Source organism: Oryctolagus cuniculus, chromosome 19 (assembly GCF_964237555.1).
Source record: "Oryctolagus cuniculus chromosome 19, mOryCun1.1, whole genome shotgun sequence".
Taxonomy (NCBI): domain Eukaryota; kingdom Metazoa; phylum Chordata; class Mammalia; order Lagomorpha; family Leporidae; genus Oryctolagus; species Oryctolagus cuniculus.
In genome coordinates this window covers 32,996,455-33,243,018 of record NC_091450.1, presented here as the reverse complement: position 1 = coordinate 33,243,018, position 246,564 = coordinate 32,996,455, and the positions used below count along the sequence as shown (strand labels likewise).

The window sequence follows — 246,564 nt, the reverse complement described above, 5'->3', positions numbered from 1 at the left end:
GCACTGTGGCAGAGTGGGTCCCGGCTGCTCGACTTCCAATCCAGCTCTCTGCTGTGGCCTGGGAAGCAGTGGAGGATGGCCCAAGTCCTCGGGCCCCTGCATCTGTGTGGGAGACCCGGAAGCTCCTCACCTGGCTTTGGGTCGGCCTAGCTCCAGCTGTTGTGGCCATTTGGGGAGTGAACCAGCACATGGAAGACTTCTCTTTCTGTCTGTCTCTGCCTTTCAAATAAATTAAAAAAAAAAAAAAAAAAAATGGAGTAGCTGGGACTCAAACTGGTTCTGTTATGGGATTATGGCATCGCAGGGGGCTGCTGTACCTTAACCTGGCCCTTGATTTATTTTTCTCTCTACAAGACAGAGGGGGCTGGCACTGTGGCACAATGGGTTAAGCCACTGCTGTGACACCGGCACAGTGTCAGGGCTGGTTGGAGTCCCGGTTGCTCTGCCAGGCCAGCCTCCTGCTCACGCATCTGGGGAGGGATGATGCTCACGTACTTGCGTCCCCATCACCCCTGTGGAGACCCGGCTGGAGTTCCTGGCCTGTCCCTGCCTGGTGTGGTCACTTGGCGAGTGAACTAGTGTATGAGAGATTGTCTCGATGAAGGTCTGTCAAAGAAATATTTTCAAGAAACGGGGGCCAGCGTTGTGGCATAGTGGGTAAAGCCATCTCCCCGGGCTCTGGTTCGAGTCCCCTGCTCCACTTCTGATCCAGCTCCCTGCTAATGTGCCTGGGAAAGCAGCAGGAGGTGGCACAGGCACTGGGCCCTGCACCTACATGGGAGACTAATGGAAGCGCCTGGCTCCTGGCTTCAGCCTGGCCCAGCTCTGGCCATTGCAGCTATTTGAGGAGTGAACTAGCAGATGAAAGATTGCTCTCTCTCTCTCTCTCTCTCTCTCTCTGTCTCCCTCTCTCTAACTCTGCTTTTCAAATAATAAAAAAAAAATCTTATAAAACAGAGACACACACCAGAGAGATCTGTCCCCAGGTTCACTCCCCAAATGCCCATAAGAGCTGAGGCTGGGCCAGGCTGAAGCCAGGAGCCTTGGACTCAACATGGCTTTCTCAGGGGGGTGGCAGGGACCCACGTACTTGAGCCAGCACCTCTGCCTCTCCAGGCTGTGAGCAGGAAGCTGGGTCACGAGTCGGCGCTGGAACCCAGGCCCTGTGTGTGGGATTCAGAAATCCTGCCATGGACAGGTTTCCAGGCAGAGCCAGAGAATTCTCAGGGCAAGAAAGGAACCAAAGGGGGCCGGCGCTGTGGCGCAGTAGGTTAATCCTCCGCCTGCGGCGCTGGCATCCCGTGTGGGCGCCAGTTCTAGTCCCGGCTGTCCTTCCACTCCAGCCCTCTGCTATGGCCTGGGAAAGCAGTGGAAGATGGCCCAAGTGCTTGGGCCCCTGTACTCACATGGGAGATCTGTAAGAAGCTCCTGGCTCCTGGCTTTGGATCGGCGCAGCTCCAGCCGTTGCCGCCATTTGGAGAGTGAACCAACGGAAGGAAGACCTCTCTCTGTCTCTCCCTCTTTCTGTATTTGTAACTCTCACATAAATAAGTAAAATATTTTAAAAAAAGGAACCAAAGAAGTGGGGATGGGTGGGGTGGGGTTGTACTAGGCCTAGAGAGGGCAGAGGCTCTGAGCGTAGTGCGTCTGGGCCGACCTGAGCCTGGCTACTGGGCCCCCTCTGCTCCACCCAGTTCTGCCTGTTCCTGGGCCTCGGCTCCCACTGGAATAGCCCAGCAAGCCCCGGCCCTGCATTCCTACCGCGCCCCCCTCCCTAAGCTTACAGTGCCGCAGCGCCTCCACGCAGGTGGCCCACGGCCGGCGCTGCTGTCCTCTGCCAGGGGTTGCCCCGAGGGGCCGAGCGGCACAGATGAGACATCTCACCGCCTAGTAAGACTTCACATCACCTTGGGCTCTTCCAGGGATCTAGGAACAGACCCAGGATGAATGGAGGTCTCTGGCCTGAGCTGTCAGCACAGAGACCCAGGGAGAACCCCAGAGCATTGCCCCACAGGTCAGAGGTCAAGCCAAAGGAGGGGGCCCATGGCACCGGGGACACAAGGAGACATGTCTGGGTGGGGGGCTGCTGTGGCAGACTTGTCACTGAACAGCCCTGGGTTTCGGTGGGGCTGTGAGTTGGACCCCAATGAGGGTGGACAACGCGAGTGTGTGGCCTGCGTTTGTGACGCCATCCAGCTCCCTGCTAATGGCCTGGGAAAGGCAGTGGAGGATGGCCCAGGTGCCACCCATGTGGGAGACCCGGATGAAGCTCCTGGCTTCAACCTGGCCCAGAGGGGTCAAGAGCCGTGTGTGTGTGTGTTTAAAGGTAAGTCAGAGAGGTCTTCCACCCACTGGTTCTCTCCCCAGATGGCCGCAATAGCCGGGCTGGGCCCAAGCTGGAGGCAGGAGCCAGCAGCGCCTTCCCGGGCTGCCCTCACCCTACCTGGCGGGAACCCGAGGACTTGAGCCATCGCTGCTCCCAGGAAGCTGGAGTCAGACATGGAGCTGACCGGTCGGCGCCGCGGCTCACTAGGCTAATCCTCCGCCTAGCGGCGCCGGCACACCGGGTTCTAGTCCCCCCAGTAGGGGCGCCGGATTCTGTCCCGGTTGCCCCTCTTCCAGGCCAGCTCTCTGCTGTGGCCAGGGAGTGCAGTGGAGGATGGCCCAGGTGCTTGGGTCCTGCACCCCATGGGAGACCAGGAAAAGCACCTGGCTCCTGCCATCGGATCAGCGCGGTGCGCCGGCCGCAGCGCGCCGGCCGCCGCGGCCATTGGAGGGTGAACCAATGGCAAAGGAAGACCTTTCTCTCTGTCTCTCTCTCTCTCACTGTCCACTCTGCCTTTAAAAAAAAAAAAAAAAAAAGACATGGAGCTGGGCCTGGGCCCCACACCGACGTGGATGTGGGTGTCTTCACCACTAAGCCAAACACTTGCCCCTGTTTGGGATTTATTTAAAAGGCAGGTGGACAGCGATGTCGTCTGTCCACTGGCTCACTCCTCAACTGCCCACGACAGCTGGGGCGGAGCCAGGCTGAAGCCAGAAGCCAGGAACCCCATCTAGGTCTCCCACACACGTGGGGGGTCACCCGAGCCTCCCAGGCACATTAGCAGGAAGCCGGGCTGTGAAGAGGAGCAGGCGGGGGTCAGCCAGGCATGCCAAGGGGTGGCTGAACCTGCCTCTCACTGTCCGCCCCTCCCCCATTTATCTCTAACAAGGTGCAGCATGTCTGGGTATTAATGCAAATGATCAAGGCTTAGGGGGCTTCAGACGGCCACAGCAGGTTTCCCAGGGCGGGGCGGGGGTCTCTGTCCCTCCACCCACACAGCGGGCACCGCGGGTACTCCATCGAGTTCTACCTCTTCACGTAATGCCTTTACCAAGGCACTCCTGGACGGGGTAAGAGCAGCCCGACCCGCACGTCTGTGAAGTGATGGGCATTCCCGTGGCCACCACACGCAGGCTTCCTACACCCAGCGGCCTGGCCTGGGAAGGACCCCAGGGAAGGGGCCCTGTCACTGGGGCTGGGGTCCGGGCACCGGCCAGCTGGACACCGGCCTGGCCTGTGATGCCGCTCCCCTCCTCGGCTCGGGGAGCAGCCATAAAGCACACGCGAGCCACAGAAGGCCGTGCCCCGTTACCCACAGGGCTGGCTGCCGCAGGCTCTGCCCCCTGGCCGAACGCCCCCGCGGGCGGAGCCCACCTCCCCAGCTTCTGGGGGAGCGGCCGCGGTGCAGGGGGAGTCACGGAAAGGGGCCCCTCTCCGCCCAGCTCCCTGCCTCCGCTCAGGGCATACCCTCGGAGCCCCCTGGGTCTGCCCGGAGACGCGGGGTCGCCCAGGTGAGGGGGGGTGGGCGGGGCCAGAGCACGCGAGCCTTCCGGCCTCTCACGCGCGGACCCTGCGGGGGGCGCTGGCTCGGCCCCGCCCCGCGCGCCCCCGCCGCGGCCGGCGCGCGCTCCCGGGAGGCGGCGGCGGCGGCGGCAGCAGCACCGGTAGCATCGGCAGCAGCCCCCGGCGGCCTCGGGCGGGGCCGGCCGGACGGACAAACGGACAGAGGGTGCCGCGGACGCGCGGCCCGCCGGGGCCGGCCATGGAGGGCGCCTCGTTTGGCGCGGGTCGCGCGGGGGCTGCCCTGGACCCCGTGAGCTTCGCGCGGCGGCCCCAGACCCTGCTGAGGGTCGCGTCCTGGGTGAGTCGCCCCGGCCTCGGGTCCCGCGGCGCACCCGCGCCCCACCGCTCCCCAGCCCCTCGCCCCCCGGCCCCTCAACCGCATCCTTGCCGGCCCCTCCCCCGCCGGCCGCAGGTTGGGGTGACGTCACCGGGCTGGGCGCGCCCACCTGCGGTGGGGGAGGGGCGGGCGGCGAGAGAGAGGGACCTTGAGAGGTCACCGCCGGTCGCCCCTTCCCACCCCCCGGCTCCCCCTGGGGTCTGACGCGCTCTCCGTGCTCCCAGTCCTCCCGACCTGGTAGCGGGCACGGGGGTGGGATTTTCGGAGGGGCTGGGCGCCGAGCCCCGGCGCGAGGAGGGGGCTACGGGAGCCGAGAGGTACGGAGCAGCGCCGCCCCCCCCCCCGCCCGCTCGCGTCCTCCAGGCTCCTTGGAAGGGAGCCGCTCTCCCACCCCCGTCCAGGTGCGAGGTGAGGGAGGGGCGACTGTGCGTGGGAGGGCTTCCTGGAGGCGGTGTGGGAGCGCCAGGTTGGGGGCGGCCTCGGGGGCACCCCCAGGACCGGCGCCGCTGCAGCCGCACCTCCGGCCAGGGTGGAGGAGGGCGGTGGCCGCGCTGGGAGAAGGGGCGGGGTCTTCCGTGGCAGCGACCCTGGCCAGACCCAGCTCGGGCACCGGTGGGCCACTCTCGGGGGCCCGTGCCCCGGGCTCCGGCGTCCCTAGCTGGGCTGGACAGGAGCGATGAGGCTGGGACTGGAGCGGGGCTTTGCTGCGGACTCGGGCGGCCCCGCGCGGGGGTCGCTCGCAGCTGGGGGGCGGCCGGTGCCCGGGAACGGTGGTCACGCTCGGGCGGGGCCCTCCCTCAGCGGGCGGGGCTGCGTGGACGCGCCCCTCCCCGGCGCCGCAGCCCTTGAGTTCCGGATCAAGGTGACAGCTTCGGTCCGCACCGTCGGGAGTGGCCGTGGAGCGGGGGCCCCGGGAGTGCCCGCGTCTAAGGGGGTCTGCAAGGACTCCGCGAGCGGGCGCTTGCCCGGCGGCGCAGTGGCGGCGGCCGGGGAGGGCGCGGGCCCTGACGCCGCCCACTGCCCGCAGGTGTTCTCCATCGCCGTCTTCGGGCCCATCATCAACGAGGGCTACGTGAACGCGGACAGCGGCCCGGAGCTGCGCTGTGTCTTCAACGGCAACGCAGGCGCCTGCCGCTTCGGGGTGGTGCTTGGCCTCGGGGCCTTCCTCGCCTGCGCCGCCTTCCTGTTCCTGGACGCGCGCTTCCAGCAGATCAGCAGCGTCCGAGACCGCCGTCGGGCCGTGCTGCTGGACCTGGGCTTCTCAGGTGGGCGGGGCCCTCGGGGCGGGGCCGGGGCGGGGCCTCGATGGGAGGCGGGGTCGGGCCCTGGAGTACGGAGCGCCTCTCGCGGCTAGGGGCGGGGCCGGGGCGGGGCCTCGCGGAGGGGGCGCGCGCCGCGCCTGGGGGCGGGGCCGGGGCGGGGCCTCGCGGAGGGCGCAAGCGCCGCTCCGGGCGCCGGGGCGGGGCCGGGGCGGGGCCTCGAGGAGGGGGCGCGCGCCGCGCCTGGGGGCGGGGCCTGGCCGGGCGAGGCTCCTCAGGTGGGAGCGCTGCGAGCGCGCGTCGCGGGGCGCCGGTGAGGCGCGCTCGTTTCGCCGCTGACGGCCGCCGCCGCCGCCTCAGGTCTCTGGGCCTTCCTGTGGTTCGTGGGCTTCTGCTTCCTCACCAACCAGTGGCAGCGCACGGCGCCCGGGCCCGGCACGGCGCAGGCGGGGGACGCGGCGCGGGCCGCCATCGCCTTCAGCTTCTTCTCCATCCTCAGCTGGGTGAGTGCGGCCCGGGACGGCGGGCGGGCGGGCGGCCGGGCCGCCTCGGGCCGCCCCCGGCTGACCCCGCTCCCTGCTAGGTGGCGCTCACCGTGAAGGCCCTGCAGCGGTTCCGCCTGGGCACCGACATGTCGCTCTTCGCCACCGAACAGCTGGGCGCCGGGCCGGGCCAGGCCTACCCCGGCTACCCGGTGGGCAGCGGCGTGGAGGGCACCGAGACCTACCAGAGCCCGCCTTTCACCGAGACCCTGGACACCAGCCCCAAAGGCTACCAGGTGCCCGCCTACTAGGGGGCGGCAGGTGGGGCCCCGGGCTCCAAAGCCACCCCGCCCACGCAGGCTCCAAGGGCTCCGGGACACCCCTCGGGTCCTTGCTGCGCAGCCCACTGTGGGCCCTCCGCGGCCGAGAGGGAGTGGCCTCTGGGGTGCCCGGGCTGTCCCCAGGCCTGAGGTCCCGAGGCGGCGGCGGCGGCGGCACAGCCCAGGGCACGCGCGCTGCTGCCTGGAGTGGACGCCCCTCCCGGGCCGGCTCGCCAGGGGCTCGCTGCCAAGTGCAGGGGCTGCCCAGGTCCAGGGGCAGGGACAGCGCCCCTCCCAGGGCCAGGCGTGGCGGCCGCTGGCCCACCTCCCGCGTCCCCGTCATGGTGGTCTGTTGTCTGCAGCCCCCCTGCGTTTGCTCTCAGGCTGGCTTGTGCAGCCCGGCCCTGCCAGTGCTGGGACTGTGCCCCGATCTGCAGGTGTCACCCCGTCGTGCCCCCGGGCTCTCCCTCTGTAGCCCTGCCCAAGGCCCTGCCCCGGCCTGGTCCTTCCCTGAGGCCGTGCCTGGGGCCAGGCCAGGCAAGCCCCTGTGAGCGGAGATGCGCGAGGCTCCCTCTGTCCAGGGACCCCCAGGGGCGGCCGGTCCACGCTCACCTCCCTGCCTTGGCTTCCCGGACGAACCCCTCCCCCCACCCGTAGCCAACCACCCGTGCATCGCTCGAAGCTGGCTTTTCGCGTTAAGTCCGGCCCCCAGTGTGGTTGCCACGTGTCATTACGGACAGTCGAGTGACAGCCCCTGTGCACTGTAGCGTAGACCAGTTAGGTGTGGATTCACGTGACCATGTTTACAGTTTTGTACATATCCCCGCCCCCTGACAGCGTCCGTGATGGTGTACTCCCTGTGTCCGTGTTCTGACCACGACTTCTTTACAATAAAGACTGTAAATGAGTTGACCGTGCCCTGCTACTCCTGGAAATCATTTTCACCCCAGGAAGGGCCGAGGGGTGGCGCTGAGAGGTGCCGGGGCCCAGAATTCAGGAGGGCTCAGGGAGATGGAAGCCAGGCCAACTCCCGGGGTCTGGGGGTCTCGTCCACGAGCCCCCACCACCCAGCACAGTGATCTGGGTAAAAACTGCGCCTCTCAGAACAGGCTCACAGGGCCGGCACCTGCATAGCGGGTACAGCTGCCGCCTGTAGCACCAGCGTCCCATATGGGCACTGATTCCGGTCCCGGCTGCTCCACGTCCGAGCCAGCTCCCTGCTAACGCACCTGGAAAGCAGCGGACGACGGCCCAGCTCCCTGGGTCCCTGCCACCGACGTGGGAGACCCGGATGAAGCTCCTGGCTTCCGCCTGGCCCGATCCCAAGCCTTGTGGCATGAACCAGAGGATGGAAGATTGTCTCTCTGTCTTTCTCTCTTTCTCTATAACTCTGACTTTCAAATAAGTAAATAAATCTTTTTTAAAGATATTTTATTTATTTAAGAGGCAGCGTTACAGAGAGAGAGGCGGAGAGAGAGTGGAGTCTTCCATCTGCTGGTTCACTCCCCAGATGGCTGCAATGGGTGGAGCTGCACCGATCCAGAGCCAGGAGCTTCCTCCAGGTCTCCCACATGGGTGCAGGGGCCCAAGGACTTGGCCGTCTTCTACTGCTTTCCCAGGCTGGAGCTGAAGTGGAGCAGCCGGGTCTAGAACCAGCGCCCGTATGGGATGCCAGCGCTGCAGGTGGCAGCTTTACCTGCTAAGCCACGTGCCGGCCCCGTAAATAAATCTTAAAAAAAAAAAAAAAAGGCTCCAAATGGAGTGACGCTCACCGCTTCTGCCCTTTTCTATAAGGAATGCCTTGTGGACCCAGGGTCCTCTTTGAAAGTGGGTTCCTGGGGTGTGGGCAGCGGGCTAGGCCACCACTTGTGACGCCAGCATCCCATAGCAGAGTGCAGGTTCGAGTCCTGGCTGCTCTGCCTCCAATTCCGCTTGCTGTAGTGTGACTGAGAAAGCAGAGGAGGGACTCCCGGCGTCAGCCTGAACCAGTCCTTGATGTAGATCCTTTAAAAACAAATTGCATTTGAAAGGCAGAGTTACCAAGAGAGGCAGAGACAGAGGTCTTCCATCCGCTGGTTCACTCCCCAGTGCCGCAGTGGCCGGAGCTGGGCTGATCCGGAGCCAGGAGCCAGGAGCTTCCTCCGGGTCTCCCACGCGGGTGCAGGGCCCAAGGACTCGGGCCTCCTCCACTGCTTTCCCAGGAGCATTAGCAGGGAGCTGGATCGGGAGGGCAGCAGCTGGGACTCGAGCCAGTGGCCGTATAGGGTGCTGGTGCCACAGAGGTGGCCCTGGAACGTGGCTTCTTACGGCTCGGGCTTTGCTGCATTTCCACTCTGTCCTGCCGGCCAGGAGTTTGTCTGCGTTCACAGTACCTGACTATACACGTCTCTGTGATCCCCGGGAATCTGCCACTGCGGTCCAGTGGCCTTAATCCCTCAGAATACCAGCCAGCCAGCCTTTGTCTGTTTCCGAAGTGTTTTAGCCACCTTAACAGAAATTGCACCCGTTAGATAAAAATAGTTCCTCATTCTGTCCCTAAATTGCCTGTTCTAGACAGTTCCTGTAAGTGCAATCATAGGATGTCTTTCGTTCTTTGACCCAGTAAAATGGTTCCACGTTCCTGCGGGCTGTAGCACATGTCAGTGCCTCGTCCTCTTGGCCAAATGCTGTTGCATGCTCTGTCCATCCGCTCACCTGTTGCCAGACACTGCCGGCTGTGATAACCAAGGCCCCTGTGGACATGGGCAGACAAGTGTCTGAGTTCCAGCTTTCCTTTTTTCTAAAAAAAATTCCTTATTTTTAAGATTTTATTTATTGGGCCGGCGCCGCGGCTCACTAGGCTAATCCTCCGCCTAGTGGCGCCGGCACACCGGGTTCTAGTCCCGGTTGGGGCGCCGGATTCTGTCCCGGTTGCCCCTCTTCCAGGCCAGCTCTCTGCTGTGGCCAGGGAGTGCAGTGGAGGATGGCCCAGGTGCTTGGGCCCTGCACCCCATGGGAGACCAGGAAAAGCACCTGGCTCCTGGCTCCTGCCATCAGATCAGCGCGGTGCGCCGGCCGCAGCGTGCTGGCCGCAGCGTGCAGGCCGCGGCGGCCATTGGAGGGTGAACCAACGGCAAAGGAAGACCTTTCTCTCTGTCTCTCTCTCTCACTGTCCACTCTGCCTGTCAAAAAATAAAAAAAATAAATAAAAAGATTTTATTTATTGGGCCGGCGCTATGGCGCAGTGGGTTAACGCCCTGGCCTAAAGCACTGGCATCCCATATGGGTGCCAGTTCAAGTCCCGGCTGCTCCACTTCCGATCCAGCTCCCTGCTATGGCCTGGGAAAGCAGTAGAAGATGGCCCAAGTGCTTGGGACCCTGCACCTGCGTGGGAGACCCGGAAGAAGCTCCTGGCTCCTGGCTTCAGATGGGTGCAGCTCCAGCTGTTGCGGCCAACTGGGGAGTGAACCAGCAGATGGAAGACTTCTCTCTCTCTCTGCTTCTCCTCTCTCTGTGTAACTCTGACTTACAAATAAAATCTTAAAAAAAAAAGATTTTATTTGAAATAATTAGAGAGGGGGAGTCAGAGAGGTCTTCCATCCGCTGGTTCACTCCACAAAAGGCTGCAACAGCCGGAGCTGCACCGATCTGGAGCCAGGAGCCAGGAGCTTCTTCTGGGTCTCCCAAGCATTTGGGCCATCTGCTGCTGCTTTCCCAGGTGCATCAGCCAGAAGCCGGATCAGAAGAGGAGCAGCGGGGACTTGAACCGGCGCCCATTTGGGATGCTGCACTGCAGGCAGCGGCCTCCGTTTTTAATTTTCAAAGTCAGAGTCAGACAGGGCTAGAAGGCAGAGATCTTCCATCGCTGGCTCTCCGAATGGCTGCAGCAGCTGGGGCTGGGCCAGGCTGGGCCGAGCCAGGGACTCAATGCACGTCTCCATGTGGGCGACAGGAGCCCAAGCACTTGACCGTCAGCTGCTGGCTCCCAGGGTGCACGGCCGAGACACCCAGGGCTTTTGCTCTGGGCGCAGTGTTTCAAGGTTGTCTTCACCGCCACACCGAGCACCTGGCCCTCGTTCCGCTGCTTTTTGTGCACACCTAGGAGGGAGTTGCTGGGTCACTCCGTAGCGTGTGGGCCTATGCTAACATGTGGAGGAAACTGCGGCCATTGAGAACGGGTCATTTGTGTGCACAGTGTGTTGCTCGCCTGTCTGGCGTGTGACGTCACACTTAGAGTTGTGTGCACACGGGTCTGGTTGCCTGTCCCTGCCACCTCCCCGGGGCTGGGGATGTGGGTGTTCACAGCATTTGCTGCTGCTGGCAGTGCACAGGGAGTTTCTGTTTGCTGTGGGCTGATGTGTCTAGAATATTCCAGAAGGATCATGCTTGTCGTGGGCTCTTTGTTTTTTTTTTTTTTTTTTTTTTTTTTTTTTTGAGACCTTCCATCTATTGGTTCACGCCCCAGAGGCCTCAGAGCAGCCTGGGCTGGGCCAGGCAGAAGCCAAGAACAGGGAACTCAATTTGGGTCTCCCACATGAGTGGCAGGAACCAAAGGACTTGAGACACTGTCACCCCTGGGTGCTAGAATTAGCAGCACTGTGGGTGAAGCCTCCACTTGCAACACTGGCATCCTCTGTGGGTGCCGGTTCGAGTCCCGGCCGCTGCACTCGTGAGCCAGCGAACGCACTGGGAAAGCAGCAGCAGGTGGCCCAGGTGCTTGGGAGGCCCAGAAGCAGCGCCTGGCGCCTGGCTGCCGCCACTGCGGCCGTTTCGGGAATGAGTCAGCAGGTGGAGACCTTCTGTCTGTCCCTCCGTCTGCCTGCAACTCAGCCTCTCTCATAAATAAATAACCTTTTAAAAGACAAAGCTTCAAAAATCAATCAATAAAATAAATGTTATGAAGTGGAGGAGGGACTTGGGACAGGTGTGGACGTTGCAAGCCGCATCTCAATGCTGTCCGAATGTCTGTGCCCTGGGTTTTCACTGTTCTCCTTTATTTGTATCATTTGTTTAAGATTTATTTATCCACTTGAAAGAGTGACAGAGGATGAGAGAGAGAGATCTTCTACCCACTGGTTCATTCTGCTGATGGCCACAGTTGCCAAGGCTGGGCCAGGCCACAGCCAGGAGCCAGAAGCTTCTTCCAGGTCTCCCATGCAAGTAGCAAGGGCCTAGGCGCTGGGGCCGTCCCCCGCTGTCTTCCCAGGCCATGAGCAGGGAGCTGCACTGGAAGTGGAGCAGCCGGGACTCGAATTGGGTGGTGGCCCCCTAATTGAGGCTTGTTAGTGATGATTAGGAGACAGGGGGACACGCCCACAGCACGCTCAGGTCACACAAGGGTTGGAGGTGTGTGGGGAGGGAGGGAGGGGCCCACGGGCATCAGGTCTCCCTTGGAGTCTGATTGGTGGCTTCAGAGCCACAGCCTGAGTTCCAGGCACAGCCTTTTTTTATTATTATTTTTTTTAAGATTTAGTTATTTGTTTGAAAGAATTACACAGAGAAAGGCACAAAAAAGGGAGATCTATGCGCTGGTCACTCCCCAGACGGCCACAACAGCCGGGCTGGGCCAGGCCAAAGCTGGAGCCCGCATGGGTGCAGGGGCCCGAGGACCTGCATCATCTTCCAATGCTTTCCCAGGCCACAGCAGAACTGGGTCGGAAGTGGAGCAGCCGGGACTCAAACTGGTGCCCTTAGGGTGTGCCGGCATTGCAGGCAGTGACTTTACCTGCTACGCCACGTGCCAGCACCTCCAGGTCAGTCTTGAGAGGGGTCACCACAGTCTCTGCCCGTTTCCTGTGACAATGGGGTCAGCAGGTCAGGCAGGCAGGCCGCACCCAGCCAGCGCACAGGGAAGTGCCGGCAGAAACAGGTGCAGAAGGCGGAGGTGGGGATGAGCACACTTAAGAATGAGGGCGGGCAGGACACTGGGTCAAGGGTGACCGCGCCCTGCCCCCGGTATGCGGAAGTCCCACTGGTGCTGGGAACCTAAGCCTGAGCTTCCACCACAGCTCCCGTCTGTCCCCTCTCCAGCCGCGGAGCTCGGGGCCCGCCTCCTCCCCAGTTCTTGGTGCTGACTTCACAGGTTGGCCTGCCTGGCTGTTGTCACCTGCAGAGGGCAGTGTGGTACAGTGGTCAGAACACCGCACGGGCCCAGAGGGCCCCGTGTGAGTGTTACCTCCTGGCTCCTTGACTGGGTATCGGATCCTGATCTATGAATGAACCAAGTGTTAGCAGCTACTATTTCTTTTTTCATTTCTTTGAAGATTTATTTATTTATTTTGAAAGTGTTACACAGAGAGAGAAGGAGAGGCAGAGAGAGAGGTAGGTCTTCTATCCGCTGGCTCACTCCCCAGATGGCTGCAACAGCTGGAGCTGCACCAATCCGAAGCCAGGAGCCAGGAGCTTCCTCCAGGTCTCCCACGCAGGTGCAGGGACCCAAGGACTTGGGCCATCCTCCACTGCTTTCCCAGGCCATAGCAGAGAGCTGGGTTGGAAGAGGAGCGGCCGGGTCTCGAACTGGTGCCCATATGGGATGCCGGTGCTTCAGGCCACGGCATTAATCTGCTGAGATATGGGTCTGGACTCCCTTTTTTTTTTTTTTTTTCATTTAAAAAAAAACTTTTGAAACCTCTTTTTTATTTTAATTTTTTTAAAATTTATTTATTTGAAAGGCAGAGTTACAGAGAGGCAGGGTCCGAGAGAGAGAGAGGTCTTCCATCCACACTGGTTCACTCTCCAAATGGCTGCAGTGGCCGGAGCTGGGCAGATCTGAAGCAGGAGCCAGGAGTTTCTTCTGGGTCTCCCACACAGGTACAGGGGCCCAAGGACTTGGGCCATCTTCTACTGCTTTCCCAGGTCATAGCAGAGAGCTGGATCAGAAGAGGAGCAGCCGGGACTTGAACCGGCACCCATATGGGATGGCGGCACTGCAGGCAGCAGCTTTACCCGCTACACCAGTGCTGGCCCTGAAACCTCTTTTTAAGGACTCACTTCATTTGCTTATTATTTGTCTGGAAGAAATCTCCCATTTGCTTGATCCACTCTCATAATATCCACAGTGGAAGGGCTGGGCTTGACCAAAGCCGGGAGCCCGGAGCTCCATCCAGTCTCCCACGTGGGTCGCAAGGGCCCAAGTACTTGAGCCACCCTTGCACACTGGCAGGAAGCGGGATTGGAGGTGGGGTAGCCGGGACTCAGACTGGCACGGATACAGGTGCAGGCTCAGTGGCCCCATCCACCTCGCTGGTGCGGGGCTGTTTCCCTAGTCACGTGTGTGTGTGTGTGTGTGTCTTGGCGTGTTTCTGAGTCCTTTTGGTTTCATCTGTGAGTTGTATTTCATACCTGTCATTCACGTGTCTCGTACCTGTCGGTCACATGTCTCAGACCTGTCGTTCACGTGTCTCATACCTGTCGGTCACGTGTCTCAGACCTATCGTGCACGTGTCTCATACCTGTCGTGCACATGTCTTGCGTTCACTTGTGGTGTACTTGGACCTCCTGGGTCTGAGTGTTACCAAGGCGGCAGCTCTGTCACCTCTGTCACCTCTGTCATCGCTGACGCCACCCTTGCAGACCTCAGCCTCACGACTGGATACTTCTGGTCCAAGATCATTCCTAACTCCGTGATCATCACCAAGACATTGTCATGCTTTTTACTTTATAAATATTTAATTCCTTTTTTTAAGATGTATTTTAGGATCTAGCACTGTGGCGTAGCAGGTAAAGCCACCACCTGCAGTGCTGAGATCCCATATGGGTGTCAGTTCAAGTCCCGGCTGCTCCACTTCCCGTCCAGCTCTCTGCTGTCGCCTGGGAAGGCAGTAGAAGATGGCCCAGGTCCTTGGGCCCCCGCACCTGCGTGGGAGACCTGGAGGAAGCTTCTGGCTCCTGGCTCCTGATCAGCTTAGCTCCGGCCACTGCAGTAAATTGAGGAGTGAACCAGCGGATGGAAGACCTCTCTCTCTCTCTCTCTCTCTCTGCCTCTTCTCTCTCTGTGTAACTATGAGTTACAGAGAGCAGAGGGGAGAGAGAGAGAAAGATCTTCCATCGGCTGGTTCACTCCTCAAATGGTTACAAGGGCCAGGCTGAAGCCAGAAGCCAGGAGCTCCTTCTGGGCACCTGGGCCGTCTTCTGCTGCTTTCCCAGGTGCATTAGCAGGGAGCTGGATGGGAAGCAGGGTAGGTGGGTCTCGAACCAGTGCTCCTAGGGATGTCGGCATCGCAGGTGGCAGTTGATCCCACTGCACTACAACACTGGCCCCTGTTTAGTTTGTTTTATTTAAACATTTTTTGGAAACAATTTTAGATCCACAGGAATTTGGAGGAAAAGTAAAAGCACAGTGCGCTCCATATGGGGACCTCTGGCACCGCGGCAGTACGCTCGAGCCCACCGTGCACAGACCTCGGCGAAACCTGCCTGCCCTGTGGGCGCCGTGTGCACACGTGTGTACGTGCCGTGTGCTCGCTGCCTGCAGTGGCTCCTACAGCTGCAGCCACTTCCACATCACAGAGCTGTCCCACGAGCCCCCTCTGCCAATCACTCGTTTGTCTCATGTCTGCAACCGTGTGGTTCAAGAACGGCACACAGGGCCCAGTGCTGTGGTGCAGCGGGCCAGAGCCCCAGCCTGGGGTGCCGGCATCCCATATGGGCGCTGGTTCGAGTCCCCGCTGCTCCACTCCTGATCCAGGTCTCTGCTGGTGCCTGGAAGGCCGTGGAGGATGGCCGAGTCCTTGGGCCCCACACGGGGAGACCTGCAGGAAGCTCCTGGCTCCTGGTTTGAGACTGGCTGAGGTCTGGCCATTTGGGGAGTGGACCAGCAGATGGCAGACCTCTCTGCCTACCTCTCTGTAGCTCTTTTTTTTTTTTTTTTTTTTTTTTTGACAGGCAGAGTGGACAGTGAGAGAGAGAGACAGAGAGAAAGGTCTTCCTTTTGCCGTTGGTTCACCCTCCAATGGCCACCATGGCCGGCGCACTGCAGCCGGCGCACCGCGCTGATCCGAAGCCAGGAGCCAGGTGCTTCTCCTTGTCTCCCATGCTTGTGCAGGGCCCAAGGACCTGGGCCATCCTCCACTGCACTCCCGGGCCACAGCAGAGAGCTGGCCTGGAAGAGGGGCAACCGGGACAGAACCCGGTGTGCCGGCGATGGCCCTCTCTGTAGCTCTTGCAAATGAATACTATAAGCCTTTAAAAAAAAACCAAAACCACCGTGTAGGTGGAGCCGCTCGGAAGCCTCATGCTGCCGGCTGCCACCCGCCTGGCTGGTTTGCTGCGTCGTCCCCCGCCGGTCTAGCAGTCCACCCTGTTGGGGGCATTTCGGCTGCGATTGTCGGTGGAGCTGCCCTGGCGCCCAAGGACGGCCTCCCAGCGGGGTGAGTGTGCATGTCTGCGGCACTGGGCTTACGCTGAGCCCGTGTTTGGGTGTAAGAAACAGCCAGCCGTTTGGCAGTGTGTCTCCCTCCTCTGAGCAGGGTTCTGATGGACGGGCTGTGGGTACTGCAGTGTTGTCACCCTGCGCCCGGGACACCGTTGATGCCGGGGTGTGCACCACATGCGCGCCCGCACTCCCTTCCTGAGCTTTGAAGTTGGAGGTCTTTGAACTTAGCATCGCTGTTATCACACTCGTGAGTCCCTGCAAGGACAGCCAGTCGCTCTGGCCCCAGGAATCCAGTGGGCGTCTCTGCTCGCACACTGGAGTGTCGAGGGGGTCGGCAGTGTACCAGCAGAGATGCCTGCCTCGGGCCGGCTCGCACCCCGCGGCTCCCGCGGCTCGCACCCCGCGGCTCTCGCGGCAGAAGCGATGCTGTGTTCTTCCCGGTCCTCTCCGTGATGCCTGGTCACCCGTCACTGGGGACGTCGAGTTTGATTGATTAAGATGAGGTCCAGCAGGACTCTCCGTTTGCAGGTCACCCTTTGCCCCTCTAACCGGGGAGTGCTTTGTGGAATGGTCTTCCAGGTCTCCTAGTACTTACGCATTTACACCGTGGGTTTGTGAATTCCTGCTTCACACGTGGCTGTCATGCATTGCTGTCAACGTTTTTTACTCATTGTGTAAAATGCGCATAACGGGGCCGACACTGTGGCGCAGCAGGTTAAAGCCCTGGCCTGCAGTGCCAGCGTCCCGTATGGGCGCCAGTTCAAGTCCCGGCTGCTCCACTTCCCATCCAGCTCCCTGCTGATGTACCTGGGAAACAGCAGATGATGACCCAAGTCCTTGGGCCCCTCCCCCACGTGAGAGATGTGGAAAAAGCTCCCGGCCCCTGGCTTTGGCCTGGGCCAGCCCTGGTCATTGTGGCCATTTGGGGAGTGAACCAGTGGATGGAAGACCTGTCTCTCCTCTCTCTCTGTGACTCTTTCAAATAAATAAAATCTTAAAAATAAAAAAATCCATCTTGAAAAGACACGCACGTAACAAAACTTACTTAATTTACTTCTTTGTCCGCTGGTCCACTCTCCAGATGGTCCCGAGCTGGCCAAGCTGAAGCCAGGATTTCCATGTGAATCTCCCATGTGGGTGGCAGGGGCCAAGCGCTTGCACCGTCACCTGTTGCCATCCCAGATGCACCAGCAGGAAGCTGGACTGGAGGCGGAGTAGCCAGGACTTCATTATTTTTTAAAATTTATTTATTTGAAAGAGTTACAGAGGAGAGGCGAGAGAGAGAGGTCTTCCATCCACTGGTTCACTCCCCAAATGGCCACAACAGCCGAGGCTGGGCCACGCTGAAGTCAGGAGCCAGGAGCTTCTTCCGGGTCTCCCACACGGGTGCAGGAGCCCAAGGACTTGGGCCGTCCTCCACTTCCCAGGCCACAGCACAGAGCTGGATCAGGAGAGGTGTGGCCAGGACCCAAACAAGTAGGCCGTCCTCCACTCTTCCCCAGGTGCATCAGCAGGGAGCTGGATGGAAGCGAAGCAGCCGGGACTCCAGCCAGCGCCCACGTGGGATGCGGGTGCTGCAGGCAGTGGCTCTACCCACGGCACGCAGCGCTGGCCCCAGTAGCCAGGCACTCAGATACAGGCTGTGGGCATCCCAGCCCCTCTTCCGCTCACTCTAGGAACCATCTTGTGTTCTCTGCCTTCTGGGGACATGGCCCTTGGGTTGACCACTTCTGCTCTTTGTGTTTGGAACAGAATGGGGCGACCCAGGGTCTGGTCCCCTCCCCCTTACCTTCCTGGGGTACTGCGGCTCTGCCCTCTTGCTGGGGTGCGTCTCCAGTGGCCCATCTCTTGCTCTGTGGATGTGGACATTCTCAAAGGAGGGGTTCACTGGACACAGGTGCCCAGCCCAGTGTGACTGTCCCCAGAGGCTTGGCCATGGCTACTAGGGCCTGGGTTTGGCTGCTGCTTCCCGCCAGCCCACCACGGCTGCCCGGCTGTCCCTCCTGGGCCTTCCTCCACACCAGTGCCGCCTGGCCAGCTGCCGAGCTGCACTGTGATGCATGTCCACACCCTGGCGTCAGGATACACGGCACGCAGAGCTCAGGACACCAGCGACGTGCAGTATTGCAAAATAAATTTATTTGAAGATAAACTGTCTTATAAAAGGTCAGAGGCAATTTGAGATCCCAGATTCAGCTTGTCTCATAAAAAGATTCAACTTCAAGTAGCACAATTTCATGTCTGGTTTTAATCCTGAACATTCCAGAATCACAGAACAGCCACCTGTTTGCACGACACACTCAACACCGGGCTCCAGCACCAGCGGATCCACAGCTTTGGCTTTGGGGGTTTCAGGCTGCAGCCCGATGCGGGGGAGCCTAGACGGGACTGCCGTGGCCTCGGCGGTGACCGGTACAGTCTGGGCCTCGGCCTCTCCCGCACGCCCAATCGCACGTGAATCCAAACCAAGCCGGCCTGGTACTGAGGTGGGTGGAGCCTCCGTGGGACCTGTGCTGATGGCAGAGCGGACCTGGCAATGCCCTGGCAGGGGGACGAGAGGCCTGCCGGCCAGCCTCTCCACGGCCTTGCCTGGCTGCCGGGAGGAAGGGAGGCCAACGGTGGGACAGCGCCTGCCCACGCTGGCGGGAGCTACGTGATGACCCTGGCGATGGCCTGCAGGGAGGGGAAGTCGTCGTCCCGGGCGGCGTGCAGCGCCTGGTGGCTGCTCACGTCGCCCTGCGCCAGCACCTGCTGGCAGGTGGGGCACACGCAGCAGTCCAGGCCCGCCTGCTGGGTGCTGGCCTGCCACGCGCTCTTCTTGTTCTTCTTGGACTTGGCGCCGGGAGGCCTCTCGCGGCTGCGGAAGTCTGCGTGCGCAGACAGCAGCTCCTGCTGCTTGGCCGTGTCCGGCAGCAGCACCAGCAGCTCATTGAAGATCTTCTGGAAGTTCTCCCCCAGCAGGTCCCGGCAGCTCTTGTAATACTGGGCTGCGGACACCATGCCCTGCCAGGGGGAGCCAGGCTGACTCAGGCCCAGGCCCGCCTCCCCTCTCCCCCCACAGCCGCCCCCCGCCCAGCCCCGCCTCACCTGTATGAACTACCTCTCCCCCAGCCACCCCCCTCACCTGTCTGAATCCCTGCTCCCCCAGCCTCCCCATGCTGTACCCACCTGTCTGAAGTCCCCTCCCCCAGCTGCCCCATGCCCACCTCTCCTGACTCCCCCTCCCCCAGCCACCCCACGCCCTGCCTCACCTGTCTGAAATCCCCCTCCCCCAGCTGCCTCACGCCCACCTCTCCTGGCTCCCCCTCCCCCAGCCTCCCCACGCCCTACCTCACCTGTCTGAAGTCCCCTCCCCCAGCTGCCCCACACCCCTCTCCTGACTCCCCTCCCCCAGCTGCCCCATGCCCACCTCTCCTGACCCCCCTCCCCCAGCCGCCCCACGCCCACCTCTCCTGACCCCCCTCCCCCAGCCGCCCCACGCCCCTCACCTGTCTGACTCCCCTCCCCCAGCTGCCCCACGCCCACCTCTCCTGACTCCCCCTCCCCTAGCCACCCCACGCCCACCTCTCCTGACCCCCCTCCCCCAGCCGCCCCACGCCCCTCACCTGTCTGACCCCCTCCCCCAGCCGCCCCACGCCCCTCACCTGTCTGAACTCCCCAGAGTGGTTCTTGAACTTGCTGAAGCGGGCCTCGTCACTCTGCAGGAAGTCCTTGATGGACTGGATGAGCTGCAGGTTCCTTTCTCGGAAGTTCTCGGGCACCAGGTAAGCCCGTGGTGTGGGTGTCAGCCTGGGTCTGGGGTCAGGAGGTGAGGAGGTGGACTTCAGCCTTTGGGGCTGCCCAAGGGAAGGGCACCCTTCTACTGGCCCCCAAGGCAGGAGACCGGGCAACCGCCCACTTACGCTTTCATGGTGGTGGCCGGGCCAGGGACGCAGGGTAGGTGGGGGCCGGGCAGGAGGCCGGAGAAGCCGGGTGGTGGTTTGCTGACGGGGGGCGCCAGGCCTGGGGGGGGCGGGGGCAGGGTGCTCTTTAGGAGCAGTGCGCTGTTGAAGCCTGCAGGAGCGAGAGACCCAACACGTTGCCCACGGGCCGGGCCCAGTGCAGGGCAAGCCTCGGCCCGCGCACTCGGGGGCCGTCTGCTCGGGAAGGTGCTAGCGTGTCGCTCTCACAGATAGCAGGTGACACAGAGCGGTTACGTGGTGGCCTTGGTGACTGACCCGGCTCAGGCCGCCCTGTCCACCCTTCGCCCAAGGCCAGCCCCTTTCCTGATACCCAAGACAAGGACGAGTGGGAGACGTGTACCTGGGGGAGGGGGTGTCCTGGAGGGGCAGGGGCCTCCGAGTGCCGGGAAGTCCTCCTGGGGCGTGGGGCAGGGGAGGGGTCCCAGGGGCCGTGGGAGCCCAGGGGGCTCCTTGGGGGTGCTCCGTGCCGGGGCCGGCCCCTCAGCGTGTCCGTTGACGACAGTCACCGGCCCTTCGGCTCCGCTGCCAGGGCCTTCCAGGGCCTGCTCGGCCGCAGGGGGCTCTGCACTGCCGTCGGGGGGCAGTGGTGGGGGCGAGGCGGCAGCGGGCTTCTCACAGCCCACTTTCTTCTTCTTGCCGAGCTTGGTGGTGGTGGGCCCCCGCAGGGCCGCGACAGGGACGGTGGCGGGCGTGCTCCGCAGCTCCTGGGCGGTGACGCCACCGCCCTCCTCCTCCTCCACGCACGGCGCGCCACCCCTTCGGCCGCCCCGGCTCCCCTTCCCAGCCTTCCTTGGGGGCTGGCTGCCCCCACCAGCAGCCTGCGCCCCCTTCTTGCCGCAGCTGCTGTTCCAGGCAGAGAGGAGGCTGGGGGGCGCGGCACTGGGCTTGGCCACCGAGGACACCAGGGCGGGGAAGTCCTCCTCCTGAAAGGCCTTCTTGCCCCTGGCGGGGGCCGGGTACGCCAGCGCCAGCCCCACCGAGCCCGACGCTGCCGCCCCGGAGCAGGCGCAAGAGCTGGAGGCACTCAGACTGGGGAAGTCTTCGTCCTTGAGCTTGGGCGTGGGTGGCGGGAGCGAGCTGAGTCCAGGGAGGGGAGAGCGGTCAGCAGCTCCCCAGGCCTGCCCAGGTGCCCCAGAGCCTCGCCCAGCCCCCCACCTACCTCGGCGGGGCGGCCCCTGGGGCTGGCCCTGCAGCTGGGAAGGCTTCTTGGCTGACGGCACCGTTGGCTGAGGCTTCCTTGGGGCCTGCAAGACAGGAGAGCGAGGGGCACCGGGCAGGCCCCTGGGAGAATCGATGGACGTAAGTGCCCGTCGCCCCGTGAGGCCCTCCGGTCGGTGTGGTCCCTGGAACCGGGCAGAGCCGCAGGCAGAGCGGCTGGCTCACCTGGGCCTTCCCCCTGAGGCCGGGGCAGGCGGCGGGCGCCGCGGGGCTCCTCCTGGCCCCGAGCAGCCGCCTCCTCCTTCTTGGCCCTGCCGCCTTCCTCCCGGTCCTCGCTCCTGCGGTGCTCCTCCTGCTGCTGCACAGCCACCGAGGCCCGGAGGGCGGCCGCGACTTCCCGGTCCTCTTCCTCCCTGGACAGGAAATCCGGCCTCAGGCGGGGCCAGGGCCTGGGGCCAGTCCTGTGTGTGCCTGCCCGCTGGTGCCCTGGCACCGCGATCCCCAGTAGCTCGGCCCCCCTCACCCACCCAACCCCTAGTCAGGCGGACACAAGCAGGAAGAGGAAGACCTGCTCCCCGGGGAGCCTGCTCAGCACCCGAAGCTCTGGCCAGCGCCTCAGCCCTGTGCCTAGTCCCGACTCCACCTTGGGGGAGGAGCTAGGAGAAGTCAGAGGCACGCACATCCTCCCACCTCTTGTACCTCCAGCTTCCTCGGCGGCTCTGCTGGGCTCCGCGCCCACCGGCCCGGCCTGCTCGGCCCTGGCGGTTGTACCTGTCCACCTCCTCGTAGTCCTCGCCACTGACGACCCCTGTGGCCAGCACACAGCCTGTCACTGCCCTGCACCTGGGGAGGGCAGTGGGCCTCGCCCACATGACCTGCGACCCAAGTCCCAGAGCAGCACGGTGGGAGAGGAAGGGCGACCCACTGTCCCGACTCAGGCCGCGGCCTGATGCCAGACGCCACCGCAGCAAGCAACGCCAGGCCGGCGCTGGTCCCACGGCCGACGGGCGGGGCTCAGGTACCTCCTGCGGCCCCGCGAAGCCGTGGGGACTGGGACCTGGCTCTGGGGCATCCAGAACAGGGACCCTGCGGGCCCGTGCCCCGGGCGCCCAGCTCACCGTCGCTGCGGCGGGCGTGCCGCGGCGCATAGCTGAACTGCAGGTCGATCTGGCGGTTCTGGCGGGCCTCGGCGCGGCTGCGGCTGTGGCAGGCCGTCCTGTGTGCCTTGAGGTCGATCTCGGTGCGGAAGGCGTGGGTGAACTGCTCCGCGCTGCAGCGGCCCTCCTCGCACAGGAAGTGCTGCTCCCGGAAGTGCTCCCGCAGATACGCGTAGTCGCTGCGGGACAGACGTGCGGTGCACGGACGCCATCAGTGTCCCCCCCCGCCTACAGTAGTCCCCTGTCAGCGTCCCCCCACCTGTGGTAGTCCTGCCCCATCAGTGTCCCCCCCACCTGTAGTAGTCCTGCCCCATCAGTGTCCCCCCACCTGTAGTAGTCCCCTGTCAGCGTCCCCCCCACCTGTAGTAGTCCTGCCCCATAGTGTCCCCCCACCTGTAGTAGTCCCGCCCTGTGGTGTCCCCCACCTGCAGTAGTCCTGCCCCGTCAGTGTCCCCCACCTGTAGTAGTCCTGCCCCATCAGTGTCCCCCCACCTGTAGTAGTCCTGCGCCCCCTGGCGTCCCCCACCTGTAGTAGTCCCACCCCTGGCGTCCCCCACCTGTAGTAGTCCCACCCCTGGCGTCCCCCACCTGTAGTAGTCCCGCCCTGTGGTGTCCCCCACCTGCAGTAGTCCTGCCCCGTCAGTGTCCCCCACCTGTAGTAGTCCCACCCCTGGCGTCCCCCACCTGCAGTAGTCCCGCCCCTGGCGTCCCCCCCCCCTGCCCACCTGTAGTAGTCCTGCGCTCCGTCGGCGTCGCAGAAGTGGCAGAAGTAGTGGTCACGGCGCAGGTGCTTGAGCAGCTCGTCGTTGTCCAGGTAGCGCTCGTCACAGAACTTGCAGAGCGGGTGCCCGCGGTGGGACGTGTCGTCGGGGTCCCCCTGCATGCGGTGCCGGGCCAGGTCCTTGCGCGAGTACCACTTGCGCTCGTACGTGAAGATCTGCAGGACAAGGAGCAGGTCCTGATGGCTGTGGCGCCAGCTGTGCTGTGGAGGAACCATGGAGCCCACACGGCCACCGGGGGCCCAACCCGAGCTACCCCGGGCCACCCCCCCAACCCATGGGGTCCCTGGTGGGCCGCTCCCCCACAACCCGGGGTCCTGGTGGGCCGGGCCACCCCGCTCCCCCACATCCCGGGCCCTCCCCGCTCCCCCCCACATCCCGGGGTCCCTGGGTGGCCGGGTCTCCCCACTCCCCCACATCCCAGGTCCCTAGGGGGCCCTCCCCGCTCCCCCACATCCCGGGGTCCCTCCCCGCTCCCCCCACATCCCGGGGTCCCTCCCCGCTCCCCCCACATCCCGGGGCCCTGGTGGGCCAGGCCACCCCGCTCCCCACATCCCGGGGTCCGGGGGGCCCTCCCCGCTCCCCCACATCCCAGGTCCCGGGGGGCCAGGCCACCCCGCTCCCCACATCCCGGGGCCCTCCCCACTCCCCCACATCCCGGGGTCCCGGGGGGCCGGGTCTCCCCACTCCCCCACATCCTGGGGGGCCCTCCCCACTCCCCACATCCCGGGGGGCTGGGTCTCCCCACTCCCCCCCCCACGGGGTCCCGGGGGGGGCGGGTGCACCTTGAGGTGCTGCAGGCACAGCTTGCAGCAGAAGAGCTCGTGCTGTCGCCGCATGTGCTGCTCCAGGTCCCCGAAGAGGCCGAAGGGCGGCCGCTCAGGGCACCGCGGGCACTCGTGCTGCAGCAGCTGCCTGGGGAGACACCGAGAGCCGCCTGCTGTGCCAGACATCGGCGCCGCTGCCCGCGGCCCGAGCCAGAGGCCAGCAAGGCTGAGAGGCGGGGTCTGACCTGCTGGCCCAGCCCGGAGCCAGCGAGCTCCCGCCCCACAATGCACCTGCCACCTCACTGCCACCCCAGGAGGGTGCCGCAGCGCCCCCGGGAAGGAGGCAGCCCTCGGGCACCCACGGTTGGTCTCTGGAGCCCCGAGAATGGATCCCCGGCACCCGCCCTGCCATCATTTCCCTCGGGGCCATGGGAGTGCAGGAGGTGAGGAAGGGAGGAGGGGTGTGCCCGGCAGAGGTGGGGGAGGAGAGGAGGGGTGTGTCCCAGCAGAGGTGCGGGAGGAGAGGAAGGGTGTGCCCCAGCAGAGGTGGGGGAGGAGAGGAGGGGTGTGCCCCAGCAGAGGTGGGGGAGGAGAGGAGGGGTGTGCCCCAGCAGAGGTGGGGGAGGAGAGGAGGGGTGTGCCCCAGCAGAGGTGGGGGAGGAGAGGAGGGGTGTGCCCCGGCAGAGGTGGGGGAGGAGAGGAGGGGTGTGCCCCGGCAGAGGTGGGGGAGGGGAGGAGGGGTGTGCCCTGGCAGAGGTGGGGGAGGGGAGGAGGGGTGTGCCCCGGCAGAGGTGGGGGAGGGGAGGAGGGGGAGGGGAGGAGGGGTGTGCCCCGGCAGAGGTGGGGGAGGGGAGGAGGGGTGTGCCCCGGCAGAGGTGCGGGGGGGGGGGGAGGAGGGGTGTGCCCCAGCAGAGGTGGGGGAGGAGAGGAGGGGTGTGCCCCGGCAGAGGTGTGGGAGGAGAGGAGGGGTGTGCCCCGGCAGAGGTGCGGGAGGGGAGGAGAGGTGTGCCCGGCAGAGGTGCGGCAGGGGAGGAGGGGTGTATCCCGGCAGAGGTGCGGGAGGAGAGGAGGGTGTGTCCCGGCAGAGGTGCGGGAGGAGAGGAGGGGTGTGTCCCGGCAGAGGTGGGGGAGGGGAGGAGGGGTGTGCCCCGGCAGAGGTGTGGGAGGGGAGGAGAGGTGTGCCCGGCAGAGGTGCGGCAGGGGAGGAGGGGTGTATCCCGGCAGAGGTGCGGGAGGAGAGGAGGGTGTGTCCCGGCAGAGGTGCGGCAGGGGAGGAGGGGTGCCCGGCAGCGGCGGGCAGGGGAGGAGGGGTGCCCGGCAGCGGCGGGGAGGGGAGGGGTGTGCCCGGCAGCGGCGGGCAGGGGAGGAGGGGTGTATCCCGGCAGAGGTGGGGGAGGGGAGGGGTGTGCCCGGCAGCGGCGGGGAGGGAGAGGCCCTCACCTGTACAAGGCAAACACCTTCCCATCCGCAAAGTAGATGTCGTACTTCTTCTCGTGCTGCAGCTGCTGCAGGGGGATGGTGGCGAAGGCCGGAAGCTTCCTCCCAAAGACCACCTGGAGGGAGGCACGCGGGCAGTGAGCAGGCGGCCGCAGCGGCACGCTGAGAGGCGGCACGTGGGGCAGGGGCCTGGCACCGGCTCCCCGAGCAGGTGTGGGCAGGGGTCTGGCGCCAGGCTCCCCCGGGAGTCCTCACCCAGGACACCTCCGCACGGGCTGCTGGACGGAGCCGCAATGCCCCGCCTCTCCACCAGGGGGCAGCAGGCCACATGGCACAGTGGCCGCAGTGCCTGGCCTCAGCCACACCCTGGAAGCAGGCGGGGCCGATCGGCGGGCGGGGCTCCGACCACTTTCCTGAGGGGCAGCAGGACGCGTTCCAGGACACACGAGGGGTCTCCGGTCAGCCCCTCCCCGTGCCTCCGCGAGGTCACAGGCCCGGCATCTGCGCTCAGCAGGCCCCTCAGGGGTGTCCAGCACCTGCTAGAGCCTGGCTCTCACACAGCCCTCCCTGCAGGCCCTGAGCGTGCGTGACAGCCAGGTGGCCAGACCCCTGTCCCGGCGCCCGGCAGGCCCTCGGGCACGCCCCCCAGGTCAGGCCCCCCAGGGCTGCCTCCCCTCCCCACCTCCCTGAACCCTGCAGCCTGTCACAGGCTTGCTCAGCCTGCTCGGTGCTCCCAGGTCTCACCAGCACGCCCGGGGGCGTCCTTGCTTGGAAAGGTCGCATCGACGTGCCCCCGGGACCGTGGGCTTCGCTGAGGAGGCTGTGTGGAGCCAGCACGACCAAGGACTTGGGCCAGCAAAGGCCTGGCCCACCCATACTCCCGGTCCCTGGTGGGCACGCTGTTCCCACGCCTGGGGCCAGGACGGGTGGCAGGCTGGAGGCCGGCCCCGCCACACCCATCCTGAGCCCAGGCTGGAAGAGCGTGGCCCAGGGGTCTCCCGGCCCCTCCCTCCGTACCCCATCACACAGCGAGCGCTGGGGCCGTGCTCCCGGGAGGGTCTCAAGTGGGGGTCTTGGCTCCCCCCAAAGGTGCAGTGACAGAGGGCATTGTTCCTGTGGACGCCTCGCAGCCCCCACAGGCCCCGGCTGCTCCCCGGCTGGGACCTCCGTCCCAGGCCCCAGACTGGGCTGGTCTCTGCACGGTCTCTCAGGCGGCTGCCGGACAGAGCCCCCTCCCTGCTGGAAGGCCAGGGCCACGCCCCGCCGCAGCTGCCAGGCAGCCGGGGAGCAGCCGCGGGAACCCCCCACAGCCGCCAGCCAGGAGGAGCAGCTTCCTTCCCCGGAGGGAGCCCTGGCCAGGGACGCCCCCGTCCCTTCCGCCGTGGCTGCCCTGGAGACTGGCGGGCTGCAGGGAGGAGCCCCAGCTTCTCCCCCACACAGTGTGGCCAGCCTCCACTCAGGCCGGCCAAGGGACCAGAGGCCTGGGACAAGGCAGGGGCAGGAGGGCTGACAGCACCCACGTGGAGGGGGCGGGACCAGGGCACGGAGGCCCCGGGGGCAGCATGGGAGGAGGGAGAAGCCAGCAGCACGTGCTGGCACAGGCCAGGAGGGGTGGCCCCACCAGGCACCTCTGAACCAGGCTGGGAACGGGGGAGGGCGGACACTGGGTCCGCTCGTGAAGGGACAGGAAAGTGGCCGCGGGCACCACAGTCCCTAGGCCCAGCATGCTGGGACGGCTACACAGGCCAGGGCAGGAACTGCTAACTGTGGTGGGTGGAGGCCGTGGGAGACAGGAAGCCCCACCCCTCCCCAAACAGGTAGACCCCGGGAGCCGATGACCGGGCAGCAGTACAGCTGGTGTGGCCAGTGTCCCTGTCCCTAGCGGAGGGGAGGCCAGCGGGTAGATAAGGGCAAGCAGCAGGCCGTGGCGGCCCCTCCCCCCCTCCTTAGGGAGGCTGGGCTGAGGACAGGCACTGGGGGGGTGGGCGACAGCTCCAGGCCACCCCAGCCAGAGGGCCATGGCCCATGGACAGGCACACAGGCCCAGGGCAGGTGAGTCAGCAGGTGACTGAAGGGGAGGGACACCCCTGGGGTCCCCAGGAGCAGGAGTGTGGGGGTGGCCTGGGGCCTTGTGTCCCCACACACTGGGAGTACTCAACAGAGCTGGTCCCAGCTCCCAGGGAGCTCAGAGAGGGGCAGGGCAGGGCTGACCCCAGCCAGGGCCGACCCCAGCACGGGCCACAGCCGTGGGTCAGAGGGAGGGAGACCTGACTGGGCCAGCCCTCGCCTCTGGACCTGGACCTGGGGCAGCCAGGCCCCCTGATGCTTTCCCTGCACTTCCTGCATGGGCGGCCTGCAGCCCAACAGGCCAGGACCAGGTGGGCAGTGAGACTCCAGTGGCACAAAGGCCTAGAACAGAGAGTGAGGGGCTCCACCGGCCGTGCCCCCAAGCCCAGGGTCGCCACTGTCCCCATCGGCTGTGCCCACTTGGCTCCACCCCCAGCACTGGCGGGGGCCTGGCTCTGCACCTGACCGGCAGCTGCAGCCACTCCCAGTCCCGGCCTGCAGCCTGGAGGGAAGGGCCAGGGGCACAGACCAGGCCAACAGAGCCCACCTGCTGCTCCCAATGCGCGCAACTGCGTCCCACGAGGGAGGACACGGATGGGACAGGTTTGGGGCCGAAGGTCACTGTGGGACTTTCGGAGCAGGTATGTGACCCAAGGATTCAGCAGGGACAGGAAGGGCCAGGGTGGAGCTTCAAGTTCAGGAGTGGGAGGCAAACAGGATGGATGGAGAGGGACGGAGAGCACCCAGCACAGTGGGCAGCAGCATCTCACCAAGCAGCAGGCCCTAGGATCCACCCCCTGCTGCCCAGAACCACCCTGGCCAGCACCAAACCACACCCGAGCCACAGCCTGCTGACGGCTCACGCCCACAGCCTCTCCACAGGGCCCTCCGAGGCCGTGCGGTCCAGCAAGAACAGACTACACAGCCACACACTGGTGGACGCCCGGCAGGCAGGGCCCCGTCTGTAAGGACCTCCACGGCACCGCCCGCCAGGGCCCCATCTCTAAGGATCTGCACCGCGCCGTCCACATGGGTGGACGCCCGGCAGGCCTGAGCCCCGTCTGTAAGGACGTCCACGGCACCATCCCACTAGGGCCCCATCTCTGAGGACCTGCACTGCACTGTCTACGTGGGTAGATGCCCGGCAGGCCCGGGCCCCATCTGTAAGGACGTCCACGGCACCGTCCCGCCAGGGCCCCGTCTGTAAGGACATCCACGGCACCATCCACGTGGGTGGACGCCCGGCAGGCCCGGGCCCCGTCTGTAAGGACGTCCACGGCACCGTCCTGCCCGGGCCCCATCTGTAAGGACGTCCACGGCACCGGCCTGCCCGGGCCCCGTCTGTAAGGACGTCCACGGCACCGGCCTGCCCGGGCCCTGTCTGTACGGACGTCCATGGCACTGTCCTGCCCGGGCCCTGTCTGTACGGACGTCCACGGCACTGTCCTGCCCGGGCCCTGTCTGTAAGGACGTCCATGGCACCGGCCTGCCCGGGCCCTGTCTGTAAGGACGTCCACGGCACCGTCCTGCCCGGGCCCCGTCTGTAAGGACGTCCACGGCACTGTCCTGCCCGGGCCCTGTCTGTAAGGATGTCCACAGCACCATCCATGTGGTGGACGCCCAGCAGGCCTGGGCCCCGTCTGTAAGGACGTCCACGGCACCGGCCTGCCCGGGCCCCGTCTGTAAGGACGTCCACGGCACCGGCCTGCCCGGGCCCTGTCTGTAAGGACGTCCACAGCACCATCCATGTGGGTGGATGCCCAGCAGGCCTGGGCCCCATCTGTAAGGACGTCCACGGCACCGGCCTGCCCGGGGCCCCGTCTGTAAGGACGTCCACGGCACCGTCCTGCCCGGGCCCTGTCTGTAAGGACGTCCATGGCACCGTCCTGCCCGGGCCCCGTCTGTAAGGACGTCCACGGCACCGTCCTGCCCGGGCCCCGTCTGTAAGGACGTCCACGGCACCGTCCTGCCCGGGCCCTGTCTGTACGGACGTCCACGGCACTGTCCTGCCCGGGCCCTGTCTGTACGGACGTCCACGGCACCGGCCTGCCCGGGCCCCGTCTGTAAGGACGTCCACGGCACCGGCCTGCCGGAAGGAAGCTACAGGTGCACCGAGACAGCCGGCCGCTGGAGTTCCATCGCGCAGCTTGCGAGGCTGGCCAGCAGGGCAGGCTCCGGCAAGCACAGCAGGCGTCCCCGGCCACTCCTGCGCCCCAGCCTCCCCAGGCCCGAGTCCCGTCCCACTGCGTTGCCGACTGACCGCACAGACAAAGGCTTTTTCCCTGGAGGGCCCAGAGCGAGTGGCCACGAAATGACCCTGAAATCGCAGCCTCCCTGCGGCTCCCCGGACGTGAAGAACGTGTTCGCCAGCCACGCCGGTCCTGGCAGATGTCACCGGCCAAAGCCTTCCCCGAGCACACCAGGGGCATTTCACAACTGTGGACGCAAACACCTCCAAGGGCAGCAGCCGGGGCGGCCCAGCTCGAAGAGTCGCAACCGGCCCTCCACGCTGGCGGGGAGGAGGGGCGCCTGCGACACCCCCACAGCGGGAGCGCCAGCCGGACCTCCGCCCCGCGGGCAGGTCCGAGCGCGAGTATGCGCAGGGTCACCCCCGGGGCCCGGGTGCAAATGCCCAGGGCGTAACCGTCGGCGTCCATCAGACTGCCCCGCCGCGGACGGGCGGGTCACGGCGTCCTCGAGCCCCCCGTGCCCCTGCCCCCGGCTCGGCAGGCACTCCCGGGCCCCCCAGGCTCCGGCCCCGCCGGGGCGGCCCCTCTCCCTCGGCTCGGCCACCTCCCAGCTGCCCCGCGGGCGGCCCCACCAGGCCTCCCTGAGAAGCCGGCGCCGCCAGGCCAGCGAGCGGACAGCAGACAGGCAAAGTCCCCTTCCGGCCGTCGGCGAGCGGCCGCGCCCCTGCGCCCGCCCGGCCCCCGACGCGCGGCGCGCCGCACCTGGCGCAGCTCCTCGCGGCACACGGCGCAGTAGCGCTGCTCACACAGCACCCGCATCTTGGTGGAGCAGCGGTAGCACACCGGGTGGTCGCAGCGGCCCAGCGCCGTGGCCTCCAGGTCCCCGCAGCACAGCACGCAGCTCCCGCCGCCCCGCTCGGGCGCCGCCGCCGCCGCCGCCGCCGCCGCCTCCACGGCCGCACGCCGCCCCTCGGCGCCCGCCGCCGCCGCCGCCGCCATGGTCCGGGCTCCGGCCCCCTCCGGCCGGCGCGGCACGGCCTGGCCTCCCGGCGGGCCCGCCCCTTCCGGACGACGTCACCGGCCCGCCCGGCAACGGCCCCGCCCGGCGGAAGTGGGCGCCGCGGCTTCCGCCCCGGCCGGGCGCTGGCCGGAGGGGGCCGGGCGCCGGCGCGCCAGACCGAGCCTGAGGTTCCGAGGCCCGGGCCGGCGCGAGCTGCAGAGGCGCAGCGGGCAGTGCTGGTGTTGTGGTCGTGGTCCGGGGGTCGCCCGTTGCCCCTCCGAGGTTTGGCCGGACGTCCTGTCGGAGAGGACCCCACGAGGCGCCAGGGGCCCGGGAGGCCGGGCGCGCCCGGGGACCCCTGGGCCTGCCCCGCGGGGACCTGCCGCAGGTCTGAGTCCTCCCAGACAAGGGGCAGCATCGGAGCGGGAACGAGCCCCGGCAGCGCGGGGCCCCCAGTCCCGCCGTCCCTGCCCAGGTCCTCGGTGCAGAGCAGGGCCACGCCGGAGGGCCGTGGAGGAAGGCTCAAAGCTGCCCCTGTGCCCGCAGAGCGCAGGCCACTGGGGGAAGAGAGACTTCGCAGTGAGGGAAGAAGGCAGGGGAGGGGACTCCTTTCACGGAGGATCCTAGGGCCCCCCAGGTGGGCTGCAGCCGGCGAGGGCGCGGCAGTGGAGTCGGCGAGGGCGCGGGAGTGGAGTCCCCGCGCCGGGCTGGTGGGCGGGAGGCTGGGGTTTTCTGCTGGAGGAACAGCCCTCCCACCAGGGAATGCAGAGTCCCCGCGGCCAGGCCCCAGCATTCGGCAAGCTGCATGGCCGGGGTGAACCAGTCGGCGTGGAGCTCCAGCCCTGGGGAAAGCGTGAGGAACCAGGGACCCAGGCAGGCAGCCGAGTGCACAGGGAAGCCTGGGGCTGCACGGACGGTCACGGCAAAGCCGGCCACTCCGGGGCCGAGGAGCTGTGCCCGGGACAAGTCCCGAGCTCAGAACCGGCCCTCAGGTCCGAGGGACAGCACCGCGGCGCCTGCACCGGTCAGCCCAGCTTCCTGCCAGTATGCATGGCGCTCCCGGCAGGGCAGTGAAGACCTCTGTCTCACTCTGCCTTTCGGAGAAGTGAGCTTTTTGAGCAGAAAGCAGGGGCCGGCGCTGTGGCTTGGCGGTTAAAGCTGCCACCTGCAGCACTGGTGTCCCATGTGGGTGCCGGTTCCAGTCCCAGCTGCTCCACTTCCTGTCCAGCTCCCTGCTATGGCCTGGGGAAGCAGCGGAAGACAGCCCAAGTGCTTGGGCCCCTGCACCCACATGGGAGACCCAGTTGAAGCTCCTGGCTTCAGCCTGGCTCAGCCCCAGCTGTTGCAGCCATTTGGGGAGTGAACCTGCAGGGACCCAAAGACTTGGGCCGTCCTCCGCTGCTTTTGCAGGCACATTAGCAGGGAGCTGGGTCAGAACTGGAGCAGCCAGGACGGGCACCGGCGCCCATGTGATGCCACTGTCACAGGCGGCTTAACCCACCGTGCCACAATGCCGGCCCAGCACACGCGTCTTGTGTCAACGGGTCCCAACCAGGGAAAGAGGCCCTTGTGGGGAGCCGTGAAATGCCAGGGCGCCGGAGATAAAGATGCCGAAAGCTCGCTGATGTCTCTCAGAGCGATGTTTAAAAACAGAATTCGTCTACAGAGACGCCAACAAAGACAAATGAGGCAGCTGTCAGTGAGGATGGAGCCCGTGCCCGGCAGAGTGCCGATCGATGTGTTTATCAACGGTGTTCAGTCTGGCGACGAGGGGCGGGGAGAGCCCTCGGCGTCTCCCAGAACAGGAAACCGCCATTCACAGCAAGGTCGGGGCTCAGCCCGGGTGCCTTTGCCCCCAGGAGAGAGGTGCAAGAGTCTGGAGACGTCTGTGGCTGGCAGAGCATCCCACGGTGTCCAAAATGGGTCTCAAGGCACTGGCGGGGGGGGGGGCTGCCTTCCTTCCTGGTGGCACCGGACGCTTCCCAACTCCTCCCCCCGCCGCCCCTCCGACCTCGGGCGTCTCCTCAGCCTCCCTCCCAGCGCCCCCTCCGGCTTTGCCGCCCTCTTCCACACTTAACATCCAAGGCTGCACCTGGGTTGTCAGGCCGACCTGCTGCCGTCCGAGTCCGCTGGCCGGCAACCTTAGCCTTCGTCTCTCCTTGCCACGCAGCACGGATGGCCGCAGGTGGCGGTGCTGGGGGAGGGCTGCTCTCCTGCTCCCACAAATCTGCTGAGCAGCCCGCAATGCACAGGACGCCCCCCAAGCAGCAGAGAGAACGTCTGATGGAAGGTGTTGGCGATGGTTCTGTTGGGGCTTCTGGCCAGGAGGGGCAACGGCGCCGCCCGCAGGCCTGGGCCGAGAATCTGAGCGCATGGAAGCCCCGTGAAGCGTGTGGGCTGGGAGGGGCCTGCGTGGCTGCAGCTCCAGCCCACACCCCTGCTCCCGCGGCTGCAGCGCCGGGCCGGCCACCGTGCGGGCTCATGACTGCTTCCTGTCACCCGTGTGGGAGACCCGCGGTCTGTCTCTGCCTCTCAGGTTCAGCCCCTCACCTGGCCCGGCCACTGTGGGTATCGGGAGTGCGCAGGTGGGTAGGAGATTGTCTCTCCCTGTCAATCTACCTTTTGAATCAATCAGTATGAAGCTATTTAAAAGTGGAAGCCCATCCCAGAAGCAGCAGCGAGACGTGCTGGAAGCAGCCGCAGGACTGGGTAATGGGACTGCATTTGATGGGTGACGCCTGTCGCTCGGTGGGCGTCTGGCAGAGAGGTGACACTGCCCGGGACGCCTGCACCGTGTCAGCTCTCGATGCCGTCTCTGGGCAGCAGGCGCCGGCCAGGTAGCGCAATCCCTGCCGTTGCATTCCCAGCTCCCAGCTGTGGCCTGGCCCAGCCCCAGCCATTTCGGGCGTTTGGGAAGTGGGCCGGCGATGGCGAGCTCTCTGTATCTGTCCAGTTTCTGTCTCTCAGCATCCTGGAGGCGGCATTGTGGTGCGGTGGGTTAAGCCACTGCGATGCTGGCATCCCTCACTGGAGGGCGACTGAGTCCCGGCTGCCCCCCTTCCTGTCCAGCTCCCTGCTAATGCGCCTGGGAAGCCAGTGGAAGACGGCCCAAGTGCTGGGCCCTGCACCCACGCGGAGACCAGGTTGGAGTCCCTGGCTCCTGGCTCTGGTTTGGTCCAGCCCCAGGTGTTGCAGCCATTTGGGGATGAACCAAGCTCGCTCGCTCGCTCCCTCCCTCCCTCCCTCTCCCCCCCCTTCTGTCACTGTGCTTTCAAATGAACCAAATGAGCAAACTTAAAAAAAAAAAAAAAAAAAAAAACACTGAGAAAGCGAGCGCTCTGTGCTGATGGGTTCTCAACCTCTTCCTGCATTTTGGGTCAGGACACCCCTGGTTGGGGGTGGGGGCTCTCTGGGCTGAGACTGGGCGGGGAAGAGAGCTGGGAGCCCCCGGGAGCCCCCAGCAGTGCTGTGTGCTGCTCCCAGGCCCTGGGCTTCCCGCCCCCACAGGCAGCCCGGTGTCTGTGCACGTGGCCTTCACCACCCCCCCCCCATCCTGTTTTGCGTTCAGGGCAGCAGCAGCCCTGAGCCAGACCCTGGAACCAGCCTGGTACCTCAGCTCCACCCCCCCCCCCCCCGCCAGCCCTCGCGAAGTTTGTCCCTGCCGCTTCTCCCTCCACCCCAGGGCCCTCCCCCAGCACACACCACGGCTGGTCCACCTGCAAGGGGGCTTCCTCCCTCGCTGGCGGGCTGCAGTCCAGGGCGGCACCTCCGTCTGGCAGCCCCAGGGGACAGCAGAGAGTGGCCTGGCTCCAGCGGCGGTGCCGCCGCCCACCACACGCTCCAGGTGGCTCTCCAGGTGGAGGGGCCCCCCGGGAGTGCAGCGGGGGCGGCATTCCGTGCGGGCCCCCGGTCCCCGCGGTCCTCCAGCCTCTCAGTTGGCTCCGGCTGCACCTGCTCCACACCCCCGCCTCTGCCCCCCCCATCCAAATGTTCTGAGGGCTGGGAGGCAGGGAGCGTCCTGGACACGTGCCTTGGCTGCGCACCTACTGCGTGCCAGGCACAGGGCCAAGACCCAGGCCCACAGGTCGGAGTGGGGGGCCGCTGTGACCCCGCCAGCTGCTCACTCACCCTGTGTGGCCCTTGAGGGGGGCGGTGGCTGCCAGGCCCAGCAGGGGTCTGGGACCTCTTAGCTCTGACCTCCAGGGTGGGATTCAGATCAGTAACAGCACAACTCAAGGCACCCCGTGGGGGCCGAAACAAGACCCCCGACAAGCAGGGTCAGGAGATCCCTGAAGCAGGCAGCCGAGGACAGAGGAGGGCACTCCCGGGAGGTGGCCAGCTGGCAAAGCGGCCTCAGCGAGGGGAGGGGGCCGGGCTGAGGTGCGAGGAGGGGCTGCAGCTTTGTGCCAGAGGCCCTGGGGCCGGCTCAGCGGCTGTGGGAGGCCCGTGGGGCCGCACGCATTGAATCCAGGCATCAGTCTCCTGCAGCGGTCACGTACGCTGGGGTGGGAGAGGACAGGGCAGCCCTGGGGAGGAGCCCTCAGAGAGACCCTGACCAGGTGCCCGGAGCCCACGCAGCTCTGCCGCCCCACCTGGACACCAGCTTCCCAGCGCTGCCCAGCCGGGCCACACCTGCGGGAGCGCGCGGCCAGCCAGGGGTCTCCCTTTGCTGCTACCCTCGCATCCCTGGGTCCTGAGCCCCATGGTCTCTGGACTTCCTGGCACTCCCACCGCCCGGCGCGGCGCGGGAGGGGGCTAGGCTTCCCAGACAGGCCGGCAGGACGCCCCCAGGGGAGCCTCAAAACCACTTCCAGCCAGAGGCCGGCTCGGCTCTGCGCTGGCAGCCGGCGCCCCCCACCTCCCCCGCAGCAGCCGGGGCTGACTCTGCCGCATCCCTCCTGCCACCCCGGAGGAGCCCCGCGGGCACCGCGGGGGCGGCCCGGGGGCGGGGCCACCGAACCGTTATAGCTGGGCCCACGGGGGACCGCCACGCGCCTCCAGCCTCCCGCGCTTCGGCTCCCGACGCCCGGACCCCGCCGCGCGCCGGACCCAGCCGCGTTGGTTGCTGGCCCGCCCCGCCTGGCGGCCGTCGACGCTAGAGCCCTGGCGCGGGGCCAGGGAGTGCGGGGCCCGGAGCGGGGGCCTCCGGCGAGCCGGCCGCTGCTGGCGCTGGCCCTGGCGCTGCTCCTGCTGCCGCTGCCCGCCGGCGCCTGGTACAAGCACGTGGCGAGTCCCCGCTACCACACGGTGGGCCGCGCCGCCGGCCTGCTCATGGGGCTGCGCCGCTCGCCCTACGTGTGGCGCCGTGCGCTGCGCGCGGCCGCTGGCACCCCGGCCTGGGACGCCTTCGCCCCGGGCGCCGCGGCGCGCGACGCCCTCCTCCTGCGTTTCCCGGGGCTTTGGGAGCCGTGGGAGGCGCCACGCCGGAGCTTCACAGCTGGGCGCCCCGTGCGTGCGCCCCGCAGCCCGCCCGCCCTCGAGTGGCGGCCGGGGCCCCGCTCCCCCAGCGCAGCGGACCCAGCCAGGTACGCGGGGGGGTGGAGCGGTGCGGGAAAGGCCGGACCGCCGCGAGCGAGGGCGTCCCGGGAGGTCTGGGCCCGGGGCCCGCGTCCCACCCTCGGGCACAGCGGAGGTCGCCCGGCCCCCTCCCCACGGTGCTGCCCTATTCTTTCTAGACCCTTCGGAGAGACGGATCCCGCCCCGCCGCCGTATCCGCAGCGAATCCCCCTCGCCGGCCCCCGCCTGGCCCGCGGACAGCTGTGAGCCTCCCGGGCCGCGACGCCCCCGCGCCTGCCCCGAGAAGAGCTGCCGCGGCGTCGGCCGAGCCGGGCCGTGTGGTCAATAAAACCCGCCTGGCCGCTGCGCCCCCGCGAGTGACCCCTCTGTGCTGTGTACTTTGCCGTCCAGCTTCGCGCCGCAAACAGCCGCGCCCACGCCCTGGCAAATGTCAGGAGGCCTCTCCGTGACCGGGAGACCGGGAGGGGGCCCTCAGCAGCCCCAGCGAACTGTCTGTCCGGGGGAGGGGGCAGGCAGACTCTGGGTCCCCTCCTCATTCCGGGATGAGGTAGGTCACTGGTCCCCGGGGTGTGGACTCCTAGGAGGGCAGGAGCGGGACAGACCCTGTGCCCTGCCCCAATCCAGGGATGTACAGGAAGGGGGAGAGAGGGAGGGAGCTCGTACCCGCCCAGCTGGACCCCCACCCCAGCCCACGGGAACGCCTTGCACATCTCCCAGCATGCATTCCAGTTCTGGGTCTCCTGGGGACCCCCGCCCCCTGCTCCAGCCAACGCGTCCACCACCACCACGCTCTCCTGGGGATGGGGGAGAGCCTCCCAGTCCCCCCCCATTCCTGTTCTCCTGCAGCGCCCCCAACACGGGCTCTGCCATCCTGAATACCTGGGGTCTCCTCCGGCTGTCAGCTGGGCACTGTCTGGGCCCCTCCACTCTCCCGCTTCCTCTGGGACCCTCCGACTCCCACAGCCACGAAGGACCTCAGGCCACAGGGGGGCTGTGCCCTGGCGTCCCGGGCCCTCCCCTGCAGTGTTGCATGGTCTCCCCTTGGGGCCAGGGAGGTGGGGTGGCCCCAGGTGTGCCCCACTAGGCTGGCTGCAGGAGGGCCCTGGGGAGCCAGCTTGGCTCTCCCCGGCAGCGCGACCCATCTCAGTCCTCCCCTTCACGCGGCCCCTCCCCTCATCGCCTGGATTCCGCCCCGCGCCTCAGCTCTGGAGCCGGGGAAGGCGTGGTCACTGGACCCTCAGCTGGACCCCTGCCCCCAGCTCTCACCCAGTCTGACTCTGAGCCTTGTCCACCCAGAAGCTCTGTGGCGCGGGCGTACCCCTGCCCCCTCCCTGCTCTCTGCTGCAGCTCCGGGTGGGTTCCAGGACAGCGTGGTGCTGCCCCCATAAGCAGGGCTCCAAAGTTCCCTCTCCCAGGCCGACATGCACGGAACTCCCCTTTCCTGTGTCTCGGATGGGTCCCCAGTGCTCACCAGTGCCTTGTGCCAAGTGGCCTCCTCCCGCTGGGGGAGGGGCCCGGATCTGCATCCGGGACCAGGTTCAAGGTGGACCCTGGGAGCCAGCTAGGAGCTTGAGGGAACTTGACTTCTCTGCCTACCACTCCCCGTGGCACACCCCATGACGGTAGCATAACCAGCCCCAGGGCGCCGGCCGACTGCAGTCCCCACCCCGCAGGACAGGGCCGGACAGGTCCGAAGCAGAGGCAAACCCTCGGACAGCGCAAGCCACGTACAGCCGCCAGGTGGCGCTGCGCGGCCGCTGTTCCGGGCTAGGGGCGGGGCCGGCCTGGGGAGGCGGGCCGGGCCCCTGCACCCTCCCCGGTCCAGGCTCCGAGTCCGTGTCCCGCCCTTTCGCGGCCGAGTTTGTGTTCCTTGGGCTTCCGTCGCTCTTGTCCCACCTGCCTGCTCCGGCAGCCCGAGGGGGTTGGCCCAAAGGGAGCCATTAGGGAGGCAGCGCCTGGCCCGGAAGCTCTGGGCTATCCCAGACCGCAGACGGAAGGCTCCGCCCTCTGCGGGGTCCCCCAGGCCTGTGTGCACCCCCAGCCCCCAGCCCGGGGTCAACGAATCACTCGGGCCTTGCAGGAAGCCTGCAGCCCACTGTGGGGGGCGGGGGGCGTCTCCAGGGCTCGCTCTCCACCTCTTTCTTGGTCACCCCACTCCCACCCCACAGAACCCGCAAAACAGAGCCCACCCTCCCAATGGTGCTGGCCCTCCAGCCTTGCCACCCCTCCCAGATACACCAACAGTGGGGCCTGTGCCTGCCACACCCCTGTGTGCCCGGGGTCAGCCTCCCAGCGGGGGCGGGGGAGAGTCACCCTCCCTGGCCCTGCTGTCCCAGGGCCCCCTCATGCTGTCCCTGTCCCCTCTGGGGTCCCTCCTGCTGGGTCTCTCCTGGAGGCCTCCACAGAGTCCGTGGCTGTCACCCACCCCGCAGGGGAGCCCACGCCCTTCCCTGTTCCCCGGGGCCTTAATCAGCACTCACTGCGGGTCCCGAGCTGCTGCCTCGGTTCTCAGTGACAGGCAGCCCAGTCCTGGGCCTGGGGGGGGCGGTGACAGGCAGCCCAGTCCTGGGCCTGGGGGGGGCGGTGACAGGCAGCCCAGTCCTGGGCCTGGGGGGGACGGTGACAGGCAGCCCAGTCCTGGGCCTGGGGGGGGGGCGCTGACAGGCAGCCCAGTCCTGGGCCTGGGGGGGGGGCGGTGACAGGCAGCACAGTCCTGGGCCTGGGGGGGGGGCGGTGACAGGCAGCCCAGTCCTGGGCATGCGGGGGGGCGGTGACAGGCAGCCCAGTCCTGGGCCTGGGGGGGGGCGGTGACAGGCAGCACAGTCCTGGGCCTGGGGGGGGCGGTGACAGGCAGCCCAGTCCTGGGCATGGAGGGGGGGGGCGGTGACAGGCAGCCGAGTCCTGGGCATGTGGGGGGGGGCGGTGACAGGCAGCCCAGTCCTGGGCATGGGGGGGGGGGCTGTGACAGGCAGCCGAGTCCTGGGCCTGGGGGGGGGGCGGTGACAGGCAGCCCAGTCCTGGGCCTGGGGGGGGGGGCAGTGACAGGCAGCCCAGTCCTGGGCATGGAGGGGGGGGGCGGTGACAGGCAGCCGAGTCCTGGGCATGGGGGGGGGGGCTGTGACAGGCAGCCCAGTCCTGGGCCTGGGGGGGGGGCGGTGACAGGCAGCCCAGTCCTGGGCCTGGGGGGGGGGCGGTGACAGGCAGCCCAGTCTTGGGCATGGGGGGGGGCGGTGACAGGCAGCCCAGTCCTGGGCATGGAGGGGGGGGGCGGTGACAGGCAGCCCAGTCTTGGGCATGGGGGGGGGCGGTGACAGGCAGCCCAGTCCTGGGCATGTGGGGGGGGGCGGTGACAGGCAGCCCAGTCTTGGGCCTGGGGGGGGGCGGTGACAGGCAGCCCAGTCCTGGGCATGGAGGGGGGGGGCGGTGACAGGCAGCACAGTCCTGGGCCTGGGGGGGGGGCGGTGACAGGCAGCCCAGTCCTGGGCATGGGGGGGGGCGGTGACAGGCAGCCCAGTCCTGGGCCTGGGGGGGGGCGGTGACAGGCAGCACAGTCCTGGGCCTGGGGGGGGCGGTGACAGGCAGCCCAGTCCTGGGCATGGAGGGGGGGGGCGGTGACAGGCAGCCGAGTCCTGGGCATGTGGGGGGGGGCGGTGACAGGCAGCCCAGTCCTGGGCATGGGGGGGGGGGCTGTGACAGGCAGCCGAGTCCTGGGCCTGGGGGGGGGGCGGTGACAGGCAGCCCAGTCCTGGGCCTGGGGGGGGGGGCAGTGACAGGCAGCCCAGTCCTGGGCATGGAGGGGGGGGGCGGTGACAGGCAGCCGAGTCCTGGGCATGGGGGGGGGGCTGTGACAGGCAGCCCAGTCCTGGGCCTGGGGGGGGGCGGTGACAGGCAGCCCAGTCCTGGGCCTGGGGGGGGGGCGGTGACAGGCAGCCCAGTCCTGGGCATGGAGGGGGGGGGCGGTGACAGGCAGCCGAGTCCTGGGCATGGGGGGGGGGGCTGTGACAGGCAGCCCAGTCCTGGGCCTGGGGGGGGGGCGGTGACAGGCAGCCCAGTCCTGGGCCTGGGGGGGGGGCGGTGACAGGCAGCCCAGTCTTGGGCCTGGGGGGGGGCGGTGACAGGCAGCCCAGTCCTGGGCATGGAGGGGGGGGGCGGTGACAGGCAGCCCAGTCTTGGGCATGGGGGGGGGCGGTGACAGGCAGCCCAGTCCTGGGCATGTGGGGGGGGGCGGTGACAGGCAGCCCAGTCCTGGGCCTGGGGGGGGGGCGGTGACAGGCAGCCCAGTCCTGGGCCTGGGGGGGGGGGCGGTGACAGGCAGCCGAGTCCTGGGCATGGGGGGGGGGGCTGTGACAGGCAGCCCAGTCCTGGGGCTGGGGGGGGGGCGGTGACAGGCAGCCCAGTCCTGGGCCTGGGGGGGGGGGCGGTGACAGGCAGCCCAGTCTTGGGCCTGGGGGGGGGCGGTGACAGGCAGCCCAGTCCTGGGCATGGAGGGGGGGGGCGGTGACAGGCAGCCCAGTCTTGGGCATGGGGGGGGGCGGTGACAGGCAGCCCAGTCCTGGGCATGTGGGGGGGGGCGGTGACAGGCAGCCCAGTCCTGGGCCTGGGGGGGGGGCGGTGACAGGCAGCCCAGTCCTGGGCCTGGGGGGGGGGGCAGTGACAGGCAGCCCAGTCCTGGGCATGGAGGGGGGGGGCGGTGACAGGCAGCCGAGTCCTGGGCATGGGGGGGGGCGGTGACAGGCAGCCGAGTCCTGGGCATGGAGGGGGGGGGCGGTGACAGGCAGCCGAGTCCTGGGCATGGGGGGGGGGCGGTGACAGGCAGCCCAGTCCTGGGCCTGGGGGGGGGCGGTGACAGGCAGCACAGTCCTGGGCATGGGGGGGGGGCGGTGACAGGCAGCCCAGTCCTGGGCATGGAGGGGGGGGGCGGTGACAGGCAGCCGAGTCCTGGGCATGTGGGGGGGGGCGGTGACAGGCAGCCCAGTCCTGGGCATGGGGGGGGGGCTGTGACAGGCAGCCGAGTCCTGGGCCTGGGGGGGGGGCGGTGACAGGCAGCCCAGTCCTGGGCATGGAGGGGGGGGGCGGTGACAGGCAGCCGAGTCCTGGGCATGTGGGGGGGGGCGGTGACAGGCAGCCCAGTCCTGGGCATGGGGGGGGGGCTGTGACAGGCAGCCGAGTCCTGGGCCTGGGGGGGGGGCGGTGACAGGCAGCCCAGTCCTGGGCATGGAGGGGGGGGGCGGTGACAGGCAGCCCAGTCCTGGGCATGTGGGGGGGGGCGGTGACAGGCAGCCCAGTCCTGGGCCTGGGGGGGGGCGGTGACAGGCAGCCGAGTCCTGGGCCTGGGGGGGGGGGCGGTGACAGGCAGCCCAGTCCTGCGCCTGGGGGGGTGCGGTGACAGGCAGCACAGTCCTGGGCCTGGGGGGGGCGGTGACAGGCAGCCCAGTCCTGGGCATGGAGGGGGGGGGCGGTGACAGGCAGCCGAGTCCTGGGCATGGGGGGGGGGCGGTGACAGGCAGCCCAGTCCTGGGCATGGGGGGGGGGGGCTGTGACAGGCAGCCGAGTCCTGGGCCTGGGGGGGGGGCGGTGACAGGCAGCCGAGTCCTGGGCCTGGGGGGGGGGCGGTGACAGGCAGCCCAGTCCTGGGCCTGGGGGGGGGGCGGTGACAGGCAGCCCAGTCCTGGGCATGTGGGGGGGGGCGGTGACAGGCAGCCCAGTCCTGGGCCTGGGGGGGCGGTGACAGGCAGCCCAGTCCTGGGCCTGGGGGGGGGGCGGTGACAGGCAGCCCAGTCCTGCGCCTGGGGGGGCGGTGACAGGCAGCCCAGTCCTGGGCATGGGGGGGGGCGGTGACAGGCAGCCGAGTCCTGGGCCTGGGGGGGGGCGGTGACAGGCAGCCCAGTCCTGCGCCTGGGGGGGCGGTGACAGGCAGCCCAGTCCTGGGCCTGGGGGGGGCGGTGACAGGCAGCCCAGTCCTGGGCATGGGGGGGGGGGCTGTGACCGAGTCCTGGGCCTGGGGGGGCGGTGACAGGCAGCCCAGTCCTGGGCACGGCGGGTGGCGACAGACAGCTGAGTCTGGGGCCACGGTGGGTGGTGGTGGTCTGCCTTAGGGAGGAGGGACCAGGGCCTTCTGTGAGCGGAGTTGAGGGGTTCAGGCGTGCAACAGCGCTAAGTAGCAAGGTTTGCTGGGGACAGGGCGTCCGTCCCCACGGCAGGGAGAGAGCGGGCGCATGCCTGGTCACTCACACTGGGGGCAGCAAGGCTGCTGGGGGAACGGGGAGCCTGGCAGGCCTGGCGGGCGGCTCAGAGGAGACAGCCGAGTGCAGGACCTTGGTTCCCACGGACGGGTCCAGTTTTCCCTCGCCCCCGCCTCTCTCTCTACCCCCTCCCCCTTCTCTCCAGGTTTGGGGAGCCCTCGGGAGGTTCCCCTAGGGCGCCTGCCTTGGAGGAAGGCCTGAGGGTTACTGCTGGGCGGCGGGCGGATTGCCCGGGGAGCGTCCCCTGGGGCAGGGCTCTAACACACACCCAGGCTCATTTCTAACTTCCCACCTAACACTTCCTCACCCCTCAAACAATGTGGCCACAAAGCTACAGCCTGGCAGGTACTGGGCGCTGCGGGGTGGGGGCACACAGTGGGCGCAGGGTCCAGGGTGCCAGCTGCAGCTGGACAGGCGGGTGGTCAGCCCAAGGCACCGACCCTCAAGACCTGCAGAGGTGAGGGTGGGGGCACCCACGATGCCACGAGCTCCTGGAGGTGGGCACCCAGGGGGCCACGGTGTGGGTGGGGGCTGGAGAGCCCAGGCCAAGAGAACTGGAGACGGGAGAGCAAGGGGTGAGGACTGGGGCCCACCTGGGAACTGTCTGGACTGCTGCGCCCCACCCCTGGGGCAGGCATGGGCAGGGGTCCCTGCTGGGCTGGGGCGGGGCAGGCCAGGCCGCCTCAGGCCTCAGCCGTGAAGGCTGCAGGCTTGGGCCGCACAGCCCTGGGCCTGGGGGAGGGGTGCTTCCCTCTGTGCCAGTAAAACTGCACCTGGAGAGGCCTGGCCAGGCAAAGTGCTGCTGGCGGTTGTCAGCCGCAGGGCAGGGGAGGCGTGGCAGAGGCAGGGGGCAGGTGCCAGAGACCTCGGCTCAGGTGTGCCGGTGCTGACCACAGAGTACAGAGGCCAAAGTCTCGGGGCAGGAGGCCAGCCCCCGACCGACCCTGCAGCCTGGGACTCCAGGGTCTGCCGGGGCCTGGGGTAGGCCTCAGCCAAGTGCGAGAATGGAGGGCCGACCTCTAGGGAGCCCACGGGCACACAAAGCCCACCCTGTCACTACGGCCTCCAGGGGCCTCCAGGCAGGTCGTGGGGCTCTGTGCAGGGCAGCCCTGGCTGCGGGAGGGTCCCGGGGGTGAGGGCAGTGGCTGGGGAGCAGGTGAACCGTGCGGGTGGGCAAAGGACCGCCCAGGGAGGGCAGGCAGGGCCTCACTCCGGGGCCTCCCTGGGGGTTCTGCCTGGGGCCACTGTCTCCCACCTGGCCCCCAGCTCAGGAGCCGGCTCTAGGCCCTGCACAGGAAGCCAGAAGCGCTGGCACCAACGTGCTGCCAGACACAGGGGTTCCCCGGCCCTGAAGCCTCCCCTCCAGAGCCCCTCGGGCAGCTGGGGCCGGGAGGCAGGGCCAGGCCAGCGCGTCGTGGACCCGGGGCGGGGGCGGCCGGGCGGCGGGGGCGGGGAAGGGGCGGGCGCGGGGGCGGTGCCCCAGCCCGAGCCGGAGCCCGAGCCGGAGCCCGAGCCCGAGCCCGAGGCGACTGGAGCCGAGCGAGCGCAACGCCGAGGCGGCCGCCCGTCCCCCGCGCCGCCCCCGCGCCCCGGCCTGCGGGCCCCGTAGCGCCGTGGCCAGCCCGCGGCCGGCCGGTGGTCAGCGGGCGCCATGGCCGCGCCGGAGCCGTTGCGGCCGCGCCTGTGCCGCCTGGTGCGTGGCGAGCAGGGCTACGGCTTCCACCTGCATGGCGAGAAGGGCCGCCGTGGGCAGTTCATCCGGCGCGTGGAGCCCGGCTCCCCCGCCGAGGCGGCCGCGCTGCGCGCGGGGGACCGCCTGGTCGAGGTGAACGGCGTCAACGTGGAAGGCGAGACGCACCACCAGGTGGGTGCCGCGCTGCGCCCCGGCCGGCTGGGCGCTGCCTGCGGGTGGCGGGCCCCGCACCTCCCCCGCGACGCTCAGCCCCGCACCGCAGCGCGGGGGAAGGCGTTCTGGCAGGGAGGGGCCGCACTGCGGCTCCAAGCCGGCCCTCGGCCCCCTCCCCCCGCCTGGCTCCAGCCTGTGTGTCGGTGAACCCGGGTGCTTCCTGAGCCTGTGGGACTGTGTGACCGCGCAAGGCCTCCGGGGTCCTGCCCGTGTGGGTGCCAGCAGCCAGGCCCCTGCGCGTCTGGGCGGTGTAGACCGGCCAGTGTGTCTGCAGCCGGGGTGCCTGGATCCGGTGCGAGTTGGCAGTCCCTGGTGGCACATTCCATAGCTGCTGCGACCCTCACCCTCCTCGGGGCGCTGTGGCCACTGCCCCCTGCTCCTGCAGCTGGAGAGGGTAGGGCCTCTTCCCTTGCAGGCTGTAACCCCTGGGATGTCCGTCTCCCGCTGGCCAGGGACTCACCTCAGATCCTGGCCAGAGTCCAGCCTCCCTCCGGACCGGCTGCTCCGGCTGCTCCGTGTCCCTCACAGCACCGCTGAGCCTGTGGCCTGTCTACGTGGCCAGTACTGGGCCTAGGGGTTAGCAGACAGCTGAGCCACTGGCCGGGCTTCCCGGGGTCCCCTAGCCTCTGTCTTCCAGCGAGACTGGAAGCTGGGTAGAGCGGTGCTGTGTGCTGAAGTGCAGTGGGGGTCAGGGCCACAGGTGGGGGAGGCAGGGCTGGCAGAGCTGGCACCCCGCCTCTGTGTGACAGCCATGGCCATCCTCGCTCCAGCTGCACCTGCTGTTCCGGGCCCCTGGGCACTTGTCTGAGAACTTCACACCCAGCCCCAGCCCCAGGAGGTGCGGCCGGGACTCTGCTTTACAAATATGGAAACTGAGGCTTGGAGCTTCAGTTTGGGTCACAAGTCGGGGAGCAGGGCCGGGCGAGGACGGGCCTGGCTCGCTCCCCCTGTTGCTTGACAGCATCTGGGGAGCTGGGCAGCAGGTGGGAGCCTTCTGCTCCGCTCTTCCACAGGCCGAGGGCCATAGTGGGCACTGCCCTCTCCCTGCTGGCACACGCTGGCACCCTGTGTGCTCCCAGACACACAGCGCCTGGAACGCCGCACCTGTGCCACGGGCAGACCTGCCCCTCTCCCCGCTGTCCTCCTTACCCGACCGTGTGCGGGGGCCTGAGCGGGAACCCAGCTCTCAGCTGTCCGCAGGCCCAGCAGGAGTGGGTCTGTGGTCTGCAGGCAGACGGTCTGTGTCTAGGGCAGGTTGAGATTCCCGTGAGAAAGTTGAAAGCAAGCGAACATGCACAGCCAAACTAACACCCGACAGCACCTCCCGCCTCCAACCTGGGCTGGAAGGCAGACTTGGAAACAGATGGTGCGCACACACGAGCGTGTGCACACGCACGGGCAGACCGAGCCCCTGAAGCTCATTCAGTGCCGTCTTGGTCACCTCCACCCTGGGCTGAGAGCAGCTCAGGGCTGGCTGTGTCAGGGAGCCGGGGGCGGGGGGCGGAGCCGGCGGGGCCAGCCGCCCACCCCTGGCAGCCTGGCTGCCTGTCTGCCTGCCAGCCCAGGCCATCCCGGAGTGGTGCCACCGTCCACGTGCTGCCCGGGCTGCCGGCCGCTGACCTGCCCCCGTCCCTGCCTGCCCCAGGTGGTGCAGAGGATCAAGGCTGTCGAAGGGGAGACCCGGCTGCTGGTAGTGGACAAGGAGACGGACGAGGAGCTGCGCCGGCGGCAGCTCACCTGCACCGAGGACATGGCCCAGCGAGGGCTCCCGCCCGCCCACGACCCCTGGGAGCCAAAGCCGGACTGGGCACGTGCAGGCAGCCTGAGCTCTGACGCTGGCCAGAAGGTACGGCAGCCTCTGCCCGTGCGGCCACCCTGGCCTCTTGACAAGTCTTCACCCCGCCCCGGCTGCCTTCTGGGTCCCTCTTCTCTCAGTCCGAGTTCCTAACTGGGGGTAGACAGGACAGCTCGGCCCCCTTCCCGGCTCGCTCTCTGTCCCTGCCCTTAGCCTGGCCCAGGGCGACGAGGCCCTTCCTGCCCGGTGGGCGGAGTCACCGGACCCTGGGAAGGAGCGAGCCTGGCCCCTCAGCAGCGTCTGCGTCTCTGTCTGTCTGTCTGGTCTGAGTGTAGGGTGAAGCCCTCGGAGAGAGCTGGCCCCAGAAGCTGCTGTGCGCAGCCTGGTTCAGGAAGCTTCTAGGGCGAGCCCACCCTTCCCCCAGTCTTCAGCAAAGACCCCCCAGCCGCAGGAGGGGTGGGGACCTGGAAGTAACCCTGCGGGGCAAGCATGTGAGCCCTGGGGAAGAGCCGTCTCCTACCTCTTTGGTTGACCACATCCCTTGGGGGGTTCCGCCTAGGGGTTCCCCAGATTCCGCTTTGAGAACCCCCGGCCTGGGGGCAGTGGAGGTATTGGGCCTAACGTGTGGGGTGGGCGGGGGCCTTCACGTGGACCTTTTTCCTTTCCCACCCTCTCCCACCACAGCTGGCTGCGCTGTGAGCTGGGCCCCGGGGGGCCCGTCCTGGGCGGGCTGGCGCTCCCGGTGGGACTCCTTGTCCTGGGCAAGGCCTGGCCTGGGAGCCCACGGGACACTCTTGGCCTTCCGAGAGGTCAGGGCCGCAGGTGCTGAGCCCTGGAGCCTGGACTTTTGCCCCAGGGCCACGAGGGCCAGAGTCTCTGCAGGGAGCCCTGGCCCGGCTGCCTTGCGGGAGGGCCCCCGGGCTGAGGCCTGGAGCCGCAGTCTTTCTCAGGCACCCCTCCCTGTCCCAGGAGGAAGCCCCCCCACCCCGCTGCATTTGTCCATTGATTTAGACACAAACGGCCCGGTTCACCTTCCTGTGGAAAAATCCGCCCAGGGTGGGGTGGCCCTGGTGCCCCGGGTCGCGCCTTCCCCTCCGCTCCTTGGAGCTCTGGGGGCTGCAGGAAGCCCTAGGAGCGGCTTCCTCTGGCGATTCTTGGAGGAACGAGGCGGGCCCCGGCTGGCAGGTCCTTCTGTGCCAACCGGGCTGGCCTCGGGGACAGGGCCAGGAGGCCGGGGGCAGGGTCCCCCCCAGCAGGAGGTGCTGGGCTCACTGTGACCTCCAGGAGCAAGGCTCAGGCCTCCCAGGGCTGGGTGTGGGGGGTCCTGGCCTGAGGGCAGCTGGCCGGCCAGTGCCCACCCGCAGGGACAGGGACTGGAGAGTGCCCGCTCTGCTGCAGCAAGGGGCCCACGGCCGGTGCCCCGTGTCCGGGGAGGGCCGCTCTCGCCCTCTCTGCCCTTCAGCGTCGGGACGACGGGAGGTGGGCAGGGGGATGACGGCTGCGGCAGCCCCTCCCCCTGGGGGCTGTGAGGGCCTCGTCAGTGGTGACTCAGCCCTGGGCCACACCGGGCTGGGGTGGCTGCAGCTGCAGTGCAGCTGATCCCAGCCATGACGACAGGGACAGCCCCCACACCACGACAGGGCAGCCAGCTGTGCCAGCCCCAGCCTGTGCCCCCAGCCACCCCGCACCGGGAGGGCCTTGGGGGGAAAAGGGCAAGGGGCTGGTGCTTCTGAGGAGGGTGCGGCGTCTGCACCTGGGCCCCTGCCCCCCCCCCCCGAGGCATGGCGGGGCTGCCCTGGGCTCTGGGGCCGGGTCCTCTCCCTGGCCCCCGTCTTCCCAGCCTTGGGTCTCGGAGCAGGGCGGGGCCTCCCAGCCGCTTCCTTCCTTCCTTTCCCGGGACGGAAACTGAGCTGGGTGGGGGGCGCCCGGCTGGAGCCTCACTCAGCAGGAGAGGGGGCTCGGGCACCACCCTGCTCCCCAAAGTGACTCAGCCCCCAGGTCCCCACCCATCCCCCCGGGAGCCTGGGTCACAGTGGGAGGGAGATAAGTGGGGTGGCAGCCGGCTGTCCCCAGAGCTTCGGTCACTCCAGCTGGACACCCGCTGCCTGCCACCTCCGTCCCGCCTCTCATGGCCCGCTCCGGCAGTGCCACACCGCCCGCCCCTGTCCCGGGAGCCCCTCCACGGAGCCCCTGTCGGGGGCTTGTGCAGGTCAGGTGGGGCTGGGGATGGCAGGACGGCGGGGGCCCCCCGGGCCTGGCTTAGCCCCACAGCATAGGGAGAGGGGACGGAGCGGGTGGCAGGGGGGACCTCGGGGGAACCGCTGGCCCCTGACAACAATGCTGGCCTTTCTCTGCCAGGGCTGGTGAGTCACCACGGGGGGCAGCATGGCTCCCGGACACCCCCATGCCAGCCTCTGTGTGTGCTGGGGTTTGCGCGGCTCTGCAGCTGACTGGCCGGGAGCCCATGGGAGCCGGAGGGCCTGGCGGGAGGCTGCAGGCGGCAGGAAGCGCGTGGAGCTGGGGCAGGGAGCAGGAATGCGAGCAACGCGGCCTCGCGTGGGCTGCGGCGGTGGCTCCGTGCCCCACCGCTGGACGCTCTCTGCTGAGTCCGGAACCCCTGGGCCCTGCTGGTAGCCGGGGGACTTAGGCCGCAGTTAGGAGCAACCCTCAGCCTGTGCCGTGAGAGCCGGCTCTTCTGGACTCCGGCAGAGGCCGTGGCCCGGTGGCCCCAGATGCCTGCCAAGTCCTGCTTCCCATCTGGGGGCCTCTTGAAGTCCCGCCCTGCGGGCCACGGTGGAGGGCGTGGGAAAGGCCTGGCGGGCCGGCACGGCCAGCTCGTGGTGACTGTGCGTGCCTGGGGGCCGTGTTTACCCGTGCTGCACACACGTCTTGTCTCTGTGACCACGTGATGACCTCTGTGACCTGGGCCTGTGTCCCCCGCCAGGCACGGCCACGCTCCACGTGACTGGGTCCTGTCTCTGCTGTTCCTGTCCCTCGGCTGGGCTCCACGTGTCTGTTTGTCTGAGAGGCTGACCTCTGTGGGGAGGTCCCTGGCTCTTGTCCAAAGCCCTGCACCTGGGCCCGGGCCCCCGAAGGTCTCCCCCACCCCAGTCGGCACGTGTGCCGCTGTGGAGCCAGGGCTGTGAGGTGCAGAGGACGCGGGCTGGGCAGGGGAGGGTGTTCCAGACCCGTGGGGGAGACCCAGCCTGCCTGGCCGGCAGACGTGTTTGTACTGAGCCGGGCAGGTGCCTGCGGACATGGGCTCCTTCCAGACTGAGGGTTTGCGGTGAGCTTGGGGGCCTGGAGGCCAGAGTGGTCAGCGAGTGATCCAAACTGCAGGGGTCGGGCGCCTGAGACCAGAGCTTGCCCCCGAGGTCTGAGAGTTCTTCCCGCGCTGTCCCCAGCCCCAGCCTGGCCCAGGGTCCCTGGGTGACGGGGAGGAGGGGCCCCGTGAGCGCCCTGGCCCCAGTCACCTGCACACGCCCCGGGCACTCCCGGAAACCCGAGCTGCCACTCACCTGCTCATTGCGGCTACGGCCACGTGTAATTGGGCACCAGTGGCCGCTGGCCTTTCAGCACTGCAGTCGCTGGCCGGCCGGGGCCCGGTGGGGGACACTGGGCCTGGCCCTGAGTTTGGCCCCTTGGTTCGGAGCCCTCCTGCAGGATGCCAGAGGTAAAGTGAGGTAGGGTCCCCTGGGCAGCGGAGGGGGTCCATCGGGGGCACCATGAGGCCTTCAGGGTGTCCGGCGGGGGGGAGCCAGGCCCTGATCTCCGTCCGGCCCAGCCCTTTCTCTCGGGTCCCCTGGAACGGGGTCGGCGGGGCTGCAGATTGCCTGGGATCTGAACGCTGACACGGGGCAGAGGTGTGGGGCGTAGGGGCGGCAGGAGGGGAGTGCACAGGTGGACCTGGGGCCCGGCGCCCCAGGAGCTGTGAAGGGAGGCAGGTCAGCGGCTGGTCTCACACGCCCGGCCCGTGCCACGCCCGGCCTGTGTGCACGGAGCCCCGAGGCCCCCGTGAAGCAGGACTGGACGTGGGGGCTCCGTCACAGGCAGCCTCAGCAGGAGCCGTCCCCTCCCCTGCGGCCGCCGGAGGCACTACAGTGAGTGTGTGGCCCAGGCAGGCTGGCGGCAGAGCCTGAGCCAGCGTCCCCTGCACGTGCAGGACGTCAACGGGCCCCCAAGGGAGCTGCGTCCTAGGCTCTGCCACCTGCGAAAGGGACCCCAGGGCTACGGGTTCAACCTGCACAGTGACAAGTCCCGGCCCGGCCAATACATCCGCTCCGTGGACCCCGGCTCTCCGGCCGCCCACTCCGGGCTCTGCGCCCAGGATCGGCTCATTGAGGTACGAAGCCCAGAGGCTTTGGGGTGCCGGGTGCCCGTGTGTGTGCCTCCCCGCGTGTGTCTGCAGGGATTTGCCCTCAGCCCTGTGAGGGAGGGTATCGGTGCCCTTGTCTGTGTCCGGCCCCGGGCCCCTGCTGGAGGGAGCTGCCGGGAACCTGAGCGGGCGCCCGCTCCTCTCCAGGCCTTGGCTGGTGGTGGCTTTGATGAATATTTGATGCCACACCTGGCGGGGCCACGTGGGGGCTGGCTGGGCCCCTCGGGCTGCTGACCTGTGGGGATGCTGGCGGCAGGTGAACGGGCAGAATGTGGAGGGGCTGCGCCACGCCGAGGTGGTGGCCAGGATCAAGGCCAAGGAGGACGAGGCCCGGCTGCTGCTGGTGGACCCCGAGACGGACGAGTACTTCAAGCGGCTGCGGGTCACGCCCACCGAGGAGCACGTGGAAGGTGGGCGGCGGCCCCGGGCACGGGGAGGGGCGTGTGTGGGGGCCAGAGCAGCCACAGACATGCTGTCCCCACAGGTCCACTGCCATCACCAATCACCAATGGGACCAGCCCTGCCCAGGTGAGAGGCTGGGCCCACGAGGCCGCAGGGGCACCTCTGGGGGTCCTCTCCCCGGCAGTCTCTGTCCTTGGATGGGGGTGGGCGTGAGACCGAGCTCTGACCCATCCGTCTGTCAGGCCCAGCTTTAATGCTATTCTGGGCCACACACGGTGGGCAGAGGCCTGGGGTCCTGGTGCCCCTGCCCTGTCTCCTACCCCACCGGCACTCCCTGGCTGTTGAGTGCCCCAGGTCAGGATGCCAGGCTCCCCAGGGCCGGCCAGCTGTCTGGGCACTGCTGGGCACCCCGTGTCCTGCCCGGCTGGGCCCGCAGAGTAGCAGAGCCGTGGTGCCCGTGGCTGAGAGGAGCGGCAGATGCAGCTGTGGTGTGCGTGGGAGCGTCTGTGTGCACCTGCGGCTCCCCAGGTGGGAACCCGGAGCACAGCCTGCCCTTGGTTTCCTAGCTCAATGGGGGTTCTGTACGCTCCTCCGGAAGCAGCCTGCCCGGCTCAGACAAGGACACCGAGGGAACCAGACGCCCTCCCGGCTCCACTGTGGTGCTCACACACACGGGGGGCCGGAGGCCTTGGGCAGCGGGGGCCACCACCTCCGGCCCCGCCCCACCGGTGTCCCCAGCCGGCGCGGTCGAGGGTTCACTTTTGCTTCCTGCCCACCCCAGGATGCCAGTGCGTGGAAGCGAGACCCCTTCCAGGAGAGCGGCCTGCACCTGAGCCCCACGGCGGCTGAGGCCAAGGAGAAGGCGCGAGCCACGCGCGTCAACAAGCGGGCACCGCAGATGGACTGGAACCGGAAGCGTGAGATCTTCAGCAACTTCTGAGCCCCCACCGCCTGCTCACCGGACCTGGGCCTGCCGAGTGCCCCACGCCTCAGTGGACTGGGGGGTGGGCCCACCGCCACCCAGAAACCAACCGTGCCCCCGTGAGCCCTCACCCCGCCCCTCCCACCCACTGGGTGCTGGGGACCAGGCAGCTGCTCCTAGTTGGGTGGGGAGAGACCCAGAGAGGCCGGGACCCAGAAAGATAACGCAGAGACCGAGAGAGAGAGAGAGAGAGAGAGAGAGAGAGAGAGAGAGAGAGGGGTTTGGTATGGGGGCAGGGCACGGCCCACGGGGCCAGGGCCTTTGCTGTGGGCCCAGGCCTGCTGACTGAAAGGAATTTGCGTTTTTGCTTTTTTTTTCCCAAAAAGATCTTCAGCTGCACACATGTTTCCACTTAATACCAGAGCCCCCTCCCCCGCTCCCTCGGGACAGGCTCTCTAAATAATTGCAATAAAACAAACCTTTCTCTGCAAACCAGTTCCTCCCCACCCCCTCGGCAGGCCTTCCAGAGTCCTGGGGGCTTCCCGGACACAGCCAGCCGGGGGAGCCGCCCCTCTGCCCCAACCCTGCGCTCCCTGGTGGGGGCCGTCGCTAGGCCTGGGGCCCAGGCTGGAGGATCCCCTCTCCCGCGGAGCAGCCTCTGGACAGGCCCTTCGTCTTGCTCCGCAGCTCCCACAGCTCCCAGGCCTGGGCACGGGGGCACGCCAGTCGCCCACCCCTCCCCGAGCCCTGGGCCCTGCCTCGTGCCTGCCTGGCACCCACCGCTGCAGAGTGGCAGATGCCTCTGCCTGTCCTCCCACCCCTGAACCCCCGAACCGACCGACCAGCACTGCTGTCTGCCTTGTAAGCCATAGCGCATGCGCGCCCTCGGAATAAACAGGCCTGCCTTGGACCTGCCACCGTCCTGTGTGTGCCTTCAGCAGGGGGCGGGGCGTGGAGGAACGGAGCCATTCCTGGGGGCAGCCTGGCTGGGGCGGCTGTGTGTGGGGCTTCGGGGAACCAGGTCCCCTCTCCTCCTGGCCGCACCCTCCGGGGGAGTCCAGCCTCCAGGTGGGCCCAGCGAGGCCACGATGCCACTTTGGAAACGTGGGGGTGGGGGTCCGGGAAGTCTTAGGGCTGAGAGGTTGCTGGGCTGCAGCCCCCGCGGTGGGAGGGGAGAGCCAGGGGTTCAGATCCCCAGCCAGTGGCCCAGAGGCTGCCTCCCCCCATTTCCTCCCTGCAGGTTCTCTGCCCGCACTCCCTGCCCACTGCAGACTCAGCGCGGGCCGTCCTGTCCCCACCCTGGCCTCCATGGCTACCCCCTCCGGACACGGGTGCGTCCACGTGACACGTGCACACACGGCTCCTGGCCCTGCAGACAGAAGTCGCCAGGCCCCAGATACAAACAACCCCCACGCTTTATTAAACAGGCGGTGGCTCCCAGGCGAAGGCACTTCACACGCGGCCCCGGGCAGCCGGGCACAGGGTCTGGTTGAGGCAGGACTGGCAGCGGGGGTGGACGGGCAGGCAGGTCTGCTGGCCGAAGCCCACCAGCAGCCCGTTGATCTCACTCCACAGCTCTCTACGGAGACAAAAGCTGGGTGAGCTCCGAGGGGGGGACCCACGGTGGACCCCACTCCCCCAGCTGCCCCTGCCCCAGCCGCACCTGGGCAGCCAGCTCTCCAGGGCGGCACGGGTCTGCTCTGGGGACTTGGTCGCCTCTTTGGTCCACCGCAGGCGGTTGGCGATTCTGTGCACGTGTGTGTCCACTGCTGCTTGGGGGTGGGGTGGGGTGACCAGGGCGCCCTGGCCCTGTTCATAGCCCTGAGGGCTGGTCCCGAGGAGGCTGAGCCCAGGGTCTGGGTCCCCCACCCCGCTGCCCGGGCCCCCGGAGCTGCACGGCCCTCGTTGCTGCTCTCAGCCACCCCAGGAACCGCTGACTACATCCGGGGAGGGGCAGCCCCACTCCCACCACGCTGGAGCCCGGCGGGGCAGTGCTGGGGGCGTGCGTGCGTCTGTCTCTTCGGGACTGACTCACTCCCCCTAGCGTGGCACCCACTGAGGGGTTGGGGTCTTTCCCTTAGCAGGGAGTAAGGGGACAGCGTCTCTGCTCTGTGCTCTCCTTCCAACAGCAGGAACAGCCTGCTTGGCTGAGTGCTGGCTCGCGGCCGAGGCCGCAGTGGGAAGTCTCGGGCCCTCGCCCACCTCACAAGGTCCTCGCTCCCCAGCTCCCAGCCTCCCCGGGAAGGAGGCCCTCGCCCAGGAAGGGCCTTGCCCTGCTTCTCACTGCCTCACTTCCCGGCCCAGCACTGGCTGTGGGCACCCAGCGGACGAGGTCACTGCCCGCACAGCCACTCCACCAGGGCCAGGGCAGAGGGCAGGGCCAGGCCAGCGGCAGCCGCCACCCCGCTGGGCTTTGAGCCCTGCTCCCGTCCTCTGGCCTCCCCGAGGACCTAGCGTGGGTGCCTGTTGACCGGCGCCTCCTCCCTCTCCGGCTAGGCCGCCCTGGCCAGCTGCAGTCCTGGCCCTGCCCCTGCCCCTGCCCTGTTGTTTGCCACAGCAAAGGCCCATCCTCGCGCCAGCTCCCTCCCTCACGGCTAAGTGTCTGGGAAAACGTACCATCGTGCGGGTTACCCTCAGGGCCCGGCACCCCAGGCCCCTCCTCTGTGATACAGGGGTGACCCCCTGACGGCCAGCTGAGGCCCACCGTGTGCGGCTGCTGAGGGACACTGTTGGGCCTGCTTTGTGGCTACAGCTCAGAGAGGCCGAGTGTCCTGTCTGAAGCTGCCCAGCCAGGAGGGGCAGAGTTCCACCCTGCAGACCCCCCGGGAGGGTGACGTCCCTACTCCCGGGTCTGTGGTGCCTGCTGCTCCCAAGGCGCCCCCACCAGGCCACAGGCAGGGGCCCTGCCTCCCCCCCAGACCAGCCTGGCCGGCGCGCAGCGCTCCTGGGACACGGGCGGCCGAGGACAGCTGCCCGGGGAAGCTCAGGTGTCTGCCGAGACAGTCTGGAGAGGCAGCAACGTGGGGCGTCCCAGTGGGGGAGGGGCCCCGCTCTGCCCCTGGTGGGGCAGCCGCCAGCTCAGAGCCGAGGCCTTCAGTCCAGCGGCCTGCTAGTGGGGTTCCTACCTCTCTCTGGGCCCCTGTGGGAGTTCCAGAGGAGGAGTCCGGGGGGAAGGGCACAGGGAGTCAGGGTCGAGGCTGTGTGGCCCCAGCAGCCCCGATTCCTCTGGGCAAAGCTCTGAGGAAGAAGCAGCCTCGCCCCGAGCCCAGGGGTCTGTGGGAGATGGCTCATCCTGCCCCCGCCCCGCCCCCACTCTGCCTGCCTCGCCCCTGCCTCTAGCCCCTGGCCTCTGGGCTTTGTTGTGAATGTGGTGGCTAGAATCTAGCTCAGGGTCACAAGGAACCCCGACGGCAGTCAGCGAGCCTGGCGCCGGTGCCAGCCCCGGCCCGCATCACGGGCCTGCGCTACTCACCGATGCCCGACACGGTGCCCCAGGCAACAGCCATGGCCAGGTGTGCCATCTTGGGCCCAACCCCCGGCAGTGCCACCAGTTCTGCCACGGAGGCTGGGATGTCCCCGCCGTAGCGCTGCTGCAGGATGGCGCTGGTCTGCTTGATGTACCTCACCTTGCTCTGAAAGACGGAGCGGAGAGGACGCCGCTCAGCGGCCGGGAGCTGCCCGGCACCTGCCCAGGACACAGGCAGAGCCACCTGCTTGCCTCGCCCTCTCCACTGGGCAGCAGGAGCCCACGGAAGCCTGGGGCAGCGCCACAAGGCTGGCCCGGCCCTCGCCTCCCACCTGAGGCCCAAACACGTCTGTGCGTGTGGGGTCTGGCTCCGGCCCCCGTGCCCCGTCATCCCCCAGAGGCCGGGCAGGCCGGCCGCCCCAGGAGCGGGGCTCAGGAAGGAAGGCTGGAGCCCGGGGATCCCCCGCCAGCCACTGGAGCCAGCAGGGCGGTTCCCATCCTGTGCTGAGCGGACAAGGCTATTTAAAGCCCATCTGAGAGCCTCCGGCCCACGCAGCGCCAGTGCCAGCGCCAAGGGATGCAGCCCCACCCGCCGCCCGGTGCTCCGCAGAGTAGGGGGGCAGCTGCAGGGAGCCGTGGAGTAAACACACGGCACAGGGCGGTGGGCGGGTCGACGAAGGGAGGGGGAGCAAACAGGAAGGGCCAAGGAGGGACAGGGAGGTCCAGCCCCTGTGGCCAGAGATGCCGCAGCCACCCGCACCGCATCTCTCTGGCCGTGCCGAGGCCCCGGGCCGGGCTCACCCTCCAGAAGCCCACGGGGTAGATGAGCCGGCCCAGCGTGTCGTCGTCCATCTGCAGGACGCTGTCGAGGGTCAGGCCCCGGGCCCGCAGCCGCTGCATGGCGCCCGCCGTGACCTGGTCTTTGGTCTGGCTGGATAGCATCAGCGACAGCAGCACCTGGTACCTGCGCACCTGTTACACGGGGACAGAGGCCGCGGTGGCAGCAGGACTGGGTGCTCACCCGGTCCCACTGCTGCCTGGCACCCTGGGCCACCCATCCGCTCGAGCCAACAGGACGTGGGGGGGCCGAGGCCTGTTTGGGACCTGCAACATGGGGACGGCGAGGGGCTGGCCTTGCGGGGTCAGCAGGAGATAAATCGTCACCGTGCTTAGCGTCCGGCACGGGCCACTCTGCAACAGCTGCCATTTAGCACTACTGCTTTTTTTTAAAAATTTATTTGGGCCGGCACCGCGGCTCACTAGGCTAATCCTCCGCCTAGCGGCGCCGGCACACCGGGTTCTAGTCCCGGTTGGGGCGCCGGATTCTGTCCCGGTTGCCCCTCTTCCAGGCCAGCCCTCTGCTGTGGCCAGGGAGTGCAGTGGAGGATGGCCCAGGTGCTTGGGCCCTGCACCCCATGGGAGACCAGGAAAAGCACCTGGCTCCTGGCTCCTGCCATCGGATCAGCGCGGTGCGCCGGCCGCAGCGCGCCGGCCGCGGCGGCCATTGGAGGGTGAACCAACGGCAAAGGAAGACCTTTCTCTCTGTCTCTCTCTCTCACTGTCCACTCTGCCTGTCAAAAAAAAAAAAATTTATTTGAAAGGCAGAGTTACACCGAGCAAGTGGGAGGAGACAGAGAGGTCTTCCATCTGCTGGTTCCCTCCCCAAATGCCCGCCATGGCTGGAGCTGGGCCAGTTGGACGCCAGGAGCCAGGAGCTTCAGGAGGGTCTCCCGCGTGGGTGCAGGGGCCCAGCACCCGGGCCGTCCTCCGCTGCCTTCCCAGGCCCATTAGCAGGGAGCTGGACCGGAACGGAGCAGCCGGGGACTTGAGCCAGCGCCCGTGTGGGATGCTAGCATCGCGGCTTCACCCGTCACACCAGCACTGGGCTCTGGCACTAGGTGCCGATCGCTTTGTTGACATTCTCATTTTACAAACAAGCAGACGGAGGCTCCGAGGGGCAGGTACCCCGCTTCCTGCTGCAGGGCAGGGATGGGGGCTCAGGTTGTTCTGGCCCCCCCCCCCGTTACTGGAGGGCTCTGAGGAGCAGGGCAGCATGCCCAAGCCACGGGTCCCGCAGCCCTGCTGAGTGGCCAGAGAGGCCAGCCACTGCCCAGTCCCCCAAGGTGAGGCTGGCAGGGAGGGGCTGCCCTTGCAGGAGGGGCCGGGGGCGCCAGGGGAGCAGGGGGTGTTGCTTACCTTTGGGGGGGCGCTGGCGTCGTAACAGTGCTCCACCCCCAGCTGGTCCACGGGGGCATCCCTCCCGCTCCTCATGACGCGGACGTTGGCCAGCTGCTGCCGCCAGTTCTCTGGCTCCCAGCTGGGCGCGGGCAGGGGCTCGGCCCCCACATCTCGCTCACCCTCCGAGGCCTCGTAAGCCACCTGCAGTCTCCGTGCCTTCCGCTGGCGCTTCCCGAGGCTGCGGCTTCTCCCTTCTGCAAACAGGCCCACTCAGTGCTCCAGTGGGGCAAACAGGCCCAGTCAGTCCCCCAGTGGGGCCTGGGGGGTGGACAGAGGCTGCCCCCTGCTCTCTGGTCCCCAAGTGTTCACGCAGCAGCCTTCCACCGCGCACGGCTCTTGGGGCTGCCCTGCTCTGCACGCCGCGGCAGTCCACCTCCCTAATGGCCCCTGACAGAGTTTGGGGCGTCAGCACCCGGGGAACCTTGCGGGTCCCCAGCGTACCCCTGCACTGCATCTCAGGCCTCTCTCCTTCCCAACACTGCCGTGGCTCCCCCCCGGCCCTCCTCACCCGCCTGCTCCGCACTCCAGCCGTTCCTCCCGCCCGGGGTGTGTGTGGGGTCCTTGGCTGCCTATGGACACCCCGCTGCGGCGGGATGGGACAGGTGCGCGGGCACCGGTCCTCAGCGGCTGAGAGAGAAGCAGCGGGGGCGCCCGGCCGGCTCACGGGAGCCCACGCGGAGCGGGCCGGGGACGGCTGCGGGCTCAGCCCCGGCAGGAGAGCCGCAGCGCGGGAACTCGGGCCGGGGCGGCAGCCTGCCGCCTCCCCGCCCCGCCTCCCGAGCGCCGCCCGGGGCGCGGCGCTACCTGCCGCTGCTTCTCCGCTCCGGGGCGGCGGGGGCCCGTCCCCGCCGTCCAGCGGCCCTGGCCCGGGCCCCCGGCTCCGGCTGCGCGTCACCATCCTCGCGCCCAGCGCGTGCATGCCGGGTCCCCGCGTCCGCAGCGCGCCGCCGGTGCGCGCCCAGAACTACAACTCCCAGCACGCCCCGCGCGCGCACGGGCCGCCGTCCCGAGGCCGGAAGTGCGGGTGGCGCTTCCGGCGGGCGTCTGGGGCTCTGGGTGCGCGCTCCGCTCCCAGCCCGGCCTCCCCGGCGCGCGGCGGCTGCGGCGCCGGCACCGTGTGGTCCGGCGGGGACGCGGGGCGCGGACCTCGCAGCGCCTGGGGCCCGGGCCCCGGCCGCGCCCTCCTCAGCCTCGCCCGGAGTTGCGTCCCCGCTCCGCCTGGGGGACCCCGGGCCCCGCTGCCGCGGGCACCGAGGTGGGCGGCCGTGCCCGAGCAGGCTTGACCGGCAGGCCGGTTTGTGGCCGGCCCCGTCTCCCCGCGGACCCCCTCGGGCAGGCGGGACAGAGACCCCGGGTGTGCGCGGCTGGCGGTCGGCGCCCCCACGCGCGCTTGCTCTGCGCAGGGGAGCCCTCCGCGGAGGCCCGCTCGCCATGGCCAAGCCGACGAGCAAGGACTCCGGCCTCAAGGAGAAGTTCAAGATACTGCTGGGGCTGGGGACCCCGAGGCCGAGCCCCAGGTCCGCGGAGGGCAGGCAGACCGAGTTCGTCATCACCGCCGAGATCCTGAGGGTGAGCGAGCCGGCGCGCGTGGGGCCGGGGTCTCGGCGTGCGATGCGGGTGCCGAGGCTGCATGTGGGCCGGCCGTGGGAGAGGTGGCAGGGGAGCAAGCGGAGCCCGCGTCAGCTGAGGACAGGGTGGGAGTGTGTGGTCCCGCGGAGGGAGGCCGGCCGCGCCGAGGCCGAACCCCGAGGGCCTGGGGTACCCGCGTCCCTTGCTGGGAGGTGTCCAGGCCGGGCGGGGCCGCGGCCACAGCAGAGGAGGGGGCGCTCGGTGCGGCGTTCGCCGAGGGGGTGAGGAGAACGTTCAGGAGTTAGTGGACGCGGTTGCAGACGGTGGGGATGCGTCTTTAAAGAATGGTTTAAAAAGGTGGAATTGGAGGTTCTTCGCGCTGGGTCACTCCCCAGATAGCTGCTATGGCCAGGGCAGGGCCAGGCCAAAGCCAGGAGCTCCATCCGGGTCTCCCACCTGGGCGCAGGGGCCCATCCGGGTCTCCCACCTGGGTGCAGGGGCCCAGCCACTTGGGCGGTCTCCTGCTGCTCTCCCAGGCCATCAGCAGGGAGCTGGATTGACGTGCAGCAGCTGGGGTTTAAACCGGCGGCCGTTTGGATGCCAGTGTTAAAGCTGTCTGGCCCCGCGTGTTTCTGTTTTTTAATTAAAGATTTATTGGAAAGGCAGAGCAGCAGAGGGAGAGGGCAAGATCTTCCTCCACTGGTTCAAAATGCAAATGGTTACAACAGCCAGGCTGCAGCCCAGAGTCCTGGCCCCCCACTGGACTGTAAGGGCCCGAACCCTCGGCCAGCTTCTGCCTTCCCAGGTGCAGCTTAACCCAGCCAACTGCTGTGCCACGGTGCCTGCCCCTGTTGTGTGAGTTTTGTCTCAAGAAGTTGCCCACGCTCAGGAAAGACCTGCCGAAGGCTCCCGCCTGTCCTCGAGTGGTCTGCGACGCGCTGGTTTCTTCTTTCTCCAGGAGCTGAGTGTCGACTGTGGCCTCAACAATCGCATCCGGGTCATAGGGCAGATCTGCGAAGTCGCCAAGACGAAGAAGTTCGAAGAGGTGGGTTTGTCTCCGCTGGGCTACGGGAGTCATGTACGCTGCCTAAAGCCGAGTTGAGGCACTGGCTTTGCCAACGACCACTCGGTGCTGCCCCGTGGTGGGCAGGTGTAACTCGGCTTTGCCAACGTCCACTTGGCGCTGCCCCGTGGTGGGCAGGTGTAACTCGGCTTTGCCAACGACCACTCGTTGCTGCCCCGTGGTGGGCAGGTGTAGTTCGGCTTTGCCAACGACCACTCGGTGCTGCCCCGTGGTGGGCAGGTGTAGCTCGGCTTTGCCAGCGTCCACTCGGCGCTGCCCTGTGGTGGGCAGGTGTAGCTCGGCTGAGTGCTGGGAACCTGTGTGGGGTTGAAGCAGAGATTGGGCTCTGCCAGCGAGGGGTGTGGTTTCACAGGGTTGGTGCCTTCTGGGAGGGGTGGCTGTGGCTGGCTGTCGGCGCCGGGTGCCCTCCCAGGTACAGGCAGGCTGCCCTCGGGCGGCTGCACCCTCTCCCGGTGTGCTGTGCGCAGAGCCGCCGTCAGCCTGGGGGTGCCGGGGTGCTCCGCCCCGGCCTCTCCCACCTCACGGGGGTCTGCTGAAGGAAGAGGGGCGTGGCTGTCTCGGCTGAGCTGAGCGTCGCGCTGCACACCAGCAAGGATGGGTGTGGGAAGTGGGCTCGCAGGAGCCCGGGGCGGCCTCAGCCCGCAGCAGTGGGAGTGCCGTGAGCAGGACAGGGGAGCTGAGAGGTGGGTGTTCCGCGCTGGCCGGGCAGTGTCCAGAAGGCCATGGCTGTCTTGTCCCCCTCCGAAGGAGGGCAGGCCTGGAGGCGCGAGGCGTCTGGCTGAGGTGGAGGAGCAGTGCAGGCGGCCCTGCCTGGGGGGCTCAGACACTGGCAGCGTAGGCAGTCCTGGCAGGTCTAGGGACAGTAATGGGCTCCCCGCAGGCTGGGGGGGTCCGTGGGAGGCAGTAGCTGCCCGGAGCTCTTCCTGGGCAGGCCAGAGTCTTGGGGTGGCATGGTGGCGTTCAGGCAGAGTCCTGACCCTGGTCCCCGATGCTCTGCGGAGCCGGCTGGGTTAGCGAGGGCAGCGTCCCTGGCTGCCTGCCGTGCCCCCCTTGCTCCCAAGCCTTCTTGGTTTGAAGGGACCTGAGCCTCCCCTGCTGTGGGGGGGCACGTGGGCTGTGAGCCTCGCGGGGGAGCAAGTTCCACGGCGGATGACCCCGTTGTTTGCTCTGTCCCTTGCTGGTGGGACTGTCCTCGTGCTGTGGGGCCGGGGTTCTCGGAGCCACAGCCTTACTGTCTCTGTGCTGCCGCAGCACGCCGTGGAAGCCCTGTGGAAGGCCGTGGCTGACCTGCTGCAGCCAGAGCGGCCTCCGGAAGCCCGGCACGCGGTGCTGGCCCTGCTGAGAGCCATCGTGCAGGGGCAGGTGAGCGGGGGCAGGTGTGGGGAGGCCCTGGGCACGCAGGGGAGGTGTGGGGAGGGCCTTGGGGCATGCAGGGGAGGTGTGGGGGAGGCCCTCAGCACGCAGGGGCAGGGGCAGGTGTGGAGTTGGCCATGGGGCACACGGGGCAGGTGTGGGGTTGGCCTTGGGGCACGCAGGGGCAGGTGTGGGGAGGGCCTTGGAGCACGCAGGGGAGGTGTGGGGAGGGCCTTGGGGCACGCAGGGGAGGTGTGGGGTTGGCCTTGGGACACGCAGGGGCAGGTGTGGGGAGGGCCTTGGGGCACGCAGGGGAGGTGTGAGAAGGGCCATGGGGCACGCAGGGGAGGTGTGGGGAGGGCCTTGGGGCACGCAGGGGAGGTGTGGGGTTGGCCTTGGGGCACGCAGGGGCAGGTGTGGGGAGGGCCTTGGGGCACGCAGGGGCAGGTGTGGGGAGGGCCATGGGGCAAGCAGGGGCAGGAGTGGGGTTGGCCTTGGGGCATGTAGGGGCAGGAGTGGAATTGGCCTTGGGGCACGCAGGGGCAGGGGCAGGAGTGGGGTTGGCCATGGGGCATGCAGGGGCAGGAGTGGGGTTGGCCATGGGGCACGCAGGGGCAGGAGTGGGGAGGGCCTTGGGGCACGCAGGGGAGGTGTGGGGGAGGCCCTCAGCACGCAGGGGCAGGGGCAGGAGTGGGGTTGGCCATGGGGCACGCAGGGGCAGGTGTGGGGTTGGCCTTGGGGCATGCAGGGGCAGGGCAGGAGTGGGGTTGGCCTTGGGGCACGCAGGGGCAGGGGCAGGAGTGGGGTTGGCCTTGGGGCATGCAGGGGAGGTGTGGGGTTGGCCTTGGGGCGTGCTGTGGTGGAATCGATGAAGACACCTGCAGATCTGGTGGTTAATGGACTCTGGAGTGAGATTACCTGGTGTCACTGCTGGTGTCTGTGTCCCTGTGTGGGTGTCCTGGTGTCCCTGTGTCCCTGTGTGAGTGTCCTGGTGTCCCTGTGTGGGTATCCTGGTGTCACTGTCTCTGTGTCCCTGTGTGCATGTCCTGGTGTCACTACTGGTGTCTCTGTGACCCTATGCGTGTCCTGGTGTCACTGCAGGTGTCTGTGTCCCTGTGTGGGTGTCCTGGTGTCCCTGTCTCTGTGTCCCTGTGTGGGTGTCCTGGTGTCCCTGTGTGCGTGTCCTGGTGTCTGTGGGACCCTGTGCGTGTCCCTGCAGCCCCTGAGCTAATGCTCGCCTGTAGGGGGACGGTGGTCCTACCTTCCTCCTTGCCGTGCTCTGGGGATTAACGAGGGCATCCGTGCAGAGTGAGTGGCGCTGGACATGGCTGTTGATACCTTGGTCCTGCTGCCTGTCCCCAGCCAGGGCCACTCCTCCACACGGCAGCAGCCCTACTGGTTCCCGCCGCCCCGGAACCCTGTCGACCGTCCCTGTCCCTGCCTGGAACGCGCCTGCCCAGGGGCTGCATGGAGAGGCCCGGCCACCCTGCTGCGGCACAGCGGTGCTCAGCACACCCACTCTGCAGGGTGTTCCTGTGGGAAGGGGAGGCTCAGGGCCAGAGTCTGGACGTCCCGGTAGCTGTGGGCGCAGGTGACCCCGTGTTTTTTCCTCCAGGGGGAGCACTTGGGGGCCCTCAGAGCCCTGTTCTTCAGGGTCATCAAGGATTACCCCTCCAACGAGGACCTGCACGAGAGGCTGGAGGTGTTCAAGGCACTCACGGACAACGGGAGACACATCGCCTACCTGGAGGAGGAGCTGGGTGGGTGCCGCGTCGGCGGTGGTCTCGGGCCTTGGGGGTTGGATGCACTCCTGGGAGTCTCCTGGGAGCTGAGGGTGCAGGGTCCGGGATTTTCTGCAGATACGCTGGGCTGGGGTCTCTGGGCTGGTGGAGGGCTGAGCCTGTCGTGCGCAGAGGACGCTGCCACGGGGTCTCCCCCAGGCCAGACTTCAGCCTTCCAGGCTCCCTCCCCGACCTTCCTCACGAGAGGTCTGAGTGGGGTCAGCTGTTGTGCTGTCCGGAGAGGGACAGCGGCAGTGCAGGGCAGGCAGGTTGGCGAGCCCCGGTCAGGCTCAGCCCGGCGGGTATGTGTGGCTCCCTGGTTGCGACCCCTGGTGACATTGCTGCCGCAGCACCACATCCCTGCCATCGCTCTTGGGCCTGGGAGCTGGTGGCTTCCAGTGTCCCTGCGGTTGGCCTGCTTGGGCTCAGCGGTGCCTCCGTGGCCCTGTGCTGGCCTCCGTCGCTGGGAGGACCACGTGGGAAGGGGAAGTGTAGGTGTGGCTCCCCACAGCCACCCTGGTCTTCTCCCCCAGCCGAGTTTGTGCTGCAGTGGATGGACGTGGGCTTGTCCTCGGAGTTCCTCCTCGTGCTGGTGAACTTGGTCAAGTTCAACAGCTGTTACCTGGACGAATACATCGCCTCCATGGTTCAGTAAGAAAGACTGTAAACAAAGTTGCTTTCCCGGCAGTAGGGGGCTCTGCAGGAAGTGGATGTAACCATCTCCCGGGTAAAATGTTACCAGACGGCCTCATGTTCTCAGAACATGCTGGGGGGAGGGCCGGGGCTGTCTCCCTTCTGTACACCTGCACCAGACAGACCCCAGATGCTTGTGCGGGACCGGGACCCCGGCGTGGAGGGGCCACGTGTTCCAGACTGTCACTCAGGCTATCGGGCTTCCCCACAGCATGATCTGCCTGCTCTGCATCCGGACGGCGTCCTCTGTCGACATAGAGGTCAGTGGCCTCCCTCCCCAGGGCCACGTCCTTTGCACCCTCTTGGGCAGTGTGGCCATGAGCAGGCCCCTTGGCCTCTCTGAGCCAGGAGTCTCCCTACCAGGTTGACTGGTGGCCTTTGTGCTGGGTGACCGCTCAGGTCAGGGTGGAACATCTGGTGTGAGACGTCACTGGCCTGAGGGGCATGGGAGAGCCCGGGCATGTCGCCTCCCTGTGGGCAGCAGGACTGGTGTGGACCCCCCCCCCCAGGTCTCCCTGCAGGTGCTGGACGCCGTGGTCTGCTACAACTGCCTGCCGGCCGAGAGCCTCCCACTGTTCATCGTCACCCTGTGCCGCACTGTGAACGTCAAGGAGCTCTGTGAGCCCTGCTGGAAGGTGAGTCCCCGCCCCGGGCCAGCCTGTCCCACCTCCACTGCTGGTTGTCGGGGCCGGGCAGTGGCGTCTGTTTCCCAGGCGTCTGTTTTGAGGTCAGGGCTTTCGGGAAGGAGGGTTGAGAGCCCGCTGTCTGTGCAGGGAGGGGGCAGTGGTGGGCGAGGAGGGCTGGGGCTGCCTGCTTGGAGCTGGGCTCTGCCAGTGCCTGTGACGTGTGTTCTGTCCGCAGCTGATGCGCAACCTCCTGGGCACCCACCTGGGCCACAGCGCCGTCTACAACATGTGCCGTCTCATGGAGGACAGGCGAGTGGGCAGCGCCAGGAGCAGCCTGGCCTGTGTGCGCCGTGCCTGGTGGGGGCAGCCCTGGGGTTTCCTGTTCTTTTTGGGTGGCCCATCCGGGATCTCTGACCAAAGCAAGGCCGTGTCCTGCACGTGTCACCTCCATCCTCTCCTCCTGCCAGTCCAATCAGAGGATCCAAAACTGAACTCAAGCCCCCTCGCCTGCCCGCGTGCCGCCCGCGGGCTCCCACCGTTACCTGTCACAGGCCACACTCCGGTCCCGCGTGCCGCCCGCGGGCTCCCACCGTTACCCTGTCACAGGCCACACTCCGGTCCCGCGTGCCGCCCGCGGGCTCCCACCGTTACCCTGTCACAGGCCACACTCAGGTCCCGCGTGCCGCCCGCGGGCTCCCACCGTTACCCTGTCACAGGCCACACTCCGGTCCCGCGTGCCGCCCGCGGGCTCCCACCGTTACCTGTCACAGGCCACACTCCGGTCGCTACCCCACAGCCGGGCTCTGCCCTGGGAGGTGCCTCAGACTCGCGCCTGCTGTGTCCGCACCTGCACCCCTGAGCCCTCACGTCGTGCCGCCCGCCCTGTGCGCACTCCTGCTCCTCCACGCAGCCGCTGAGCGGAGCCCTCCTCACTTGGAGCTGACTGTTGTCTTTGGCCGGCAGCGCAGCAGTCAGTGCCCTCGGGACAGAGGCGTCCCCGTGGGCCTGTGGCCCTGGTGGTCCTGCCTGCTTTAGCCCAGTGGGCCTCTCCGTCCCCACCTGCTCTTGCCTGAATGTTCTTCCCGCCTCGCCAAGCTCCCCCGAGTGTCCTCGGGTCTTGGTGTGGCTCTCGTGGCCTGTGGCTCTTCCTCGGAGCCCGAGTGGAGGTTCAGCACGTTGTTCTGCCTCCTTGACTGGCGCATGTGCCTCTGGGCCTCTGCTCTGGTTCACCCTCACTGCCTGGTGTGGCCCCTGCCTGTGGCCTGGGCGGCAGTGATTGGTGCCTGGAGGAGTCAGGCGGTCACTGCTGCCTCTGCCCCACAAGCACAGGGACGCCCAGCGGTGCTGCCGGGAGCCCAGGTGTGTCCTGGGGCCCCACGGCCGCGTCACACGTGGGGCAGCTGGCAGGGTGGGGGACTTGGCTCATTGCAGTCTCTGTGGGGCTCACTTGCAGAACCTACATGGAGGACGCCCCACTGCTGCGAGGGGCTGTGTTCTTTGTGGGCATGGCCCTCTGGGGAGCCCACCGCCTCTACTCGCTCAAGAACTCGCCGACGTCTGTCCTGCCGTCCTTTTACGAGGTAATGTGGTTTCCTGGCTGTGGTGAGCTGGTGAGAAGGGGCCTCCCAGGCCCATCCAGCCGCAGCTCAGCCATGTCCCTGGTCAGTCGCTTCTCACCGGGGCTGCGGTGGGGCCACCGAGACGTGGTCTCGGCCAGCGTGCTGCCCGGCACGTTCGGCCTCCTGCGCGTCGGCCTGGGACTGTGTAGGCTCCCGGGCAGCTCTTCCGGGTTGGCTTTAAAGGTTGAACGGCAGAGTGGCTCTGCTGGTTCACCCCTCGGTCAGCTGCAGCAGCAGGGCTGGGCCAGGCTGAAGCCGGGAGGCAGGAGCCCCGTCTGGGTCTCAGAGCGGCTGCCTCCCAGGCGGCTCAGGGCGCTGGGTCGGAAGTGGAGCAGCGGGGTCGCGCTGGCCCTCCCGTGCGGGTGCGCGGCCTAACCTGCTGTCCACGTTCACTCTGAGTGACAGCACTCCCTTCCTCAGTGTGCGCACACGGCAGAGTCCCTGCCGGCGTGTGCCGTGGCTCGTGTGCCGGGCTGTCACGTCACCCTCTGGTCAGCCAAGAGCAGCTGTACAGGCCGCGTGCCCTGGGTTACGCAGAGGCCCTGCCCCCATGTGCTCTGTGCCCCTCATCGGGCAGGGGCTCACTCAGAGCTTGGGTGGGGGTGCCAGCACACCGGCGCTGGGATGCCTGGGGACCACCCTGGAGCTGTACGGAGACACCCTCGGCTCCTCTAAGCCCGCTCCGTACCCGTGGTATGTGTGTGGTAGGCAGTGCCTGCCCGGGCACCTGCTCCGTGCCGGGGCTCTGTGTGTGACACGTGGCTGCTGGGGCTCTCTGTGAGGGACACGTGGCTGACCCTGGGCGCCCGGGCCTCCTGTTCCAGGCCATGACCTGTCCCAATGAGGTGGTGTCCTATGAGGTCGTCCTGTCCGTAAGCAGGCTCATCAAGAAGTACAGGAAGGAGCTGCAGGCCGTGACGTGGGACCTTCTGCTGGACATCGTTGAGCGCCTGCTGCAGCAGCTCCAGGTGCGGCGGGGCCAAGGCCCGGACCCCAGGCACATGGGGTCTCCCACCTGTGCGTCTGGGCCTGCTTCGGGGGCTCTGCCTACAGGGCTGTGCATTCTGCCTTCTGATGGGTCTTGGTGGTGCCCCTGTCTTCCTGGGACACAGATCCGGTGTTTGCAGCTGAGCCCCATGGTTGGTTCTTGGCCCAGATAGGAGTGTGGGGTCCTGGAGACAGCTTCAGGGCGCCCGGAGTGCCGGCCCTGATCTCGGCGAGACTGGACGGTGGTGTTAGCCAAGGAGGAGGCCCAGCCGGCCACGCAGGGGCTGGACGCCGACCCGCTTGGCATCTAGCTCATGGCCTAGGGCCTGGCCTCCTCACAGGGGCCTGGGCCAGGCGACGGGAGGGCAACCAGGCCAGTGGAAGGGAGGGCCGGGCCCTGGGCTAGACCATGCCACTGATAGGCTGGCAAGTGGTGCCTGGGCTTCAGAGGCAGGCCTCGCCCAGGGCCCCTAGGAGGCGTTGGGCCTGGGGCAGGAGTAAAGGGGTCAGTCTCGCTGCTCTTGGCCTTCTCCCTGTTCCCCTCCTGGGCCTGGGCACATGGGCACAGCCAAGACTCCCTGAGCAAGGGGCAGGCAGCATGGTGGAGAGGGCCTGTGGGTCCAGGTGGGTCCTGGGGCCATGGACGGAGACGTGTGTGATGGGTCCTTGGTCTTGTAGAGCCTGGACAGCCCGGAGCTCAGGACCATCGTCCACGACCTTCTGACCACGGTGGAGGAGCTGTGTGACCAGAATGAGTTCCATGGCTCCCAGGAGAGATACTTCGAGCTGGTGGAGAGATGTGCAGACCAGAGACCCGTGAGCTCCCCCAGCCCCCACCCCGTGCCTCTGCTGCCTTGGGGTCAGTCCAAGAGGGGGGTCTCGGGCTGTGTGGAGGGCCCTCCTAGGAGCTCTCGCGACTGCTCAGCTCACCCGGGCCTGATTGTCACTCCTGACTATGTGGAGCAAGGTTCCACCAGGCCCCCTGGGCACTGGTTTTCCCACCAGGCCCCCTGGACACTGATTCTCCCCCATGTCCTGTGGAGGCCGGCTTTTCCCTGGGCCCCATGGACGCTGGCTCTGCTGTGTCCTGTGGAGGCTGGCTCTTCTCTGGGCCCCATGGGCACTGTCTCTGCTGTGTCCCGTGTACACTGGCTCTCCCCTGGGCCCCCTGGACGCTGTCTCTGCTGTGTCCCGTGGACACTGTCTCTGCTGTGTCCCGTGTACACTGGCTCTGCTGTGTCCCCTGGACACTGTCTCTGCTGTGTCCTGTGGACACTGTCTCTGTTGTGTCCCGTGTACACTGGCTCTCCCCTGGGCCCCCTGGACACTGTCTCTGCTGTGTCCCGTGGACGCTGGCTCTGCTGTGTCCCGTGTACACTGGCTCTGCTGTGTCCTGTGGACGCTGGCTCTGCTGTGTCCTGTGGACGCTGGCCCTGTCGTGTGTCCCGTGGACGCTGGCTCTGCTGTGTCCCGTGGACGCTGGCTCTGCTGTGTCCCGTGGACGCTGTCTCTGCTGTGTCCCGTGGACGCTGGCTCTCCCCTGGGCCCCCTGGACACTGTCTCTGCTGTGTCCCGTGTACACTGGCTCTGCTGTGTCCTGTGGACGCTGGCTCTGCTGTGTCCCGTGGACACTGGCTCTCCACCACTTCCCGTAGACCCTGGCCCTGTCGCGTGTCCCGTGGACGCTGGCTCTCACGGCGGCATCCGTCTCTGCAGGAATGCTCAGCCTGATGCTGGGCTTCTCCAGTGGCCAGGGCGCCTCCGTCCCTGTGTACCCGCCGCGGGAGCTGCTCTCAGCGGCTGAACCAGGCAGTTGTCAACACAGCCTGTTCTTTTTCTCACAGGAGTCCTCCCTCTTGAATTTAGTCTCCTACAGAGCTCAGTCAATTCACCCAGCAAAGGACGGCTGGATTCAGAACCTGCAGCTGCTGATGGAGCGGTTCTTCAGGTATTGGGTCTCCTGGGCCCGGCGCCTCGGCCCGCCCTGCGTCTCTGTTCTCTGAGCCCTGCCCGGGGGCCGGGTCTCGGGACCCGCCCTGAGTCAGGGCCTTCCTTGCTGGCTCTTACTGTTTCTTTTAGAATTTGTATTTCTTTGCGGGTCAGAGCACGCCGGCCGCCGTTTGCTCCCCGACCCTGGTGTTTGGGCCTGGGCTGGCTGTGAAGCCGGGAGGCGGGACCTCAGGTCAGGTCGCCGCGTGGGGAGCAGGGATGTAGAGCTGCAGTTTGTCAGGCTGCGCTTTGGCTGGAAGCCGGAGTCTGGAGCCGGAGCCGGCATGGAGCCGGCACTCGGACAGGGGACGTGGCCGTCAGGTGCCGGGCCAAACGCCTGCCCCACCTTGCTGCTCCCTGAAACTGGGTCTCGTGAGTTCTTGGTAGCCGGTGTCTGCCGAGCTGGCGGCAGGGCTGGGGCGGGGCTGGAAGGACAGCAGGCCGGGGCGCACGGGGGAGTCCAGGGCCAGGCCTGCCCTGCGCAGGCTGGGGGAGGGCTGCCGAGGCTGCTGCGGGCGGAGGTGTGCCCCGTAGCCACGGGCCTGCCGTTCCCCAGGAACGAGACCCGCAGTGCCGTGCGCATCAAGGTGCTGGACGTGCTGTCCTTCGTGCTGCTCATCAACAGGCAGTTCTACGAGGTGAGCACCCGGCTTCTGCTCCCCACCCCGGCTTCTGCTCCCACCCCGGGCTTCTGCCCCCCACCCCGGCTTCTGCTCCCCACCCCGGCTTCTGCCCCCACCCCGGCTTCTGCCCCCACCCCGGCTTCTGCCCCCACCCCGGGCTTCTGCCCCCCACCCCGGCTTCTGCCCCCCACCCCGGCTTCTGCCCCCCACCCCGGCTTCTGCCCCCACCCCGGGCTTCTGCTCCCCACCCCGGGTTCTGCCCCCACCCCGGGTTCTGCCCCCACCCCGGCTTCTGCCCCCCACCCCGGGCTTCTGCCCCCACCCCGGGCTTCTGCCCCCCACCCCGGCTTCTGCCCCCCACCCCGGCTTCTGCCCCCACCCCGGGCTTCTGCTCCCCACCCCGGGCTTCTGCTCCCCACCCCGGGCTTCTGCTCCCCACCCCGGGTTCTGCCCCCACCCCGGCTTCTGCCCCCACCCGGGCTTCTGCCCCCCACCCCGGCTTCTGCCCCCACCCCGGCTTCTGCCCCCACCCCGGGTTCTGCTCTCGGACGGCCGGGGCCCCGCGCACCCCCTGCTGGGCTTCCAGCCACGTCTGTCCTGTGCTGCCTTACCCGTGGTGCCCCTGCCAGGCGCCCTGGGGACCCAGGACACAGGTGCCTCACACGGTGCTGCTCCCGGGCTACAGTCTCGGGCAGGGCTCCTTCCTCTTGCTGTTGTCCCCCCCCCCCGCCCCTGTGCGCCTGGATCTGCTCCGCCACTGATGGCCGTGGCCAGTTTGTCCCCCGGCCTGCCCTTTGTGAGGTCTGTGCACAGCCTGCCCCATGCCCTTCCCCCTGCCCCCCCCCCCCCGAGGCCTGCTTGCCCCAGCCTTGCCTGTCTGCTCCCTTCTTCCTGGTGCTGCTGTGCCCGCCTCTGTCTCCTGCGACTCCACCCTCAGGAAGCAGAGCTCAGGGATGTTCGTTCCTCCCAGGAGGCCCCTCTGGCTGGCTGGTTCCTCATCTGGGTTGGGCTCTTTCTTTTTTTTATAAGATTGATTGATTTGAGAGACAGAGGTCTTCATCTGCTGGGTCACTCCCCAGATGTCACATAGGCCAGAGGTGCACCCATCCAAAGCCAGGAGCCAGGAGCCGCTTCCTGTCTCCCGTGCAGGTGCAGCCCATCCTCTACTGCTTTCCCAGGCCGTGGTGGAAAACTGGGTTGGAAGTAGAGCAGCTGGGACTCAAACTGGCACCCTAGGGGGTGCTGGCACTGCAGGCGGCGGCTTTTACCCGCTACGCCACAGCGCCGGCCTGCCGGGTTGGTCGTGTCCTGCTCTCTGCTCCTGTGGCACTTCTCACCTGCTTCCGTCACACTGTGTGCGCATAACGCAGGTGCCCGTGCGGCCCTCAGCGTAGGAGGCACTGACAGTGACGCCGAGCGCAGAGCATCAGGGACGTTGCCGGGCTCCATCTTTGTGCCATCACTGCTGTACCGTGGGGTGGCAGGTGCTCTGGGGCAGGATGCTGGGGTCCTGAGTGAGGGCTGGTGGTGTGGCTGACGCACACGTATGTACACACCTGCGCACTTGCACACACACGCACACACAAACACACTTGTGCCTGTGCACACACATGCACACACAAGCACAGACACATACACTCATGCACACATATACTAGCACACGTAAACACACTTACATATACCTGTGCACACGCTTACACAGACACGTAAACTCATGCACACATATACTAGCACACGTAAACACAGACTTACATATACCTGTGCACACGCTTACACAGACACGTAAACACTCATGCACACATATACTAGCACACGTAAACAGACTTACATATACCTGTGCACACATACGCTTACACAAGCACACACACGTAAACACTCATGCACACATATACTAACATAAACACACACACCACACATAAACGTGCACACATGCATACATACACATGTACACACACTTAAACACCACACAAACACGTGCACACACATAACTTACACATGTATGCACATGGACACATGCACACATACGCATTTATGTGTGCACAAGCAAGCACTCACACATGCAGATGCACATGCGTGCACAAACACGCACGTACACATGCACACACTAACACACACGAGTGCACACACATTTACATGCACACAATACAGTATACATACACACGAGTGTACACGTTAACACATGCATTTACATGCACACACATAACACATACATATGGGTGCACACATTAACACATACATGCACACACACATGCACTCGGTGCCCACGACGTGGGGTCTCGAAGGCCTTGGCTGCTGCTGGGTCACTGAAAGGCGCCCACCTTCCTGCCCCGTGCCCTGTGCAGGAGGAGCTGATCAACACGGTGGTCATCTCCCAGCTCTCCCACATCCCCGAGGATAACGACCACCAGGTCCGGAAGCTGGCCACCCAGCTGCTGGTGGACCTGGCCGAAGGCTGCCACACTCACCACTTCAACAGCCTGCTGGACGTCATTGAGAAAGTGAGCGCTGCCGGGGTGCTGGGGCTCCTGTAGACAGCGGCCTGGGGTGGCCCTCCTCGGGGCGCTGTGTGCCGCGGTGCCTCATCCCAGCAGAGGTGGGCGGTGTCAGACCCTCGCCCGGCTGCCTGCTGCACAGCTTGTGCCCTTCCCCAGGGCCTCGGGAGCTGGGGGACAGTGGCGTCCACGCAGCAGCAGCATGGCGGTTGGTGGACGGTCACTGTGGTACGCTTGGGCTTCTGAGAAGTGCAGGAGGCGTGTTCGTGGGAGGCGGCACTGGCTCCTGCTGCCGCAGGGGGCTGGTGGCTGAGGACTCCACCCGTTCTCTCTGAAGGTGACGGCCCGCTCCCTCTCTCCACCTCCTGAGCTGGACGAGAGGGGCGCGGCTGCCTACTCGGCCTCCCTGGAGGACGTGAAGACTGCGGTCCTGGGGCTCCTGGTCATCCTTCAGGTGAGGCCCTGCGCAGGTGGCCTCTGCCGGGGCCTGGTGGCCAGTGCTGCTGGGGCTGCTCTCTGGCGAGGTGGGGATGTCCCAGGGGTCGTGATGGTTACGGTGGGCAGCCTGGGTGTGTCCTCACTCCCCCAGTTACAGGGGACAGGGAACAGGGACGAGGCTTCCTGTGTCGGAGCTGCGCCTCAGCAGATGAGGCGGGAGAGGGCCCCGTGCTCCCCACCCCCACCCCACTGCTGGGATGGTGTTCACACTCTGCACCCTCACACTGGATAACCCGGTGTGGTCCAGGAGAGGGCCCCGTGCTCCCCACCCCACCCCACCCCACCCTACTGCTGGGATGGTGTTCACACACTGCACCCTCACACTGGATAACCCGGTGTGGTCCAGGAGAGGGGCCCCCGTGCCCAGAACTCGGGTCTCCTGTGTGGAAGGCGGGAGCGCAATCCTGAGCCGTGTGCCCCTCCCGGGTCTGTGTCAGTGGGAAGCTGAGGTCAGCCAGGGCAGCGGCTACGGCGGGGTGCTGGCTTCGTGCCTGTTCCCTGCGGTGAGACCCGCACGGACCCCCCTGAGGCCAGCCCTGCTGACCCCAGGACCTTCTGCCAGCCCCGCTCTTAAAGGCCTGCTGGTTCTCAGCCTCACTGCGCTAGGAGCAGGTCTCTGAGGCCTGAACCGTGGTGTTGGGGTGCACTCAAACCACAGGCCTCCCCACTGCCCACTCCCCAGCCCCCCGTAGCCGCTAACCCGTCTCGTGTGCTTGTTCTGGGAGCTCGCGAAAGAATGCAGCACGTGGCCTTTGCCCCTGACCTTCCCAGGAGCTGGGCGGTCGGTCCTGCTGCTTAGTGACCCACGCGCCGTGTGCAGACGGGCTGTGAAGACACTGCGGGGACGCTCACGCACGGAGCTGTGGCTGCATTGGGCGTGGCCCGTCTGCGCCTGCTGTCCTGAGCAGCTGCCACACTCGCCATGCCACAGCTGGGGGTTCCGGCCTCGGGAGTTGTCCTCGACGGCACGTGGCCAGCCTCGTGGCCATTCCATCCCGGTGTGCTGTCTGTCTCCCCGAAGGCCGACGGCCTCCACACTTCCCCGGGGGTGTGGCTGCCCGTGTCTGCGGAAATGGCTGCTCGGCCCCCCCCCCTTTTAAAAATATTTATTTATTTGAAAGTTACAGAGAGGGGTGGGGAGACACAGAGCTTCCAGCTGTTAGATCATTCCTTAGAGGGCTGCAACGGCCCAGGCTGGGCTAGGCTGAAGCCAGGAGCTTGTTCTAGGTCCCCATGTTGGTGGTAGGGACCCGAGCCACTTGGGCCATCCTCCACTGCCTCCCCAGGCCATGAGTGGGGAGCTGGACTGGAGGTGGAGCAGCCGAGATGTGAACTGGTGCCCTTGGGGGATGCCAGCACCGCAGGTGGTGCTTTGACCTTCGTGCCTCAACGGCCCCGGCCTCTTCTCATTTTTAATTGGCCTTTATTACTTTATCATTGACTTGGCAGAGTTCTCTGTGTCTGATACAAGTCTCACATAGGGCAGTTTGTAGCTGTTTTCTCGTCCTCAGGACTGGTTCCATAGCCTCATTCTCAGTTCTCCCAGGACCTCGTCCCCTCACATCTGCAGGTCCCCTCTGCCTGGCTGGCTGGTGGGTGGGGCTTTCCCTCTGATCACTGCACCTTGGTCCCTGGCCTTCAGTGTCGGGCCTGGGGAAAGTGTGGTGTTGGAGTCTGCCGGCCCGACGCCGGGCGCTGGACGGGCTCCTGTGCTCCCGTGCGTGGAGGACGTTGATTTCCGGGCATGGACAATGGAAAGTGTCTGGTGATGGCCCCTCCCGGGTGTGTCTGGCCCGAGAGCCGTGTGTTGTTCGCTGCCGTGCCTGCGGGAGCCTCGGCTGGGCTGTGGGACCCCGTGGCGTGGGTGCACGGACAGCTCCTGAGTCTGGAGAGGGCAGGAGAGACGTGTGGCTGCCTGACCCTGACGGGGAAACCGAGCCCCAGGGCCGGAGCGTGGGGCCTCCAGACGGCGCTGTCCTTGCGGAGGCCCGGGCCCCAGCCTGAGCCTGCTCGTTCTTTTTCTCACGCCCCTCCCCCATCTCTTCTGTTTGCATTTTTAATTTATGTATTTCAGAGGCAGAGAAAGAGCAGAGTTCCCAAAGGCCTGCGAAGAGCAGGGCTTGGCCAGGCAGAAGCTGGCAGCCAGGAATTCAGTCGTGGTGTCCCCTGCGGGACCCTGGCCCCGAGTGGTCGAAGCGTCACTGTGGCCTCTCGGGGACAGCCAGGGAGCGGCGTCACACCTGACTGTGCAGACGTGGGACGCGGGCACCTTACCCTGCCTGCCAGACACCAGGCCAGACACCCACCCTGCTGCCTTCCTTTCTGTTTTTAAGAGATTTTGTTTATTTCTCTGAAAAGCAAAGTGATGGAGAGACAGAGTGAACTCCCAGATGGCCACAACAGCCAGGAGCTGACAGCTCCTTCTGGGTCTCCCATGTGGGCCGTCCTCTGCTGCCTTCCCAGGCACATTAGCAGGGAGCTGGATGGCAAGTGGAGCAGATGTGAGACACCAGTCCCCGTGTTCTGAGTGGTGGCTCAGCCCGTGGTGCCGCAGCACCGGCCTCCTGTGTTTTTTGTTTGTTTATTTGTTTTAATATTTAAAAAGGACTATATTTGTTAAAAACAAAACACCTGGTGCTGGCATTGTGACGCAGTGGGTTCAGCCTCTGCCTGAGCTCCCAGCGTCCTGTGTCATGGTGCCGGTTTCAGTCCCGGCTCTCTGCTTCCCACCCGGCTCCTTGCTAATAGCGCCTGGGGAAGATGACCCAAGTGCACGGACCCTGCACCCACGTGGGAGACCGGGTGGAGTACAAGCGCCTGGCTGTGGTCTCCCCGGTCACTGGGGCCTTCTGGGAGTGAACCAGCTGATGGAAGACTTCGCTCTGTCTGCCTTTCACATATGGAATTTTTTTTAAGATTTTTATTTATTTGTGAGGTAGAGTTGCAGACAGTGAGAGGGAGAGGCCTTCCATCCACTGGCTCACTCTCCAAATGGGCGCAGCAGCCAAAGCTGCGCCAATCCGAAGCTGGGAGCCAGGAGCTTCTTCCAGGTCTCCTACATGGGTGCAGGGGCCCAAGCATCTGGGCCATCCTCCGCTGGTTTTCCAGGCCATAGAAGAGAGCTGGGACTCGAACCGGCGCCTGTGTGGGATGCCAGCACCACAGGCTGAGACTGAACACACTGGCCTGTGACCTCTTTAAAAAAAAAAATGAAATGGGGGCCGTTGCTGTGGCATGGCAGCATAGGGGCGCTGGCTCGAGTCCCGGCTGCTCCTCTTCCGGTCCAGCCCTCTGCTGTGGCCTGGGGAAGCAGGAGAAGGTGGCCCAGTGCTTGGGCCCTGCAGCCGCGTGGGAGACCTGGAGGAAGCTCCTGGCTTGATTGGTGCGGCTCCGGCTGTTGTGGCTGTTACATGGGAAGAGAACCAGCGCATGGAGGACCTGTCTCCCTTTGCCTCCGCTACTCTGCCTTTTAAATAAATAAGTGAATCTTTTAAAGACAGTTTTCTAAAAATACAATAAAATGTGTTTAAAATCGAGTAGGTAGATCTCAAGAAAAAGCTCGTAATGCAGCGAAGGTTGAACTTGCTCTTTGCAGCTTAGCTGTTTCCTGCGTCGCAGCCGAGTCCTGGGCTGCCCGTGGCCTCTGTGTTGCCCTGTGTGTGACAGACTGCATTTCGGTTTTGTCAACCAGAGGACGAAGGACTCTGTGCTGTGATGGTTGTGAGACGAAGCAGCTTTGGGTGTTCGTCATTTTCTACCTCTGAGCTTCAGAGACCACGAAGGGTCCCTGCTGCAGCCCGGGCCGGCGGCCGTACCTGCCGCACACATGCCCTTGGTCTTGCCAGGACAAGATGGGTGCGGGCTCCCGGACGGGGTGGCCCAGGCTCTGGGGGAGCAGTCCCTGCAGGGCAAAGCCCCCTGCTGTGCCTCTGTTGGTCCAGCGCACGGGTACCGGGCCCCTCCCTGGTGTCGCCCGATTCCCCTGCTGGGTGATGCCTCCTGTCCCCTCTGTCTGCAGACCAAGCTGTACACCCTGCCGGCCAGCCACGCCACTCGTGTGTACGAGACGCTCGTCAGCCACCTGCAGCTGCACTACAAGCACAACTACACCCTGCCCATCGCCAGCAGCATCCGGCTGCAGGTAGGACGGCCGGGACGGCCCGCGCCACAGCTGCTCAGGCTCAGGTGTGCTGTCGGGGGCTGGGGGTGTGGTGGTGACTGTGTCTGTTCCCTCCTGGCACTGGTCGGAGTGGTCCCCCAGCACCTGAGGCTGGTCACTGAGTCACGTGGTAGCCTGGGTGAGGTTGGGGAACGGGGTGCCCTGACTTCCAGGGTGCACGCTCCTGGTGTGTGGAAGCCGCGGAGACCTGTAGCTGAGCCGAGCTCGCGCTCTGGATGCCGGCACCAGGCCCAGAAGGTCCCGGGCAGAGCGTGGCTTCCTGGCATTTGGGACTGCAGCGAGGACGCCAGAGGTGTGGGCTGGCCTCTCCTGATCCCCGAGACAGGCCCAGCTCTGTGCGTCGGCACAGCCACACGGGCTCTGAGGGAGGAGGCTGTGGGTGCCAGCCTGGGAGTCAGGGCTTCGGGTGTGGCCGGGACAGAGCCCGCCGGCTGCAGGGCACGGCTGTGCGGTGGGAGGCCTTTGCACACAGCAGGGCCAGGACGCTTGGGCCCGAGACGTGGGGGCCGCCGCCCGCTCCTGGCCCTGCTGGCTGCCACAGCTCTGCTCTCTGCAGGCATTCGACTTCCTGCTGCTGCTGCGCGCCGACTCCCTGCACCGCCTGGGCCTGCCCAACAAGGATGGGGTGGTGCGGTTCAGCCCGTACTGCCTCTGCGACTACATGTGCGTGCTCGGGGCAGCAGCAGGTGCTGAGCGGGTGGCTGTGAGCGGGATGGTTCCAGGAAGGATCCGGTGGCTGCCCGCGCTCGCGGAGGCCTGTGCCAGCCCTGCGCAGGGAGGCCGCCTCAGCTGCTTCTCCCTCCACAGCGAGCCGGAGCGGAGCTCTGAGAAGAAGGCCAGCGGCCCCCTTTCCCCTCCCACCGGGCCGCCTGGCCCTGCACACGCAGGCCCCGCTGTGCGGCTTGGCTACCTGCCCTACTCCCTGCTCTTCGGCCTCCTCCTGCAGTGCCTGAAGCAGGTGAGGCGGGCCTGTCCCTGGCGCTGTGCCGGGTCGTGCCGGGTGAGCCCACTTCTCGGCCCCTGCACTCAGCACCTGGGGGGTGGCGGGAGGCCCAGCTGGCGCAGGCACGGGGCTGAGGATGTGCCGCTCAGCCGGGCCTTGCCGCAGGGTGCCGGGGCCGGGAGGCGTTCCTGGCACCTGCTCCTCAAAGGGGGCGGGAGCAGGGTTGCTGCAGAGACAGGCCGGGGCGAGGGCCACGAGTAGGCAGCAGCCTGTGGGGTCGTGGCTGCGGGGAGAGGCAGGGCCTGGATCCTGGGGGTGCCAGGCGCTGGCCCGCGCCGAGCCCGCGGCGCCCTGCCCTCTGCTCGGCTGTCCTGGCCCGGGCGTGCTGGAGCTGCCACGCGGCTGGGAGGCGGCAGACGGCCCGCGCCGAGCCCGCAGCGCCCTGCCCTCTGCGACCCCGTCCCTGCAGGAGACGGACTGGAAGGTGCTGAAGCTGGTGCTCAGCAAGCTGCCCGAGTCTCTGCGCTATAAGGTGCTCGTCTTCACCTCCCCCTGCAGCCTCGACCAGCTGTCTTCCGCGCTCTGCTCCATGGTAACCTGGCAGGGAGGCGCTGGCGGGGTGCGCGGGAGGCAGTAGCGCAGCTCCTGCAGAGGGGCGGCCCCGGGGCGTTGGGCGAGACCTGAGGACTGCTGGCCCCATGCAGCGCAGAGTGCGCACCCAGGGCTGTGGGGTGGCCAGAAACGCACCAGGGCCGCAGCCCTCTCCAGCTCAGTCGGGCAGCTCCTGAGAGTGGGCCTTGTTTCTCCCTCTCCCTGGCTGAGGCCTCCAAGATGTTCGAGTCTCAGCCAGTCCTCACCCCCACGTGTCTCCCACAACCTCGAAAAGGCAGGGGTGCAGGTGGGAAGGCTGCCCAGCACCCTTTGGCCTCCCGGTGTGCAGTCGCTGGCAGGCCCCATGGCTGCTCTCGACGTCAGCTTTCAGGCCCAAAGACCCTGGAGCGGCTCCGGGGCACTCCAGAAGGCTTCTGCAGGACCGACCTGCACCTGGCTGTGGTCCCAGTGCTCACGGCGTTGATCTCCTACCATAACTACCTGGACAAGAGCAAGCAGGTGGGGGGCATGGGGGGCGTGGGGGGCGTGGCGGGGGGGGGCACAGGTGGCCCTGTGGTGGCTGGGGTCTGGACGCTCGGCCTGCAGTCGCACGCTCACCGTCTTCATAAGCTGTCCGCTGGGCCAGGGTGAGGGCCGTCGGCCTGCCCTGCCCTGCCCTGCCCAGCGTTGCAGGGCTCTGCGTGCTGCCCGTGGGCCTCTCTCCCGCTCCGCGGCTGCTCTTTGCTCTAGGAGAGGCACTGCCTGCCGCCCTGCTGCAGCTGTGGGACAGGTGCCCACGCTGCCGTTGAGACAGGACTGGCGGGCTGTGGCCCCGGCTCTCGGCTCCCCCCACCCTGGCCCCCAGAGCGCGCAGCTGGTGACACCCTCCCCTCCCCCTGCTCTCGCGCACGCACTCACAGCTCCCCGCATCCGAGGTCAGGCACCTGCTCCGTCCAGCCTGTGTGGACCTCATGCTGAGCTGCCTGAAGGGAAAGCCCCTCCTCTGGGGCTGGCCATGCTGGGGTGAGGGTCCCTGAGGGGTGAGGCTGGCTTCCTGGGCCATCAGTGCCGTGGCCCGAGCCGCCGCACCGGGGGACGCTATCCAGGTCGCTGCGGGACCCGTGGCCTTCACGCACCATGGGTGGCCGTGAGCCCAGCATGTCCGTGCCAGGTTGGGCTGGGGAGCTGGACCCTGCTGCCCAGGGGGGCAGGGGCAGGAAGCCCATGTTCAGGGCCCTTTCTAAGCCTTGGCCCCCGTCCTCCGTGGAGAATTCCTGAGTGGGGACGGGCTGGCCCTGCGGAGGCCCTGTGGCTGGGGCACGTCCACTTGGACCCGAGGTGTCCTGATTTTTTAAATTATTTTACTTGAAAGGCTGAGAGAGATGTTCCACCTGCTAGTTCACTCCCCAAGTGGCCACCACGGCTGGGCCTGGGCCAGGCCAAAGCCAGGAGCCAACAAGCTCCGTCCCGGTCCCCCACATGGGTGTCAGGGCCCAGGTACTTGTGCGGTGTTCTGAGGTCCCAGGGCACTAGCGGGGAGCTGGACTGGGAGTGGAGTGGCTGGGACTCAGGCCTGTGCTCCAACAGGGGCCGCTGGCGGCGCAGGCGGCGGCCCCGCCCACTGCAGCCGGCGCCGGGCCTGTGTCTGTTTCCAACAGCGGGAGATGGTGTACTGCCTGGAGCAAGGGCTGATCCACCGCTGTGCCGGCCAGTGCGTGGTGGCCCTGGCCGTGTGCAGCGTGGAGATGCCCGACATCATCATCAAGGCCCTGCCCGTCCTGGTGGTGAAGCTCACGCACATCTCCGCCACAGCCAGCATGGCCGTCCCACTGCTGGAGTTCCTGTCCAGTGAGTATCTGCGGGCCGGGGGCAGGTGCGTGCGGGCGCCCTGGAGACGGGGACTGTGCCTTGCCCGAGGTGCGCCTGCTGCTCCCCGCCTTGTGTCCCCGGGCCACTGGGGCACCTGGTTGCGCTGCCTTCCGTTGCCTTGGCACCGCTGCCCTGAATGCCTGCCTTCCCGGCCTTCCACGCCAGAGCACCTTGCCAGCCTGGGCCTTGTGCCCGGCTGGGCCCCTCTGCCTTCAGGCACGCCCCAACCTTGTGTGTGGGAGCATGGGGCTGTGCTGACCGCCCTGCCCCTGCCTGCCCGCCACTTGCTGGCGGAGAGCCTGAAAGAACAGCGCAGTCAGCACTTTGTGCAGGGCCAGAGAGGGTCGGCACGTGGGCACTGTGGCAGGAGGTTTTTATTGGGTTTGCAGCTTTCTAAAGACTTGGGCCCTGGAGCTCCTAGGTCAGGCTGGCCGGGGATCTCTGGTTTGTCAGAGCCTAGAAAGGACACGAGGCTGGGGTTGGGAAGGGCGTGCACTGGGCCGTTGTTTCCGTCCCTCCCTCCGTGGTTGCTCCCTCTGGGCCAGGGCGGCTGTGCCCTGTTGCCCGCGTGGAGAAAGGCAGCGCGGGGCCCTGTGCCAGCCGGCCTGGCCCCGCGCCGACCGTCCTGTGCCGCCGCAGCTCTGGCCCGGCTGCCGCACCTCTACAGGAACTTCGCCGCAGAGCAGTACGCCAGCGTGTTCGCCATCTCGCTGCCCTACACCAACCCCTCCAAGTAAGCGAGACGTGGGGCTCGGCTCTGGCTGGGCTGCGTCCCTGGGGCGGGACTGAGGCCGCTGCGCCCCGCACTGCCGCAGGTTCAACCAGTACATCGTGTGCCTGGCCCACCACGTGATCGCCATGTGGTTCATCAGGTGTCGCCTGCCCTTCCGCAAGGACTTCGTCCCCTACATCACCAAGGTGGGCCAGTGGAGGCCCCCATTAGGGCCGGGACCTGCTGTGCCTGTGGCTGGGGTGTGGGGTGACTGGGGTAGGGGCTGGGGGGCTGTGCTGTGCCTGCAGAGCCCAGGGCTCAGCTTGCCGTGGAGGTGGGCGCGGGAGCTGCCCCCTCGTCCTGGGCGCCTCCCAGCTCGGCTCTGCCCTGCGCAGGGCCTGCGCTCCAATGTGCTGATGTCTTTTGATGACACCCCTGAGAAGGACAGCTTCAGAGCGCGGAGCACCAGCCTCAACGAGCGGCCCAAAAGGTTTGGGGTCTGCTGGGGGCCCGGGCTGGGACCTGGAGCGGTGTGGTGTGTGCAGGAGCTGGGGCTGCGGGTCACTCCCAGGCCAGTCCAGAGACGTGGGGCCCAGGGCTGAGGGCTGGCCCGGGGGGCTGAGAGAGACTAGCGCTGGCCGCACTAGGGCGCCCCGGCTGTGCCGTGAGTACAGACTGTCTGCCCTAGGGATCAGGTGCAGGCTGTGTCGGGGCCGCTGTGGCTGCGCAGACCCCTTCCCAGGCCCCTCCCGCTAGGCTGCCCCCTCCCGCAGAGCTTGCGCCCTCCCCGTCACAGCCGCTTCTGCTGGTCCGGAGAAGCCACGCTGGGCCTCTGGGTTCTCATTTGCATTCGTGGACCGCTGCCCCCAGCCCCGCCTTCCCGCCTCCCCGCCCCAGCTTGTCTCCCTCGGGGAAGGCGGCATTTTCCAGGGTGACCTGAGCTCACGAGCCTCTCCAAGCCCCCAGTGGCTGGGGGCCAGAGCTCGGCCGTCGGTGAGCCTGGTGTTGGGCTCCCGGCTTGTTGTGCGGTGTCCGGGCCTCAGTGCCTCCGCGCCCCTGAGCTGGGCGGCTCCGCCTGCTGTGGGTGGGCGGGAGGCCTGGTCGGCACAGCCTGGAATCTGCCGCGCAGCAGCCCCGCGTTGACTTTGCACGAAGGTCCTTTGTTGTGGTCTCACGCGTGCAGGCTCGCCTTCCGTCGTGTTGACGAGATGTATCTCATGCGTTTTGTTTTCTGTCTCCTCCCCGCTAACTGCCCTGTGGCCTGGCTCTGTTCATGCACCCGTGGGATCCATCTCCACCCTGTGGCCGGGGACCCTTCCTCACCTCCCGTGGCTGCTTCCCCTTTCCGGGAGCTGGGCTCTCTGGGGCTGGGGGCTTCCTTCCTCACCTGGTAGTCTGAGGATAGCCCGAGCCCCCAGACCAGGCTTGGCCCACTCTCCACCCGTGGACGAGTGCAAGGGGAGCCCCGCCGCCGAGGCCTTCCGGTGCCGCAGCGTCAGTGTGTCTGAACATGGGGTCCGCAGGTAGCCGGGCGTGCGAGGGTGGGGGGCGCAGACCCTGCGCTTGGCCCCGTGAGCGCCGGGGTGGCGGTGCATGGGGCTGCTTGCATGTCCTGTCGCCTGCCTGCGCCGCCCTGGCTGGGGTTGGGGACGAGCCCGGCACTGGGCCCAGGTGAGCCTGGAGGCGAGGGGAGGGAAGGTTGCATTCTGTCACGGGGGGGGGGGGGGGCGGCTGCGGGCTGCAGGGGCCTCTGACGGGGGCTCTGCCTGGGCGGCTGCTCGGAGAAGGCTGGAGGGCGCAGCTCTACACACCCCAGCCGGGGTGAGCGGGCGGGGGCGGGGGCCGCTCCTGGGCCCGCTGTTTTGTTCTCCAGCTGGCTTCCTTCTGGACTTTTCTGGAGTCCTTCCGTTACAGCTGAAGGAACAAGGGGCTTTTCTGTAGGAAAGGGGCCGGCCTGGAGCAACCCAGGACCCCTGAGGGGTGGGCCGGGGTCTAGGGCACCAGCCCTGCTTGGTGCCACCAGCCGGGGTGGGTGCAGGTGGAGGTTCTTGGGTGCTGGCTTCTCTGCCGCCACCTGCCTGCCCGTCCAGGCCACCCTAGCGTCTGTGTCCTCAGCCGGCCTCTGAGACCCAGCTCCTGGTGATGCCTGCTGGTGTGGTGGGCTGGGAGATGGGGAGGGACTGTCCGGGCCCTCCCAGCTGTTCCCAGCGGGTTCTTCATCCTGAGCAAGTGCCGCAGGGGGCTGTGCAGGCGTGTCAGGAGTAAACCCACGGAAGCCCTTCCCTTGGGCCCGAGTGTGCAGCCGAGAAGCTGGGTCCAGGCTGAGGGGGTGGGCGGTGGCCCTATGGGCAGAATGCAATCTCCATCCGTCCTGGCCCTGGGAGCCCCTGCCGCCACCCTGCCTAGCTCCTGTGGGCTCTGGTTGAGGGGACGTCCTGTGGTGCTGCAACCAGGAGATTGGGGTCTTCGCCAGCAGGCGGGTCCCCTGCGTCTGCAGGCTGTGGCTCAGCTGGCCGCCCGCCCCCGTGGGGTCCTGAGCGAGGCCCTCCCAGTTGTGCATGTGTTGAGCTTTAGCCCTGGTGGTAGGCGGCTCTGCCCAGCCCTGCCTCGTGCCTGAGCCTGGCCACGGCCCTCCCGCAGGATCCAGACGTCGCTCACCAGCGCCAGCCTGGGGTCCGCAGATGAGAACTCCATGGCCCAGGCTGACGACAACTTGAAAAACCTCCACCTGGAGCTCACAGAAACCTGCCTGGACATGATGGCCCGATACGTGTTCTCCAACTTCACGGCCGTGCCCAAGAGGTAGGCGCCCGCTGCAGAGCGAGGCCACGCTCGGTCTCCGCGGGGAGCGAGGGCGGTCGGGCTGGCCCTCCCCGTCTGGGAGCCCCGGGCACCGGCACCGGCACCGCCGTCCTGTGCTTTCAGGTCCCCCGTCGGAGAGTTCCTCCTGGCCGGCGGCAGGACCAAAACCTGGCTGGTGGGGAACAAGCTCGTCACGGTGACGACAAGCGTGGGGACTGGGACCCGGTCCCTGCTGGGCCTGGATTCCGGGGAGCTGCAGGGCGGCGGCCCAGAGTTGAGGTGACCGCACCGCCCCTCCCTCCCTGACTGTCCTGAGCCCAGCGGGCGGGGCTCTGCACCTGGCAGCCCTGGGGGACTCCCTTACCCTGTGCCTGGGCCCTTCTGTCCCCAGCTCTGACCCTGGCGTGCACTTGAGACAGACAAAGGAGGCACCGGCCAAGCTGGAGTCCCAGGCCGGGCAGCAGGTGTCCCGTGGGGCCCGGGACCGCGTCCGTTCCATGTCGGGTGAGCCTCAGCTCCACGGTGTCTCATGTAGGCGCCCAGCACCCACCACCTGCTTCTGTCCTGCTCCTGCGCTTCAGGAAAGCCGAAGTGAGGGCTCTCAGGCTGCGAGGTAGGGCAGCGCCTCCACAGAGCCCCTCGGCGCCGGTGCTTCCTGTTTGCCTCGGCCCAGCTCTGCCTGGAGTTCTTCTGGGCACGCTTAGCTGGGCCGTGGTCCGGCTGGGGGCAGGTCTGGGGCCCCTCCCACTGCCCTGGGCCTGTGGAGGCCAGCCAGCCCGGCCAGTGCCGCCACGGCCTTGGGCGGAGTGGCCAGCTCTGTCCCTGGCAGGTGGGGTCATCTGCCTCCCACCCTTCTCCTCAGGAGGCCACGGCCTTCGGGTCGGTGCCCTGGACCCACCGACCTCCCACTTCCCCGGCAGCCCGTCTGCTCCGGGAACACAGGCTGCGCCAGCTGCGAAGCCTGACAGGGCCTCAGCAGGCACCCAGGGCCCAGCACAGGAGAGGACGAACCTGGCAGCCTACGTGCCTCTGCTGACCCAGGGCTGGGCTGAGATCTTGGTCCGCAGGCCCACAGGTACGCAGAGGTAGATGCAGAGTGGTCTCCCAGGGGCTTCTGGGAGGCGGCTTTAAACCAAGCCTGCAGAGGTGGGCGGGGGCCTCCCCTCTCAGGTCCTGTCTTCCCATCGTGGGGTCCTGGGGGCTAGGGCTTGAGCACACGAACTTGGAGGGGCTGCCCCTCGGCCCTCACAGAGCAGAGCCCCCGCCCAGGAGGTGCTGTGGGTGTGGTGGGTGCCAGGGCCTGGGCCTGGGCCTGGAGCCAGGCTGCCGGGCGGGGCTGTCTGGGGGGTGGAGGCTCCTGTCTGAGGCCTGAGGCCGCTGCCCGCTCCCCAGGGAACACAAGCTGGCTGATGAGCCTGGAGAACCCGCTGAGCCCCTTCTCGTCCGACATCAACAACATGCCCCTGCAGGAGCTGTCCAACGCCCTCATGGCGGCCGAGCGCTTCAAGGAGCATCGCGACACCGCCCTGTACAAGTCGCTGTCCGTGCCGGCCGCCAGCACAGCCAGGCCCCCTCCTCTCCCTCGCTCTAACACAGGTGGGCGAGGACCCCCGCTCCCGGGTCTCCCACAGCGTCTGCCTGGGAGGACGCCATGCTGTGGCCGACATTTGGAAACTGGCTCTCACCCTCTCCCCTAGCTGCAGCTGCCCACTGGGGGGCGCCAGGGGTGGCCTTCGGTGCTGGCCGCCGACTGCCGTGGGTCCCGCTTGGGTTTCGGTTGGGCTGCCCGAGCCTGCCTGTCGGCCGCCCCGCCCTGGGGCCAGCGTGGAGCCTCCTGGGAGGCCAGGATGCTAGTGAGGAGTGGGGAGGTCCTGCCTCCCCCAGGTCCGAGCCAGGAGCCCGCCCGCCGCCCGGGACGCCGCCCGGGTCGCCGCGGCCCCTCTCCTCTCCAGGCTCGGGTCTGCAGGCTCGGGTGGCGCCCTCTGCTGGGCTGCGCAGGCTCGCGCTGAGCCGGCTGCGTGCGGGCTTTCCCTTGCAGTGGCCTCTCTGTCCTCCCTGTGCCCGTCCAGCTGCCAGGGGAAGCTGCACAGGAGCATTTCCTGGGCAGGTACTCGTGCGTCCAGGAGCGCGGTGCTTGCTGCGAGCCCGCTCGGCCTGGGGCCGGCCTCCCCCCGGGCCTGGCCCCCGCTTCGCCAGCCCCGCCCCGCCCCCTTGACACGGCGCCCTCCGAGGCTGAGCTCCGTTCGGGAGCCATACCTCGCCTCTGTGGAGGTCTCGGGCTTGGGTGGCCCCAGTCTGGGGACACTGGCCACGCCGCAGGCGCTGGGGGTGGCAGCCGCCTTTGCCTCGCTCCGCCCACGCCCTGTGAACCCACTCTGGGCTGCATCCGCCCTGTCCGCAGGGGCGGGGCGCGGGCTGCTCCCCCTCAGTTGCCGCTTCCCCCCCCCCCCCCCCGCGCCCCTGACGCTGGCATGGACGCACTGCTTTGGGACGTTGCGCCCCCTCTGGCGTGCCGGGCTGTGGCCTGCCTTGGATTTGGAGGCGAGCTCTGCTGCTAGGAACGGGTCCTGAGCCTGTGTGCGCGTAGGGGGCCCCGTCGGCATTTGCGTGGTGCCCGGGGGCCGGTGCCCTGCTCTGCCTGGGCTGAGGCCTCAGGTGGGGTTCCTGCCTGCGGAGGCCCCAGGGCCCGTGCAGCCGTGGCTTGTGTTGGGGTCGCCCTGGCCCGCGGCGGCCTCTGCTCCTCTGGGAGGGAAGCTGGTGCGATGAGCACGTGTGCGCTGGGCTCGGCCTGGCCCCCAGCAGCCCGTGTGCTCCCCCCAGACTCGGCAGTGGTGCTGGAGGAGGGCGGTGCAGGAGAGGCCTCCGGGCTGGCGGAGCCCCCAGAGCTGGAGGACCAGGGGCACTGCGGGCGTGCCGGTGCCTACAGCAGGGTGAGTGAGGGGGCAGGGCAGGGCCTCCACCCACGCCTCCCCGCGGCCCCGGCTTGCTCTGCGCTCGGTGTGTCCCCGCTGCTCCGAGAAGTGGCATCCCACACTGCAGCCTGGGGTCCTCGGCGCCCTTCTGGGGGTCGCCAGGTGTCCACGGATCGGTGTGGGGCTCTGGCTGGGGTGGGGTGCCCGGCGGGGGTGGGGGCCCTGCCGGCCTGACCAGGGCTCTCCCCGGGGTGGTCCCTTCCAGTCGTCTTCAGCATCTAGCCAGGAGGAGAAGCTGCACGCGGAGGATCTGGCTGCTGGGGGCGTCCCCATCGAGCGGGCCGTGTCCTCTGCGGGCGGCCGGCCCTCGGTGGACCTGTCCTTCCAGCCCTCGCAGCCCCTGAGCAAGTCCAGTTCCTCCCCTGAGCTGCAGACCCTGCAGGACATCCTGGGGGACCCTGGGGACAAGGCGGACGTGGGCCGGCTCAGTCCTGAGGCCAAGGCCCGGTCACAGTCGGGGCTTCTGGATGGAGACGGTGCTGCCTGGGCAGCCGCTGACGAGGAGCCCCAGGGCCTGGGCCCAGCGCAGCCTGAGGGTGCCCTGGCCTCCGGCTCACCCCGCTCGCCCGGCGGCCTCCGGCCCCGAGGATACACCATCTCCGATTCCGCCCCGTCGCGCAGGGGCCGGCGGGCAGACAGGGTGGAGAGGGACACCTTCAAGAGCAGAGCCGCGGCCACCAACGCCGAGAAAGTAGCCGGCATCAACCCCAGGTGCGGGAGCTTGGGCCCTGGGCACCCCTGGCAGAGCTGGCTGGAGCCAGGGCGCAGGGTGCGGCTGGCACTGCCCGCGCCCCAGGCAGCGTCCCCTCTCGCCGCAGCTTCGTGTTCCTGCAGCTCTACCACTCGCCCTTCTTTGGCGACGACTCCAACAAGCCCATCCTGCTGCCCAACGAGGTATGCGCCCAGGGGGGCTGGCGGGGGGAGGGGCGGCCCGGGGTGGGAGGGCTGGCGGGGGGGGGGCGCCTCTGCCCTGGGCTCAGGCGGGACACTCTGTGGCTGCAGTCCTTCGAGCGCTCGGTGCAGCTCCTGGACCAGATTCCGTCCTACGACACGCACAAGATCGCCGTGCTGTATGTGGGAGAGGGCCAGGTGAGGCTGCTGGGGAGCCTGGGCCTCACGCTTCCCGGAGGCAGCCCTGCACGACCCTGAGCCCCAGGGCCCTCCTTCAGACGGGCGGTGAGGACAGGGCAGGCGTGCCGAGGTGCCGCTGGTGGGGGCTGTGCAGGGCGGGGCCTCTGGAGGAGTGGCAGGTGCAGAGCCCGCTTGGTGGGCGGGCTGGAGCCCTGGGCGGTTCTGAGCAGGCTCTGGAAGCAGCGCCTGGCTGCTGCTGGCAGACCCGACGGGGTGGCCGTGGTGGTTCCAGCAGGTGGGCGTCCTGGTGGGGCTCTGGGTGGCAGAGCAGATGAGGTGAATGGGAGTGATGCCAGCGGCAGCTCGAGTGAGGTGGCCGTGCCGAGTGGGGGCGGCAGTGACGCAGGCACAGAGAGGCCTGCAGACCCTGGCGGCCACGTGGGCCCCGCGCACTCTCTGCAGAGCAACAGTGAGCTGGCCATCCTGTCCAACGAGCACGGCTCCTACCGGTACGCGGAGTTCCTGACGGGGCTCGGCAAGCTCATCGAACTCAAGGACTGCCAGCCCGACAAGGTGTACCTGGGCGGCCTGGACGTGTGCGGCGAGGACGGCCAGTTCACCTACTGCTGGCACGACGACATCATGCAAGGTCGCTGGCCAGGGACCTGGGGCCCGAGGCAGGCCGGGGCAGCGGTCAGGGTGGCGGAGAGGACCTGCCAGCCGGGACAGTGCTGCGGGAGGCTGGAGAAGCCGAGGGGTGCCTGGGGAGGGGCCCAGGGGTGTGGCGGAGCCCCTGCCCGGCTGCCCCACCCACGCTGGCCTTGCCCACCCCACAGCCGTCTTCCACATCGCCACCCTGATGCCCACCAAGGACGTGGACAAGCACCGCTGTGACAAGAAGCGCCACCTGGGCAACGACTTCGTCTCCATCGTCTACAACGACTCTGGCGAGGACTTCAAGCTGGGCACCATCAGAGTGAGGGAGGGTAGCCCCTGTCCCCTGGAGCACGAGCCTGCGCCTCCTTCGGGCGTGGCTGTGGCCTTGGTGTCGGCACAGAATGGCTCCTGTGCCACCATGGCCCGGCTGAGCCCCCCCGGGGTCTCACCACTACTGGTGACCCCAGTCCCCCGCATGTCCTGGGCAAGGGGTCACGTGGGCAGCAGGCAGGCTCAGGGGACCGGCCAGAGCAGTGCTTGTCCCCTCTGCAGTGGCACGAGGGCTGAGGGGGTCTGTGACGAGGGGACCTGGGGGTGGTGGCTGAGCCCCGTCGTGGCGTCTCGGCTGTGTCAGGGAGTGTGGGCGCAGAGGCAGTGACAGCGTCCACCTCCTGTCTGGGCAGGGCCAGTTCAACTTTGTGCACGTGATCATCACGCCACTGGACTACGAGTGCAACCTTGTGTCCCTGCAGTGCAGGAAGGGTGAGGCCCGGGGCGGGCAGGGCCAGCCCCCTGCCCCCACTGAGCACGCGCTGCAGACGTGGAGGGCCTGGTGGACGCCAGCCCCCGCTGAGTGCTCTCTCCCCAGACATGGAAGGCCTGGTGGACACCAGCATGGCCAAGATCGTGTCTGACCGCAACCTCCCGTTCGTGGCCCGCCAGATGGCCCTGCATGCGAACGTGAGTGGGGGCAGCGTCTGGTGGGAGGGTGGCCACGGTGCCTCCAGGTGGGGGCTCAGGCTGTGCTCCGCCCTCAGATGGCCTCGCAGGTGCACCACAGCCGCTCCAACCCCACCGACATCTACCCCTCCAAGTGGATCGCCCGGCTGCGGCACATCAAGCGGCTTCGCCAGCGGGTAGGGAGAGCGAGGCCTCCCCGGGGCGGGGCGGGGTGGGTAGGGAGAGCGAGGCGGGGCGGGGCCCGGGATTGCGCTGCAGCCGTCTCCCCTTGCCCCAGATCCGCGAGGCGGCCCAGTACTCCAACTCCAGCCTGCCGGTGCTCCACACGCACACGCCCGCCCACGCCAAGGCCCCAGCCCAGGCCCCCGCCGAGCCGGCGCCCCCCTACGAGACGGGCCAGCGCAAGCGCCTCCTCTCCTCCGTGGATGACTTCACGGAGTTCGTGTGAGGCCAGGGCAGCACAGTGAATAAAGCAGGCAGACGCCGGCAGCAGTCAGAGCTTCTTTATTTGACTTTGTCTGCCTGGGGATGGGGGGCGGCTGACGCCAGGCGCCCCTGGGCTGCACTTTCTCAAGGGGCGTCACACACCCCCTTCCCAGCCCTGGGAGCCAGCCCCAGGGAGGGGTCTTCCCATGACCACCCTGGGAGGTGCCGTGTCCAGGCCCCCTCCCCCTCCAGGGCCTGACACCAGCAGGTCTGGGGGCGCAGCAGTGTCAGCCATCATTGTCCAGCACCTGCCCAGGGCCAGACTCGGATCCAAGAGGCAGCCATGGCCCCCACTGCCCTAGTGGACACTAGTGACATACAAAAATACACACATTCGACACCGTATAAATTACTGACAGGTGGCAGCCGAGGAGGGCCCTGCGTAGGGCCCACGGGCAATAACTTAGGGGAGGCAACAGGAAGTGCAGGCCAGCCCTCGCCCCGCGCGGGAGCCGGGCCCAGCCCGCTGGACCTGAGGACGCACATGGGCAATAAATTAGCGTGGCAGAGGCGGGCACTCCCCCAGTCCAATACTGCTGTGCCCTCCCGCGCGCGGCGGGCGGGACCTCTGTAAAGTGCAGGCGCTCACGGCTCCCCACAGCCCTCGAAGGCGGCAGAAGGTAATACTGAGCGGTGCCCCTGGCCCAGGGGCTAAGTGCTGCTGGGGTGGACCTTGTGGGCCCGCAGGGAGGGCCTGCGGGGGCCTGCAAGCCCGTCCCTGCCCCGGCTGGCCCGGGCGGGCTGTGGGGGAGGGAAGGGTGGGAGCCCGCGGCCGCGCAGGCTCTGCAGCTGCTGCTCCAGTTGGAACACGTCCTCCGTGGCCTGGTTGAGCCGGTCAAACTGAGCGAGCAGGGCCTCGAACACCAGGTGCAGCCGCGAGGGCTCCGGCTCAGCCCGGGCCCCGGCGCGGCCCAGGCCGCTGCTCAGTGCGTCCAGCTGGCTGGAGGAGGTGGAGGGGTGGGAGGCTTCGGAGCCGGCGCTGGGCGGGCGCGCGTCCGGGGAGGACTTGGAGCCCCTGGACGAGCGGGAGGGCAGCGGCTCCATCCCCTCGAAGCGGACTTTGTGGCGGAACTGGGGGCGGCACAGGGGCTCGTCAGTCCGGCTGCGCCCGGGGCGCGTCCCTCTCCCCCCCACTGGGCCGTACCCACCTCCTTGACCTTGCTGACGCCCAGCCAGAGGCGCAGCCGGCGCAGCAGCAGCTCCGCCATTTCGTAGTCCTGGGGCTCCCAGGCCGGCCGGTACAGCTCGCCCCGCAGCCCGTGGTAGCGCCAGCGCAGCACGACGGCCCCCAGGCTCAGCGCGCCCCACAGCCGCAGGGCCCAGAGCCCCACGCACAGCAGCGGCGCCAGGTGCCAGGCCTCGGCCGGGCACAGCGAGGGCGCCCCGGCCCCAGCCCCGGGGCACAGCACCAAGAGGGCACCCGCCGCGCTCCGAAGGGACTGTGCGCAGGACGACACGAGCTGCGGGGCAGAGCGGGCGTGAGGACCTCGCGGGCCCCGCCCGGCCGCCCGTTCCGCCCCCCAGCCCGCACCTACCAGCATGGCCAGCTGCGTGTAGGCCACGCCCAGCACGGCCAGGCCCAGGGTGGCTCCCGCGAGTTCCGGCAGGGCCCGGCACAGCGTCTTGCTGAAAATGGACCACTGGCGCACGAAGCGCAACTGCTGGGCCGCCTGTGGGCAGGGCGTGTGAGGCTGGGGCCCGCGCCCCGCCCACCCCCACCACGCCGCCCCGCCGCGGCCCGGCGCGCACCTTGACCGAGAGCAGGAAGAGCAGCGAGGCGGCCAGGCCCCGCGCCGCGGCGCTCAGCTGCGCCACCTGGTCGAAGCTGATGAAGCGGCGCAGGCGGCCGCGCACGAAGAGGGCCCACTGGCGGTCAGCGGCGCCCAGCTGAGCCAGACGCACCAGCCCCGTGGCCGCCGTCAGTGCCACCAGCAGCCACCTGGCCCAGGCCCCGGGCCGCACTGCGCGCGCGCGCCCCTCCTTGCGCCAGGCGTGGGCCTCGGCCACCGAGAAGTAGAGCGCGAACAGCAGCAGGCACACCTGCGGGGGGGGGGGGGTCAGCGCTGGGGGCGGGGTCGAGGGCAGGCAGGCGGGGGCGGGCAGGCCGAGGGCGGGGTCAGCGCTGGGGGCGGGGCGGGGCGGGCCTCACCGAGGTGAGCAGAGGCAGCGACAGGCCCGCGCTGAGGCGCCGCAGCGCGAACGGGCGCACGCTGAGCGCAGCCAGGGCGCGGCCGGCCGCGGGGAACTCGAGGCGCAGGGTGACGGCGGCGTGCAGCCCCACGGCCGGGCTGTAGTGCGTGAGCTCCACGAACACGGCGCGGCTCCTGCAGAGAGGCCGGGTCGGCGGGGGCGGGGGCGGGGGCGGGGCCGGGTCAGCGGGGGCGGGGCCCGGGGGCGGGGCGGGGCGGCGGGCGGCCCACCTGTTGTCCAGCCAGTTGTGCAGCCGCAGGAAGCCCAGCCGCGCGCGGCTCTCCTCCAGGCTCAGGCCCAGCTCCTGCACGTAGCCCCCGCTGTCGTACACGGCGCAGTGGCCCCAGGACCAGGTGCTGGGGAGGAGCACGGGCAGCTGGAGCCGGGGCAGGCGAGCCAGGGCCCGCACCCGAGGGACGCCGGGACCCCCCTGCTCACCCCAGCAGGTCAGGCGCCGAGTAGGCCCAGGCGGCCGAGCCGTTGGGGGCTGCGCTCTCCCAGCCCACGCCGAAGTCGCTGGTGCTGAAGCCCCCCGCGGCCGCGCACCGGTGCAGCCCCGCGCTGCGGGCGTCCGGGCAGAGCGCTGGAAGGCAGGCCGGGGAGGTCACAGCCCCACGTGCCCGGGCTGCCGTCCCCCCAGCCCAGAGCGGGCACCGGCGTCCCCTCGGGTTTCGGAGCGCGCGGGGCGGGGCGGGGCGGGGCGGGGCGGCTCACCTTCCTGTAGCCGCACCTGCCGCAGCCTTGGCGGCCCCAGCTCGGGGCTGGACCGGTTCCCGTGCACGTAGGGGAGCAGCACGTGGGACATCCACGGCCAGAACTCCTCAGACCTGCGCCCCGGACAGGAGTCAGAGCCAGCGCCCGGCTCCCCCACCCGGTGGGCCCCCAGCCCGTCCCTACCGGCCGATGGCCAGGAAGGCCCCGCTGTCCAGCTCCTGCTTGATGGCGCTCTGCAGGCGGTAGGCGTGGCCGTGGGCGGAGGCGTCGCCGTAGTTGGCCAGCAGTGTCACCAGCAGGAACAGCATGTACACCAGGAGGCTCTGGGGACGGGGCCCTGCGGTCAGCCCCACCCGGCCACGGCACCCGGCGCTGCCCCCACCTTGGGCAGACACAGGCCACTGAGGGAGACAAGGCAGCAGCTGGGCAGGCTCGGGCGGGGCGGAGCTCGGCACAGAGGCTGGGGGCGGGGCAGGGGGCGGAGCTCGGCACAGAGGCTGGGGACGGGGCACGCAGAACTCGGCACACAGGCTGGGGGCGGGGCAGGGCACAGAGGCTGGGGGCGGGGCAAGAGGCTGGGGGCGGGGCACGCAGAACTCGGCACACAGGCTGGGGGCGGGGCGGGGCACACAGGCTGGGGGCGGGGCGGGGCGGGGCAAGAGGCTGGGGGCGGGGCGCTCACCCGCAGCATGCCGTGCAGCCTCTTGACCTTGCGGGCTTCCTCTTTGGCCAGGAAGAGCGCGAAGCCGTGGGGAGGGCGCACTCGGGGCACGCGCTCGCTCACGGGCGTCACGGCCGGGCTCTCCACCAGGCTGTCGTCCTCGTCGGGGTGCAGCCGCTTGGCCACCAGCGAGAAGTACAGGGCTTCCAGCAGGACCTGGGGGCGGGGGCGGCGTCAGAGCGGCCAGCAGGCGTCAGAGGCCGCGGCCCCGCCCCGGCAGCCCCGGCGGCCGGCTCACCTTGAGCGGCTCCCAGCCGAGGAACGAGGCCAGGAAGCTGGAGCTGCTGGACAGGAGCCACATGACGCTGACGCTCGGGGGGAAGCCGGCACCGAGCCACCCCGAGACGCCCACGGCCACGGCCACCAGGAGCAGGCTGAGCCCGTGGGCCAGGGGTGCGCACCAGGCCGGCAGCAGTCGCCTCCGCAGACCCGGGCTCAGGCCTGGAGAAGCAGAGACGTGACTGGCGGGCGAGCCACAGGCAAGGGCGAGGAAGGCGCCCAGCACCCCCGCGCACCTGCCCCGGGGAGCGGAGCCGCCGGGCGCTGTTCCCGGGCCGCGTCCGGGCTGGGCGGCCGCTTCTCCAGCCTCTGCAGCGGCAGCGCCTCCGTCTTCTCGGCGGCGGACCTGCGGCACAGCCAGGGCTCAGTTCGCTTCCCGTGGGCCCCCCGGCCCGGCCTTGCCGCCTCCCCACCTGCGGACGGTCCACACGGAGGCCGTGTGCCGTGGCCTGGCTCCCGGGGGAGCCGCCGGCTGGCGGGCACTGCCGGCTGTCTGCCGAGGCGGGAGGGGGAATCAGTGGATGAGTGGGCGGGACTTCCTTCCTCCAAACGGACTTTTCTGGGTGTAAAAGTGGCTGACCGGCACAGTGAGCATTCCTGTCAGGACCCCCACCCCCGTGTGTCTACACCACACAGCTGGATGCACTCACTCCTTGCTGGGGCCCCTGGTCTTTCTGAGCTGTCTACACTGCGGCAAACCCAGCACCGGAGCTGAGGCCGGCTTCCCACCGGACTCAGCAGCAAGAGAGCAAAGACGGACAGACAGACGGACAGACAGACGGACAGACTGCCTCCTGAGGGGGCACCTGCAGGGGAGGCCAGGGACGGTCCAGGCAGGAGGATGATGTGGCTGGAGTAGGCGGGGACAGAGAGCAGGTGGGGACATGGGCGGGGACCCAGGAGGTGGGGACAGACACAGGAGGCGGGGACAGAAGAGCAGGTAGGGACACAGGAGGCGGGGACAGACACAGGAGGCGGGGACAGACACAGGAGGCGGGGACAGAAGAGCAGGTGGGGACACGGGCGGGGACAGACAGGAGGAGGGGACAGAGCAGGTGGGGACACGGGCGGGGACAGAGGAGGCGGGGACAGACAGGAGGCGGGGACAGAAGAGCAGGTGGGGACACGGGCGGGGACACAGGAGGTGGGGACAGACACAGCAGGGGGGACCTGGGCGGGGACACAGGAGGCGGGGACAGACACAGGAGGCGGGGACAGACACAGGAGGCGGGGACAGACACAGGAGGCGGGGACAGAAGAGCAGGTGGGGACCCGGGCGGCAGCAGCTGCAGCCAGGAGCAGCACCAGCTCTGAGCGACGGGGACCTTGCAAGCCCCTGGGAGAGACGATGCAGACGGTCACAGTGACCCCTCCTGGTGTCTTGGGCAGCCACTCACTGGGCCTGAGCCGCCACGGCCACCCCGAGCGCGAGGTTTCCGGCAGAGCGCGGAGGGCCACAGGGACTCACAGGGGGTGGATTTGCATGTGAGCTGGGGGCAGCTTCTTCGAGAAGAGGCCTAGCGTCCAGGGTCTGTGCAGTGGGGGAGGCTGCTGCCCGTGACGCCGCCAACCCACACTGGAGCGCCAGGTCAAGTCCTAGCAGCTCCCGCCCATGCACCTGCGGGACCAGAACACGGCCCAGAGCTCCTGGGGCCCTGCCGCCCGCATGGAGTGCCTGGCTCCTGACTTTGGCCTGGCCCAGTCCTGGCCATAATGGCCATTTGGGGATTGAACCAGTAGATGGAAGACCTCTGTCCCTCCCCCACCCGCAACTCTGCCTTTCAAAGAGATAAAACAAATCTTTAACAAAAAAGGTAATTGTGAGCAGTGCCTCAGTATCTGGGGGATTGCATCCAAGACAACCAGCAGGTACCAAAATTCATGGACATTCCAGTCCCTTACATAACATGATGCAATATTTACAAATTACCCAGAGACATTCTCCCATATTATTTATATGTTTTTCCCAAAGAAACCTTTTATTTCAGGAAAAAAAAAAAGGTAATTGTATACAAATCTGCTACTCAATTGGAAAACAGCCCCTCAAAAAAACTGGGAAACTCTTAAAAGTGCATGGGGCCGGCGCTGTGGTGTAGCAGGTGGGCACCGGTTCAAGACCGGGCTGCTCCACTTCCGATCCAGCTCTCTGCTGTGGCCTGGGAAAGCAGTAGAAGATGGCCAAGTGCTTGGGTCCCTGCACCCACGTGGGAGACCTGGGAGAAGCTCCTGGCTCCTGGCTTCAGATCAGCACAGCTCTGGCTGTTGCGGCCAATTGGGGAGTGAACCATCGGACAGAAGCCCTCTCCCTCTCTCCCTCTCTCCCCTCTCTCCCCTCTCTCTCTCCTCTCTCCCCCTCTCTCCCTCTCCTTCTCTGTGTAACTCTGACCTTCAATAAATAAATCTTTAAAAAAAAAACCGCGAAATCACCACAACGGCGTAAGAGCCAGCCTGCCCACGACCTCCCGCTGCTCTGAGAAGAGGTGTGATGCCCCCTGCCTCCTACGGCCCTCGGGCCCCCATGCCCTGGCCGCCTCCCCCAGGGCAGGTTCCAGAGCGCTGGGTGAGGCCCTGCCCCAGGCTCCCTGCTGCCCCTCCCTCCAAGGCCCCCGGAGCCACACACTTACAAGCCAGCGAGCAGGTCGGTGTCCAGCCGTGTGTCCTGGGCGGGGGTCAGGCTGCCCCCTGCGGCCAGCACCTGCCCCACCAGCTCTCCGTCTAGAGGGGACAGGACACGTGAGGCAGGCCCGGCTCTGGGCCTCCCCTCTCGCCACCCCCACTCACCTGCTGCCGACAGGTACTTGGCGGGGGAGCAGGGGCTGACCAGGGACACACCGTCCTCCTCGGGGCCCGGCACACGGCCGGGGCGCGCCCTTGCCAACCGCTGCAGGGTGCTGCCCACGATGGATGAGTCACTCAGCAGGTCTGGCCAACTGAAGGTCCCCTCGCTGGATGGCCAGCACCCCAGGCTGCAGGTGACACGCACGGTCAGCCGGGGGGCTGGGCAGGCCCACGACACCCCCACACGACTCCCCAGCAGCTCCCCCAGGGCTCACGGCTCCTCCAGGGAACGCCACCTGCTTGCGTCATCCAGAAACGAGTCACTTTTCATTTGTCCGGCAAAGGCCTGTGCAAGAGCAGAGAGCGCTTCCAAGTCTGGCTGGCCCAGGCAGCCGCCCCTCCAGCCCCAGCCCGTTCCTGGCCCTGGCCCGGCCCGCACCTCAGCCCGCAGACCGGCGAGTGTGAGCAGGGCACTGTCCAGCACGGACGAGTCCAGACAGCTGTCCACTTCCAGCACCGGCTGGCTGGTCGCCGTGAGGCCTGGGCCCCCAGCCACCTGCAGGACAGGGCAGGCGCTCAGCCGGCGGGCGGCAGAGGAACGAGGAGCCCACGCCCGTGCTGAGAGAATGTTCTAGATTGGCCAGATGTGTTTTTTGTCTGCCCTGTCCATTACGGCAGCTCCTACCCACGTGGTGGCACTGAGCACTGGAGACGTGGCTGGTGTAACTAAACGTGTTTTTGGTTTGATTAAAGTTAAGCAGGCTGCTGCTGTGGCATAGCGGGTACAGCTGCCGCCTGCAGGGCTGGCGTCCCACATGGGCGCTGGTTCGAGTCCCGGCTGCTCCTCTTCCCATCCAGCTCTCCGCTATGGCTTGGGAAAGTGCTTGGGCCCCTGCACCTGCACCCGGCCTCCCCGGCCTCCCGGGCTGGCGGCTCCTCGGGTCACGGATCCAACCTCTTCACCGCCACACCTGCTGGGCCCGGGCCTCCTGCCCACCGTCCTGACATGGCGACCACCCCGATCCTGTCCCCGCCTCCCCCAGCGAGCGCCGTGGGCCCCTCCTCCCGGGTTGGGTCTGTCCAGCCCACGCCTGACGCCACGGGGGGCGGGCAGCGCAGCCCCCGAGGGGGAGCGGCCCCAGCCCCGCCCACCTTGCTCCGGGACATGCGGAAGAGGAAGAGGACGAGCAGGTACACGGGGTACACGATGACGCTGGAGACCAGGCCGACGGCAACCGTGCCGACGCTCAGCGGCACCACCCTGGACACAGGCCCTGTGCTGGACGGCAGGAAAGAGACCCGGGCCAGGGTAGGCCGGGAGGGGCGGGAGGAGCCGGGCTGGGCAGAGGGGAGTCACCCTGCCCCCACAGGCACCCACCTGTGGGCAGTGTCCCCCACGGCCCCGTACCACACGGCGTTGGCCCCCAGGAACAGGCAGACCAGGAGGGCGCAGCAGGTGGCCCTCTGCACACGGGTGAAGCGGCTGCGGGGCGGCCGGTCCCAGATGGACAGCCAGATGTGCTTGTCGAAGAACCCACGCTGCAGCTCGGCCACCAGGAGGCGCCGGAACTGCCACAGGGCCGCGTCACCTGGGGAGAGGCGTGGCTGCAGCAGGGGCGCGCCGCCCCTACCCGCCCCGCCCGCCGGCCGGCCGGGCCTTACTCGCCGCCAACACCTCCTTCTCCACCAGGCCCCCGTTGGCCTCCGCCTCCACCGACAGCCAGTCGTTGACCAGGAAGACGGTGCTGCGGGCGCTCTGCAGGTCCCGGACGATGACATGTTGCAGGAACCAGGCGGGGCTGAGCCCTGCAGGGGCGAGGGCCGAGGTCAGGGCCCAGGTCGGGCCGCGGCGGGCCCGCGGGGGCCCCCGGCACGCACCTTTGTTGTCATGCCACACGCGGATTTTCCAGACGCTGCCCAGGCTGTGCGGCGTGGCGATCTGGAAGATGTCCAGGCTGTTGCGGTGGAAGGCTCTGTCCCCGTCCAGGTGCCGGTGGCCGCTCCGGCTGTCCGCCCCGTACAGCATGATGCCCACGTGGGCCGTGGTGCCTGGGGGACGCCGGCTGTGAGCCCTCACTCACCAAGGTCAGGCGGTCTGCTTGGCCAGCGCTGGGCGCCACCGCGTGCAGCAGCCCCTGTGACGGGCTCCATCCCAGGAGCGGGGCGCTGACCAGAGCTGTGCGCCCCAGAGGCGGGCTTGCCAGGCACCGCCGCCAGAGCGCTCCCGCCAGGTGGGGTGCGGCTGTGTGGCCGCCTCTCCTTGGGAGAAGCCCACAGGTGTCAGCAGGGGAAACCAGGGGAAGGCCCGGCGCCCCCACTCCACACAGGCCCCACAGGCACACGGCTGAGTCGGCGCCCCCACTCCCACTCGCGCACGGCTGAGTCGGCATTCCCCACACTGGCGCACGTCCCTGGGTACTGGTAAGCAACGCTAGCTGACTTTCAGTGTTTGGAAATAAACTTGAAAGAGGTGAAAAGCTCCCATCACGAGGGTCACTCCCCAGGTGCTCACGAGGGCCAGGCCTGGGCCCCAGGGGACTCCGCCCAGGCTGCCCACATGGGAGGCAGGGACACAACTACTCCCTCCGTCAGCTACAGGACGCTGCAAGTGGGAGCGCGCCGAGCACAGAGCCCAGGCACACGGGCCACATGGCACACAGCCCACATGGCACACGGCACCTGGGAGATGTGGCACACCAGCACACGGGTCACATGGCACACGGCACCTGGGAGACGTGGCACACGGGTCAATGGCACACCGGCACATGGGCCACATGGCACACGGCACATGGGAGACGTGGCACACGGGTCAATGGCACACCAGCACATGGGCCACATGGCACACTGGCACATGGGAGACATGGCACACGGCACATGGGAGACGTGGCACACCAGCACATGGGCCACATGGCACACTGGCACATGGGAGACATGGCACACGGCACATGGGAGACGTGGCACACCAGCACATGGGCCACATGGCACACTGGCACATGGGAGACATGGCACACGGCACATGGGCCACATGGCACACCAGCACATGGGAGACATGGCACACGGCACGTGGGAGACGTGGGTGCCTTGGGCAAACCTCAGCTCTCAGAACAGCCTGCCCACGTGGCCCACGTGCCGGTCAAGCCCGCTGTGGCAGGGCTGGTGCAGCCGGGGCGGTGGGTCCGTCTGCTCTGGGAGCCAGGGCGCCTGTGCTGACGGCTTCATGCCCTCTCAGGAGTGAGGGAGGGGCGTGCAGCCGCCGCCTCTCAGCGCTGGCTGGGCCCACTGGTTTCCCTGCTCAGGGGCGTGGCCAGACAGCACGGGGTGGGGGCCGCTCTCACCTGAGCCCCTGCCCCAGCCGGTCTTGACCAGAATCTCATACTTGAAGCGGCCCCTCTTCCCGCAGAAGGGGATGACGCGGACCCGGCTGACGTCCAGCTGGTCCAGCTTGTGCAGGATCACAGCCATGACGGCGTAGGCCACCAGGCACACGGCGCAGGTCAGCACGATGACGTAGTTCACGCCCACGGCCAGCTCCTGGGAGGACAGGCCCGTCGGGTCCTCACCCCCCCCCCACCGGAACAGCACCCAGGACAGCTCTCCCCTCCACCGCGGGGCGGGGCCGTGGAACAGGGCGACCCACCGGGAAGGTGAAGTGCACGTGGCTGGGGGGCACGAAGAGGCTGGCGCCGAAGGCGGTGAGGTGGCGGGTGAGGCACACGGCCTGGCTGGGCGAGGTCTCCTCCAGCGGCACGAGCCCCTCCGTCTTCCACGCCATGTCCTCCTCACTGAAGTACTGGCACAGGGACGTGTAGAGGCCCACGGACACCTCCAGCGCGGACCAGTGGAAGTGACTGGTCAGGTTCAGGTAGTAGCTCCCGCTGGGCGCTCCGGTCCTGGGCCGGGACGGGGGCGTCACGGCCCGACCCCGGCAGCCCCGGCCTCACGCGCCAGGCACCCCTGCCGCTGCCCGCCGCCCCGGCCCGAGGCGCTCACCCGGGGGCGATGAAGAAGGTGTAGGGCCTGTGGTCCGCGCCCTGCAGCAGCTCCGGGCTGATCCTCCTGCTGGCCGAGCAGTTGTGCTCGTGGGGCAGGGGCGCCGAGTGCAGGTAAGCGGCCAGGTACGGCTCTGGCTCCTCCGCCAGGTAGCGGCCTGGGAGGGCGGGGCCGCGTCAGCCCCCTTGCAGGCCACCCCTCCCCGCCACAGGGCCCAGGACATCGCGGGAGCAGGGGCCCCCCAGGGTCCCAGGACACGGGCGGCAGCTTCTGCGAGGACACACGCTTCCCCGGGGCGAGGCGGGGGAGGGGAGGCCCACCACGGCCCCCGCGCGGCACCCACCGTTCAGCACCGTGTACGTGAGCTGCAGGTGCAGGCCCGCCTCGGGGTTGGTGCTGTCCAGGGTGACCACGGCGCTGACCGAGGCCCGGGGCGGGACGATGGCGGAGCCCGCGGGTGCGCGGGGGCCCCAGGAGGCCTGGTCCGAGTTGTTGGGCACTTTCACGGTGATGGCGCGCTCTGAGGCCAGCCGCTCGATGGGGATGTGTGTGCCGGCCTGGGTCTGGAAGGCCATGGACGCGACTTTGGTGGACACGGTGTAGTTGCTGATGTAGCCGAACGGGAAGGGGTTGGAGTCCACCAGGAACATGAGCTGCACCACGTCGCCGAGCGGCGCCAGGGCCCCGCTGAAGGCCTCGGGGATGGAGAAGTGGCAGCCGGGGCCCGAGGCGTTGCCGTAGCACAGCAGGCTCCGCGGGTCCGAGCGCTTGCCCTGCGCCACGATCTCCTCGCCCGCCAGCGTCAGCGGCTCCTCGTTGAGCACGCGGGAGCGCATGAGGATGCCCATGAGGGCCGACGACAGGTTGTAGGCTTTGGACGCCACCATCACGGCGGGCGGCTCCACCCCCAGCTCCGAGAGCTGTGGGCCCTGCATGTCCAAGCTGGCCAGGTGGATGAGGTCACCTGGACACGGGCAGAGGTTAGGGGGGCAGGGAGGCAGGGCAGGACCAGTGCAGGGGGAGGGGCAGGGCAGGACCAGTGCGGGGGGGGGGAGAGGCAGGGCAGGACCAGTGTGTGTGGGGGGAGAGGCAGGCGGGGGGGCAGGGGAGGATGGGGGAGGCAGGGAGGATGGGGAGAGGCAGGGCAGGACCAGTGAGGGGGGTAGGAGTCAGGGAAGGATGGGGGAGGCAGGAAGGACAGGAGAGGGGCAGGGCAGGACCAGTGTGTGGGGGGGGAGAGGCAGGCGGGGGGGGCAGGGGAGGATGGGGGAGGCAGGGAGGACAGGGGAGGGGCAGGGCCAGTGCAGGACCAGTGGGTGGGGGAGAAGCAGGCGGGGGGGCAGGGGAGGATGGGGGAGGGGCATGGGAGGCCAGAAGGAGGCAGGGAGGATGGGGAGAGGCAGGGCAGGACCAGTGGGGGGGTGGGGGAGAGGCAGGTGGGGGGGCAGGGGAGGACAGAAGGAGGCAGGGAGGACAGGAGAGAGGCAAGGCAGGACCAGTGCGGGGGGGAGGGGCGGGGAGCACGGGGTGGGGGAGAGGCAGGCGGGGGGAGGGGAGGATGGGGGAGGCAGGGAGGGGCAGGGCAGGGCAGGACCAGTGCGGGGGGGCAGGTGGGGGAGGGGGGGGATGGGGGAGGGGCAGGGCAGGACCAGTGGGGGGGTGGGGGAGAGGCAGGTGGGGGGGCAGGGGAGGACAGGGGAGGCAGGGAGGGGCAGGGCAGGACCGGTGCGGGGGGAGGGGCGGGCAGGGAGCACGGGGGGGGGGGGGGAGGCAGGGCCCCGCCCCGCACCTGTGATGTTGAGGATGCTGTCGGCGATGGCGGTGGGCGTGCCGGTGCCCGGGGTGGTCTCGGCCTGCAGGATGCGCATCATGGCCTCCAGCTTGTGCAGCGTCCGCTTCAGGCAGGAGCGACACACCAGCTCCCTGCGCGACACCTGCGGAGCAGCGCCGCGTCCACCCCTCACCGCGTGGTCCCCGCCCAGGCCGCAGGCGCCACCCCTCATGCCAGCGCAGCGTCCCCGCCCAGAGCTCTGCCGGCCCCGAGCCACGCCAAGTGGCCACGGTTTTCCCGGGGCCCATGAGCCGCAGAGTAGCGGCCACCCAGGACGCCTCTTCACTCAGCCCTAGGCAAGGCGGGTGCTGGGCCCAGCCACACGAGGCCACAGGAGCCACGTGGCACAGGTCACCCCCAGCTGGAGGGCTGCCCGCCTGAGCCTCTTGGCCGGCCCTGCGGCCCCTCGGGCACGCCAACGCCCTGGTCTGCACCTCGGCGGCCGGGCCAGAGGTGAGCCACGTCGGGGGTGAGAGCCAGCGCGGGCCCAGCAGGGAGGCGCAGAGCGGCCTCTGCCTGCCACCCGGGTGCCCCCACGCCCTGGGCCCCTGCTGGGCTCACAGCAGGGGAAGCCCGCCTTGCCCCGCCCCCGCGCCGGGCCCCGCCCCTACCGTGCACTGGGCCAGCGCCGCCGCAACCTGCTGGATGTCGTCCACCGTGTTGACGCGCAGGGAGACCAGGGTCTCCGTTATGTTCTTCCGCACCTGGGCCCGCAGCTGCTGCTCCTGCTCCGCCCCCGCGGCCCCGTCCGCGGCCTGCTCGTGCTGGGCGGGCAGTGGGCACACAGCATCAGGAGCTGGCGCAGGGCGGGGAGCGGGCCGTGCACGCCGGGCACGCGGGGGCTGCGGGGGGGACAGGCGCACGCAGGGAGGGCCGGCGCGCGGGGGCTGCACTGACCTCGTTCAGCACGGTGACCAGGGCCAGCGAGTACTCGATGACGTGCTGGGGGTCGGCCTGCCGCAGCAGCCCGGGCAGCACGGTGGCCGTGAGGCCGTGCAGCCAGGCTGTGAGCCCCGGGGAGCTGCCGTCCGGCTCGGGCAGGGAGATGACCAGAGACCTGGAGGGGCGGCGGCCGGGCGTGAGCAGGCGGGCGGGGGCCCGCGCCCGCGCCCCGGCAGAGCCAGCTCACCTGTTGAGGGCGACCACGGCGGCGCCCAGCTGGTCTTGCACCACCACCGCCAGGCCCACGTGGAAGTGCGGCCGGAAGCCGGGCGGCAGCACGGCCGCGTAGGCGGACAGGCTGCCCTTGTAGACGCAGAACTCCTCGCAGTGGCCCTGGCGACAGCGGCGCAGCAGCAGCGCGTACACCAGCGGCGCGCCCGCGTCCTCGGCGTCCCGCCACCCTGCGGGCGGCACCGTCACCCAGAGCCCCGCGCGCCGCCCCCGCCCCCCCCCGCCGCGGGCGCGCGCTCACCTGTGCATTCGAAGTGCACCTTGGTGGTGAGCGCGCGCACGGCGTCCTGCGGGAAGAGGCGGCAGGCGCCCCCGAGCGGCGGGCGGTTGGGGGCGAGCCGGAGGGAGGCGCAGCCCTCCTCCTCGCCCGAGCGGCCCAGCACCGTGAGCGTGAACGTGTAACCCTCGCCGTCCCGCAGCGCGCCGCGCCGCACCACCAGCCGCATGCCCGCGCTGCCGGTGGACGTGGTCGTCTCGTCCAGCACCAGCGTCTGGTTGCTGAAGGTGCGTGCCGCCCAGCGCTGCGGGGACAGCCGGGCGCCTGAGCGCGAGCGCGCAGCCGGGCCCGCCCGCCGCGCCCCGCCGCGCCCCCCACTCACCCCTCGCTTGGAGCCCCGGCTGCAGTTGTAGCAGCGGCCCTCCAGGTACACGTAGGAGCTGCGGCTCACTTCGTAAACCGCCTGCGCCTTGCAGGACACGCACTCCAAGGACACGATGGGCACTCGGCCGCTGCGGATCAGCACCTGGCGGGGGCGGGGTTCCCGGTCAGGCCTCCGCCTCTGCCCACGTGGCCGGGCTGCGCCCCAGCGGGAAAGCGGCGCCCCTGGCGGGGCTCCCCGCTCCACGTCCGATGCCTGCCCGGGGCAGTGGTGACGCAGGCCTGCAGGAGGCAAGAGCCACAGCTGCGCAGACCTCCAGAGCCATCTCGGGCTCCCGCGCCCTTCTGCACAAGGCCCCTCTGGGTAGGGCCCTCCCAGGCAGGTCAGCAGAGGAAGGCCTGGTGCAGCAGGGGACAGACCCGGCCCAGGTCAGCCGACAGCAGCCACAGTGGCTGCCAGGGGGCCGGGGCCACGGCACGGCGCTGCCGACCCTCCTGGCCCAGGGGGCTGGGGTCACCGCACGGCACTGCCGACCCTCCTGGCCCAGGGGGCCGGGGTCACCGCACGGCGCTGCTGGCCCTCCTGGGTACAACAGTGCAGGGGAGCGCGCAGACAAGACCAGGGCACAGGGACAGGGGCCAGCGGCCGTCTGGGGTGGGACGGGGTGCGGCTGTCAGGACACAGCTGCTTTCGCCAACACCAGAGCCGGTGCGTTCCACATGCAGCCGAGTTGATACCCAGACAAGCAACGTGAACGCCGATGTTTTGCTAATAGAATTGAAGTCGAAATCAGGTGCGACTGGACACAGCCTCTTAGGGGAAGAGGGGGGCAGTGGTGGTGCTGAGCTCTGTGCATGGACACAGGACCCCACGGCGTTGGGGCAGCACCCACCGTCTGGCTGGTGGCCTCCTCCCTCCGGCCTGCCTTCCACACGGTGAGGTTGAAGGTGTATTCCACGCCGGCTTCCAGGCGCTCCCGGGGGATGGTGACCACGCTGCTCCCCCGTGGCCCAAAGTTCAGTGTGCACCCGCCAGCCTCACTCTGCACATGACAAGCAGGGCGGGGAGGTGGTGAGGGCCCGGGCGGCCTTGGAGCGGAGCCTGGCCGACAAGAGCCACAGAGGTCCCCCCGCCCATGCTGGGGCCAAACCCAAGAAGCCAGAGGCCAGGCCCCCTCCAGGCTCGCCGGACGTGGGGCACGTGACAAAGGGGTAGGGCAGGTGGCCCGACGGCACGGCTTACCTGTGTCGAGGCCACGCAGGCCCAGTGGCAGCTCAGGGGCGTCTGGTCACCTTCCTCCAGGTTAGGGTCATAGGACTCACTTCCATCCAGCACCAGGTCCTGCGTGTCTGACCACACGCGATACGAACCGCCCTCGATGATGGGCACCAGGCGCTCGGGGGCCACAGTCACGTTGGCCTGGATGCTGCGTGCCAGTGGCGTGTCCCCAAACGACACCACGAACACAAAGCAGTAGTGGCCCACGGGCAGCGCCAGCCGTGGCACCACCAGCTGGGGCCGGCTCACGTCCACGCCAGGCAGGGCCACGCGAGCCCCATGGCCCAGCCGCTGGCAGCTGGCAGTGCGGTACACCTCCCAGCGGTACTCGGTCTGGTAGGTGACGCAGTCGCGCAGGTCCACGTGCGCCTCCAGGTAGTTGCGCTGGGAGCGCCGCATGAGGACCTGCAGGGGCAGGGCCACGTCCACCTCGGGCTCCCTGCAGGCCAGCACCTGGACGGTCACCGTGGCCTGCGCCACAAAGAAGCTCACCAGGTTGGAGGCGTTCACCTCCACGCGGTAGTCCCCAGGCTGCGAGTAGCGGTGGTCGGCCCAGGGCTCTTCCGTGTCCTGCACAGGAGTGCCGTCCCCAAAGGCCCAGCGGTAGGCCACGCGCCGGGGGCTGGGGCGCGTGGCGGCCTCGAAGCGGGCGGAGCGGTTGGTGAAGCAGCGGCCGCCGCGCAGCGCCACGTGCTGGATGGCGTCCTGGACCTCCACGGCCAGCGTGAGGTTCACGCCGCCCAGCTCGTTGAAGGCGCGCACGTGGACCTCCAGCAGCCCTGCGGCCACGGGGGTGTAGGTGACATCGCGGCCCGCCAGGATGACCAGCGAGTCACCCTGGACCTTCTGCAGGGAGAAGTACCAGGCGTAGGCGACGCGGGAGCCGCGCAGCACCCGCGCCGTGAAGTTCCGCTCGGCGCCTGTGGGGATGCCTGGCTCACAGCAGTTGGGCACCTGCAGCCCACCGACGGGCTCCAACACCGAGACGCGCACCTGCGCCTGGGCCCGGCTCACGTGGTTCTCGGCCTGTACGCTCACCACGTGGTCCCCAACCCAGGAAAAGCTGCGGGAAAAATAGGGCCCGGGAAGCACCTCGGGGCCAGCTCCGTCGACCTGCAGGCGGAAGGTGACGGCCGAGCCGGCAGCCAGCAGGATCTGAAAGTGGACCGGCTGCCCGGGAGCCACCACCTCGCGGCTGGCCCACAGTACCAGGCCCGCGACAGGCTCCTCCACCGTGAGGTTGTGCACGGCTAGGGCCCAGCTGACCATGTTGGAGGCGTTGAGCTGGACAGAGAAGGTGCCGGCGTCAGGGAAGCCCACGGCGACATACTGGCCACGCTTGCTGCCGCCGGGCACAGCCCAGCACCAGCTCACGTTGGTGCCCGAGGCCAGCTGCCCCCAGAAGGGCACGGTGGAGCCAGCGGGCACGAAGCTGCCGTCCAGGCCGCCAGTCTCAATGGTGAGGCCGCTCACAGGCACCTGCACAGCCACCTCAACGGTGGCATTGGCCGAGCCCAGCTGATTCCCCGCAGTGACCGCGACAAGGTGCAGGCCAGAGGTGGCAAAGGCATGGGTTGTGGACGGCGTGAGCGTCTCCCAGCTCAGCTCTTCCCCCAGGGACCATGTGTAAACAACACCACTGCCACCGGCCAGCTCAGCACTGAGGGTGACGCTCGCATTGACGGCAGCCGGGTTGGGGCAGGCGGCCACGGTCAGCCACCCCACGGGCTCCACGAAGGCCACAGTGCGGTTGGCCAGGGCACTGCCTAGCATGTTGGCAGCTCGCAGCTGGACGTGGTAGGTGCCGGGCTCGAGTGCGGTGAGCGAGAAGCACTTGCCGCTGCCGGTGAGGGGCGGGCCGCCCTCCCGCTGGGCAGTCCAGCTGTAGGAGATGTTGGTGCCCTCTCTCACCGTGGCCTGCAGCTGCAGCGTGTGGTTGGTGGGGAAGCAGCAGGCGCCAGCGCCGCCCACCACCTGCAGCCCCACGATGAGCTGCTGCACGTAGATGAAGATGCTGTCCTGCGTGGCGCCCACCTCGTTCTCCGCCGTGACGATGATGTTGAAGGTGCCCACCGAGCGGAAGGTGTAGGAGATGGTGGGGCCCCCGGGGATGGGCGTGCAGCGGTCACACAGCACCCAGGAGTAGCGCACGTCGCTGCCCGCCTCCAGCGAGGTGCTGAAGTTCACGCTGCTGTTGAGTGGCACCGCGGTGCGGCTGGCGCTGACGCTCAGGCCCCGGACGCGCCGCTTCACCGTGACGTTGAGCTGGGACTCGCCGCGGCTCACCTCGTTCCAGGCGGCAACCCTGACGGTGAAGTCGCCGGTGCGGTTGTAGGCGTGGGTGACCTCCGGGCCCTCGAGCCAGGCCCCGTCCCCCAGCTCCCACAGGTAGGAGGCCGGGTGCCCACGGCCCACGGCCGAGAACAGGTAGGGCTTCTGCAGCTCCAGCGCGCGGGAGCCGTTGACCCTGACGCCTGTGAGCACCACGGGCGCCTGCACCTCCACGAGCGCCGAGTCGTTGGCGGCCGACACGTTGTTGGACACGGTGACAGTCACCAGGTAGGAGCCCGGCTCTCGGTAAGTGAACGTCGCGTCAGGGCCCCCAGCACGGGCAGGGGCAGCAGGCTCGGCGCCCGAGTCCCAGGAGTAGCGGTAGGGGAACGGGGGCCAGGCGTGCGCCGCCAGGCGGGCCTCCTCCCCAGGCCGCACACACTGCCTCCGGGGCTGCAGGGTGACGTTGCCCAGCTCGGGCTCCACGCAGACGCTGGTGAAGTAGTGCGCCTTGTTCACGCGGCTCGACAGCACCAGCGCCAGGGGGAACGTGCCGCTCCGCGGGAAGCTGTGCGTCACCGTCGGCCGCCCCCGGATGCTCGTGTTCGAGGAGCCGTCGCCGAAGGTCCAGTCGAAGAGGTAGCAGGCGGGGTCGCCGGTGACGTGGGCCGTCAGCTGGGCGGCAGGCTGCGCGGGGATGCAGCCGGAGGGCTCGATGTGCAGCACCTCCAGGACGAAGACCTGCACGGGCAGCGACTGCGCCAGGCGGCCCGCGGGGCTGGCCGCACCCACAGTCACCGTGTAGTTCTGCGCCCGCAGGTACACGTGCTGCACCTGGGCCTCGGGACCCGTGAACACCGTGCCGTCCCCCATGTCGAACGTCCAGGTGACGTTGTCGCCGGCCTCCACCGTGGCGCTGACCAGGGCGGGGGCGCCCTGCTCCACAGCTGGGCTGAGGCGCACGCTCAGGCCACGCAGCTCCTCCAGGACAAGCACGTCGGCGCACGCCGCCACGCTGCTCACCGTGTTGTTGAGCTCCAGGCAGACGCGGTAGCTGCCCCTCGAGGCATAGGTGTGGTTAACCGCCGGCCGGCTCTGTGCCAGGACAGCGGAGCCGTCCCCGAAGTCCCATGAGTACAGGATGCCACCAGGTGGGGGTGGCGGGTGTGGAAAGAAGGTGACGGGCCGGCCAGCCACCAAGACACCGCTGCTCATGCCCACCGCCACTGCGGGCAGCGTGGTGCGCACGCTCACCGGCACCTGCTGCGTCAGGTTCTCGAAGGTGTTGGACACCAGCACGGTCAGGTTGTACTCGCCTGTGGGGACACCAGAGCCCCTGCCTGGCGCCCGGTGCCAAGCAGAGGGTGCCCGTCCGCAGTGCACGCGTGGCTCAGCCCACACACCCCACACCCAGCCCAGGAGCTCCTGCAGGACACAGCCAGACCCAGTGTCCAGGGGGAGGAGGAGGCGGGCAAGACCAGTCCTGGGCCAGCAAAGGGCAAGATCAAAAGGTCACTTCCCCGCTCTCGTCTCCAAAAACGCTCGAGAGCGGGGACGACCAGCGCGGTTTCCGGCTGACAAACTCAGATCAGGGCCTCTGGGCCCCTCCCTGCCCTCTTCCACCCGGGGAGGCGGCTGCGCCACCCAGCCAGGCCTGGCACGCGTGAGCGGGGCTGTCCCTTGGGGAGTACCTGCCCCTCACCTGGACTGGTGTAAACGTGTGTGGCGTTGTGCTCCACCAGCACCTGGGCCACGGTGGGGTCTGGGACCTGGAAGGACTCATCGTATGGAGGCTTGAACTGGCCCAGCACCTGCTCCCCGTCCCCAAAGGTCCACCTGTCAGGGCAGTGGGCGGGCTGTCGGCTGGCTCCGGAGAGGCGGGGGCCCCACACAGCCTGCCCGACCAGGGACCCCCTGCACCCAGCACCTCTGACAGAGAAGGAGACAGCCTCAGAGAAGCAACCCCCCGGCTTGGGGTCCCACGGCCAAGGTCAGCGGCTGGGGGGCGGAGCACTCACAGGAAGGCCACCTCCACGGCCGAGTCCACCAGCACACTGGCCGTCAGCACCAGCGTGGTGTTGGGGGACAGCACGGCCGGCACCACAGACACCCGCAGGCCCCGCATCCTGTTCATCCGCTCCACGGTGACGTTGTAGTTCACGGTGACGTTGCTCACGTGGTTGGAGGCCGTGAGCTGCAGACAGAGGTCAGTGGGCGTGGGCGGGAGACGCCGCAAGCGCCTGCCTGCACTCACCCACGGCCGCGGCACGGTCCTCCAGGCAAAGCAAAGCAGAGCAGAGCGGGCAGAGGTGAGCGGCCCGAGCCCCCCCACGCCGGCCGCCTACCGAGAGCTTGAAGACGGCGGCGCTCTGGTAGATGACGTTGAAGGCCACGTTGTGGAAGGTCAGCGACTGCTTGTCGTCAATGGTCCAGCGGAACAGCACATCGGAGCCGGCCTCCACCACGGGGCTGTACCTCTAACCAGCGGGGAGGGTAGACGCCGCCTGATCCAGCAGGCCTGCTGACGGCCCCTGCCCACACTAGCCTGGACACGCCTACCCACAGGCCTGCCGATGGCCCCTGCCCACACCAGCCTGGACACGCCTTCCAGCAGGGCTGCACACCTGGCTGAACCACGACGCCCACATGGGGCAGGCACGGAGGTGCCCCAGGTCTGCTCTGGGCATGGGCTACACCCGGTGTGGGAATATCGATAACCCAGGTCAAGGTCAGGTCTCCAACCTCCAGCCACGTGGCCTTGGTTATGCCCTGCCTGTCCTGAACCTCAGTCTCCCCGTCTGTGAAGTGGGCATTATCAGCAGTGGGCACCATTTCAAGTCTTCAAAGCCAGATCCCAGGACTCCCCCGAGCCCCTCGGCGGACGGCTCAGGACTGAATATCTCCTGGGCAGCACACAGAGCAGGTTCCCTACAGCGAGGCCAGGGGCACAACGGCACAGGTCACGCCGAGGGCTGTCAGAAACGCCCTGAGCCCTGGTGCCCGGGGAGGTGCCTGTCCCCACGTGGCGGCAGCAGCAGGCAGCTTGCCACAGGACTCAGAACCCACTTCCTCTGGCACCAGTGCCGGGAATACCCGGGAATACCCGGGAACACAGCTGGACTCAGGGCCAGAGCACGGGGTCTTGTTTTGGAAACGTGGGAGGCGGGTGAAGGGCTCTCAGCTGACCCTGTGGTCACTAGAGACGAGGTGGCGGCCCGGGACTCAGCTGCCCCAAGTCCCAGCACAGGCCGCCCTCTGCATCTTGTCTGCAGTGGGTCGGGGCACAGGCCACACTCACCACCAGGACGCCCTGCAGGACACGGGCTTCGGGGCTGGGCGTGGCACGGAGGCCACGGATGGGCTCCTCCGCGGTCACCCGCAGGCTGAGGTTGGCCTGGCTGGCACCGTTCTCGGCCACAATCTCCACCACGTGCTCCCCCTCCCCGAGCGTGGGCAGCACCAACACCGAGAAGAGGGTGTCGTTGGTCTCCTGAGTGCAGGCAGGCACGAGGACGGCCGTGGCAGCGGGGCAGGCAGCCACGAAGGGGGCGCTGACGTTGCCCCCAGGCCAGCGAGCCGTGGCAGTGGCATTGGCACCAGAGTCCACCTGGAGCACCAAGGCTGAGCCACTGGTCGGCACGTAGAGGCGGCCGTCGTGGAGGGCGGGGTGGGCGACACGCAGTCCGGCCACTGGGGACACCACACTGAAGCTGCAGGACAGGTTGTGCCTGGACACGGAGTTGCCCACAGTGGCTCGGACCTCATAACGCCCGGGATGCTGCAGCCCAGGGTTGGGCCTCAGGCCCAGCAGTGGGGTGAGCTGTTCCGTGGCCGCAAGCAGCCACAGGGTGCAGGCGTGGCCGGCAGGTGCTCCCTCCAGCTGGGCGGGCAGGTGGGCCAGCCAGGTGGAGGCGTTGGTGGAGAGATACGGGGCCTCGGGGCCAGGGTGGCTGGGGGCCAGGGGGCAGTGCAGGAAGGCACCTGGGCCTGCGTCATGCTGCAGGCCAATGAGGTCACCAGGGAGCATGGGGACGTCCTGGCCGCTGAAGGTGACCTAGGACAGAGCAAGGTGGGGCTGGGTCACGGCCTCTGTCGGGGCCTAGAGGGGCCACTGCATGCAGGACCCCAGCCGGCTCCTCAGCATCACTGACCACGCTTCATGGGGGTTCCCCCCCACCCCCCCAACCCCGCTGCCGACCGACAGCCACGCACAGGGGAGGCATAGGGAGGGCGGCCCAGGCTGCGGAAGGCGCCAAGAGGTTGCTGAGAAGGGCAAAGGCCGGGAGACAGCATCTCAGCCTGGGGGAGGGGCTCGGGGGGCAAGCAGCGGCCGGGGGCTGTGCGGGGAACCCGCATGCGTGGCGGGTGAGAAGACCCGGCCTTGAGCAGCGGAGGGGCAGGGGCTGAGGAGCTGGCTGGTGGCAGAGACCTGGACTGGGACACACACCGAGTATTGCGCGGGAGGCCCCGCGGGCACGGAGAAGAGGAACTCCCTCCACAGCGTGTAGGTGGCCCCGGGGCGCCAGGGCCCCCACGTCGACCTGTTGGCACAGGCCTGAGGGTGGCAGGAGGTGCGCGGCCATTCGCAGACATGGGCTGCAGAGCAGTTGCATGCCCCGGATGGGCACCCGGGGGCCGGCTCCGTCCTGTTGTCCAAGGTCCCGCTCTGAGGCTCGCTGCCGTTTCCTGAGGCTCCTGAGGACAGGAAGACCGGCACCCGGACGACGCTTGCAGCCACGGCAGCGCCTCCGCCCCCGTGCCTCCTGGGTCCCACCCCTGCCACCAGGCCAGTGGGATGGCCGGGACCAGTCTGCAGACCTGCTCTCAGGCCGCCTCGAGGTGGAGGCCAGCAGACGTGAGAGAGTTCAGAGAGGCCACCCCGAGCCCCCGACTCCCACCGCCACTGGGAGCCCCACCTTCTCCCGAGGGCCGGTGCACCTGCAGCCGCAGCTGGGCGGGCTGCCTGAGCTCCTGCGTGCCAAACTCAGCGGTGGTGAGGAAGGCTCCACGGCTCAGGCTCAGGCCAGGGAACACCATGACCTGGTGGGGCAGAGGGGCTGCCTCAGCTCTGAGGGCCCCCTCCCCCCAGGCAGGGCTCCCCAGGCCCCAGCAGCTCAGGACAGGAAGAGAGGGCCCCCACGTGGCCACCATGGCCTCATTTCACGCCATCTGGGGGAAATCCCGGCCACAGCCACCCGTGAGCCACAGCCTCCCGTCAGCTTTTAGAACAGCTCACAGACGCTTAGACTTCCGGTGACACGACAAGGTGTCCTTCACCTTGGCGTCGTCTGTGCTCCTCACTGTATCCCGGGCACAGATGTCCTCAACAGCCAGACACAGGGCAGCAAGGGCAGGCAAGGCCCCCCAGCTCTGGGGTAGCGTGGGGAGGGTGGGGCGCCTACCTCCACGGGCTCCCGGGGGACAAGGAGGATTTTCTGTGGTGCCAGTGGCCTTGGGAGTCCCTGCAGGTCCCCACTGGGCATTCCCACGAGCAAGTTCTCAGCGTCCCGCACAGGGCCTGCAGGTGGTGAGCGTGCAGTGAGGCGCTGGTCCCAGGCCGAGAACGGCGGAGGGGTGGGGTGGGAGACCCAGGGCAGGACCCGCCTGGGGTCCGAGGCGCTGGCGGCTGCACCCCAGCCCCCCTGGTGCAGCCTCTGCCCAGGCCCGGAGCAGACCCTCGGCGAGCGCGAGCCCACGGGGACCCTGCCTGGCAGCCCCGCACCTCCAGGCCGCAGCTCGCAGACGTAGCTGTGTGGCGCAGAGCACAGGTCCGTGTTGCACTGCCCCGCGGGCCCGAGCCGCACGCAGTGCTCGGCGGTGGCCGGGTGCGGCTCCCCTGGCAGCCAGTTCTGGCAGCTCTCCAGGCTGAAGGCCTCGCCCTGAGGGGCCGAGCCTGCCTCCGCCTCTGTTCCCTCCACAGCGGAGAAGCCAATCCACACGTCCAGGCTCCTGAGGGCAGACAGCAGGGAACACAGGGAGCTCAGGGGGCTCCTCTGTGCCCCGCTGTGGCCAAGGGGCCCGGTCCCTGTCCTTGCTTTCCAGACAGGAACCTGAGGCTCGGGCACGTGAGCTGGTAGGCCCACAGCAACACCCACCACCCACCAGGCAGTGAGCACGCCACAGACTCCTTGCAGGCCCTGCCGCCAGCCTGACCCGGGCTCTCGCGCCCCACCTTCCAGTGCAGCACGTGGGGGCCAAGACACCCTCCTATCAGCTCCCAAACAGGCCACCCTGCGGCCAGAATCCTCCCTTAGGAGCGCCTTGCAGCCATGCGCGCGGCTCCTGGCGTGCAGGCAGATGGCACAGGCGCTGCTCAGGGGTGCGAGCGCGGGAGGGAGGGGCTGCCCAGGCCACGCTGGGGGCACAGGGGCTGCAGCCCCCGGCACCCAGCTCTGAGTGCTGCTACTGTCCACCAAACAACCCAGGTGAGGCCGGCCGGGGGGCTGGGGCTGCGGCCCCTTCAGACGCAGGCAGAATGTCCCTCACAAGCAGGCCGTCAGCCGTGGCTGGAAGGCCGTCTCCAGCCCCCCCGGCGTCCCCCCACTAATACCTCTGTGCTGCACGTGTGACCTTGCGGCCTGAGATCCCACCTTCAGGGATTCAGAGCTGGCAGGGGGAGGGGCTCTGAGCCCCAAGGAGGCGGGGTCTCCAGGAGACCCTCACTATATCTCTATGAGTCTCAGCCAATCAACGTACGTATGTGAAACCCCGTCCAATGGGCACCCCAACAGGATGACCCAGCGAACAGAGCAATGCCTTCAAAACCTGGACCCTCCCTGAGAGCCAGCGTCCGCCCGGGCACTCCGCCCGCTCGCCTCTCGACCAGACGCTTTCCCCAACGCTTCCAGTCGAGTCTCTGCCTCTTAGCAAATGTTCCGCTTTCTGTCCCCGTACAAAGCTGAGAAAAAGAGCCCAGGAGACCCTCCAGCACCCGCCCTCCCCTCCGTGACCGGGAACACTGGGGCAGGGCCTCACTGCTCTGGGCGGAAGTCTCGGCCCTTCCCAGCACATGGGCGTCCAGCAAGGTGGGGTCTGGCCCCCATCCCACCAACCTCATCATGGGTGACAAGAGGGGGACCTGGCCCAGAGCTGGGAAGACCAAGAAAGGGAGGAGAAGCGCTTGCGGCAGTGGGGTGTGCCGGTGCCCCCCTCCAGGAGGGCGGGCGGGCCCGGGAGAGGAGAGAAGTAGGCAGCGGGGTGGCCTCCGCGGTCACACCTGGACCCCCCTCCCCGCTCATGGCCTCCACGGGGGATGAGGGTGAGTACCTGGTAACCCGGGAGACCAGGAAGTGCTGGACGGCAGGGCTGTCCACCATGGCCAGGGCGGCCCCGGCCCAGGCCCGGCACTGCTCCTGTGCCCGCAGCCAGGGCGCCTTCTCCGCCACCAGGCGGTAGCAGTGCCCGTTGTCAGGGAAGACCTCAGTGTCCGAGGAGCAGAGCGGGTGCACCACTGGGGGCCGGCGGGCCATGGAGAGGGCGTCAGCGTGTGTCCAGGGCTGTGGAGCAGCCTCGCCCCCTCCCCCGGGCTCGCTGTAGGGGAAGGGCTCAGCAGGGAGGGCACCCACCTCGGGCCGGCTCCGCGCCGAGGGTCGTGATGCTGTAGGTGGCCGCAAGGCCGGAGCCACCGCGGTTCTGGAGCCCGAGAATGAGGCTCTCGTCACTGCGCACGGAGGACGGGCACACGAGCTCCAGGGCGGCGGGCGCTGCCTCTATCCACACCTCTGTCCCCAGCAGGGCCGAGCCGGCCCCCAAGGCCAGCACGGCCGTCACACGATAGCGCCCTGGTAGCAGGAAGCGGTGGGCGGCGGCAGGACCAGCTATGTCCATCTTGGGGGAGCCATCGCCAAAGTCCCAGCTTGTGGAGCGGACAGGGAGGGGAGCGGTGATGTGGAAAGCTGCGGGCTGGCCAGAGGCCAGGGGTCCACGGGGCCCCTCCAGGACCGCCCCCAGGGAGGCAGGGAAGACATGCTGCAGCAGGGTTGGGCCCCTGCAGGCGGGACTGGGGTCCAGATGGGGGCCGGAGCACCAGGACAGGCAGGCCGAGGAGCTGTTGAGGGGCTGGGCCGCCCCACACAGGCACTGGCCCTGCTGGGAGAGGGCAGCGAGGCCCTGGCCAGCGGAGAAGCAGAAGGCGCTGCAGGCCTCAGGGGTCAGCGGATCCTCGCGAGCAGTGGAGAAGACCACGGTCGCCACGGCGCCTGAGCTGTCGTCCGGGACGCAGGCGACATACTCCGCCCCTGCGAGAGCCGGCCAGGCCACTCAGCGCCTGGCTCCACAGCACTCGCAGGGCCCCCACCCCTGCGTGGGCCCTCCCGATCGCCCACTCCCGTCTCCTCTGGGCCTCCCGTCTGGCCCAAGTGCCAGCCGGCAGGGAAGAACACTGCAGCCCCACCCACGCGCACTCACCGCAGCCACCATCCAGCAAGGGCACGCTGAGGACAGGCCGGCCGGCCAGAGGCCCCGGCCCCGCACACATGGCCGCCTCGGGCTGGACCACGCGGACCCGCTGCTCCTCCAGCCAGGCTGGCAGCCACGCCAGGCCACAGTCACACTGCAACGGGTTCCTGCCCAGGTTTCTGCAGGGAGGGGCGCGTGTGGGGCTGTAGCTGGCTGTCCAGCCCTACAGGGCTCTAAGCAAACTGCCCCGGGGTCCGGGCTCCAATGTGGGAGGGGCCGGGGCCAGGTCAGGAGGGCAGAGGGGAGGGCAGGGCCCACCAAGGAAAACAACTCACATTTCACTTAAATTAAATAAATTAGCAAATACTCCTTCTTCTAACGTAGAAATCTTGTTGTTGCTTATGTCCCTGGGAGAGAGAGGAGAATTGGGCAGGGTTTTCGGGGAGCCCTGTAACCACACAGTGGTGAGGGGCTACCACTCCCCACCCTATCCCAGCCCACACCTGGGGAGAGGGCACAACAGGGATGGGAACTCACAGCTCTACGAGTGCAGACAGGTTGGCCAGGAGCCTGACGTCCAGAGCCTGGAGCAGGTTGTGGGAGACGTCCCTGGGGACCAGAGCAGCCACGGGTCAGGCCGGAGCCCCAGGACAGCACGCAGGCCGCCCCCTGAGCCCCAGGACAGCACACAGGCTGCCCCCTGAGCCCCAGGACAGCATGCAGGCCGCCCCCGGAGCCCCAGGACAGCACACAGGCTGCCCCCCAAGCCCCAGGACAGCACACAGGCTGCCCCCGGAGCCCCAGGACAGCACACAGGCTGCCCCAGAGCCCCCCAGGACAGCACACAGGCTGCCCCCTAAGCCCCCCAGAGCCCCAGGACAGCACACAGGCCGCCCCCTGAGCCCCGGAGCCCCAGGACAGCACACAGGCTGACCCCTGAGCCCCCCAGAGCCCCAGGACAGCACGCAGGCTGACCCCTGAGCCCCAGAGCCCCAGGACAGCATGCAGGCCTCCCCCGGAGCCCCCGGAGCCCCAGGACAGCACACAGGCTGCCCCCTGAGCCCCAGGACAGCACACAGGCTGCCCCCTGAGCCCCCCAGAGCCCCAGGACAGCACGCAGGCCGCCCCCCGAGCCCCGGAGCTCCCCAGCGTCTCCGAGCTGTGCCTGCCCCGAGTGCCTCACTACTGCAGACTGAACACGGGCCCTTCTGACCGAAGATCCAGATGAAGGCTCATCTGGAGAAACCAAGGAAGGACACAGCTGCGGTCCCTCAGCACGCTCACCCCACCTCGGGCTCACGCAGAGGGCCTGCAGATCGCGAAGACCCACCAATCCCAGGTGCCTGGAAGGCCCGGCCCCTCCCTCTCCCACACCACCAAGGCATGGCTCCACCCACCCTCCTCGTGCCGGTCAGCATGCACCAAGGCTGCCAGCTGGGGGGGTGGGAGCGGCGACCTGACGGAGGCACAGAGATCAGAGAAACGGGGAAAGGCCCCATGTTGAACTCCAAGTTTAACACCACCTCAATAGAACCCCCCCCACCGGGACCCCGGGACCCTGTGTCAGAGTACCTGGGTTTGAGCCCCAGGTCCCTGGTAATGCAGACCCAGCGTGTGGGGAGCCATTGCACGGCGCCCTAAAGATGGCGCCGGCTCCTTTCCCCCCCGGAAGGACTGGCGAGAAACAAACAACTCCTAATAAGGAGATGGCTGAGCTCCCTTCCGGCTTCCGCATTGCTGTACCAATCAATCCTTGCCCCTTGGCTGCTTTTGATTGGTGTGCTGATGGCTATAAGAGGGATGGGAGAGGGAAGGAGGCGGAAGAAGAAGCTTGTTCAAGGTTCCTGAATAAACTGCTTGAAGAAGAGTTCGGGTCGTGTCTTCCTTGCTGGTCGAGGGACGCGACAACTGGTGGCCCGTACGGGGAACCATCTCAAACGCGAACTCAGAACTTCCTGCAGTCAGGGCAGCGCTGGTAAGTCTCCCAGGAAAATAAGGTGGGGATCCGCGATAAGAGCGGGAAGTCCTGCGACAATAGCGGGAGGATAGCTCTGCGATTAAAGCAGAGGAAGTTCTGTGACAAAAGCAGAAGGAGCTCTGACCCGTGGCCAGGCAAAGAGTACAATATTTGACGGTGGGTAATTCACAGTCCCATCCAATTTTTCTGGCGCTGAATGCGCTGCTTTGAGAAAACGGTTTGAAACTTAAGCCTAGTACATTGCATAGGTTTTTACGGAACTGCGATACCATTGCACCCTGGTATGGGGTTTCGGGAAGCCTTACTATCCCTTCATGGGACAAACTAGGCAGGGATTTGGATTTTGCATTCGAACAGGGTAATCTTGAAGGGGGAGTGAGACCAATATGGAAGTTAGTGCGAGCATGCCTCGAGGATGAGCAGTGTAGTGAAGCTATTCTGAGCGGTCAAGCTGCCTTGGAGGAGCTTCAGGAAGAGCGCTCCGAGAGAGCTGCCAGTGAAAAAGGGAAAACTTTGAAGGAGAGTCAGAAAAGAACTAGGAAAAAACTGTACCCCGATCTTTCCGAGTTGCGCAGCCCCTCCTCAGTAAGTAGTACTAGTGCAGAAAGTAGCTCAGAAAGCAGCAGTGAGTCTGAAGAGTGTGGCGATAACAAAGAGTCTGGTATAAAGCAAGTACGGGAATTGAATCGGCAAATGAGGATTTCCAAAAATTACAGCCACTGAGCCCTTACCGGGTGCTCCAAATATATTTACAGATGGGTCAAAAACAGGCTGTGGGGTTTATATGGTAGAGGGTAATGACCCGGTATTTCATCAGTTTCAGCCAGGCTCACCTCAAGTTGTGGAATTAAAAATAGTTATTGAAATCCTTAAGCAGTGCTCTTTTGCCTTTAACTTGTTGTCAGATTCCTTATATGTGGTGAACGCATTAAAGATATTGGAAACCGCAGGACCAATTAAACCTTCTAGCCCAATTGTATCCCTAATGTCAGGTGATTGCTCATTGTCTGGATGCATGGGCCGCCTGGGGGAGACCCCAGGTGCTAAAAACTGATAATGGCCTGGCCTATACATCTCAAACCTTTACCACCTTTTGCCAAAAAATGGAGGTTCAACTTGTCCATGGATTGCCATACAATCCTCAGGGTCAGGGCATAATTGAGCGAGCACACCGCACACTGAAAGAATATCTTTTAAAACAAAAAGGGGAACATGACAGGCCAGGAGAAAGAGAGAGGAAAAATTCCACAGGTATCTTGACCTAGAGAAAAGTCTTAATTCGATAACCCTTTCCAACTTGATGGGTTTTTCTCTTTACAGTTAATAAAAACTTAAGCAATGGGCTCATACGCTGATAATCAATTCTTTTCTGTGCTGCTGTAGCTAACTTATCTAATGAGAGTTTTCGTGTGTCTTGAAGGTTTCGCATTTTTCTATTGCCAGTATGAGTCTTGATTGGAAAAACTGCACCATGAAGCTGTTTACGTTATATCTTTAATGTTTGAGTGAGTACCTAACTTTGATCATATCTAGTCCACAGCCTTGGTTAAACGTACTAATTTTTGACTAAAATGGTTTGACTCTCTGATAGTTTAAATTCTAAACCGAGTCTTTCAACTTTGGGGCTTCCAGTCGGATCCCTGGAACTCTCAAAGGATGGGACTCTAAATTTGTTAAAGTAACAGCTGTTTGAGTCAATTCAAATTATACAAAGTGTATTAAAATGTAGTAAATGATGTCAAATCTATGTTGTATTCATGTTTTTGCTTTTCAGCTAAAGTAGTCTTATAAAAATGAGAGTAAATTCTGTGTATACAAGCCTTTATGTTGTTAACTCAAGTAAGCCAATACAGATTGGTTCAGAAAATTGGGTTAATGCAAACGCCCTTTGGTTCACTTGCTCAGTTTTATATTTACATGTCTTTGATATGCTTTAAACTTGTTTCTCTTAAGGATGAAGATCTTTTCAAAGTTGTAAATATGCACTAGTGACTGTTGCTGCCCAAGTGGTGTTATCCTTATGTTACTTAAAAGCATGGAAATGTAATTTTGACTTTTAATTCAGATAATGGTGTGGTATTCATTAATAGCTCAGTGTTTTAAGTTATCCAGGCATCGGTGCTAAGTAAAATATGGAAAACGTATTATGTGTACTTTTAACATCTTAAATTTGATAAGAGACTTTTAAGTTTGCCAGCATGTATTCTCATAGGTTGTCCATACATGATAATTCAAGACTGTAAAAGTAACTACAGGTATAAAGTTTCAGAAGGTGTGAGCAAGTCATGAAAAGTTGTAAAAAGTTTACGATTTTAAAACATTGTTTACAGAGTTTTCTATAAGTTAAATGTTAATGCCAAAATTACACTAACCTAAAGTTGAAGTCTGATCTTCTGTTATAACAATGGGATTTTTAAAATGTGTACTAATGTTATTAATTATCTGGAAATGGTCTCAATTGTAAATCTTAAAATCTGTTGTTGCAAAAACTGTAACGTCTCTTTTTAACAGTGTCTGCTTAATCAGTTACTCTGCCATTTCTAAAGTTAGGTCGTGTAAGCTCTTTTTAACTCTGTTAAATAGTTCTGAGTTATGTGATAATTTCATGTGCTAACTCTTATGTTCAAGGTTTTTGTATTTCTGGTTTACCTAAAAATTCATGTTCTGCCAAGTAAATGTGTACTCTACTGTCTGTTAAGTTATGATTGATAAAAAGTATTAAGTCTTAAAAAGTTATGTTAAATATTATGATCAGATCTGGTCTAAAAGTGTTAAAATCACCCTGACTAAATGTTAAGGAATTCTATTTTGACCAGATACTCTAAGTTCTCTTGGCACCTTTAACAGACTTTCTGAAAATCAAAGTTCTAAATTCTCTGGACTTTTGGTATCTCCAGAGGGCCCCTGGAGATGTCAAAAGATATATCTCTCATCTTGCAGAGATAATAACCAATCGGGCTGTTTAGATTAAAAGTGGTGCCAAGATGTGAAATGATGCTAAACTTCAGCTATAAACATGTTTCTTTCTAGCTGCTCCAGTCTCTGGCTCAGAAGCCAGATCCTTTAAAGAGGGACTGACAAAGTCTAAGAAGCATCCCTTGGTCATGATTTGCATCACCTCAATGTCCAAACCTTAAGCTTTGGCAGATGGATGTTACCCATTTCTCTGAATTTGGTAAACTAAAATACATACATGTTTCTTTAGATACATGTTCAGGTTTTGTTTTTGCCACCCCACAATGCGGCGAGGCTGCCAAACATCTCTCATTGCCTTCAGGCCTTTGCTGTTCTAGGAACCCCTATACAGATAAAAACTAATAATGGCCCAGCGTATACTTCCAACTCTTTTAAGCACTTCTGTACTAACTTCCACATCTCTCATCACCAGGATTCTTTATAATCCCCAGGGACAAGGTATTGTGGAACGAGCACATGCCACATTAAAAAATTATTTACAAAAAATAAAAAAGGGGGAATACGGGACCATGGCATATTCCCCACAAAAATGGCTATCACATGCTCTTTTCATTTTAAATTTTCTAATACTGGATAATCAAGGGAAATCTGCAGCTCATCGTCACTGGCATCCTGAAACCAAAAGACAACAAGTCTATGTGAAGTGGAAAGACCCTCTAACTGCTCAATGGTATGGACCTGACCCTGTTTTAATATGGGGATGTGGACATGTTTCTATATTCTCGATGGTTACCTGAGCGACTGGTGGGCAAACAGACAATGTCACAAAGCAGCCCCTCGATCTTCATTATGATAACATTGCTGATTGGGATCGTTGCTGCAGCCGTTATAACCGCCATTTCCATTGCAGCTGTGGGCGCTACAACAGCTGCTACAGCGCTCACAGGGACAGTTCAAACTGCTAATACCCTGAATAATTTGACGGCCTCCGTGGCTGCTGCTTTGGATACTCAGACATCCTTAAATGTACATATAAAGGGAGGCTTGATGATTGTTAATCGGCGTGTGGATTTGGTACAGGAGCAGGTGGATACTCTCTGGCAGCTTGCTCAGCTAGGATGTGAGTGGAAATTTTCAGGGTTGTGTGTGACCTCTGTTCAGTACGATAACATGACTCAGGCAGCAAATTACTCTAAACAGTTGTCTCAGATGCTCTTGCAGAATTGGTCCGCAGAATTTGACTACACCTTGAAGCAACTGTGCCTTGCCGTGGTCACCATCAACTCCACATGTGTGGATGTCTCCTTCGCATCTGGATTGTCATCCTGGACCCGCACAGCCGTCTCCAACCTGAAGGAGTGGGTGGGACTTGGAGCTTTGACGGGTTGCTGTTACTTGTTGTGTTATTTTGCCTGTGGTGTTTGTGCAGGATGAGGACAGCTCATTGGCGGGAATTGGCCATGATAGCTCAAGCCTTTTATGCCCTTGAGGCTGGACAATCGCCGCAAGCATGGCTGGCCTTCCTTGAATGCTAGGCATGGGTGCAGGGTGCGAGGCAAAGCACTGCAGAGAGAACGAGCCATTACGTTCTCTGGAAGGCAAGTCTGTCTGCATGTGGGTTGGCATCCCAGATCCCACCCCCGCGAAAAGGATGCTGTTCCAGGTGGATGCCTGGCAGTGGGGGACAGACCCCTACCTTCTCCTGTAATCCTTAGATGCCTGGTTCTAAAACAAAAAGGGGGAACTGTGGGGAGCCATTGCACGGCGCCCTAAAGATGGCGCCGGCTCCTTTCCCCCCCGGAAGGACTGGCGAGAAACAAACAACTCCTAATAAGGAGATGGCTGAGCTCCCTTCTGGCTTCCACATTGCTGTACCAATCAATCCTTGCCACTTGGCTGCTTTTGATTGGTGTGCTGATGGCTATAAGAGGGATGGGAGAGGGAAGGAGGCGGAAGAAGAAGCTTGTTCAAGGTTCCTGAATAAACTGCTTGAAGAAGAGTTCGGGTCGTGTCTTCCTTGCTGGTCGAGGGACGCGACACCAGCGGGCAGTGATGATGGCTCAGGCAGCTGCGTCCCTACCACCCAGGTCAGCTCCAGCCTCAGCCCAGCCCCAGCCATCAAGGGCATTAGGGTGATGAACCACGCATCTGAGCACTTGTCCCTCTCAGAGACATAGCTTAAAACGTTATTTACGGTCGGCGCTGTGGCGCAGAGGGTTAATGCCCTGGCCTGAAGCGCTGGAGTCCCATATGGGCGCCAGTTCGAGTCCTGGCTGCTCCACTTCCGACCCAGCTCTCTGCTGTGGCCTGGGAAAGCAGTGGAAGATGGTGCAAGTCCTTGGGCCCCTGCACCCGCGTGGGAGACTTGGAGGAAGCTCCTGGCTTTGGATCAGCACAGCTCCAGCCATTGCAGCCAATTGGGGAGTGAACCATTGAATGGAAGACCTCTCTCTCTCTCCTCTCTGTGTATCTCTTTCAAATAAAATAAATTAAAAAAAAAAAAACCATTATTTATGTATTAGATGGGCAGAATAACAGGCAGAGAAGGAGAGATCTTACATTTGTGGGTTCACCCCACAAACGCCCACAACAGCCAGGGTTGGGTCAGGCCAAAGCCAGGAGCCCCACGTGGGGCTCCCACGTGTGTGGCAGGGGTCCAAGCACTTAGGCCACCTTCTGCTGTTTTCCAGGCAAAATAGCAGGGAGCTGGATCAGAAGCAGAGCAGTGGAGACTCAAATCACCCCTCCAGTATGGGAGGCAGTGGTTAAAAGTGACAGCTTTTGCCAGCGCCGCAGCTCACTAGGCTAATCCTCCACCTGCAGCACTGGCACACCGGGTTCTAGTCCCAGTTGGGGCGCCGGATTCTGTCCCGGTTGCTCCTCTTCCAGTCCAGCTCTCTGCTGTGGCCTGGGAAGGCAGCGTAGGATGGCCCAAGTGCTTGGGCCCTGCACCCCATGGGAGACCAGGAGAAGCACCTGGCTCCTGGCTTTGGATCGGCGCAGCACGCCGGCCATGGTGGCCATTTCGGGGCTGAACCAACGAAAAAGGAAGACCTTTCTGTCTGTCTCTAACTCTGCCTGTCAAAAAAAAAAAAAAAGTGACAGCTTTTAATGTTTAAATAAACAATGTTTAAAAATATAAGCAGTTACCAAAAGAAGTACAAATGGTCACAAACATGGGAAAACCAATCCAGTTTAGTAGCTGGAAAAACACCAATCACAGTCGTCGCTGCCGAGCCGTGAGCGTGTCAGAGAGCCGGTCCTGGGGCGGGGGCGTGGAGGGGCCGGCTGCATCCTGAGACAAGGCCACCGCCTGGTCCAGGCTCCTGTGCCTCCCGACGGCACAGCCCCGCTGCCCCTCCAGCCCTCAGTGGCTTTAGAACCCGCTGGCGGGGCCGGCGCATGACGCAGGTTAATCCTCTACCTGCAGTGGTCTCTGCTGTGGCCTGGGAGGGCAGTGGAGGATGGCCCAATCCTTGGGCCCTGCACCCACGTGGGAGACCTGGAAGAAGCTCCTGGCTTCGGATGGGTGCAGCTCTAGCTGTTGCGGCCATTGGGGAGTGAACCAGCGGATGGAAAACTTTGTCTCTCCCTGTCTGTAACTCTACCTCTCAAATAAATAAATTTTTAAAAATCTTAAAAAAAATAAAAAATGAAAAGAACCACTGGTGGAGGTGCAGGAGGGGCCCCGGCCATCCTGCCCTCTGTGCTGGGCATTCCTTCGGCTCCAGCAAGGCTGCGGGCGGCGGCCCTGTGCACCTCCCTGACTCAGTGGACGCTGCTGGGCCCCTCCAGACCTGCACGTCACTGTCGTGGTCTCCAAATCCAGGAGGCTGGGCCCCCACTCGCCACACTGCACTTGGGCCCTCCCAGCTGCCACCTCGACCCCCCTGAGCTCCCACGGCAGCCCGGCACCCGTCGGGCAGCTGGCCCTGTGCAGGGGGGCACCCGGGTTGCCTGAGGGGTCCAGGGGGCAGGACAAGGGACAGTGAAGGGCACCAGGAGCGCAGGGCCTGCACTCCACGCAGCAGCACTGGCTGCACACGAGGTCCACGTGGGATAGAACGCCAAGGCCTGCTCACAGAGCCTCTTGGCCCCGTGCGGAGCTGGGGGCTCCTCGTGGTGCGAGTTCTTCCCCACAGTTGTGGGGTAGACTTAGAGAACCCACGCCCGAAACACTGGAAGAGAAGAGGCCGTAGGGGCAGAGGGACACAGGGAGGAAGCCTCTGTCCCAACTAAGCCTGGCTTCTCCCTCGTTTCACCTATTAAAAGGACAGGTCTCTCCCAGCACTGGCCAAGGCCCTCACTACTGGACATCAGGGTAGGTGGGCCCACAGCCGGCTGCTCGGGTCTCCACACCACCCCAGAGGTGAGAAGGGACGGGCTAGCGGACGGGAGACCAGGGAAGAGCCACTTCCACAGATGGGTGAGGCAGCCAGGGGCCAGCGTGCCGACTGTGGCAGGCCACGGCTGTGCCATGAAAGATGTAAGCCCACAGCAGGGGCTCCCCAGGCAGCGGTGACAAGGGCAGCACAGCCCCTGCTGGGGCCTCCGGGAAGGTGGGCTGGGGAGCAGGCTCCTCTGGCCAGCGCGTGCACGGACTGACTTGGGAGGCTGGCACAGGCCCCTGGTCCCACCCACCTGTCACTCAGGGAGTTCACAGCCTGGACCCCAACATGGGAAGAAAGGAGAACAGGCCCCAAAGATGTTCTGCTATACCCCACTTTCTGAGAGATGTCCCCAGGTGACTGGGGGCGCTGACAGGAGGGTGAGGCGGAACCCTGCATGAGGGTCAGCCGCAGGGTCCCAGTGTCCTCCCCAGCACCTCCCAACTGAGGCCTGGGCCTAGCACACCCGGCTCCTTCCCCACCCACGGGGGCTTCTCCCTACCACTCACCTGAGAGGTTAGGAAAGTGGGGCCCACCCTCTGAGGCACCTGGACCCTACAGGGCCCCTCTAAGACCCAAGCAAGCAACTCCAGGGACTCCATGGCCAAGGCTGGGAGGCCAGACCAGGTCAGGGGGAGGCACTGAAGCTGGGGACCGCCCACCAGGGGAGACAGCAGGAGACGATGTATCAGTCGCCTCAGCCTGTCTGTGCCTGCCTTCAGCTCTCGGATGAGACCCAGAGCCACAGGGGACATCCCAGGCATGGCCTGTTCCCTCTCCTGCTCCAAGATGGGCAAACGCTTTGGGAGGGGTAACATCGCTTACACACTGGGGTGGTCACCTTCCACTAGCTCATTTGTCCTGGGGAGGGGCCCTCTGTGCTCCTGGGCTGCAGTAATGTCCCTGTGGAAGGCAGAGACCCTGCCTTGGCCCCCGTGCACCTCACAGGACTTGCTCGCACGTCCGGCTTTTAGCAGGAACGAGGAGGGGGCTTTCCCCCTTCCCACTCAGGGCTCAGCCCCCGACTAGTGGGAAGGACACGGAGGGGCTGAGAGCGGCGGGGGAACCCGGGGGAGCGGGCAGAGGCCCTGCACGTTCCCTGAGCACTGAGGGGCCCGAGACCCTCGTTCACCCTGCAGCCAAGCCGGGAGCCTGCCCCACAGGCGAGCAGCCGGCCCCCTCCCTGCCAGAACGGGGGGAAGCTCGGGTGCCGGCTCCCCAGTCCAGATGCCGGGCGGGGTCTGGGGGCTGGCCGGAGCCCCCAAGGAAACATCTGCACATTCCAGACGCGTGTGGTCAGCGGCGCGGGCGCATGCCAGGCCCGGCACCCCCACCCCGGCGCTGGCTGCAGCGCTGGAAACAAGCTTGGGGGACGGCTCCGAGGGGCCGCCCGCAGAGGTTATGTAACCGCGCGGCAGAGCCAGCCGCCTCCCTCTGCCAGGGCAGGACGGCGGCGGGAGGAGGCCTGCTCCCCTCCAGGGCCAGCCAGCCGGCTCCGTCCTCTGGGGAGGAAGCGGGCTCCCCTCAGCCCAGCGAGGGGGACGCCCCCAGACATGCCCCCTCCCGGGCCAGCCCAGGGCGGGGCAGGAGAGGCCACGGCCCGGCAGGCCCTTCCTGTCCGAGGAGCGGCAGCCGGAGCCAGTGCCGTCCCATCGCCCCGTCTGCTTTCACTCCTTCTATTTATGGCGACCGAGGCCGGCTTCCAGGGCCGGAAATGATGATGTTTAAATTAACGAATTCAAGTTCAGGAGAGAGCGAATCTGAAGAAAAACACGCCGGGCGTGCTGGGGGGAGGCGGGCAGGGGCAGGGTTCTGGCTATGCCCACCCTGCCTCTCCAAGAAGGGGAAAGGCCTGGCCAGCAACGCCGCAACGTCCCCCACACAGGGCCCAGCCAGAGGAGGGAGGCTGCAGGGGCTCAGGCCCCGGGATGCCTGCACGAGGGGCTGTGGCCTCGGGAGTCAGGCACAGAGGCCCCTCCCCATGACCGTGCTGGGTAGGCGTGTGTCCGCCCTCACAGAGCCCCTCACGGCACTGCACGCTCCCAGAGCTCAGGATGAGACGCCAGCGGCGACAAGGCCTGTCCAGGATCCTCCCGGGCCCACCGCAGGGGCAGGGAGGAGAGCTGAGGGAGTGGGGCAGCCCAGAAGGGGGTTCCGAGGACAGTGAGGGGGGCAGGGCAGGGCAAGGGGCAGCCAAGGAGGGGGCTCTGCAGCCCTGGCCCCCTCCAATCCACCTGCTGGTATCTGTGCAGGGCAGACCTGCGCCAGGACCAGGCCTCTCACAACCAGCACACGCCCAAGCCACACCAGCCCCGTCCTCTAGATGGGCACACTGAGGCTCAGGGACCCCACTCCCCCTCACAGCAGGGACACAGCCAGTGAGGACTCTGGGCACATGGCTGTCCACGGGCAGCAGAGCCCCACAGTGACAGAAGCACTGGTCCAGCCCACGGCCACGGCACGAACCCGCCTGACACCGGGCTCCAAAGCAGCAGGGAGGCTCTGCCCTGCCAAGGGCTGTGAGCCTGGCGCTGGCCTTTCTCAGTGCGGTGGCCAGGTGAGAAAGCTGGCTTCTACCTTTGGGGTAGTCCATCCCCTCGGGGCGCCTTCAGAGCCGGGGTGCCAGGGCCAGCCCTCGGGAGCCACAGGGAGAGAAAGGGCCCGCGGCCCCTCTCCATGGCTCTGGTGCCTGGGCACCCCTGGGCCCCTGGCAAAGACAGCTGCCAAGCCGTAGGGAACAGCGTGTTCCCAGAAAAGACATGAGCCGCATTTTCCAGCTGCGTCTCCTTGTGCAAGGAGAGGCGGCCCAGCCCAGCCACACAGCCGCCCGCGTGGGCCAGGCCCGGCCCCGAGTGAGCAGGCCGCCCCAACGCCGCCACCCAGACGGCAGCAAGAGACGCGGGATGTTTTCATTCCACAGCGCTAGGCGGCCGGCCCGGCTGGCTCCCGCTGCTGGCGCTGGCCACCGCAGAGTGTTCCGGAAAGGAAAATGTGTGTCTCCATCCAAAATGGCTTCCTCGGCTGAAACCAGACCCCGCCAGGCCTCCCTCAGGAGCCAGGGTCTCCTCGCCCACTCCCCAGGCAGCCCAGGGTGGGGGTTCCGGCAGGAGCAGAGCCGCCGCACGCCCAGGGAAGGCTGGCGGTGGCAGCCCAGCGAGCCAACCGGCTGCCGGGGCAGGCAGAGCAGACGGGGAGGGAGAAGGCTCCGACGGGAGCACCCAGGAGAGAGGCAGGGAGTCTGCAGAGAACCAGAGTGGGTAGACAGGCGAGCAGGCTGGGCACGACTTCCCCAACCAGCACCGACGGGCGGAGCGACACAGGGCGGGCGCGTGTCACAGCCAAGGCTCCCAGCAGGCCACGCAGAACCCCGAAGGGTGCCCCGGCACTGTCTGAGGTCCAAAGACCGGGGAAAAAAAGGGGTGACTCCTGGGTGCTGCTTCCATCTCGTGAACTCGGCATCAACACATTGCGTGAATGCGTCCGAGACACACGCTCAGGGAGACCCTGGTAAAAGCACACGCGGGGCGGCGCTGAGGTGTGGCAGACAAAGCCTCCACCTGCGACACGGGCATCCCACACGGGCTGCTCCACCTCCGACCCAGCTCCCTGCTGATGCGCCTGGGTGAGCGCTTGGGCCCCTGCACCCCCGTAGGAGACCCAGAAGAAGCTCCAGGCTCCTGGCTTCGGGTCTGGCCCAGCCCCCAGCCGGTGTGGCCATTAGGAAATGAACCAGCAGGTGAAAGATCTCTCTCTTCTCTCTCTGTAACCCTGCCTTTCAAATAAAGTATTTAAAAATCAATCTACACACACACACACACATACACAGGTAATCCACCACCCGCAACGCCAGGCAGCATCCGACCCGGATGCTCTACTCCTGAGCCTGCCCCCTACCATCCCTGGGAAAGCCGCGAGGAGGGGCCAAGTGCCTGGGCTCTTGCCACTCAGCTGGTAGACCCAGAGGAAGCTCCGGGCTCAGGCCGGGCACAGCCCTGGCTACTGCAGCCACCCGGGGAGTGAACCAGCAGAGGGAAGACCTCTCGCACTCTAACCCTGGCTCTCCTACAGCCCGAGGATGCCTGTGAAGCCAGCCCGGGACGGCAGGAAGACTTGGGGAGGCTGGGCCCCTGAGCTGGGTGTGGAGGGTGCACCAGAGTCCGTGCTGCAGCAGGCGCCGCCCCCCACGGCACCTCCCGCTCCCAGACTTCCCCGCTGTCTGCTCTGCAGAGGGCCGGCCCTACAGGTGCACCTCCTCGCGGCTGGTGCTTGGGGACAGCGAGGACAGATCGAGGGGGCCCCTTTAACAACGGTCAGTTACTGCAGCTGCCAGGGACGAGGTCCCACTGTAGGAGCGGCTGAGTGGTGCAGCCAGCGTCACCCACAGAGGAGCAGGGGTGAGTACCCTGGGCACCTGCTTTCGGGATGTCAGCCCGAAGACCAGGAAGGGGCAGGCAGGGCCCCGGGTCGGGAGCTCGTGGAAAGAACTGGGAGGAGACGCCCAGCACCAAGAGGCCTGCAGACACCCCCCCCCGCCGCCCCGCCGCTGCACACTGGCGTCCACTCCACGGGCACTGAGAGAATCCCCTCTGCTGTGACCAGACAGGGACTACGGCAAGTGACCCAGCGCTGGAGCCCAGCTCCCCAGTCTGCGAGACGGGCCGAGAGCGGTCCCAGCTCCACGGCACGCGGGCGAGGCAGGGGTCTGTGAGGTCAAAGCCATTGGCGCTTGGCCGAGCCCAGCAGGCAGCAACTGCCAAGGGGTGCGTCTCCCTTCAAGTTGGGACGGAATTTACATATCATAAAATTCACCCGTTCAAAGCCCACAATTCACTGTTTCCAGCACACGTGTGTAAGATTGCACCTAATGCCAGAACATTTTTTTCTTTTCTTTAAAGATTTATTTACTTGAAAGGCAGAGTTAGAGAGGCAGAGAGAGAGAGAGAGAGAGAGAGGGAGAGGGAGAGAGAGAGGTCTTCCATTTACTGGTTCACTCCCCAAATGGCTGCAACAGCCAGAGTTGGACCAATCCGAAGCCAGGAGCCTGGAGCTTCCTCCGGGTCCCCGACGTGGGTGCAGGGACACAAGGACTTGGGCCATCTTCTACTGCTTTCCCAGCCACAGCAGAGAGCAGGACAGGAAGTGGAGCAGCCGGGACCCTAACCAGCGCCCATATGGCTCACTACGCCACAGCGCCAGCCCCCAGAACATCTTCATTACCCCACACCGCCTGGCCATCCCCCCCCCCGACCGCAGGCAGCCTCCGGTGCTGTCTCTGCGGGCCTCGCCTGTCCTGGGCACGTCCCATCAGAGGAGTCCCCCACGTCTTCAGCTCGTCAGCACTGAGGCGCCGCCGGTGCTCCAGCCCTGCTCATGGGTTTGACGGCCACTGGTCGCGCAGACACGCTGGCTTCCCCCACCTGCTGGTGGACAGCTGGGCTGCTTCACCTCTGGTCAGCTGTGACTGGACAGCTAGGCACAAGCCTCCGTGGGACACTCTTCAGTTTCTCCCGGGCCGACACTCAGAGTGGACCGGCTGGGTCAGCTGCCGCCTCCAGGACTCGCTGCAGGAGCCCCCGATGCCCGCGGGGTCCACACCATTTCACACTGCACCAGCGGCACACACGGGCTCTGGTATCTCACGGTGGTCTTCACGTGCGTCTCCCCAAAAGCTAAGGCCTGCACCACCGCCCTGTGGTGCTGGCCACGTCTTCTCCGCAGACACGGCTGCCGGGCCCTGTGCGCCTTTCTCGGCGGCAGCGCCACGCTGCCCGAGCTCTGCACGTGTCCGACACGGGCGCTGGCTCTGACCCGCGGCCGCACCTCCTTGCTCGTCCCCACGGCCGATCTCGCGGCAGCGTGCTCAGGCCCTCCGGGCGCCACCGGCTCTGCAGTTTGCCTGTTCTCGCCCTAGAGTCCTGCGGGTGCCCACGGCCTCCCTGTGCTCCTCACGCCCCTCACAGGGGGACCGTGGATGAGGCTGGCATTGCTCCACACTGCGGGCAAGCTCGGGGTCGGTGACTGACCAGGGAGCTCACGGAGCCCCACGCAGGCACGCACCCGGTGGCGGCCTGAGAGCCCTCCCCGCACCTCTGCATACCAGCCACGCTGCTTCCCTCCCAGACCCTGACCACCGCCCGACCAGCTCCCCAACTCTAGAGGCCCCGCCTACTGCTCCTGTCACCTTGCCCCTAGAGACCCCACAGGACTGCCCCCTCTGGAGTCTCAGCACTGGGGGTCCTTCTGAGCCGGCCCCAAAGCAGTGCCCACCCCTCACCTGTGTCTTGTACTTGGGAGAATGCTTGCAGCTGTCAGTCTAACGCAGGTTCCCACTTGAAAACAGAGCCCCAGAGGGGCCAGGACCTGCCCCAGGGCGGGACCTCATAGACACTGGCCAAAGGCTGGGCACTCAGCGGCCAGATCCTCCCTCAGGTGGGGGCTCACGGGGGGGGGGGGGGGCAGAACAAGCCTCAGACCTCAGCGAGCTGGGAAGCAGGCGCCTGGAGACCCTGTGCTGCCCAGCCAGACCCAAGGCAGACATGGGGGTCTGCGCCTGCAGTCACCTTCCCCCAAACCCTACCTGGGGCAGACACCAGGGCTGAGCCTCCTCCCGCAGCCTCCCTGCACTCTCCCATCTTTTCGGGACACAGGGAGGGAGGGCCAAGCCCCAGAATTCCCAGCAAACAAAACAGGACCCAATACTTCAAGCCAGTGAAGCCAAGACTACTGAGCCCCCGGCACACGCCTTGTCCTGGACCAGAGACACAGAGAACATCCCCGGCCAAACCCAGCAGCACCTGTCACCAAAGCAGTCTTCCAAGAGCAGCCAAGCCTGGGGCCCGGCACAGCTCAGACCTGGAGCTCTGCCTGGGACAGCTCCCTCCCACCGTGGGACAGTCTAATGGGTCCACAGCCTCGAAGCGTGGCTCTCCACCAACGTACCGGAAGCCGCCACAGCACCCAGAGGTGACAGCACAGAGCCCAGCGGCAGCCCGGGCCGCGGAGCCAGATTCCTCAGGAGACGGGAGGTCCCTACACCAACAGCCACGCCCAGACCATGCCGAGCGCCGGCTACGTGGGCCCTGACGGCAGCTCAGGAGGTGGAACGCGGGTGCGCTCCCGGCGCTGCGGGACTCAAGTAAACGGGCCGGGTGAGATCCCGTCCAAACCACAGGCAGGGAGGCTGTGGACGGTGAGGTCTCTACAGCTGCAAGCCCAGCACAGCAGGACACGCGGCCGGTAACATCCCACGTCTGAAGAATCCACCCCACCCCCCAGCACTGTCTGACCTGAGGCCCGGGCCATCACCCCGCCTCTCCTCGGGCCAGCCAGGGAGCCACAGACGGACGGTGACAGCACCAACCCTACTCAAGGCCTCAGACTTCCACGCTGTCCACAACCCCCGGGGAAGTCACAGCTCCGGGCTGTGAAGAGCACGGACATGTCCCCTGCCCACAGGAAGTCACCCTATGTCCCACGGCAGCCACCAAAACTCAGGACAGGGCCCAATGACGCGCACACAGGCCACGGGCTCAGGTGCCACGGCTTTAGCTCCTGGACAGCTCCCAGGAGGCCAGCGCGGGACAGCACCAGGTGCTGGCAAGTGCCACCCCACCCCACCCCAGCACCAGGCCCAGCAGGGACAGAGGCACCCTGACCCCTCAGCAGCCACAGAGGGTGGGGCGGTCTGACGCAATTCTGCAGTGCTGTGGGCAGGCAGGCGGGCCGGTCCTCCGTCCTCACAGACCGGCTGCGCCACCAACGCCGGGGGTCAGGGCGCGGCCCAGTCACGGCTCCCGGTGGCCCTGGAATCCCTGCTCCTCCCCACCCCACCCCCCCGGGACACAGTTCCCCTAGAGGCGGCCATGGCTGGGCTTACCCAGGACCACAGGGCCCCTCACCCCAGGGGATGCCAGGGGCCACAGCCCCGGCCAAGGAGCGGGCAGGACGGGCAGGCCCGAGACTGTCCCACGCACACCCCGGTGACGGCTGTCTGCACATGTCAGCCACTCACAGCATCTCCATCTGCCCTGGGGCCTGGACACCTCCCAGCCCAAGCCCGCCTGCCCTGTGCCAGCTCAGACACCTAACCCCTTCCAGAAGGCGGCCCAGGGCCTCTGCAGGGTCTCAAAGCCCCACAGGGTCCAGGGTAAGGCCAGGACCCCGGCCCAGACACCCCTCGGGCTCCCCCTGAAGCTGCCACCTGGCCAGGTCCGGCCTCCGGCCCTCGGGCTCCCCCTGAAGCTGCCACCTGGCCAGGTCCAGCTCCGTGCCTTTGCGCCCACCTCCCAGCCCCTTCGGGGCCAGCTAGCCCTCGTCCTGTCACCTCAGGGAGGGGACGCACTCCCGGCAGCCCTGCGCTCCCCACTCCCCGGGCCTCCCGCCGCGCCCCGCTTCGCCCCCGGCCCGGGTCGGCTCCGTGAGCGGAGCCCGGGGGCGCTCGGCGGGGCGCGGCCGGGAAGGGGCCAGCAGTTGGAGGGAAACCGCTCGCGTTCGCGTCCCTCAGGGCCGCGCCGGCCGCGGCCCCAGGCTTTCCTTATTTAGCCGGCCGACGTCCCGAGCCGGCGCCTCTCCCTGGGAGCGGCCTGGCCCGCGTCCCTTCCCTTCCGGGGGCGGGCAGCGCGCCCACGCCCCTCGCGCCCCACGCGCGGCCCCGCGGCGATGCTCCCGCGGCCCGGCCGCCGGCGCCATGGCAACCCCGCCCGCGCCCGGGTACTCACAGGGCTGTGGCGTCTGCGGGGATGCGCAGCGCGGGCCCGAGCGTCCGCAGCCCGCGGCCCGAGCAGTTGACGCGGCAGGCGCCTCCGGGCTCCGGGCTGCACAGGCAGGGGGGCGCGCACGGCCCGCAGCCGCGCCCGGGGCCCCCCGCCAGCGACCCGAGCCACAGGCCCAGGCCCAGGGCCAGCGCCAGGCGGGCGGGCGCGGCGGGCGGCATCGTCAGGGCAGCGCGCGCATGGCCCCGGCCGGCCCCGAGGCCCGCCCGCGCGCCGGCGGCCGCGTTCAAGCGGGGCCCGCGGACGGCATGTCGGAGCGACGGGGCGAATCGGGCGGCGGCCGCGGCCTGTCTGCCTGCGCGACACCCTCGGCGCTCGGGGCCAGGCCGCGCTCCGGGTCGTCGGCCGCCCGCTAGCGCGCTCGCGCTGCAGTGCGGGCCCCGCCGCCGGCTCCTCCTCCTCCCGGCGCGGCGCGGCGCGGCGGGGGTGGGGCCGGCGTGGGCTCCGCCTCCGTCGCCGCGGGGCGGGGCCGGCGTCCGCAGGCTCCGCCTCCCACTCTGCGGAGTCGGGCTCGGGGGCGTGGCGTGGGGGCGTGGCTAGAAGCGAGGCCGCGCCCCACGCCGCAGACTCTGGCGAGGCGGGGCTCTGAAGGCTCCACCCACTGTGCTGCCCGATAGGCCGCCCCTGAGGTGGGCGTGGCGGCCTCGGGCTCCACCCCTGCGCTCTAGAGTCCGGGAGCGGTGCCGAGGTCCAGGCGCCGGGTGAGCCCCGGAGCGGGCGCCCCTTCCCGCGCGGGCGGCCGCGGCCCCTCCCGGCTGGGACCCCGCTTTGTGCGACCTGGGTGCGTGCGCCCAGGGCCTCTGAGCACCCAGACCCCAATAGGCGCGGACCTCTGCCGCAGCGCGCTCGCGCGGGGGTGGCATCTTGTCCCCGGGGTCGGGAGGGCACGCCTGGACCGGGCTCCTGCGAAGCCCGAGTGGGCGAGGGTCCTCGGAGTCCGCGCGCTCACGCTGAGTAATTGCGGCTCTAGCGGGAGCCCGCGGGGCATGGGCGCGCGCGGGCTGGACCACGCGAGTACGCGCTGCAAACGGGCTGGGAGCCGCACGTTGGGCGATCCCCTTACAGGAAGTACCCAAAACGGGCACCGCCGCCGTGGAGACCGGAAGTAGATTAGGGGCCGCGGGGACTTGGAGTCGGCGGTTTCTTTGGGGGGGGGCGAAGAATGTTCTGGAATTGCGAAGCGTTCGTGGCTGCACAGCCTCGCAGATAGCCCTAAACCCCTGAACTGTAAGGGTGAGAGTTTTGTGCCAAGTTTTAAAATAAACATGTTCTAGAATCGCGCCCACGCTGGCCTACAGGGCTCCTGTCCTGGGCGCCTGGGCAGGGGCTGTGTCCTGGGGGCCCTGGAGCCCAGCTCGCTCCTGCCAGCTGCCTCCCCCACCCCACCCCGCTTCGCCAGGGGTCCTGGGCCCAGCGCCCCCGCCCGGCACAGTTCTGCTTGCTTGGGCACGACCAGCCCTACCTGCCAGGGCTGAGCCACGGGCAGCTGCCCATCCAGCCGTCCAGCAGAGCCTGGGCCCTGCTTCCGACAGTGCCTCCAGGGCACAGGGCTCTCCCAGGCCATCCCCTCCCTCAACCCTGCCCCATGGCCAGTGCAGTGCTAAGCACGTGACCTGAACTGAGGGCTTGGTACAGAGCTGCACGCTGGCAGGCTGGAGGCAGGCAGGTGAGGGCACAGGCATGCACAGGGCTGGCATAGGTTTTCCCTTAATATAGGGGAAGGCCGGGACAGGCTTCCAGGCTCCGGGGGTGTGCCAGCCAGAGGCATGGGGGCTGGGGAGTGGGAGGTCTGGAGGGGACAGCTTGAGGGACAGAGGGGAGGGACCCCACGCCCTCCACGCATCTGTCCACAGTCATTCTTTGCCTTGCCGGGTTGGGTGCACGATGATTGTTCCCCAGGGAGAGGTTGGGGAATTGGCCCGGGCACACAGCAGTGAGTGGCAGGACAAGCTGGTAAGACGGGAGGCAGCCGTGCCAAGGGCAGGCATCGCCCAGGTCTACACTCGCATCTGAGAGGTGTCAGAGATAGAAATGGAAGGGAAGCGAACCATCCGGAAGTGAGGATTGACCTGCTACGCCATGGCACTAGCCCCTTAGGTTGTTGTTGGTTTTTTTTTGTTTGTTTGTTTGTTTGTTTTTAAGATTTATTTATTTTATTTGAAAGGCAGAGTTGAGAGAGAGAGAGAGAGAGAGAGAGAGGTCTTCCATTCAATAGTTCACTTACCAAATGGCTGCAACACCTGGACCTCGGCCAGTCAGGAGCCAGGAGCTTCTTCCCGGTCTCCCACAGGGGTGCAGGGCCCAAGAACCTGGGCCATCTTTGACTGCTTTCCCAGGCCACCGCAGAGAGCTGGATCAGAAGTGCAGCAGCTGGGTCTTGAACCAGCGCCCATGTGGGATGCCGGCACTGCAGGTGGCAGCTTTATCTGCTGCACCACAGTGGTGGTCCTGCCCCAAATGTCTAATTCTTGATTTACTAGACACATAAAGGCTTTTATCGACAGTGAGCCATGAGTATTAGTAGAAAAGAAAAAAGGCAACAAAAAACGAGGAGGGGCGGGTGCATGCTCCCCCCCCCCGTAGAGATGCTGGTGGGAGGGGCGGGTGCATGCTCCCCCCCCCGTAGAGATGCTGGTGGGAGGGGCGGGCGCGTGCCCCCCCCCGTCGAGATGCTGGTGGGAGGGGCGGGCGCGTGCCCCCCCCCCGTCGAGATGCTGGTGGGAGGGGCGGGCGCGTGCCCCCCCCGTCGAGATGCTGGTGGGAGGGGCGGGCGCGTGCCCCCCCCGTAGAGATGCTGGTGGGAGGGGCGGGCGCGTGCCCCCCCCGTAGAGATGCTGGTGGGAGGGGCGGGCGCGTGCCCCCCCCCCGTAGAGATGCTGGTGGGAGGGGCGGGCGCGTGCCCCCCCCCCGTCGAGATGCTGGTGGGAGGGGCGGGCGCGTGCCCCCCCCCCGTAGAGATGCTGGTGGGAGGGGCGGGCGTGTGCCCCCCCCGTAGAGATGCTGGTGGGAGGGGCGGGCGTGTGCCCCCCCCCCCGTAGAGATGCTGGTGGGAGGGGCGGGCGCGTGCCCCCCCCCCCGTAGAGATGCTGGTGGGAGGGGCGGGCGCGTGCCCCCCCCTGTCGAGATGCTGGTGGGAGGGGCGGGCGTGTGCCCCCCCCCCCCGTAGAGATGCTGGTGGGAGGGGCGGGCGTGTGCCCCCCTGTAGAGATGCTGGTGGGAGGGGCGGGCGTGTGCCCCCCCCCCCCGTAGAGATGCTGGTGGGAGGGGCGGGCGTGTGCCCCCCCCCTGTAGAGATGCTGGTGGGAGGGGCGGGCGTGTGCCCTGTAGAGATGTTGGTGGGAGGGGCGGGTGTGTGCCCCCCTGTAGAGATGTTGGTGGGAGGGGTGGGCGTGTGCCCTGTAGAGATGCTGGTGGGAGGGGCGGGCGTGTGCCCCCCCCCTGTAGAGATGCTGGTGGGAGGGGCGGGCGTGTGCCCTGTAGAGATGTTGGTGGGAGGGGCGGGCGTGTGCCCTGTAGAGATGTTGGTGGGAGGGGCGGGTGTGTGCCCTGTAGAGATGCTGGTGGGAGGGGTGGGCGTGTGCCCTGTAGAGATGTTGGTGGGAGGGGCGGGCGTGTGCCCTGTAGAGATGTTGGTGGGAGGGGCGGGCGTGTGCCCTGTAGAGATGCTGGTGGGAGGGGCGGGCGTGTGCCCCCCCCCTGTAGAGATGCTGGTGGGAGGGGCGGGCGTGTGCCCTGTAGAGATGTTGGTGGGAGGGGCGGGCGTGTGCCCTGTAGAGATGTTGGTGGGAGGGGCGGGTGTGTGCCCTGTAGAGATGCTGGTGGGAGGGGTGGGCGTGTGCCCTGTAGAGATGCTGGTGGGAGGGGCGGGCGTGTGCCCCCATCGAGATGCTGGTGGGAGGGGCGGGCGTGTGCCCCCATCGAGATGCTGGTGGGAGGGCGGGCGTGTGCCCCCCGTAGAGATGCTGGTGGGAGGGGCGGGCGTGTGCCCCCATCAAGATGCTGGTGGGAGGGGCGGGCGTGTGCCCCCCCCGTAGAGATGCTGGTGGGAGGGGCGGGCGTGTGCCCCCCCTGTAGAGATGCTGGTGGGAGGGGCGGGCGTGTGCCCCCCTGTAGAGATGCTGGTGGGAGGGGCGGGCGTGTGCCCCCCTGTAGAGATGCTGGTGGGAGGGGCGGGCGTGTGCCCCCCCCCCCGTAGAGATGTTGGTGGGAGGGGCGGGCGTGTGCCCCCCTGTAGAGATGCTGGTGGGAGGGGCGGGCGTGTGCCCCCCTGTAGAGATGCTGGTGGGAGGGGCGGGCGTGTGCCCCCATTGAGATGCTGGTGGGAGGGGCGGGCGTGTGCCCCCCTGTAGAGATGCTGGTGGGAGGGGCGGGCGTGTGCCCCCATTGAGATGCTGGTGGGAGGGGCGGGCGTGTGCCCCCCTGTAGAGATGCTGGTGGGAGGGGCAGGCGTGCCCCCCCGCCCCGGGAGACGCGGGTCAGAAAGCTGTGTCTCAGGCCGAGGCCTCTGGCTCCTGCCTCTGGCTCCTCCTCCCGCCTCCTGCAGGTGCAGACCTGGCGGCAGCAGGTGCAGGCGCAGGTACCCGGCTTCCTGCCCCTGCGTGGGAGGCCAGCGTGGAGTTCCTGGCTCCTGACTTGGGTCTCCAAGCATGGGCAGGTTGGGAGTGAACTGGCTGATGGGAGTGCTCTCTGTGTGCCTCTAAAGTAAATAAGTTTGGGGGGGGTAAGAACCACACCAGTTCAGGAAAGTATTTTAAATATAGAAGCAAACCATTCAGACACCACTTGGCATGCCAGATCATACTGGAGTGACTGGGTTCAAGGCCCAGCTCCACTGTTCATTCTCACGTCCTGCTGATGCACACCTTGAGAGGCGGTGGTGACGGCTCAAGTACGGGGGTCCCTGCCACCCACGTGGGAGGCCCAAACTGGGTTCCAGCCTCCAGGCTTCTGCCCCAGCTGTCACAAGTGTTTGGGGAGTGAACCCGTGGATGGTCTCTTGGTCTGTCTCTTTGACTCTCTCAGATTTGCAGATAGAATACATTAATTAATTTCACAATTAAAATAATTTTAAAAAGAAACAACGGATCAGTATAGTCATCAAAACTAGCAAAATAAGCAGGCATAAAACCAAGCACTTGGGTAATCATAGTAAGTGGAAATTAGTTAAATTCTCTCGTAATAGGGAGAGTCCTCGTATCGAGCAGAAACATCAAATCCAGGTAAAGTCTGTTTATAGGACAGGCATACACAACCCCGAAGGGCTAAGAATAGCGAGAGGAAAATGCAGACACAAGCAAGTTAGAGGTGTCAAAGAAACCGAACCTAGTGCATAAGGTGTCAAATGGAAGGTTTTTCACGCTAAAAAGAGGACACCCCGTGAGGAACATATGCTGAACCTCCGCCTTCTCAGAAACAGGACTGGGTGACTCTCAGTGGGACAGGAACCTGGCAAAGTCCCGGGAACAGCAGGGCAAACCTGGGACCTCAGGCGGCAGCGCCCCCTACAGGCCTCCTGGGTCCTCGCTGGCACCCCATCGGAATGCAGTCCAGCACCGAGGCTCCCCCAAGGGGACCTGAGCCCAGGGTCTCCCTTCCAACACAGAGCCAGGAGAGCGGCTCAGGGGCTCCTGGGACGAGGCTGCACACTCCTGCAGCCTCGAGATTGACAGGCAAAGATCAAAGCATCAAACACGTGCAGCTGCCGCCCACTCTGACCTCAGTGAAGCTGCTTGGCGTTTACTTCTCTTTTGTTGCCTTTTAAAGGTTTGCGTCGGGGCCCGCGCCGTGCGCACTAGGCTAATCCTCCGTCTGCGGCGCCGGCATCCCATATGGGCGCCGGGTTCTAGTCCCGGTCGCCCCTCTTCCAGGCCAGCTCTCTGCTGTGGCCCGGGAGGGCAGTGGGGGATGGCCCAGGTGCTTGGGCCCTGCACCCCATGGGAGACCAGGAGAAGCACCTGGCTGCTGGCTTTGGATCGGCGCGGTTCCGGCCATTGCAGCCAATTGGGGAGTGAACCAGCAGATGGAAGATCTCTCTCTCTCTCTCTCTCTCTCTCTCTCTCTCCATTTCTGTGTGTGTGTAACTCTGAATTTCAAATAAATAAATATGGGCCGGTGCCATGGCGCAGTAGGTTAATCCTCCACTTGCTACGCCAGCATCCCATATGGGCGCCAGTTCTAGTCCCGCCTCGTCCTCTTCCAATCCAGCTCTCTGTGGCCTAGGAAAGCAATAGAGGGTGGCTCACGTCCTTGGGCCCCTGCACCCACATGGGAGATCAGGAAGAAGCTCCTGGCTCCTGGCTTTGGATAGGCACAGCTCTGGCTGTTGTGGCCATTTGGGGAGTGAACTAACGGAGGGAAGACCTCTCTCTCTGTCTCTCCTCACTGTCTGTAACTCTACCTCTCAGATAAATAAAATAAAATCTTCAAAATAAATAAAAATCTTTTAAAATTTATTTATTTGAAAGTTAGAGTTAAGAAGAAGGAGAGGGAGAGGGAGGGAGGGAGAGAGAGAGAGAGAGAGAGAGAGAGAGAGAGGTCTTCCATCCCCTGGTTCACTTCCCAAATGGCTGAAATGGTCAGGACTGGGCCAGGCCAGAGTCTGGAGTTTCTTCCGGGTCTCCCACGTGGGTGACTCGGGTCACCTTCCACTGCTCTCCCAGGTGCATCAGCCAGGACCTGGATCTGAAGTGCAGCACCCGGGACTCGAGCTGGCGCCATCCAGAAAGCCAGCGTCTCAGGCAGTGACTGCTGTGCCAGTGCTGAGCCCTGTCCAGGGGAAGTTAGGTATCCTCTTTAAACAACTCTGGGGCCAAACAAAAGCTTAAAAAGCAGATTATATAGAAACTACTATAATGAATATGCGTCATAGCAAGTCTGCAGGATGCAGTCAAGTTATGCATGAAGACGCTGGCGTGACGGCACAACAGGTAAAAGCTACCCCCTGCAGCGCCGGCATCCCAGATGGGCACCATTGTGTGTCCTGGCTGCTCCATGTCTGATCCAGCACCCTGCTAATTGTCTGGGAAGGCAGTGTAAGGTGGCCTAAGTGTTGGGGCCCCCGTATCCACATGGGAGACCCGGATGAAGCTCCCGGCTCCAAGTTTCGACCTGGCTCAGCCCCGGCCATTGCAGCCACTTGAGGAGTGAATAGGAGATGGAAGCTCTCTCTGTCTCTCCTTCCCTCCCCCTCTCTCCGCAACTCTGTCAATAAATGAATAAATAAGTCGTTCATGGAGAGAAACAAATAGCATTACTTGTTTTTTTATTTTTTAAAGATTTATTTTATTTATTTTCAGCAGAGTTATGGGGGCAGAGTAGACACAGAGAGAGGTCTTCGATGCACTGGTTCACTCCCCAGACGGCCACAATGGCCAGGGCTGGGCCAGACCAAACCCAGGGCACCCATGTGGGATGTGGCAGCTTTACCCCGGGCCCTGACACCAGGCCAACATCACCTGCTTTTGTCAGGAAGCATGAAAAATCAAACCAACAGGTAAAACTAAGCACCCATTTCAACATGCTAGAACAACTATAAACTAAACCCAAACAGAGTGGACAGAAGGAAGTTAGAAACGGAGAGTGGAAACCGCTGGGCGTGAGCACCATGGGTGAGCCAGCGCCTGGGAAACCCACACCCACATGGGTGCTGGCGCGAGTCCCGGGTACTCACCCCACATGGGTGCTGACGCGAGTCCCGGGTACTCTGCCTCTGATCCAGCTTCCTGCTAATGCAGCTCACAAGGCAGCAGATGTGGCTCAAGAACATGGGTCCCTGCCACGCAGCGGGAGACCGGCGGAGTTCCCCGCTCCTGGCCTCTGCCTGGCCCAGCCCCGGCCATTGCGGCCGTCTGGGGAGTGAACCAGTGGATGGAAGGCATTTGGGGTGTGAAGCAGAGGATGGATAATCCCTCTGTCTCTCCCCCTCTCCCTCTGTCTCTCTGCCTTTCTAATCAATCAATTAATTAATCTTTTTAAAAAAGCAAGACTGGAAATGATTCATAACATGAAGAGCTATTGTAAGACAGGACTATCTATTCTTTTTTTTTTTTTTTTTTTTTTTTTGGATAGAGAGAGAGAGACAGAGAGAAAGGTCTTCCCTCCATTGGTTCACCCCCTAGATGGCTGCCACAGCCAGTGCACCGCACTGATCCGAAGGCAGGAGCCAGGTGCTTCTCCTGGTCTCCCATGGGGTGCAGGGCCCAAGCACTTGGGCCATCCTCCACTGCACTCCCGGGCCACAGCAGAGAGCTGGCCTGGAAGAGGGGCAACCGGGACAGAATCCGGCACCCCGACTGGGACTAGAACCCGGGGTGCAGGCACTGCAGACAGAGGATTAGCCTAGTGAGCCGCAGCGCCAGCCATGACTATTGATTTTTTGGAAAATTTTCTGGCCAATGTGACTGAAAGAAGAGAGAAACGCACTCTGGAGTACTAAGATGAACAAGAAAGGTGTGGGGGTAAGGTGCTCTTTGGGGATCGGCACCCCAATCAGAGGGCCTGGGTTCAAGTCCCGGCTCCACTTCCAATTCCACCTTCCTGCCAATACTCACCCCAGGAGGCGGTGGGTGATGGCCCACGTACTTGGCAGCTTCCTACCAGCTGTGCTGGAGACCCCGATGGAGTTCTGGGCTCCTGGCTCAGCCTGGCTGTTACAGGCATGGAAGGAGTGACTCAAAGGACGGGAGACTTCTCTCTTGCTTTCTCCCCCTCAAATAAGTAAATAAATAAAAAGATTTTTAAAAGAACAAAGATTTATTCACAGAAACGAAAACATTAAGAAAGTGTAAGAGAGGGGCCGGTGCTGTGGTGTAGTGGGTGAAGCCGCCGCCTGCGGTGCTGGCATCCCATATGGGTGCCGGTTCGAGTCCTGGCTGCCCCATTTCCAATCCAGCTCTCTGCTGTAGCCTGGGAAAGCAGTAGAAGATGGCCCAAGTGCTTGGGACCCTGCACCCGCGTGAGGGACCTGGAAGAAGCTCCTGGCTCCTGGCTTTGGATCGGCACAACTCCGGCCGTAGCGGCCATCTGGGGAGTGAACCAGCTGATGGAAGACCTCTCTCTCTCTCTCTCTCTCTCGCTCTCTCTGCCTCTCCTTCTCTGTGTAACTGTGACTTTCAAGTAAAACAAATAAATCGTTAAGAAAAAAAGAAAAAGGAATTTACGAATGAAGACTCCAAAAAAAAGTATAAGAGAAAATTATGTGCAATTATTTGCCTAAATCTTCTATAAGGTTTACTTATTTAAAAAGCAGAGCGAGAGAGAGAGGGAAAGAGAGGTAGCTTCCATACTGGTTCACTCCTCGAGTGGCCACGAGTACGTGGCCCACGGCCCCGCCTTCCCAGGGGCACTGGCAGGAAGCCGGACGGGAGGCGGGGCAGCCAGGACTCGATCAGGGACTCCCCGACGGGATGCCAGCCTTGCAGACGGCTCCGCAGTGCTGACTGCTTTTCTAAACTTTCAGAATCTTATAGGGTGGTCCCACGTTAGGACAAAACAAATGAAAAACCGCAACAGAGCAATAACAAAAGAGCTGGAAAACGCATCGAAGTGCCCTCCGGGAAGCGCGGCTTCGTCCAGATCACTGCCCAGTGTGGCAGGGGGCCGGCTGCGGCTGAGCCTGCAGTCCCGCGACCGCGCAGAGGAGGGGGCGTGACGTCGGTGGAGGGGCGGCGCTGTGGGGGCTAACCGCTGCCTGCAGTGCCAGCGTCCCGGCCGCTCCACGTCCAATCCAGGGCTCTGCTGCGGCCTGGGAAAAGCGGCAGAAGATGGCCCAAGTCCCTGGGCCCCTGCACCCACGTGGGAGACCCGGAAGAAGCTCCCAGCTTCAGCCTGGCTCAGTCCCAGCCATTGCAGTCATTCAAATAAATAAATCTTCTTTAAAAAAAAGTTCCTGGAGAGAACCAAAAGACAAGTTTATTTCGTGCAAAGATTCTGAAGCCCAGGGTGGGCCTTGTGGCGCGGCAGGGCCAGGGCCAGTCCTGGCTTCTCCACTTCAGATCCAGCGAACGCCAACCCCCATTCCTGCTAACTTGCACCCGGGAGGCAGCAGGTGGCTGGGTCCCTGCTGCCCACGGAGGGCACTGGGCCTGAGCTCCCGCCTCCTGGGAGGCACTCCAGCAGACGGGAGCCCTCTGCCTGTGTGTCCGTCCCTTTCGGTCTGCGTTGCCTTTCAAATAAATTAAGTAACACCTTTCAGTTTACCAGTCGAAGGTCCCGAGCTGGAGAGTGCTGAATGTTTTCAGGAAGATGTGCTGCCGGCCAGGTGGGGACAGAGCTGACTCCAGGCGTGTGGCCACAGCCAAGGAGAGCTGAGAGCCACCGAAGCTGGGAGAGGCACGCACCGGCTTCTCTCCGGAAGCCTCCCGAATTCACCCGGCCTGAGTCCTGGACGACTCGCGGTGCAGCAGGCCTCCCAGCTGGGCTGCTTCAGGTCGCCGCGCTGGTGGTGCCACAGCAGGAAGCCGAGACAAAGTGAGCACGTGGCGGGTGGGGGCGGCGCTGTGGCGGAGCGGGTAAAGCCACCGCCTGCAGTGCCGGCATCCCATATGGATACCGGTTCAAGTCCCAGCTGCTCCACTCTGATCCAGCTCCCTGCAATGGTCCTTAGACCCCTGCACCCGTATGGGAGACCTGGAAGAAGCTCCCGGCTCCCGGCTTCCGGATCGGCGCAGCTCTGGCCGTTGTGACCATTTGGGGAGTGAACCAGTGGATGGAAGACCTCTCTCTTTCTCTCTCTCTGCCCCTCTGTAACTCTCCCTTTCAAATAAAATAAATATTTTTTTGAAAAAAAAAAAGATTTATTTATTTGAAAGGCAGAACAAGAGAGAGAAAAACAGAGATATTGATTTTCTGTTTGCTGTTCACTTCCCAAGCAGCCCCAAAGGCAGGTCTGGGCCAGGCTGAGGAGCCTGGAGCGCCATTCTGGTCTCCCACATGGGTGGCGGGAACCCCTGCCCTTGGGCCACATTCTGCTGCTTTCCCAGGAGCATTAGCGGGAAGCTGGGTCTGAATCGGAGCAGCCGGGACGCCAGCGCCGCAAGCGGCAGCTTAACCTGCCGTGCCACAGTGCCAGCCCCCTTCGGCCCCACCTTCCCCTTCTGTGTTGCTGACAAACCCACAAATAGCACTTTTTAAAATAATTTATTTGACTTCCTGGCCTCGGTTCACTCCCTAGGCGTCCCCAACAGCTGGGGCTGGGCCAAGCCAAAGGCTGGGACTCAACCCAGGGCTCCCACAGTCGGGGCAGGGACCCAGTGTGTATGTTACCAGGAAGCCAAGCTTCTCAAACCCGGCACTGTGACGCGGGGCGCGTGGTCTTAACCGCCGCCCGAGAGCCCCCTCCTCCACAGGTGGTGTCGGCAATGAAGAAACGGGTGCAGTGAGGGGCTCTGCCCAGCCCGGGGCCGCTGGTGGCTGTTCGTGACATTGCTGACGCTGATGGTCCCGCGGGGCTCTGTCCTCTCACTCCATACTGGTCCTGAACCCTCCATAAGGTCACCCAGAGCCCACCCGGGGAGGCCCTGCCTTCCCCAGTGGCTTAGGGGCCCTAGCCCTAAGCCTGGCTCCTAAGCCAGCACTGCTGGCCTGGTCCTGGGCCACGGAGACTGGCCAGCTCTCCTGTGGGCGCGGGACCGTGGAGGGAACTGCTCTCTGCCTCCCCCACGGAGCAGCCGCCTGGAGCAGGGATGGACGCCCACCTGTTGCCACCTGCCCGCAAGGCTGAGTGGACTGCAGGGGGCGTCCTCCCCGGATCTGGGCTCCTGAGCCCTCCCCCGCCACACACACCTGGGTATCGGGGACGCGCTCGGCTGACGTCAGCGGGGCTGGGGTGACTCAATTCCCCGGGTGGAAGTCGCACGCACCCGCCACTGCGGTTCCTCTGCCGTCTCCATGGCAACGCTCACACGCGCTTCTCAGAACATAAGGTGTTTGCGCTGGAGGGGACTTCAGAGACCGGCTCCTCTGCCCCCTCATTTCTCAGAAGCCCAGAGAGGCGACGGTGCAGGCCTAGGGCCGTGCTGGGGGCCCACGACCCTGCTGGCCCCGTGCCCACCCCGGCAGCAGATGGCGGCTTGACAGGGACACAGGCGTTGGTGGCCTTGCCACTGTCCCTGAAGCCCAGCCTAGATGTCTCTGGCTCAGCCATCGGGCTGGCCCTCAGGGCTTGGTAGGGCAGCGGCAGGCAGGCTGGGTTCTGCCCCAGCAAAGTCACAGGCTGAGCAGAGGCCCCAGGGAGCCATGGGAGCACAGCCAGGGAGGAGGACAGGCTCCGTGGGCGAGGTCAGACTCCTGCTCCTGCCCGCGCCCCCTCGTCCGAGGGACCCAGCTCTGTGGGTGAGCTCCTGCAGGGAGCAGGGGGACTTGGGCCAGGAGCCAGGGGGTCACTGTGGCTGGGGACTCGTGGCATACGTTGGTCCAGGACACGGAGGCCAGGCCCACAGAAGGATCAATAAGACCTGGTGCAGCTGGAGGCCACGGGTGCGCACAGCAGGGGCCAGGCTGTCAGAGGGGTCAGACTGAAGGAATGGAGGGTGAGGCCCCCAGGAGGTGGGCGCAGACCTGTGGTCACCTCAGTCCTTTGGGTCCTCCTGTCCACCCTGCCCCACTGGGCCAGGAAAGCCAGCACCGTGCCCTAAGGTCCCTCCTGGGGCTCAGCCAACTCCAGAGCCTGCCTCGATGACCAGATCCCAAGACCCAGAGAACATGGACGTCCCTGGGCCCGGCCAAGGCCACCCCTCCTGGTCCCGGCTCTCCGGTTATTCACGGCCACGTAGCAAACATGCACCAGACTCTCAGGAACCTGCTCACCTCCAGGCTGTTTACAGGCACTGGGGGGACTGGGCCATCCACCGCCGAGACCCCTTCTTCAATTACTGCTGCTAATTTATCTGCTTGAGAGACAGGTAGACAGCTCCCATCCTCTGGCTCATTCGCCAAACACCTGTGACGGCTGGGACTGTGCTTGGGGGCCAAGCCAGGGGGAAGTCAACCTAGGTCTCCCACACGAGTGGCAGGAGCCATCCCTCCGGCCCCCAGGGTCTGCATCATCAGGAAACTGGACCTGGGGGATGCGGGCGTCCTGATCGGCACCCAGGCCAGCAGGCCGAACACCTGTCCCAAGCCCTGGCTTCTCAATCCTGTGTCTGGTGACTCAGCTCCCCCGCACAGGGCTTCCCGGGTTTCTCCCAGCACGGCAGCTGGGTTCCGGACCACAGGAAGGTCTAGGTCGGGGGTGAAGGTGCTCACTACCGTCCATTCCCGTTGGTCAGAGCAGCACAGGGCCCTCTCCCTTTCTGGGAGAAGTAGTAAAGAATTTGCCCTCTGGGGACGGCGCCGTGGCTCAATAGGTTAATCCTCCACCTTGCGGCGCCGGCACACCGGGTTCTAGTCCCGGTCGGGGCGCCGGATTCTGTCCCGGTTGCCCCTCTTCCAGGCCAGCTCTCTGCTATGGCCAGGGAGTGCAGTGGAGGATGGCCCAGATGCTTGGGCCCTGCACCCCATGGGAGACCAGGAAAAGCACCTGGATCCTGGCTCCTGCCATCGGATCAGCGCGGTGCGCCGGCTGCAGCGGCGGCCATTGGAGGGTGAACCAACGGCAAAAGGAAGACCTTTCTCTCTCTGTCTCTCTCTCACTGTCCACTCTGCCTGTCAAAAAAAAAAAAAAAAAAAAAAAAAAGAATTTGCCCTCTGGGGCCGGCGTTGTGCCTTGGCAGGGAAAACTGCCACCTGTGACGCCTGCATCCCATATGGGTGCCAGTTCGAGACCTGGCTCCTCCACTTCCAATCCAGCTCCCTGCTAATGCACTCGAGAAAGCAGCGGAAGATGGTCCAAGTGCTTGGGCCCCTGCACCCACATGGGAGACCCAGAAGAAGCTCCTGGCTCCTGGCTTTGGATCAGCACAGTGCACTGGCTGTGGCAGCCATCTAGGGGGTGAACCAATGGATGCAAGATTGATCTCTCTCTCTCTTTAAAGATTTATTTATTTGAAAGTCAGAGTTACACAGAGAGAAGGAGAGGCAGAGAGAGAGAGAGAGAGGTCTTCCATCTGCTGGTTCACTCCCCAGTTGGCCGAAATGGCCGGAGCTGTGCCGGTCCAAAGCCAGGAGCCAGGAGATTCTTCCGGGTCTCCCATGTGAGTGCAGGGGCCCAAGGACTTGGACCACCTTCCACTGCTTTCCCAGGCCACAGCAGAGAGCTGGATCGGAAGTAGAGCAGCCAGGACTCGAACCAGCGCCCATACGGGATGCCGGCACTGTAGGCGGTGGCTTTACCTGTTATGTCACAGCCTCAGTCTCTCTCTCAGTGTAATTCTGACTTTCAAATAAGGAAATAAATCTAAAAAGGAATTTGGTTCCTTAATCCCCCACAGCACCCCTGTCTGCCCTGTGACGCTCACCCTGCAGGCTGGGTCTTCTCTGTCCCCGCGAGCTTTTTCCTTAGATTTGTCTCCTGCCTGCAGGTCCCACCATCTACCCCTGCCCCGACTCCCCAGTGTTCCCGTAGCATAGCGCCACACACACACACACACACACACACACACAGGGACATCAGCCAGGCTGTCTCACACACACACACACACACACACAGGGACATCAGCCAGGCTGTGACACACACACACACACACAGGGACATCAGCCAGGCTGTCACACACACACACACACACACACACACACACAGGGACATCAGCCAGGCTGTCTCACACACACACACACACACACACAGGGACATCAGCCAGGCTGTGACACACACACACACACACACACGGACATCAGCCAGGCTGTCACACACACACACACACACACACACACAGGGACATCAGCCAGGCTGTTTCTCACACACACACACACACACACACACAGGGACATCAGCCAGGCTGTGACACACACACACACACACACACACACACACACAGGGACATCAGCCAGGCTGTCTCTCACACACACACACACACACACACACACAGGGACATCAGCCAGGCTGTTTCTCACACACACACACACACACACACACAGGGACATCAGCCAGGCTGTCACACACACACACAGGGACATCAGCCAGGCTGTGACACACACACACACACACACACACACAGGGACATCAGCCAGGCTGTGACACACACACACATACACACACACAGGGACATCAGCCAGGCTGTTTCTCACACACACACACACACACACACACAGGGACATCAGCCAGGCTGTCACACACACACACACACACACACAGGGACATCAGCCAGGCTGTCACACACACACACACACACACACACAGGGACATCAGCCAGGCTGTCACACATACACACACACACACACATACAGGGACATCAGCCAGGCTGTCACACACACACACACACACACACACACACACAGGGACATCAGCCAGGCTGTCTCTCTCACACACACACACACACACACACACACAGGGACATCAGTCAGGCTGTGACACACACACACACACACACACACCCCTCAATGGCTCCTCACTTCCTGCTGAACAACTACCACAATCCCAGGCAGAGCAAGCCCGCCCCTCCCACCCTCCCAGCTGGGCGACCTCACAGGTGCCCACCTACCAGGTCCCTGCCTGCGCTGGCCAGCCCGTCCCCTCTCCCCTCTCCCCTTGGACTCCTGCTCAACCGCAGAAGCCCAGAGGCTTCCGTACAGCCTTGGTCTCGCCAGCTGACGACAGGGGTGGTACCTCTTGGCACCGCCAGGCACATTCTGCCTGAAGCCCCCGTTAGCAAGCACACGTCCTCCTGTGTGCCTCTCACCTCCCGACGGAGGGCGGAGGCCTGGAGCCAGCTGCCGAGGACACGGCCGTGACCACGACAAGCGGCTTCCTGCGCCCAGACAGCTTCCCTTCGCAGGGGAACAGATGGCAAGCAGAGGCAGGACTGGGGATTAGCAGGACTGCTGGAAGACAAGGCAGAGGGGCTGCGTGCAGGCGCTCGGAGCGCCCCACGTCGAGAGGAGCCGGAAGCCTGCGTTTCTTATGGGGACTCGCTCCGTTTCAAGTGAGCTAAGGCAAAGCCTGTCTCTCACGCTGCCTGAAGCTCCCCCTTCCCTGGCCTCCCACTGTCGCTCGCTGGCTTCCTTCTTCCCGCCTCCCACCAGTGACCCAGCGTGCCCTCCTTGCAGCCCCCGCCCCTGAGCACCCAAACTCCTCGCACTTCCCACGCACCTGGCCGGGTGCGCTCCCAAGCAGTGGCTGGTGGGAAGGTGTGGGCCCACCCACCCCCCGGGGTCCTGGGGCAGTGGCCGTCAATTTCAGAGGCCCTCGGTTGCCACCCTGGCCTCGTGGGAGTGGGACGCCAGGAGTCCCCAAGGCCGCAGCAGTGGGGGCCCAACACCCCCACCCACCCCAGGCCCACTGCACATGCACCAGGTGACTGGCCTGGACGAGGCGGGGCCAGAGGAGCAAGGCAAGGTAGCAGGCCTGGGCGGGTGGGGGTGCAGGTTCCTAGAGGGAGTCTCCAGGCTGCTTCCAGCTGCAGGTCTCTGGGGGGTGAGCGTGGGTCAAACCCAACCCGGCACAGTTCAACGCCCTGGAGCCCGCGTTCCAGGGGCACGCCCGGCCCAGCCGCCTCCCAGACTGGTGACCCCGAGAGCTCCTGCTCCCATCGGCACACGGGGACTGCAGCGGCACCCCGCCCCCCAGGGTGGTTTGGCAAATGGCACAGCCTGGAACACTACAGTACTCCATGTGGGGTGGTGTTCCCCGCCTCTGCTGTGCGGGGCTGGGCCAGGTGCCCGGCCTCCCTCCATCTGTGCCCTCACAGGCCTCTGAGCCCGAGAAGCAGCTCAGTATTGGGGATATGGGCGCTGACAGCTGGGGAGGATCAGGCCCCAGAAGGCCAGGGGTCCTGGCTGCACCTGGCGCATCTCCAGGCACGGTCCCCAGAGGCACACCAAGAAGCTCCCTGTCCCAGGGCCATCCCCACCCCCGAGATGACCACTTTGGTCTCACTCTCTAGACCCAGGGCCGAGGTGGGGGTCCTGGGACAAGTGGGGGGTGTCAGGTGGGGGACCAGCTTGGGGCTTGGCAAATCAGCACTGGCCACCGTCCAGCCAGAAAGTGGGAGTTCGGGTTAGCTGCGGCCCCCCCATCTCCCCGCCCCATGGGAGGACGCCCTCCGAGCGCCTGCTGCTTGCTTTGACACCCCAGTTCCTTTCACCCCCCCCCCCCCGCGGTCTCGGAGGCTGCAGCCCAGCCGGCAGAGGCGTGGGGAGAGCCCTGCGCTCCAAGGCGCGCGGGCCGCGTCTCGCCTGATACCCAGCTGAGCGCGGAGTGCTCACGCGCAGCCACGTCCAGGTGTCGGAGCCTCCTGGACTCACCTGACCTGCGGGGGCGGGAGAGGCAGCCTGTCAGTGCCCACCCACGCAGGGCCTCTGCTCCGCGCCCGCAGCTCGGGACAGGCCCAGGGGTGGGGGTTCACCGGGCTGGGGGCGGCGCACAGCGCGCTCAGCCGGGCCTACCGCTCCGCATCCCGGTCCAGGCGGCGCGGCGGGGGTCAGCCCGCAGGGAGCACCTGGGGGTAGGGCCCAGGTCTCCTGACCCGCCCCCGGGGCGGCCGGGCTCAGCTGCACGACCCCGCCCCTGCGCGGTCATTGGCTGCGGCGGTGGGGGGCCGGGCCTCAGTGGCTGCACAGCCCATGGGGTGGCGGAGGCGGGGCGGGAGCCGAGCGCCCGGGATGCCGCCGCCGCCGCCGCCGCCGCGGGACAGGTTCGGGTCCTGGTCCGGCTGGGCGCGCGCGGGGTAAGGGACGGCTCGGGGGCGCGGCGGCCGCAGCGTGAGCGCATCGAGCGCCTGCTCGCCATGTCCAGGAAGAAGACCTCCAAAAGCAAAGGGGCCAGCGTGGCGGCTGCCTCCGCAGTGCCCGCCACCAACGGGCCGCGGCCGGCGCGCCCTGGGACCGCACGCCCGGGTCCCAAGGCGCCGCCCAATGGGCCCCCGCAGCCCGGCCGGCCCTCGGTGGGCGGCGGTGGCGACTTCTACGACGTCGCCTTCAAGGTGAGCCAGGCACCCCCGCACGCAGGCGAACGCAGCAGGTGGCGCCCGGCCCCGAGCCAGGCGGGGAGGGGACCCGGGGAGTGCGAGTCGGCCTGAGCGGCTGACCACGCGCGCACTCACACAGCTGTCAGGGTCTGCCCCCCAACCCCAGGGAGCAGGGCTGCAGCGACAGGAGCCCGGCAGGTGCACCTGGGCATTTCCCATATGCTGCCTCCCCGCATACCCGGGGGCTGTGGATCACCTCCCCTTTGGCAGAGGTTCGTCGTCAGCGGGAAGCGCTGAGCACCCCCCCAGCACCCCCCAAGGCAGAGGCTGTGCGATCTTGGCAAGGGTGGGCAGGCCCATCTTGGGGTCCGGGGGACTTGAGGGGGTGGGGCGAGGGCCCGGCTCTCCATGTCCCCAGTGTTTGATTCCTCCTGAGCTTTGCTAGGATGGGTGCCCCTGGGGGCTGGGGCAGGAGAGCTGAGGCGGGCCACTGTCCCAGAGGGGTGGCGAGGGCCGTGTCCCTTCTGCCCCAGGTGATGCTGGTGGGGGACTCGGGCGTGGGGAAGACCTGCCTGCTCGTGCGCTTCAAGGACGGAGCCTTCCTGGCCGGGTCCTTCATCTCCACCGTCGGCATCGACTTCCGGGTGAGAGGCCGCATCCAGCCCCCACTGCCCTGGGCAGCTTGGGACCCCACGTGGGGTCCTGGCTGGGCCACCCCAGCCACCAGGCTGCCTGCCTTGACCCGTACTGTGGCTGACCGCTGCCTGTGCCAGGGCTGGCAGACCCTTGGGGCCAGACTCTGCCGTGGAGGTGGGTACTGGTGCTCCAGGGTGGCCCAAGTACCAGAGGCCAGCGTAGCCGCCAGACTGCCCACCCAAGTTCTGCAAGGCTGGTGGCTGTGGGGACCGCCCTGCACCCTGGCAGCACCCCCACCCTGCGCCTGCCAGTCTGGGTGCACGTGCCAAGGTGCTGGTGTTCTCAGCACATCCTGAATCTGCATTTTTCTCACCCTTTAATTAGACCCCGTCAGGAAGGCTGGGAGGAAAGGGGGGCTCCTGCGGCCCGGCGGGGAGTCCACAGCCCTCTGGGATGCAGCAAGGGGCGAGGTGCAGAGGGCCTGGCCCCGTTCTCAGCCCCCTCAGGGCCGTGGGGCCGGTGAGGATGTGAGGCTGTTTGGTGTGCACCCATTGCAGGGTGCCAGGAGGCGAGGTGTCCTCCCGGCACAGCAGATGGCTGCGCCTGGCTCCCCGGAGACCCAGAAGCACCCGGCAGCAGGAGCCGGGGGAGGAGCTGCAGGTTCCAGCTGCCCGGGGCCTGCGGGCAGAGGCCCCGCCCCTTCCCCGTGGACGGGCGCAAGCCTGGCTGCGGGAGGCCCCGCCCTCAGCCTGGGCCAGGTGTGGTTCTCAGCGCTTTAAACACAGCAGCTCCCCAGGCGCTGGAGGAGCCAAGGGACAGGAGCCCCGGCCACTGCCACTTGCAGATGACAGAAGCCAGTCACGGGCCTGGGGCCGCGTCATGGGGGACTTCTAACCCAGCTGCCAATGGCTTTCAGCAGAGCTTGGCAGAGTGGGGCACTGGCCACGTTGCAGAGGAGGGCAGCCAGCACTGGCCTGAGGGTCTGGGGGATCAGGAGTGGGGGGCTTTCCAGGGCAGCAGTCTGTGGGCCCAGAACTGGCCATGACTGGTCAGAGGGCAGCAGCCAGCATGTCCAATGCTGGGGTGGAGCCAAGCAGAAGGGGCTCACCCGGGGGTGCTCACGTCCCCGGTTCTGTTTCAGAACAAAGCCCTGGACGTGGACGGCACCAAGGTGAAGCTGCAGGTGAGGTGGAGGCCAGTCGGGGCAAGGGACACGTGGTGGTGGTGGGGGGCGTGTGGCCTGACGCTGCCCGTCCGCAGATCTGGGACACTGCCGGCCAGGAGCGCTTCCGCAGCGTCACTCACGCCTACTACCGAGACGCCCATGGTGAGCCCGGGTACCGGGGTCCAGCTCCGGGGTGTGGGTGACCAGGAGCTGGTGGCGTGGGGATGACCGCACTGTCCCTCTGCTCCCAGCGCTGCTTTTGCTCTATGACATCACCAACAAGGCCTCCTTCAACAACATCCAGGTCAGTGTCCCCCTTCCCAGCCTGCAGGCTGAGGGCCCCCGGGTGGGGAGGGCCGGCCTGGGGACCCCAGCACCACCTCCCGCCCCCAGGCCTGGCTGGCTGAGATCCGGGAGCACGCCCAGCACGACGTGGTGCTCATGCTGCTGGCCAACAAGGTGGGCGCTCGGCTCAGACCCGGCAGCGTGGGGGGCGTGGGAGCCGTGGGCTGGCGTCACCAGCACCCCTGTGCCCGGCCCAGGTGGACTCTGCCCATGAGCGTGTGGTGAAGAGGGAGGACGGGGAGAAGCTGGCCAAGGTGAGTGAGGTCAGGGCAGGGCAGGGGCGAGGCGCCGGGCAGGCCGAGCGTCCAGGCCGCCCCCCAGGCCACCGCCCGCTGTTTGCAGGAGTACGGGCTGCCCTTCATGGAGACCAGCGCCAAGACCGGCCTCAACGTGGACTTGGCCTTCAGGGCCATTGCCAAGTAAGTGCAGGCGGCCCCACGACCCCCAGGCAGGGCCTGCCGCCCCGAGCGGCCCTGCAGCGTGCCCACCCCCGCTGTCCAGGGAGCTGAGGCAGCGCTGCATGAAGATGCCCGGCGAGCCGCGCTTCCGGCTGCACGACTACGTCAGGAGGGAGGGGCGCGGGGCCTCCTGCTGCAGACCCTGACCCCGACTTAGCCGCCGAGCTCCCGGAAGGCCGCACGGGCTCACCACGCGGGGCCATCGCTTCCGGGACCGGGCTTCCACGCGGGAGGGTCTCGGAGTGCCCGGCGCCCCGCGCGCGCCACGGCCGGCACAGGCGACGACGTGCGGGGCCCCGCCGGGCAGGTGTGCAGCCCCCCGCCGCTCTGTGGAGCGCACACCTGTCCCCAGCCCCAGCGAATAAAGCGGTTTTCTGCAGTGTCCGTCTCATCCATTGCGAGGTCCAGATCCTGGAGCCAGGCTCCGGGGCACCTGGCGTCGGCTTCCCGCCCCGCCCCCACGGCTGCGCAGGACTCGGAATAACGACACGCGGGAGGAGAGGGCTCGGCACCCTCGCTTTATTACCGGGCTACCCAGACACACGACACACGCCCGCCTTACCGCCGGGTCCCGCCACGTCCGCAGCCCGCTCCAGGCGACCCTGCAAATGCAACAGCGGCCGGGTTGAAGCCCCCCGCGCCCACCCGCCCACCCACCCACGGCGGCGCGGCTCGAGCCTCAGCTCCGCGAGGTAATCAGACTGCGCGTGCAGTTCTCATACGAGGTGTCAGAAATCAAAGGCCTCATCACAGGCTCGGCGCCGCCCCGCGCAAACCCCAGGCCCGGGCCGGCCTTACCTGCAGCGACGGCGCGCAGGGCACGGAGGGGGACCCCACGCCGGGGCCGGCGACCCCCTCCACTACCCGGAGAGGCGCCCAGGCAGGCCCACAGACAGCAGGCAGCCGCCGACCGGCCTCGCTACCCGACCCCAAAAGAGCGGGTGCCGGCACGGCTCAAGCATTTATAGAAACTGCCCTCACCTCTGTGATTGGGCAACCTCGGCGGAAGTGCCCGCCTCCTCTCGCCGCTGATACGTCCCGCTCTTGTTTCCACCAATCCTGCCGCGGCATTTCTTTCGGAAGCGCTCGGACCGAGACCCGGAGCTCCGCCCCTTTGCGGAGGCTATTGAGCGCAATTGTGAGCGACGGGTGCCCACAGCCAGTCAGACTTCAGCCTGCAACATAGACAGATTCCGAACCTGCCAATCCCGCCCCGAGACAGCAGGGCCGCCGGAAGTCGTAGTTCCCGGAGCGCCGCGCGTCGGGCGGGGAGCCGGGGAACTACGAATCCCGGCGGGCATGGTGCTGGGGCGCTTCCGGCTGGCGCGCCTCGGCCCTTTCCCGGCCGGCGGCCGAGGGGGCAAGATGAAGCGGGAGGGTGGCACCGCCGTTGTCCGGCAGCTGCGGGCGGGTGAGTGTCCGCGCGGTGCGTCCGGCGCGGGGCCCGGGCCTGGGGCCGCGCGGCGGGGCGCGATCGGACGCGGCAGGGGCCGAGGCGACGGTCCGGCCTGGGGGGGGGCGGGGCTGAGGAGGGCCGGGCTCCCGGCGTCCACCTGCCTGCTCGTCGCTCGCTGCACCGCCTCGTCTCTGTGTGTGCGTTCCCTCTTCCTGGGCGCTGGGCCCTGCTGTAGGCGCCCGGGAGGCTGCGGGGAGCGGGCCCCCATTCTGAGCCCCTCCTGCGCTGCGGGGTCCCCGCACCCGCGCTCGGGGACAGTTCGGGCCGGGTCGCTCTGTGCGTTGCAGGATGCGGGGCGGCACGCGTGACTTCCTGCTGCGAGCGACGACCCCCGCTCCCCGGAGTTGTGACAACAGAAATGTCCCCCCCGGGGGGTGGGCAGCCCGCCCGGAGCCCCTGGTTTAGAGAGAGGGGACCGAGAAGGGGCAGCGTCGCGCGGAGCCGTGGCGGCGTCCGGGAAGGGAGAGACAGGAAGCTGCGAGATGAGAACTGGGCGCTCCTGGACGCCGATGGAGATGCACCCGGGTCGGGGCTGGAGGCAGAGGCCACCCAGGCCGGCCCGATCCACGGGGCGCAGGGTGTGGACCTCACTGTTTACAGGCGGGCCCGGGGAGCTCAGACTCCCGCTGACCTGTGCAGGGGCGACCCCGGGGGCTCCCTGGGGAGGAGGCTGGGCCCTCCCCACGCGCACACACACAGGCCCCCTCTCCTGGGGCTGCCCAGCCCCAGCCCTGGCCTGGTGCGTGGCCGCCTGCTGCCTTGTTCCTTGTCCTTGGGCCTTTGCCTCCGGGATCCCTTCCCTGAGGGCCAGGGTGATGGGCCTGACCCAGCCCCCATGTCGTAACCCCGCCTCTGCCCTGTGCTCTCACTACAAAGCTCCTCCCGGAGTGCCAAGGTTCCCAAGTCCATCACCCGCACCCTGCAGGAAGCCGGAACCTCCCCGTGACGGGCGGCCGGCTGGGAGGGAAGGGCCCGCGGTGACGGGCGGCCGGCTGGGAGGGAAGGGCCCGCGGTCGGTACTGCAAGGGGCAACACCCACCGTGGCCCATGGAAATTGCCCTGGGGACCAGGGGGCCTCCCTGACCAGGCTGGCTGGGAAACGCCGGAGCCACGGGCAGCTGCGCCCTGGGTTCGGTTGCCCCCTGGCTGGGCGTGCAGCCGGCTGCGGTGTTCCGTGGGCATGTTGGTTTTCTGGCAGCACGGCAGGAAGCAGAGGGGTCAGCGGACGTCCCACCATCAGCTCCCAGAGAGCAGCTGCTGTCTGCAGGGTCCACGCCACAGCTCCTTCCAGACCGGGGGTGGGGTGGGGTGGGAGGTGTCCATCCCTAACCCCTTTGTAATGAGAGACCCACGGCACGGGCACACAGCTGTTGCTGCGGCCGGGGTGGGGCTGGAACCCAGGTCTGTCCCAGTCAGTGTGTGGCTGTGTACCTCACACCTCTCAGTGAGTGTGTGCACGTGTGTGACGTGTGTGGTGTGTGTCTTGCTCTGGACCTGGGTCCCCAACCAGGCCATCTGGCTCGTGCAGAGGGATACTCCACGATGCCCCCAGGGTGCTGGTCCCAGGGCAGAGGCATGTGGACGGTGCCACCAGATAGGGCAGGGGGAGGAACGGGCAGGGCACCCCGGGTGCGGGGAACTGGGGTTCCAGGCCCCAGGGAGGTGGTGTTCCGTGCCCAGCCTGGAACACGGTGGGTGGGCGTGGGCAGGGCTCTGTCCCCGTGCTTCCACTGTGTCTAGGCCTGGCCGGGGACGTGTGTGCCCCAGCGCTGCGCGGCAGCAAGGGGAGGGACGTGGCTCGGCAGCGTCTGCTGGCCCTTCCCGAGACAGCCAGGAGCAGGCTTCCCGGCTGCCCCTCCAGGAGCCCCTCTGTAGCTGCCCTAGCCCGGGCCAGGGCTCTGGCCACAGACAGCCACCACACACGGGGAAGGGACTAGGGTACCGACGCAGGCCTCCAGGGGACCGGGTGGGTGCAGCACAGGGCAGTGGGTTGAGGCTGGGCCTCCAGCAGGGGGAGCCGTGGAGGGGCTTGGGGGCCCCCGGGGTTGCAAGGAGGAGGCTGCGGTGGGGGCCAGTGTGGTTGTGGACGCTTGGACCGCGGAAGGCAGGCCAGCCTCAGACCCCGGCCGCCCAGCTCCTCCGGGCAGGGATGTCTGGGGGCCCAGCGCCACACCCAGGCTGTCTGGGATGGGGACATCAGGGGAAGTGCGTATGGCTGTGCTGTGGCCGCCGGGGCTGGGCGGTCTCCGTGTCCCCCGGGGCTGGCTCCTGGCAGTGAGACCAGCCGCTGACCTTCCACGACCCTGGCAGGCAGGGCCGAGCCCTCCCAGGACCCCCACCCGCCCTGAGCGGGGGCCCCTGGACTGCCCACTCCGCTGGCTGCCTAGTGAGACACTTGACCCGGGGCTCTTGCGGGTGTGTCCAAGGGAAAATGCGCGGGGACTTGCGGGGGTGCCTCGGCTGAGCACTGGGCTCCCCCCGGGGAGCTGCTAGGAGAAAGGGGTGGCCCCACCTCCCCAGGAGAGGCTAAGGCAGGTGTGGTGGGACAAATCCACACAACCTCTGATTCCCCCTGGGCAGTGAGCGCCCTGCAACCCCTCAGAAGTGGGCGTGGTGGACAAAGACCCCTGGGCCCGGCCCAGACGTCGGGGAGCAGAGCCCAGGTCCTGTTTGCACACTGCTGACCGTGACCCTCCCTCGGATGGGCACGCGGTCCTCGGACTTGCCGGGGTGGGGCGGTGTACCAGAGCTGACGGGGAGAGCGCTTTTCAGCCCTCTCTCCATCCCCTCGTGGGGTTTTCTGGGTTCGGGATGTGGGGGGCGCCCACTTCCCTCCAGCACCGGGGACCCTAGGCCAGGAGGCCCGTCTCTGCAGAAGTCTTGTTCTCAGCAGGCTACAGCACAGGGCCCGGGGGGGGCGGCCCCCACCCTCTGGGGGCCCAGGCAAGCTGCGTTCAGCCAGGCCCAGCCTCCCTGGTGTCCCGGCCAGCAGGAACGCTGAGCGTTGGATGTGCTTCCCAGGGTCTTGGGCCTGCTGCCTGGAGCCCAGAGGGAGGCTGTTATTGGGAAATCCAGCCCCTGGGGGCCAGGCCGCGAGATGCCTGGGGCTTCTTGCTCAATTCCGAGATGCTGGGGGGGGGTGCTGTGGGGGTGCGCTGGCCTCCTTCCCGGAGTCCCGCCCACCCAGCCCTGGCTGGGGCTGAGCACTGAACCCGTGTGAACCGGGAAACGGCTTCCCAGGCGGAGCTGGGTCCCCTCCCTCCTTCCCTGCTCAGCCCGGCTCTCCAGCACCGGCCAGTCCCCCACTGGCCCCGTCCTGCTTTGCGTGTGGCCCTGCGTGCCCGTCACACTCACCCCCACGCGGGGAGAAGTGGATGCCTGTTCTCCCGCCCCCTGCCTGCACTGCGCTCAGGCAGACCCACAGGGCTGCAGGCCGCCCGGGGTCCCGGCCCCCTATCCGGCTGTCACTCCCTGGAACTCAGCTGACCTTGTGGCCCTGGAAGCTTGGAGCAGATGGGTTTGCAAAAGCCAGGTCAGTGTGTCCCAGCGGCCTCCCTGTCGTCCCCTGCCCACGGGCGGTGGCAGGAGTCGGGCTCACCAGCACAGGCAGGGTGGTGAGCGCGGCCCTGGCCACTTCCTGGGAGCTTCCTGCTTAGTGAGGAGGCGCTGGGGCCGACGGGGGCTGGCCAGGGCGCGGCTTGTGCGCAGGCCACCTCCTCTGGTCCTGCACTGCGCACTGTGAGAGGACACTCCAAGAGCCCAGCTGGGGCTACCTGGAGCCCACCACGGAGTCACAGTTGGGCCCTGGCGTGTCAAGTGGGGTGGTCTGTTTGGTCCTGGCTGAGACTGGTGCCAATGGGCAGGAGGCAGCGGGTGCCGCGGAGCCCTGGGTAGGCCCTGGTGTGGCGGCTGCCCCAGATGCAGCAGGAGAACGTGGCTGGAGGAGGGAGGCCCCATCTTCCTGGACCTGAGGGCGCTCTGAGCCCGGTGACGGCCAGCTCCAGTCTGGAGGTGGTGGGTTTAGACCTGTGTCCCAGAGGCCGAGGGTGGGCGGGGCCGTGGGTCGGGATGGGTCATACTGGATGACCATACTGAATGACCCCGCAGTGGGTGGTGAATGCCATCTCCACAGCATGTGGACAAGGTGGACACTGTAGGGGGACCAGGTCAGGAGGGCGTGGTGGAGAAGGTGCCAGAACGCCTCGCCTTGTCAGCTCTCTCTGCACCGTCTGGCTCGGCCCAGGGCTTGGCAGGCATCCCCGGTGGGCCTGTCTGCAGCATGTTCCCTCTCCTGCCCCTTCGTGGTCCTGGTGGCCCCTGAGCTGAGGCCTGGGCTGCTGGGTGGGCTCCTGACGGCCATGCCACCCTCCAGACAAGCCAGTCGCAGCCATTGCTCAGGCTCTGGAGGGGGCGCCTGTCTGGACGGCAGGTGTCCCCACGGGTCATGCACCTGGACTCTGAGGCTGGGCACTGTCTGCAGTGGACGGCTCCGCCGCAGGACCCTGTGCTGGATGTGACCGCCTGGCTGTGTCTCCTTTGCTCTCAAATGTTGTATAGTGCGGTGCCGCTGAGCAGCGTGCCCCAGGCTCACCCCAGCCTGCCCTTCCAGGGACTGTGGGGCTGTCAGCGGCACTTGGATGGTTTCCATGTGCCTTCCCCCACCGCCTGCACCTGTGAACCCGAGGCCCGTGGTGGCCTGAGGAGGGTCTCCTGTGGCTCCGGCTCCCTCACCCCAGTAGTCCTGTAGGATACATCAGTGTCCCCGACATCCTGCAGCCCGGGGCTGGCCGGGTCTCATGTTACCTTGGCTGTTCGCCGTGAACCTGCATCCCGCTGTGTGTGCCGCACCTTTGGCTTACCCCAGTGTGCTGGCAGAGACCCCCACCAAGGCCCAGCTTTGGCCCTGGAGACATTTGGATGGACCCAGGACCGAGGGGAGCAGACAACATAGGTGGTGAAGCCCAGGGCCAGGTGCCGCTGTGGGCCCATCTGTATGCCTGGGGCCTGTGCAGCGGGGAAGGAAGGGGTGGGGGGGGAGGGGCTCTGCCCACTCTGGACCCGCCGAGCTCACGTCGCTGGTGGAAGCCTGCCCTGAGCCGGACCCACCCGCGTGGGCTCGCCCGGTCTCGGACTTTGTGCTCCACCCACAGGGGTCGCTGCCCGAAGGCCCTAGATGCCCCCACAGGGGTCGCTGCCCGAAGGCCCTAGATGCCGCTCTAGAGCATGACCTCGGGCAAGAGCGCCCGCTACAGCCGCTTCTCCACTCCGGACAGCACTGCTGGGGTAAGGGACGCCCCGGGGTGGGCACGCCAGCCTCCCCACCTGGCGGGCGCTGCAGGCGGGGCCTCCCTGGGTCCGCCCACATTCTCGCCTGGGCAAGGCGAGCACCCTCCGTTCTCTCTCCAGACCAGAATGGAAACGACCTTCGGGCCTGCCTTTTCAGCCGTCACCACTGTCGCGAAAGGTGAGCTGTGCACCCTGGCCCAGTCCTGCCAAGGCCTGGGGCCCCGGGCTGTCCGGTGTGTGCCTCGGGCTCTGCTGCGGCGGCCTGCGCCTGCCCCCTCCAGGGAGCGCTGCCCTGACTGCCTCCGTCCACAGGCGCAGTGTCCCTTGTTACCGCGACCCCAGGCTCATCCCCAGCCCCAGGCTCCCAGCCGGCCTCTGGAAGGGCGCGTCCTCAGAGCCCCAGGCCAGCCCCGTGCAGGCAAGCAGGTCGCAGGGAAGCGGCGGGCTGGGGCTTGCGGCCCCGGCTGCCAGCGAGCTTTGGGATCGCCCTCCGTGCCTTCCACTGGACAAAGCTGGCGCGGGACCCCTCGGCTCTTGGGACGCCCTCTTCTTCTTAGATGCTTTTCCTGAGGGATTAAGAAAGTGAAACATCACGATTCTGCCACCCAAGAAACCACTCCTCAGTCCTCCCCGCCCCCCCGCAGCGGCCACGGGGCACCTGTCAGGGCCTGCCTGGATGGCAGGCTGCCTCGTCCGGCCTCGTTACCGTGGGGAACCTGAGGCCCAGCCAGGCCTGGGACTTGGGGACATTTCCATCTGGCTGAGGGAGTGGGCCTCCCGCCCCTAGACCGCCACGGGCAGGCTGTGTCGGGGAAGCCCTGCCAGGGTGAGCTGGGAGGGGTAGGGGCAGAGCCGGTCCCCGCCTCCCACACCCGGGAAGTGGCGTGAGGACCCAGAGCCTCAGGACGCAGTGGCTGTGCCCTCGGCATCTGTGCCCAGCGTCCTCTGGGGACTGAGCCATCAGAGGGTTCACCGGGCAGGTTACCTTGGGCCCAGCCAGGAAGACGTCCCGAGGTCCTGCCACGTGTCCTGGGACCTGATGGCTCAGTGGCGGTGTCTCGGCTGGGACCCTATCAGCCTGGGGTGCTTGTAGAGCCCACGAGAGATGCCCTGGGGAGAGGCAGGGCTGGGGGAGCGTCCCGCCACAGGGGCAGCCGGTCCTGGCTTAACCTTGGGAAGCAACGCTTCCCCATCCCATCCCTGCCCCCTCTCCTCCCCATCACAGCCCTGGGGAGGGTCACGAGCTGGAGCCGGCCCCCAGGGCCCCGTGCCTGACAGAGCAGACCCTGCGGCACTCCCCCACACCGCTGGCTTCTTCTCTCGGCAGCTGATGGAGCCAGCACGTACAAGCAGCACCGCAGGACGCCTTCCTCCTCCAGCACTCTGGCCTACTCCCCACGCGACGAAGAGGACAGCATGGTGGGTCCCCACCCTGCAGCAGCCCAGGAGCCAACTGAGCTGGGCAGGCAGAGGGCAGGGACAAGCGTCCAGGTCAGGGGAACAGTACACTGGACCCTCGGCTTGAGCGCAAGGTGCCAAGTCCACAAGACTACGGCTGGCGGGGGGGGCGGGGGCAGAGCGAGGGCGCCCGGGCGGAGGCCGTGGCACCCGCAGGCCAGGAGCAGGCGCGTCTGGCTTCAGCTTAAGAGATGGGGGAGCAGCAGAAGGTTCCTTCAGGAGGGCAACAAGATTTAAAAAACAAATCACGCTTGGGAGGCATCTTCCACTGAGTAGGAAGCAAGCGAGGTCCTGGGTGCAGGCGGGAAGTTGGGGGGTCCTGCTGAGGGGGGACGGCCACGGCAGTGGGGAGCGGCAGGTGGACCCGAGCTGGGCCTACCGGGAGCTAGAGGAGCCCCAGCCGCTGGCTGTGCGGGTGAGTGAGAGGTTCGGAGTGGTTGGGGCAGGCTGCTGGTGCAGAGCCCTGTGGCCAGGGTCACAGTGGCTGTTCCCTGCACCTGGGCCCCGGTGCTCACCGCTGGGCCTGCCTGGGGAAGCGCGGCCGACTCTGGGCCCCGGTGCTCACCGCTGGGCCTGCCTGGGGAAGCGCGGCCGACTCTGGGCCCCGGTGCTCACCGCTGGGCCTACCTGGGGAAGCGAGGCCGACTCTGGGCCCCGTGCTCACCGCTGGGCCTACCTGGGGAAGTGAGGCCGACTCTGGGCCCCGTGCTCACCGCTGGGCCTACCTGGGGAAGCGAGGCCGACTCTGGGCCCCGGTGCTCACCGCTGGGCCTACCTGGGGAAGCGCGGCCGACTCTGGGCCCCGGTGCTCACCGCTGGGCCTACCTGGGGAAGCGCGGCCGACTCTGGGCCCCGTGCTCACCGCTGCGTGTGGCGGCCCCTGCTGGTGGGGTCCAGCAGCTTCCCAGCCCTCCCTGCCTTTCTCAGCCCCGGCTGCTTCCCTCTCTAACAGGAAGGAAAAGGTTTTAGTGAACTGAAGGGCTCTGCAGGAGGCCCTAAGGACGGCTCAGATGTCCCGGTGCCCTGTCCCTGCAGACTGCACCCCAAGTTTTGCTGTTTGCCCACCGTGGGGGGCTGGGTCTCTATCCCGCCCCTGCCCAGGGCCGGCCCTGCACTTGGGGGTGGGAGCCCCAGCGGCCGATGGGGAGCGCAGGGCTGTGGCTGGGACGTTTGACTCACTTCCTCTGACTTTCCCTCTGTTCCTCACGTGCCTTTCCCTGGGAGGCGGGGGAGGGGACGCTGCCCGCGAGGGAGGAGGGAGGAGGGAGGCACGAGTCCCGCCCCCGCCCCCGCCCCCGGGCCTGGCTCTGCCTGCCTGGCTGGCTGAGCTTCACTTCCGGCTGGCAGGGAAGGGCCGGCTCCCGTGGCCCCTGGTTGAGAGGTGCAGCAGGGAGGCGTGGGCCCCAGGGGTGCTCAGCCGAAGCACGCGGGGCACGGGAGCGCCAGAGGGCGGGACCACGGGGAGCTTGGTTCTGGAAGCTTCTTTTGGAGGTCCCAGGCCCAGAGGGGAGGGAGGAACAGTGTCTGTCCCCTTCTCTCTTGACCTATGCAACTCCTGTGGCCCTCACCTCCCTCTAGGGAAGTGCGGCCATGGGTCCCTGCCTTCCCGTGGGCTTTGCCTGGGCCTGGTGTCCAGCCAGCACCCGGAGCCCCGCAGCCTCTCTGTGGCCAGCCTCCCGTCCCGCAGTCCAGGGGCTGTCAGAGGCCCCGGGATTGGCTGGTGGAGGTGCCCCTGCCGCGGCCCTCGTTCCCTCACGGGAAGCAGGAAGCAGCCCGAGCGTGTCCTGGTGGAATTGAATAGCAGGAAGTGTCCACTCGCACAAAGAGAGTTGGCAGTCCAGAGCGGGCAGCCTCGCACCAGGGGCTGGGCTGCCCCGGAGCGCGGAACCGGGCGCTGCACACCGCGGCTCCTGTGGTCAGTGCTGCCCTGCCCCGCGCTCAGCGCCCACGGGGAGCCCCTGGCGAGCCGCCTCTCCCTCCGCACAGCCCCCCATCAGCACGCCCCGCCGCTCTGACTCGGCCATCTCTGTCCGCTCCCTGCACTCCGAGTCCAGCATGTCCCTGCGCTCCACGTTCTCGCTGCCCGAGGAGGAGGAGGAGCCGGTAGGAGGGCCTTGCGGGGAGCTGTCGCTGGGCTGTGGGGGGTGACCCTTCCTTGGGGTCTGCCCGGGCTCCTCACTGGGGCGTGTTGCAGGCACGAGGGCCCAGGCCGTCCCCAGCTCCCCGCTCAGAGCTGCTTCAGGACAAAGTGGGGCTTGGGGGGCCCTTGGGGACAGTGCACAGCTGGACCTGCTCCGTCCCCTCAGTCCCCTGCCCCCCCCCCCGTCCCCAGCACAGGGGCCCTCCCCCTGCCCTCCCCTTCCTGGTCCCCAGCACAGAGGCCCTCCCCCTGCCCTCCCCTCCCTGGTCCCCAGCCTCCCCCTCCCCCTGCCTCCCCTCCCTGGTCTCCAGCCTCCCCCTCCCCCTGCCCTCCCCTCCCTGGTCCCCAGCCTCCCCTGCCCGCCTTCCCTGGTCCCCGCCTCACCCTCCCCTGCCCTCCCTCCCTGGCCCCCGCCTCACCCTCCCCTGCATCCCGGGTTCCAGGAGCCGCTGGTGTTTGCAGAGCAGCCCTCCGTGAAGCTGTGCTGCCAGCTGTGCTGCAGCGTGTTCAAGGACCCCGTGATCACCACGTGCGGGGTGAGGCCGGCTGCGCCCTCGCAGAGCCTGAGGCCCCGAACTCACCTGGCCGGGTGGGCACGGGTGGGGTGAGGCCCCGCTGCCGTTCTCCAAGTGTGCCTTGTCCCCACAGCACACGTTCTGTAGAAGATGTGCCCTGAAGTCAGGTAGGCGCCCCTGGCCCAGGCCCAGCTGCCCCGAGCTCCTGGATGCCCCCGTGCCACGGGCAGCATCTGGGCCCCAGGGCCTCTGCGGGGCCTAGGCTCCGCCCCTGCCCCGGTGGGCGTGGCCCTGGGCGCCCCTGGCAGAGGCCCCTGTGGCCCTACCAGCTGCTCCTGCCCCTTTGTCCCCCGCCCCTGCCTGGCCGCAGGGCGGCTGAGCGGCTCCCTCACCCCCTGCTCCTCCGGGGCTGGGATTGAGGCCCCCGGGGGCGGCTGGGCGGGCCGTGCGAGTCAGCCTGCCCCCAGCCTGCCCCCCTGCCCCAGAGAAGTGCCCCGTGGACCACGCCAAGCTGACGGTGGTGGTGAACAACATCGCGGTGGCCGAGCAGATCGGCGAGCTCTTCATCCACTGCCGGCACGGCTGCCGGGCGGTGGGGGCCGGGAAGCCCCCCGCCTTCGAGGTGGACCCCCGCGGGTGCCCCTTCACCATCAAGCTCAGCGCCCGCAAGTGAGTGGCCGGGCCCCGCCCCCGCCCCCGCCCCCGCCCCCGGGAGGCCTGCGCCTCCGCGTGGGGCCGCGGGCTCAGCCTCTGCCGGGCCCTCCCCCAGGGAGCACGAGAGCAGCTGCGACTACAGGCCCGTGCGGTGCCCCAACAACCCCGGCTGCCCCCCGCTCCTGACCATGCACCTGGAGGCCCACCTCAAGGAATGCGAGCACATCAAGTGTCCTCACTCCAAGTACGGGTGAGTGGGCGGGGGAGGGGGGCCGCTGTTCAGGATCAGGCAGGGTGTGGGGGCCCAGGCAGACCTGGCGGGGGGTCGCGGTGGGGGCAGCGGGCCCCGCAGCGGAGCATTCCGGGGGATTCTTGGGCCTGGCGCGGCAAGCGATGCGGGGTGTCTGGCCAGGTCGGCAGGGGGACAGCTGTCCTGTCCCCCAGATGCACGTTCATCGGGAACCAGGACACGTACGAGACGCACCTGGAGACGTGCCGCTTCGAGGGCCTGAAGGAGTTCCTGCAGCAGACGGACGACCGCTTCCACGAGATGCACGTGGCGCTGGCCCAGAAGGACCAGGAGATCGGCTTCCTGCGCTCCATGCTGGGCAAGCTCTCCGAGAGGGTGGACCAGCTGGAGAAGAGCCTGGAGCTCAAGTTCGGTGAGGGCCGGCCGGGCTCGGGGCGCGGCGCTGCTCCCGGCCCCCGTGACGCTCGGCTCCCACCCCTCAGATGTCCTGGATGAGAACCAGAGCAAGCTCAGCGAGGACCTCATGGAGTTCCGCAGGGACGCGTCCATGCTGAACGTGCGTGGGCCGGGGCGGCGGGGAGCCCCTCCCATGGGCCTCTGCCCCGCTAGGCGGGGTCAGGGGTCTGTGTCGGGGGAGGGCCGCTGCTGCCCTTGCCCACCCACCCAGCCTGCCCTCTGCCCGACTCTCGGTCTTGCAGGACGAGCTGTCCCACATCAATGCGCGGCTGAACATGGGCATCCTAGGATGTGAGTGCCCCTGCCGCTGCCCCCCTGCTGCCCCCCTGCTGCCCCGAGGCCCCCGGGCCCCTCCCCATCCCCGCCCCCGCCCCTCCCCGCCCCTGCCCCTCCCCGTCCCCACCCCGCCCCTCCCGGTCCCGCCCCTCCCCGTCCCTGCCAGCTCCCCGTCTCACCGTCCCTGCCGTCTCCCCGCAGCCTACGACCCTCAGCAGATTTTCAAGTGCAAAGGGACCTTCGTGGGCCACCAGGGCCCCGTCTGGTGTCTCTGTGTCTACTCCATGGGTGACCTGCTCTTCAGTGGCTCCTCCGACAAGACTATCAAGGTCGGGGGTCCCGCCCCGGAGGCTGGGTGGGCGCTCCCGTCCACGGCTGCACCGTCTCTCTGGGGAGACTGGTGCCTCACTGCTGCCACCCTCAGGTGTGGGACACGTGCACCACCTACAAGTGCCAGAAGACCCTCGAGGGCCACGATGGCATCGTGCTGGCTCTCTGCATCCAGGGGTGAGTCCAGGCGCACGGTGCCGCTGGCCCTGGGGACAGGAGACCATGCTGCCCGCGGTGGGCCGGCAGCCTGAGCCTGTGCGGCTGAGTGTGCCGGGCTGTGCTGGGCCCCGGGGTGGCAGCGTGTGGGCTGCCGCACCTCTGAGCCGGGCGTGGCCCGATGCACCTACGGCAGCCAGAGGATGGGGGCAGGGGGAGGCAGGCTCAGCCTCAGGGCCTGGGGCTTGAGCCCCCTGTGGCCTCCACACCCCCAGGACGGTCTCTTCCCTAGACCTGCCCTCCTGCCCCCAAATCTGTGTGAGTGCGGGGGATGGAGGAGCAAGCAGGGCGGGGGCGGGCTTGACAGCCTGCAGCCCTGGGTCTCTTCAGTGCCAAAGGGCGGGTAATTACCGCCCAGCTCTGGCTGTCAGGCGCTTGCCAGGCAGGCACCAGGGCTGTGCGTGACTCCCCAGACTCCCACAGTGAGACCCTAGGAAAACAGAGACGGAGGCTGAGGGAGGCAGCAGGCCAAGCCGCTGGTTGGTGCCCGGTCAGCGCAGACACGGCTTCCCCTCCCCAACCAGGTGCAAACTCTACAGTGGCTCCGCAGACTGCACCATCATTGTGAGTGGGGCCTGCGGGTGGGCGGGCAGGTGGAGGCCGCCCAGGGCCAAGCTGGCCTCTGGGTGCCCAGGCACACGCACCCACTGCGCTGGCCGCAGGCTCCGGGCTCCGGGGCTAGCTCGGCGTCCCTTGCCCCCAGGTGTGGGACATCCAGAACCTGCAGAAGGTGAACACCATCCGGGCCCACGACAACCCCGTGTGCACCCTGGTCTCCTCCCACAACATGCTCTTCAGCGGCTCCCTGAAGGCCATCAAGGTACAGGCGAGGAGCCGTGTCCACGCGCAGCCCCCAGGCGCGGAGCACAGCCAGCCCACGCTCACGCCGTCCCGCAGGTCTGGGACATCGTGGGCACAGAGCTGAAGCTGAAGAAGGAGCTCACGGGCCTCAACCACTGGGTGCGGGCCCTGGTGGCTGCCCAGAGCTACCTGTACAGCGGCTCCTACCAGACAATCAAGGTGCGCCCGGCCGCCCCTCCCCGGGAAGGGTTGCCCAGGCCGGCACGGGGGCTCTGTCTGCTGCCCCTGGCCGTGCGCACCCTGCGTGGTGTCTGAGCCCAGGCCGTGTGCGCCCACAGATCTGGGACATCCGGACCCTGGACTGCATCCACGTCCTGCAGACGTCCGGGGGCAGCGTCTACTCAATCGCGGTGACGAATCACCACATCGTGTGCGGCACCTACGAGAACCTCATCCACGTGAGGCCGGGCGCCTGCAGGCAGGCCAGGCTCGGGTGCGCCTCCCGTGCCCGCACGCCCTGCCCCTGACCTGCCCGTGTCTGCCTCCCGTCAGGTGTGGGACATCGAGTCCAAGGAGCAGGTGCGGACCCTAACGGGCCATGTGGGCACCGTGTACGCCCTGGCGGTCATCTCCACACCAGACCAGACCAAAGTCTTCAGTGCGTCCTACGACCGGTCCCTCAGGGTGGGTGCTGGCCCAGGCATGGTGGGCGGTGGGGGGGAGAAGGGGTCAGCCAGGCTCCGGTCAGCCTTCATGTCCCCTGTGCCCCCAGGTCTGGAGCATGGACAACATGATCTGCACACAGACGCTGCTGCGTCACCAGGGAAGTGTGACGGCGCTGGCCGTGTCCCGGGGCCGGCTCTTCTCAGGGGCTGTGGACAGCACCGTGAAGGTAGGGCCTGTGGTCTTAGCTACACACAGGGACGCGGGGGCCGGGGTGGGGTGGGAGCAGCTGGCAGCCGAGGTACGTGGCGGCGGATGGCCCAGGGGTGCCTGAAACAGCCCTCTCTTTGCAGGTGTGGACTTGCTAACAGAAGCCAGGCCGGGCTGGGCTTCTTCTGGGCTGCTCTGGCGCTGTCCGAGCCAGGCTGGCCACATGGCGTGGGCTCTGGGTATCCGCCTGCCCTGGGGGACGGGGGACAGGCTCCGGCAGCCGGCAGCCTGCTCGCCCTGTGCTCCCGGCTGCCAGGACAGTGCCCAGGCCCCCCCTCCAGGTGCCAGGTACGACACTCCTCGGCCCACCCCACCCCGGGCACCCTGGGCCTTTTTACTCAGCTTTTCTACGGTTTCTAGGCTGTGCACAGATTTGATTACTCCCGACTGAAACAGAGGCTGCACTGACCACGGCTGTGCGCAGGGCCGGGGCCGGGCAGTCAGGGCACCTTCCCTCCCTGCGGCCTGGTGGCTCCTGTACCCCCCCGCCCCGTCCCCAAAGCCCCAGCCCCAAAGAGTGAGCCAGGCAGCTGCATTTCTGCTGTTTATTGACAGCCGACAGCCCAGATCTCCCTCCCCGCTTGCTGGAGGCCCAGCCTGGGCCACCCCCCAAGGAGAGGCCAGGTGGACATCGGGCAGTCGGGAAGGGCCCCCAGCACCCGGCTCCACCTCCGCCAGGCTCCTCCATCAGCCCCACACAACTGCTAGTTTCTGGCATTTTTTAAAATTTTTTTACGAAATGTCAAAGTTGTGCCCAACACTTGTGGATCAGCAAACGACAGAGGAGACCAGTCAGTACTGTGGGAGGGAGGGAAGGGGAGAGGGCGAGAAGGACCACACACACAGCCTTGGACGTGGAGCAGAAGCATCCGTGGGACGGGTGGGCTGCCTGCACAGGGCCCCCGGGGAGCCGGCACACCCTGACGCGACTGCCCACTGCTGCCACGCCAGCACCCAGGAACGAGCCCCTCCCGCGGTCCGCGTGGCGTGGCGTGGCGTGGCGAGGACAAGCCCATCAGTGAGCAAGGCACATCCTTCGAGTTCTGGGGACGCGGAGAAGTCACAAGAGGGGCAGGGGGAGCCCTGGGCGAGCACCCACCCCCGGGCCCGCCGCAAGCCCCGGTGTGTGCAGGTGCTAGGGGCCTGGTCATCCTGGCGGGGGAGGGGGACAGTGGACAGACGGGCCTGGGCCGGGAACAGCTTTGCGTCTCCAGTGAGATCAGTGTCCTTTCAGTTGGTAAATGGTTTTCTATAGAATCAATAATATTTCTTTCTTTAAATATATATTTGTTAAAGTTATACCTTTTTGTTTCTCTGGGGAAGTCTGCTTCAGCTCATTCCCAATAAATTAATACTCTCGATAGCTTATATTCTGGGTGCAGTCCTCTGGGCCGTGTGCTGCGCCCGGCGGCGGGCAGAGGGTCCCCAGCGGGCAGCTCTGTGCTGGGCCCAGGCCTGTGCTCTGCCTCAGTGGGGAGGGGCCGGCGTCCCGCACTTATTGCACAGGGAGCAGCAAGCGGACGGGCACCCAGGGGCAGCAGGGTCCCCCAGAGCCCTTGGAGCCCCCGGCGGGCGGGCCCCCTGCTGACGCCCCCGGGCCGGGCCGGCGTTGTGCTTGTGCGCGGGCTGAGCAGCCCGGCCGCCCGGCCCGGGGGAGCCCGTCCTGAGGTAAAGGTCAGTGTGCGGGGCCGGGCCGGGCGGCGCGGGCGGGCGGCCCGACGTGGACGGCCGGGTCACTCCAGCATGGCGTCCAGCTGGTCGGCCAGGTCGTCGAACATGCTCCCAATGTCGTCCAGGATGCTGCCGGTGCTCTTCTCCGCGGCGGCCGAGGGGCTGGGGGCGGGCCCGGGTCAGAGGGGGGCCCTGCCCGGCGCCCACCGCCCGCACTCACCGGGGCCCTGCCCATCCCGCCCGGCGCCGCCCACCGCCCACCGCCCGCCCGCACTCACCGGGGGCCCTGCCCAGCACGACCCACCGCCCACCGCCCACAGCCCACCGGGGCCCCGCCCGTCCCGCCCACCGCCCACCGCCCACCGCCCGCACTCACCGCGGGCCCTGCCCGTCCTCCTGCCGGATCTTCTCCTCCACCGCCTGCAGCGCGGCGGCCAGGCACGCGCTCGTCTCCTCCAGCTTCTGCCGGGCGCTCTCCCCCGGGGCGGCGCCGTCCGGCGCGGCGGGCATCGCGGCGGCGGCGGCGCGCGGGGGCTTGGCGGGCACGTGCAGCGCGGGCGCGCCGGGCGACGGGGGCCTGGCGGGGCCGGCGCTCAGCGAGGGCGGCGTGCTGGGCGGCTTGGCGAGGGCGCCCGGCGGCTGGCGCGCCGGCGAGGGCGCGGGCGACGGACTGGCGCTGCCCGACGGCAGCCCTGGCGCGGCCTTGGCCGGCTTGGGCGCCGTGGGCGGCGGCGGCGGCTTCGGCGACACCGGCGGCGGCGTGCCGTGGGCGCGCTTCACCTCTGCGGGGAGGATCACGCTGAGACCGGCGCGGGACACACCCGCGGCCGCGAGGAGGCGCGCGTCACGCGCAGACCTCGAACCGCGGCTTCCCGAGCCAGTTCCTGCCCCCGCCAGGTGTCTGCGGCAGCCTAAGGGACCCCTGGGAGGCTGGACGGCCTGGTGGCCTTGGCACATCCCCCGGGGCCTGAGGAATTCTGCCGGGGTAGGGGCCTCCAGCGGGCAAGGGGAGGAGCCCCGTGCACCTTGCACCCAGCCCGGCCCGCACAGGGGAAGCGGGTGAGGATGAAGGGGGAGCCTGGGGGCGCTCCCACCCCACCTGCTCTTCCTCAACTCCAAGACCACAGGGGAGGCAGGCAGGCCCCATGCACCTACCTGGGCTGCCAGGGCCTGGGAGCGGCACCTTCTTAGAGGACGGTGTGGGTGAGCCCTGGATCTTGGGCACAGGCTGGGCCAGGACGGGCTTGGGAGACACGGGTGGCTTGGCCAGCTTCCGGGCATCGCTGTCGGGAGGGGGCAGAGGGGGCAGGTGCACCAGGTCTGCGGGCGGTGGCTCGGCGGGCGGGGGCGGCGGGGGCAGCTCCGGGGCCCCAGCTTGCTCCGAGGCCGGGCGGCGCCGCACGGTGCCCATGCCGTCCTGGTACACGGACAGCGGCGGTGGGGGCGGCTCAGGCCCGGCCTCCCGCTCCTTGACCTTGGGCCGGCGCTTGACCGTGTCGGACTCCGTCAGAATGAACTGGCTCTGCTTGGCCCGGATGCGCCTCTTGAGCGTGGCGCTGGCCTCCACTCTGGTCAGAGGGGGGCCCTCGGCACTGGCCTCAGCCTTGGCCGGGCCGTGAGCCCGCTGCCGGGCAGCTGCATCCTCCACAGGGTGGCCTTGGTCGGTGGGCTCCCCCGGCCCCCGGCGGGCGGCGGCCAGGAGCCCGGTGACAGGCCCGCTGAGTGTGCGGCGCCGGTTCACCACCTCACCGTCAGGCCCGATGGCCTCTTTGTGCTTCACCGAGGCCAACACCGTAGCCACCCGGCCCGGCTCCGGACTGGCAGGGCGGGGTGTGGGGTGGCCCTCGGGAGGCCTGCGGGCAGCCCGGCCCCCACCCCCGATGGACGACAGCTCAAGCATGGCTGCGATGCTCTTCACGCTGCCTGCACTGCCCGTGTCCACACTGCCAGCCAAGTCGCTGGCCCGCCGGCGCTGCGCCCGGACCCCCAGCCCACCGTCCTCAGTCTCGGCCTCTGGCGCCTGCTCGTCCGCCAGGTTGGCGCTGGCCATGGCTGAGCTGGAGCGCTTGGGAGGTGGGGGTGGGGGCCCCTTCTTGCGGGGCCGCACGGCGAAAGACTGGCTGCGGTTGACGTTCTTGTCGGTGCCGGCAGGCGCCCTCACTGAGTGGCTGCGGCCCACGCGCCGCTGCACCGTGGCGTAGGGCCCCGCTGCGGCTGGCACCAGCAGCTCATCCCGCTCCGGCTCGCTGTCGGAGGCCGCGTAGCGATTCAGACTGTGGGCACGCTTCTTGGGGCGCTCCGGCTCTGCGTCGGCCTCGGGGGGCAGGCACAGCGTGGGGACCGCTGCCAGCACGGGTGGGGGTGTGGGCCCAGGAGCGGCCGGCCCTGCCTCGCCGTCCACAGGCTGGGGCAGCACGTAGGCAAAGCCACGGTGTGTGGGTGACTGGGGCAGCGAGCGGGGTGACATGGGGCGCTCCGTGGGTGGCAGCAGCTGTGGGGTGGGCTTCACCTTGGCTGTAGCTGGGGCTGGACCGTGAGGCCCCCCGAGGGCCTGGGGGGAGCCCGGCCGGGCTTTGGTGGGTGTCTGAGGGGGCGTGAAGGGGCTGGTGCCCGGCGGGAGCGCCTGCCGTGGCTTGCCCGGCACCGGGGGCACGCTGGCCCTCTTGACGCTGTGGCCATGGCGTCCCGGCCGGGCTTCCTTGGGCGGGGTGCTGGGGGCCGAGCCCTCGTCCAGCAGGTACTCCTGGCTGCGTGACATGGGGCTGCCAGGCCCCGGGGGCCCGTCGCCCAGCAGCTCCTGAGAGCTGCTCATGTGCCGGGCCCGTCCACCCAGGCCAGGCTCCGGCCGCGCGGCAGCCCTGGGGGTGGGCGGCAGGTGGTTGGAAGGCTTCTCGGAGGCAGTGGCCCCTGCCTCGGCCGGGCCCGTCATGGCCGCCTGCAGCTCCCCGCTGAGCTCGCTGTCCTGGAAAGTGCTCATCTTGGGGGAGCGGCAGTCCGCCGGGGCGGGCTCAGGCGGCGGCGACTCAATGGCCACGGCTTCCAGCGACGGCGGCGCCTTCCGGCGCAAGGGCCCCCCTTCGTACTTGGCCGATTCGGCCTTCTGCAGCTCTGCGAGTCTCCTCACGGCCAGCATCAGCTTCTTCTGGTGTCCTGAGGGGCCCAGGGGACAGGTCAGGTGGACGGGAGGTGGGGGCAGTCAGGTGGACGGGGGAGGGGGGGCGGGTCAGGTGGACGGGGGAGGGGGGGCGGGTCAGGTGGGCGGGAGGTGGGGGCAGTCAGGTGGACGGGGGAGGGGGGGCGGGTCAGGTGGGTGGGAGGTGGGGGCAGGTCAGGTTGATGGGAGGTGGGGGTGGGTCAGGTAGGCGGGAGGTGGGGGTGGGTCAGGTGGGCGGGAGGTGGGGGCAGTCAGATGGGCGGGAGGTGGGGGCAGTCAGGTGGAGGGGGGGCGGGTCAGGTGGGCGGGAGATGGGGGCGGGTCAGGTGGGCGGGAGGTGGGGTGGGTCAGGTGGGCGGGAGGTGGGGACGGGTCAGGTTGATGGGTGGGGGGAGCAGGTCAGGTGGGCGGGAGGTAGGGGCAGTCAGATGGGCGGGAGGTGGGGGCAGTCAGGTGGGCAGAAAGTGGGGGCGGGTCAGGTGGGCGGGGGGGCAGGTCAGGTTGATGGGGGGGAGAGGGTCAGGTTGATGGGAGGTGGGGGTGGGTCAGGTGGGCGGGAGGGGCGGGTCAGGTGGGCGGGAGGGGGGGCAGTCAGGTGGACGGGGGGGCAGGTCAGGTTGATGGGAGGTGGGGGCAGGTCAGGTGGGCGGGAGATGCGGGTGGTCAGGTGGGCGGGAGGGAGGCGGGTCAGGTGGACGGGGGGGCGGGTCAGGTTGATGGAAGGGAGGGTGGGTCAGGTGGGCGGGGGGGCGGATCAGGTGGACGGGAGGTGGGGGCAGTCAGGTGGGTGGGAGATGGGGGCGGGTCAGGTTGATGGGAGGGGGAGCAGGTCATGTGGACGGGGGCAGTCAGGTGGGCGGGAGGGGGACGGGCCTGGGGGGGCCAGCGGCCGGGCCTCACCCAGCTTGGTGATGCCGATCTCCTGCAGGTCTTCCCAGGTGATGTCCGTGATGAAGTCGATGCTCTCGTAGCCGTTGTCCACCAGCACCTTGTAGTACTGGGCCAGGCCGATCATGGACAGCCACACGGCCAGGTTAGCCTGCGGAGCGGGGACACGGAGGGGCAGCCCGCGGCCCACGTCGGCCGCCCACACCCTGCCCCCCAGGCCGGGGCTGTTGAAGGGGGCGCTGGGTCAGCGGGCACAGACAGACAGGACAGACAGACAGGCCCAAGTGTCGCTGGCGGAGACAGTGTGGCCGCAGCCTCAGCAGGAGCCCAAGGGCGGCTTCCCAGCAGGGCCCCTGGGTCCTGGCGTGCACGCGCGCGCACGCACACACGCACACGCACGGGGGTGGGGGTGCGGGGGAAGGCGCCTCCTCGCCTGGCCACGGCCCTCAGAGGCGCACCCCACACACCGCAGACAGACACATGGCACCACGTAGGGAACAGGTAGACACAACCTGCACACTGCCACGGGCACGACACCCCTCCCGCGCCACACTCGTGCTCTCTGCTCTCCCACTGCCACTCTGTGCACACGTGTCTCCACCAAGAACCACCCGGTCACTCCCTGGACAGCATCCGGGCGTCCACACTCGCAGCCAAACGCCAGCCGCTCCAACACTCTGCACACTGTGTCCGGCTAGGTGAGGCCACGGGGCTGGGCATGCTCCCGGGAGAGCTGCTGAGCTGCTGACTAAGTGACAGGGCAGGGGAGGGGGAGGGGGGCAAGTGCAGGCCACCTGCCAACACACCAGGGCCTGGGTGGCCCCTGGCACCTCTCTGGTCGGCAGAGGGGAGCCCGGAGCCCAGCGTGTGGCCCACAGCCAGCGTCAGTGGGCTGCGTCCGCCGCACCCAGAGCCTGTCCCACCGCAGGGCACCCCCTGAGCAGTGACAGCAGAGGCTGTGGTCTGCGCCGGCGTGGCCAGAAGTGAGGGGCCCCCGGACGGAGGCCGGCGCGTGTGCCCCGCGCACAGCTGCTACCGAGCACCCGAAGCCTACTGAGTGCACGTACGCCGGGCGTGTGGCTGGCAGGTGCCTGCCTGTGCGCAGGCACCTGGCACTGCCGCAGTCCCTCTGCTGGCTGGTGCGTGCGTCGTGGGCTGGGCCACACATGCAGGTGCCGGGGGTCTCTGTGGGAGCATGCGGGCGGGGAGGGGGGCACTTGCCTTGACAACCCCCAGACAGCGTCACCCCGCCCTCGCCCTCTCCCAGCCGTCTTGTCTGCCCGTCCTGGCCCGGCCACTGGGATGCGGGGGACCTTACGGGTTTGTGCTCCGGCAGCCAGTCGGGCACGCTCAGGCCACTGATCTCGGCTGTGATCTTCTTCCGGTGGCCTGGCTTGGTGACGCCGATGGCCGTGAGGTCCTGAGCAGAGGAGAGGTGCGTTAGGAGGAGGCCGGAGCAGCGTGTGGGACAGGACGCCAGTGTGGGGGGCCCACCTCGGGGGTCATGCGGCTGATGGTGGGCAGGTCATAGCCGGCGCTGGTGAAGTTGGGGGCATAGAGCTGCAGCTGGAACGTGGCGAGCCACTGGCTGACCGCCTCGGCGCTCTGCAAGACACAGGCACCTGCTGCGGCCCCCGTCACCGGGCCTGCACCCAGCCACCACAGAGCCTGCTTATCCCTCGTGCACCGGTCCATCTGCAGCAGGACGCTCCTCGGACGCCGTCCCGGGTGCCGCCTCCTCGAGCGTCCTCTGCCTCTGGCCTCTTCCGTGAGCTCCAGCGGGGGGGTCCGGCTCCGTCCGTGCCACGGCCTCCCCGACCTCCCCTCCATTCCGTGGACACCCCCACCAGCTCCGTGTGGCCTCACAGGATGGGTCTCTGGGGAGAGGGGCCTTGGGCTGGGGGAGGCGGGCTCTATGCCCCTCCCCATGCAGGACTCAGCCAGCAGCTCCTGCCTCCCGGCTCGCAGGTGCACATGCACGCACACACACACACACGCACGCACGCCTGCCCGGCTCTGCCACGCCTCTCCACACACAGGCACCCCACTCACTAACCGCACCTCCACACCTGTGCCCACGCTGCCTCACGCACGGCCTGCACAGTGGACAACACCGTTACACACGAGCATGTGCACACACACACGCACAGACAGACACAAGGACGGGGTCTGGCCTGTCAAGGCCCAGGCGGCCCCCGGGTGCTCGTCAGCCCTCAGCCCCACCCCTCCCGAGCCCCCTGGAGCCGGCCCGGGGCCCTGTACCTTGCCTTCCGACGCTGGCTCCAGCTTCTTGGGTGGCTGCTCCCCATACGCCTGCCCTGCAAGAGCCACTGGAGGCTGGGGCCGGGCTGCACCTGGGGGCGGGGGCGGGGCGGGGGTGAGGGTGTGGTTAGGGCTGCTCAGGGGTTGTCCCGCCCCATCCCGGGGCGGCCAGGGCGGCTGCATCCCGGCTGTCACCTGCAGAGCTCTCTGGAGGCTTGGCGGGGCTGTCTCCCGGGCTGGACTCCGACACTGGCTTCTGGGAAAGCACCGTGGCCAGGAGCTGGAACCCAGAGACCAGGCTCACGCGCGCTCCAGGACCCTCCCCCCGCCCGGGCCCCCACCCTACCCACCTTGACCCCTTCAGAGCCCGCGTGCAGGGCGTGGCCCCCGGCGCTCCGGCTCCCAGCCATGCCGCTCAGACTGCCGCTGCGGTCCCCGCCTGCCAGCACAGGAGACTCACGCCTTGCAGAAGCGCCGCCGCCCGCCTCCCGGGGCCCCCGCCTACCTGAGAGGGGCTTCCGCAGCACCCAGATCTCCTCGGGGGGCGCAGACGGCCCTGACGAGGAGCCTCCCTGCGGTGGGCTCGGTTCGCCGCTTGCCCGGGACCCTGCAGACCGAGCACAGGCACCCTGAGTCCCGGCCCAGGCAGGGGCCAGGCACACATCCGGGGGCCACACCACCGCATCCCCCTCCGCTGGCTGTCTCCGGGGAGTGCAGACACCCTCAGGAGACCCTGCCCTGCCCCGGAAACTTAAGGGCAGGAGAGTGGCCAAGGGGCCCAGGATCAGACTTCCTGCTAGTGGCCCCAGGGTGCGACCCTCCCTGCTGGGGTGGGTCAGGGCCCACATGAGTGCTGAGGACCCACACAACCAGAGGCCGGCACACTGCCCTGGCTCCCACCCTCGCCCCCACATCCCCATGAGCAGCACAAAGACCCCCACACCCCCCGGGGCTTCACGGCCTGGCCCCGCCTGCTCAGGCCACACTGGCCTCCCTGGCCCTGGCTCTCTGCCCCATCGAGCAGGCCTCTCCACTGTCTCTGCTCCCCACCCCCTGCCCCCTCAACCCCAGGTGGGCTTCTGGAGAATGGGAATGATGACCTCTGCCGGGGTCCCTGGCGTCCCTACCTGCCACTCAGAGTGGGGACACGGGACATGTGCTGTGTTTGGGGAGTGAACGGGGAACAGGTGTGAGGACACTGATGAGGGCCTGGCAGGGGCCGGCCCCCGGCCCCCCAGCACTGCCCCCCGCTCCGACACACCTGCTGCTCTGCTCCCAGGGCTGACCAGGACTTGCCTGCTCGCTTGACAATGGCCTCGCCCAGCGAGGACGGGAAGTAACCCACCCGGTCGTGGCCCGTCCGGTTGTCATGGATACAGCCCTTCCACCGGCCGTCCGCGTGCTGCTCCAGGACCTGGTCGGGGACAGAGGGGCGCTCAGGGAGTCCTGCCCTGGCTGCGGCAGGCGCGTGCTCTGGGCCGACCGTGCCAGCCTGTCCTTGTGCTCTCACCGTGATGATGTCGCCTGCCTTCACGTTGAGGCTGGTCAGGTCATAATTGTTGCAGTAATCCTTGGTGGCCCGGACCTGCAAGGCGGCCGAAGCCTCTGGGGTGCGGGGGAGAATACAGGAGGTGGGCCCCCAGTCCTGCAAGCTGCCCAGCCCAGGCCCTGCCGCCACACCCAGCTCCCAGCCTGCCGGGCCCACCTCTCAGCAGCTGTTTGATCTCCTTGCTGGCCTGGGACGTGGTGAACTGGTGGACGATGTCCAGGGCCGTCTGGCTGTAGGTGTTCCTCACGTGGGCATTGATCCCACTCTGCACGGTGGACAGGACCCTGCCTGTCAGGGGCCCTTTTGCCCCCCTGCCCGGCCCCAGCTCCCCCGGCCCCCACTCACATCCAGCAGCAGCCGCACCACCTCAGTCTTCCCGCAGAGGGCGGCCTCGTGCAGGGCCGTGCCGGACTTGGTCTGCCGGTTGATGTCGATGCCTGCTTGGAGCAGGAGTCTGGGGGGAGGCGGGAGAGGCCTCGGTGCCAGGTTGCTGGCCCTGCCCTGAGCTCTCACTACAACGGTACCGACACTGACCAAGGCCCTATCCAAGAGTCCGTCCCTCTGCTGACCCTTCCTGGTCCTTCTCTTGTCCACTCCCCGTGTAGGCCTAAAGCTGGGATCCCTGCTTTATGGGCAGGGAAACTGAGTCTTGGGGAAGTTAAGGGGGTGACCACTGCCAGCACCCGCAGCTCGACCGGAGGCCACACGGGAGGCCTGACCGTGCACCTGCCGTCTCCCCCCGCCAGGAGCAGGGGCCCCGAGGTTGGCCCCCCGCCGGCTGTACCTGATGATGTCGATGTGGCCGTTCTTGGCCGCCAGGTGCAGCGGGCTGGTGCCGTTCGGGTCGGTGGCATCGCCCGGCCGGGGCTCCAGCAGGGCCGCACACATGTTGCTGCTCAGGAGCAGCTGGACCACCTTGAAGGAGGGGTCAGGGTAGGGGGGCCCGGCTGGGGGTGCCCCACCTCCTCCCCCGGGCAAGGAGGAGGCAGGCAGGACCCTGCCAGCTTCCCGGGGAGACTCACCCCAACACGGCCGAACTCACAAGCCAGGTCCAGGGGCGTCTTCCCCGAGTTGTCCACCATGCACGGGTTGGACTGGTGCTGCAGCAGCATCTCAGACTGGGGGTCCCAGCGCCCGGTCAGGGCGGGGCATCCGCAGCCCGCAGCCCGCAGCCCCGCCCGCCCTGAGCCCCAGCGTGTCTCACCACGTCGTAGTGACCGTGCTGAGCCGCCAGGTGCAGTGGGATGTGGCCCTCGTCGGACGGCACGTTCACCGCTGAGCCCGCCTTCAGCACCAGCTTCATGGGCTCCTTCCGGCCCTGCCAGGCCGCGTAGTGCAAGGGCCGCATGCCTGGGGGCAGGCGGGGCCCATGGGAGCTAGCCCAGCCCTGACCAGGACGCCAGTCCCATCAGGACCTGCCTCAGCCTCGATGGGGACCTTGGTCTCAGTGCAAGGGCCACGCAGGCCTCCGGGGACCCTCCCCCCGCCACAGCGTCCCAGGCCAGTCTTGCCTTTGTTGTCCTTGATGTCCACGGCAGCCTGAGCCTCCAGCAGCAGGGTAATCAGTTCTGTGTTGCCATTCAGGGCCGCGTGGTGCAAGGCAGAGAAGCTGGGGGGGGGGGGCACGGAGGACAGGGCTCGGAGGGGACCCAGGCACCTGGCCTCCCTCGGGCTCCCGCCCAGTGCAGGCCAGCGCCACCTGGCTGAGAACTCACCCATCTGGGTCCTGGAAGTTGACGTTGATTTTCTTGGTGGAGCCGAGCAGCTCTGGGGTGGGAAGGAGATAGGGTAAGGGGGGGCTCCACCAGCCCCCCAGGAACCTGAGCGGCAGAGGGCACTGCCACCTCGCAGGGGGCCCACGGCTAGGTTTTCACTCTGCCAGCATCCGTCCGCCCATCCACGCGGCTCCAGCCAGCAGCTGTGCGGGCCTGGTCTCCTCCACACCGAGAGAATCCAGACACGGAGACAAGGCTGGGCACTCACACAGCACACACGTGCGCTCGCACCCCCCCCCCCCCGGCGACGGCTGAGAACCTGCCGAGGTGGGAGGGAGAGCGCCAGCACAAGCTGTCTCTCAGAGGGACCCAGATGGCACCGGGGGTGGCCGGCGGGGCCGGAACACCCGGAAACGGGGTATTTCTATGGAAGCGCCGCATCTCCGTGGCGCAGCCTGGGCCAGGATGGGCCAGCCCCACCCCGGCAGTGCAGGCAGGGAGGCAGGCAAGTGAGCCCGGGCCTCTGGGTCACCCCACTGGAGTGGCCACCTGTCCACAAGGGCCACACTCAAGACGCAGGCTCAGACCCCAGGGCCCTCCACTCAGGGCCACCCCCATCCTGGCTTCCACCGACCGCTGGCCAGAGGGCGGCCCACCAATGCCCTCCCAGTGGGCTCGAGTCCACGCGGAGTCGGGCCAACCCCTGCCTGTCCAGGCTGCAGTTACATAACCCCTTTGTGGGTCAGCCACTCCTCCGTGAGGGGCGGTCTGGCAGGACAGAAACCCCTTTGTCCAGGCCCAGGACAGGGGTAGGGGCAGGGGCTCCGAGGCCGGAGCAGGCCTCCCCTGATGGCCCAGAGCCCCAGCTGCTCTGGCCCCAGTGCCAGCCACTGGACACGGGGTGAGGCCCCCTCAGGACCCCCGCAGACCTGAATGCCAGGCCTCACCCTGCCATGCCATAGCCCCATGGCCTTGGCCTTGGCCCCCTGCCTGAGCTGAGAAAGGCCACCAGGGCACTTCCTAGCCCGAGGCCGCGTGCAGCCCAGCACGTGTCAGGCTCGGCAAGCGCCAGTCGCTGATGCCGGCCACACGGGAGCCCCGACCCCGCCTCGGCCAGGGCGTCCTCATCAGCCTCCAGGCCCCACCCCCTGCACACACGGACTCTGCTGGTGCTGGTGTCCACCAGGGTTGGTGGCAACGCCACTTGTTCACATCACACCCCGTGTGCTGGTAAACTCTGGGCGCTCTTCCTTCCAGGGGCTCTCACGGCACACTCGGGGTCCTGACCGTCCTCACCGCCCCACAGCCAGCCCTGGGCCAGGCCACCGCCTCACCTCACTCCAGCCCTGTGCTCCACACCCACCAGCCAGGCCCATGCCATGGGGGCGGAGGCTGAGGCTGGACGGTCGTTCTGCAGGACATGGGCCTCACACTCCCTCTGACCCCCTCGCCCCGACTCTGCGCCCCAGCTCCGGCTGCGCAGGCCACGCCTGCTGGGGACCTTCGCACACGTGGGGGGCTCCTCTCCCCCTGACTGTCCCCACGACTCGCTCCCTCACATCTGTCTGGATCCAGATGGACCCTGCTCAGACTTCCCCTCGAAAGCAGCTACTCCCTTCCGAGCTGTGTCCGGTGTCTCTCTCTCTCCTTTGCTTACTGTCCACCTTCATCCCTATGGAGAACACGGCTGTGCCTGGCTTTGCTCGCCGCCGTGTCCTGGGCGCCTAGAACGGTGCCTGCTGTGTGCTAGCACTTAGCAAGCTGGAGCCGGAACTGACACCCTCATTCCCCGCACTCCGTCCACTGCCGGGCTGTTCTGCAGGGGTGCGACCTGTGCGGTGGCTCCAAAGGGCCTCTTGCCCCGAAACGGTTCATGGGTGAGGGACCCTGCACCTGCATTCTGCGCGAAGACCTGCAAACACTGCCCCCAGACCTCTCCAGTTCCTTGCCCGGGCTGCAGACGGGGTGCCCATCACATCCCTGCTCCAGGGCCTTCCCAGCATGCTCTGCTCCCAGGAACCTGCAGCCTCCTCCCCAAGTCTCCCCCATGCCTCCCTCCCAGCCACCGTGGGGCCAGGTGCACGCTGGAGACGGGCTGCAGACCAGTGCCCAAGAAAGTGACCCAGATCCCAGTGGGGCAGGGGGGTCTCCACCAGGAAGGGGACCACCCCCTGGAGGAGGGGTGCCTCACCAAGGTCATCTCTTGGCCCGCCCCGCCGACGCTGACGCAGGGCTCTGTGGGGGTCACTGGGTTCCAGGGAGGTGGGCTCTCTGGCAGGGCCAGCAGCTCCTCCCCCTCGCCAGGGGCGGGGAAGCTGGGGCTGCACATCAGCAGGCCTACACCTCATTCCTGGTCTCCCCAGCCCCAACTGCTTTCCTGAGGCCCTGCCCGTCTCTGAGGTCAGGCACAAAGTCCAGGCCAGAGGGGTCTCCAGCTGGCCCCCGTGCTCCCTCCGGGGCATCCGCGGCCAGCCCCTCCCAGCCGCCTCTCGCAGGACAGCTGCCGAGTGCCCGGGGCGCCGAGGGAAGGGGCCGAGGACAGGAGGGGACCCCTCTGGACATCCTCTACCCCTGGCCTCAACTCCAGCTGCACTTTGCTGAATCGAAACGCATCTTACTCCAAAGCAGGCCAGCGTCGCCATGACAACCGAGCTAATTCCTGGAGGGATTTCTCCGTCTGATTTACTGCGCCCGCCCCTGTGAGTCAGAGTGCCGTCGTGGGGCCACGGCAGGTGTTTTCTCCTGCCCCAGAGGCCAGGCCAAGTCAGACACCCAGGCAGAGGGGACACAACGCCCGCCCGCCTCCCCCTGCTGGCCAGGACAGGCGGGAGGAGGAACCCTCCAGCACGAGGCCCTGGGCTCTCTGGTGGACAGGAACCGTCCTGGTCGGCATTTGCTAAGTGCCTGGCCCTTCTTGTGCACCCTCAGACACAGGGACACACGTACCCCACCCTGCAGACCAGAACTCGGAGGCCCAGAGCTCCGGGTGGGGAGCTCTTTGCCCAAGGTCACACAAGCGCCAGGTGCAAACCCCCCCTCTCAGTTCCCCACCTGCTCTCAGGCTCAGGCTGCCCCCACCTGGACCCCCCTCCCCGGGTGTCCAGCCCCAGGGGGCAGCCCCTCCAGGCCCTTGGGACTCGAAAGGCAGGGCCAGCCTGCGCGTGCCTGTGAGGCACTGGTGCCCCCGTCTGACCACACTGGAGCCGGCAGGCAGCACAGCCCAGGGGATCCCCCACCCAGGGGGCAGTCCCAGTTCTCAGCACCCCCCCCCCAGAGAGGGTGGCAGGGCCTCCGTGCGCTACTGCAGCCTGTGAGGCGCCCAGACCCACGTGCCGCCCTGCAGAGCCCGGCCGGTGCCCGCACAGGTGCCCTGACACACTGACACGCTCATACGTGCAGCCGCACACGGCTGGGCCACACGCCCATCCATCCATCTCCTGGCGCCCCCAGGGAGGCCTGGGGCTGAGCAGGGATGAGTGCCGGGATCAGGGTGCGCAGCGCTCCCAGCCCCTCCCTGGGGCCCCCACAGCGCGAGCCACGGGTGGCCAGCAGGGCCCCCACTCCCTCCAGGCCTCCTGTGCCGCCAAGGGAGCCAGGCAGAACCAGGGTCTGGTGGACGCGTGAGGCCCCAGCCCCGCTCCCCCCCGCCCAGCTCCCCTTCCCTGGAGCCCAGCAGGCCCTGAGCCGGGCGACCTTGGGCCTCTGCTGCCCCAGCAGTAAATGGCCCCCCTCCGGCCATGCCTGGGCAGCCACACCCCCAGCACGGTCCTGCCCCCCCATCCCTGCACAGCATGTTTTTAAACACGGGAGCCGGAGCCGGCGCAGCCCCCTCACCCCTGCCGCAAGGGCTCCCCCTCCCCGCTCTCCCAGGTGTGGGGGGGCATCCGCCTCGCCCTGGAAAGGCCCCGACAGCGGAGACCTGGGCCATTAGCCCCGCAGCCGGAGGGAGGGGGGGATGCGAACACCCGCGCCGGCGGGGTGGGCGCCGCGGGGGCTCAGGGTGGCACCGAGGGCTCGGGTCGCGCCTCCGCCAGAGCCGGGGCCGGTGGGGGGCGCGGGCCGAGGGTCCCGGCGCCGCCGGCCCCGCCCCGCCCCCGGGGACCCCGCGGCCTCCCCGCCCCGCCCCGCCCGGCGCCGGCAGGGGTGGGGGTCTCGGCGCCGGGGACGGACGCCCGCGGCGCGCCCCCCGCACTCACTGGCCTTGCCGGGCCGCGGCCTCTGCAGCAGCCGCTGCGCGGTGCCCACGTCCTCCGCCTTCACCGCTTGCACCAGCTCCTGCTCCTTCCCCATGGCGCGGCGGGGCCGCAGCGGCGCGGCTGCGCTCGGCGGATCCGCGGCTCAGCGGCGGCGGCGGCCCCGCGGCTGCGGCCGCATCCTCCGCCGCCCGCCGCCTCCGCCGCCCGCCGCCCTGCGCCCCGCTCGGGCTCGGGCTCGGGCTCGGGCTCGGGCTCGGGCTCGGGCTCGGCGCGAAGGGGGCGGGGAGCGCGTCACGGGCGGGGGGCGGCCGGGGGCGGGGGCGGCGGCGGGCGCGGCACCGGGCACCGCCTCCCGGACGCCTGGGTCCCGCCGCGGCGGCCGCTGACCTCCGTCAGCCCGCGCCGGCCGCGCGCCCGGCTCCTTGGCTCCGCCCCTCCGGCGGCCCCTTCCCCCACGCCCCCTCCTCACGTGCGGGCCGGGCGCGGGGCCGGGGCCGGCGGCTGGCTGGGGGCTCCGCACGGAGCGCGGACTCGGCGGCGGCCGCGGAGCCCGCGCCTGGGCGAGGCTGCGGGACCCAGCAGGGAGGGGCTGCGCGGCAGTGGGCGGGCGCGGACGGGCGCGGGGACCCGGGCGCCCGGGCTGTCGGGCACTTCTGGCCGGCGCCTCCCCGTGGGAGGTGTGGCGGGACTGTGAAGAGGAATCCCCCAATAATGAATTCGGCGTCAGGAAACACGCGCCCCCACCCCCCAGTACATCTGCGGCCTCTGAGTGCTGTCCTCAGCAATCGGGGACAGCGTGGCCCCCAGGGCGACCCCCCGGCAGCGGAATTCGCCCTGCCAGCGCGTGCGATGTAGCCCTCCGTGTCCACTACCGAGGGGGCCCAGGCGGCCCGTCCTCAGCACAAATGGGGTCACAGCCCTGCCCCCTCTGCACCCTACCCGGGCCTGCCGCTCTCCAGCGTTAGGATTCCTGGCCCCCACGCTGGACAGCGCTGCTGGGCAGAGGCTAACCCCGTCCCCCCACCCCCAGCTGGCCCGCCCCCGCCTTGTCATCCCGGCACTCTAGGCTCAGAGTTGGGGTCTGGGCCCCAGCTCAGGCTCCAGTTCCTCGTTTAGCTCAGCACCCGCGCTGGCCAAGGCTGCTGGGCGTATGCGGTGAGGGTGGCACCTGTAGCGCAAGGCCTAACCCATGCCCTGTGGCCCCTGACAGCAAGGCGGCCGCAGCGCAGGGCAGGGAGGCAGCACTCTGTGGGGTTCCCCTGGAGGCCCGGGGAGCAAGCCTCAGTCTTCTGCCATGGGCTGGACTCCCAGAGTGGCCCGTATGTGCCAGGGCCCATCCCCCGACTCTATATAGAGACCCACTCCTGGGCACCTGCTGGGCCGGGCACCCTAGACAAGCTGAGGCACAGGAGCTAAGCGACCCTCCCCCACTGGGGTCCCCGAGTCCCAGGGTCTGCGCTTTCAGCCCATGTTGGCCTCTGGACTTGCTCTTCCCCCCAGAATAAGGAGACGGCCGCGTCCCAGTGCTCCAGGTGAGCGACCCTGGCCGTGCACCTCGATGTCTGACGGTTTCAGGTCACGCCAATAACCCATTAAGTCAAGTACGCTGCAGCCTCCTGCCCTGACAAACACGGATCCGAGAGGCCAGCTGCAGATTCAGAATCCCTGGATTCCCCTGCCTGCAGCCGTCCACAGCCCAGGGACCAGCACCCCTCAGTCCCTCCTTCTGCCTAGGACGGGCACCGGCTATGGGCCCACCTGTAGAGCGACAGGCCTGGGACAAGCTTGGGGCGGTTTGGGCGGGGCTTCCCGGGTCCCAGGTATGTACACAGCGTGTGGCCTGGAAGGGGCACACGGATTGTCTCCGGGTGGGCTCCTGCTCACGGCCTCCCCAGGGGGAAGTGTGCAGGGAGGAGGGCCAGGGCCTGTTGAAGCAAAAGGCCACAAGGGGGTGTGCAAGTCCTGGCTCCCACACGCTCGCTGTCTGTCGACCAGCGACCTTCCAGCCTCCGGAAGATGGGCCAGTAGCTCTGCCCACAGCCCGGCGCCAATGCCGCTGGGGAGCCCACGTGCAGAGATGTGCATCTGCCTGGGGTCCCCCAGCCTGGGGGTAAGGGCAGTGCAGCAGGCAGCCACGGGGGCTGGGGGTGTGGATGCAGCGGCGTGGGCCTGGGGCAGCCAGCCAGGAAGTCAGCGGGGAGGGGCCGCTGAGCTAGCAGAATCGCCCAGGCTCCGCCCCGCCCGGAGTGGAGCTGGCCGCCGCTTCACTGCAGCCTGGGCTGGCCTCCTTCCCGGATGTCCTGCCAGCCAGCCCGCAGCCCCTGCCTCTGCCCACCGGCTGTGCGCCTGCCCTCCCAGCCCCCAGAGCCCCAGGACCTGCCCGTTACTCGAGGAGGGAGACATGTGTCCCCAGGGGTTGCTGGAAGCGTGGGGGTGTGTCAGCTGCCCTGTGGTTCCTGTCACTCTTGGGGGTGCCGCCTCTGTCAGCGCTTCGCTGGTGCCTGGTGCACCAGAGAGGATCAACAACCATGCGCTCCTGTCCCCCGCTTCCCGCCCAGCAGGACTGGCAGGAGCTGCTCGGGCCAGGCGGGGACCTTGCCCCCCCATGCCACCCCCCCACCGAGAGTGTTCCCTGGCCCTCAGCCCCCACACCCCAAGCTGAGCCCCGCAGATAAAGGGATGCTCCCCACTCCAACATCTGGCGGCGCCTTGGCCCCGGCCGTCCGTCCTGCTTCAGACCCCCCTGCAGCGCTGGGCCTCCGGGGCCATGTCCTCCCCCGCTCTTCCCCAAAGCTCCCCTGAGCCTGGTGTGAAGCCCGCCTCCTGGGCCACAAGGGGCGAGGTCGGGGCGGGGCTGAGCCAGCAGCAGGACGGGCCCTGCCCGGAGCCACCTGCTCCAGGGGGTCCTGCAGCTCGGGGGCCGGTTTTCTCACCTCCACCGTGGGGGTGGCTGCTCGCATACTGCAGGCAGAACACCTGGCACAGCTTGGTGGCTCCTTGCAAAGCTGCAGCCGCCACTGCACTCCTAGAAACGCCCAAGAGAACCGCAAACATTGGGATACTCCCATGTGAATACTCACACCATTCACATCAACCCACGTGTCCATCAGCGGACGGACGGGCAACTCAACGGTGGCCACTCAGCCAGGGGAATGTGGCCCAGCTGCACAGGAACATGGCACCACCACGTTTCACAATCAGGGCCACATCCTGTTGCACTCCACCTGTGTGACACGTCTAGAAGATGGCGTGCTGGTGTCGCCTGGGGGCGTCAGGTGCTGAGAGCCAGGAGTGGGCATGTGTGGGGCATCGCAGGTGAGGAGGCACCGCCAGGGGTTTCCAGAGGAGGGGCGGCAGCATCGGAGACTGTGGGCACTCTGGCCCGGGCCTCGGGCAGCTACAGGGCCGGAAGGGCCAGGCCCAGGAGACTGGGTTCCCATGTGGGATGCTGGGGTTGCAGCCAGGGTCACAGCATCCCAACACCAGCCTCAGATCGCAAATTTTAGACGAACAAAACAGAACAACACCGGTGCCACGACTCACTAGGCTAATCCTCCACCTTGTGGCGCCGGCACACTGGGTTCTAGTCCCGGTCAGGGCGCCAGATTCTGTCCCGGTTGCCCCCCTTCCAGGCCAGCTCTCTGCTGTGGCCCGGGAGTGCAGTGGAGGATGGCCCAAGTGCTTGGGCCCTGCACCCCATGGGAGACCAGGAGAAGCACCTGGCTCCTGCCTTCAGATCAGCACGGTGCGCCGGCCACGGCGGCCATTGGAGGGTGAACCAACGGCAAAGGAAGACCTTTCTCTCTGTCTCTCTCTCTCTCACTGTCCACTCTGCCCGTCAAAAAAAAAAAAAAAAAAAAAAAAAAAGAACGACAAACAAAGGCCACTGCCTGCGATGCCCGCATCCCACGCGGGCGCTGCTTCACCTCCTGGCTGCTCCACTTCCGATTCAGCTCCCTGCTGCTGCTCCTGGGACAGCCGCAGGAGGCGGCCCCTCTGGGGGGAGACCTGGATGAAGCTCCTGGCTTCCGGCTTCGGCCTGGCTCTGCCCTAGCCATCACGGCCATTTGGAGAGTGAACCAGCGATGGAAGATCTCCCCCGACCCCCTACCCCGGTAACTCTGCCTTTCAAATGAACACATTTAAAAAATAATACACTTCACAGTCTTTCTGAATTTTTAAAACTTATTTATGGGGAGAGCACAGCACACCACCCACCGGTCACTTCTCGAATGTCTGTGATCGCTGGACAGCGGGCCAGGAGCTGCTTCTGGGTCTCCCGTGCGGGTGCAGGGGCCCCAGGACTTGGGCCACCACCTGCTGCCTCTCAGGTGAGCACTGGCAGGAAGCCGGAGCCGGAACCGCGGCACTCTGATGCGGGAGCCAGCACCTCCAGGAGCACCACGGCACCCGCCCCCAAACCTGGGTTTCTGAAAGACCCTCTCCAAGGTGGGGGGCAACCAGGAGGGGGCAGAAGCGGGTGTTGTGGCAGGCGAGGTTGTGGGGGTGGGGGGTGGGCTCCAGGCAGAGCCGAGGCCAGGCCAGCAGTGAAGGTGGCCTGGGTCCCACCCAGCTGCGACACGCAGGGCCTGGCGGGGGGGTGGCCGCCCGGGCTGGGGGAGGGGCTGGCGTCTGGGGGGCATCTGAGAGCCAACGCGCAGCAGGGAGGCTCGGAGGAGCTGGAGAGAGACAGACAGGGCGGGGGGGGGGTTCGGGGGGTTTGGGAAGCCCTGCCGCTGGGGCTTGGTCCGTCCAGGGGAGATTGGGTGCCCGGGCAAGGACAGAGGTGATGCCCACTTGCGGGCTCAGTGCTGCCAAGCGCAGAGCAGAGCCAGGAAGGGGAGGGGAAGTATCTGGGTGGTCAGCCAGGGGACAGCAGAGCCTGGCGGGATTCTGAGAGCTGTGGGACACAAGGCAGACAGGATGGAGTTGAGAAGTGACGGGGCCGCCTGGAGCTGTCTGCAGCAGAGGGTTCTGGGGTTGCTGTATGGTGTTCACAGGCTCAGGGCGCAGGACGGACCCTGGCCTGGCCGTGGAGCCGAGGGATGAGCTCACACCTTGCGTCCAAGCGCCGGGGTCTCAGGCCTTGTGCGGCTCGCGGTGCAGCCTCCTGCCGCCGCACAGCCTGGGACGGCTCCACCGCCTAGGTCCCAGCACCCCGCGGGTGGGGGATCCCGATCACGTCCTCGGCTCCCAGCTCCAGCTCGGCTCACCCAAGGCCGTTGTGGAATGCGAGTACTCTCTCTTTAATTGATTAATAAAAACTTCAATTAATTACAGATTTTAAAAGGCTAGGGGTAGGAAGGAGGCAGGGAAGGTACAAGAAGGAAGATTCCTGGGGATGGGGGGGACTGGAGCCACATACACCTGCTCTGAGCCTGGAGGGGACGGCGATCCGTCTACACCCGCTCCGAGGCTAGAGCGGACACAGGTGTCATGGAGCCAGCAGTGCAGAGGCTAGGGACGGAGAAGCCGGCGGAGGGGGCTCCTCGGCTGAGGACTGGACAGGTCTGCAAGGCCAGGACGAGGCGAGCAGAACCACGGATGCCCTGGCACATTTTACTCTCGTTTAATAACACGTCCATGCCTAAGCAAGCCTCACCAACAGAAAAACTACTCGTCCCAGCCTGCGCGGCGGAGGGCATGGGGACGCGACTGTCCCCTGGGCCCAAGCTGGGACAGGCGCCGCCTTCAGAGCGCCGGGCGCCGCTGCGCTCAAAGGGACTCCCCCGCCCCAGGACTTTGGTCTCGTCCCCACCCACCTCCACCGCCCCCCCCGCGCCACCGGGCTCCATGGTCTCGCCTCAAGTGCCCATCGATAACTCTACGCTCGGCCTTGGCCTCGATCGATTCGCTCCAACTCCCCTCGCCGTCCTGGAGCACGGAGGAGTGCGGAGCCGCATGTAAGGTACGGAGGCCGTGGCGAGGCCTGGGAAGCGGCTTCTGGGTGGCCGGGAGAGCGTGGCTGGGGAGAAGGAGCCGGCAGGACGGGCCCACGGCGGCCGACGGGGCACGGGGCAGCCGGGGTCCGACCGGACTGCTCCCCCACCGCCATCGGACCCGGACACCGCCTGCTACGCATGCGCAGCCGCAGCGCTCGGCTCCCCCCCACCCCGGCTCGCCCTCCGCCCTGCGCACGCGCAGCCCGCCCCTGCGGCAGAGCGACGCCCTGGGCGTGACTGCCCCCTGCCGGCCCCAGGCGGGATGGCGTCCCAGCCGTGCTCGTGCGGCGGGGAGCGCGGCGCGCGTCCCCATCTCCCAGGTGGGAACGCGCCGCGCGGGCCCGTCACCCGCTCAGCACGCGTGGGCATGCCCTGAGTGCTTGCCGTGTGTGCCCTCAGATGCTCTGACCCTTGGCGCCAGCCTTCAGCCCTCGGGCCCGCGCAGGCCCCGCCATGAACACCTCCCCAGGCACGGTGGGCAGCGACCCCGTCATCTTGGCCACCGCCGGCTATGACCACACGGTGCGGTTCTGGCAGGCCCACAGCGGGATCTGCACCCGCACGGTGCAGCACCAGGACTCTGTATCCCCGCGGAGGGGGAGAGGGTGGCCGGGCGGGGTGGGAAGCCCAAAGCAGCTCTGGCCAGCTGTGCAGCCTCCTTGACAGAACCAGCAGGTGAACGCGCTGGAGATCACGCCCGACCGCAGCATGATCGCCGCTGCAGGTACTGGGACCCCTGACCTCTGACCCTGACTCCCGCGGGTCCTCCCCGGGCACAGGCGCACTCGAGTTCTGCTCGCGTCCCCAGGGTACCAGCACATCCGCATGTATGACCTCAACTCCAATAACCCCAACCCCATCATCAGCTACGACGGGGTCAACAAGAACATCGCGTCGGTGGGCTTCCACGAGGATGGCCGCTGGATGTACACGGGTGGAGAGGACTGCACGGCCCGGATCTGGGACCTCAGGTGCGGGGCGGGGGCGAGGCCCCGAGTGTGTGCAGAGCCCGAGAGGGGCGAGGCCTGGAGACCAGGCACAGCCCGAGAGGGGCGAGGCCCGGAGACCAGGCACAGCCTGAGAGGGGCGAGGCCCGGAGAGCGCGCAGAGCCCGAGCCGGTGTTCTGTGCAGCTGAGGGGAAGTGGGGAAAACGGAATCGGTGGATTGCATCACTGCCTTGCGTCCAAGGGGCCGGCTTTTTGTTTTCTTAGCTTTTTGTGTCTGAAAGGCACAGTGACACAGAGGGGGAGAGGCAGCGTCCATCCACTGGCTCCGCCCCACATGGCTGCAGCTGGGCCTGAGCAGGCCAGCGCCTGGAGTCAGGAGCTCCATCCTGGTCTCCCAGAGGCACTGGCAGGGAGCGGCCTGGGCTCGAAGCAGTGTTCCGGCACCGCAGGGGGAGCTTCAGTCGCTGGCCGCAACCCCAGCCCTAGGGGGCGCCTTTTAGTCCTCTCAGGCCGCGGCCATCGGCTGACGTGTGCGCGCCCCACCCCGCAGGTCCCGGAACCTGCAGTGCCAGCGGATCTTCCAGGTGAACGCGCCCATTAACTGCGTGTGCCTGCACCCCAACCAGGTGAGGAGCGGCTGCCGGCGGGCTCCCGGGCCTGCAGGGCAGGGGTCCCGCCCGGCCTCACCTGCCCTGCCCTGCCCTGCCCTTCCCTGCAGGCGGAGCTCATCGTGGGCGACCAGAGCGGCGCTATACACATCTGGGACCTGAAGACGGACCACAACGAGCAGCTGATCCCCGAGCCCGAGGTCTCCATCACATCTGCCCACATCGACCCCGACGCCAGCTACATGGCCGCCGTCAACAGCACCGTGAGTCCGCTGCGGGTGGCGGCTGGGGCAGCCCAGCTCCCCGTCCCGGGCCCTGCCGCCCACTCAGCCGCCACAGCCCAGGACCGCCCAAGTCTGGCCACTTCCCCGAGAGCCGCTGGCTCCCCAGCCACCCCCGTGGGCGCCAGGAGCAAGGCCCTGGCCCTGCTGGGCTCGCCGGCCTCCTCTGCTCCCTTTGCTTCGTGGAGACCCCAGCCCTGTGTCCCCAGACCTCCCTCCTCCTGGCCTCCTGCCTGCAGGCCAGTGGCATCCTTAAGGAGGTTGCGTGTGAGCCTCCCACTCACCCACAACCCCGGCCGAGGTCCCCGTGCGCGGACAGCCCCCAGGGTGGCCTCCCGTTCACCCGCACCCCCGGCCGAGGTCCCCGTGCGCGGACAGCCCCCAGGGTGGCCTCCCGTTCACCCGCACCCCCGGCCGAGGTCCCCGTGCATGGACGGCCCCCAGGGTGGCCTCCCGTTCACCCACACCCCCGGCCGAGGTCCCCGTGCGCGGACGGCCCCCAGGGTGGCCTCAAGCTCACCCGCACCCCCGGCCGAGGTCCCCGTGCGCAGATGGCCCCCAGGGTGGCCTCCCGCTCACCCGCACCCCCGGCCGAGGTCCCCGTGTGCGGACGGTCCCCAGGGTGGCCTCCCGCTCACCCGCACCCCCGGCCGAGGTCCCCGTGCGCAGCTGGCCCCCAGGGTGGGTCCTGGCTCCGGGCTCAGCCTCCAGGGTGCGCTTCATTCTGCTTCCTGTGACTTCCCTAGGGAAACTGCTACGTGTGGAACCTGACGGGGGGCATCGGTGACGAGGTGACCCAGCTCATCCCCAAGACCAAGATCCCAGCGCACACGCGCTACGCCCTGCAGTGCCGCTTCAGCCCCGACTCCACGTGCGTGCCGCCTGCGGGCTGCGGGCCGTCGGGCCCACCTGGTGCATGGCAGGGGGCCCGGGCGGGAAGGGCGGCCGGGTGACACGCCCCGTGCGCCTCCTGCCCTCCAGGCTCCTGGCCACCTGCTCGGCTGACCAGACCTGCAAGATCTGGAGGACGTCCAACTTCTCCCTGATGACGGAGCTCAGCATCAAGAGCGGCAACCCCGGGGAGTCGTCCCGCGGCTGGATGTGGGGCTGCGCCTTCTCCGGGGACTCGCAGTACATCGTCACCGGTGAGCTGGCCGCCCGCCCCGCCGGGCCTGCCTCGGGCCGGGCTGGCCAGGCTGGGGCTGTGCCTGAGCCTCCCCCCTGCCTCCCCGCAGCTTCCTCTGACAACCTGGCCCGGCTCTGGTGTGTGGAGACTGGAGAGATTAAGAGAGAGTACGGCGGCCACCAGAAAGCTGTGGTCTGCTTGGCCTTCAATGACAGCGTGCTGGGCTAGCCTGTGCCTCCTGGGGACGGCCGCCGGCTGTGTGGCAGACCACGCAGGCTCGCCTCTGCCCACCCAGGCCGGCTGGACCCCCCAGTGGCTCGGTGCTGCCAGGCTGCTCCGAGGCGCTCAGCTCTCCGCCGCGGCCCCTGAGGCAGGCTGCACCTCACAGCTGGGCCCGGTGGCTCGGGGGGCTGGTGCGCACCCCCAAGCCAGTCCTCCCCGCCCTCCCGCTCCAGGCCCCCTTTCAAGCCCCGAGGCCACAGAGGAGAGTGGCCGCACTGCCAGGTGGGAGCTTTATTGGTGCATTCCAGGCGGCCTCCGTGGTGGGAGGTGCCGGCGGCCCGTGGGGCGGGGGCCGGGCTGGCCAGGCCAGGGGCTTAGTCCGGGAGATAATAAAAGCAGACGGACACGCAGATGTGGCTTGGGAAGCAGATGTCCATGCAAAGGTAGATCAGCCGCTGCCTCTGGGGCCCTGGGGGGAGGGGCTCGTGAGTCCCGAGGGCCCGGCCGGCCCTGCCACGGCCCCTCCTCGCACAGCGCGTGCCGACTCACCCTCTGCCCGCCGGGCCCAGTAGATGGGGGTCTCTGCACAGAGGCGCTGCACCGCAGCCCCGACCTGGGCGGGGTCCACTGCACGGCTCCCGAGCACGGCCAGCAGCTCCTGGCTGCGGTGGGTATCCTGGCCGGGGCTGCAAGACCCCTGGGCCTGCAGAGAAGGCTCTGGTGGGCCAGGGGTCGGGGTGCGGCCAGCTGCCCAGGCCCCGCCCCCAGCTCTTGTCAGCAGCCCCGCGAGGGGGAAGACAGAGCTTTCTGTTCTCTGAAACCGGAGCTTCTGCCGTCCCTGGGCACCTGGGGGCTGGGTGCAAAGGCCCGCACACAGGACCCTTTGTCGCCGGGACGGGTCGGGGGCTGCTCACCGACGTGTTCAGCAGCAGCTGCAGGGTCTCCCGGTCTCGAGCCTCCATCAGGCGGAGGAAGCAGGCCCCGTGCTCCGAGGGGCGGTAACACACGCAACCCTGGGGAAGCAGGTGGGTGAGGTGGGGCGCCCCCAGCACCTGGCACGACCCCTCCCCGCCCACTCACACTCTGCCCGTCGAACAGCACGGCCCAGCTCCTGTTGCTCTGCGGGGGCGTCACCACGATGGTGGCTGCGTTCCGGGCTGCGTCTGCCAGGGTGGTTTGGTTGGCCCTGGGCAGGGGGCTCGGGAGGGTCAGGCGGAGCACCTGCTGCAGTGGCTGGGGGGAAGCTGGAGTTGACTGGGCAGCCGGGGGCAGCCCCGACGGGCCCCCGGTGTCCCCTGGGTGCCTCCTCCCAGCCAGCGGGTCCTCTGGCTGCGTGCTCCAAGGCCCGCGCTCGCCCTCCCGCCGTCCCCACCCTGGTCCCGGGCGGGCTCACCTCTGGTGAAGTGTGGGCAAAGCCCAGGAGCCCCCCGGCCACAGCTCCCACGGTGGCCAGGGCCAGCAACAGCAGCAGGCCCGCAGCCCTCCAGCCCCGGTGCTGGGGCACAGTCTTCACCTGGAGGCACGCTGGCATTAGAGACCAGGGCGCGGTTTGCTCGGGAAGGCAGGGGCTGGGGCGCGGCAGGCCCCGGGGGTGGTGGGAGCAGCTCACCCCGGCAGGCCCGCTCCCTTGCTCCATGCCACAGCCTCGCTGACAATGGCCGATTGTCTGCAGCCCCTTGGAGGAGTCGCCAGAGAAACCTCAGGGAGCGTACCCCTCCCCTCATGACCCCAGCGCCTCCTCCCGAGCTCCATATCTGATGTCCAGGCCGGAGCCAAGACGGCCCCTGCTCTCTCGACACCTGGCCCGGGAGGGCCGAGTGCCCAAGCAGCAGTGCACTCGTGGACCTGGGGCGCAGCCCGGCCTGGCCAGGACGCCTCTGCTGGGTGGATGTGAGGTCTCTGGGCCCTGGTCCCATCTAGACTCAGCTGGGCTCTGGGCCTGGCACAAGGGGAGCTCCGCCGAGGCGGGTGGGGCCTCCACCTGGGATGCTGGCATCCCACGTGGCTGCCCCACTTCCCATCCAGCTCCCTGCTGGTGGCCTGGGAAAGCACTGGAAGATGACCCAAGGGGGTTGGCCCCTGCCACCTGCCTGGAGGCCCAAATGAAGCTCTTGGAACCGCCTGGTCCAGCCCTGGCCATCGTGACCACTTGGGGAGTGAAGCAACAGATGGAAGATCTGTCTCCTTTCAAATAAATGCTTAAAAAAATATGCTGAACTATGACTAGTTTGGAACTGTGCAGCCTCAGCTAACAGGACGGGCTGACGGGGACCCCGCAGGGCACACAAAGCCACACAGGACGTGGATGGGCAGCCTGCCGGACCCTCCTGTGTGCCCTGGGAAGATTAGGTTGGCCTTGGTGTCCTGCCTGTACAGCTTGCTTAGCTCTGCCTCCCCCGACGTCCTGGCCCCTGGCCTGCAGCCACGACTCGGCTGTGACGCGCGGCCAGTGTCCGCGCAGCTCCCCCCTGGCCCTTGGCCGCGCTGGGCTCCGTCTCGCTTTCCCTGACCCTTCAGCACCTGCTCCCCTGCAGGACGCTCAGGACACGGAGCTGCCGTGGTCAGCATTCCAGCTCTGGGGCTGGAACCTGCAGGGCCTTCCACTTTTAGCGCCCCCTCCCCCCAGCCTGGAAGGAACACCCGAGGCAGTGTGGCTGGAGAGTTTAATGTGCATTTGGCGTCACACAGCGCGGTGGGGCCGCGTGGCTCCCAGGCCACCCCCGGCAGAAGAGGAAGGTGTGGGTGAGGCGCCCCGACAGGCCTGCTCAATGTCCAGTCCCACCCTGAGCTGACCTCGCAGAGCCAGCGTCGGCACCACTGACCTCGCAGGCACGCACCCGGCCAGGAGACCAGGAGCGCGGCTCTGGACGCCCGTTACTGCTCTGAGAACTTGGCGGACAAGCGAAGGAACGTAGTGACCTGTGGCCGTGGAAGCCGCTGGGCGCAGGGCGAGGCACCGGGAAGGAGCTGACCACAAGGAACGGCTTCCTGGCCTCTGCCCGTGCCTGCCCCGCCACTCTGCTCACCCCCACCCCAGGGAATGGGAGGAGTGGGGGAGAGGGCACCCTGGGTGACAGGCATTCCTTGGCCAGCGCACGCCTTTAGCCACGGAGACTTCTTCGGTGGGCGCTTCCCTAAGGGGCAGAGCACAGCTATTGATCAACACACTTCAGACTCGATTCCAACACAAGACAAACTTGTTCCAAAGTTAAAAAAAAAAAAAAAAAAAAGCTTTAGCTCCGCACAAGCTCCCGGCGGGACAGCTCAGGGTTCAGCCCGAGGCGTCCACACCCTCGGCCACGGGGCTCAGCAGGGTCTACAGGTCCACCACTCGGGCAGCCGAGGGCTGGGTGTGGGGAGCTGCAGCGGAACAGACACCTGTGACATCCAAGTGGTTTTCACAAAGGCAGCGGGGCGCGAGGGCCGCCCCTCCCACCCCCCGCCCCCTGCAGGTGCACAGCTGGTTCAGTCTGGACAGTCACGGCCACCAGCCCCTCCTCCCGCGGTCCTCCACGGGGGTCTTCATCCCTGAATGACGTTTTCCGTAAAACGCGGAGCTGACCTGAGCCTGCAGAAGCCCCGGCCCCGCAACGCCCGCCAAGCTTCACGCGGCTCTCGGAAGACAAGCCTGCCGGCCGGACGCCCACCTGCCAGGTTCGGAGCCGCCCGCGAGCTGGAGCGGAGCCCCACCTGCTCATCTGCTAACTGACGTCCATTTCTGCTTTTTTTTTTTTTTTTTTTTTAATTCTGCAGACGAGTGACACTCAGCCTTTAACCTTGAAGGGCGGGCAAGAGGTCGGCTATGCTGTCCACGTAGAAGTCGGGGACCATCTTCTTCTTAGACACGCAGTCACTTTCCTGATTCCGCTTCACATCCCCCAGCGTGGAGACGCCCGTGAGGGTGAGGATGGTCTTCAGGCCGCACGTGGCGCCCAGCAGGATGTCGGTGTCCAGGCGGTCGCCCACCATGACGGTGCGCTCCGGGTTGATGCCGTACTCCTCGGACACGCAGTCGAAGATGAAGCGGCTGGGCTTCCCTATGACGTCGGCCTGGCGCTGCGCGGCCATCTCCACGGCTCGGACCAGGCAGCCGGTACCTGCGGGACAAAGACGGAGCGGACGGGCGCGCCCCGGGTCAGAGCGGGGGTGGGGCGGTGGGCGCGGGGGTCGCCGCCCGCCCCGCCGCCTCCCGCCCCCGGGGCGCACGGACCCGCGATGAAGAGACCGTTCTCCAGCGGCAGCCGGTTGTCCATGTTGGTGCCCACGAGCAAGCAGCCGGGCTGCTGCAGGTAGCGCACGGCCTTGGTGAGCTTCATGTAGCTGAAGTGCGGGTCGAAGCCCACCACCACGGCGCGCACGCCGGGCTCCAGCGGCGCGGACAGCCAGTCGGCGGGGCCGTCGCCCTGCAGCGGCTCGGGCCCCACGCCCACGCTGGCGACGCCCACGGCCTCCAGCTCGGCGGCCAGGGCCGGGCTGCCCAGCACGTAGGCTTTGGGGGCCGGCGCGCCCGCCAGGCGCTGGCGCAGGTAGAGCGCGGTGCAGTAGGCCGTGCCGAAGACCTCCAGGCCGGCGCCGGGCCCCGCCGGGCCGCCGAAGCCCAGGCGCCGCAGCTTCTCGGCGTAGGCCGCGCGGGTCTTGCTGCTGTTGTTGGTGATGAAGCCCAGGCGCTTGCCGTGGGCCCGCAGCGCCTGCAGGGCCTCGGGCGCGCCGGGCACGGCCGTCTCGCCGCGCCACAGAACGCCGTCGCAGTCGAACAGCAGCGTGTCCACGTCGGCGAGCAGCGCCTGGGCCCGCTCGGCGCTCAGCCGCACGCACCGGGCGTCGTCGCCACCGGCCTCCGCCTCCGCCATGGTCGCCCGCCGCCACCGGCCGCCGCAGCCGCCGCCGCCGTCACCGGCCGCTCCTCGCAGCCGCCCGCCGCGGCGCCCGCCCCGCCCCCGGCGCGCTCATTGGCCCGGCGCCTCGCGGGCGCCGCTCATTGGCCTGCGTCTGCGCCAATCCGCCGGGGCCTCCCGCGGGCCAAGGGAGCGGCCCACCAACCGCCGCGGCCCTGCGCGGAGAGGCGGGCGGCCATTGGCTGCCGGGTCCGGGCCGCACCGATGATTGGCTGGCAGAGCGCCAACCGGCATTCGGAGCGGAGCGCTCACTGCGGAAACGCCGCGGGCCGGAGGGCCGGCGCAGGACGCAAGGCCGCTGCTCATTGGCGGCCGCAACACGGCGCGCCCATTGGAGGCGAGTGGTCAGCTTAGGTGACGGAGGCCCCTGATTGCGTGACCCCGGGCAAGGCCGGCTGCTGATTGGCGGCCGCCCTTCTCCTGGGCGGTGCTCTCCGCAGGAGCGCGGCGGGAGGGGCCGCGGTCCACGCGGGAGCCCGAGTCACGTCCGCACCTCGGCCGGGGGGGTGGCGCCCGGCCAGAGCCCACACCTTGGACGCGCTAGGACACGGTCGGTGCCAGCCCCGGGAGCCAAGCCGGGGCTGCCGTTCCCAGCAGGCCTGGTGCCGTCACTCATCTCCAGGCCTCTGCAGAAGGGAACACTTGGACCGAAACTGCTCGCGAGAACCCGCAAACCCGAGGCAGGGGCACCTGGGGTCCAGGAGAGAGAGACCCTGCCTGGAACACGTCGCCATAGCCGTCCCCGGTCATTAGGGAGCGCCCGAATCTTAGCGTGCATCCCCGTGGACGTCCCACGTGTCGGGAACAAGGTGCAGGGTATTCCCAGCACTTCCAGAACGTTCCCTCCGGCCCCATCCAGGCCATACCGGCCACCACCTGCCCCCGGCTGCCTCTCGGGCTTCTGTCACGCCGGCGCTAGCTTTGCCGGCCTGGGCCGCCTTGTAAAAGACCATGCCACGCACACGGTCTGCAGAGAGCGAGCCCCTGAGGGCTGGCGTGCGCCCCAGTGGCCTGCAGGAGCTGTGCTGGGCCAGGCCGGACGACTCCAGAGTCGGGGAGCTCCATCCAGGTCTCCCACGAGGGTGGCAGGAAGTACTCTGCCTCCCTGCAAGGGGCCGGCCGCCGCGCCACGCACCCCGATGTGGGACGCTGGTGTCACACGCCCACCCCCCTCGTGGGTGATTTGTTCTTTTTCTTGGGTGGTCCCACGGGTCACTGTAAGAATATAACTTTTGTTGGTCTATTCCCGGGTTAAATAAAACCTATCCAACCAGGGGTGGTGGTGTGGCACCAGTGTGGTAAGTGGCCGCTTATGACACCGGCATCCCGTGTGGGAGCACTGGTTCAAGTCCCAGCTGCCCGGCTCCCAGTCCAATGCCTTGTTAATGTGCCTGGGAAAACAGCGGAAGAAGGCCCAGGTATTTGGGGTCCTGCCACTGGCGTGGGAGACCTGGTGGAGTTCCAGGCTCTTGGCTCCAGCCTGGCTGTTTCGGATGGAAAATCTCTCTCTCCGTCTCCCCTCTTTCTGTTTCTCCGCTTTTCAAATAAAGTTGTTTTTTTTTTGTTTTGTTTTGTTTGTTTGTTTGTTTTTTTTTTTTTTTTTTTTTGGACAGGCAGAGTGGACAGTGAGAGAGAGAGACAGAGAGAAAGGTCTTCCTTTTGCCATTGGTTCACCCTCCAATGGCCGCCGCGGCAGGCGCACCGCGCTGATCCGATGGCAGGAGCCAGGTGCTTCTCCTGGTCTCCCATGGGTGCAGGGCCCAAGCACTTGGGCCATCCTCCACTGCACTCCCAGGCCACAGCAGAGAGCTGGCCTGGAAGGGGGGCAACTGGGACAGAATTCGGTGCCCCGACTGGGACTAGAACTCGGTGTGCCGGCGCTGCTAGGTGGAGGATTAGCCTAGTGAGCCGCAGCGCCGGCCGAAAGTAAGTCTTTAGAAAAGAAAGCACACCCAGCCGAAAGACTGAGCAGCCATCAGACAGGATGTCGGGGCTGGGGCTGAGGGCAGTGCGGGCAGGAGGGCATCTGGGGGCGGGCTGGCCTCACGCCAGCTCCCGGCCACTCTGCCCTTTGGTGAGCTGCTGTCGGGCAGCCCCAGGACTCCCTGTCAGGGTGCCCTTTTCTGAACCCAGCGAGTAACCGCGCCGCAGCGCTGGCCTCCATCCGGCCGTCTCCCCCAGGCCAGCCTCACATCCACCCACACCCTGGCTGCCCTCTGCCTTTGAAACCCTTCCCGTCCATTCCTCTCCTGCTGGCCTGCTGGCTTCTGCATGGCCTGCCCCCCGCCCAGACCACAGGCCCTGGTCTCAGCCCCTCCTGTGTCTGCAGAACCTCTGAGGCCCTTCCTCCGAGGGGCAGCAGAAGGACCCTTCCGGGTCCGACTGCCATCCCTGGTTAAAGCCCCAGCCCATCCGGCCCCCCAACCTGCCTGCTGTCGTTTGAAGGTGGTTTGATTCCTCCGAACACAGCTGTTCGTCCCCTCTGAAACTCATGTTGGACCTTGTTTATTTTTTAAGATTTACCTATTACCGATTTATTTGGAGGCCAGAGTGACAGAGGGAGAGAGAGATCTTCCATCTGCTAGTTCACTTCCCAAATGGCCACATCAGCTATGGCTGGGCCAGCTGGAGCCAGGAGCCAGGAGCTTCCTCCAGGTCTCCCACGTGGGTGGCGGGAGGCCCAGGCACTAAGCCATCGCCTGCTGCCCCTGAGTTCCATCAGTGGGAAGGTGGAGCACGGTGGAGCGGCCGGGACTTGCATCGCGCTCCCAGAGGGGGTGCCGGTGTCACAAGCGGCAGCTTAGCCCGCTGTGCCACCGCGCCGGCCTCGGGTTGGAGTTCAACCCCCACTAATCTGACTACAGTATTTACAGGCGGGCCTTTGGGAGGTGATTAGGATTAGATAAATTCCCTAGGGGGAGCTCCCACGGCTGAGGGAGAGAGGCCAGGACACAGCAGCGCCATACCTCTGTCACATGGTGCCCTGTGCCCTCCTGGGACTCTGCCCCCAGGACGGCTGTCTCTAGCTGTGGCCCTTGACCTTGGAGCAGGACGGTAAGCCAAATATAGATCTTCAATATACAGCAGAGAACGGCGTACGACCCGGCCGGCTGCACGGCCCTGCTCAGTGCCCCTCCCAGGCTGGGGCCGCGCTTCTGGGCCCTGGGTCCTGGCTCTGTCCTCCCGGGAGACTGGCCTTCCGCAGGGGCCCTGGCCTGGCCCAGCGGAGAATCGCCGAGCTGGGAGAGCAAGCCCCGTGGGTTCCCACAGCCGGGGCCGCCCTCAGGCAAGGCGCCACCCGCTCTGCGCCTCATCCTTTCATCTTTCCAATGGCGCCTTAAATGAGCTGATCCCATCAAGTGCGCAGCTCCAGACAGCTAGCTAAGTATTACCTGGGAGAGACAGGTACGGGCCGGGCACGGATGTTCGGGGCGGCGCTGGTGGGAGGGAAAGAAGCCTGGTTCACCCGGCCGTGGGTGGACCAGGAGCACGAGCCCAGTGGCAGGCGACACCCGCAGCCCGGGCACAGCCGCGAGTGGGCTGATGGATGACGAGAACGTTCGGAAGCCATCGGGGCTCTGTGAGCGCGCCCAGGGGTGCTGACCGTGAGCTTTCTGTGAATCGACCCCAGCTAAGAAACACGGAGCCGCCCAGGAGCCCTCTCCGGCGTGACCCCCCGAGGATGACGGGGTGTCGAGCACCCTACCCCTGGCTCGAGCTGACCCTTTGACCCGCCTGCCCTCCTCTCTCCAGGCTCGGAAGCCGGGCGCACCCTCCGCGGGTGTAACCCCAGCCCCGGGTTCCTCGGCTCTGGCCCCGCCCCGCCGCGCCAAGCCGCGCCCATTCGGGCGGTCTTTCCCCCTGGCCCCGCCCCTCAGCCTATCAATGCGCTCCCACGCAAGCCCGGCCCCTCCTCGCCCTGGTTCCGCTCTATCCCTGCTCCCTGTGGGCCCCGCCCCCGTCCAGGCCCCGCCCCTCAGCCTGTCCGTCAACCCCGCTCGCCTCCCGTCGTGCCCTCACGCCGGCCTCGGAGCGGCCCGTTGTTATGACGACACGGTCGTAAATCCGCCATCTTCCTGCGGCGCGTTGCGACATGGAGGGCGCGATGGCAGTGCGGGTGACGGCCGCTCATACGGCAGAAGCCCGGGCCGAAGCCGGGAGGGAAGCGGGCGAGGGCGGGGTCGCGGCGGCGGCGGCGGCCTTGGCCCCCGGCGGCTTCCTCGGCCTTCCGGCGCCTTTCAGCGAGGAAGGTAACGGGGCTGGACAGGGCAGGGCGCGGCCGGAGTGCGGGCGGCTCAGCTGGGCTGGCGGAGGCCCGGATGGCCAGAGCCGCGGACGCGACAGACCCTCGCGGGCCCCGGGCCGCCGCTCCCCTCCCGGCCCTCACGGCCTCCCCTGCGGGGCGCGTTCGCAGTACTCACGGGCGGACGCCGCAGCCGCCGGCCCCGCACCCTCGTGCGGACCCCTCCCGCCGCACCTGACAGGCCGCCGGGGCGGGCCGCGCTGGGCGGAGACCCCTGGGCGGGGCCGCGGGGAGGAGCCCGGCCGGCGGGGGCCGCGACCTGCCCCTCGTGGCTCGGACCCGCCGGCGACCGCTGTCATTGCGCACCGGGGGGCCGGCGACCGCTGTCGTTGCGCACCGGGGGGCCGGCGACCGCTGTCGTTGCGCACCGGGGGGCCGGCGACCGCTGTCGTTGCGCACCGGGGGGCCGGCGACCGCTGTCGTTGCGCACCGGGGGGCCGGCGACCGCTGTCGTTGCGCACCGGGGGGCCGGCGACCGCTGTCGTTGCGCACCGGGGGGCCGGCGACCGCTGTCGTTGCGCACCGGGGGGCCGGCGACCGCTGTCGTTGCGCACCGGGGGGCCGGCGACCGCTGTCGTTGCGCACCGGGGGGCCGGCGACCGCTGTCGTTGCGCACCGGGGGGCCGCCGCACAAGCCTCCCCCGCGCGCCGGCTGCCCCGGAGCCCACCCGAAAGGGCCACGTCCTCGACGCCCCCAGCTGGGAGGGGGCGCTTCAAAAGTTCGTGGAAATTAAGTGATGTTTATTTTGGCGCAAAAACACTGAAATTCATGCCTAGTTTTTTTTAATATGTATTTTCCATCAACTTTTTTTTAAGACCCTGCATATGTATGGATTTCAAGATTTTTGGTATCAAAATAAACATTCTTTTTTTTTTTTTAAAAAAAAACTACTTATTTGAAAGGCAGAGTGACAGTGAGAGAGAGAGGGAGACAGAGAGAGAGAGATGGAGAGAGAGGGAGACGGGGAGAGGGAGAGAGAGGGAGAGAGAGATGGAGAGAGAGGGAGGGAGAGAGAGAGAGGGAGATGGAGAGAGGGAGATGGAGAGAGAGGGAGACGGGGAGAGGGAGAGAGGGAGATGGAGACAGAGAGGGAGGGAGACGGAGACGGAGGGAGGGAGAGAGAGAGAGAGGGAGACAGAGAGAGAGAGAGAGAGAGAGGGAGACAGAGAGAGAGAGAGAGAGGGAGATGGAGAGAGGGAAGGAGAGAGAGAGGGAGGGAGACAGAGAGGGAGGGAGAGGTCTTCCATCGCTGATGAACTCCTGGCCGGGTCTGCACCAGGCGGGCGCCAGGAGCCGGAGCTCCATCCAGCCTCGCACATGGAGTCCGGCCCATCAGCAGGAAGCTGTGTGGCCTGGACTCCGGCACCCCGGGCGGCGCCTGACTGCTGCGCCGAGCCCCGTGTGGCTGCGGCACTTCGCGGGCCTTGTTGGGTCCCCCCCCCAGCAGCAGCAAGGCTGTGTGGCTCCTGCCTGGGCCCTGTGGCTCCCCTTGGGACTGTGCGCGTGCCGTGCCGGGAGCCGCGCTGGGGGCACCGCGGCTCCTTGGGGGCTCCGCTGGCTGTGGGACGCAGAGCCGGCCTCGGCTGCCTGGGTGTCCTGGGTGGTAATGGGACGAGGGCCATCTCTTCCTGATCCCCACAGGGCCCGTGGCGCTGTGGTTTCTTCCTCACCCCTCGTTCCGCCTTGCAGGGGGACCGTACCACACGGGCGGTGGGGCAGTGCCTGACTTGGGGCGGGCTGGGCTGGGCGTGTCTGCTTCTGGGGTGGGGGCTCCTTCCATGGCAACTCCAGGGCGCCGAGTCAGACGCAGGGAGCGGCCTGGGAGGGCCCCTCGGAGCGTGGTTTGTGACTGGACCATCCGGGGAGGGCCCCCCGTGGTGGCCTTGGGTGAGTAAGAGCAGTGGTTTGGCCCCTGGTTCATTAATGCAGCAAACATTCTGTGCACCAGACCCGGGCCTGACCTTGACCTGGGACTGAACTGTGAGGTGGAGAGAGCTGGCAGATTCAAGGGAGCAGAGGGGCACCTTGCCCCGCGCCCACAGCGCTGTCTGGACTGACCCTGACCTCAGGGCAGCAGCCAGCCCCAGCACTCAGGGTTGACCGACCTTGAACCTGAAGCCATTGTCGAGGACGGGAGTGGTCCTCCCTGTTAGCCTGGGGTGACCCCTCGGGGAGCCCCACCTGGCGTCCAGGCTCGAGCAGGGGTGCTGTCGGAGGGGGCGTTAGTGAAGCCCCAAGCTGGTGAGAAGAGTGCTCGTCCAGCGCCGCGGCTCGCTAGGCTAATCCTCTGCCTGTGGCGCTCGCACCCTGGGTTCTAGTCCCGGTTGCTCCTCTTCCAGTCCAGCTCTCTGCTGTGGCCTGGGAGGGCAGTGGAGGATGGTCCAAGTGCTTGGGCCCTGTACCCGCATGGGAGACCAGGAGGAAGCACCTGGCTCCTGGCTTTGCATCGGTGCAGCACCGGCCATAGCAGCCATTAGGGGAGTGAACCAACGGAAAGAAGACCGTTGTCTCTGTCTCACTGTCTATAACTCTACCTGTTAAAAAAAAAAAAAAAAAAAGTGGTCACAGACCAGGACCCGCTGCCCCCGTATTGGCCGACGCCCCTTGTCATCTGGGCCGGCCCACTTTGCGAGGCCCCCAAGGGCACATCCTTGCTGGGTCACGCCCCCTCTGAGGTTGGGCTTTGGGCCTGGCAGCCTCCGTGGATCTCTGCAGCGAAGCGTGAGGTCAGGGCCGCCCTGCTGGGTGCTGGTCTCCCTGGGGTGGACCTTGTCCTGCACACCTCCAGGGAGGGGCTGCCCCTGAGGTTAGGGCCCCCAGCAGCCTGGGGAGGGCCGGGCCGGAGCTCTGCTGCTCACTCGGGATGGGGCCCCCAGCCCCCGCCCCAGCCCCAGCCCCAGGCCCTGCTGACAGCACTTCGGTTGCAGATGAGGACGACGTGCACAGGTGCGGCCGCTGCCAGGCCGAGTTCACTGCCTTGGAGGACTTCGTGCAGCATAAAATCCAGAAGGCATGCCAGCGGCCCCCCCAGGAGGCCCTGCCGGCCACCCCTGCTGCCGCGGCGCTGCTGGGCCAGGAGGTGAGCGCCGCCCCGCCCTCCTGCGGCTGGCGTGGGTGACAGAGGGCAGGCGCCGTGCCACTGAGCGCCGAGGGCTGTTCTGTGCTGGCAGCCTGGGGAGGCCCAGCCTCTCAGCAGCCCCTGCCTGAGCCTGCACAGCTGGGGGATGGCCCCTCCTCTCTTGGGGTCTCAGGGTCTCTTTTGGGTCAAGGGCATCATGGTGGCTTTGTCTCGTGTGTTGCCCATGTGGTTCCCCAGGCTCCCACGAGCACAGTGTGGCCCTCTGGGTCTCGCCCGTGGTGCTGAGCCCCTGTGCCGTAGTCCTTGGGGCAATGAGAGCCCCACCCGCCCCCCTCACTGCCCCCTGCACTGCTGTGCACCAGAGGAGCCCGCAGCCACGTCCTCCCTGCCCCTCCCGCAGGTGGTGCCGGCGGCGACAGGCCCGGAGGAGCCCATCACCGTGGCACACATCGTGGTGGAGGCAGCGTCCCTGGCAGGAGACATCAGACATGCCCCTGACCTCGTGGGTAAGCCAGTGGTGTCCGTGCGTGGCCCCTGGGTGGCCCTGGGGCACCGCGGTCAGGGCAGAGGGACCTGTGCTGCCCATCCCTGCGCTCTCCTGAGAGCAGCCAGGGAGTGGGGGGACCAAGGCACTCCGCACTGCGTCCCCTGTGACTGGACGGCCCCTGGGCACCTGTGGGCACACCCCATTTGTGCGCGATCACAAGTGGGTTGCTGCCTCCTGTCGGTCTCTCCCCGGCTGTCTGTTCCTCCCGGAATCTTTTTCACCTCTGTCAACCCTGGTTCCTGCTTCCCGCCTTCGGCAGCACCATCCAGGGCACCCCCAGCAGCTGGGGGGTCGGTGTGGTGTGAGTGGGTGTCCCACGGCGGCTGCTGCTGGCCCTGACTTGGCCTTCACCTCCGGCGCTCCCTCGTTCTGGCGTGGGGGCGGCGGCCGCTGTCTGCTGTTCACCGGGCTTTTATGAGCTCAGGATGACGCCGCTGAGCCTCCCGGAGGTGCTGGACAGTGGGGAGAGGTGGCGGGGTCTGCGCTGAGTCAGGCTCTCGTTAACGGGGTCACATGAGCAGAGCAGCCTGAGGTCTGGGCGGGGGCGGGGGGCAGCGGGGTAGGTGACTGGGCGTGCAGGTGCTGGACCAGGAAGCTGGCCGGGGCCTGGTGTGGCAGGAGGTTGGGAAGGGAATGGGTCGGGGCCAAGGCAGGTGGGTAGGAAGTAGGCTTGGGCAACAGGTCGGACTGGGCCTTGGGAAGGCCTGGGAGTGACTGGGCAGGAAGAGGGGGTGGAGGCCAGCCCTGGGCTTGGGAAGGGGTGCTGTGTGCAGGCACCTGTGCCGCCTGTCCCAGGGACAGGAGTGTTGTCCGTGGAGGTGGGGCCTGTGCCCTGGCCAACATGTGGCATGTGGTTTCTGGGGCAAGTAGCGTGTTTAGGACAGTGAGTTCCCTGGGTCCTGGCAGCATCTGTAGCTCCCACCCTCTGGCCAGCCAGGCCCCGGGGGCCCATCCCCGATGTCCGGGAGCTCCCAGCCCCTCCTGGGATGCAGGGTTCCTCTCTGGCGCCCCAAGTCCGTTCCGGGCCAGCTGGCCGGCTCAAGGCTGCTACCTGTGCTGCCTGGTGTGCTCAGAGCGGGGCGGTGGCTGTGGCAAGCTCGGCACGGCTGGTCAGAGGGGCAGCCGGGCACCGACCTCGAGGCCCTCTTGCCTCTTCCCTGGAGACAGACTTGTTTGCTGTCTGGGCCGCGTACCCTGGCCCCTGCCCCCTGCAGCAGGTCTCCCTCCTGGGGTGTCGCGTGTGGCGGCCAGCACAGCCCAGAGAGGCCTTAATTGCTTCTGAGTCACGGCTGCTCTCCTCTGTGTGAGGAGCGTGGATGTCAAAACAACGCGGCTGAGCCGGGAGGGCGCGGCCAAGCGGCTTCCCAGCTGTTTCCCACTTGGCATCGTTAACAGCAGAAAGCGTGACTGGTGCTACGGCGTCGCTGTGCGTGTCAGATCAGAACGCCCTGGGGGAGGCCACAGCCTCGTGTCTTCCATGGAGGGCGTCCACGCCCAGGCCTGCATCTGTAGCCTGCTCGCCTGCCCACTCCCTGGCGCCCAGCCGGTGGGCGAGCACGGGGCTTTTCTCTGGCACTGGTGGAAGTGAGTGCAGCGAGCCGGCTAGACGGCAGTGGGCTGAGCTGGCCTGTCCCGTCTGTGCCTGGGCACTGTCACCTCGACCCTCCTGTCCCCTTGGTACCCAGGGGCCGGGTGTCTGCTCGGGGTGGGCCCCTACTGCGTTCATTCTGGGGGCCCTGGCTCCATGGAGTCGCAAGGGGTGTCTCCCTCCCTTTCTAGTGGGGTGTGGAGAGGCTGAGCAGGTCCTGGCTGTCCCTTGGGGCCTCCTGGCAGCTAGCGAGTGCCAGACGCATCCTGGCCTTGGCTGGAGCTGCAGAGGACCCAGGTCTCCCTGGCAGATCCGGGCTCACGGGGACGCCTCTCCTCAGGTGGCGGGCACATCAAAGAGGTGATTGTGGCTGCCGAGGCGGAGCCAGGGGACAGCGCGATGGCAGAGGCCCCGGGCAGCCCGAGCCGTCGGGAGCTGAGTCTTGCTGGGGAGGGCGAGCAGGCCCAGGTCAGGCTGCTGGTGGACAAGGACGGCCGCTACGTGTGCATGCTGTGCCACAAGACCTTCAAGACGGTGAGCCCTGGGCCGTGGGCCAGCTGGGCCCCGCCTGCTCCCGCCAGGGAGGTGCCCTGAGCCTTGCCCCTCCCCCGCAGGGCAGCATCCTCAAGGCCCACATGGTCACCCACAGCAGCCGCAAGGACCACGAGTGCAAGCTCTGCGGGGCCTCCTTCCGGACCAAGGGCTCGCTCATCCGGCACCACCGCCGCCACACAGGTGAACGGGCTGGGGCCCGGGGCCAGCACCGCACAGCGCCCTGCCGGCTGGCCGCCTGTCCCGTGCCCCCGTGAGGTAGAGGCCCCCAGGCCTGCCTTCCGCTGGTCACCTGGCCGTTCCCTGCACAGATGAGCGCCCCTACAAGTGTGCTAAGTGCGGGAAGAGCTTCCGGGAGTCGGGTGCACTGACCCGGCACCTCAAGTCTCTGACCCCGTGCACGGAAAAGATCCGCTTCAGCATGGTCAGCAAGGAGGACGCGCCTGCAGGTCAGCGCGGGGGCGGCCGCGGGGCTCCCGCGTGCAGTGGGGCCACGCGCCGGGCCTCACTCAGCTCTGCCTTGCAGGGTCCAGCACCTCCACCGTGGGGACGGCTGCACCGTCCTCAGTGACGGAGGAGCCTGTGGAGACGTCGCCCGTGATCCATCTGGTGACAGATGCCAAGGGCACCGTCATCCACGAAGTCCACGTCCAGATGCAGGAGCTGCCCTTGGGCATGAAGGCCTTGGCCCCAGAGGTGGGGGCAGGCCGGGAACCCTCCAGGGGAGGCGCCAGGCCTTGGTCGGGCACTGGTTCCAGCAGGACCACGAGACGCCGCACTCGTGTCGTTGTCCTGGGGGAAGCTCGCTGAAGAGCTGCCGGGAGCGGGGGAGGGGCAGGCCTCGGCTGGGTTCCACCCAGGGGCTGAGGGGCTCCAGGGGGCTCGTGCCTGGCATGGGTCTGCCTTGTGGGGGTGCTGTGGGCCAGGCTGCCTGGCCAGCCCCTGCCCCTTCTCTCCTGCAGCCCCCGGGCCCTGAGGAGCTTCCTGGTCCCGGCGAGGGCAGCCGGGAGAACCTGCTGCACCAGGCCATGCAGAACTCGGGCATTGTCCTCGAGCGGGTCGCTGGGGAGGAGGGGCCCTTGGACCCAGCCCCTCCCGCCAGGCCCTGTCCACAGCCCCTGGGAGACGGCCCCTCGGAACTGCCGCTGCTGGCGGTGGAGCAGATGGAGACAGTAGGGACAGTAGGTGCCTGTGTTCTTCCGGCCGCGGTGGGACGTGGGGGTGGGGGTGGGGCTGGACCGTGGCGGCCTGGTCACCACGCTGGCCTGGGCCACCAGCCGCTCTGTCCACTGCTCTGTATCCCTGACATGATGGAGCAGAGATGCAGGGGCCCATGGTGCAGCCTGCACTGGGTGCAGCAGGCCTGCCTGTGCTCCCCAAGCAGGTGGCCAGCGAGGCCTCAGCTGTGCCCAAGACCCACCCGTGCCCTCAGTGCAGTGAGACCTTCCCGACGGCAGCCACCCTGGAAGCCCACAAAAGGGGCCATGCAGGTGGGTGGAGGCCCCGGGCAGTGGGCGGCCTACAGGTGACCAGGTGGGCTCGGGGCGGCGGGGCAGACCTGTGGGTGACAGGCCCTGCTGATGGCACATGTGGCCCCAGGGCCAAGGCCGTTCACCTGCATGCAGTGTGGCAAGGCCTTCCCCAAGGCCTACCTGCTCAAGAAGCACCAGGAGGTGCACGTGCACGAGCGCCGCTTCCGCTGCGGGGACTGTGGGAAGCTGTACAAGACCATCGCCCACGTGCGCGGCCACCGGCGCGTCCACTCGGATGAGCGGCCCTACCCTTGTCCCGAGTGCGGCAAGCGCTACAAGACCAAGGTGGGCGTCTGGCCTCTGACCTTGCTGCCCAGCCCCCACCCTCGAGCCCCCGTGTCCCCCGGCCGCCCGCACTGACTGGGTCTCCACAGAATGCGCAGCAGGTGCACTTCCGGACACACCTGGAGGAGAAGCCGCACGTGTGCCAGTTCTGCAGCCGCGGCTTCCGGGAGAAGGGCTCTCTGGTGCGGCACGTGCGGCACCACACGGGCGAGAAGCCCTTCAAGTGCTACAAGTGCGGCCGCGGCTTTGCCGAGCACGGCACGCTCAACCGGCACCTGCGCACCAAAGGTTGGGGCGCCAGGCGGCGGCGGGGAGGGCGAGGAGGAGGGCCGGGCGCTGCCGAGCCCTGACCGAGCGCCCACGCAGGGGGCTGCCTGCTGGAGGTGGAGGAGCTGCTGGTGTCGGAGGAGAGCCCCGCCGCCGCCGCCGCCGTCCTGGCCGAGGACCCGCACACCGTGCTGGTGGAGTTCTCCTCCGTGGTGGCCGACACCCAGGAGTACATCATTGAGGTGGGTGTGGGGCCGGAGGGGCCGGCGGGGCTTGGGGCAGCCCCGGCTGAACTCTGCCTCCGCGCAGGCCACCGCAGGGGACGCAGAGACCAGTGAAGCCACGGAGATCATCGAGGGCACCCAGACGGAGGTGCGGGGCAGGGTGGGGCGGGGCGGGGGCGGCTGGGCTCCCGGGCAGCCCCTCACTGAGCTGGGCCCCTGCAGGTGGACAGCCACATCATGAAAGTGGTGCAGCAGATCGTGCACCAGGCCAGCGCCGGGCACCAGATCATCGTGCAGAACGTGACCATGGACCAGGAGGCGGCGCTGGGTCCCGAGGCGGCTGCGGCAGACACCATCACCATCGCCACCCCCGAGAGCCTGACGGAACAGGTGGCCATGACGCTGGCTTCGGCCATCAGCGAGGGCACGGTGCTTGCAGCCCGCACGGGCGCAGGCGGCTCAGAACAGGCTACTGTGACCATGGTGTCCTCGGAGGACATCGAGATCCTGGAGCACGGCGGCGAGTTGGTCATCGCCTCGCCAGAGGGCCAGCTCGAGGTGCAGACGGTCATCGTGTAGCCTGGGGCTGCGCCTCCCGAGAGCTGGACCTGGGGTGGGCCCTGAGGTGCAGACGGTCACCGTCTAGCCTGGGCTGCGCCTCCCGAGCTGGGCCTGGGGTGGGCCCTGAGGTGCAGACGGTCACCGTCTAGCCTGGGCTGCGCCTCCCGAGCTGGGCCTGGGGTGGGCCCTGAGGTGCAGACGGTCACCGTCTAGCCTGGGGCTGCACCTCCCAAGCTGGGCCTGGGGTGGGCCCTGAGCTGTCCGCGCCTGCCCGGCCCAGTGCAGAGAAGACAGCCCAGAGGCCAGGCTCCTGGGCACAGTGGAGCAGTGTAAATAGTTTTTCTGTTGCTTTACAATAAAATGTGAAACCTTGCGGCCTGTGATGTTACTGCAGTGGCTGCCTTGGGGCCGGCAGCACCTGCCTGCCTGGGCCACTCTGCCCCGGGCCTCCCGCCAGCCCTGGCGGCGCCTCGGTGGTGTGTGGGCGTCGCTGGCATGCCGACAGGCAGCCTGTGCTGCCCTGCCCGAGCTGTGACCCCCGGCTTCCCCGGGCCTGCCGGGCTGGGTGGAAAGGGTCCTGGGGCTGCCGTGGCCGGGAGCTCCCAGCCTCAGCGTCTACGTGCGCGTTCTCAGTGGTGGGCACCGGTGTGGGGGCAGCGCGGCAGATGCTGGCTTCCCGGATTCCTCTGCCTTGTCCCCTGGAGGGGACCCACCTCAAGGAGCGGGCCCTGGCGGGTGGGGAGGACAGGGCCTGTGGGCATGGCGGACCCCCTACTCCAGGCTCAGGGCACCAGAGCTGGCTCAGGACAGACTGTCTCCTGCCCTTGGGGCTCTCCCTGGGAATGGGGGCCGGGAATCCCGGCACCATCTTGATGGAAGGGGTGGGACCGAGGGCAGCTGGCCCCTCCCTGTGCCAGGGCCAAGGCCTCAAATACCAGCTGGGCTCTGATGCCACAGCTGCTACGCCACACACAGGCCCCGGACAAGAAGCCTGACTCCCACTGGGACCAGGAGCCCTGAGCCTCGGGCACCACCTCATCAGCAAACCAGGTGAGTCCCGCAGGGCTGGCTTGGGCTGGGAAGAAGACAAACAGGGTCCTTCCCCTGGGGCCCTGGCTCCCAGCAGTGAGGGGGGCAGAGGGCCCTGGGCACCTCTCCCGGGAGTGCAGGGAGGACGCGCCTTCTGGCTGCCAGCGGGGACAGGGTGGCCGGAGCCCACTGAGCCGCGTCCCTCCCAGCCGTTCTGCTCCAGGCCATGGCCGGGCCCCGGGCCCTGCTGGCCTTGCTCTGGGCGCTGGCAGCCGTCGGGGCCACGGCTCTGCGCATCGGAGCCTTCAACATCCAGAGTTTTGGCGACAGCAAAGTGTCGGACCCGGCCTGCGGCAGTGTCATCGCCCAGGTGAGGCCGGAGGCGGCGGGTGGGGTTTCGGGACGGGATGAGGATGCAGCTGGGATCCGCGGGCGGGCGGGCGGGTTGTGACCGTGTGTAACCCCGCACCTGCCGGCTCCTCCCCCAGATCCTGGCTGGGTATGACGTGGCCCTGGTGCAGGAGGTGCGGGACCCGGACCTGAGTGCCGTGTCCGCGCTCATGGAGCAGATCCACAGGTGCGGCGGGCAGGGCCCCGCGTCGCGCCCCCCGCCCAGGTGCCCAGGTCTCGGCTCGGTGCCCTGACGGGGCCTGGCCCGTGTCTCGGCAGCGTGTCCAAGCATGAGTACGGCTTTGTGAGCAGCAAGCCGCTGGGCCGGGACCAGTACAAGGAGATGTACCTGTTTGTCTACAGGTGAGGGGCCGCGGGCAGGGGCTGGGCTGGAGGGGTCGGTCAGCGCGACACCCTCCTCTGCTCCCAGGAAGGACGCGGTGTCCGTGGTGGACACGTACCAGTACCCAGACCCGGAGGACGCCTTCAGCCGAGAGCCTTTCGTGGTCAAGTTCTCGGCCCCTGGCTCCGGTGAGGCTGGCTCTGCCCCCAGGTCCCTGCCCCCAGACCCCGGTGTCAAGGCTGACGTGCCCACCCTGCACCCCGCAGCTGCCCGGGAGCTGGTGCTGATCCCGCTGCACGCCGCCCCGCACCAGGCCGTGGCCGAGATCGACGCCCTCTACGACGTGTACCTGGACGTGATTGACAAGTGGGGCTCGGACGTAAGCCCCCCGTCCCTCAGTCCCGGGCTCTGTGGGCACGCCCTGGGGGCCTGAGCCCTGCCGGGTGGCAGACTCAGAGCCGGTGCCCGCAGGACATGCTGTTTCTGGGCGACTTCAACGCCGACTGCAGCTACGTGCGGGCGCAGGACTGGGCCTCCATCCGCCTGCGCAGCAGCGAGGTCTTCAAGTGGCTCATCCCGGACAGCGCGGACACCACCGTGGGCAACTCGGACTGCGCCTACGACCGCATCGTGGCCTGCGGCGCCCGCCTGCGCAGGAGCCTGAAGCCCCAGTCGGCCACCGTGCACGACTTCCAAGAGGAATTCGGCCTGGACCAGACCCAGGTACGTCCCGCGGGGCAGGCACGCAGGAGGGGCCCCCGGGCTCACCTGGCCTCCCCCCACCCTCCACTCCTGCTCGTGGCCACAGACCCCCAGGGGCTGGTCCCTCTGTGGGCCCCGGCTTTCCCAGGCAGGGCCACAGGGGAGGGCAGACTGCCTTGCCACAGTCCCTGAGGCGCCAACCCCTCCCTGCCCTCCAGGCTCTGGCCATCAGCGACCACTTTCCTGTGGAGGTGACCCTCAAGTCCCGCTGACAGCAGGCCTGGCCGGGGCAGGCCACCTGCAGACTCAGGCCAAGAGGAAGGGGCCCCGGTGAGGCTGTGGGGCAGGGCCAGCTGGGTGTGGGCCAGCGAGGGGCCCTCGGCGGTGCTCAGTACACAAGCCAGCTGCGGCCGGGTCAGCTCCAGGCCTGTGTGTCCTTTCTCAGGGCCGGCCCCTCCAGGGCACAGCCTTCGTGCAGCCCAGCCCCTCAAGGACGTCTCCTGTCCCAGGGCCGGGGGAGGCCGCCTGCCGGCCCTCCTTACACAGGTGTAAGTGAGCCAAGTGCGGCCGGCACAGCGGGGTCCGACGCCCCAGGCCAGCTTCCTGGGCCGTGCATGCCCACTCCCGCGGGACCCTCGGGTACTCGTATCCGGGCCCTGTCCACCCCACAGTGGCAACATCGCCGAGGTCCAGCCGACGCTGCCCTCCCCTGGGTGGTGGGGTTGGGGGGTGCTGGGCTACAGGGAACAGAGACTCTTAGCCAAGGTCAACAAAATAAAGGACTGGAGGCATCTTACACTGAAAGCCACCTTGTTTAAAACCTCGGGGCCAGGCGCCGGCTCGGGGCCAGGGCAGCCTCAGCCCTTCTTCTGTCTGAGCCTCTTCAAGTAGGCTTGCAGCGACTTCTGGATGGAGTCTCGGGACACGAAGCTGACGAAGTTCTGGACGTCGGCGTCGCGCTGCCGGAGCAGGTGGTCCGCCGTGGCCTTGCGCATCAGCCTCTTGGTCAGCTGCCGCGCGTGCTCTAAAGAAAGAGGGTCCACCTGGGTCCCAGCCAGATGGGGGGCCCGCCCCGTCCACACTCTGGGGGCAGCGTGGAAGCCCAGGACAGCCACCAGGAGACAGGCACAGTCAGCTGACCCACCGCCTCCCACTGCCTCCACAAACAGGCTACTTATAGACACCGCTTTTTAATCCTGTTTCTATGGAATCATGTTATTGACAGCATTCCTTCTAATTTTTTTTAAATGTTTGTTTATTTGAAAGAGAGAGGGAGAGGTCTTCCATCTGCTGGTTGACTCCCCACATGGCTGCAACGGCCGGAGCTCGGCCAGGCTGAAACCAGGTCACTCCGGGTCCCCCACGTGGGTGCGGGGCCCCAGCGCTTGGCCGTCCTCTGCTGCCTTCCCAGGCCACAGCAGGGAGCTGGATTGGAAGTGGAGCAGCTGGGACTTGAACTGGCGCCCGTACAGGATGGCAGAGCTGCAGACGGTGGCTTTGCCCGCTGTGCCCTGGCCCCGGCCCCTTGAGAGCTAAGGGCAGCAAGCAAGCAGCATTTGTCCAGCTGCAGGAGCCAGGGGCCCAGGCTGCGGCCCCGCGGGCGTCTCTGCAGGGCCGGCCCAGTCCGCTGCTCCACTTCCCATGCCATTCTCTGCTGCCGCACCCCCCTGGGAGACCAGGACCGAGCTCCTGGCGCCGCCTGGGGCCAGCCCTGGCTACTGTGGCCATTTGGGGAGCGAATCAGTGGGTGGAAGATTCTCTCTCTCTGCCTTTCAAATAAGCCATCTTTGTTACGACATGAAGAAATTCTGTGAAAGCCCCGTCTCCACTCCCGTAAAGCCTGCGGGCACCCGCGCGTTTCGGCGCCTGATCTGCGCCCCGCACGGCTCCATCCGGCTCTTTCCGGACAGGTTTGTGGTCTTTGTCCATCTGACCTGCCCGGCTTCTACTGCCAGACACGCAGCTCCCCGGCCGTCTCTGCAGCCGGCTGAGGTGCAGCGCGTCCTCCAAGCACGTGTGCATCCCCTGACCGCCTGTCTAGACCCGGTCAGTGTGGCTCCGTTTGGACAAAGTCTCTACAGGGCAAACAGGTGGAGACCATCACCCGAAGTGCACCAGCAGGCGCTTCTACGGGAAGGGGGAGGGAGAGACACACAGGGACAGAGGCAGGCCTGGGGCGGGCAGAGGCGTGTCCACAGCTCGCCTTTGGAGCCGTGGCCGCCGCAGCTGTGAGACCCAGCTTCTGTGCCTGGAAGCCGCCCGCTTGGTGGCCCGGGGTTGGGGACAGTCCTGGGCCGTCTCCCTCTGCTGGGGACCCGCGGCTGCCCCTCACCTGGAATGGCCATCCACTGGGCCATCACCGAGAGCGCCGTGCTCTGCACCTGGTCCTCGGGCACCACGCGGTCCACCAGGCCCACCCTGAGGGCCTCCGCCGGCGGGAACAGCAGCCCCAGCTGCAGGGCCTGCTCTGCGACCCGGTGCCCGACGGTGTTCACGAGGGTGTCTTTGAACCTGGGACACACACACACAGAGGCTCACCTGGGCCCTGGGCTCCCCGGAGGGTCAGTGCAGCCCGGGGGCACGTGGCACCAGCGCGGCCAGCCTTACCAGAAGGGGGCGACGATGCCCAGCTGCGTCTCGTTCAGCCCGATGGTGTACTTGGGGTTGTCCGCCATGACGCGGTAGTCGCAGGTGAGGGCCATCAGGCAGCCTCCGGCCGGGCAGGCTCCCTGCAGGAGGAGCGGCCTGCTCTGCGGGGCCTGCGCCCGCACCAGCCCGAGGGGAGGGGAGGGGGCGGGGCGGGGCGGGCCCAGGCAGCTCTGCTTCCTCCTGCCTGGCCACAGCGAGGCTTCCAAAGTGTGCACCCACTGCCCGCCCGCTCGCTCCCTGTCCCCGAGACCCCGGGGCCCGCTCCCACCCGCCGTGCTCGTCAGCAGTGCCCCTGAACACCCCCATCCCTTGGGGACATTCCCAGGGCAGAATCACGCTCCCCACCCACCAGGGCGGTCTCCCAGTGAGCTACGGAGGACACCCAGGGAGGGGACTCACGTTGATGGCGGCAACCAGCACCAGGTTAGACAGGTAGAGCCGCAGCCACAGCTCCTGCACGGCCTTCCAGTACTCGGCGTAGTGGGCAGGGTTCCTCCCGCACATCTCCGTCAGGTCCAGGCCAGCCGAGAAGACGCTGGGGCAGTCCTAGGGGCGTGGCCCGGGTCAGGCACCCGTCAGGGCCCACCTCCTGGCTGGCCTCGCCCCACTAGGGCCAAGGGAGCCCACGGTGCACAGGGGACAGCAGGATTAGGGCCAGGGCCCCAGAGTGACAGGTGCTCCCCCAGGAGCCCGAAGCTGGGGCCCCAGTCTCCCTCGACTTCCCAGAACTCTCTCCAGCCAAGCCGGGGAAGAGAACAGGTGCTGCTCCGGGATGCCTGCAGCCGCTCTGCGCACCTGCGCACACCCAGGCAGCAAGCGCAGGTGCAGCGGGCACGCCTGGCACAGCCAGCCACGGGGTCCGACTGCCCAAAGGCTCAGGCAAGCTGCAGGCCGTGCAGGCCAGGAGCAGGGGGCACGCTGCGAGGACGCCGGTCCAACACGGCTCCCAGGGACGCTGAGGGAGCAGCGGGCAGGCAAAGGGTTTCACCAGGACGGTGATGCTCACCAGGGGTCAGCACAAACTCCCAGGACACAGCCGAGACGGCTCCATGGCCGCCATGCGGAAAGCCCGCGGGTGGGTCCTGCAGGCCGCCACGGGCCCTGGGCAGGCGGCAAAGGCCCTGTTCCCTCTGTGTGCTGTGCGGGCTCCCCGTGTGTGGGACAGGGGACGGGGGCACCGCTGTCCACTCCCCGTCCTGACGGGCTCCCTCTCTGCTCTGTGACTTAAAAACACCCAGTGGAGGGGGGAGCAGCAGTCACTCCAAATCCAGCTGCTGCCGGCGGGACACGGCGCCGGCCATCCCATGCCCGCACTGACTCTCGTGCTGAACTTCGCCGCGCCGTTCCGGCAGCCCGGCCCTTTGGGAACACAGACCAGGGACCTCCTCGCGCCACGCGTCGGCTGCAGAAGCCCCCACATCCCAGCTCCGGAGGACAGCAGGGCAAAGCAGGAACCGGGCCAGAGCAGGGCTGTGGGCCAGGCGAGCAGGCGCTCGCTTGCGCCATGAGCCTGCCCTCGCGTGCACACAGGGCCTCTGAAGGTCATCAGGGAGGCCGCACGGCGGGACAGTGTGCTTGTGAGGGACACCACGGCCACCAGAGGTGGGGGCGTGGCCTGGGGACAGGTGTGCCTCGGGCACGGTGGCACGGCGCGCCCCTGGGTGACGGCAGCGTGGGGACAGGCTCGCACTGTGCTCCGGGCCCGGGCACCCACCGAGGTGAGGACGACGCCCCGGAAGCCCTTGTCATTCTCCAGCTTCTCCAGGCTGATGACGAACTCCGTCAGGAACTGCAGGCTGAGGCTGTTCACGGGGGGGTTCTTGAATCTCATCACGGCGACCCCTAAGTGGAAGCGCGAGGAAGGAGGCTCACACCCAGCACAGGAGCGGGAGGGACAGACAGCGAGGCGGCTCTTCCACCACCGGCGCACTCCCCACACGACTGCCAGGCCGGGGCAGGGCCAGGCCGATGCCGGGAGCCAGGAGCCCCAGCCTGGTCCTGCCGCCTTGCCAGGCACGGAGCAGCTCTGTGTGCTCCTGGCACGGGTGCTCTGCCGTGGGACGCTGACGTCCCGGGTGCTGGCCCTGGCTGCGAGGTTCCTGGGCACAGAGGGCGAGGTCCCTGCAGTAAGCGCCCTCGGGATGTGAGGGCCCTCAGGCAGCCCCTCTGCCCCCGCCTCACAGCACGGGGACGGCGTGTGAACACGCACACACTGTCCTGCTGTGACGAGGGAGACACGGACACGAGGCCGCCGGCACCTGCTCCTCCCCACTCGCCCGTAACAGCCGGGACTTGATCGGGCCGCAGCTGGCAGCTGAATCCAACCGCTCCAGCCGGGCCGTCACCGCTGCGGCTGGGCTCCGGACGCAGGCACTCTGGTGAGGGACGCGGGGTCCCAACAGCTGACACGCAAGGCCAACCACTTGCCCCGTTCAGAAACAAACACACACGGGCCGCTGCTGTGGCGCAGCCGGTAGAGCCACTGCCTGCGGTGCCGGCATCCCATGTGGGTGCAGGTTCGAGTCCTGGCTGCTCCCCTTCTGACCCAGCTTCCTGAGATGGCCTGGGAAAGCAGCAGCAGATGGCCCGAGTGCTTGGGCCCCTGCACCCGCATGGGAGACCTGGAGAAAGCTCCTGGCTCCTGTCTGTCCCAGCTCTGGCCATTTTGGCCACTTGAGGAGTGAACCAGAAGATGGAAGATCTCTCTCTGTCTCTTCCTCTCTGTAACTCTGCCTTTCAAATACATTTTTAAAAAAATATTTATTTAGGCCGGCGCCGTGGTTCACTAGGCTAATCCTCTGCCTGCGGCACCAGCACACTGGGTTCTAGTCCCTGTCAGGGTGCCAGATTCTGTCCCAGTCGCTCCTCTTCCAGTCCAGCCCTCTGCTGTGGCCAGGGAGTGCAGTGGAGGATGGCCCAAGTGCTCAGGCCCTGCACCCCATGGGAGACCAGGAGAAGCACCTGGCTCCTGGCTTCGGATCACCGCGGTGCGCCGGCCGCAGCGGCCATTGGAGGGTGAACCAATGGAAAAAGAAAGACCTTTCTCTCTGTCTCTCTCTCTCACTGTCCACTCTGCCTGTCAAAAAAATTTATTTATTTATTTATTTGAAAGGCAGAGTTAACAGAGAGCCAGAGAGAGGGAGACAGACAGACAGACAGACAGAGGTCTTCCATTTTGCTGGTTCACTCCTCAACTGGCCGCAACGGCCGAGCTGCGCTGATCCGAAGCCAGGAGCCAGGAGCCTCTTCTGGGTCTCCCACGTGGGTGCAGGGTCCCAAGGACCTGGGCCATCTTCTACTGCTTTCCCAGGCCACAGCAGAGAGCTGGATAGGAAGAGAAGCAGCCGGGGCTCGAACCGGCGCCCATATGGGATGCCAGCACTGCAGGCAGCGGCTTTACCCGCTACACCACAGCGCCGGCCCCTCAAATATTTCTTAACAAATCAAACACACGCCACAAAAACACAAAACCAGGAGCTCAATCCGGCCTCCCACGTGGATGGCAGGAGCCCACGCCCTGGGCCACCTGCTATGCCTTCCCAGGCCCATCAGCGGAAGCTGGATGCAAAGTGGAGCAGCCGAGGCTCCAACCAGCGCTCACGCGGGATGCTGGCGCCCCCAGATGGTGGCTTAACCGGCTGCACCACAATGCCGGGGGCCACACCCACAAGGCCTCACAAGGGCCCAGACCCTGTAGGTGCCACTCGGAGAGCCTGCCTCGCCCCTCACCCCAGCGCGCGTGCAGGCCCTGCAGCCGCGGCAGGCGTGGCCCTGGCTGGCCCTGGGCCTCAGGCTGCTTCCAGCCCATCCTCACGGGAGCCCGCCTGCAGCCCAAGGCTCCGCGTCCTGCCCCACAGCACGTCTCCTCGGAGATCTTTGGGAAGGCGAGACACTGCCAAGGAGAGCCGGGAGACGGGGCGGAAGCCGCTGCGGACTCTGGCGGTGGGGACCCAGCGTGTGGCTGACCTGGGGGTGGGGGTGGGGACCAGTGCATGGCTGACCTGGGGGGTGGGGACCAGTGCATGGCTGACCTGGGGGTGGGGGTGGGGACCAGTGCGTGGCTGACCTGGGGGTGGGGGTGGGGGTGGGGGTGGGGGTGGGTCCAGTGCGTCACCCGCCCCCGCAGAGGCAGGCAGGAATGATCGGGTTTGGGGTTAAAACAGGCCAGCTCTTGTTAATGCTGAAAAGCAGGCTCCTCTCCCCTCCCAGTGAGCACACAACAGAGCGTCAGAGTAAGTCACAGAATCAGCCAAACGACATCCCACAGGCTCCGCGGCTTCCTCACCCAGCGCCCGCCCGCCTTCCTCACCTTCCTCACCCAGTGCCCGCCAAGCCCTCAGCAGCAGAGAATCAGGCCAAAGTTCAGCCACGCCCCCAGCGCCATCAGAGCACCTGCTGGTCCTCGCCCCAGGGCCTGACAGAAGCCAAGGCCACCGGCACAAAGAAACGGGTGCCCTGCGTCATTACAGAAACCAGAGGTGGCCCGGGGCGCTGACCCCTGAGAAAAACAAACAGCAGGCAACAGGAGCCTGCGTCCCCGGAACCCAGCGTGCTGAGGGCCAGGCGAAGTCAGGAACCATGGCGGCGGTGGACGGAGGGACAAGGCAGAGAAAACCCAGAGGCTGCCAGAGTCCAGGACAGCCCAGGGCCGAAGCCCCGCCCCGCACCTTCTTTGGAAACAGGGTCCTGTCAATCAGCAGCAGGCATTGGTTGCAATGGTTCAGGTGCTGCTTGGGGCCGGGACCCTGCATCTCAGGGTGCCTGGTTTGAGTCCCACCTCTGCTTTGGGTCCAGATTCCTGCTAACGCACGTCCTGGAAGGTGGCCGTGGTGGCCCAAGTCCCCAGCCTCCCACCATCCGTGTGGGAGAACCAGACGGGGTTCCAGCTCTTGGCTTCCCCCCGGCTCAGCACCAGCAGACAGATCTGTCACTCAAACAAAATGGGAAAGGGGGCGGGGGGGAGGTGTGTGTGAAGCAGGCGAACCCCTGTGGCTAAACTAGCCGTGAAATTCATTTAAAAAGACATAAGTGAGGTGGCCCAGGATCCACGATGCCTGGAGTCCTTACCCGAGGTGAAGAACAGGTAAGAAGCCACCAGGAGCCGGAGGAGGCCGGGAGGGAGCCCTACCGTGGGCTGTGATGCTTGCCAGCAGCCCCGGGCACCAGGGCGGGCACCGTCCTCAACAGGAGCCAAGCAGCCCTGCAGAGGGTTTGCTCAGACCCCGTGGCCGAGGACGTCGGCTGCGGGTCTCCCGCACCTGCAGGCCTCCTGCCAAGCCGCCCACCCGCTGGACACCCGGCCTGGCCTCGACCGGCTGCCCCGCAGAGGCAGCTGCCTGCCGCCAGTTCTGTTCGTTAGGAGTGAAAGCCCGTCCTTGGCCTGATGGAGCCCTCTCCACCGTCCACCCCGAGCCCGAGCACACGGGCTCAGCCGAGGATTCCGCCTCTTCTGAAGGGACAGCTGGCAGTGTCCCCACAGTCCCCGACCGCGTCACTCTGTCCTTGTCGACACGGTCAGTTCTCCCCTGTCCTTCCCTTGAGTCCCAAGTCCTGTGTCCTCGTGGGAGTAGGCACTGGTCTTATTTCTTCAGGAGAGAAATCTCAGACAAAAAGACCGTGCAAGGCCCAACCCTGGTGGTGAATATGGCTCAGCTCGCTGACTGCAGACCAACAGCCTTCAATGCCCGGCCCGCCGTGCAGCCTCGGAGACGCCTGCCCGGGTGGGCCCCGTGGCCTTGCCCGGGCCCAGCGGTCTCTGCCTGCCCCACACACCCTCCCCTGGGAACAAGAGCTGGGACTTGACGGCAAACGGGCAGACTGGCACCTGGCTACAGGTGCACCCAGGGCAGACGCCTCAGGAAAGCGATGGGCCTGGAGCGAAGGAGGCCTGCCTCTCATGGGGAGGGGCTGGGCTCACTGCCTGCGCAGGCAGAGCTGGGGGCTCTGAGAGTGGGGTCCCTGTCACTCGTGGGGCTTCAGCCCCCAGCCCAGCCCTGGCTGCTGCCGGCATTTAGGACATGGAGCCAGCTCTCTCGCTCGCGCGTATTTAACAACTGCTGAAGTCCCGGAAGCAAGCTCCCTGACCTGGCTCAGGACAGTCTGGAAGCTGACGGGGCAGTGGCAGAAGGGGGCACACCGGGGCAAAGGTCACGAGGTTAGAGGTGAACCTGCGCAGGACGCACTGTTCTTTCAAGGACATAGCCGAGCAGAACCGAAAACCGGCTTCAGGGCAGGAAACAGGTCTCTCCACGCTTCGCCCCCGCCTGGAGCTGCCCCCGGCCCGCCTGGCCCCTGCCCGTGAGCCCCGGAAGCCGCCACTGCCACCGCACTTCGGCCATTCCGGGGCGGGGTCCCGCCGAGGGCGCCTCGCAGGAAGCGGAATTCAACCGACTCCATCTCGGCCACAGACGCGGCTTCTGCATCACGCACGCTCCCACGTCTGCCTGACGCGCGCACACGCTCGAATCCGCCCCACGACCCGGGCGCTCGCGGCCTGGCGCAGGGCCGGGGCGGGCCGCCCGAGGAGTCGGAACTGCGGTTCCCCGCCCCCGCCTCGGCGTCCCTCCCACGTCCGCCGCGCCCCCGTCCCCACACCGAGCCGCCGGCACCCTGGGGCCCCCGCGCGCCCCGCTCACCTGCGGCCGGGTCCGGCTCCACCAGCACCCGCTGGCTCGAGAAGCGCCGCGCGCCGTCCCCGCCGCCGCCGGCCGCCCGGCGCGCCAGCCCGGCTCCTGCGAACGCGGAGGGAGGCGCGTCAGCCCCGGCCGTCGGCCCCGCGGCCCCCCGGCCCCGCGCCCCCCGGCGCCGGCCACGCACCCGCGAGGAGCAGGGCGCGCACGGGACCGCGCGCCCCCGCCGCCAGCGCCATCTTGGCCGGACCGTGCCTGGGTCTCGCGCCCCTGTGCGGCCTCGCTCCCAGGGGCGGGGCTCGGCGCCCCTCCCTCCCGCAGCCCCGCCCCCGGCCGCCGCCAGTGCACTTGAACCCCTCCCCAGAGACCCCGCCTGGGGCTCTGGCTTTGGCAAGGTCAAGCTCCCTCGCGGTAAGGCGGAGCCCCAGGAGGAAGAGGGGTGTGCAGGGCGTGGGCCCTTTGTCCACCCGCTCCTAGGGCAGGACCACCATGCGGGGACTGGCCAGGGATGCCCCTGGGCGCCCTGCAGGGCTGTAAACACCCAGGAGGCCTGAGGGAGGCTGCCCGCTGGGCAGCATGGCCTGGGGGTTGAGAACAGACCACCCAGCGTGTCCATGGCAGGGGTAGGGTGGCACCGCTCATCACCACCTGCTGCTTCCAACTCTCTGGAAACCCCGCAAGGGCACAACAGAGCTGGCCACGTGTGGAGGCAGGGCGAGGAGGGAGCAGTGGGCGGCGAGGCCGGTCAGCACTGGCCACGTGTGGAGGCAGGGCGAGGGGGTGAGGAGGGAGCAGTGGGCAGGGAGGCCGGTCAGCGCTGGCCACGTGTGGAGGCAGGGCGAGGGGGTGAGGAGGGAGCAGTGGGCGGCGAGGCCGGTCAGCGCTGGCTACTTGTGGAGGCAGGGCGAGGGGGCTAGGCCAGTCAGCGCTGGCCACTCGTCGAGGCAGGGCGAGAGGGAGCAGTGGGCAGGGAGGCCGGTCAGCACTGGCCACGTGTGGAGGCAGGGCGAGGGGGCTAGGCCAGTCAGCGCTGGCCACTCGTCGAGGCAGGGCGAGAGGGAGCAGTGGGCAGGGAGGCCGGTCAGCACTGGCCACGTGCGGAGGCAGGGCGAGGGGGCGAGGAGGGAGCAGTGGGCGGCGAGGCCGGTCAGCGCTGGCCATGCATTGAGGCAGGGTGAGGGGGCGAGGCCAGTCAGCGCTGGCCACCAGCACTACTCCAGCAGTTCCAGTGCCTCCCCACGGTGCAAACCCATCTCTGAAGTGGACGCAGTGCACAAACTCCGGTCTCTGGTCAGGTGGAGTAGGAAGCTCCCAGATGCCGGCCGTGGACACACCCCTTCCTCCTGGGCGCCCCTCGGGACCCCGGGCCCCACAGGCCACCCGGCAAGCTGCTGTGGGGACCAGGGGCAGGGGCGAGGCAGTGAGACCAGACCAGTCTGAGTTCTAACCTGGGTTTATTCAACACAATTCTCCCATCTACACAACAAAGCACAAACACAACAGGTATCTAAAACACTACAAAGTTACAAAACTCAAAACAGGAATTTGATAGTACTGACTGTACACTAAAAGCCGAAAGAGCAATGTACACGTTGCCAAGGTAACCAGCAGGCCCACCCTGAGTGGCAGGTGCCAATGGGGGTTTCCATGACGACCCTGCAGAGCGGGCTCGGCTCACGCGGGACCTGGAGGGCGTGCATGAGTATGGGGAGACAGAGCCACTCGTGGCCACCCTCCGGCCCAACAGGAGCTGATGTAGGACAGCTGTGCCCAGCAAGGGTGAGCAGGCTACGGCCTGGCCCAGGCCACCTGTGGGAGGGTCAGTGCACTCCCAGGTGGAGCTGCGTTGTACCAGGGGCCTCGCTCGTCCCTGCCGAAGGGACTCTTGGGAACCAGGAACGGGTGACTTTGGAGGGCGTCTGTCCGGGCACAACCCCACACCAGCAGGGCTGCAGCCAGACGACCTGCAGAGACGTCTCCACTGCGGCCTCTGAGCCTGCCTGAGTGAGGAATTCCCTTTCCTACCGATCCTTTTCCGGCTAGGAAAGCGACAAAACTGAGGAGGATGGGACACAAGTTACAGGGCACGAGTTTCGCTGGCTCTGCTTATCGGGAGGAGTTGGAGCTGGAGCGGCTCCTGTGGCGGCGGCGGCCAGGAGAGCGGGATCTCCGGCGCACGGGAGACCTGCGCCTCGGGGAGCGAGACCTGTGGGAGGAGGAGACAAGCCAGACTGGCAGCAGCCCAGGACAGGCGCTGCAGGGCGGGCCGCCCCCTCTCGGGAGCTCTGCTCTCTGCGCTTCCCCGGGGCTCTCAGGGAGGGCCAGGAAGGCGGGACGTGGCCTCTGCCCAGGGACTCCCCCTTCTCAGTTCAGAAAGGCAGCAGCCCACAGCTGGTCACAGGACCCGGAAGTCTCCGGGGGAGGTCCTGCCACACCACTGCTCAGACTGAGAACAGCATCTGTCCTGGCTGCGACTGCTTTCTGCTACTGCAGCAGTGGACGGCCCCAGTCCCTGCGGCACACGAGGGTCGCAATCAAACAGAATCAAAGTGGCCCGAACGGAATTACCTTCTCCGCATCCGCGGGGGTGACCGGCGCCACATAGGAGGCGGTGGGAGCATTCTCCTGGGAGGACTGAACCGCCGAGGGGGCGGCCGGGGCCAGGGGGCCAGCACAGCAGTAGCGGTGATCTCCTGGCCATCGATCTGTCCTGTTGAAGCAAAGGCAGAGTCAGAGCATCGAGCACGCACCTACCCTAGGCGAGGCACAGCGGACGGGACGCAGGGTCCGCACGTCCCAGCTGACGACCCCTCAGAAGTACAGGCACAGCTCGGCCAGCACCCAGGGATGGGACTCAGCCCTGGGGAGAGAAGTGACAGGTGACCACGGGGCCTCAGGGCACAGTGGGGCTTTCTTGGCAGGGCATGAAGGTGCTGTGGGGAATTGAGAGGCCCGGAGAAGCACCTGTTAGGAGGCTCCTGCAGCCCTGAGGCTGTGGCATCAGAGGGGGGAGGTGCATGGGGATGGCACGGAGACACCACGTGTGGGCAGTGTGCTGGGCAAGCAGTGAAGGGAGGCAGGGAGGACGGAGGCCCCGGGGACGCAGGGGAACAAAGGGCAAAGGGAATGGAGGCAGCCGCGCGCCCCAGGTGCCGCCCCGGGCTAACTCAGGAACTGGACTTGCGTTCACAGCGCACTCAGAGGCCCAACTTCAGCAAACTCAGCCTTAGGCGGCCTCTGGCTCACAGCCAAGCCAGCCCCAGGGCAAGGGCTGCAGCGACAGCAAAGACCACCCTCCTCCAGTCCCCCGCTGGAGGCAGTGGGCACCCACTCCATCTGAGGACACACACACAGCCCCAGCCTCCCCAGTCTCAAACGCCAGCCAACTGCAGACTCTGAAGCGAAGAGGCAAATCACAAGGCCAGAAGCAGGTGGGAGCGACACAGTTCACACGGAGTTCCCAGAACACTCCAGAGGGATTCAAGTCAACTGAAAGAGAAGCTGGCTAAGTACTGGGAGAACTTAATACCCACAGGCGATTTTTCACAGAAACTGGGAAGCTACTCAGGCGTTCCCTCTCCTCCCTGTGGGCTGCCGAACTCAGCCCCAGCCCAACTACAGCAAGCAGGAAGCTGGGCAGAGGCAAGCCCGGCATTCCTTACCGTGCCGACTGAAAGGCAACACAAAAATGGTCATCCACAACTACTCATGTGCTGTAAAGACCACTCCAGGCCGGCGCCGCGGCTCACTTGGCTAATCCTCCACCTGCGGCACTGGCACACCGGGTTCTAGTCCCAGTAGGGGCGCCGGTTCTGTCCCGGTTGCCCCTCTTCCAGGCCAGCTCTCTGCTGTGGCCCGGGAGTGCAGTGGAGGATGGCCCAAGTGCTTGGGCCCTGCACCCCATGGGAGACCAGGAGAAGCACCTGGCTCCTGGCTTCGGATCAGCGCGGTGCGCCAGCTGCAGCAGCCATTGGAGGGTGAACCAACGGCAAAGGAAGACCTTTCTCTCTGTCTCTCTCTCTCACTGTCTACTCCGCCTGTCAAACAAACAAACAAAAACCAAACCAAACAAAAAAACACACACACTCCACTCGGGGCCGGTGCTGTGGTGTAGCGGGTAAAGCCACCCCTTGCAGTGCCGGCACCTTCCAAAAGGGTTCAAGACTCAGCCGCTCCACTTCTGATCCAGCTCTCTATGGCCTGAGAAAGCAGAAGATGGCCCAAATCCTTGGGCCCCTGCACCTGCATGGGAAGACCAGGAAAAAGCTCCTGGCTTCACATGGGCCCACCTCCGGCCGTTGTGGCCAACTGGGGAGTGAACCAGAGGATGGAAGACCTCTCTCCGCACCTCTCCTCCTCTGTGTAATTCTTTCAAATAAATAAATCTTTAAAAAAAAAATCAAGCAACACACTCTGCTCAACACAAACAGCTCTACACATCACAAGCAGCTGAAGGCCACAAGTATTTAAGAGTAAGTTTTGTGATTTCAGCAAACCTACCACTCAACAAAGGAATCCTAAAAATACTGGCAAACAAAAAAATGACTCAGAAGCAATGAAAAGGAAATAAAAAGCCCAACAGGGGCTGGACTATGGCGGAGAGGTTTGTGAAACCACAGCCTACAACCTCCAGCATCCCACGCACAGTTGCCAGTTCAGTCTCGGCTGCTCCACTTCCAACCCAGTTCTCTGCCAACATGCCCGGGAAAGCAGCAGATGGTGGCCAAGTACTTGGGCCCCTGCTTCCCCACGGGCGACCAGGATGGAGTCCCTGGGTCCTGGCCCGGCCCTGGCTGCGGTGGCTGAGGAGTCAAACAGCACATGGGAGACCTCGCTCTTTCTCTGTGCCTGTCTCTCAAATAAATAAATCTTAAAAGAATGAGAAAAGCCAAGCATATCTGTATAGCCTGTCTGATATTTAAGCTTTTAACAGATGGAAAGTTCCCTAAAATGCTGATACACTCATATTGTGGGATGTTTTTCCAAACCAAGTGTGCCACAAAAACACGTTTCTGGTAAGCACACCCGCACTGGAACCCCAGAGCTCCCAGGAGGGCTCAGAGGCCGGAGCGCGCCAGCAGGGCCACCGACCTCCGTCCATGTGCTTCAGTGCCTTCTCGGCCTCGTCCGGGTTCTCAAACTCCACATAGGCGTAGCCTTTGGACAGGTGGGGGTGCATCCTGTCCACAGGCATGTCAATCATTTTAATCTTCCCATAGGTGGAAAATATCTCCATGATGTGGTCCTGGAGGAAAGAAAGCTCATTCAACCACCCATTACTTCATCCTGCGATCAGCCTCCGAGGCCTGTGTAACACTCCGGAGTCAGCCAGAGCTCTGCCGAGCCCCGCACCCCCGCACCCCCCACGGTCCCGCCTGGCTCCGGGACCCTCACCTTGGTCACGTTCCTGGTGAGCCTCCCAATGTGCACTTTGGTGGGTTTAGGGGACGGGCTCCGTCTTTTCCTCTCCTTTTCATCTCTTTTAGGGGGTTTGGATCTGAGTGAGGAAGACAATGAAACACCACAACAAACAATTCCTGTCAATTCAAAACGCACTGGACTCCCTTTAGTGGAAGTTACCTGCGTACCCAACACTTTCTAAGGAAACTCTGCTACCAGTGTATGCATGTCACCCCGGCTTACAGCCTATCGGGACAGAAACACTCGGTGCGTTTACCGCCCGGCTGGCACGCGGGCTGGCCTACTCACTTGGAGCGCGAGCGCCGTCTGTTGTCGTGCCTGCGCCGGGAGGGGCTCGGGGAGCCAGAGGAGCTGCTGGAGCTGGAGCTGCGGGAGGAGCTGGAGCTGCCGGAGCGGCTGGACGCCGAGGAGGAGCTGGAGCCGCTGCTGGAGCCCGTGCTGGTGCTGGAGCCCGAGCTGGAGCTGGAGCTGGAGCGAGACCTGAGGCAGGACACCAAGGGTCACCGCCGCAACAGGCGGGAGCTGCTCCTCCACCAGACCCCGGGCGTCTGCACGCTTGCGCTCTCCCGCCTGAGGGAGGCGCCCCCTGCCCAAGCGCCTGGAGGCAGGCAAAAGGACCCGGCCACTTTCCGCCTGCACAGAAGCCTCTCCCGCTGAGGCCCTCGGCGCAGCCAGAGCCGCCAGCTCTGCCCGGGAGGCCGCTGCTCACTGACTTGGGCCGGTTTCCAACCACCAGGATAAGCTCCCGACCGGGCAGTGTGAGCACACGGCAGCGCAGGACACGCCGCACGCAACACCACTCTCCCTGCCATCACAGAAAGGAGAAAGGCCGTCCCTCCGTACACCCAGAGCAGACCCTGAGCGGCCTGGCACCGGGGTCTCTGGCACCAGCGTGCAGGTGCGTGTGGAGAGGCGGCTGTGGCTGCCGCCGGCCCGCCCGCCCCACCTGGTGCTGCTGCTGCCGCTGGAAGCGCTGCGCCGCTTCCGCGCCTTGTCCCGGCCGCGGTCCTTCTCACTGGACTCCTTGGTGGCCCCTTTATCTTTGGAGCGGTCCTTGGACTTCTCGTCAGAGCGGTCTTTGCGCTTGGTAGGAGAGGGAGCCCTGCACGGTGAGGAAGAGTGTGAGAGCGCTTGCTCCTCCGAGCAGGCCCTGAAACAGCACACCCAGAAGAGGGGGTCCGGGAGACTAGAGACCCCGGTGCCCGAGCACTCCGGTGGGCCGCACTCTCCTCTTCCCCTCTCTCAGGGTCCCTAGCGGTGAGCACCCCCGATGTAGCACTAGAAAAATCTGGCAGGAGGATTACCTAGTGCTGGACTTTTTATTATTTTCTTTGACTCCTAGCAAGCTCTTCTTTTTCACTCCTGATAAATCCATCCTCCCTTCTGAGGTGTTCAAAGCGGCAATGGCGGCCTCACTTATCTGAGCTCTCACTTCTAACTCGACTCTGAGAAACGGTCCCTAATCGATTGCAATTTACGCCAAAGAGCAGCCTAATAACAAGATAAAAGGATGTAGAGAGTGAACGAATTGGCAAGGCAACAAATTAACTTTGCAGTACAAAGCTGAGCACACACGAAGGCAGTCAGGAACACAGCAAGCAGCAGGTACCCACAGGACCAGGGCATGCGGGGCAGCCACCACTTCCCCACGGGGCACAGGTCAAGCCGGCACCCAGCTCCTCCCTGAGGCGGCGGGTGGTCCCCGTCGCTTTATCCTAGAGTTTCGTTAAGGGTGACGGGCCCTCAGCAGCACACTCACGAGGAGGACAGGGAAGCCTAACGCGAGTGTGGCTGGCGGATCAGGCCTCGTCTCTGCTGTGGTTCCCCTCCAGGACACACTGGATTACGACTGGAGACAAACATCGTTTCAGAAGTGGTTGGTATCAGCACCAAAACATTTACTACCCAAGCACGAACACTTAGAGAGTAGTGAAAGCGATTCTCAAGTTGTCAATAGCAAACTGTAGTGCTAAGCACGACGTGTGCAGGGGGAAAGATTCGCACGAGGCTGTGATTTAAAGAAAAAACGAGATGGTGGCTCCACACGCGCCAAGAAACCCAACAGAGGGACCGCAGAGCCCCAGTGGTGGCTACTGAGCATTAAACATTACTTCAATTTTTCTGTATGGTTAGAACTTTTAAAAAGACGCAAGTGTGTGTGCGGGGGGAAGCTGACACTTGAAACTGGGCGAGATGCTCCACTTCATTTAAGGGCTGGCCAGGTGCCTGACGCCAGCACACGGTGAGCAGTCACGTTAACCAGTTACTCAAAACCGCTCATCTCTCACCCAGGCTTTCCACGAGGTTCTGCACAACCGCGTGACCTGTGAGCAGGCGCGGCTGCTCATCCCACCGCACACCGCGCGGCCGCAGCCCCGCAGCTGGGCAGGCGCTTCCACGTGATGCCGATCCACGTTCTGACCCAGGAAATACGAGGGCCGGCTGTGGACACTCCAACGAGCGGCAGAGGGCAGAGGATCCCCGGGCAGCTCCTTGCCAAGGCTGCCCTCTTCAGAATGGCTGCCTCCAAACCATAAGGGACCACGGACACCCGGTCAGGCTGGTGTCCTGGGACAACCCCTGGGTGTAACTCAGCCAAGAGCCCCGGCCTCGCTGTGGACCCTCAGCAGCCACTGTCCTCTCTAAGGCCTCTGGTCGCCAGTTTGTTACCAGCAATGCGGTGACAACAACCCCCCTTCCAGCATTTTCAAAGGCAGTAACCAATGAACTCACGAAACAGACCCCGCACCTGGTTGAGGCCCAACAGAAGTAACATGAAAAGGGCTGTTTCCAGAGGCTCTCCTCCCCGCACCGGGAGCCTCAGAAAGGTCATGGAAAATACCTATCTGCAAAGAACATGCGTAGGTTTCATTTTTTTGCACCAAAATCTATCTTTTAACTCCCCTTTCCATGAATTTTCCGAAGTTCCACACACTCCCAATTCCTGAATTCAACAGTGTCCGTGGGCCCCACCGTGGGATCACTCGGGGCAGCACGGCCACTACCGAGCGCGCCAGGAGTAACCTGGAACTGCCTTGTAGCGCCGTCACAAACCAGGTAAATCCACTTAGAAAACACTGGACACCCCACACCCAGCGGGAACTGCATTTCCCGTTTTCCCCTCCGAGTCGTCCTTTGAACCCCAGCCCGGGCTGGCTGCGCCGCGGGCCCCGTGAGCAGCGGCCACCTCGCTGGCCAGGGCGGCGACCCCCGCCCCGCCCCGCCCCGCCCGAGGACGAGCCCCGCCGGTGTCCTCGGGACGAACACCGAAGAGCCACGGGGGGCGCGCTCGCTCTGCCGGGCGCGGTCGGCAGCTAGAAAGCAAAGGTTGAGGTTCTCTGTCCACAAGTCCAGGGCCCGGCGCGGGACCTTGGTGACCGCCCCCGTCCTCCGGAAGGTGCGCGTCCAACAGCCAGAGAGAGGAGAGAACAGTTAGTCACGTCTCGAGCAGAAGGGGCCCCTCCCCGCACCGGAGCTGGGCCTCACGCACGGTCCACGCCAACAGCACGGCGGCAGGCGGCCCCGCGCCGCGCCGGCCCGACCTCGCCACGGCGCCGGGACCCGCCGGCAGCGCTGGAGCCGCCCCTCGGGCAGCGCGCGCCGCCTTCCCGGGCGTCCCACACAGCGGCCCCGCCGCCCCCCGCGCTCGCAGGGAGGGCCCGGCTCCCCAGCCCGCAGGAGCGCCGCCGCGGAGCGGACCCAGCCGGGCGGCTCTTCCGTCGGCGGCGGCCCCGACCACTTCCGGGCCGCGGCCTCGACGCCTCCCACTCCGCCGCCCCGGGCCACATTCTTTCTTTCCGAGTTCCGTGCCGCGCCGCCCGGCCGCCGCGCCATCGCGGGGCTGAGAAGCCGGCTGGCTGCACGATGCGACCCTCCCGGCCTGGCGGGCGGCCCCTGCAGCTCGGATGCGGTCGGATTCCGCCCCCAACTTACATCTTCCCGCCGCCGCCACCTCCTCCCGCTCTCCTCAGCCGCCGAGGCCGGCGCTTTTCTGTCGTCAGAGCGAAGGCGCGGGAACGTGCCGCCGTGCGGCGCACAGCGATGACGAAAACGCCTCAGCCAATGGGCGCGAGCTGCGGAGCGTTCGGGGCAGCGGACGAGGGTGGGGAGCGCCGTGAGGGTCGCTGGCTGTGTCTCCCCGGTCAAGAGGGCTCTCGGCCCTGGGCAGCCCCTTTCCGGAGCTCCCGGAGCGGGCATGGCGACTTGCCGGGGCCCCGGGGCCGGCACGGACGGGGCTGACGAGGCCGCGCCTCTGCGAGCGCGTGCGCACTGGGGGCGGCGGGTCTTCTCGCCCGGGGGTCTTCTGGGCGGTAGCCTCTCCAAGGCCGGCCTAGAGGGCTCGGAGGGATGGGCCGGCGCAGGACGTGGGTTAGTGCGGTCAAACCCCACTGCTGCAGAGGGAGCGGCGGGCGCGAAGGCCCGGGAGGCGCGGTCGGAGCCGCCTGGCAGGAGCGGCGAGTGGGGAGGGCTGGGGAGGGGGCTTCTGTGGGATTGCGGAAGGAAGGACGGCGCCCTCGCCCCAGCTGGCAGCCAGGAGGGCTGGGGGGAGCAGCGGGTGCAAGCCAGGGCCTTGCAGAAAGCAACCAGCGGGCAGTCGGAGAGGCAGCCCGGGTGCGGGAGGGTGGGGGGAGCGCTAGAGCGGTCGGGGTCTGCCGGCGCGTGAGACTCCTTCCCCATCCAGGAGGGTCACCCCGCCCTCACCCTTCACCTGCGGCCGAGGAGGGCAGCGGCCGGGGTCTGCGGGCGCGTGAGACTCCCCCATCCAGGAGGGTCCCCCTGCCCTCACCCTTCACCCGGGGCCGAGGGGGGCAGCGGTCGGGGTCTGCGGCACGTGAGACTCCCTTCCCCATCCAGGAGGGTCCCCCTGCCCTCACCCTTCACCCGGGGCCGAGGGGGGCAGCGGTCGGGGTCTGCGGCGCGTGAGACTCCCTTCCCCATCCAGGAGGGTCCCCCTGCCCTCACCCTTCACCCGGGGCCGAGGGGGGCAGCGGTCGGGGTCTGCCGGCGCGTGAGACTCCCTTCCCCATCCAGGAGGGTCACCCTGCCCTCACCCTTCACCCGGGGCCGAGGGGTGTCCAGGGAGTTGGGCACAGAAGCCTCCGGCGTGTGCTGCCCTGGGGCGGGGTTGGCAGCCCGTCCAGTCTGGACACATTCGAGGGACAGGCGGGAGGTTCAGTTCTCTGCACGCCTTCAGGGGCAGAGGAGGGCAGCCCCTGGCGGGGGTGGTGTTGGCCATGGGCCGTCTGGAGGAGGCCTTGGCCCCCAGGGCCCGGGCTCAGAACCTGTGCCTGTGCGGGAGAGTGGGGGAGACCACAGCACTGACCCCAGCCGTGACAGCCCCCTCAGAACCTGTGCCTGTGCGGGGGAGTGGGGGAGACCACTGCACTGACCCCAGCCGTGACAGCCCCCTCCCTGAGTTTTTTTTTTTTTTCTTTCCTGGTAATGCTCCCAAGTAATTAAATCTGGCACATGTCTAAACTAACACATTTTATATTAAATCTCAAATCATGATTTATTCAGACACTTGCAAATTCAGTCAGATTTGTTGCTAAATATCACTGATTCTGTTATCAAATGTGCTGTCAGCCGCTGAGCTCCACCAGCCGAGCAGCCCGGCTTTTGCCACTTGAGGATTGGCAGACACTTGTCTGCAAGGCAGCTGAGACAGTAAGCCCTGGGGGACCCGCTCGGCTGCGTCCCTCCAGGAGCGTCGGCTCCCTGGCCCTGGTGCCAGCCTGCTACGCTGCGCCCGGTGGGTGCCCGGGCAGCTTTGGGCGGAGCCCTTGCAGACATGGCCTCCCGCCCTGCCTCCTGCTGGCTGGCGGTTTGGGGCCGGGCCGACGTAGGCACTCACACAAGGAACAGCGTCCCCCCTGCCCTTGGCCTGTGGTGCCAGCCCTCTGAGGCTGCTGGCCAGGGGTAGCCTGGGTCACGCCAGAGCTCGCCAGCCACCCAGGAGCAGGCAGAAGACTGGGCGGTGAGTGAGGGCCGCAGCCTGTCGAGGGCCCAGTCACCAAGGCTTGGTTGGTGCCTGTCGGGGAGGGGCTGGGCTCTTCTGAAAGGGTCAGCCCCGCGGGTCGGCAGTTGTGGGCTTCCTGGCTCGGGTTTGAACCTTTTAAGGGGTGGGGAGGGGGCTGCTGGGCCTGGGGCTCCTCCAGCAGCATCTCTGGATGCTCCCACAAGGCGCAGGCTGCCCTCCCAAGGGCCCCGGGGTCGGAGGCTGCTGAGCGGAGCAGTGGACTTGGGGCCTGTGCTCATCTTCACACTCAGAGCCGCTTGTCCTCGTGCGCCGCCAGGAAGGCAAGGAGGGTGCGGGCGGAGCTGCACGCCAAGTGGTCTCACAGAGGACCGCGTGCCTGGCTGAGAGCCGTCTGCCGAGCCCAGGCCCAGCGTCCCTGGGGCCAGCGGCAGCCGGTGGTTGTGGCACCTCTGCAGCCCTGGAGGCCTCCTTTGCCGGCAGCTCGGGTGTGAGCAGGGCCCAGGCAGCCCCGTGTGTTGCAGAGGAAGGCAGGGCCCCGGCTCGCCAGGGCTTCCCCCGCAGATCAGCCCAGGCCCGGAAGGCCCAGCACTGTGCTGCCTCCTAGGGGTGTGGGCGGCCTGCCCAGGGCCTTGCTGACTCCTGCCCCTCCCCAAGTCCCCTCTGGGGGGAAGGAGAGGAGTTGCAAGAGCTTGCCAGGTTCCGGGGTTTAGGGGGGCGGGGCAGAGGCAGCTGTGGGGAGCCGTGTGTGTCAGTCCTCCACGGGGAGTGGGTGCAAGGTGGCCCCTTGGGGCTCCGGTGTGGCCCGGGCTGCCTTACCCAGGAACGCCCCTCACGCCCTGGCGTCTGATGCAGCTGGGCCAGCACAGGTGGCGCTGACTGGTCTGTGGGAGTGGGCGGTAGAGGGCGCAGCTGCTTTTGCCACGAGTGTTGTGCTGGCCCAGGTGAGCTGAAAGGCCGCCGGGCTGGCCCGCTGAGCTGGAGCAACAGGAAGCGGCTGCCCTGACCCAGCCCCCTCTGGGCTACCCCCAGCACTGGCTGAGCAGCACGGTCCAGGCCAAGGGCCCCGGGGCTTGTGCATGCTGGGCAGTGACTCAGGCCATGCTAGGGGCATGCAGGGGCAGCTCCTGCCTTCGCCTCGTGTGCATGGTCATCCACAGACAACTCATGGCCACCCCTGGGCCCGCCCTCCAGCCTCGCCGCCGGCTCTTGGCCTGGCACGCTCCGTTCCTGTCTTGTCAGCTGCTTTCAAAGGCTGGGCCACAGGTCCCAGGACACAGGATCCTGGCTTTCCCAGAACTCCAGGACTAAACCTGGAATTGCGAGTTTGCCCGGGGGAAACCATCCGATTATGCTCCTCTGAGCCCCTGTAGCGATGGCCAGGGCAGTCACGGGGGAGGCGGGGCACGGCCACTGCGGCTGGTCTGTGTGCCCCCGGCCAGAGGGACCACCTGTCCCCTGCAATGTGGTGGCGAGTGCAGGCGGTGTCCTGGCACCTGGGTTCCTTGTACCTGGAATGCCTGCCTGTCCCCCACCTCCCGCCAGTGTCCGACCCTGAGAGGTGACCTTGATGGTGGAGCAAGGACAGGAAGGGGATGAAGTCCTGGACTGCCGTCTCTGGACCTCACACAGGGCTCAGAAATAAGTCAGCTCTGAAACCCCTGTGACAGCCCCTGCCTGTGGCCTGCGCCCCCCCCCCCCCCGACAGCTCCCTGGGATGGGGATCATCATGAGTGGGGTTTCTGGGGGGAAGGTGGCCCGTCTCCCACGCGGCATGGACGTTCCTTCAGCGCTGAGGGCCTTACCTCACACCCTTTTTTTCTCAAAGGAGAAAAAGGGCAGATCTCAGAGCTGGTGGTGGCACAGGCCTCCGTGCAGACTGAGGGCGCCCTGCTGCAGGCCCGTCGGATGCAGACACACATCTGGACAGCCACAGGTCTCCCTGGTCTGTCTCCTCCCTGAGCCCGGCAACCCCAACAAGGCTGCAGGCACAAAGGCTGCAGCGCCTGCCAGGCCGCGGGGCCCGAGCAGCTCTGCCGCCAGCCTTTTCCTGCAGACAGGCTTCAGCCACAACCACCCCCAAGTGTGCTTTCTGTAACAAGAACTAAGTGACGCGGCTGGTGCTGTGGCCTAGTCAGTGAAGCCTCCCCCTGTGGCACCAGCGTCCCATATGGGCGCCGGTTCTAGTCCCAGCTGCTCATCTGATCCAGCTCTCTGCTATGGCCTGGGAAAGCAGCAAGAAGATGGCCCAAGTCTTTGGGCCCCTGCACCCACGTGGGAGACCTGGAAGAAGCTCCTGGCTCCTGGCTTTGGATGGGCTCAGCTCCGGCTATTGTGGCCATCTGGGGAGTGAACCAATGGATCAAAGTCCTCTTGCTCTGTCTCTCCCTATCTGTAACCCTGCTTCTCAAGTATGTAAATTTAAAGAAAAAAACTAAGTGATGAGTTTGAATAATTTTTTTTTTGACAGGCAGAGTGGACAGAGAGACAGCGAGAAAGGTCTTCCTTTTGCCGTTGGTTCACCCTCCAATGGCCACCATGGCTGGTGCACCACGCTGATCCGAAGCCAGGAGCCAGGTGCTTCTCCTGGTCTCCCATGGGGTGCAGGGCCCAAACACTTGGGCCATCCTCCAATGCACTCCTGGGCCATAGCAGAGGGCTGGCCTGGAAGAGGGGCAACCGGGACAGAATTCGGCGCCCCGACCGGGACTAGAACCCGGTGTGCCAGTGCCGCAGGCAGAGGATTAGCCTATTGAGCTGCAGTGCTGGCCGAGTTTGAATAATTTTTAAAAAATAAGAAAATTATTGAAAGCTACTTCTGGGGTTGGTGCTGTGGCTTAGTGGGTGAAGCCGCCACCTGCAGTGCTGGCATCCCATATGGGCGCCAGTTTAAGTCCCAGCTGCTCCACTTCCAATCCAGCTCTCTGTACGGCCTGGGAAAGCAGTGGAAGATGGCCCAAGTCCTTGGGCCCCTGCACCCACATGGGAGACCCGAAAGAAGCCCCTTTCTTTGGATCAGTACAGCTCTGGCCATTGTGGCCATCTGGGGAGTAAACCAGCAGATGGAAGACTCTCTCTCTCTCTCTCTGCCTCTCCTCTCTCTTGTGTAACTCTTTCAAGTAAATAAATAAATCTTAAGAAAAAAAGCTACTTGTAGCTTTCGTAAACTTTGAGAGACTTCTAAAAATCCAAATGAGAATTGTTTAAAACGATGATAGCCCACGCTCACTTGGTTGGAGGCTGACTCACTTTCTCACTTGTTTTGAACCTGTTCCTCATGGCCATGGATTCTCGCAAAGGGAAAACTGCGTTCCTGCTTTTATTTGCCTGAAACTCGATGAGAACCTGTTTGGTCTGCAGTGACACATCCGAGGCAGAGTGCGTGGGTCCCCACAGCCTTTATTTTCTGGTCAGAGTCCCAGTGTGCTTCCTGTGTGCTCAAGACAGGGGGTGGACACCGGTGGTCGTCCCTGACTGTCCTGGCGCTGGTGCCTGCTCCAAGGCGCAGGGTGGGAGTGGAGGACCGTGCTCCAAGGCTGGCCACCTGCTTCTGGAAGGTGTCTGGCACGAAGCACAGCCCAGGGACAGCTCAGCTGGCCACGGCACCCACCCCCTCGGGAGCAGCACCTCCTGGGCTGCACTGGAAAATAAGTCTCAGCACCGAGTCACAGCCGACATCCTTGCTCCAGGCGGTGGTTCTCGACTTCTCTGCCCACTCCCTGCAGCCCAGGGGACCTTGCCACGGCTCACCCCTGCTGGCGTCTCACTTCCTCCCGGGGGAGCTTAGTGTTGTAAACACGGACAGGTCACCGGCCCCGTCCCTGTGGGAGCTCGTGCAGATACCCAGTGGCCCGGGTCAGCTCGCCACCCAGGGCAGCCCCGCCGGCACACACGGTGGGACCCACACCGGGGCTGGGAGCATGGGTTCCGGCAAGTCTGCCTTCAGAGCCGCGGCACGCTGGTTTCCGGGTGAGGGCACCGACACCCTGGGTCCGTTCTGTGCAGACCGCCTCGATTCTTTCACAGCCACCGTAGAAAACGGGGATTCAAAACGACGGACGACAGCAACCCCAAGGCAGCGGAGGCACAGGCGTGCACTGGCTCCTGCCGCCCTTGCCCGGCGGCAGAGGGCGCCTCATCGCCCCTCCTCCGAGGTGGGCGGCTGCAGGTGGGCGAAGCTTAGGAAGACCTGCTCCAGCGAGATCTGGCTCACCGAGTAGTCGTCCACTCCGTACTTCTCCTTGGCCTTCTCCAGGGTACCAAACACCTTTGGGAAACGGTGAGGTCGCTGGTGAGAGGACCCAGGGCCTCTGTGCTGGCCTGGGGTCCTCCAGCAACAAGCACTGGCAGCCCCGCCCCCAAGATCTGATCATCGCCAGCCCTGCCCTGGAGCCCCCGACAGGAGGAGAGGAGCGAGTCCTCCCAGGGACAGGACGCTGGCTACGCGGGGCAGCCGGGCAGGGGGCCTCCGCCCACAGCTCAGAGTGTGGCCCGAACAAGCCGGGTCTCCCCTCCGGGTCACTGCTCCTTTCTGCACGGAATTATTTTCCACCAGATGTTTTGGGGATAAAACCTAAAGGCTGGTAGGTGGTGAGATTTGGAGGAAAAGCAGTGGTTCTCCGCTGGAAAGAGCCTGGTACCGACCTAGAGAGAGCCCTGCAGGGGCTTTGCTTGGCCCCGGCCAGCATCTGGAGGGCCCCAGGTCCTGCACTCACCTTCGCCCAGCTGAGGTCGTGGCCGGGCAGGTGGTAGTGGACCATCCCCTGGTGCTCATCTTCCAGGACGCTGCCTGCACAAAGCACAGGCGTGTTCCTGTGAGGAGGGGGCCGGGGCCAGCGGAGGGCGGTCCGGCCCCAGGGATCAGGGATGTGGGAGAGGCAGAGCGGCCGGGAGCGGCTCAGGCAGGCCCCGGGCAGGCTCGCACCTGGGAAGGTCAGGTCCACAAAGGCCTTGAAATCCCGCAGCGCCTCCTGCTGCCCTCTGCTCCGGACCTTGGCCTGCAGGGAGTAGCCGCTGCCGAACTTGCTCTTGAGGTGCTGCGGGCTGCCCAGGCACTTGAACTGACCCTGCACCATGATGGCCAGCCGGGTGCACAGGGCCTCGCACTCCTCCATGCTGGGGACAAGGGGGCAGGCCTGAGACAGCGCTGGGGGTGCCGATGCCCGCCCTGAGACCAAAGTCCTGTGTGGACAGGAAGGTGCCGACGCCCAGGCCAGGCCGCTCCCGGTTCAGAGCATGGCCCGTGGGCAGAGGCTGGGAGTCTCCTGGTCGGCTCCGGGCACCTCGGGGTCCCACCCTGCCCGGCCCGTCTGGCTCCTCCACGGACGCACAGGGACACCCCGGCTCTACCTGTGGGAGGTGATGACGACGGCCTTGCCAGACTCGCGGGCCCGGGCCACGGTGTCCCAGAGCAGGCGCCGGGCCACGGGGTCCATGCCCGTGGACGGCTCGTCCAGGAAGATGACCGCAGGCTCTCCGAGGAGGGCGATGCCCGTGCTCAGCTTGCGCTTGTTGCCTCCGCTGGGCACCAGGTGCAGGGCAAGGCTGACAGTTAGCAGGGGCTCCCCAGGCCCCACGACTGCCCCAGGCCCCAGGCTGGGCCTGGCCCCATGCACAGCGGGAGCGCCACCTGTCTACCCTGAAGCAGGGCCTCACGGGAACCGGCAGGGCAGCCCCTGTCACCTGGCACTGCCAGGGTCACGCTACCCGATCCCCACCTGAGCCCCGAGTCGTGGGCAGGAGCTCAGGCCACGGCCTGTGTACCCACTCCCCAGCTCTGTGCTAACAGAGATCCTGGCTCCAGCCCGATGGGCCAGGGCTCAGCTCGCCACAGGGACGCAGGCCGCACCTGTACGTCCTGACCAGCTTGTTGGCGTGCGGCTCCAGGAGCAGGCCCCGCAGCGTGTTCTCCACACAGGCCCCGATGTGGCGCTCGGGGATGCCGCGGAGCCGGGCGTACATGACCAGCATCTCCCGGCCGGTCATGTGGTCCAGCAGGGCATCAAACTGGGGGCAGTAGCCAATCCGCTGCCGCACCTGGGGTTAGGACAGAGCCCCCGAGGGGTGGGTCAGAAGGAGGACAATGGAGACTCCCACCCTGGTCTCTTCCTGCGAGGCTGGCCCGGAGCTGGGCACGGCCCGGGCGGCTGCCCACGGCTGCCATGCGGCCACAGCAGTGCAGCGAGGACGGAGGAAAGACCCGGCTGGCACAGAGGCTCCCGGCCAGCAGAGACGGGCCAGTGAGTGGCCTGGGGCAGCCCTGACCGTGACGGGCTGCACTGACCACACAAAGTGATAGCCACGCAGAACTTCACATGGACGCTGACTACAGGTGGGCCCTCGTCTGCTCACGGGCCCCCTACCAAACATCCGACACGAGCGGTGGGGCCCGTCTTGAGAGAGGGACAGCAGCTGGTTTCTGGGTGAGTGCCTGTGTCTGGCAGAACCAGGGGGCTCCGTGGCCTCTCAGTCGCCACCACCTGCCCTGCCGCGGTCAGGCCTGGTGGGGCCAACACTGCTTGGTGCTGTGGATTTGGAGACGGGATTTCCTTTTCTTTGCCTTCTCTGGGGTTCCCAGACTTCCAGAATGTGCTTTGAATTGGCCTGGGAAAATGCTGGGCCATTTGCCACCTCATTCTCTCTCCTCCTCCTGGGACTCAGGTTAGATGCAGTCAGGACCCCTCGGGCCGCCTCCGAGCTTCTAGGCCACGTGGTTTTCTGTCCCCTGTGCATTTCCAGCCATTTTGTTTCAGAATCTGGGCCTGACACCTGCGAAGCCGGCCTGTGGGTTTGTTCCCTGGGGGGCTGGCCGCTGTGGAGTCTCCCCGTGGTGCCCCCACCCTGAGGCCTTCAAGTCCAACTCCGGAGGCTCTGTGAGGCCTGGGCTGAGGCCTCCCCCGGGAGGGCCCGACCCGGTCACAGGCGTGCTGCTGTCCCTCTTCCCCTGGGCCAGGGGACACAGGGACTTCCTGTGCCGTCCCCGGGAGGGAGCAGGAGTGCTGCCTCTGGTTCAGCCTGATGTGGGGAAAGGGCGGTGGGCCTGGCCTTTCCTTGGGACCCTCTCAGCGTCCACCCCACCCCCCTCCCTGCCCGAGCCTTTTGGGGTTCTCAGATGTTGGCCCCACTTCTCTCCTCTCGTCACCTGCTCAGCTCTGGCCCCGAGCACCATCTCGTGCTGGCCGTGACTGAGTGCTGTGCCCACTCTGAGCCAGAGAGAGCCCCGCTCCTGTCTCGGGGCTCCCGCTCCTGCCTCGTCTGCCCCTCCCCAGCAGGCCCGCCCCGCACCCACCTTCCCGATGTCGGAGCTGATGCTGTGGCCCCCGACGAAGGCGTCCCCAGAAGTGATGGATTCCTCCCCGGTCAGCATCTTGAACGTGGTGGTTTTCCCGGCCCCGTTGAAACCAAGCAGGCCGAAGCACTCCCCTCTCTGGACGGCGAGGGAGATCTTGTCCACGGCGAGGAGGGGAGTCCGCTGCTCATACACCTGCAAGACGCCCGCAGAAAACCTGCCGTGAAGAGGCCTGGGGGCCCCAGGGGCGGGCAGGTGGCCCGGCGGGGGCAGGGCCCATGGCCCATCACCTTGGACAGCTCCTTGATGATCAGCGGTGCGTCGAGCAGGGGGCCCAGGCTGGGGGCCAGGACCCGGCTCCTCTCTTCGGCCACATCCTGGTCCTCAGGAAGCAGCGCTGTCTGGGCGCACAGTTCTGCCTGGTGGTTCGAGACAGAGACGGCACCACTGAAGCCTGGCACAGGCCCCTCTTCCGAGGGACACAGGGCAGGGGCAGAGGTCCCCCAGGGAGGTCTCAAGGGTCTGAGGTCTCCGAGGTGCACCCCAGCCTCAGGGCCTGCAGGCGGGAAGGGGTGAGGGGCCGCCTGTGCTGGATCAGGAAACACGAGCCCCGAGGGTCTCACAGCAGCCATTGACGAGGGGCTTCGTGGAGAGAAGCAGTGTTGTCTCAAAGAGGCCAGCCGGCCCCGTGGCTCTGTGCAGCAGAGAAACCTCAACAGGCTTTGTTTGAGGGTGGGAATGGAGACGGAACGGACGTGGGAAACACCCCCTGGGGCCCTGCACCCCTTCTTCTGGGCACTGAGGGGCCCCAGACACCACCTCTGCAGGGAACAAAGTCCCAGGCCCCCAGGGCTGATGCTGTGGCACCAGGTCTGGGCACACAGGGCAGCCCCTGTGGGTGGAGGGAGCCGGGCGCCCTGCCGGGTTCGAGTGCTGACACGGAACTGGGCCTCCTGGCTGTGTCGGGTCGGTGGTGATGAAGCCCCTCGTCTCGCTGACCCAAAGCAGCCCGTGAGGCGTCCAGGAGCCGCTCACCAGCGTCCACCTCCTCTGGAAGGCACAGACGGAGTTCCTCAGTCTCCACAGCAGGTCGGTCTCGATGAGGAAGAGCAGGGTGAGGTAGGCGCACCCCGAGGCGGCCATGGAGGTCACAAATCTGCCGACCCCGGGCGCGCTCCACGCGAAGAAGTTCTCCTGGTACACGATGTCTGCGGGCCGCGGGCAGACGCGCTGTGCTCGCAGCCCGGCACGCGTGGCCCCGGCCCCCACTGCACGCCCTCCTCCCCGGGTGCCTCCCATGAGCCCGGACACCTCCCATGCTTCCTGGGGATCTGGCTGCAGGAAGTGCCCCTCGAGGCTGGGACGAGCGCTGACCACGCCTCGTCCACTCACACACGCGCGTTCCAGGGTTGGGCGCTGTGCGTGGCCACGGTTTGGAGGAGGTCAGGCTCACACAGTGAGCGATGGCAAACCCAATCCCGTGAGTGACGCAGCAGGTGCAGGGCAGGGACTGGGCTTTGCGGGTGGCCATGGGGCTGCCGTCCGACACACAGTGGGCGCAGCTCCAGGCACAGGGCGGGGTGTGGTGGCCCCGCAGGGACAGGCTCAAGCCCTAACTCCTGAACCTGTGGCTGCGATCTTGTTCAGAAGTAGGGTTGCCGGAGACGGAATTGGTTAAGGGTCTTAAGGTGACAGAGAAAGACAGAGGATCTGAGATACACACGAGGAAGAGGCCGTGTGAGAACAGAGATGAGACTGGAGCGGCGAGGCCTACAGCTCCCTGAAGGTGCGAGGGACAGAAGGTCCCTCCCCAGAGCCTCTGGAGGGGGCACAGCCCTGCCCACACCCTGGTCTTGGGCCTCCGGCCTCCGGCCTCCAGACAGGGGGAGGATGTGTTCTCTGGTCAGAGCCCTGGGTCCTGGACGCCAGGACAGGTGGAAAGGAGGGCTAGGACGGGCGGGCGGGACGTGGGGCCCAGCGGCCCTGAGTGCGCAGGATGGATGCTGTGGCCGGCCGGGGCGGGTCCGGACACTCACTGAACTTCTTGCAGTAGTGAGCGGCGATCTCCGAGGAGGTGCAGTAGCGTTTGGTCTCATAGTTCTCGTAGAAGCTGCTGACCGCCATTCCCAGGCAGTGGTTGGGCAGCACCAGGAACACCCGGTCCAGGGTTCTGGCAAGTTCTTCTAGTTTTACCGCTGCGGTGAGGAGAGAAGAGGCCAGTCAGCGCAGACGGCAGACGGCGGCAGGGAGGCGCTGGTCTCAGGCGTCCTCGTAGGTCGGGGACCTCCATGGAGAGGACCTTGGCCACAGAGGCCCAGCGAGGCCACAGCTCCCGGGGTGGCCTTGTGGAAACCGCACGGGGCAGGGAGGCTGCAGAGCTGGCTGGGGCTGGCCGGGAGGCGGGGCGGGGTGCTCCCACCTGGGATGCGCATGATGGTGACCATGAGGAAGGTGGCGATGCCCGACAGGACGTTGAATATGGTCAGCCTGGTGTAGGCGGTGGCCGCGCTCGAGAACAAGAAGCTCATCAGGTACATGAGGGGGATGATGGCCCAGCCGTACAGCAGCAGCAGCAGCAGCGTGCCGGCTGCGTGGCCGTCCCACGTGAAGGCGCGCACGTCAAAGGCCCGGAACACCGCCTGCCGCATGGCACAGACCGGGAGGGGGGACTCAGGCCGCGCAGTGCAGCAGGCGCCCCCCGGGGGCCGGGGAGGGACTGATGGTCATATTCAAATGCCCTCGGGCCCTGGCCAATAAGCTGGCCCCTGTGGTGGCCCTTGTCCCTAGCTGATGCAGTCACTATCAGGATCTAGGGCCCTGCCCACCCGAGCTGGGCAGCGGCTGGGGGTGGGGGGAGAGAGGAAATGGAGGGGCAACTGTCCTCTGGGAACCAGGGGCTGGGCCTGGCCCAGACTCCCCATCCGGCTCCGGTTCTGTGCACGGGTCCCCTGGGTGACCACCCCCGGCCGTGGCCTGCGGGGGAGGACCCCACACTCACGAGCAGCAGCAGGCTGGGGACGAGGAAGGAGATGAGGTCCCACAGCAGAGCAGAGAGCCAGTAAGTGGCCACGCGGACTCCGCTCACAAACTGGACGTGCTTGGCCTGGACGGCCCTCTCGCTGACCGCCAGGATGGAGAACGTGCTGGTCAGGAAGGCCATGGCAAAGAGCAGGTTGAGGGCGATGTCAAAGCCCTTCCGGCCCCTGCGGGGGACAGGGCCGCTCAGCGCCAGCGCAGCGCCTCTGGGCAGCAGGAACCACGCCCCTGTCCCCCGCGCTGTGCAGCACACGCGGCTGGAGGGAGGAGGGCACTGCAGCCCGAGGGTCTCTGTCCTTCTCGTCAGCAGGGACAGCTGTGCCCCTCCCCCAGCCCTCCCGGCCCCAGCCACACCCGGGGACACCACCATCTGCCGTCTCCCCTGGGGACACTGCATGGTCCCAAGCCAGACCTGCCACTCGGCTCCTGGAGTGACCAAGCCCACTGTGTCCTAGCTTCTGCCTCTGGTTGCCCCCAGCACCTGGCCTCTCTGCAGATGGTGCTGGGACAATGAATAATATGTGGCAAAAAAAAAAAAAAAAAAAAGGAACTCTGAACTCATCATGTTGAGAAGTGTGTGTACAGGAAGTGCCTAGAGCACGCACGTCCACAGTGGACAGACGCTGCCTGACCACGACAGCGTGACGACGGCTCCCTCTGGACGCACCATCGGCACCTGACCCGGAATTACAAACGGGCGGGTTCCGTGCTGGCTCAGTGACGCCTCCTACAGCTGCTAAGGCAAACCAAGACAGCCTTGTGTCTGGTCCACTGTCCCCGGCCAAGCCTGAACCCCTGGGCTGACCCGCGGGTCTCCTAGACTGGGCTACCATGCGGGCAGCACGCCCCCTGCTGGGAACAGAAGGCAGAGCAGTGAGGCCATCTGGGAGCCGGGTGGGAGGCAGGGCGGGGCCCACAGGGGTTTGCCGGCCCTGGGCCGCGCGTACTCGCTGAACTGGTCCTTGGCAGCCTGCAGGGCGCTCCGGGGCTGGGGGTAGTTGGAGACCTCGATGGAGGCGCGGGGGCCGCATAGGAGCTGGAACAGGAGGTTGTCGACGACGGCCAGGGCGGTGGCCGGGGAGTGGTAGGCCTGGTTGTTGAACAGGGCGGTGACCACCGTGTGCTCGCCTGCATCTCCGAAGGACGTGGCCACCAGGCACCGCTCGTTGAAGCCGCCCCCCTCCACCGAGGCCCTGAAAATCAGGAACTCCTCCAGGTCACCTGGGGAGTGACAGCACGGTCAGGGGACGCGGGGACCTCACGGTGCCGCTCGGGGGCCTGGCCGTGGGCAGGGCCTCGCGGGGCCTCGCCAGCTCTTCCCTGCTGTGAGGGCCCACCGTGCTGGCAGCCGGCCCCGAGCAGCCAACACCGTCAACCGCGTCCTAAGACGTGCTGGACTCCCGCCCAGGCTTCATCGTCTTTCAGTCCTGCTGGTCAGGGAGGGGGGGTGAGAAGCAAAGCGTCCACCACGTTCTGTTTAACCA

The 246,564-nt window shown here is 66.7% G+C and overlaps 18 protein-coding genes, 1 long non-coding RNA gene and 1 other non-coding gene across 60 annotated transcripts in view; 10 read left to right on the top strand and 10 right to left on the bottom strand.

Moving 5' to 3' along the window:
• Positions 1–3,939: 3,939 nt before the first annotated feature.
• Positions 3,940–7,204, top strand: SYNGR3 (synaptogyrin 3). Its single transcript, XM_051830242.2, has 4 exons — positions 3,940–4,187; positions 5,254–5,491; positions 5,846–5,988; positions 6,069–7,204. The coding sequence occupies exons 1-4, from the start codon at positions 4,089–4,091 to the stop codon at positions 6,276–6,278; spliced, it is 690 nt and encodes a 229-aa protein (XP_051686202.1). The 5' UTR covers positions 3,940–4,088; the 3' UTR covers positions 6,279–7,204.
• A 10,552-nt stretch (positions 7,205–17,756) lies between these two features.
• On the bottom strand, positions 17,757–33,469 carry ZNF598 (zinc finger protein 598, E3 ubiquitin ligase). 8 transcript variants are annotated; one of them, XM_070064127.1, is made up of 12 exons: positions 29,918–30,216; positions 24,903–25,015; positions 23,481–23,610; positions 22,642–22,853; positions 21,878–22,095; positions 21,450–21,567; positions 20,985–21,172; positions 20,761–20,845; positions 19,942–20,678; positions 19,542–19,692; positions 19,284–19,434; positions 17,757–18,642 (listed from the first exon to the last, which is right to left on the bottom strand). In XM_070064127.1, the coding sequence occupies exons 1-12, from the start codon at positions 30,152–30,154 to the stop codon at positions 18,289–18,291; spliced, it is 2,694 nt and encodes an 897-aa protein (XP_069920228.1). In that variant the 5' UTR covers positions 30,155–30,216; the 3' UTR covers positions 17,757–18,288. The 8 variants fall into 8 exon arrangements, with proteins under 8 accessions (XP_069920228.1, XP_069920229.1, XP_069920230.1 ...); XM_070064128.1 differs by having other exon boundaries at positions 21,459–21,567; XM_070064129.1 differs by lacking the exon at positions 29,918–30,216 and adding an exon at positions 25,644–27,811.
• NPW (neuropeptide W) lies at positions 30,961–37,257 on the top strand. Its single transcript, XM_070063902.1, has 3 exons — positions 30,961–31,008; positions 35,124–35,680; positions 35,831–37,257. The coding sequence occupies exons 1-3, from the start codon at positions 30,961–30,963 to the stop codon at positions 35,916–35,918; spliced, it is 693 nt and encodes a 230-aa protein (XP_069920003.1). The 3' UTR covers positions 35,919–37,257.
• A 6,258-nt stretch (positions 37,258–43,515) lies between these two features.
• NHERF2 (NHERF family PDZ scaffold protein 2) lies at positions 43,516–52,151 on the top strand (the record flags this gene model as incomplete). The annotated part of the gene is given in 7 exon segments (NM_001082107.1): positions 43,516–43,778; positions 45,466–45,666; positions 49,778–49,957; positions 50,247–50,400; positions 50,475–50,518; positions 51,174–51,832; positions 52,018–52,151. Coding segments are annotated over 6 exon segments (951 nt in total). The 3' UTR covers positions 51,333–51,832; positions 52,018–52,151.
• Positions 51,603–57,986, bottom strand: NTHL1 (nth like DNA glycosylase 1). 7 transcript variants are annotated; one of them, XM_051839528.2, is made up of 6 exons: positions 57,823–57,986; positions 56,977–57,212; positions 55,582–55,752; positions 54,787–54,946; positions 52,978–53,123; positions 52,712–52,893 (listed from the first exon to the last, which is right to left on the bottom strand). In XM_051839528.2, the coding sequence occupies exons 1-6, from the start codon at positions 57,935–57,937 to the stop codon at positions 52,879–52,881; spliced, it is 843 nt and encodes a 280-aa protein (XP_051695488.1). In that variant the 5' UTR covers positions 57,938–57,986; the 3' UTR covers positions 52,712–52,878. The 7 variants fall into 7 exon arrangements, with proteins under 7 accessions (XP_051695484.1, XP_051695486.1, XP_051695485.1 ...); XM_051839527.2 differs by having other exon boundaries at positions 52,978–53,083; positions 57,823–57,984; XM_070064122.1 differs by lacking the exon at positions 57,823–57,986 and adding an exon at positions 57,527–57,808 and having other exon boundaries at positions 52,978–53,083; positions 56,977–57,234.
• A 64-nt stretch (positions 57,987–58,050) lies between these two features.
• Positions 58,051–89,581, top strand: TSC2 (TSC complex subunit 2). 4 transcript variants are annotated; one of them, XM_051839520.2, is made up of 41 exons: positions 58,051–58,587; positions 59,546–59,632; positions 60,923–61,033; positions 62,640–62,784; positions 63,339–63,456; positions 63,710–63,758; positions 64,008–64,133; positions 64,360–64,433; positions 65,578–65,704; positions 66,568–66,711; positions 67,409–67,546; positions 68,575–68,678; positions 69,276–69,357; positions 71,685–71,840; positions 72,172–72,288; positions 76,351–76,473; positions 77,069–77,175; positions 77,320–77,470; positions 77,925–78,047; positions 78,431–78,565; positions 79,705–79,894; positions 80,555–80,648; positions 80,731–80,833; positions 81,023–81,117; positions 82,022–82,150; positions 83,268–83,429; positions 83,553–83,708; positions 83,821–83,933; positions 84,292–84,504; positions 84,822–85,025; positions 85,468–85,536; positions 86,250–86,359; positions 86,607–87,112; positions 87,220–87,295; positions 87,404–87,490; positions 87,935–88,121; positions 88,309–88,448; positions 88,813–88,891; positions 88,998–89,089; positions 89,167–89,265; positions 89,367–89,581. In XM_051839520.2, the coding sequence occupies exons 1-41, from the start codon at positions 58,450–58,452 to the stop codon at positions 89,535–89,537; spliced, it is 5,430 nt and encodes a 1,809-aa protein (XP_051695480.2). In that variant the 5' UTR covers positions 58,051–58,449; the 3' UTR covers positions 89,538–89,581. The 4 variants fall into 4 exon arrangements, with proteins under 4 accessions (XP_051695480.2, XP_051695482.2, XP_051695481.2 ...); XM_051839522.2 differs by lacking the exon at positions 82,022–82,150; XM_051839521.2 differs by lacking the exon at positions 85,468–85,536.
• Positions 89,578–134,232, bottom strand: PKD1 (polycystin 1, transient receptor potential channel interacting). 2 transcript variants are annotated; one of them, XM_051839518.2, is made up of 46 exons: positions 133,796–134,232; positions 116,334–116,405; positions 116,132–116,203; positions 115,806–115,975; positions 114,965–115,636; positions 114,666–114,849; positions 113,122–113,348; positions 112,802–112,917; positions 112,316–112,439; positions 111,847–112,094; positions 110,698–111,453; positions 109,745–109,876; positions 109,418–109,593; positions 109,102–109,235; positions 105,093–108,715; positions 104,743–104,892; positions 103,851–103,994; positions 103,493–103,772; positions 103,208–103,421; positions 102,976–103,135; positions 102,690–102,842; positions 102,037–102,181; positions 100,591–101,211; positions 100,248–100,404; positions 99,895–100,147; positions 99,593–99,788; positions 98,136–98,306; positions 97,920–98,063; positions 97,636–97,846; positions 97,410–97,536; positions 96,697–96,813; positions 96,554–96,603; positions 96,261–96,445; positions 96,104–96,194; positions 93,716–93,825; positions 93,439–93,641; positions 93,162–93,356; positions 92,663–92,802; positions 92,480–92,592; positions 92,204–92,348; positions 91,996–92,121; positions 91,725–91,899; positions 91,325–91,615; positions 91,111–91,245; positions 90,724–91,035; positions 89,578–90,646 (listed from the first exon to the last, which is right to left on the bottom strand). In XM_051839518.2, exons 1-46 carry the CDS (start codon positions 134,008–134,010, stop codon positions 90,227–90,229), a joined length of 12,855 nt encoding a protein of 4,284 aa, XP_051695478.2. In that variant the 5' UTR covers positions 134,011–134,232; the 3' UTR covers positions 89,578–90,226. The 2 variants fall into 2 exon arrangements, with proteins under 2 accessions (XP_051695478.2, XP_069920221.1); XM_070064120.1 differs by having other exon boundaries at positions 103,493–103,538.
• Positions 117,417–122,689, top strand: LOC138846935 (uncharacterized). Its single transcript, XR_011384467.1, has 2 exons — positions 117,417–117,771; positions 119,195–122,689. It is a non-coding gene; the product is annotated as an uncharacterized lncRNA (long non-coding RNA).
• Positions 134,233–151,465: 17,233 nt separating the features above from the next.
• RAB26 (RAB26, member RAS oncogene family) lies at positions 151,466–154,828 on the top strand. 2 transcript variants are annotated; one of them, XM_017340382.3, is made up of 9 exons: positions 151,466–151,860; positions 152,379–152,489; positions 153,623–153,664; positions 153,742–153,808; positions 153,898–153,950; positions 154,040–154,105; positions 154,189–154,245; positions 154,313–154,410; positions 154,493–154,828. In XM_017340382.3, exons 1-9 carry the CDS (start codon positions 151,666–151,668, stop codon positions 154,593–154,595), a joined length of 792 nt encoding a protein of 263 aa, XP_017195871.1. In that variant the 5' UTR covers positions 151,466–151,665; the 3' UTR covers positions 154,596–154,828. The 2 variants fall into 2 exon arrangements, with proteins under 2 accessions (XP_017195871.1, XP_002724256.1); XM_002724210.5 differs by having other exon boundaries at positions 151,476–151,860; positions 154,334–154,410.
• A 295-nt stretch (positions 154,829–155,123) lies between these two features.
• Positions 155,124–155,205, bottom strand: LOC127488861 (small nucleolar RNA SNORD60). Its single transcript, XR_007916722.1, has one exon. It is a non-coding gene; the product is annotated as a small nucleolar RNA SNORD60 (small nucleolar RNA).
• A 514-nt stretch (positions 155,206–155,719) lies between these two features.
• On the top strand, positions 155,720–170,588 carry TRAF7 (TNF receptor associated factor 7). 3 transcript variants are annotated; one of them, XM_051839536.2, is made up of 21 exons: positions 155,720–155,860; positions 161,056–161,188; positions 161,312–161,369; positions 162,519–162,610; positions 164,636–164,752; positions 165,233–165,325; positions 165,438–165,471; positions 165,790–165,973; positions 166,074–166,202; positions 166,403–166,620; positions 166,691–166,764; positions 166,907–166,955; positions 167,142–167,269; positions 167,365–167,447; positions 168,011–168,050; positions 168,190–168,306; positions 168,384–168,506; positions 168,626–168,745; positions 168,840–168,971; positions 169,060–169,179; positions 169,304–170,588. In XM_051839536.2, the coding sequence occupies exons 2-21, from the start codon at positions 161,129–161,131 to the stop codon at positions 169,316–169,318; spliced, it is 1,986 nt and encodes a 661-aa protein (XP_051695496.1). In that variant the 5' UTR covers positions 155,720–155,860; positions 161,056–161,128; the 3' UTR covers positions 169,319–170,588. The 3 variants fall into 3 exon arrangements, with proteins under 3 accessions (XP_051695496.1, XP_051695492.1, XP_051695493.1); XM_051839532.2 differs by having other exon boundaries at positions 166,074–166,208; XM_051839533.2 differs by lacking the exon at positions 155,720–155,860 and adding an exon at positions 159,083–159,437 and having other exon boundaries at positions 166,074–166,208.
• On the bottom strand, positions 169,752–184,895 carry CASKIN1 (CASK interacting protein 1). 2 transcript variants are annotated; one of them, XM_070064119.1, is made up of 20 exons: positions 184,656–184,895; positions 180,460–180,511; positions 180,256–180,353; positions 179,949–180,094; positions 179,767–179,862; positions 179,529–179,659; positions 179,090–179,198; positions 178,901–179,009; positions 178,706–178,800; positions 178,492–178,609; positions 177,701–177,802; positions 177,546–177,634; positions 177,391–177,475; positions 177,196–177,287; positions 176,428–176,538; positions 176,252–176,353; positions 174,946–175,084; positions 172,047–174,041; positions 171,268–171,673; positions 169,752–171,053 (listed from the first exon to the last, which is right to left on the bottom strand). In XM_070064119.1, exons 1-20 carry the CDS (start codon positions 184,747–184,749, stop codon positions 170,954–170,956), a joined length of 4,269 nt encoding a protein of 1,422 aa, XP_069920220.1. In that variant the 5' UTR covers positions 184,750–184,895; the 3' UTR covers positions 169,752–170,953. The 2 variants fall into 2 exon arrangements, with proteins under 2 accessions (XP_069920220.1, XP_069920219.1); XM_070064118.1 differs by lacking the exons at positions 176,252–176,353; positions 176,428–176,538; positions 180,256–180,353; positions 180,460–180,511; positions 184,656–184,895 and having other exon boundaries at positions 179,949–180,221.
• Positions 184,896–190,433: 5,538 nt separating this feature from the next.
• MLST8 (MTOR associated protein, LST8 homolog) lies at positions 190,434–194,192 on the top strand. Of its 2 annotated transcripts, none has more exons than XM_008253928.4 (9): positions 190,434–190,563; positions 190,997–191,179; positions 191,273–191,321; positions 191,406–191,568; positions 192,096–192,171; positions 192,264–192,416; positions 193,181–193,305; positions 193,416–193,579; positions 193,670–194,192. In XM_008253928.4, exons 2-9 carry the CDS (start codon positions 191,051–191,053, stop codon positions 193,786–193,788), a joined length of 978 nt encoding a protein of 325 aa, XP_008252150.2. In that variant the 5' UTR covers positions 190,434–190,563; positions 190,997–191,050; the 3' UTR covers positions 193,789–194,192. The 2 variants fall into 2 exon arrangements, with proteins under 2 accessions (XP_008252150.2, XP_008252149.2); XM_008253927.4 differs by having other exon boundaries at positions 191,270–191,321.
• On the bottom strand, positions 193,778–195,993 carry BRICD5 (BRICHOS domain containing 5). 2 transcript variants are annotated; one of them, XM_070064117.1, is made up of 6 exons: positions 195,392–195,554; positions 195,176–195,295; positions 194,863–195,015; positions 194,697–194,795; positions 194,332–194,485; positions 193,778–194,251 (listed from the first exon to the last, which is right to left on the bottom strand). In XM_070064117.1, exons 1-6 carry the CDS (start codon positions 195,416–195,418, stop codon positions 194,157–194,159), a joined length of 648 nt encoding a protein of 215 aa, XP_069920218.1. In that variant the 5' UTR covers positions 195,419–195,554; the 3' UTR covers positions 193,778–194,156. The 2 variants fall into 2 exon arrangements, with proteins under 2 accessions (XP_069920218.1, XP_051692182.2); XM_051836222.2 differs by having other exon boundaries at positions 195,176–195,993.
• Positions 195,994–196,431: 438 nt separating this feature from the next.
• On the bottom strand, positions 196,432–198,727 carry PGP (phosphoglycolate phosphatase). The gene is made up of 2 exons (XM_051836215.2): positions 197,993–198,727; positions 196,432–197,879 (listed from the first exon to the last, which is right to left on the bottom strand). The coding sequence occupies exons 1-2, from the start codon at positions 198,630–198,632 to the stop codon at positions 197,554–197,556; spliced, it is 966 nt and encodes a 321-aa protein (XP_051692175.1). The 5' UTR covers positions 198,633–198,727; the 3' UTR covers positions 196,432–197,553.
• Positions 198,728–202,665: 3,938 nt separating this feature from the next.
• E4F1 (E4F transcription factor 1) lies at positions 202,666–211,989 on the top strand. Of its 3 annotated transcripts, none has more exons than XM_051836210.2 (14): positions 202,666–202,927; positions 205,909–206,060; positions 206,461–206,566; positions 208,536–208,729; positions 208,810–208,930; positions 209,059–209,196; positions 209,274–209,443; positions 209,710–209,928; positions 210,129–210,237; positions 210,347–210,564; positions 210,654–210,852; positions 210,931–211,073; positions 211,141–211,203; positions 211,278–211,989. In XM_051836210.2, the coding sequence occupies exons 1-14, from the start codon at positions 202,771–202,773 to the stop codon at positions 211,632–211,634; spliced, it is 2,346 nt and encodes a 781-aa protein (XP_051692170.2). In that variant the 5' UTR covers positions 202,666–202,770; the 3' UTR covers positions 211,635–211,989. The 3 variants fall into 3 exon arrangements, with proteins under 3 accessions (XP_051692170.2, XP_051692171.2, XP_069920215.1); XM_051836211.2 differs by having other exon boundaries at positions 202,667–202,927; positions 210,132–210,237; XM_070064114.1 differs by lacking the exon at positions 202,666–202,927 and adding an exon at positions 204,668–204,868.
• A 536-nt stretch (positions 211,990–212,525) lies between these two features.
• On the top strand, positions 212,526–214,876 carry DNASE1L2 (deoxyribonuclease 1 like 2). Of its 5 annotated transcripts, XM_051836219.2 has the most exons (8): positions 212,526–212,666; positions 212,855–213,015; positions 213,134–213,222; positions 213,315–213,398; positions 213,466–213,566; positions 213,645–213,757; positions 213,850–214,101; positions 214,299–214,876. In XM_051836219.2, exons 2-8 carry the CDS (start codon positions 212,872–212,874, stop codon positions 214,350–214,352), a joined length of 837 nt encoding a protein of 278 aa, XP_051692179.1. In that variant the 5' UTR covers positions 212,526–212,666; positions 212,855–212,871; the 3' UTR covers positions 214,353–214,876. The 5 variants fall into 5 exon arrangements, with proteins under 5 accessions (XP_051692179.1, XP_008250198.1, XP_008250199.1 ...); XM_008251976.4 differs by having other exon boundaries at positions 213,466–213,757; XM_008251977.4 differs by having other exon boundaries at positions 212,558–212,666; positions 212,869–213,015; positions 213,466–213,757.
• Positions 214,874–223,698, bottom strand: ECI1 (enoyl-CoA delta isomerase 1). The gene is made up of 7 exons (XM_051836223.2): positions 223,546–223,698; positions 223,365–223,460; positions 218,444–218,571; positions 217,129–217,275; positions 216,688–216,809; positions 216,413–216,591; positions 214,874–215,104 (listed from the first exon to the last, which is right to left on the bottom strand). Exons 1-7 carry the CDS (start codon positions 223,595–223,597, stop codon positions 214,938–214,940), a joined length of 891 nt encoding a protein of 296 aa, XP_051692183.1. The 5' UTR covers positions 223,598–223,698; the 3' UTR covers positions 214,874–214,937.
• Positions 223,699–224,795: 1,097 nt separating this feature from the next.
• Positions 224,796–232,838, bottom strand: RNPS1 (RNA binding protein with serine rich domain 1). Of its 7 annotated transcripts, XM_070064113.1 has the most exons (10): positions 232,713–232,773; positions 231,529–231,625; positions 230,539–230,628; positions 230,084–230,270; positions 229,726–229,881; positions 229,068–229,259; positions 228,753–228,855; positions 228,450–228,603; positions 225,927–226,068; positions 224,796–225,564 (listed from the first exon to the last, which is right to left on the bottom strand). In XM_070064113.1, exons 4-10 carry the CDS (start codon positions 230,152–230,154, stop codon positions 225,465–225,467), a joined length of 918 nt encoding a protein of 305 aa, XP_069920214.1. In that variant the 5' UTR covers positions 230,155–230,270; positions 230,539–230,628; positions 231,529–231,625; positions 232,713–232,773; the 3' UTR covers positions 224,796–225,464. The 7 variants fall into 7 exon arrangements, with proteins under 7 accessions (XP_069920214.1, XP_051692176.1, XP_051692177.1 ...); XM_051836216.2 differs by lacking the exon at positions 231,529–231,625 and having other exon boundaries at positions 232,713–232,789; XM_051836217.2 differs by lacking the exons at positions 231,529–231,625; positions 232,713–232,773 and adding an exon at positions 232,250–232,687.
• A 5,297-nt stretch (positions 232,839–238,135) lies between these two features.
• The window catches only part of LOC100345135 (phospholipid-transporting ATPase ABCA3), a 41,752-nt gene continuing 33,323 nt past the window's right edge, over positions 238,136–246,564 (bottom strand). For all 6 annotated transcript variants that reach the window (XM_070064106.1, XM_070064105.1, XM_051836186.2 and 3 more), the window contains 12 exons: positions 246,028–246,301; positions 245,043–245,247; positions 244,464–244,683; positions 244,081–244,239; positions 243,080–243,252; positions 242,335–242,463; positions 242,045–242,239; positions 240,605–240,792; positions 240,106–240,276; positions 239,681–239,871; positions 239,472–239,545; positions 238,136–239,023 (listed from right to left, as the gene is read on the bottom strand). In XM_070064106.1, coding sequence (XP_069920207.1) covers positions 238,892–239,023; positions 239,472–239,545; positions 239,681–239,871; positions 240,106–240,276; positions 240,605–240,792; positions 242,045–242,239; positions 242,335–242,463; positions 243,080–243,252; positions 244,081–244,239; positions 244,464–244,683; positions 245,043–245,247; positions 246,028–246,301 — 2,111 coding nt within the window. In that variant the 3' untranslated portion in view covers positions 238,136–238,891. The remainder of the gene's footprint in view (positions 239,024–239,471; positions 239,546–239,680; positions 239,872–240,105; positions 240,277–240,604; positions 240,793–242,044; positions 242,240–242,334; positions 242,464–243,079; positions 243,253–244,080; positions 244,240–244,463; positions 244,684–245,042; positions 245,248–246,027; positions 246,302–246,564) is intronic.

Excerpts from the sequence above, each read along its gene's own strand:
- E4F1 (XM_051836210.2), top strand. The coding sequence starts at position 202,771 with ATGGAGGGCGCGATGGCAGTGCGGGTGACGGCCGCTCATACGGCAGAA. Across the intron at positions 206,567-208,535 it reads ACATGCCCCTGACCTCGTGG|GTGGCGGGCACATCAAAGAG; the intron begins GTAAGCCAGTGG and ends GCCTCTCCTCAG. Across the intron at positions 211,074-211,140 it reads CCCAGGAGTACATCATTGAG|GCCACCGCAGGGGACGCAGA; the intron begins GTGGGTGTGGGG and ends GCCTCCGCGCAG.
- NPW (XM_070063902.1), top strand. The coding sequence starts at position 30,961 with ATGGCCGGGGTGAACCAGTCGGCGTGGAGCTCCAGCCCTGGGGAAAGC. Across the intron at positions 31,009-35,123 it reads GCTCCAGCCCTGGGGAAAGC|CTGGGCCCACGGGGGACCGC; the intron begins GTGAGGAACCAG and ends GAACCGTTATAG. Across the intron at positions 35,681-35,830 it reads AGCGCAGCGGACCCAGCCAG|ACCCTTCGGAGAGACGGATC; the intron begins GTACGCGGGGGG and ends TATTCTTTCTAG.
- CASKIN1 (XM_070064119.1), bottom strand. The coding sequence starts at position 184,749 with ATGGGGAAGGAGCAGGAGCTGGTGCAAGCGGTGAAGGCGGAGGACGTG. Across the intron at positions 177,288-177,390 it reads GCCTCCAGAGAGCTCTGCAG|GTGCAGCCCGGCCCCAGCCT; the intron begins GTGACAGCCGGG and ends CCCCGCCCCCAG. Across the intron at positions 171,054-171,267 it reads GAGGACGGGCAGGGCCCGCG|CCCCTCGGCCGCCGCGGAGA; the intron begins GTGAGTGCGGGC and ends GCCCGCCCCCAG.
- PKD1 (XM_051839518.2), bottom strand. The coding sequence starts at position 134,010 with ATGCCGCCCGCCGCGCCCGCCCGCCTGGCGCTGGCCCTGGGCCTGGGC. Across the intron at positions 114,850-114,964 it reads CGGCGCGGAGCCGGCCCGAG|TGGTGCACCCGCTCTGCTCC; the intron begins GTGGGTGCCCTC and ends GCCGGCCCCCAG. Across the intron at positions 112,918-113,121 it reads CTGCGAGCTGCGGCCTGGAG|GCCCTGTGCGGGACGCTGAG; the intron begins GTGCGGGGCTGC and ends CACCACCTGCAG.
- PGP (XM_051836215.2), bottom strand. The coding sequence starts at position 198,632 with ATGGCGGAGGCGGAGGCCGGTGGCGACGACGCCCGGTGCGTGCGGCTG. Across the intron at positions 197,880-197,992 it reads GAACGGTCTCTTCATCGCGG|GTACCGGCTGCCTGGTCCGA; the intron begins GTCCGTGCGCCC and ends TTTGTCCCGCAG.
- TSC2 (XM_051839520.2), top strand. The coding sequence starts at position 58,450 with ATGGCCAAGCCGACGAGCAAGGACTCCGGCCTCAAGGAGAAGTTCAAG. Across the intron at positions 85,026-85,467 it reads TCTCCCTCGCTCTAACACAG|TGGCCTCTCTGTCCTCCCTG; the intron begins GTGGGCGAGGAC and ends TTTCCCTTGCAG. Across the intron at positions 88,122-88,308 it reads GCACGACGACATCATGCAAG|CCGTCTTCCACATCGCCACC; the intron begins GTCGCTGGCCAG and ends CCCACCCCACAG.
- TRAF7 (XM_051839532.2), top strand. The coding sequence starts at position 161,129 with ATGACCTCGGGCAAGAGCGCCCGCTACAGCCGCTTCTCCACTCCGGAC. Across the intron at positions 164,753-165,232 it reads CCGAGGAGGAGGAGGAGCCG|GAGCCGCTGGTGTTTGCAGA; the intron begins GTAGGAGGGCCT and ends CCCGGGTTCCAG. Across the intron at positions 167,448-168,010 it reads CTGGCTCTCTGCATCCAGGG|GTGCAAACTCTACAGTGGCT; the intron begins GTGAGTCCAGGC and ends CTCCCCAACCAG.
- BRICD5 (XM_051836222.2), bottom strand. The coding sequence starts at position 195,418 with ATGGAGCAAGGGAGCGGGCCTGCCGGGGTGAGCTGCTCCCACCACCCC. Across the intron at positions 195,016-195,175 it reads TTGCCCACACTTCACCAGAG|CCACTGCAGCAGGTGCTCCG; the intron begins GTGAGCCCGCCC and ends GCTTCCCCCCAG. Across the intron at positions 194,796-194,862 it reads TGCTGTTCGACGGGCAGAGT|GGTTGCGTGTGTTACCGCCC; the intron begins GTGAGTGGGCGG and ends CTGCTTCCCCAG.
- RAB26 (XM_017340382.3), top strand. The coding sequence starts at position 151,666 with ATGTCCAGGAAGAAGACCTCCAAAAGCAAAGGGGCCAGCGTGGCGGCT. Across the intron at positions 151,861-152,378 it reads TCTACGACGTCGCCTTCAAG|GTGATGCTGGTGGGGGACTC; the intron begins GTGAGCCAGGCA and ends CTTCTGCCCCAG. Across the intron at positions 154,411-154,492 it reads GCCTTCAGGGCCATTGCCAA|GGAGCTGAGGCAGCGCTGCA; the intron begins GTAAGTGCAGGC and ends CCCGCTGTCCAG.
- ECI1 (XM_051836223.2), bottom strand. The coding sequence starts at position 223,597 with ATGGCGCTGGCGGCGGGGGCGCGCGGTCCCGTGCGCGCCCTGCTCCTC. Across the intron at positions 217,276-218,443 it reads GGGGCGTCGTCCTCACCTCG|GACTGCCCCAGCGTCTTCTC; the intron begins GTGGGTGCCCGG and ends CCACGCCCCTAG. Across the intron at positions 215,105-216,412 it reads CCAGTGGATGGCCATTCCAG|AGCACGCGCGGCAGCTGACC; the intron begins GTGAGGGGCAGC and ends CTCTTTCTTTAG.
- SYNGR3 (XM_051830242.2), top strand. The coding sequence starts at position 4,089 with ATGGAGGGCGCCTCGTTTGGCGCGGGTCGCGCGGGGGCTGCCCTGGAC. Across the intron at positions 4,188-5,253 it reads TGCTGAGGGTCGCGTCCTGG|GTGTTCTCCATCGCCGTCTT; the intron begins GTGAGTCGCCCC and ends CACTGCCCGCAG. Across the intron at positions 5,492-5,845 it reads GCTGGACCTGGGCTTCTCAG|GTCTCTGGGCCTTCCTGTGG; the intron begins GTGGGCGGGGCC and ends CCGCCGCCTCAG.
- NTHL1 (XM_051839524.2), bottom strand. The coding sequence starts at position 57,937 with ATGCACGCGCTGGGCGCGAGGATGGTGACGCGCAGCCGGAGCCGGGGG. Across the intron at positions 55,753-56,976 it reads ACGCCAGCGCCCCCCCAAAG|GTGCGCAGGTACCAGGTGCT; the intron begins GTAAGCAACACC and ends CCCGTGTAACAG. Across the intron at positions 52,894-54,786 it reads GGGCACCGTGTCGGGCATCG|AGAGCTGTGGAGTGAGATCA; the intron begins GTGAGTAGCGCA and ends TTGTCTCCGTAG.
- DNASE1L2 (XM_008251976.4), top strand. The coding sequence starts at position 212,872 with ATGGCCGGGCCCCGGGCCCTGCTGGCCTTGCTCTGGGCGCTGGCAGCC. Across the intron at positions 213,016-213,133 it reads GCGGCAGTGTCATCGCCCAG|ATCCTGGCTGGGTATGACGT; the intron begins GTGAGGCCGGAG and ends CTCCTCCCCCAG. Across the intron at positions 213,223-213,314 it reads CTCATGGAGCAGATCCACAG|CGTGTCCAAGCATGAGTACG; the intron begins GTGCGGCGGGCA and ends GTGTCTCGGCAG.
- RNPS1 (XM_017339587.3), bottom strand. The coding sequence starts at position 230,154 with ATGGATTTATCAGGAGTGAAAAAGAAGAGCTTGCTAGGAGTCAAAGAA. Across the intron at positions 229,882-230,083 it reads AATAAAAAGTCCAGCACTAG|GGCTCCCTCTCCTACCAAGC; the intron begins GTAATCCTCCTG and ends CTCACCGTGCAG. Across the intron at positions 226,069-228,449 it reads ACTGAAGCACATGGACGGAG|GACAGATCGATGGCCAGGAG; the intron begins GTCGGTGGCCCT and ends TTGCTTCAACAG.
- ZNF598 (XM_070064125.1), bottom strand. The coding sequence starts at position 30,948 with ATGCTGGGGCCTGGCCGCGGGGACTCTGCATTCCCTGGTGGGAGGGCT. Across the intron at positions 19,693-20,760 it reads CCAGGGGCCGCCCCGCCGAG|GCTTCAACAGCGCACTGCTC; the intron begins GTAGGTGGGGGG and ends TCGCTCCTGCAG. Across the intron at positions 19,435-19,541 it reads CCGGCCACCACCATGAAAGC|ACCCAGGCTGACACCCACAC; the intron begins GTAAGTGGGCGG and ends TCCTGACCCCAG.
- MLST8 (XM_008253927.4), top strand. The coding sequence starts at position 191,051 with ATGAACACCTCCCCAGGCACGGTGGGCAGCGACCCCGTCATCTTGGCC. Across the intron at positions 192,172-192,263 it reads TGTGCCTGCACCCCAACCAG|GCGGAGCTCATCGTGGGCGA; the intron begins GTGAGGAGCGGC and ends CCTTCCCTGCAG. Across the intron at positions 193,306-193,415 it reads CGCTTCAGCCCCGACTCCAC|GCTCCTGGCCACCTGCTCGG; the intron begins GTGCGTGCCGCC and ends CCTGCCCTCCAG.